Here is a 247,967-nt window from a genome sequence, read left to right on the forward strand (position 1 = left end):
CATACAGACTGCCTTCTAAAATTGTTATATTGCGTGGAGTGACTAGGCAGCATTTGCTGGTATGTAGCTGCACACCTGTAGGGCTGTGGACAGCACATACAGTAGACACACATTAAGGAAAACAGTAATGTAAGTAGAAATGCACCAGGAAACACAGAGCTTGGTCTGCAGTTTGAATTATATTTAGGAACTTCAAAAACTTTTCAAAATAACTGAAGCAGTAAAAGCTGGTAAATCACACTTTGTAATATCACTTCTGCCAGCTTGACTCCCACGAGACTGCAAACATATACTTTCACCACTATGGTTCCATCTGGTCTGATATTACTGGAATTACAGGTTCAAATTTACTCTTATTCATCATATTATTTATGTGTGGTATAACAGCCCTTTAGTCTGACATCCTGTTTGTCCACACTGCAGGCATGGCACTACTGCCCTGTCCTGGGGATGGTGAGGCCACCCTCCACATTGTCTATACATGATCCTGAATTAGCTAGAGAGGGTCCACTGCAAACCAGGCTGAGATTACCATATCAATTAAAAAATGGTCTATTGGAAAACAAATACTTTCATGGGGAGTATTCAATTCAGCCATATCAAGTGTTAGTACATTCTAACAGCAGAGTGGACTGGTGTCTCTTGAGGTCAGCAATATTAAATAAATGACCTCCATTGCTGGTTCAGTTCCAGCCCTGGTTGAGCATCAGAAGGCATTCCAAATACATCGTTCTAGATAAGCATCCTGGCACCTTTGCTGTAGGTCACACGGTCTGCTTTCCGTCAGTTTGAACGCATGAAGTGGTAAGGTACCAGAAAGCAGCAGCAACATTAATCTACAATGATTAAAAAAAAAAAAAACAACCTTCAAGCTGTCTAAGCAAGATGAAACTTCTGTGTAGGTAATATTCATAACAATGGATTCATCACAGTACTTAAATCCAGCTGGAAATCAAACTGTATCTCTGGGCAACAAGACAGTTGGAATCATTCATTTTTTACAGAAGTGTTTTGGACAAAATCTATTTTATTTTCCAAGGCTTCCGCTGGACCTCAAAACAACAACAACAAAAAAGAAATAATAATAAAAAAAACTCATATACATGTGATTGCAAATGGATTGAACTTCCAGCTTTTCTTGATGTGAATTTCTGTGAACTTCCTGCCCAGGCTCCTTTGTGAAGGCACAGACTGGAGTTCCCACAATGCATTGTTTTCATCAACTGTTTCATGGAGTCACCATGTTCAGGTGGAACTGCCCTATGGGCCTACAGTTTAGCTCTGTACTTAATATGTGCTTTATAACACACCTTCTTCAACTTCCACGAACATCTGGAGTCATTAAAGCAATTTGAATAGGTCTGGCCCTGTGTAATTGTTAACTCTTTATCAAGTAAACAAGGTCCCAGTGTTCTTCAAATATCTGCTACATCTTCCCCTGAATCTCACGCCGGCTGCATTGTCATGTGTCCATTCCTGCACAACTAGGTTTCAGCTAAGACCCTTCTTGTTGGTTTAGAGATTCAGTAACCTTTACTGCTATGTGGCCAGTCTTGAACCTTTTCAAATATGTTATTTCTTGATTAAGTTTAAGATTTAAAGAAGGTACAGACAGGAATACAGTTACATTAATAATACTGTATCATGCTTTACTTGTTTCTCTCTAACCTCTGTAGAAAACCTGTACCTTTCATATACACAGAAATATACATTGCAATACAATATGATAGCCCTGAGTTTTGACCTGTTAGCACCAGTGAAAGATTCACCTACATTTTCTGACAAGGATTAAAAAAGATTTTTTAAACGTTTTATCCTTTTAAAAAAACAAAGGCATTACTTTGCACCGGTGAAAACAGTACAACAAACACTCCCAATATGAGCTTGTAAAAACCATTCCCTTCAAGCTGCCCAAAAGACTGCATAAACACAAGGGCAACAAAACTGTCAGTCGGCTAAGAAAATACGTACATTAGTAGTCGGGCTGTAAAAAATGTGTGCAGTCGCTGCATTGTCTAGGCATAAACATCAACAGGCTAAATTCATAATTGCTAAGGGACAGCTAGCCTGTACTTTGGGACATTTAGTAGGTGTTTATTACCTTACTTTAAATAACTTTGTGATTAGAACGCTGGTTATTCTGTTTATACTGGACCGAATCTGGCAGAAACAAGCATTTGTCTTTTAGTTGTTGCTTAATAAACTCTTTGATAGTATTGGTAAAAGCTAGGTGGAATTTAGCATTGTGCCAAAAGTTTAAGAAACTTTGCTTGACAAACAACTCCAAAAATATAGCAAGTAGCTCAAAGGTTTTTGCACAGTTGAACAAAAATTGTGCAATTAAAAAATAAAAACACGTTACTGAAACCCACACTGCATTACATCCCTGTATTATTTATATGGACTTAAACACTTTATACAACTACAGCTTCTGTATCTGCCTGCCTGAGGAACAGGGTCAGGCTGCCATTCTGAAAGCGGACAATCGATGCTGGTTAAAGATTAACTTCAAAATTCCTTTACTGTGTTAAGATTCTGGTTGGTGTGATTCTTCAAATAACCACAAGTGGGTGCTATAATACTTATTGTAATTAATGCAGGCTTGAGATTGAATCTAAGCAAACTGTTAGTTCTTGTCTTTTGCTGCTTTCTCACCTTGCTTAAACCTAAAAGCAAAAAATATATTTAAAAAATGTAATACATATATATATATATATATATATATATATATATATATATATATTTTTTTTTTTTTTATTATTACATTGTATGAAATGATACTGCTATTAAGAGCTTGGAATCCAGATGTAGTTAATACTGTAGTTCCTGCATCCCAAAGTGAATCGACTCTCGTTGTTGTAACTATATGTTTTCAATACATTTTTTCTCCACATAATAGCTGGATGGGTTAGTTCACTATTTGGATGGTAGAAAATCAACAGTAAAGGGCTGATTCACTTTGGTTATCGGTATCCACATTTTTTACTGTTATACCAGTAGTTGCATTACATTTCTATCTACTGTGAACTGCAGAACATATTGCAGGCTACGTGAATTACCTAAACGTTCTTGCATTTATATATATATATATATATATATATATATATATATATATATATATATATATATGGAACAATAAAACATTAAGACACATGGCTTGCCACATTTTTGTACCTATATTTGGCCAAGAAATGAAGAGGCTTATTTTTATACCTGAAATGTAAGCACATAGCAGGTGCATCTCTGTAACTGTAACACTCTCAATCCACCACAGGTGTTCCTTAACTTCTTCAAGTCTTCATGAACGTTTAACAGTAAGGTACTGCTGTGTTCAGATGGCACGCAAGTATTACTGTGTTGTTAGTTGTCATGCAAATGCATAGCATGTCAAATTTTGCTTTTACTCAGCTCTAGCCTGACAATAGATTCAACTTTTTTGTATTTTTTTTTTTACATCCAGCTGAGCAGCAAGCAACACAAAAATGGCTTAAACTGCAACCACAAAGCTTCTCCTAGGGCCAGATTCTCCTGCTATGAATCCATTCTAAAAGTGTGATGCAGGCTGGTTTTAGCAAGCTGACATTTATACAGAAAAGTGCTGCTGCTTTCACATGCAGAACTAATATTGTCATTGATTGACCTTGTTTATTGCTTTCTATTGATTTGCCACCCATGTTAGATAGTTAATTAACTTGTAGAGGTTGCTCTAATATTCTGATACAGAGTCCATCAAGGACTAATCCACTGGAAATGGGATGGTGAAAACATCATTAAAAAGGGATTGTGTATTACCCAGGATTGTGTTGAATGCTGTGCAAGCAAATTAAAGAACATTCTTTTGCCTTTGAAATAGATTACATTCATTTAAACCCAGACGCTGTCCCTTGCACAACAAAAGCAACAAGTTCAGGCTGATTAATAAACAACACGGACTACCAATTCCTGACTGCACTACTAAAACCTGCTGTGTTCCACCTTCACACTGCACCATGCTGAAGTATATTTCCTTGGGTCAGCCCACGCATTCGGCTTCACCAGAGTACAGAGAGACCTTGCTGGCCATCCCTGAAAGTCTATTAGGTTGTGAGTTTGTGATGAGCAGTTTTTAACTGAGTTCCTACAGCTAAAATGATATTTGGGGAATGTAAACAAATGGGCTATCAACAAGTCATTGATAACGTAGTGTGCTCAGAAGCTAATCTGGAAAACTAAACAGATGCCACATAATTAGGTTTTAGTGGTTAACATGTAAAACGTATTAAAAACTGCATCGTGTCTCTTTGAAAAGACTGTCTTGTTTGTTACCAGGGTTCCACTTCAAATCCCAGAATTCAATTCAAAGAATAAACAGAGCAAGCTGAAATTCACCCTCCGGTTTAGGAGGTCTCTGGAGTCTTCACTGGTTTTAAAGCTACAGGTTTTCTCCACCGTTGATCCAATGCCAACAAGATCAATCTTTTGTAGCCTTGAACCAGACATAGTGACTAACATTGCTTTCAATAAACAATGCAATGAGAAATTGGTCTATTATCTGTTGATTCCTTAGTGCAGAGGGTCTTACTGGCAATATGCCATCAGAGACACGTCATTTGTATTTCGATGTTTGTGTGCAGGTTACTAGACATAATGCAGCAGGGTTTTATTTTCAGCTTAACAGAAATACAATGACCACAGATTTATCAGAGCTGTTTACTCATTGGACCATGTGACTCCTTATTAAATGTATTTACTAGGTTTGTAACTAGTAAAATCGGATCAAATTGTGCAAAGTACTTTTCTGCACATTACATAGCTTTTTTGCAGATGTTAAGTTGTGTTGCTATGTGCCTGGTGTATAATTGTTCATCTCTGAACTTCACTCAGAGCATAGTCTTACCCCTTCTCTTCTCTACAATGCTGGTTAGCAAAGTACAAGAAACAAAAACACTACACTGGTAGCCAAATGTTATTTGATTGAAACTCACGGTCAATGACACAGTCAATAAAGTTGTTTTCCTTTTAATCATGGCATAAACTGGTCACTAAAAAAGAGAGGAAGCGCAATCTATATTCAAGTTGCTAAACTACAACATTAAGGTTTTTCATATGACAAATGCATTTCACAGATATGTATCTTATATATTGAGAATATTGTATAGGTTGCTTTGTATAATGTAATGTTAAATAGAAATATCTAAACAGCGTATTTAATCGTAATGTGTCATAATTTTCATCTGATACAAACTATCTGATATAAAGACATTTTAGATAGCTGTATCACATCAATACCAGGCTCTATATATTAGTAGTATATACAGTACATCATAAAGTGACTGTAAGTTACCTTCCAATGAGTTACACAAAACAATTTTATGCTAAACATAATAACATTATAAAAATGGCTACCTCAAAAGGTTCTTTTCATGTATCAACATTTTTTGTTTCCAAATTTCTGATACATAACCACTTGAAAGCTTCAGACTATTCATTGTAGGAGTGCCAGTGCTGTAGACAAAGCTTCTAGACACTCGCTTGCCAAGAGTTTTAGAGAAGACTCCACATTTAGGAACACCTTCTCCCTTCCAGGCTTCAAGGTGCAAACACGAGGGATGAACACATACATGAAAAACCACAGGGCCCACATGCCTGCCAGCTCTTGTTTTCTGGGCACAGCTTATAACAGAGCTGCATTATTTGTTCTCTTTGGAAATGTTCTAATTGGTTGGTTTACTGGAACAATGTCCAGCTTCTGAACAGATGGAGAGCATATTTATGGTATAAACCTCAAGAGTTAGGACACAGTTTACAGGGAAGGAGGACCACCCCAGCATACTCTCACTTCAGCACACAGGCAAGAAATTAAGAAACAAGAGAGGTAAAACTAAACGCTGCCGATTGCGCAGAATTTGAAGACCATCGTGATTATATTTTGACATTTCTTTTTTTCCTACTTCAGCTATCAAAAAAGGGTGTTCTTTAATTCTTTAATAAATATCTGCAATCTCTTTGAATGTATCTGATTTAGCAAGCTCTTGATCTGAACCAAGCGTGTTTGAATTCCATGACGTTGAAAGATACCAAACACAGCATTTTTATTCATTCGACTTCTCCTTTAGCCCCTGAAAACATGAACCAAAATGTTATTCTGAACTTGCAAAGGCTTGCATTATGACATTATAATTTGCCTGCAGGTCAACTGGTGAGAAACAACCTCTAGGTGCACATAGGGGCCTTTAAATTAACTTGTTTACAGAGTTGTTTACTTCGTTTTCAGACCTTTGCAGTGAATAAAACAACTTGTTGGATCATTTTGTTACTGAAGCAGAAAGTGAGGGGAAATGAGCATTTAGAGTCTGTACAGTATCAGCATCTCCAGTTAGCCTGGGATCACACATTTCCAGTTGAGGGAAATGAGCGAGTCGGGATCGCTCACAGGGGGGGCTTGTTTTTCCTTTGGGGTGGTTAGGTTTACCCACGACTCTCCTGGGAGATGGAGAAGCACAACCTCTGTTTCTGGATGAAAGCAAGGATACCTGTGAGTCACTCCTGAGCCGAACCGTCTCTTAACCCTTAAAAGGGTCAAAATCAAAGCTTTCAAAAACCCGACTCTCACATGTAAATAGCACGACAACTTGCTTCTCAGCACCTTACAATTTTGCTGTGGGGCATTGTTTGTTTTTATGGTCTATCTTTCCACCACAATAAGTTTGAGGACACTGTTTTCTACCCAAGATGATTTCCCCAATCTGAGCCTCACACTCACTTTCTACGTGGAAAAGGTATTGTAATTTCTGTTTTTAACTATAATGCAGTTTACAGATTTAATTCATAACCGGTTACTGCTGCAAGCAGGAGCTTGTCTATTTGCATTGCATAGTATGTGCTGTAATAGCAACCAGGATTCAAGAAGGGTGGCGATTCTGTCAGTTAAAATTATGTCAACGTCTGGTTTCTGATAAAGTAAGATGATCAAAGGGGTAACCTACGGAAGTCATGTAGTAAACCTAGACTTTGAAATTGTATTGTAGTGAATTACTGTATATGATTGTGGAACAGATTAAATAGATTTTTTCATCCATGAATAATGACCTGATTCCATCTGAATCAATCGTCCTCGACTTCTGCTGTAACTGCAGAGCAGAAGACATTTCATTAGATTGTTAATGATTCAAGGTAGTGCACTTCCATCATGCAGTCATAAATTCTGAGGTAAACCTGGTCATGCATACAGTCTGGTTAACTATAGCTTCAACAGTGCTATCGATCGCATGTAGATGCTGTAAAACCTGCCGAGGTCATGGCAAGCCACTTCTGGAAAGGTAAAGTAGAAGACATGAGGAAGATATTTAATTGAACATTGTTGGAGATGTGGAACAAGCGTCTCTCACTAGATTCGGTACACATTTCAAATGAGCTTCTGCAGGAATGTGTTTCGGAGCCTGGAAACCACACAGAGCAGAGCACTCTAATTGGGCTTCGGATTGGAAAGTCAGTGACAGTGACTGACACTGTCTTAGTGTCAGGGATTACCATGACAAGACACTGCAAGGCTAGGGCTCAGTCATTACTGTGTCAAACAAGTAAGCAGTAATTCCCTTTGCAGCCACAATCATATCAGTCTGAAAACCACTTTCTTTCTTAAGGCTTGGGGGAATTGGAAGGTAAACAGTTGCTATAACAACATGCTAATACATATATTGTTGATGTCATATCCAAGATGTTAAAAGAATAATATCTCGAGGTAGCTATAGATTATAGTGACTGTGTGGTACAGCCAAAAACAGCTTTCACTGGCTTACTGGCAGGATCATGGCTCAGAATAAAAGCAGTTCAGTTATCCCTTTGTGAAAATCCCAGTGTGCACAGAGGTCGAGCCAAACTAAAGTTATTAACCCCTAAAGATGTACTGCTCAAACCATCATATACTTAGCCTGCTTTGCATGCAACAACAAAGAAGACTGTACTGTTATGAAATTAGTAAAGGGTATCAAGGCGTTTTATATCAACGGTTCTGTTTTTATGGTGGATTCTTTAATGTTGTGTATCCATTTCACCTACAGAAAATAGCTCAATAGTAACACAGTTATTATCATTGGTTAATCCGTTGGGGTTTAAATCACTCGTGCAAGGAGATGAGAATCGATTGCTGTCAAGGTCAAAAGAAAACACTAGAGCATTCTCCCATTACTACGTAACTGGTGCATCTCATTACCACCGACCAACACCCACTCCGCGGGTTCTTTAATCTCAGTGCTTGGAATAGTGTGCCAACACTCGGGTCTGTTCTGTACTGTTAACATAATCATGTTATCGTCCGTGTTTATTTTCTGCAATTTTAGGCATTTATTAGCTCGCCCAAAACGGACAGTAATATTTGGTAAATGGAAGGATTGTGGTGTACTGGTATTTCCCACAAGTACTCCTCCGGACGTTGGATGTTTTGAGGCCTCCTGGGAACTGCACAGACGGGAACTGGTAGCTGTACTATATGTTTGATTAAAACTCCGATGCACAGACTTCAAGTGTATAGGGTTTGTTTTTTTCTCACTGGCATGCAAGCTACAAACTATATACACTAAATAATAATAATAATAATAATAATAATAATAATAATAATAATATAAAATGTATTCGTTTTATATAAGCAATAAAGGCATTCCATGTTAATACAGTCCAGGTTGTGCAGGCTATTAATGTTCTGTACCACGTAGTGCAGCGGTGTGTTAGTTAGTACATCGATATAACATAAAAATGGGTTGCTGTGCCACCTGACAGAGCTACTGGATCGGGAGAAGAACATTTAAATAATAACAAACACAACAAAACAGCCGAGCAGCACAGTACAGAGTAGAAATACAATCCATCGTTGATTATTTAAACACACGGATGCATGAAACCCCGGTCTGTGTCCCTTATCAAAAGTACCTTGATTGTGGAATAAACGAATTCCACACTTAACAAAAAAAAAAAAAAAAAAAAAAAAAAAAAATTCGCTTGTTGGAAATACCTCGCATTAGAAGTCCATTTTTTTAAAGATGCAAAACAGAATGCACGAACAAATAAATGAAGTTAGGCGTTTTAATTGTTTTTCCAGAGTCCCCGTCTTAATTCAATAAAGCGAGCGATCACATGTGATTTGCGCGGAATTAAAGGTGTGCAGCTCAGTACTAGCTGCTTTGATCTCTGGCTGCACACCAACACTTCTCGCCAGTTCGAGATGTACCTTCTATTTTTTGTTGCTATAGGCTGAGTGGGAGTGCGGCTCGCCATTGGCTGCTGTGTTGACATATAGTGGAGCGTTAGTGCGGCACGAGCCACTTCTTTCTAATAGAACTTTTTTTTTTTTTTTTTTTTTTTTTAAATATATATATTTATCACACAGAGAATGTAAAACCATCTCGGTCCAAGGACATGTACGCCTCTCACACAAATTAAAGAAGCACTATTTTATTATTATTATTATTATTTAAATAAACTGTGCAAAAGCTGCCATTTATGTTTCTTCAGCACTACGATCATGCAACACTGTGCCAGCATGCATCTGAGTTTTAGATTGTTTTTATTTTTAACTTTTTGTGAGTCCCTGCCTACTCGAAATATTTACACTAATCACTGGGCCGTTCGAATTACAGGGGGACCCGAAGAAGCTGATAAACTTGCTACAAAATATGGCTATAATAATTTAGGCCAGGTAAGACAATTATTATTATTATTATTATTATTATTATTATTATTATTATTATAATTATATGGTTTTGCTTCGTTGCTATTTCAGATGCAGTTAACTACATAGTATATGCATTTGTCACGGAAACAAATGTAGTTTAAATGTCATTTGTAGCTAACACAGCGGTTCTAGTTTGCAGTACACTCTGCAAGATAGCATTCATCGCTTTATTTTCTACAGCAGCTTAAATACCAAATAAAGGTCTTGATTGGAAGTCTTTAGCAGGAATAGTAACACAAACAGTTGTTCGGATTGTATGTGTATTCTAAAGAACCCGGCACCGTACTGCAGAGTGAACGAAAAGTGGGGTATATATACAATGCATTACAAGTTATAAGGAAAGCTTTCCAAATTAAACCGGCAAAGCTGCTTGTTTCAATGCAAGATGATTCAGGGACACGGTTGGTTCTGCATGCATTGGGAATGCGCAAATTCGTGTTATAAAGTGGGCTCCAACTTTATTTTAGCAGCCAGGGGCCCATGCATTCCCAAACAATTCAAAGCCATCTTGTGGTGGACTGGGGCAATACGCAGGGTAGACGCTTGACATACCGTGGGAAGACGGCTATGGCGCTACTGATTTGTTCTCATTGTTTATAAATAATTAACATTCACAAGCTCAGAACAGCAGTCCAAAAGCGAACTACAGCAGTACCGTAATTGTCTTGATTAGGCGATGCAGACGACTCCGCTGGCGTTTGTGTGTATGAATTGTTTGGTCGCTTAAGGCTGATAAACAGGTCTTGCAGAAGGCTCCTTTTTTCTTCTCCTTTCATTTAATTAGATTGTCTCGTGCTGGATTTGTGTTCTGGCAGAATCCAGGGTGCTAACAGCACAGGCACGCACAGGTTGACTGATGCCTTGACTGTGTGAATAGAATATTAAAAGTTGAAACGCTATAAAAACAATGCAAAGACCAGCCACCTTGGTAAACACCTAACAATTGAAAAGGGAGAAAAAGGGAATGCACAAAAAACATACCCTGTTCAGTGAGTGACGGTTGATTGGAATACAACAAAGAGTATTTGCATTTTTGACGTTTTAATTCATAATCACAACCCACATGTCCTTATGACACCCATTGAAAAATTGCTTGTCACCCATTGCCTATTCTAGTAATTTAATTACTATCACAGTCAGCAGACTGAACCTCTACGGGCATGACCAGCTAGCTTCAAAGCCTTCCCATTTGATTGTTTTTTTAGCTCTAGAGTAGCAGGGGGATTATTATGGATAAGCTAAACACATCGTAGGCCCTATACAGTCTTTTCCGTTTCTTCATCCTATTGGAGCAAGATGAGGGGGGAGGGCATGCATTCATTGTTGCCAAAACTGATTGTGAAATCTATTTTTATTTCTCAGAATTTTGCATTTCAAGCACGTTCTAACTCGCATGGTTATCTTTACAACATCAAAAGACAAAGTATGGTAGTATGACGATCTCCCAGAGGCTTATAGGGACCTAGGTGTGATTTGCAAGCGTTTGTAGATACTCTGTATCCATGGAACCAAATTGTGATGAAAAAGAACAATGCTTAGAATGCCATGTAGTGCTTGTTCCTTATTTTGATATTAATGTGTAGTAATAGATGTTTTACTTGCGCATGTGTAATTTTATTTGGCAGTTGTTTCTCAAAGCGCTTGAAGATACTGAAAATTGGAGACAATTCAGTTTTAATAGCAGTCACATTTAGTACATCAGATATCTGGAACACAGTGTTCAAAACATATTACACTAGTACACAACAGAAAAATAACTTATCATTGGAATATTTTTATATCACCACAGCGCTCTAAATTCCTAAACTGAATCAGTAAATTGATCAGTAACAGAGTCAAGACCTGCTAAAGCAGCACGTGGGGGTGGTGGAGAGGGGGGTCTGTTGTCTTGGCGTTTATACACTCCATGCAATATATTTTTGGAATGAGAAAGCATGAGAAGCAATTCATTCTCAATCACTCACCATGCTGTCGCCTCCTCCTGTTTTATTAATTTGATCTTCTCTCGTGAAGCAGTCATCCAATGTTGATTAAACGTGTTATTGATGTTCATTGAGTTAGAAGTATTTGAATCTAGGTCACGGTGACCTGCTGTGACTGATTGGGCTAATGAACGCTAGATCTTGAACTGCCTGAATGTCATCAACTCTGCATTTGCTGCAAGAATGTATTCAGTATACCATGATTAAAGATCACACCATAGGAGAAAAGTGTTCAGGTTACCTCATTCTTATCTGCTTTTTTTTCTCTTTGCGGGAATATAAATGTTTCATATTATAAGAAATTCACTATCTCACAATATTTGTATTTTTCTTTTTTTTTAAGATTGGAAGCTTGGATGATCACTACCATTTTCATCACAGCAAAATTGTTAAAAGGTCTGCTTTCACTATGAAGGGTGAACATAACTTTATCCATATGGACCCAAAGGTAAGTTTCAGAGAACCTTTTGGTAGGACTATTAAATTGTACAGTAATCCACAGTGTGGGTTTTCAACCGTATGTTAACTTGTCATTCTGACCTTTATGAAGTTTATGAAGACATCATTTAGACGCTGATCTTTCCATATCAATACATACTTTATATACATTTTTGTTTTGAATTATTAACTTATTAAATATACAAAAGCAAATCTGAAGCACTGTATATATTATATATAAATACAAAAAGCTAGCAAGTACAAATGCCCTTTTATAGTATATTATCCGATAAAGCGGCTGGCTTGAAATAGTGTTTCCATCCCACCCTCGTCAAGAATCTCTCCTCTACACACTCTTCACGTCACCTCTTCTGATCTTGATAGAAAAAGAAAGCGCTCCTCATTTACACATTACTGGCGTTCACTCAAACAGATACTATCATGTCCCAAGATGTGTGTGCAAATGGGAGGTAGAGCTGAACACTCGGTAACCTCATCCTACCCAGTACTGCAGCCTCTGCTGATCTCGTCTGCACTTGTATCTCATGCTGCGTGACGTTGCTTTTCTGCACTTGTATTGCATGCTGCGTGACGTTGCTTTTCTGCACTTGTATCTCATGCTGCGTGACGTTGCTTTTCTGCACTTGTATCGCGTGCTGCGTGACGTTGCTTTTCTGCACTTGTATCTCATGCTGCGTGACGTTGCTTTTCTGCACTTGTATTGCGTGCTGCGTGACGTTGCTTTTCTGCACTTGTATTGTGTGCTGCGTGACGTTGCTTTTCTGCACTTGTATTGCATGCTGCGTGACGTTGCTTTTCTGCACTTGTATCTCGTGCTGCGTGACGTTGCTTTTCTGCACTTGTATTGCGTGCTGCGTGACGTTGCTTTTCTGCACTTGTATCTCATGCTGCGTGACGTTGCTTTTCTGCACTTGTATCTCATGCTGCGTGACGTTGCTTTTCTGCACTTGTATTGCATGCTGCGTGACGTTGCTTTTCTGCACTTGTATCTCATGCTGCATGACGTTGCTTTTCTGCACTTGTATTGCATGCTGCGTGACGTTGCTTTTCTGCACTTGTATCTCGTGCTGCGTGACGTTGCTTTTCTGCACTTGTATTGCGTGCTGCGTGACGTTGCTTTTCTGCACTTGTATCTCATGCTGCGTGACGTTGCTTTTCTGCACTTGTATTGCGTGCTGCGTGACGTTGCTTTTCTGCACTTGTATCTCATGCTGCGTGACGTTGCTTTTCTGCACTTGTATCTCATGCTGCGTGACGTTGCTTTTCTGCACTTGTATTGCATGCTGCGTGACGTTGCTTTTCTGCACTTGTATCTCGTGCTGCGTGACGTTGCTTTTCTGCACTTGTATTGCGTGCTGCGTGACGTTGCTTTTCTGCACTTGTATCTCATGCTGCGTGACGTTGCTTTTCTGCACTTGTATTGCATGCTGCGTGACGTTGCTTTTCTGCACTTGTATTGCGTGCTGCGTGACGTTGCTTTTCTGCACTTGTATCTCATGCTGCGTGACGTTGCTTTTCTGCACTTGTATTGCGTGCTGCGTGACGTTGCTTTTCTGCACTTGTATCTCATGCTGCGTGACGTTGCTTTTCTGCACTTGTATTGCATGCTGCGTGACGTTGCTTTTCTGCACTTGTATCTCGTGCTGCGTGACGTTGCTTTTCTGCACTTGTATTGCATGCTGCGTGACGTTGCTTTTCTGCACTTGTATCTCATGCTGCGTGACGTTGCTTTTCTGCACTTGTATCTCATGCTGCGTGACGTTGCTTTTCTGCACTTGTATCTCATGCTGCGTGACGTTGCTTTTCTGCACTTGTATCTCATGCTGCGTGACGTTGCTTTTCTGCACTTGTATCTCATGCTGCGTGACGTTGCTTTTCTGCACTTGTATCTCATGCTGCGTGACGTTGCTTTTCTGCACTTGTATTGCGTGCTGCGTGACGTTGCTTTTCTGCACTTGTATTGCATGCTGCGTGACGTTGCTTTTCTGCACTTGTATTGCATGCTGCGTGACGTTGCTTTTCTGCACTTGTATCGCATGCTGCATGACGTTGCTTTTCTGCACTTGTATCTCATGCTGCGTGACGTTGCTTTTCTGCACTTGTATTGCGTGCTGCGTGACGTTGCTTTTCTGCACTTGTATCTCATGCTGCGTGACGTTGCTTTTCAAGCAGGCGTTTTGGCTAGTGTTGTCTGTAGCGTGACGTTAGTCTGCTCGACTGGCTTGAGGTTTTTAAAGTTTGATCTAAGAATTCAGATTGAGGGGTAATACGAAGATGTCTTTTATTTCATTATTTCACCGATTGATAATGTGAGTGTCCAGCGGAGGGAGTTACTAAAATAAAAAATAAAAACATGCAGAGTTTCATTCCATAAAGGCAGCCCGGTCAGGTCAGAAGATTGGGTGAACATTTCAAAAACTGGCAGCGTAGATGAATAACAAGTAGTTTACATTTATTGGTGTGCACATTACACAGTATGTGTAAAGCCATTTTCTGCTTCATTGCATTCTCAATTGTGGTTTCCAGCACTCTGACAGTGGAAGTGTTGGTGTATCATAGATTTGATTGGTGTAGGATTTTACGCTTGCATGACGAGACATGTTCATATTGGCTTTGTATTTATAGAAGAGATTCTAGTTGCAGACCTAAATACATATGAGGATTTGACATTTTTTTATTTTTATTTCTTTAATAGTATTCATGAATAAGCAGTATTTAAAGGGGCAGCGTCCACCTTAAACCAGGTTGTTGACTGTATAGCTGTTTCTTGTCAAATGTTATCGGTATTGCTAAATCACCAGTGTATCCCGTTCTACTGTGATAATCACTGTACTGCTTCTCTAGGTTAACTGGATCCAACAGCAAGTGGTAAAAACACGGGTGAAGAGGTATACGCAGAATAATTTCAGTTTTATCCACTTCAATGATCCCAGATGGTCCAATATGTGGTACATAGTAAGTAACCCTGAACCTTTTCTACATTTGCCGTTGCATTTTGCTGCGTTAGTGGAAGACCAGTATGTACTGCACGTAATGTAGCGGCTTTGTTGATTTCTTCTGTCTGAAAATCTCTCCTCTGCCCCCCAGTCTGAAACACACACAATAATAGGGCTGCATCCTGTACTAATGTACCTACTGATATATTCTTTAATTAAAAGAATGTGTGATAAGAAGTCTTTCTGTTTGGCCATGCGTGAAATGATGCAGACTTCTGAGAGAGGTAAATCCTAGTAAAGCTGAGCTCGGAATGGATTAAACCACGCCACAGGACATAAGGAGATGAGCTTGCCACAGTTATTTACTTTGGTTGTCCCAAGTGAGATGCTAAACATAGTGTACTAATTCAGTCTCTACATATAAACTTGGAGTGTGATTTCTGAGCACTGTGGAATTGTAAAACTTGAGAGTGGGCATATATTAACAAATTCCAGAATAATATTTCTTGTATTAGTCTCAACACAAAACAACATTTGCCCTAACTTGTGCATTACATTTTTAAGTGTTAGAATATGATTACAATGTTTACCACCATGAAAACGCACAATTATTTTTAAAATGAGCACAAAGGCAGCATTCATCCACTAGGAGCTAATTCCATTAGAATCGGAAGTAAAAACTCATTTTAACGCTTGTGATTACAGGCAAGTACATTAGAATGCATTTCACATTTGCAGCGTGGATCTTGCAGGTAAGCTGACAATCAGGTCACGCACCAATGCCCTGTACTGTAAGATGTTTATTGGATGCCTGTTGAGATTCCTCACCAGGACTGTCTCTGAGGTGTTTGTTCTGCAGTGCCGTACAGCATTCTAACTCTTCTCATTTGTCACAATGCATTTTCCGAATCTTCCAAGTGAAGGCATTCTTACAAAGCAGTTTATCTGCCTCATACTTGAAATGGTGAAATAAATCGGTAAGGGGTCCTGGCAGGATTTTCAAAGCTGAACAGACAGCTCAGACAAAAAGGGAGATTTACTGTAAGACAGCTGTTGAACGTGTTCTTAAGTGAACAGCTTTTCTAAATCTTGTCTCCAGGAAATGAATTGTGCAATAAGAACGCTACACAGAGGGAATTGCCAGTGATTAGGAAACGGTTTTATAAATGACTATGACAGACTGGTCTGTATTTTTGTAATCCATGCAAGAGGCACACGCATGTTCATTTTTTTAAACATCTGTTCTGTGCTTTTCCACAGCTCTTTAATATTCACCTGTTGTCTGTCTTTTGTTCAGCACTGTGGTGACAAGAGCAATCGCTGTCGTTCAGAGATGAACATCCTGGCAGCCTGGCAGAGAGGATACACAGGCAAGAATGTCGTGGTAACCATCCTGGATGACGGCATTGAGAAAAATCACCCAGACCTGGCACAGAATTACGTATGTGTGAAGAAAAAAAAAAAAAAACCTTCTGTAAACTAATCTTATCCAATCTGAGGCTATGTGTTGGTCTGTTTTTAATTTGTAGTTTTAAATGGAATAGATGTAGGTCATGGTGATATAATTTTACATGTGTGTATCTATATCTATATCTATATCTATGTTGCATTTGTTTTCCAGGATTCACTTGCAAGCTATGATGTCAATGGGAACGACCATGACCCCACTCCACGCTACGACGCCAGCAATGAAAACAAGTATGTGCTAGACTGTCTCTGCCAGTGCTGCTGCTGGCAATCAGGTTTCTGTCAAAGAGCCCCAGCTTTACGTGTGAAAACATGTAGGGTGAGCTAATGCAGTAAGAGAATCCACTGCATTAATCTTCACCTTTCACACCCGTGTTCAGTGTGATGTTGAACCGGTTCATGGAAGAAGCTCTACAGTATTATGTAGCACCTGTCAGCAGGCAGAAGTCGAATGGGTTTTTAATGACCGTGACGCAGTATTGCTCTGTGGAAGGCCTCATACTTGAAGATGCTGCTGCTGAGGGATACGTTTAATATCATCATGTAAAACTACAATACATGGGACTCAATACAATAATGTGGCTTAAAACAAATTGGCTTTTTCAGTATTTTCTTTTATGTGACATTGTACGAGAAGAGGCAGCACACTGCACGCTGGTATTCTATTTTCACATTGTACTTTAGATTGGCTTATTAATACATTGAAATGTTTATAAGCAGAGCTGTTTGTTTGTTTGTTTATTGCTAACTACTAGTTTTTAATCCGCAAGCTTATATAAGCCATATGTGAAATGTACGAATGCACCCATGCCAGATTTGCAGCAGTTTGAACACTGGAGTGAGCACATGGCAGGGCCTGGCACCCCCTTGCCCCACTCACAATGGCCTGCCAAGTGCATGGTCGGCCCCCTGGCAGATAAAACAGATTTGTGGCTGCCACTTTCTTTTTTTTTAGTGTTTCTGTGCTAGTATCGTTGGAAAGTTGTGGACATCTCTTGCGTTCTCTCTCTCTTTTGTACATGAAAAACCATTTTGATTGTAAAGTGATTTTTAACCGAGTCCTTTTTTTTCCCCTCTAGACATGGTACACGGTGTGCTGGGGAAGTTGCAGCTGCGGCAAATAACTCCCACTGTATTGTTGGTATTGCATACAATGCGAGGATAGGAGGTAAGGAGGCTTCAGATTCCTATGATTCCACATGAGTGCACAGATTAACCTTGAGGGGGTTTCATGGTAAGAAACGGTCTGACAGCTTATTCATTCAGGGGCTCCGAGTGGGCGGGCAGTCGTGCAATCACAAAATAATTGTTTTTTTTAGGAATTTATGCGAAGGACTTTTTTTTTTTAAATCAAAAATTGAGATTGAAAGTGTGCATTGCATATGAATAATTGCATTGTAAACCCTCAGATGAACAGTGCCAGACACTCTCTCGGGGTCATACAAGCTGCCAAGGTCTCACTTGCCTTACGGCAATTGTTATGACTCTTTGTCTGATGCAAGGGCATGCATCACGTGTCGCCCAAGGAGAGCGATCTTGAAATGGGGTTGTTAATAACAGGCAGTATGGAGAGACTAGAGACACATTCATCAACTGCTTTATCTAGGGATGATCTTCTTGTGTGAAGCATTCCAATTAACCTTTTTTTTACTTTAAGTGGAAACTTGGGCATTCTATTGGAATGTGACCCTGTGCTGATCCCAGCTATTCCCTTAAGACCCATTTGTACTGGCTTTGTTCTTTTAGAGATGTCTGCTCAAGTGCAAAATACAATACAACACCATACCACAGGTGGCTCTGTTGGGAATTCCCGTCAAATGCAATCATTGTATTCATCTTTTGGGGGGGGGGGGAATATCAGGGCTGTTTGCCATAATAAATGTTTTTCAGGCTGATCCCATTGGTGACATCACTCTCCATAAAAACAGACCTCCAACGCTAAAACTGCTGGGTCCCTATAAACTATAAGCAACTGAATTTCCATCATTCAGTCTTCATTCCTATGCTAACAGGGTCATTAAAAAAAAAAAAAAAAAAAATCCCCTAGCTAGCTCGGAACAAGGTCTGTTGTCCAAGCCATATTCTAATAGACCGCACTGTTATTCCACTTGAGGAATTGCCCTGCTCTGCTGCTGCCACTGGAAATGGAAACAAGGAATGTTTTTGCTGTTGTTTTCAGGTTATTTCCATTTGCTTAACCTCACTAATCTTTACAGAGCAGGCTGTGTGATTTCCCTGTACAACAATGAAATTGACAATCGGCAGTTACACAGCAGGGATATTTTAAAGGATAAGCATCAGAGATGGAAACAGTTACTCAACTGCATTTTAAAAGGCGAACACGTCTGCAGCCATACAAATGTCTTGTTTGAGCAGAATGACCAAACACTGCTTATTGAATGCATTTCAAGTTAAGTTTGTTGTCACAGAATAACTTTTTCAGTTGTGGGTGTATTTTTTTTTCTTAAACTATTTATTTATTTATTTATTTATTTATTTACTTATTAATTATTTTTAAATGGGGCAATTTGGTAATTGAAGAGATACGAATCATAGCTGTTTTTTTTTTTTACCCCATAATGCTCGGGGCTCCCGAGTGGCGCATCCAGTAAAAGCACTCGCTAGAGTGCAGGATGCGCTCTATAGCCTGGACGTCGCGAGTTCAAGTCCAGGCTATTCCACAGCCGACTGTGGACAGGAGCTTCCAGGGGGCAGCGCTCAATTGGCCCAGCGTCGCCCGGGGGGAGGGAGGGTTAGGTCGGCCAGGGTGTCCTCGGCTCACCGCACACCAGCGACCCCTGTAGTCTGGCCGGGCGCCTGCGGGCTTGCCTGTAAGCTGCCCAGAGCTGCGTTGTCCTCCGACGCTGTAGCTCTGAGGCGGCTGTACGGTGAGTCTGCAGAGTGTAAAGAAGCAGGCGGCTGACGGCACACGCTTCGGAGGACAGCGTGTGTTCATCTTCTCCCCTCCCGAGTCAGCGTAGGGGTGGTAGCGGTGAGCTGAGCCTAAAAAATAATTGGGCATTTCAAATTGGGGAGAAAATAATAAAAACTAATTGGCAACGACTAAATTTAAACAAAAATAAATAAATAAATAAACATAGCAACATTGTGTCAAGTTCTGCAGATGTCTTTTCAGTTCTCTGCAGTAACCAACAAAGGCCTTTGATTGCAATTATGGCACTTTATGAGTGCCGCTGTGCCCCGGTGTTTGATGTTTTTGTGCTTTCAGGCATTCGGATGTTGGATGGAGATGTAACGGACATGGTGGAAGCGAAGTCTCTTGGTATCAGACCTGACTACATTGACATTTACAGTGCCAGCTGGGGGCCGGACGATGATGGAAAGACGGTGGACGGCCCCGGTCTGCTGGCCAAACAGGCCTTTGAGATGGGCATTAAAAAGGTGCTTCTCTGCACGTTTTACCACCGCCACGAAGAGAAGCCCTGAATTACCCCCTCCCCCTTCTTTAAAAGAAATACGAAAGCAGGCTCTGCTTCTTTTTGTTCATGCTGGCCTTTGAAATCCATTCCCTGATCTGGTAACCCATGGTGAACAGGTTAAAATGGTTATAGGAATTGATGGCACACAATAGCAGCGACTGAGCACTTCAGTCCCGTAGGTCACTAATCCTAAACAATGGATGTCTGAAGGTCTTGTGGGTCTTTTTTTCTGCCTCCTGATAACGCTCTGCTGACCGCTGTCTGGGCTTGTTGTTTTGAACGCAGGGCCGGAAGGGCCTGGGCTCGGTTTTTGTTTGGGCCTCTGGGAACGGTGGCAGGCAGGGGGACCACTGCTCCTGCGACGGCTACACCAACAGCATCTACACCATCTCCATCAGCAGCACCACGGAGAACGGGAACAAGCCCTGGTACCTGGAGGAGTGTGCCTCCACGCTGGCTACGACCTACAGCAGCGGGGAGTTCTACGACAGGAAAATTGTTGAGTACAGCATTTTATTATTGGATTGAACCGTTTGTCACAAAAGACTTGCAAACAGAGTTTTAAATTTGTCCATTTCTTTCTTTCTTTTATTTCTTTCTTTCTTTTGTTTACTTTGAGGAGTTCAGCAGAATCTATTGGTTAAGCAAGGTTGGGAGGGTTCAGTACAAGCTCCAGAAAGTAAAGATTTCTGGACTAAATGTCATTAACCCGATTTCAGTGGGTGGGGTCATGCATAACTAAAACAAGGCTGACCTAGTTAAGGCTTTTGTTGCGCATAGTCAGTGTCTCCGACGTCGATAAGGAAATCACATCTGAACAACATTTACTGGTCCTGTAATTGTTTGCAGGTCATAGATTACCCTCCGTTGCTTTTTAGTCTGTTCTTGTGGAACTCTGTGGGTGGATTTTTTTTATTTGCAAATACCACAAAATGTTTGAGTTGAAATCCAGATCTCTCTTGTTTCATTTACTCTCTTATTTTCATTTCCTAACAGAGCTGTCATTTAATAAAAGGGTTGCTGGCTACTCATGACTTTTTCTCCCAAACAGGTGACCACAGACCTGCGCCAGCGCTGCACTGACGGTCACACAGGGACCTCAGTCTCCGCCCCCATGGTCGCCGGGGTCATTGCATTGGCTCTGGAAGCAAAGTGAGTATCGATTTTTAGTCTGTGTAACAGACCTGGGGTCAGTTAGAATTCTAATTACAGCTGAAATTGCAATTTAAATCCAGTAAAAACATTTGCGTAGAGTGCAGGATGCGCCCTACAGTCTAGACGTCGTCAGTTTGAGTCCAGGCTATTCCTTTGCCGACCGAGGACGGGAGCTCCCAGGGGGCGGCGCACAATTGGCCGAGCGTCGCCCGGGGGGAGGGAGGGTTAGGTCGGCCAGGGTGTTTTTGGCTCACCGCGCACCTGTGACCCCTGTAGTCTGGCCGGGCGCTTGCGGGCTTGCCTGTAAGCTGCATTGTTCTCCGACGCTGTAGCTCTGGGTCGCTGTGCAGTGTGAAAAAAAAAAGCGGTTGGCTGACGGCACACGCTTCGGAGGACAGCGTGTGTTTGTTTTTGCTGCTCCCGAGTTAGCGCAGGGGTGGTAGCGGTGAGCTGAGCTAAAACAAAAATAATTCGACATTATTAAATTGGGGAGAAAACACAAAAAAATTATTGGCGACTACTAAATTAAAAAAAAAAAAAAAAAAAAAAATTGTAGTTTCAATTCCAATGCTATTTTGTTCAGTTATAATTATGCTGCAGTAATTTGTTATAATTACAATTACACTGAAAAGTAACATACACAGCTCCACACATTAACATGTTTACTCTATTTATTCTAAACAACCAAGCAGTTATCACAGGTGCAAGTACAGAAACGTTTTGTATTTATTTTCAAACAAATGGGGTCGCCAAACGTGGTTGAAAATACAAGAATAATGATCAAATTATAAATAAATACGTAATTGAACTGTAATCAATCAATGTTATGGTATAATTATAATCGAGCAGGTCGCCATGGTTCAACTACAATGACATTGTAATTGCAATATACGAATTACACAATTGTAATTAACTCTGGGGTCTGCTGTGTAACCCTTTCCTGGGAAGCTTTGTAAAACTGGAACTATATAACAGCATATATTTCCTAAGCAATCCAATACAAAATAAATGTAACAACCTTGTCACAAATCGGTATCTCTGGGACAGTTTTAAATGCAGAGGTGCGTGTTAATTGTCTAAAACCATGACAGTGTTTTTGTATTTGAGCCCAACATTACAATAAGCCCCAGAGGGAGGTTGTGTAAGATCACGGAAACTCAGGCAGTATGACTGTGGGCTTGCGTGTGTGAGGCATGCACACCCTTTCAGACAGGGCTCCAGTCTTTTAAACCGGGTGCACTCAGTGTTTCAAAACAGGCATTTCTGTTCTGTTTATTTACTTTATTTTTAGATGGGATACATCAAGGAACATTTCACAAGTGAACCAGTGACAATTCGCAGAGGTTTATTATTTAGATTTGGTGTTTATAGATTGGATTAGTCTCGAACCCTTTCCAAGTGAAACACAGACCACACACACTGGTTACTCCAAAACCTGTATTTCCTTTTTCACCCCCCAATAGTTTTAATAGAATGTGCCATAGATATCCTGATTTTAAATGCTTGTGACCTTCTGAACTGGGCTTTGAACTTAATAGAGATGCCATTGTGGTCTCTTCTGGGGAATTGTTTGTTTCTAAAACCTCCCTGATCGTGTGTGGCTATTAACTCATTTATTTATATGCTGGGGTTAAATGATTCCCCCTAGCCCTCCAAGATGTTTCCATTAGCAAGAATGTGTGTATAACCACGTAGAGATAATGAAAACAGAAATCCTATTGATAACAAGGACTATTGTGAAACAATGCGAAGGGATGTTGTGAAATGGTTTTGTTATCCACATTGCCCTTGAAGATCTAGATCGGTTACAAGTATTTCAAGGATACATACTGAGGTCACCAACAACTTTGTTTGGCTTTTGGGATTTATTTTAAAAATCTTCAGACTATTATTATTATTATTATTATTATTATTATTATTATTATTATTATTATTAATATTATTAATATTAATATTATTATTATTATTATTATTTAGTCTTTTGAAGGTCATATCTTAAACTGGTCTCATGAATTTGTTTACTTGGCTGCACATTTGGTACAAAGCTTCACTCCACCTAGTTTCAATGGTGACTTTTTTTCATGTTGCTATATTTTAGGAACATTTCCCAAATTTGATCAAAACTATTGGCAGTTAAGTTATTCTGCTGCACATGTTTACGGTTTAATATTAAGCTCGTACGTGTAGTATCGAGGGTGCCATGTGTCAAAGAGGGTTGATGCAGAGAGACAAATGTATCTCAATGTTGTTCAACGAGCATAAATGTCTCTTGTGCTAAGTGAGTAACATTAATTGTAATGTATGCACGTAAATCTCCTGTGACCATCCATTTTCATTCAGCTTCATCAGGTGGTATAGTTCATTATGTATTTTGCCAATTTAGTGTGTCTTAGTTTTCACGTTTATGGTATCTCCAGTAATGTGCGTACATGGAGCTGTGTTCATGATTCAGCAAAAGAGTCGAACAGATTAGATTCAGCTTTGATCATGGCACTGTAGGCTACTATTTTCCTTACCGGCATCCTTCAGTGTTTAGGTATAAAACGACGGGTGTGGGAGAACGCAGGATTGCATTGCTTGTGTCTGCTGCAGCTTTGACTCTGGAGCGTGCAATTCAGTTCTGGTTGAATTGCAAGAACAGCAGCATTTCTTTCCCTCTCTTTCAGCCCGTTAATAACTTGGAGAGACGTCCAGCATCTTCTGGTCAAGACATCCCGGCCCGTCCATCTCAAAGCACCTGACTGGAAGACCAATGCCGCTGGCCATAGAGGTCAGTGCATTCTTGTAGTAACTGAGGGGAACTCCTCTGATCCACATAACTCTCTATGCTGTTCAAAAGGGCTTGTAGTGGTATGCCAACACAAGATTGCACAAATACTGTTAAATATAACCAAATGAACTTGATGGTCAAAATGTGTTTTTGGTAGAAGTTAAATCTGATTTGATCTGATTGAACCAATTCCTGTGACAGAAACCCAATTCTGTAGCTTTTCTCAAAAGTGTGTCTTTTCTCAGTCAGCCATCTGTATGGGTTTGGATTGGTGGATGCAGAAGCCATGGTTGTAGAAGCGAAAAAATGGAGAAGTGTGCCCCCGCAGCACATCTGCACCGGAACCAGTGATCGGAGACCCAGGTGAGCAAGGCGGCCGGCCACCCTCCGCTGTACTGCGAACAAGCGCAGGAAGGGGAATAAGGACATGAGTGGTGCCGCACAGAATAGGGACAGTTACACAGGGGCTACCCTTCACTGCCTATCCTGCATCTTACATCAGCATTGGGATTTATCACAGTTTAATAAAGTGCAGTCTTGGCAAAGAAAGTGCTTTACCTCCTGCCTATCATACAACTCCCCCTTTACCGTACAAGAGTAAATGCAAAATTACCCAGTGATGGCCATAGCTTTTTGACACTTTTAGTTTCTTTGAAAAGCAATGTAACACACCTTTTAGTTCACATGTGTGTATATTTTGCCGGTCTAATGCAACACTTTGCCTCTTCTACTAGTTTAATGGAGCATTCATTTTCACTACATAATCAATCGCTGATCCAATTAATTTGCTGCATTTATTCAGTTAATTTCAACATAGGCACTTTATTTATTTATTTATTTATTTATTTATTTTGATTTATTTATTTTGACTTCCGATGTGCATTCATGTACATTTATGTTATGCTATAGAATCTAAATTACATTTAAAATAAACAAGCAATTATAACTCATATTTACTTGCTGCCCTCTGAAATGGAAATACGATCATCTTCTTCTTCTTCTTCTTCTTCTTCTTCTTCTTCTTCATCAAACACAAAGACCTGAGAGAAGTTTGAATCATTAGTAATTTGATGACGGTTGGTTGATTTGCTGCTTCACTATCTGTAAATGAAAAGAAGTTATTGTCATAACAAAGTCAAGTCTTTCACCCCTAACTAACTCGCAGCTTTCTGTTTGACAGATAACTGCAAACCAGCACTTGGAACACAGTCAGTAAGCTTGCATAACAATACATGATGAACTAGGTCAGATGCCTTTGTTAAGTCAACAGAAATCGCGCAAGTTACCAGTCTGTTGTCCATGGCCAATAAACATTATTAACAACGTTAATGGGAGTGATGGGAGTATACGTGGGTGCGGTTCATACTAAAAACATGGGCTATTCAACTGATCCAACACCTGGAAGTTCTAAATACCATCGTCATTTAAATCAAAGAATCAGATTTTTTAAAAAGCTCTCCAGCAGTGTGTGTGAGTCTCTTTAGTGTATTTATCATCTTCAAAAGGCAAAGCCAATCATGTACTGTAAATTGAAAGATCATTTGTGTTGCGTTTTTATTTTACATTACACAGTATTTTCAGTTCAACAGGCTATAGATTCAGTAAGAATCGTGCAATGTGCAGTTTTCTTTTGTGAAACTAAAATGGTATTTGCATGATGGGACACTAATTTAAGCAACCAAAATGCTGTAGCTGTTTGTTACTGTTTGTGTGTAAATGCTGTGACAGTCCTGACCCATTGTGAGTAATGTAGTGTAAACATTTTTATCTGGATTCTTGTTTTGGATTTTTTAAACGGATACCTCATTGATCTTTGAAGCCCGCAATTAAGATAAGATGATTGAGATTTAATGATAAAAGGTGTGCTTGGGAGTAATCCAAGAATAATTTGACAGCATGATAGAGATGCACCTTTATACTGTGTAATAAATCAATAAAGTAATTGGCCTCTGTGCTCAGCACACAATGCAGCTGAAGGCACAATTATTTCATATAGCCAACTGATTTTTCTATTTCTTTTTTTTAGTAGCATCTTGCAATTTTCGAAACTGCAGTGTTTCTTGTTACCCCTACTTTAAGGTCAGCGACATTGCTTTAACACCTTAAAAGTATTTCATGTTTTTACCCTATAAATGGTTGTGCAACTATGAAGTAATCATGGAACAAGAAATGTAAATGCTTACAAGCCATCTCTCTTGTGTTTTGCTAGTTTAACATGTGGTTTCTGTGAGACTGCGTTGTGCAATAATGACCCAACTTGAGGACTGAACTCAAGTCCCCTGCTTACCATCCAAGTGTTTCCCAGCCTGACCGGCAGCCTCAGGGCAGCTGATCCCAAGTGTCAGCCAGGGCCACTTCCTTCTCTAGGTCTGGAGAGTCTGTAGGCTTGCTCAGCTTGATGTAACTAAGGCAGTGACGCAGCTAATGCCTTCATTTTACCTGCATATACATGTTAACTTGTAGTCTCTCCCCTGCCTGTGTATGTATATGTATGTATTTTTTTTTGCTATTGCTCATAGTTTTGACCTTGGCACCTTTGAAACATGCTGTGCAGAAAAACAAAACTCTTTAAAAGCGAAAAACCGGAACATGCCAGGAGGTGAATTCTCACTGAAAAAGTTGCTTCTGTTTTTGTTGTACAGTGTGATGTATATAGACTCCCTCTTTTCCAATTTACAAAACCTTTATTAAGGTTACTGACAGCTAGTGGTGTAGGAAAGATAACTCTACTCAAAACAATAGACCATTTCTTGGTTTAAGACATCCCAGCTATTTCATTAATGAATCCTATGGTAAACTTTCTGTAAAGAGCTGAATGATTTCAGTGTCAAAAGGACATACGTCAAGGATACATCAGAATTAACAAGGAGTAGTCAGAGCCACCCATTCAAGAGATACTGCAGAGCTGTTTCCCGATGGGCCTTGACATTGTGTGAACACTAAACTTGGCTATGTGATGCAAAAATATGTGGCACACTGCCAACAGTGGCACTTGGCGGGCCAGCATATCGTCACTCAGAGTAACTATAGCTGAAGAGTCCCTGGTTGGTTAACATTCCTGCTATATATTTTCATTTGGATCCTTCGAAACTGCTTCAACAAAAACAGCCTGATGCCTCCCTCCCCACTGTCCTACCTTAAAATAGCTGCTGCATACATGACAGATTACCTGAGAGGCAACATTAAAATAGCTGCTGCATACATGACAGATTAACTGAGAGGCAACATTAAAATAGCTGCTGCATACATGACAGATTACCTGAGAGGCAACATCTTGGGAGGCAGTTAGTGAATACTTAGCCAGGCTAGCATTAGCAAGGCTAATATGTTGATGTTCACTGGAATTCATCCAGGATATTGGATGAACACCCCTAATCTTCTTTGAAAAGATGCCAGGGGCTCGTTATTTGCATTAACGTCAGCGAGACAGGAACTCAGTTTAGCATCTGACCCAAAGGACTCCCCAACACTGTGCTGAGGCGTTGATTTGAGTTCAAGTCCAGATAGGGAGGCCGTGCAAGCAGACCCCCAACGTGTCCTACAGCGGCTGCGAGTTACATTTTGGAGTTAAAAGGCTTGAATAAAGCTTTATTCTTTATAGTTGGCCACTCATTTCGTCGACCAGATTAAATTCATAATGCGTCAGACCATCTATCCTTAAATGTTGAAATGTTGACGGTGCCCTGGAGAGTTGGCGGTGCCAGTAAATGTCTCTGCTGGAGGGTCAGCAGGGCAGGTTCAGTCAAGGAGCACGTCATGGACCTCCTTCCCAGTCTCTTTGGTGATTCAGTGAGCTGCCTGTGTGTTGGGAAGCCAGCAGTCAATACCCTGAAGAAAATACACCAAGAAAACTTTCTGGTGGATGTGCATCATTTTTTACATTTCTGATCAGCCTGTTTTTGATAACTGTCTAATTTAGGGATCCACTAGAAGTGTTTGTATGCTTTTAAAATGAATTCTAATCATAATCTATAGCTGGTAATTGGCACATTTTAAAAACATTATTATTATTATTATTTATTTCTTAGCAGACGCCCTTATCCAGGGCGACTTACAATTGTTACAAGATATCACATTATTTTTACATACAATTACCCATTTATACAGTTGGGTTTTTACTGAAGCAATCTAGGTAAAGTACCTTGCTCAAGGGTACAACAGCAGTGTCCCCCACTGGGGATTGAACCCACGACCCTCCGGTCAAGAGTCCAGAGCCCTAACCACTACTCCACACTGCTGCCCAAAAACATGTTAATATATTGTACATAACCACTTATAGCAGATCTGTAAACTTAAGTGCTGTAATTAGGGCGGTATTTTTTTCGGTGTACTAGGTACTGCGTCAATAAGGCATTGTTTTCTATATTTTCAGGTGACATATATATAATTACACACACTATTTCAGGAAAAAATAATTTTCACGGAACTAATATATTGCATGGCAATGGGTGATTTTCACGAAAATATGTGATAAACGTGAAAAAAAAACAACTAGCCTTGGTTCTAATATATCCTCTCTGCTTTCACTCCAGATATATCCGTCCTGACCAGTCGCTGAAGACGACCGTCACATCCACAGGGTGCTCCGATCATGCAGAGCAGCACGTGGTGTATGTGGAACACGTCGTTGTGAGAGTGTCGATTGTACATCCTCGCCGCGGGGATCTGCAGGTCAACCTCGTCTCTCCATCGGGCACCAAATCCCAGCTCCTGGCAAAAAGGTGAGTGGATTATACCACCTGTGCATTCAGAGAGTCAGTCATTGACAACTTGAAAAGGCAGGCATGGGGATGTAGATCATGTAGGCTGGAGTATTTAAGAAATCCTTCTTCTGTAAATATTATTATGTACACTATATTGTAAAATTGGGAATCTGGAGGTAATGTCCCATGTCAAACTAAAGCTCTAGTTCTAGAAAAGAAATACAATGTCATAGTACCTTTTAACAGAGTGATTTTTAAATGAACAAGCAGGGGATGTTCTCAAAACATTTGTCAATGTGCATTGGGGAAAACTTTGGAACTATATTGATACTATTATAATCCTTTTACCAACCATCCAGCTCTTATCTGGAATATAGATTATCTTGTGCAGTTGAACAAAACATTAATACAATAGAAGGCAATATTTCAGAAACAAAAGGCATGTTGTAATTTTAAATCTAGATTTAAAAACCAAGTAAGATCATTAGCAGTGTTTTTCTACTCCGGCTCTGATATATTATCAGGACATGAAAGAAAGCTGTTCTGTCTTGTTTTCACAGCACGCACAGTGTTGTCTCATTTGCTTTTGTATTCCAATTGTATTGTGAGCCAAGCAGAGGCCAGAATCTTGGCTATATTACTAGAGAAACAAGCTGGAACAGCAGATGGGGTTGATTTTTTCCCTGAAGTAAGTTTTACAGCTGGAGGGATTTTGGTTTCCTAATTTTATGATTTTTTTTTTTTTTTCGTTTAAGCAAGAACTTAACAGATATAATTCGGTGATATTTACAAATTGTTGACAAAACAAACAATCGAGTATACAGTATCCCATGAAGTCTGTCTTTTGTAATCGAGATGAGTGCACATACCAAATAAAACCACATTTGTTGCATTAAAATAGAATTTGTATATCAATTAAACTGTTTTGTGCTGTATAAAAGTGTGCTTGTAAGGAGGACTTTTATAAAAGAGTTGAGAAAGAAAAAAGTGAAAATCTATTAGAAACCCAATTCCACCTTTTTAATGCAGTCTTTCATCAATGTTATTGTCACAACTTGCCATGCTGGTGTGTAGTAATGCAGATTTATTAACACCTTGGGCTTAGAATTAATCCAAAATGGGTACTGCATTTTCCAGGTGTAAGTCTGTGCACATTTTTGCATAATTATACAGTAATACAGTAACGCCTTCAAATCTTTTGATTCCGTGTGAAGACGACAGTAACAGCTGTATATTAAACACAGACTACACATTTTAAATATACAGAAGTATTTTATTGGCTTTAAGTTTGGAGATGTTTTATTGAAAAACAGATATCTAAAAGCTTTAACATTTAACATCCGGGCTAAAGAAAGAGAAATATTTATATGTCATTGGTCTGAAGTTTAGAAACAGGCAACGTTTTTATATTATAAGATGGATTCGCACATATTACATAATCTGTGTTACCCCAATGGGAGTCTATGGATTTTAAAATACAAAAAATGAATAAACATTTTGTGAGGGTACAAGTTGATGGCCTGTTTTTTTGGTACATAAATCAAATTCCGAATTGGTGTTTCGTAACCGATCCAAATGATTTCCAGCTGTGTTCTCTTTGTGAAAACTTGGGTGTTTCTTTGCAATGCTGTTCTGATTATTCCCACGAGGCTGTGCGTTGCCAGATGAAAGCCCCTTCTTGCCTTCAGTTGGTGACAGTGTTGCTGTCTGCAGTGAAGGTGCTTCGGCTCCTCAAATGAAGGTTATCATGACAGTGTTGCTGGCTGCAGCGAAGGTGCTTCGGCTCCTCAAACGAAGGTTATCGTGACAGCATTGATGGTTGCAGCGAAGGTGCTTCGGCTCCTCAGATGAAGGTTATCATGACAGTGTTGCTGGCTGCAGCGAAGGTGCTTCGGCTCCTCAAACGAAGGTTATCATGACAGTGTTGCTGGCTGCAGCGAAGGTGCTTCGGCTCCTCAAACGAAGGTTATCATGACAGTGTTGCTGGCTGCAGCGAAGGTGCTTCGGCTCCTCAAACGAAGGTTATTGTGACAGCATTGATGGCTGCAGCGAAGGTGCTTCGGCTCCTCAAACGAAGGTTATCATGACAGTGTTGCTGGCTGCAGTGAAGGTGCTTCGGCTCCTCAAACGAAGGTTATCATGACAGTGTTGCTGGCTGCAGCGAAGGTGCTTCGGCTCCTCAAACGAAGGTTATCATGACAGTGTTGCTGGCTGCAGTGAAGGTGCTTCGGCTCCTCAAACGAAGGTTATCGTGACAGTGTTGCTGGCTGCAGTGAAGGTGCTTCGGCTCCTCAAACGAAGGTTATCATGACAGTGTTGCTGGCTGCAGTGAAGGTGCTTCGGCTCCTCAAACGAAGGTTATCGTGACAGCATTGATGGCTGCAGCGAAGGTGCTTCGGCTCCTCAAACGAAGGTTATCATGACAGTGTTGCTGGCTGCAGTGAAGGTGCTTCGGCTCCTCAAACGAAGGTTATCATGACAGTGTTGCTGGCTGCAGCGAAGGTGCTTCGGCTCCTCAAACGAAGGTTATTGTGACAGTGTTGCTGGCTGCAGTAAAGGTGTTCGCGCCCTGACAGGGTGATATTCCCCCATGACACCCTTCTGTTGACCGAGGCTTTATTTCTTTCCTCTCTCGATGGTGTAGTAACCAAGGTGTTAAAAACATTTCCACCTTATTAGCATAACATTCTCAGGCGTTTCTTGTTTTGATAGCTTGGTTTTCCAGACTTTGCTTTGAGTTTTATACTGTGTAATAATGTTGCATTCTGTGCTGCTGGCCTGACGTGTTCCAGTTTTATATTTAACTAGATTGCTGTTTGTTTACACAGACCTGAGGAGCTGTCAGTTTCCAAAACCAGTAGGGTCTAGCTATACTGTGAGCGGAGGGGGGGCGGGTGGGGTTGTAATTCATTTTAGTTATCATCACAACTTGAGAATTACATTAAGAACCTGTTTTATAAAGGGAGTCTAGCATGCACATGCCTGGCTTTTAGATGGGTATCTGACCTGGTCAGTCAGTTTTGGTCCATTCTGACATTTCTAACTCCTGATCTCTCTATTTCATGCAGTGGCTGCTACTGCTGCTGAGACTTTAGTACATTGGAACCGTAATATAAAATAATCTTAATCACTTTCACATGACAAAATGCTACATGGAAATTCAATGCTTATTTGAATTTCCATGTAGCATTTTGTCATGTGAAAGTGATTTTAAGATTGTGTTTTTAAGCTGCAGTTGTCAGACAGCAGGGTGTGAAACTTGTTCCAGTATTAATCGAACAGATCCATTAAATGGAGAAAAGATAAAGCTGGTTCCATGATGAAAAGAAAAGCTGCCTGGAACTTAAGTGGCTAACGGCTCCTGCTTATATGTGCGCTTGTTTTGTTCTTTGTTGTGTTTGTGTGCAGAACGTTCGATAATTCGAACGATGGTTTCAAAAACTGGGAATTCCTGACGGTTCACTGCTGGGGAGAGAAAGCGGAAGGAGAGTGGACTCTGGAAATCTTTGATTCGCCCTCACAATTGCGCAACCCAGAATCTCTGGGTGAGTTTGTGATCATTTCCTGTTTTGAGTGAACCTCTCGGGTACGAAATGTCCTGAAGGTGTTGAAATGCAGGACGGGTAGCTTCTGGCAGGATGGTGAGCTTCTGTTCTGTTCTGTTCAGCATACGATTTAGAGTATTCACAGTCAACATGCATTCAAGTTTGCTGAAATTGAGGAAAAGCATTTTATATTCATTCAAATGATCAGGAGCACCTTTCAACCATTTCTGCTTGTTCTGCAAAGTGGTCAGCTGCAGGCAGCTGTGAAACTGAGCTGCGGTTGTGCCAAAGGTTCAGGCTGAGGACCTGTCTGTGTTAATGCAGCCGTAATTGCTGACTGGTGTCTTTGTGCTCGTCTCCTTCCATTAAGTGGGATTCAAGTCCGCAGACTTCCAGCAAAAGTGGACAATGTATTTCAAGACGAGTTAAAAATAATTAAGGTTGCAAATGGCAATTTACAGGCTGCCAATTTTACCGAACAGAGGCCTGAAAATGCTTGGAACAGCTGGTTATGATTTCACAAGAGCAACAGCTTTTCCAAAGTGATCTGGGGGGGATGCTTTGCAGAGCAAGCAGGAGTCAGAATAGTGGCTTGATTATTACCAATACGAATGAAGGGTACATGCAACTTGCAGTGTGCATGCAACTCTCCTGTTAAAGAAATACATTGGAGGAATGGTACAGACAAAAAGTACTACTGGAACAATTCATTTATAAAGCAAAATAATAGATGCATAGTTTGTAAAAGTATCTTGTGAATGAGCTGCTGTGTTTATCATGATAAAGGCATGATGAAGATGTTTCAGGGGGCTGAAAATGCCTTATTTCATATTTGTTCCTGCCAAGGAATTTTGATGGTGAGGTCTATTTCCTGGAAATGATAGGAATATTTGGTCCTGTTTTTAATGAATGCTTGTATACTTGATTTGACAAGTTCTCAAAGCACCTCATTCACTGGATAGTTTGAAGTTGAAGATTTAAGACAAGTTTGCACCCAATTTACTCTTTTTGGGAACATTTTTAAAAATAATAAAACATTGCAGTCATTCTATGTCTTTGAGCAGTTGGGAATAAAACTTGACATTTTACCAAAGATATTCAAAAACTCTGACATCCCCAATTGACTAAATATTCCTCCACATTCTTTCAATGTCGTAAAAACAACAAGGTTTCATGGATTTAAAAAGCTTATTGAATCTAAACAAAGTTGTAGTGCAGATAATATATCTGGGTTTAATCTTGCTGGGTTGGGAAGTTTTTTCATGATTTCTCTCCCCCCCCCCACCCCTTTTTATTGCACGCAGGGAAGTTAAGGGAGTGGAGTCTTGTGCTGTATGGAACCTCGGAGCACCCTCACCAATCACAGAGCTCGCGCTCCCGGCAGCTTGAGAGCTCTCCAGAGGGGGAGAAGAGCCCGACTGAGCTGGAGAAGCAGGAGATCGTGGAGGAAGAGGATGAGTATAATGGTAAGTGTTCAGTTTAACCTGCTGCAGAGTAATCCCCACTTTCCCAGCCGTTTGCTCGCCTCAGTGCAGTGTGTTCACTACGCAGCTCGAAACTTGTACATTCTCTTCACCTTGAAAGGTTTCTTTTAAGGTTTCTTTAAACCCTATAAACATTTTCTATTCTGTACAATGCTTACCTGTGCTTTTACCATGCTTTATTACACTTTGCTATGCTGTTACTATGGTAATCTTTTATGTACATACTGTTGTGCCTTTTCTGTTAGAACTCTGTTTTAAGTTCCTCTGAAATGGACGTCCTGCCCAGTGTTTTGGGAAAGGGGAAATCCTTCTTGATGGTCTAGCTGTGGTACCTGTCATGTTTTGCATTTCTGAGCAATGTGTTGCTTTGTTGTGTAGGTCCTTGCCACTCCGAATGTGGGGATCAGGGCTGTGACGGCCCAGATGCTGATCACTGTTTGAACTGCATCCATTTCAGCCTTGGAAACATCTTGTCCGGCAGGTACAGTATAAGAAACCGTACAGTAATGTGTTTTATTTGACATGTATGTGTTTTAAAATACATCATCCTTTCCACCACCCCATTACCGCAAGAAGAGTCCAGTGCCGTTTGTGTGGGCTGCTTCATAGAACTGTGGGAGGTTTGGTGCAGCTTAACTTGGAGGTTCAAGTCATTGTAGCTACCTAGTAAAACAATTCTATAACAATTCCCCAGTATAGAAGGGACCTCTCATTTGGCCCTATTGAGTTCTCGGCTGCACCCATAAGATAAGGTTTTTCTTGTGTATTTTTAGGACGTGCGTGAGCACCTGTCCCCTGGGGTTCTACAGCGATGCTGAAGTGAGGCGGTGTCGGCGCTGCTATAAGGGGTGTGAGACATGTTTCAGCAGAGCCCAGAACGACTGCGCCTCCTGCACAAGGGGCCTCTTCTTTTATGACCAAGCCCGCACTTGTTCAGCAACGTGCCCAGCAGGGTTCTTTGCAGACGACAGTAAGAGATAGGAGTCATTAACATCAGCACATATGATCCGTGGTGCCAGGTGCAAGCAGGATTTATCTGGGTCGTTCTTTTTTTTTTTTTTCAGTGAGTAATTACACTACGAAGGATAAAGGAGAGCCCTTTTCTTATAATTACTTTATCCGGAGAGAAATTTAGCATAAGTAATGCAGCTGTAAATCTAATCAAGTTGCTGCTTGACTGATTCTAGCTGAGAAAGCTGTTTACAGTGTTTTAATGAAAGTGATTAAATCGTGGAGTTTGGATATTTTGTGAACAGCTCCGATAATGAACGGAAGCGATTTCTTAAAAAAAAAAATGCCTACAAAGCGTCATTTATTATATTGACGTTACTAATTGTACCCATGAATATGTGTTGAATGTAAACGGTTACTGATGCTGGGAACCTATTAAGAAAGCTGTGTTCTGTGTTAACACAGATTTTTCCAGTGGATTTTTGACACTGTTCAATAAATCCTTTGGTGGGCTGTCATGGCACCAGGTGTTGGTTGTGGTTTGTTTATACTGTTCGATATGAGGGAGTAGGGGGTTGTTTTTTCACCTCGCATAGAAAGAAACATAATACTGTGGGTGTTTTTTTTTTTGTTTTTTTTTGGATGACATTCTATTTTCTGAAACCTCTGTGTGGGTGGCATTGGGTAGCCAGTCGAATGATATTTGTGTAACTAGCAAATAAAATCCTAAATATTTGGCTTTATAGGAATGAGCTGCCAAAGTGAAATTAAACATGATATATGCATCAGAGCTGTTTTTTGCCCTTTTTTCATTAGATCAGAAGCAATGCCTGAAATGTCACCACAACTGCAAGAAATGTTTCAGAGATTATGATAGATGCACTGCTTGCAGTGAAGGATTCAGGTAAATGTTCTTGACCAGTTTTGTTTTTAATGAATTCAGTTTGTATTTGAAGAGTTTGCTGCAGTTTTTGCATGTTAGCAAGAAAAAAAAGCTAAAATTCAATTTGACATTTACAGACTGATATTTACATGGTAAATCAAATGACATGTTTATATAGCGCCTTTCATCTCAATGCACTGTACAAGACAAAACAGAAGTCAAAATAAAAAGTAATAAAACAAAATATTTAAAAAGCCATTAACTGATGTAGCGCTTCTAATATGAGGTGGCAATGCATTCCACGATCTGGGAGCATAGTAACTGAAAGTCTTAGCTGGTCTTTTTTCTTTTTCCCCTGATTTTCTGCAGTCTGGCTGGGATGACGTGTGTTCCTGAGTGTGCAGACGGCACCTATTTTAACTTGGAGGAAATGAAATGCAGTCCCTGCCATCTGTCCTGCACCACTTGTACAGGTGATTAGCATTTCACTTTTCAAAAGATTAAAAAAAAACAAAAAACAGCACTTCAGGTAACCTTGTCTGTAGCTATTACATGCAGTCAATGCAATTCCTATTTAGAGATGTCACTTTTCATTTCTAGGTGTATTGCTACACTTCAATGCATTTGCTCTGTCAATCCCAAGCAGAATGCTGCTGACACAGTGCTGCTCAGCCTCTGTTTTCAGCACTTTCCAGGGGTTGGTAAAGGGTTCAGTATGTTCCTTGTGAAGCAGGCTTGCTAAGGATCTCCTAGTACTGCAGGGCAGAAGGACCTGCCTCCCCAGATACTTGGCTGCATGCTCAGCAGACCTGGAAACTGTGATTCTCTGTGTATAAAGACACAGTCTGGGAACTGATCTGGTTGCACCGCTGCAGGGCAAGTAGTGATTCCAGGTGTTGGATGGAATTACAGGGCAGTTCACGGACAAATTAACTTCACACAACTGGAAGGCTTCGCTTTCCAGAGATCCCCTGCTGTTCTGCCGCTACTCCAAAAGTTCACGGTTTGTGGAGAATGTTAATCGTAAGATCATGTGATTCCACTGATGTTGCATAGAGAGAATGCATTTTGCAGATGTACCCTTCTATAATAGCCAGCCATTTATGCTGAAGACCAAAGTGCGTGCTACAGATAAATGTCAGGTCGATTTTGTAACTTTCCGTTGTAGGCTTCTAAAACTAGTGATAAAGGTATATAACTTTTTAATATTTCTTCTGCATTTATTTGGGTATTTTAAATAAAAATTTTTTTTTTTTAAAGAACCAATTTTTAATAAACACATAAGAAAGTTTACAAACGAGAGGAGGCCATTCGGCCCATCTTGCTCGTTTGGTTGTTAGTAGCTTTGGTTGTTAGCAGCTTCTTGAAGGATCCCAGGGTGTCAGCTTCAACAAAATTAATAAAAGCATACAATAATCAGTAACCATGGACTGGAGACGACTTGGTCCCCCAGCATCAAAGTTGTCTTTTTTAATGTATTTAATCTTCTTTTTGACTAACCCATCAAGAGAGAAATGTCCAGCAGCCAAAACAAAAAAATAAATTATGTAGCTGTACCGCACGGTTAGATAAATCATAAACCACACATCATTTAATGAGGAGAGAAAGACAAAGCCGTCTTATGTGCTGAATTATTCTGTGGTTAAATAAGTGTGTCTTGTGGTGTTGCTTTGCTCAGGGCCTGGGAAGGAGGAATGTATTCAGTGTGCCCGAGACTTTCTGCAGCAGGAGTGGAAATGTGTTCCTGCGTGCGCTGAAGGATATTACCCTGGGGAGGCGTCCGGGCTGCCACAGCGAGTCTGTCGAAAGTAGGTGCTACCCGAAATCAAAGCAGTGTTTCACTTTACATGCTGAAGCTCCCTGGATATACACCACATATTGGCACAGGTACATGAATGAAAGGAGACTGGCGGAGGTACATCTGTTACCACACTCGGACGTATTGCTTACTAAATATCTTTGTCCGAATTGATCCTTCAAATACATAGCAGAGGTTGTAACGAGTAAGCTGTCTCAAGTTCACCAAGGGGATAGGGGAATTTTTATTCTGCATTTCACTCCACTAAACCCCTCACTCACTCCATGTACAATAGGTCATCTCTCATGTTCCAATACATGCAGAGGTCTTTGATTTAGCAAAGTGTCATGCAAGTGGCATCCCAAGCAGTATGAATTCACTGCCCGAAAACAGCTGCTGTAGTAAGGATCTGTTGTCAGTGAAACATATTCTTTCCTAATGAAATGGGTTGGGAAAGAAGTTCATTTTCGGCCCTTCTCAGTAACACCCTTGGAAAGGGTTCAGAAGGATGTGGTGGGGGTTCCCGAGTGACTTGCCTGGTAAAGCATGACTGTGTGATGTGCAGGGTTGGTCATATTCAAGTCGCGGGTCTTTGCTGCGGATTCCTGAGGGGCTGGGGATGCAGAACCAGCAGGGGCTGCTTCTCCCCATCGCACTACAGCGGACCATACCATCCAGAGCCATTGTTGAGTATATAAAAATTCTGCTTTGGTATGGTGGGTCCTGTGCCCTCCCTATTACTCTCAAGGGAGACCTCCAGACCCAGAGGTGTGTGTGTCTCTCTCTCTCTCTCTCTCTCTCTCTCTCTCTCTCTCTCTCTCTCTCTCTCTCTCTCTCTCTCTCTCTCTCTCTCTCTCTCTCTCTCTCTCTCTCTCTCTCTCTCTCTCTCTCTCTCTCTCTCTCTCTCTCTCTCTCTCTCTCTCTCTCTCTCTCTCTCTCTACACATTTCAGTCCAGCAGATCACCATGCTAAGGCTCAGAGCCTCTGTTCGTTGAGTCACAGTGCCAGCTGCAATTCAAATGATTTATGATGCGGTATCCAGGTAACCTGTTTCCAAAATGTGGGTTGTGGGTAGATTTTTTTATTTTTTTTCCTCCATGTTTCCATGCCTATAAATCAGTGCTGAGGTGAGTTTTTAAAGGAAGCAACTGGCGGTTGTGGTTATAAATCTTCCCTACCTGCAGCCCAGCTCACAATTCCAGTCCCTTCTCAGAACTTGCTGCAGTGTTATATCTGTGATTGATTGTACAAAGCCCGCCAACGCAAGACCACAAAGCCGATGTACAGAGACCTATCTCTTGTAAAGTTTAAGCTCCAGATGCAGAGTGCCTCTGCTTGTTTAAGGGAATGTGTGTTAGCACATCTCGCAAAGCTACATGGGACTGGATTTCATCAACATATACCCACTGTGAGAAGACACAGCATTTTACAGAACTAGAAAGAAACACCTGTATCAATACTGCTTCATTTGTAGTCCGAGTTGTCCGTCATTTTCATGTACTTTTTTTTTTTTATTGGTTTCTCACTTTATAATTTATTTAAATTCATTTTTATGCCAAGTTATCGTTTGAGCTTGCAAATCCGTAACAGTGTCAAGTCGCATCATAAATAATGAACGGAATGTTGTTTGCGTTTGGGCCTGTGTGAGATCTTATTAATTAATCTCTTGCATTAAACATGTTTCTTCTGGTAGATTTCAGTTTAACACAAGCAAGTTGGGGTTTGCTAATCCCTTTACATGCCTGAAGTCTCTCTTTCTTGGCATCTGTATCCTGTGTATCATCACTCGTTTTGATATTTACCATTTAAAAAAATATTTCTTCTTTTCCAAGGAATTTTCTAATGGTACAATTACAAGCGATCAAAATTGGCTAGGATTTTTAAAGTAACTTGGTTTGCTTTGCTTTACATATTGTTTCTCCACGGTCTGTTTCCACCGCTGATAAAGACACTATAGGGACTCTGAAGTGCAGAGTGTCTCATCCACATCGATCCCAATTGACAGCAGACAGTCTGCAGCTGACTGAAGCCTGAAGCAGCCAGGCAGTCAAGTGTGCATCGTCAATGTTGCTGCTATATCCTGTCAGTGTTTGCTGACAATTAAACCTGAACACTGTGCAGTGATCTCCTATTTTAACCCTGCGCATCATGAACTCTGTGTGGTTTAGAAAGACAAACAGCAACGTTAGGACTATGAGAAACATCCAGTCTGATTTTTGAATTTCTTTTGAAAACTATCAGACAAAAATACAGCGATCCAACTTCTCTCACAGCGCAGGTGTTTTTAGTCTGTAAAAGTATGTAAAGCCAGCAAGGGAGCTATTTTTACTGGTTTTAAGCCCCCTCTATTTAGTTTTGGTTCCGTTCGAACTAGTGGAGGTTCCCACTTAGCGTAAGTGAGATTGTATTCATTGTGCTGTTTTCTGACTTCCAAACTTGGGACGAAGCGCATGGACACAAAGCACAGTTCTGCCCCTTTGATCATATTCTATCTGGTAATGTAACCAAATTGTTCAACTTTAACAGCTGGTTTCACAGCTCCCAATTAGCTCTAATCCTGGACTGCCTCACCTAAAATAGCATTGAATAGTCAAAAATTAGTGCTGATCGGGGTTGTGTGAAACTAGCTGTAAATTTCCTAGTTTTTAAATCAATTTATACAGGACCCCAACTCTTTACAAAAGTTTAAGAGGTCTGCTATATAAAAAGTCCTGAACTTTGAAATGCAAGGACTCTCAGTAGTGCTTTACTGCAAGACCTTAGATGTCTACTCAGGCAGTTCATATTGTCCATCTCACTGCAACTTGACATGTGAAGAAAGGGCAACAGTCTCGTTCCACACCGGGTAGAGCTGTCACAACCTCTTCCACTCTGCAGCAGGAAATACAGATATTTATGCCGTGTGTGTGTGTGTGTGTGTGTGTTTGTTTGTTTGTTTGTTTGTTTATTTATTTATTTATTTATTTATTTATTTATTTAATGTTGTCCTCTTTTTATTTTCTTCATACCAGATGTGAAGAGCATTGTTTAAATTGCGAAGGCCCTGGAAGATACTGTTTGAAATGCAGGGATGGATACAATTTAGTGGGAGGCACATGTGTAACAAATGTCACATGTAATAATGGTAAGTTCAATTAAAGGGACACAATGCTGAACAGAACCCCTGGAAATGGGCAGGGGGGGAAGGGAACGCCACTGCGGTGATTCGAAAGGATTTTGGTAATTTTTAGTATCTTTGTTATACCAATGAGTGTCTCCTATAGGATGTGCAGTGGATATTTTAAATAAAAGGGTCTCAATTCATTAAAGGAAGAAGGAATGACCCCACACCATAAGTAGAGAGCTAGAATCTAGTGTTCATTTGAGCCTGCAGAGCGCCCTCTAGTGGGTTTTTTTTAACTCCTCTTCATACCCTCCTCAATACACAGCAGTTCAAGAAGCTGAAGTGGGTTAAACGTGTTCTGAAACTCTACAGCGTGCGCTGCATGCACTTCTCAAAGGGTAGCGGTTCTCAAAGCTGAACGAGAAGGCTGACTGCATTTCACTTTGAAACCTTGTATTGTAAAGCTCAGGAGGTTTGGGCTTTATAATAAATGCCAAGCACTTTGTTTTGAAAGAGAGACCTAGACACAGTGTTGAGTTTCTGCTGGCCTGTGTGTGCCCAACTCTTTGAAAACCAAGTCTACACTCCTCTTGTACATGCATAGTTGCTGACAAGACCTCAAACCATAGTTTATATATATATATATATATATATATATATATATATATATAATCTTGGTCTATCTAAAATATAAAGATTGCTATTTAAGTCTTTATTTGAGGTATTTAATTATTTAAATGCACCAGTCTTTGATATCTTGTGGGTTTAACATGAAAGATGAAATTGATATAGTTTGTATTTTTTTGTATTTTTGTGTCTGTGGTTGTCAGCAGCACCATTGTGATTTAGGGTTCAGTCCAGTACTCTTCAGAATCTGTCCTGCGAGATGGTGTTTGATGAACCGCACTAGAACCTTCAACACATTTGTAATTGAATAAGAAGTGTAATTTTGTAATTTCAAACTAATACAAGAACCTTGTCACTAATACGAGTTTATGCTGTAAATGTGTATGGTGTAACATCTTAATGTTAAGCAAATGCTCCCATCATCCTCGGTGTGTGTTTTTTTTTGTTTTTTTAACCCAGATTAATGATTGCATGTTCTTGTGACTTGGCTTCACAACACTGTAGTATCTTCAGCCGCAAATAAACAAAACAGTTGCTAAGAGCAAACGGTACACTGCATGCCTTTACCATGAAATCATTCAGTTACATAATCACAGGCACAGCTCCCACTCTCTGAACCCCAGATTGACATAGATAAACATGTACTGTGTGTTTGTCCTTGTATTGATTATACACTGTGTTCTGTTAATTACACTGATAAAAAGCAAGTTTTGCACTTCCAAATCCAGGTCTGATTACAGCATATATAAGTCCCAGAACTTTTGTAATGCTGCTGTATAGTTGAGATATATAAGTTTTATAAATGTTATGATTCCAAGTAGATATTAGACTAGGGATCCATTGTGCAGATTTAAAATGGGCTAAAGCAGTCCCTAACGTTCACCCCAATCCATGTGGTCTCATTTCGGTTTGGCATCCTAACGCAGATCACCAGTACAGTTTAATAACTGCACTGATGAATGCATTAGAAAACGTCTGTCTACTTGACCACATCGGGTGTGATCATAGCAGACTGGCCAGGATGTAGTAAATTACTTAAAAGGTAAAGGACAAACATTTCAAAGATGTGAAATGCACAACAAAACAAGTTACCTGATTTTTAAAAAGGTATTATGTCGTGTTCTGGATGTGTTTTAAGCCTTCAAACGTCTTCCCACGCGGTCTCCACTGATGTAACCTGACTGAGCATGTGTTGAATGAATCTCCAAGCCCCTGTTTCCGATGATCTGATCTTTATTTTACTCTTTCTCTTTCCCTGATGCTGGCCCTGTAGCTGACGAGGTGTTCTGCGAGATGGTGAAATCAAACCGCTTGTGTGAGCGGAAACTCTTCCGCCAGTTCTGCTGCCGGACGTGTCTCATGACTGGGTGAAGATGCAACTCCCCGCCCCCAAATGAAGGACTTTTCAGACCGCATTAAAGCAACAATCTGTTGTAGACATAAAATGAGCTACTCTATTAATGCTCTATCTCTGCAACAGACCAACAACTCCTTGATAAAGTGCATGTTTAAATATAAAAAAAAATGATATTTTTGTTAAGGTTGTCCCTTTTTTTCATATACAGTGTATATATAATGAAATCTCAGTATGGATTATGTTTGAAAAAAAGATGATCGCGGGAAAATAGTTTCATAGCAGGTATTGCTGAGGCTGAATGTGGTATGTTGAAGTTTAACACCGCACAGCGTACAACTACTGTGTCAGAACGATCCCATTTCAGAATTGAATCAAGAGCTATGTCTTAAATATGGGTTTCAGATTGGAGTAAAAACACACACAATTATGTTTTAATTGCTGGATTTTGTTACATTTGTAAAAATGTTAAATATATGTGTTGACCATGATGGGATGGATTATTATTATAATGGCTTTTGTAAATCTCAGTGCTTCTGAAAACAAACAGGGTGCTATGTTCCAGCCATACAGATCTACAGATGTACACCCCCCCCCCCCCAATTCAGCCTTACCCTCCAGCATCATATGTTATCCCACGATATATGCTTTAGCAAGACTCCCCCAGCTGCGATGTGACATTTACACGTGTAACAAACCCTAAATCAATGCAGATCTTATTGAAACCGCAACAAAAATGCAAATGACTTTTAAAAGAAAAAAAATGTTTTGTTAGGTAGTATTTTTTAAAAGTGATATTGTTGTGGTGTGCTCTCTTTGAAAATATGTGTATTAAATAGTTGATTTCCTGTGTTTGATTTGTGTTCACATGCCCAGTGCATTGTTTTCATGTGTAAAGTTTCCCTCTGACATTTGTACTTGGAGCGTAGCTGTTTTGTGATGTATTCTGATTTGTACTTGATGGCTCTTTAGCTTTCACTGCCTAATGATGGGAACTTTAACTTAAGTATTGCATATTAGTTCATGGGTCCCTGGTCTGTTTGTTACAGAGCTGCTGAGGAAGTTGTCATCTTAAAGGAAAAGTTCAGTATTTTTTATGTTTTACCTGCCAGTCATGTAAATTATTCCCCTAGCATATCGCTATTTAACTAAAGAAACATTAGCATAGTATACAAATGCTTCAAGAATCTTTTTCTGGAACATCCACTAGAAGTTTATTCTGATTTTTATCATTGAAAGCTATGGATGAAATAACCTTTTTATAACCCTTTTTAAAAAAAAAAAAAAAAAAAAAAAAAATGAATCCACTTTTAAACACCATGCTTTTTTGATATTTCCGTCCGTATTGGCGAGGTTGCTATTTCACCTACATAATGATCTAAGGGATTAGCTGGCTGATGAAAATAACATTTTCAAAAATGATGATGGGTGGAGGGGAGGATAAAGACCAGTCTGAAAAGCTGATAATTAATAATGAAAAAGTGTTATTATAATTATTATTATTTAGCAGACGCCTTTATCCAAGGCGACTTACAGAGACTAGGATGTGTGAACTATGCATCAGCTGCAGAGTCACTTACAATTACGTCTCACCCGAAAGACGGAGCACAAGGAGGTTAAGTGACTTGCTCAGGGTTACACAATGAGTCAGTGGCTGAAGTGGGATTTGAACCGGGGACCTCCTAGTTACAAGCCCTTTTCTTTAACCACTGGACCACACAGCCTCCTATAGATGTATTATTAAAAGGAACTCAAACGCCCTGCAGAACTGTGACAGTATCCTTTCTGGAGCCTTGATAAAGTTCTTGTTTGCCGGATTATAGCGCTCTCAGCCAGACCACTGTATGTTAAAATGTAAATGTATCTGTCAATAGCAGATCCAATTATCACGTTTCTTCTCCCTGAGAAGCAGCACAGTGAGGTGTAGAGGCAGCACTGCTGCAGGGTGCTAAACACGTTTATTATTACATTAAGAACATTAATATCCTCTTTTGTAAATTAATTCTGTGCACTTCATTATGTTGTGATGTGGTGTACAGGTAGCTCCATTTAACGCTGTCTCTTCTTTGGTAGACTGCACATATGGATTAAGGTTAAAAATACATTATCCTGAGGTTGCGAGGCTATTATTTTGATTATCAGTATTAAATATGAATACTTTTTTTTTCTGAAAATATGCTACCATCTGGTGAAAAGTGTAAAACCAAATTCTAAATTCAACATGCACTTCAAGTGTATCTATTACAGAAATTGATCCTCCTAGTAAAGTCAGACGGGTCCAGATCTTGACACCATGAGTCCATGTCGTGTTCAGATCCCCACACAGTGTTGTTGGCTCCCTTTGATTGGTGTTTTAAGCCAGCTTGATGAATGCCTTGCAGTGTGTGCTCGCTGTATAAACTGTCTGGAAGCCTGGCTGCTGGACTCCTCTCAGCTGTTCTTCTAGTGTATCAGGTTGAGAGCCATTCTGAAAGTCAGTCTGGATCACTTCCTTGTTCACAACTAGCTTACCTGTATGGTAGCTTCTCGCTCATCCCTCGAGTGAATCACATCGGTGAAATGGGTTTAGTACTTGTTAATAGTATATAAATAAGTTAACATATTCATTATTAACCAACCATTAACACTTGTAAACATGTTAATAGGCAAGTTATTCACAGTTAATAAACAGAAACAGTGCATTAAAATAAAGGGTGACCTGGATTTTCGGTGTATTTTGAAGATCAATAGGCGTGTACTGTGTCAGTATCTTTTTAAATCCAGTCTAACTGGGTGATTTTCAGATGGGTTTAGGAAGTGTATGATCCCTGCTAAATGTGATGCTGTATCTTTAAGACCAATGCCAGCTGTAACAGCCGCCCTGCACACAAACATCAGAGTGAAAGTAAAAGCGAGGCTGTTTGTAAGAAGAAGGTAAGATCACAAATCTGTATATTATTACACCACTGAATTTGCATTGCCTTCATTAGAGAGTCCGTTTCAGGGATATACTTTAGTGGGAACTTCTGGGGGGAAAAAACGGTTGGCTAATCGACAAGTACATAGCAATGAAAACACAGTAAGGAAGTGACAAGGCAGGGTTGGTCCTGCTGAACAATTCCATTTCAACAGAGCAGAATCTCATGCAGAAGTGTAAGCAAATCTGATGCATGCGGTTAGCATAGACTTCATTAAATCACTTGATTGATGCAACCTTCAAATGATGGTTAAGAATCTGTAACTAGGGGTAGAAACTGGAAGATCAAAGCATAGCCATGAGGCCCCTACTGAGATTTTTTAGACAGCGAATTTAAAACCTGTAAATCTGGCAGGCATTATTATTAATGTTTATATTCCCCCTTTTTTAACTAAAATATAGTTTTTCTGATCATTTACTGGTACACTGATGGGCTGGTAGCAATCTTTGTTAAATAAAACCATATGAAGAACCAAACACACCCAGATCTGGGACTTGGTACCATCAACCTCTCTGACTGGTTATTGTGGATGATGATGCCCAAGAGGGTCAGCTGATCACACAACAGTGAGTCAGAGCTGGAAATGAAACCCAGACTGACAGGATCCAGTTCTTGCCATATGCCCACACTCTGCACATCAAGTTGATTTAAGTGTGGATTTTAGTCTGTTGTTCACTGCCTTTCTGCCTCTGAGCTGTGCTGATAAAGTGTGGCTGACTGCTCATGTCACTCCTTCAGGTATGCTGGTGTTCTAGGGTTGCCATATGACTCTGTGTCCACTAGTACAGTTTGGGGCAGTGCAGGCTTTTCAACTCACATCGCAACAGTACGGTTTACCTGTCTCAGGTATCTTTCACAGAGGGACTACAATTACCAGAATGCCTATTATCAGCTGCCTTCATTGTATTCCAGGAGGTGTAACAGTGTCTTTGACAGACTGCACTGTGAAGTAGCCAGAACCTTTTTACTGAAGTGTGAAGAATGCTGCAGTAGGCTGTAGAATGAATTACACTGGTGTTTCTTTTATTATTTTCTTTTAAGGCCTCATTTTTTCAACAGGAAACCACAGAGACCCCCCTGCTCGCAAACTGCAGAAATGAGTTCCACGGAAGAAAAACAAGTAAGGTGTACCTGTTGTTTTTCGTTTCATTAGCAAATGCAAGAAATACCATTTCTTGTTATAAATTAACAATTAAATCTCTTCAGCCTAGAAAAAAGAAGGGGAAAGAGGGGACCTGATTGAAGTCTATACAGTCATAAATGCTTTAGATAAAGTTAACTCGACACTACCTCAAATTTAGCACAGAGTAGAACAAGAGGGTATACATGGAAGCAGAGTAAAAGCAAGTTTAGAACAGAAGATAGGAAGCACTTTTTTGCACAGTTATAAACACATGGAATAGCCTACCAGGTGATGTAGTAGCATCTAAAACATAAAAAAGACTAGATTCTGTGTTTTTAAATGAGAATCCCCCCAGTAGGGGAGAATGGTGAGGTAATAAGAGATGGACCTTGATGGGACAAATGACCTTTTCTCATTCCCAAACTTGTCTTATGTTGTTCTGGTATATTGATATATCTGTTACATCCATGAGAGGCAGTGTTGCAGGGGGACACTCGAGTGTACCAGATTTTTTGGAGGTTAGTCATGAGTCTGAGCGCTCTATTCAGGCCACAATAGTGCTTATTGTGATGTGATGACTGAAACAGAAAGTGATTCAAAGTCACTCTAAAGAATCTGAATAATGCATTAGTTAACACCCATACCAGGTTGCTCTATCAAAAGACCCAGTTATATTTCTTTATCAATGTGCCTATGTCTGTTTGAACAGTTTGCAGTTTGCACATTGTATCTCAATTATTATTATTATTATTATTATTTTGTCCATAACAGCTGGAGTCCAGTTCAACTTTTGAAGAGCCTGGTAAGTAGCTATCATTACTTCAGTGTTATCAAAGCTTTCCTTTTGGATGAAATACCCCGCTCCACAGCATCTGGTAAACAGATAGCACATGGTTTCTGTGCATGACTGACTGGAGTGGGAAGTGAAAGCCAGTCCGAAGTGCGATGACAACATATACAACAGCAGTAGCAGCAGCAAACCCTAGGGACAAGTTGCACTGAGGCTTAGAAGTAAACTGTCAGCTTTATTCAAATTGCACCCATGTCATGTTCCTGCAACAGGGAACCTGCTAGCTCCTTGCAGAGAAGTCACCAGGTACAGTACAGATGGGTTTATAATAAGAATATGATATAATGATTTCTTTTTTCCTTGCCTTGCTTGCGAAACACAGCAGAATGCGTTTAACACGAAGAACACGTCTGGTCTTTTTCCGGACCAGATTTCTGTATCCGTCTCTCATACTGTCTACAACTCATGTGTTTGTTCTACAGTGCTTGGGACTCAAGAATGATACTAAAAAATACATTTCCAACTCCAGCTTCCTTTTGTTTATTGTAATGACACACAGACAGGTAAAGTAAAGCATTCTGAAAAGATGGAGAAAGACACTTTGTGGAAATACTTGTAGAAATTAGATAAATGCATTACCTATGATACGTGTTACTAGCAGTTCAGCATACAAATAACATGCGAGTTTGTATAATGATAATGAAATATTTGAGTGGTGTTCCGGTACTTTCAGATTTAGCACTGCACCACTGATCACATAGTCACATAGTGAAATCCCCTGTTCCCTTTAAGCACTTTTGAACCAGAGTCATGCTGAACGGATGAGGGCAGCTCGACTGAGGATGCAAGAACAGCACAACGCTCTGGCCAGACAACACACAGTAGAACAAGTAAGCAAACTGCAGGCCATTAACCATCACATATGCGCTCCTGTTTTTTCTTACATCCTGAGACCATCGATGTATTTTACCAGTGGATCACACCAATTATTTCCTGTTACTGCTTGCTAATTAGTGGGAGCTGAGATAATGAGAAAAAAGAAAATCGGTTTGACACTTTTCTCTTGGGCTTTGTTTTCCTTGCCAGATGACAGACGAGTGTGATTTGTTAATGAACAGTGTGCGTGTGTCCCATAAACCGGTGGAATTGTTAACATTGGTTGTGTCTCTATTTCTTTATGGTGTGAAATGTCTTTAAGAAAAGAGGATGTGTGGTTCAGATAGTCAACGGGATGTGGGTGCCCGATTTTAACATCCTAATCAACATAATATATGGTATTGCCAATGATCCAGACTTATGGGACACCTTGCGTTTTCAGAACCTTAATCTGTTAATATACAATTTTCTCAAACTGTAATGGGTAGAGTCTAGCTTGTTATTGAAGGCTTGCTGTAAGTCTAGGCGAGACTCAACCCGCTATGCTAAACCAACTGGATGCCCAATATTATCTAGACCAAACCCACTTTACACTAAATGTTGTGCAAGTCTTTCTCCCCTGCCTCCTCACCGCCTCCTTTGCAACTGTATCTCCCTTCCTGTTCTCCATCACCCAGCCTTGGTTCACCTCAATTGAAGTTGGCTCCTGTTGGAGCAGAAGGAGAGATCCTGGGTTAAAGAGGTTAATCATCCCACACTACATTTCATGCTACATCTAGGAATGCTGTGCCTCCATCTTAGAACGATCATTAAAATAATACAAGCATAATAATAATAAGGTATTGTTAAACTTGGTTTTATAATGATGAAGGTGTCTTTAGTCTTTTTTCTGTTCTTCAGCCCAGGACAGGTGCAGTCAACCCTTCCAGCCCTTCAGTAGATCCTCATGTCAAACACAATATACCACCTAAAAGAGAGAATGGTAAGCAACACACTGAAATGAATTGAAAGCCCCTGCAAAGGGGGAGAAAAAAAATCATGCATGTCTGTTGGCTTCTTTCTTTCTGGGGGTGAGCGAGGAAACAAAGGGTTTTCATTGAATTAAGAGTTCAATAAAATAAAATTAAAAATGGATTGAATTTGCAGAGGGAGGTACTGAAAGGATTGTGTATTGTCTGAAGCTGTACGGCGATGGAAAAACCAGCTGGTCATTTTTTTTTGGTATCATATTAAGTTTTGTAAAGATAAAGGAGATGCAGATTCCAAGAAGCAGAGTGCTTTGAAAATAAATGAAATTATATTAAGATTCTGGAGACAAAGAGGAGGCTCCTTAAAATAACATCAAAGGAAATGGATTTCCAAATGGAAATCTTATCAAGTCAACCCTGTAGAAACAGATTGTCTATGAAAAGCTTGAATGGACCGACACGGGTTCCAATCCTGCAAAAGATTTGATACAACCCCACAGGAATTTCAGAATGTTTTTCATTTTGGAGAAAGCAACTCAAATCCTGCTTGCAAGTCGCACACATTCAGAGCAACAAGAGGTTATCTGACATTTCTGCAGCAATCCTGCACAGCACGTGAATACTAATCAGGGCTTTTTAATTCTCTTACCTTATCAGTGAACGAGCAGTCGGATGACTTATTTTAAAGCACGCTACACAGCACAGGGCCTGTCTGTAAAGCAAAATAACATCTACTTGCACTTGTGAAGAATAACATTGACCAGCGCTTGTGTACATGTGGGCGGCCCCATTAGGGTGGTTTAAAAAACAACCTTTTCTTAATTACCATGACAACAGTATCATGTACATGGCATTGCTTGGCTTGATACTGCTTTTGACTCAAGGGATTTTTTTTTTAAATTCCAAACTCTTCCAAAAAGTAGAAGCTTATTATAAAGTAGACATTTTAAGAAACTACGTCAAGTAGACAAACATTTCAACTAGTGCCTTCATCACTTCCTGTGTTACAGTATCCCTTGTTAGGTGCTGTACATAGCTAAAAAATACTGTATGCGGAGTCAATTGTAACACAGAAAAATGAATAGGGAAAGGAATGTGTGCTACTGTCTCCTTGTGGCAGGATAAACTGGCTTCAGCTGAGTGACTGATGCCTATCCACCCATGAGAGAGTCCCTAATATCCCTTATAGAGCATGAGTGATTTCCATCCTAGATATCTATTTTATCTTAAAAGGGTATGTTCTTTTGTCATGTTTTAGATCCCGGTTTGAATAGAGATCAGAATGATGCCAGAAGAGCAGCTTGGCTGAGGATGCAAGACCAAATGAATGCAGATGCAGAACAATACAAAGCCAAACTGGTGAGTTTGTGTGTTCTTCATTTCACGACTTGAGTTCCTGCCAATATAATGGTTTGTTAAAAACAATAAGGGTTTGTAAGGAAGAACCATTTCTAACGTCAGTGTTTTGTATGTCAATGTGAATACGTTCCGTTTCTCTGTAAGACAAAACTCCATTCCCCTTGTCTTCCTGTTGCAATATCTGTTTCAGTTTTTAAAAAATGCAAACGGTTAAAATGTGAACTTTGTTTTCATGCTGTAATTCCACATTACGCATGGGTGCCTGTTGGCAAGAGCCAAGATTGTTTCCAGGCTGTTTTGTTTCCAGTCATCAAATAAGGAGAAAAAAAGTTCAATAAAAAAAAAAGCAGACAATATATTTTTTCATATTAAATTGCTGTGACAGAAATCAGTAATGTGTGAACATTAATGTTCTTAATACATGTTTACTTCATATTCATAAAAAAAAAATCATTGGCAGGAAACTAAAAGAAAAAAAATATTAACCACTGTTCTCTAAAATTGACTGGTGAAATGTGCTTTGTTAGCTGGAGGAAGAGAGGGAGAAGCAGGAGAAGGAAAAGCTGATTGAAGAGGAAAAGAGAAAGCAGAAAATCAAAAAGTGGGAATCGATGCAAGAAGGAACGAGCTATCAGGGTCACACAAAAGTAACCCAGGTAGGTTTTAATCCACAGTAAACACAAGAAAACTACACGATTGATATCGGACCAGGGTCTTGGTCAGTACTGTTTGAACAGAGAGAGGAAAGTGTGCTACCGTCTCATTGTGGCAGGATAAAGGGCTTCAGCTGAAACCCTTTACACCCATGAGTGATTGAGTTTTATCCCTAATATCCATTATACAGCAGGATTGATGAGCCTTAGCATCCCAGATATCTTGCTCTGTTTTATCGTGGTCAGTACTATTATATCTACGTCTTTATATTGCTATAAATATGGACAATCATGTTTCCTTGCTGGATTGAGAGGGTTCCACATGACGATGCTTGACTGAACTGGGGGACAGGTGCATGAGTTTCCTCTGAACGCTAAACTGTCCAGTAAAGAGGACACTGGGAGCCCAGCATGAACAGCAGGCTTCTCTATAGAGTTGTACTTTCAGGGATATTGTGAGAAATATGGTGAAGCTAATCAAAGCTAGTAAAATACATGTTAAACTTTAGTACAGTACAATGCAATACAATTCACATTTGTACAGCGCCTTTATCATAAAGATCTCAAAGCTCTTCACACACATACATGCACAAAATTAACAATTAACCATTACATTAAAAACAATCTAATGCCAAGTGTAATTAAACAGAAATTTAAAAAGAGATTTGGTTTTAATTGTACAATTACAAGAACTAAGATAAAAAGCTAGTTTGTAAAAATAGAACAATTAAAAGTGTAAAATAATAAATACATATAATTGGAATTAAAAAAGACAAAAAAATACAGTTTAATTATGAAGTTAGAAAAACTAAGATAAAAAGACCGTTTTTTTCAAAATAGAACAATTTCAGATAGTCTAATTAAAAAACATTAAAAACTGAAATTAAAAAAAGACAAAAAGAAAATGCTGTTTTTATTGTAAAATTGGAAAACTAAGATAAAAAAAAAGCTATTTGTTAAATAAACGTTTTCAACTACACCTTTACATATATTCAATTGCAAACTGGGGTATGTTGAAGAATGTTAATTATCTATCCTAAAGACCTTTTGAATCCACAATTAAGGGAAATAGGTCATGCTTACCATTCCATCAGCTTTATAGAAATGTCTTTCCTGTGTTAATAGCCAGAAACAAGGGAGCCCACGACAGCTGTGAAGCGCAGACGAGACAAGAAGCCACTGCGGCAGAATGGTAAGGGCTTTTAATGATCAAACACACTGCAGCACATAATTGGTGGGACACACAGTGCATTATACATGGCAAGTATTCTCTTTGAAATAATAAGGGTATCTTAAGTCTGGTATTCTGTGGGCCAGTTTCATAAAACTTAAAAGGGTTTAGTATGTTCTAATAGTGGCAGCCAAGCTTAATGTCTTTTTTTTTTTTTTACTGAACAAAACTTCTTACTGAATACAGTTCAGTATCCTCGTTCACTGTATGAACTAATAAGGATTTTATTGGTGCAATAATTTACCCATTAAGTTCCATTGTCCTCATTTGAGGACAGGCTACTTTGTAATTTATGGAGCGTTTTAAACTGGCACCTACCTGGTATTTAAACGTTCTCTTCAACTCTATTGTTAGAACTTACTCTAATTTTGTTAACTGTAATAGTTCAGTCTAGATGTAACGTATCAGATTACATAAACACACCTTGTGTTTGATTTTTTTTCAAAGAAAAATGTATTTGGTCCTCAATGGATACAGGTCATTGTTTACCCTCACAACGGCACAATAATGCAGCTTCTACCACTGTGGGGCACAACTACCATCATACTAGATGTTTTAAAAGTGTAGCACACTATTAACATTGGCATGTGTGGAGCTGATCTTCAGTATTTATTTTGAAAGCAGATTTAATCCAGTGTGATTTTCATGAAACACATGGAAGTGATTTTATTGGAAGTAGGTATGCATTGTCCTAACCACCATTGTTTTAAAGTGCCAACAGCTGTGTGTTAATGTTGAATTTGAAACATAGCAGACTTCAAAGTGTGTAACATGCGCTAGTTTCATTAACCCCTTAAGTTCCTAATTAGTTTTTCTTTGAATAAATCAGAACACAAGCTGTATTTATGTCATCTGACACACTCTAATTCAATATGCTACCATTCTAAAGGTTTTCAATGTTTTAAAGTGTAAAATGACAGGCAGGTTTACAACATATATCCCCAGCTTCCTATTTTGAGGACAGTCATATTAGCCTGTAATCAGACCAGCTCATCATATACAAAAATGAGCTTTATCATCATTTTGGGTAGGGAAACACCAAGAAATGTATCATTTTTATCATACTACAAAACACTGAAGTTGCCTGTTATCAAATGGGGATCATATTAATTAACAGCTTAATACTGATGAAGTCAACTAGCCCCTCACATACCTAAAATGACTTCAGCTTTCCACTTTAACAATTCTATTTTTTATTAACTTATAAAACTAACCACTCAGACTGTGTTCTCTTCCTCTACCCTCAAAAGAAGGCAGAACGGTCATCAATGGTCAGGAACAGCTACAGTAAAGCAGCATTCAAGACCCGCTTCGCGCTCAGAAGAGAACACTGTGACTCCTCAACATGGTTAGCGAGACCAGACACTTTAGAAACGCATTTCACTAGTAACAAACTATAGAAATGATCCCTGAAAGTATAGTCTTAAAAAACAAACGGGTAAAGCAATCGCCATGTTGCTGGCACCAAATACACAGGTCAGGGTGTCTAATGCATACTTGTCTGTTACAGCAGACCACATGTCTTAAACATGCTAATTTATATAGTGCCTACAACAAAAGTAGTTAAAATAATTCACAATGTTAAATAATGATAAACATTTTGCTCTGAAATGAATGCTTTAGTTAAGACCCGGTGTGAGAATGTATTTGCATAATGTTGGCCAACAGCCAATCACTGAACCAGTACAGAAGGTTTCAGTCGCTGCTGTCTAGTTCAACAGGAACTCTGCCGCGTCGCTTTTCGGTATTCAAGGAGCTGACAGGTTGGTTTTTTTTTTGGCTCTCTGGTTCACTGACTAGTAAGAAGAGCTGCATTTTTTTGTAAGGCTTCCTTCTATTTTACAGGGAAGGTAGAATGTCTCCAGTGCCCACTAGTGTACATCTGCGTGGAAATAAAAAATAAATACAAATCAATACATAAATACAGACAACAAAAAAATACAAATAAATACACAATCACTAATACAACCAACCCATGCTGTTGTTTTTTTATAATGAAATTAACATGACAACTTCTCAAAGAACCCTCCTTGAAATTATTATTATTATTTATTTCTTAGCAGACGCCCTTATCCATTATTTACTGAAGCAATCTAGGTAAAGTACCTTGCTCAAGGGTACAGCAGCAGAGTCCCCCACCTGGGATCGAACCCACGACCCCTCTGGTCAAGAGTCCAAAGCCCTAACCACTCCGCCACACTGCTGCCCCACTGTATTACTGTAACGTCTGCCATTCTGTGACACTAAAACCTTCCTTTCTAAGTACCACACATCGCAATGTGTTTAAGAACCCACAACTATATCTTGAAACAGGTTTTTTTTTAATTAACTACATTTTCATAAGTATTCTATTATTTTACCATTTACAATAAACCGCTAACCACTCAGACTGTGTTCTCTTCCTCCACCTTCGAAAGAAGGCAGAACGGTCATCAATGGTCAGGAACAGCTACAGTAAAGCAGCATTCAAGACCCGCTTCGCGCTCAGAAGAGAACACTGTGACTCCTCAACATGGTTAGCGAGACCAGACACTTTAGAAACGCATTTCACTAGTAACAAACTATAGAAATGATCCCTGAAAGTATAGTCTTAAAAAATAAACGGGTAAAGCAACTTCCCTACTCCCGGCATGTATCACCCTAGTGACGGTGTCTAATTCATGCCAATTGTTTATAGTAATGTTAAATAATTGCCTATGCGTTTTAAACACAAAATACACACAATTAAATAACTACTCAATAAGAGAATAATGCAAAAAACGAAACAAAAAAATAAGTTAAATAATACCCAGTGTGCATCTCTCTTTGAATAATTTAAATTAACAACCAATCACCTATCTAGCTAGCCGGGGGAGGTTTCAGTCCCCGCCCACCTGCATAGTATTGAGGAGGAGGAAGGCGCTGGTGATTTCAAGGGTTTTACTGCAAATGTGTTTCTTAACCCATAAAGTGCCATTGTCCTAATCTGAGGACAGGCTACTTTGTCATTTTTGGAGCATTTTTAACTGGTATATCCCTGTTATTTTAATGTTCTCTTCAACTATACTGCTATGATAACTCACTGTCATTTTGCTAAGTGTAAATGTAACTCTTAATTCTGCTTCAGGTGCTTTTATGATGCCTCACTGTACAATATGAAACTGACGCCTAAAAGTGATACATTTCTTGGTGTTTTCCTCCCCACAGTGATGATAATAAAGCTCCATGTTCTATGTGTTGAGCTTCATAGCCGGTGTGAAATTGCACTGCTCTGATTCCGGGCACGTCTAACTGTCCTCAAAACAGTTTGTAGCCAAAACGAAGGATTTACATTTGTGTTTTGTAAAGAAATATTGATTTAGAATGCATCACGTTTAACAGCTTGTGTTCTGATTTTTTCAAAAAAAACTGTATGTGGTACTCAGTGGGTAAGGACGCGTTTGACACAAAGACCAAAGTTGCCGTAACTGTGTGATTTTCACAGACTACAACCCACTGACTGGAGAAGGTGGACGCAACTACTCGTACAGATCTACACGCAGCAACCCGTCCAGAGGGGGGTGAGGTTAAGAGTCCTGTCAGCGTGGATTAATGAAGGCATCGTCTCATATCTTTAAGCTTATCAAACTTTGAATTATGTATGACAGCTATAACAGATATACTCAAGAAAGGACAACCAGCGAGGTTAAGAAGGAGAGGACCCACCCCTCCAAATCAGCGTGCTTCACAACGAATGAGAAACTAACATGTTGAGGTTCTAAAGATTTTCTTTATGTGAAGAATTGAGTGGTGCCCCCTAGTGTTTACATTTTCACTTCTGTTTTGTGATCTGTGTTAATAATGCTTGCTCATAGGGGAGAGGTCCAGTGCACTGTAGATTCATTTAGATTCCCCCAAACAAGTTTATGAAAGGGCTTTGAAAAGGGAAATTGAGGGATCCGCTCCCATATTTAATGTTTCACACAATGTTAAAGCAACACTTTATGCTATGTTAAGTTTAGTAAGCTAAATGAATACAGTACTGATTTCAACATGCAGAAGACAGTAATACACACGTGCGTCCTCATTGAGCGGGAGCATTACAATGGAACGATGCAACTGGAAATGTCCTGTTGAGTAATACACGATGAACTGAGCTGAAACTAAGTAATCCATTCCTGCCTGAGCTGCATTTTCATTGCATGCCATTTTGGTAGAATGTATTTCATGGCTACAGCCCGGAAGCTTTCATTTGTGTAACCACTGCAAAAGAAAACGCTTTGAGCCTGAAGAGTTCATGAAGTTTCAATGCAACAGTGGAAGAATGCTCAGCTTTGCTCAACAGACTCGTTTGGTTGTAGGGCAGAGTGTGCTTTAAAATACACAGACAGATGTGCAGTGTGGAAGTTGGGTATCTTTATAAACACACAGACAGATGTGCAGTGTGGAAGTTGGGTATCTTTATAAACACACAGACAGATGTGCAGTATGGAGGTTGAGTATCTTTATAAACACACAGACAGATGTGCAGTGTGGAGGTTGAGTCTTTATAAACACACAGACAGATGTGCAGTATGGAGGTTGAGTCTTTATAAACACACAGACAGATGTGCAGTATGGAGGTTGAGTATCTTTATAAACACACAGACAGATGTGCAGTATGGGAGTTGCATATCTTTATAAACACACAGACAGATGTGCAGTATGGAGGTTGAGTATCTTTATAAACACACAGACAGATGTGCAGTATGGAGGTTGAGTATCTTTATAAACACACAGACAGATGTGCAGTATGGGAGTTGCGTATCTTTCAGCTGGGTGTTGAATTCACAGATTGAAAGCTTTAATGACATCATTCTTGTAAAGGGTAGCTCCCATGAGAGTGGTTGAAACTAAATGAATTAGACGGTGCCTTGTTCAGACAAACACAATATTTTATTCTTTGTATTATGTTTACTGGTTTTAAATATCAGGAATATGCCAGATTTTATACTGCAGACTATATCTGTCCAAATTATGATTTGGATGATCATTCAATAAGCACAACTTCTAACAACACTTCTTTTACATAATAATCTATAAATTACACCTACTTAATAACTACTAAAGTACAGTAATACATAAATAGGAATCAATGTTATACATATTCATTCATGTATTGTACAAATCTATGAAGTTATATTTAACATTGTTCAAAAGAAAATAAACCACTAAAGTCTGTAGTGGGATACAATAATTAAAAAGTATGTTGCTAATTTTGTGTTACTGTATTAGAGCTGGTTAGTATATGACTCCATGTACACTGTTTCGGACAATTCAGGCGTTTCAACTCACATCGCAGTGAGTTGAAACGCCTGAACTGTCCCGCTGTCCTAGTGTATATGGAGTCATACGGTAGCCCTATACTTTATTGTACACGTTATTTACTGGACAATAAACTGTATGCATCTAAACCAATTGCACATTTTTTTTATTACTAACACATTCATTACAGGCAAACCCGCTTAATAGTATCATTATATAGATAGGATTTTTTTTTTTTCATTACAAAATCAACCAGATGGCGTTACGCACCAAACGAAAGACTCCGAAAAAGCCTATCCTTCCCTGTTTTTCACGAGGTAATAGTATCGTCCAGAACACCCCTCTCAGTTCTAACCTGTTTAGACAACCCAGCCTCTGGTGCATCCTGGGTAATAATAAATATGGTTCCTGGCGGTAGCGTGTGAGCCGCAAGAAGGTTTAAATTAAACTGAACTGGAAAAGTCATATTCTACCTTTTAGACTCTTTTTTTTTTATCACCATGGTGAAGTTATCAGCGGAGCTTATTGAGCAGGCGGCTCAGTATACAAACCCGGTGCGAGATCGAGAGCTGGATCTCAGAGGTGCGTAGTGAAATCAAATTGAATTAGGCCTGTGTTAGAGTTAGTATAAACCACAGTGTTAACGGGGGTGTTTCAGTCATGTATTTTAATAATATTAATGTTATTTATAGAATTAATGGCAAAAACAATCCTTTTCGTTTTAAAATCTCAATTGAATTGAGTAGCATTGTTATCAGAAGTAAACGGTTCTCGCACCCGCATTTAATTCAGTTTATGTAGTGATGTATTAAACAATATTAATGCAGCTGCATAGGGAAAGGTATTGAACAGTCTCTGCCAGATTTGAGAGAATTGGTTTTAAAAACAACAGCATTCAAGAACCGGTAAGCTATCACAGAACCATGTAGATGTGATTGTGGTAATATGTATTGCTAAATTAATGTGTGTGTCATTTTGCTTCGTGGGACTCTAAAATATGACCCATAACAAACCTTTGTCTGTTCTATTCCCTTCTGCAGGCTATAAGATTCCTGTTATTGAAAATCTGGGTGCCACTTTGGACCAGTTTGACACCATTGATTTTTCCGACAACGAAATCCGGAAACTCGATGGCTTTCCCTTGTTGAAACGACTGAAAACCTTGCTGGTGAGCAACAACCGAGTGTGGTGAGTATACACAGCACGAACCGCTACTTTTCACAGATTCTTTCTCCATTTGCTAATGCAGCTGGTTTTGATTTTTTTTTCTCTTTTTAGCCGCATAGGGGAAGGTATTGAACAGTCTCTGCCAGACTTGAGAGAATTGGTTTTAACAAACAACAGCATTCAAGAACTGGTAAGTTACTACAGAACCATGTGCTAAATTGTGTTATTCCTTATGGTAGTATACATTGCTTAATGCGTGTGTCATTGTTTTGTATTGCCCAACAGCTATTAAAAGTAGCGTGAAATATTATTTAACCGGTCAACAAAGAAACCAGGGTTGGGGTCAATTCCTGTTATATTCTATTTAAGTCAGTTCCCAATTCCCTTTGACTGAATTTGAATTTCTGTTTGAGTCATTTGTTGTTGTTAACTGCTTTCGTTGTGAAGCCAATTTAATTGACTAACAGTGACTTCAATTGAAGTAAAGTGTTGCCACTGTGAGAAGCTCATCTGAACAGAATACTACGAATTGTGATTTTGATCAATGATGTGTTGGAATTGATTACAAATGAATGTGAAATTAGAATTGTTTAAGGAACTGGAATACAGTAACAAACTAAACCTGTTTTTTTTTTTTTTTTTTTGTAATATCCAAGCATGTTTGGACTAATGTGTTTACATTTTACAGGGTGATTTGGATTCTCTTGCATCTATAAAGACCTTGACCTTGCTCAGGTATCATGTATCCTTGTTACGTCAATATTATATCGATTGTGCATTATATTTGTTGCATACTGGATATTACACATTTCTTAAGATAAATAGGGATTGTTAATCTTGTGCCATAACACTACCTAAATAAATTACTAGGTATTGCAGTATTTTCCATGCAATTAGCTGTTTGACAAATGTTAATTGTGTACAAAACCACTACTGTGTGCTGGTGCTTAAATAAAATGTATCTGCAGTCTCTTAAGGAACCCTGTGACAAACAAGAAGCATTACAGACTGTATGTGATCAACAAGGTCCCACAAATCAGAGTGCTTGACTTTCAGAAAGTGAAATTAAAGGTAAGTAATTGTTACGAGGTATTCTAGATTAGATGTTGCAGAATTTATGAAATATAGTAGTTAAATCATAAACTGCATTTGTGATAAGTATAGTACAATTAACGTGGATTACTGGTAGTTTTACTTCGGAGTTCCACAGTCATTCAAGGAGTTTTGCATGATTGAGCTGCAATCTTTGGATAGCATTTCTTGTGAAATAAAGGCCTCTACACACCGGATGTGATGCGAATGTGTTGTAGGACACACAGCACCACGACAAAAAAATAAATAAAACATGTATGTGATGCGAGCCGTTCACACTGCCTGCGACGGGCAACACTGAAGCAATGTGAAAAAAATAGGATTGGTGTCTATTTTTGCGATTTGTCAAGTAGCAGCTAGGGAACTGACCAATGAGGAACAGATTCCCTTTCTCGTCTTCAGTAAACAATGGCAGAAGAAAAGATCATTCTTGCAGTATCAAAATACCCAGAGCTGTACAATAAAGGACACAAAATTATAGACAAAGCAATGAGGGAGAACATCTGGCAGTCCATTTCTAGGGAACTGGATATAGTTGGTGTGTGTGATTCTTTTACTGAAATAAGTATTCTGGCTATTTTATAATCTACATTTTGATTAGCTGTATAACAGGACTATCATACGTGTGTTTTTTTTTTTTTCCAGGTGATAATCAGAGGAGAGTTGTTTATAACGTTGCGAGTGCCTGTCACCACTGGTGTGAAAGGTAGTGTCGCAGTGAAAGTACCATTATATCGCAGGACAAATCGCATCGCGTCCAGTGTGTGGAGATCTTAAAGAACCACAATTCTTACTTGATCTCCTCAGACATAGTGAAATTGCGCGTCTTCATTTTATTCAGATGAGTTTGCCTAGCAGCAGTAGTAGGGATCTGCCTTGAATGGTCAGTGTTGTAACTGTTTGCATTAACAATGTGATGTATCGCCATAGGAGCGTCAGGAGGCGGAGAAAATGTTCAAAGGCAAACGGGGTGCACAGCTTGCTAAGGATATTGCCAAGAGAACAAAAACGTAAGATGAAAGTACTTGAACTAGCACTGACCTTCAGAAACACTGGGCTCTGGTGATGGGTATAGAGCCATTCGGGAACACGCTCCTAAATCTGATGGGTTTATAGGATCACTGTTTGTTTTAGAATCTGTACCCTCTTTGGGGGAATCCTTCCACCCCCTGGACGTGTGCAGTGGAGGCATTAGCCTAAATCTGTTCTAAAACTACTCCAGTGTTTCTGAGGGAAGCTGATTTCAAGGAATTCCCTACTGTATCAGTTTATTGACAAAGATGAGATACTACACTGATGTCATTAAAGCTTGGTGCTCAAGGCTTTGAGAAGCTTTGCGTTATGGAACAGTGTGTGACTCTTCAGCCTCTGCTGTGTGTTAGGTTCACCCCAGGAGCCGGTCTACAAGCTGAAAAGAAGAAAACCGGGCCTTCTCCTGCAGATGTTGAAGCAATTAAGGTAATGTTTTTAACTGGGTCTTTTGTATACATACGTAGTCAGGGTATGAATTATGGCATGGCTGCATACACACTGCAAATCTTACAAATAAAATTGAGGTTGAGAATAGGGATTGAAATAGCCTCCGCTTAAGTGCTTTGTCGTTGCCACTTCATTCTGCCATTTGCTTTACAAATTGTTGTGTAGTAATGTGTTAAGTGATGTCTTAATTGCTTGCAATCAAATGTAACAATTGTTTCCTTCTGAATTGTGCCTCTACAGAATGCCATCGCCAATGCCACTTCTCTAGATGAAGTGGAGAGGTTAAAGGGCATGTTGCAGTCCGGTCAGATTCCTGGCAGAGAGCGGAAAACAGGTAAGTTCTTCAGGTGTTGTGATTTGGGTTTGTACATCCAAGCTGTACAATGAAAGGTTAAACCTACCTCTGGTTAAAATACTATATTGGTTAATGATTGTATTTTTAAACAAAGCCAGTCGGCATTAAATTGCCCTCATTTATAGTTCAGTAGATAAATGCTCCATCTAATTTGACAACAGTAGGGGGGGAGGAGTAGACATTAACTACTTTAACCCTTTGCGGTCCATTTATTAATCGCGCGTCAGGCACGTCAGGTCCAATTAATTTTCACACGCGCAGTTAATTTTAGACGCGCTCTTTAAAAGTATTTTTTTCCACAGTCAAACGGGTTTAAATGGCCCTGCATATCAAAAAAGCACTCACTAGGCATCTCCAGCCCCGCCCCACCCTTTTGTTCGCTATAGCTTTCACCTATGTAAGAAATAAATAATAATAAAAATAATAGTAGTACATACCGATCAATCATCTCCTGATCACTCGTTTTATCACAACTCCTCAATAATGCGATCCAAGTCATTATTTTATTACTATAACATCTGAAAAAAGCTCTGCAAATGTCCATGATAGTCTCTGTGCGCTGACGCACTCAGCCAGCTTGTTTACTATGAGACCGCCCCGTTATCTGATACCAGGGCCATGTATGACTATTCATGAGATACGCCTTTTTTTTTTTTTCGACTTGTCTCGGCTCCTGTCGCTCCCACTCGGCAATTGAATGGTTTTCTCGGCTTTTTCCGGAGAAAAAACGACTAGAAACCCGTTTTTTGCGTTGCTATAATGATGTCGGACCCAGTCCGACAATGGACCGCAAAGGGTTAATTGTCATGTTCTTGCTTGTCAGTGAAAGGTACATCTTAAGACCGTCTTTGAGAGTGAAGGCTTTACAATGCTGTGTGTTAAGTCTTTTGTTTTGTTTTAGGACCAGAGGATGGACCTGAAGAGGAGGAAATGGAGGAAGACACACCGATGAATGGATTATAATTTTTATTTTTTTTATTAAATGATTATTGTGTTTTGTTGATGGAGAAGGCAGAAGTAGCCAACTGTAGATAATGCTGTGCTATCCTGGTAATGTGGGTAGATATTTTCTGTTTTAAGGCAGTCGGGTGAATCTGTTTCAAGTGATTGAACACTTAAGTACATTAAACTTTTTTTTCTAAACTTTTGTGCTTTGAATTTACCTTTTAGAAATCTAAATTACCAAGCATTTATCCTGTTTTTGGACTGCATTGCTATATAATATGACGATTATAACCATACCACTATTAGAAGTGAAAGCAAACTTGTCAACACCTGGAAGCATATAGACACCCACAAAACCACTGTCACCAGAATCCTGGTGTATAACATTCTATTTCAAATTAAATGTTTAAGTGTTGGCCATTCAAAAATTAAAAAGGATAAATGGTCTGTTCAAAAGGGTGTTCTCAAAACACATGTTTTTGATACTAGACCCTACTCATGCATTCTTCATAATTACAAAAAACCTCTTCAAAACCTCTGGGATCTATAATGAAGTTGTGCTTGTTGTACAAGGTGGCAATTTAACTTTTTATTATTTTCGGAGTGGGTGGGAATGACAATCCCATTAAACTGGGGCCTAAGCTATAGCTATAGTTTTGCCTGGGAAATGTTACACAGTTAGTGTACGGTGTTTTTAATTTACATTATTTGATTAGTACAACAGGCTGCAGATGTACTCCACTGTTCCCATTAACCTGCTAAACCAGACCTGCCTGAAATACTGCTTTGAGATCCATAATTGTGTACTGTATCAGGTGATCAATGACTATTCTCTCTTTCAAACATGAATGTAATATAAAACCATATAAATGGCCCATAGTGTTTTATAAATTGGTGTGTGTATGTGTATATAGAGAGAGAGAGAGAGAGAGTTTATTGAAATGGCAGAACAAAGCTGTAACACAGATGGGCGGTGCCTGGCTGTGTCAAGTCTCTCGCTCAAGCGCTTCTACGTCAGCGCTTGCTGTGATTGGCCCAGCGGCTGGGTAATCTGACACAAACAGGAACTAGACACGGTGTGGCGGAACTAGTGGGGAGCAGTAATGCAGTTGTATTGTTTGTCGTTTTTTTAATACTTTACAATCTGAAAATGGAAACAGAAGAGGATACGACAGAAATAAAAACTAAACCCACTCTTGAACACCAGGGTGTTGATTTCCTGCAACAGACAGGTGAGTTTAAAATAACCTGTCAAAATGGGTTTACCTACCACCAGTATCGAAAGTACAAAGACGTAAACATAGAGGCTGTTTTTCTGTATTTACATCAGGATCTTTTACAGAATACAAGCCTGTGACCGTCGACAGCAATGGTGAAACTCAGTTGGTGATCATGTTAAGTCATTTGGTTTTATCTGGGAAGGACTGATACGTAGGAATACAAAATATAAATTATAAGAGTGATGTGGTAGTTTGTGATTAAACCTTAAGTGCGCAACAGATTCTAGAATCTCACGCAGTTCAAAGTTTCAATTAAGGAGTGTCGCTGTTGAAATTCTAATAAAACCGAAAAATAAACAATTAACAAAAAAAGTATAAGTTAAACAGTCAACAGCCGAGCCTCAATATCTGTGGCGACCCAGGTGGTATTCCTGCGCCTCACATTCAGAATACACTTCGTTCATGATTGAAACTAACAGGTGTCTAAAACAATTCTAAAATGAAATGGCGTCGAAACCGTGGCTTTGCATATCGACTGCTTTTGTTTCTTTTTAGTGGGAGCCCTGGTTTCGGACTACGGCTGGTACATCCTGTTCGGCGGTGTTGCCGTTTACTTGGTTATCCAGCACCTGAGCAAACGAAGAGGAAGTCAGGAGAGCAGTGACCCTAGGGACGTTCCAGGTACTGATGCTGATGAAATAATAATGTATAAAGGATCCGAAGCCATTTTAATAATCAAATAAGCAAACAGAGCAGTTTTGATCCAATATTTTTCAGTTAGATGTAGAATTTCTGAGCTGTACGCCCAGGCCTTTGTGTAATTGGTTTGGTCTATTATATACTGAGCATCAAAATGAAACTTATCACTTATATTTGGATAAAATTCACTAGATGTGATTGAAAAATGACAAACTCTGTTTAGAGCAGGTGCAGTGACTTTTTATTGTGCTGATTAAAAATTGACATCACGAAGATGCTGCAAAATGATCTGTCGATCTTGGGCAGGTGTTAATATAATATAAAGAAATGATATTTTCTAGATCCATCTACAGTTGTGAGGCGTCAAGAAGCATTAGACGCGTCTCGCCGGCGAATGCAGGAGGAATTAGATGCTAAAGCTGAGCAATACAAAGAAAAACAAAAGCAAGTAAGTGCACAGCGTTGCGTCTGTCCCCTAAATGAGAAGGCTGCAAACTCCAGCATTTTATACAGATGGTATGAAACGTTTGGATAAAGGGTTTATCTCTGGTGTGTTGTTGTTCATCCTCAGCTTGAAGAGGAAAAGAGAAGGCAGAAGATAGAGATGTGGGAAAGCATGCAGGAGGGAAAGAGTTACAAAGGGAATACAAAACTAAGTCAGGTGAGGAATATTCTAGCACGCTTTCTTATGGTTTGATTTGTCGAACGCCACACCTGTTCTGTGGGCCTATCGTCTTTTCTTTTTAATTTAGCAGCAAAGCACAGAGGAGTCCAGCTCAACGTCCGTCTTAAAACCCAAGTCTGGAAAGAAACCACTGCGCAGTGGTATGTATAAAATAATTGCTGTAGTTGTCTGTATAAATATGCTTGTGAAAATATAAAAAGCAAATTAACACTGTGACAGAAATTAACTGAAGCCTGTTTAATGAAGCCCTAGTTTTTGACTGGATACAGCTACTAAGGAGGGCTGGAAGAACTGAGTACCCTGTGGAAGCCATATACCAAAAGTGCCTACTTTGTTAGCAACATTTAAAATTAAAATGTTCTTATGTTCTTTATTTTCAGGGTAATGCAGATTTAATAACAGCCTGTCATTCTAGTTCTTTATTAGAATGCTTACTGTTTGTGTGTTACTCATTTTCACAGGGTTTAATCCCCTGTCTGGAGAGGGTGGAGGAGCTTGTTCATATAGACCTGGTCGTAGAGGTCCCTCTAGTGGCGGATGAGGGTAAATCACGTCAGTGTTGCACTGCTGCAGTGAACCCTGACGTACTGCTTCAAGAACACACACAGACACACTGTGACTAATGCTGGCTAATCTCAGAAGATCCAAGACTAATTTAAGGGTGTTAGATTGTTAAACAGTTAAACTTTGGAAGATTTTTTTTTTTATTTAATGTTTAAAATATTTGGGATGTTTGTAACCAAACAGAAAACCCATCTTCAGAAGCCTCCCAATACATGTTATACTTCTGCTCTACACAAACAGGCTGACATCTGTATTTGACAGGCTTGTTGATAATACCTAAATGGTTTCAAAGGTTTATTATTAACACCCCTAGTCAAAAATCACAATTGCTCAGAAATCAGATGATGCTGTAGACCGTGGAAGCTCATAGGTGCACAAAGCTTCCGCTGTTACAAAGTGTTTTGAGGCTTGTGACCTGCCAGCTGCACTGAATTAAGTTCATGGGAGGTCTCTGCAAAAACAGATGAGAGATTCAGAAATTAATTCCCAAACATGCAGCAAGACACTTAGATTGTTTTGTTTTCTTACCATTTTGAGAACAGTTCCTCTTCATATAGATTCTTTCCAATTAATGCAAAATACTTTTGGAAAGGGGAGACTAACCTTATCCAAAGAGAAGTAATGTATTTACACTTGACTTAAGACTACTGCTTTTTAAACACATGGTTGTTTAAAAAGTAAGTTTCCCACATCAATGGTATGGCGTGTTGGTGTGGTAAACTTACTTTCTAATCGCCCTGAATGTTTCTAAATGTGTTGCCGCTGTTGAGACACAGGTTCTGATCTCTCCGATGTTTATTTGATCAATTCCTTCGATGAGTAGGACTGCTGATTTCCTGAGATTGCCCGCTTCCAATGATGTCTTCCTTGTAAATGACAAACCAGTCAGCGGGGAGGACTGATATAGTTCACAAGGTCATGTGTGTTTCTTGTTTTTTTCCATAGTGATGCACCCTGTAATATCTAATGGGTGGTCATTTTGCCTTGTGTGGATCCATGCTTTCCACATCTTCTAATCTATGTAGTGTGAGGTCTTGGTCTAGGTTGCCATAATGTTATCCAAATACAGTCAAACGCAATATGATCAACACATTTACAGAAATGCTTCTGATTTCAACTGGCATATATATATCCAATTTGAAAGCGTGCACATGTATTTGTCCAATACTGTATTTAATGTTAGTAGTGCTGGCCTATACGCCATGCTTCCATTGTAGATTTACCAGTCAACAAGGCTGATCTGCTGTTCGATAAGAAGTCCACTCGTCTCTATTAGAACGTCTCCGGGATTAAGAGACTTTATCATATCGGAATTTCAAAGAATGTCTTTGGTATGGAATGCCAATCACATATGAATTTAATGATCCTGTTTATACCAACGTAATTCATGTCGAGTTAGAAAGTATGGTTCATTTTTATTATAGAAAACCTTTACCATTTTCAATCAGAATCCATTTTTTCATTAAACGAAGCTTTAGAACACTGTAAATATACAATTCTAGTGCCATTTTAGTGCTGACTGTGTTGCATTATGTAAAAAAATGCCATTTGTACTAGCTCTTTATTAATAAAAAGTGCAGTAGTTGTATTTGAGTGTACTGTGTTTAATATAGTTTGAAGCATATCTGCCCGAAGCATCGGTAAAGCAAGCCCATATGTTTTAATGACATGAAGCACTTATTGTTATGCATGCAGGGGAGCTTGTATGAATTTGCATATATGTTGCCGACCCGACTGTTAATATCTCATAACCCATTCCAGTTAGCGTTTGTGTTTTGTTTCTAGTTTGGATAAAGGTGGTAAATAGCAAAGAGGCAAAGCAAAAGCTACAAGTATAGCAACTGAACAGATGCTTATTGTAATATTATTATTATTATTTATTTCTTAGCAGACGCCCTTATCCAGGGCGACTTACAATTGTTACAAGATATCACATTATTTTTACATACAATTACCCATTTATACAGTTGGGTTTTTACTGGAGCAATCTAGGTAAAGTACCTTGCTCAAGGGTACAGCAGCAGTGTCCCCCACAAGGGATTGAACCCACGACCCTCCGGTCAGAAGTCCAGAGCCCTAACCACTACTCCACACTGCTGCCTTAAAGGTACAACCTGGTCCAAGGTGTATAATGCAGACAAACTGACAGCTAACGAGATACAGTAGCAAAATCAGCATCTATGCTAGAACCAATAGCATAAAGATAACAGCCCAAGGAAAGAACAAATAATGACAACCTCCTTCCTGTCTCTGCTGCAGCCTCCCAAAAGACCACTAGAGGGAGCCCACACGCTTGTCCACAGAACCTACTGTTCAGTTGCACATTACATATCTAATCTACAATATTTGCCTATCACAAATGAAGTTCACTGCATAGTTTGCAAATAAACTTACAACATTGGTAATTGCATGTATATTTTAAATACCATGTTGGTGTTACCGTATCCTTAAAACAGGTGTCTCTAACCCTGGTCCTGGAAGGTCGGTGTCCCTCCCGATTTTTGTTCTAACTGTACACTAAATTAATTAATTGTCATTGAGCTTCTAATAATCACTTAATTGGTCCAACTAAGTAATTTATAGAGTACAGTTGGAACAAAAAGCAGGAGGGACACCGGCCGTCCAGGACCAGGTTTGGAGACCCCTGCTTAAAACACTGTCCCATAGCTCCCTGTAAATTGTATTTTATTTAGAATTTGCTTTTTTTATTCTATTCATATTAATCCACTGACAAATTATATAGGTTGTTGGTGGTTCACACAAAACACTTGAGTGATACTGAATGAGAGTAATTCTTGCAGTGGACAATGGACCTTCTTAGCTCATGGAACTGCTCCCTCCCTAAGCCTCTGCATGTACTGTGAGGTTTCAGGGTGCTGGGCTCAGTCTGAAGTCAGCTGGAGCCAGGTCTTTTGGTTATAATGCCCTTTTTCTTTGAAATTCTGTTCCTTAGAGTAACAGAGATGCTGACTCAGTAAATATTTTTAAATCTAGGCTTTTGGTCATTAGTTAGCATTATACTTAAGTGGTTTTCACAATATACACATTTTGTTCTTCTCAAGCCACAGGGTTATTGTACAGGTGGAGTGTAGAAATGGGGTGGAGACGAGATTGCAACATTTGCAATTTTACCTATTAGTATCTCTGAATAAATTATTATCTCAAATTCAGATTCCCATCCCATGAGTGCATTGGTACCCCCAAAATGTTTCAAGAATGACTTAGGTTGGGGCTATTATTGGCCATTTGACCTCACTCGGGACAACCTTGGTCTTCTCTTAAATACTTGCCAAAGATTTGAATTAGCAATCCGTCTCACAGGTGCAGTGGTGCCCCATACACTGCTGACATCTTGACAGTTTGTATGGCTAGTTTCCCAGCGTTCATTTGAAAATTTCTGAGCACACAGTACCTATCCCAGTGATGTTGCACCAGCTAAGTGATACATGGAGGGGATAACGGATACCTGCTGGAGCACACTTTAAAACCCCTTTTAAAAGAAAAGAATACGTTCATTTGAGTAGCAATGTAGTGTAATACACTTCCCAGTTCTAAAACATTCTCATATTATTAAAAAATAATACCACTGCTAAAGGTGGTAGAGTCCTTCACACCCTCTCTGCCTGTTTTGACAGCCTGATATTACTAGAACAGGATGTATAGTACCAGTTTCACCAGTTTACAGAGATCCCATCCAACCAGACAGCATTTTTGAAAAGTCATACATCCATTATGCTCTAATTATGTTTTTTTTTTTTTTTTTAAATATCTGGCCACATAGTACATAATCTGATCATACAGTACTGAAGGGGTAATCGATAAATAAAAAAAAAATAAAATAAATACAAAAATAAAAATACAGCACTAAGGACCCACATTAGTTTCTCTGTTTTATGTCCCTAATTTAAAAGAAATATGCCCGTTTAGACAGTTTGATTTAATGATGCCCTAGACAGAATAAGGAAATAACCCTGAGGCAAAGGGGAACAAAATCTCATTAATCATTTATACTGATTAATTAATTTTGCATAGCAATTTATTTCCTGTAGGATTGGTAAGTGTATGAAACGGCAGAGATGCTGTCGACAGCGACTCTTTCAAACCACTTTGAAAGGGAAACAATACTTGTTAATATGAAGTTTGTTTTAACATCAGATACAATCATGATACAGGACACTTAGAGGTCCCAATTTAAAACCATATGCGCCAAAAATGTAAAAGATTCTGTCGTTGCGTAAATGCGGTGTAGTTCTAACCAGACTTTGGCTCTGATCCTGTGTTTATAGTTCCTGCATATTTAATTACAAAATCGAATTTGTTTGAGCTGCTGAACCACAAAAAATCCCCTCTAAAGTGTAACCGTTTTACCAAGAAATACTGTTTTAATACACACAGTAAAAACATAAGACGCCAACATTATTTACTTTAAGCATTTTTGCTCATAAGTACAAAAGTGAATAAGTAAAATCACATGGATTAACTAACGTCCTACTAACTCCATGCACCCAGGGGAAAGACGCATTTACAGAACAAAAATTCTTCCAACACCCTACAGTACGAGCAATCTTCACTTTGCACCAATCAGATTGGCGCTATGGAAGCCGAGCTAGGTCAAGCGTTGCTTTAAGCCGCGTAGCAGCATGACGTTTTGGGCATTCTTTCAATGGCGAGATAGGGGATAGGATGGAGGAGATTCCTCAGCTAAGAAGGATGAACAGAGAAAGGAGATAATGATCCGCTGAAAGGGAACAATACCGGTTTTAATGGTTAGAGGGGTAACACGAAGAGGGCGGTTTAAAAGGAAGGTACAAGAAAACTGCTGTGTTACTACGTATGCAGCCAGTCACACAGCAGGGAGGAAGGGGGTCTTGTCTATAATGACAGAGAAATCCGAGCATTTTGGAGGTGCCAGGATTCGAGAAATAAGATTGCCTTAGAGAGACCCTTTAAGAAGTTGGCTTTATTGTTGAGAATGGCTGGACGAAGCTGCAGGGCATGGTTCAGTGTGCTTTTGGGACTGGTGGTCGGGTTTACCCTGGCTTCCTTTGTAATCTTACCAAGGGCCACGGAGCTGAAGAACGCCGGACAGAAGCGAGCGAGCACGGGCGGCTGCGGGCTGCAACGGGGTCTGCGCAGAGACTACAGCGGCGCACAAGTTTGGCAACCGCAACAAGATAACAGCGTGTTGTCAACAGACAAACCGGTGCCCAGGTCTAAGAATTTCCTCTTTGTCGGCGTAATGACAGCACAGAAGTATCTGGATAACCGGGTTGTGGCTGCTCACAGGTACGTGACGGTGCTGGGTGAGGGTGATATACCTTTACCGTTATGTACTGCAGTTCACTGCATGGATTCTGTGCCGTATTTTTGTTGTCTAAACGTGTTTAATAATGTGGTTATAATTTGGCGAGTTTTGTAACGTGCTATTTGTAACCCCAAAGCAGTTTGGTTTGAAGCGTAAAATAATTGCTGTACTTTTTGGTATTCAGGTAGCTTACAACAGTGTCCCGGACGAAGACAGTTGACAGTGGGACAGTTTAGGACAAAATATGCCTAATTAGTAGTTCTTGACGTTTTAACAGAGATATTGTTCCCAAAAAAGGGTCGAACTTATTGTACAGACCTTGATAATGCCCTCCAAATTTGTCTTTTTCAAGAACACATGACTTAAAATGCGGAATGGCTAAAGAAAAGGAAGGCTTCCTGAGCTAAGCTGACGGGGTATTGCTTAAACTTTCTGATACATGTTGCTGGAGCAACACAGTTAGGTTAAATTTAGTGAACTTATCTTTCAAGAATTGGGGGTGCAGTGATCTTTTGCAGAACTTTTTCTTGTGCAAGATTTGAAAATAAGGAACACAATCTTTTTGATGAGGAAGAAGATGATTAAAAAGTGAACACTGAGAATATAACCATACATCATAGCTGAAAATGTATTATGCATTTGCAGTCATGCTTCTGAAAGAGTAAATGTGGAAGGCATTTGTAGGAACAAGTAGATTTTTTTTTTTAAATTATTAAATAAAGAAAATGCTCCTCATGTATTTTTGTGAAAGTTCCTCAGTCTGGTGTGGAGGATTTTAGGGGCTTGCCAGTTTTAGTTCAAGCAAACACTGCAAGCTCACTTGTTGGCAGAATCAGAAAATGTGCAGCTCTTTGCTGGTGTCTCTCCTGACTTTTGGTTTAACAGTGTGTCTTTTCCTAACCTATCTGTGAAGTCTTTGACACTTCAACCACCAATTTAGGTTTCCAGTCTTAAAGTTTAATCAAGCTTTTTAAAGTGTGTGGACATTTTTTATTTCATTTTACACCTAGGTGTACCTATGCAATACAAAAAAAAAACATTCTTTACTTATATATGTATGTATGTATTAATTATACTGAACCTGATGCTAAACAATAACAAGGCTTTGCAGATTGATTACTGTACCTTTTATTTCTGCTTTGCTCAAAATGGTTGGATAGTCAAATAATTACCTGATATTTTCACTCCAGAGGACTTTACCAGAATATCACTACAGGTGTCAGTAAATACAGTTAATAGAATTACTCAACAGTTCAATTAATGTTACTTCCAAGAGTATAGACAATCATTTGCTGTGCAAAGATGTATTTGGTATTGATAAATCCTGATTGCTTGCTTAACATGATATTCTATTGCTTCTTTCACACTACATAGCTTTTTTTTTACTTCACTGAAATTTTGCTTTTTACTAAACCAGTCTATTATTGATACACATCACACAAGTCGCTCATCATGTTTTGTGAAATATATCATAGTGACATCAAAGACCATAATAAAGAATGTGCATGCTTTGATTTTCAGGACTTGGGCTCAGACAATCCCTGGCAAGGTGGCGTTTTTCTCCAGCGAAGGCTCAGACTTGTCCTTGCCCATCCCTGTTGTAGCGCTGGACCATGTGGATGACTCGTACCCGCCCCAGAAGAAGTCCTTCATGATGATCAAGTACATGCATGACCACTTCCTGAACCAGTACGAGTGGTTCATGCGGGCAGATGATGACGTCTACATCAAGAGCGACCGGCTGGAGAGCTTCCTGCGCAGCCTCAACAGCAGCGAGGCTCTCTTCCTGGGGCAGACGGGCATGGGCGCCAGGGACGAGCTGGGGAAGCTGGCGCTGGAGCCGGGAGAGAACTTCTGCATGGGCGGCCCAGGCGTGATCATGAGCCGGGAGGTGCTGCGGAGGATGGTGCCCCACATCAAGACCTGCCTGCAGGAGATGTACACCACGCACGAGGACGTGGAGGTGGGCCGCTGTGTCAGGAGGTTCGCGGGCGTGCAGTGCGCCTGGTCTTACGAGGTGAGGATGCTTTATTAATGCCTTTTTGTTCCTTCCCACCAGGTGAGTGGCTTGGATGGACTGACTGTCAACGATTCACTGATTTAAAGTGATTAAAATATATATATATTATAATAATTATAATCTTCTCTTCAGTAGGTTGATCACTGTGGATCCAAGCAAAAGATACAAATCTTAATATCGGATCACGTTCTCCGAAGTTGTATTCCATAATACACACATACTTATTACAATGCCAGTATACTTTAATTATGTAGCAATACTGCACATGCACATGTTACAGGACCAATACAGTGATTAAATTAGTTGGCCAGTAAAGTTTTGGAAGGTACGGACTGATTTTGACAGTAGGTTAAGCAGAGTGAAGCTACATCACCTGTATTGGTGGCGAAGACTGATCATTTTAAATATCCTAACATTTCTGTGAATTGATTATTAAATTGTGGAGTGAGTGATCATTTTCACAGGAGCTTAACAAGAACAGGTAATACATCTTGTTTTGTGACAGAAAAGATATTAACACACTTCTCTCTGAGATGCAGAAACAACTTGGAATGTCCTGCTGGTAGGAATTGTAAATATGTGTTAAACTATTCCATCTGTGTCAAAACGTGATAGGAATTTCAGTTTAAAGGTATGGGAGCACAATGGAGGAGGAGCTGGTTAATGTGGTAATAGTACAATTATTGATTTACTGATTTAACAATCTTTATTTTACATTCTGTTAACGTAAACACCCAAAGCACAGCCTTCACTTTCGGTATTGATATTTATTTTTCGTTGCACATCATTCTTATTGTTATAGAAGTTGCATTCCATTGAAATGTAAAGTGAGCATGACTGCCAAGGATGACATCATCAAGTCTTAAAATCTCAGTGTTTTGAATCCCTTTTTTGACTGTTTTGATTGTAATTTGGATACTGAAAAGGGCCGTGTCATGTTTTTTAGCCTAGAGAATGGAACTTTTTGTTGCTTGTGCTATGGTATGGCCATTTGTTTTAGATTCGTTTTTCTAGTCCCTGTCTTTCGGAGAGAATATTCATTTTAGGTAGTTGCAGATTACTGGAGAGTTGTGATTACAAAGGTCAGTAAGACAAGCATGTTATTCAGGGATCTAATCCAGTGGTTTGTAGGGGCGAAGGTCATTTATAACAAATGTGTGAACTAGTACTAAATGGTTAATGGACCATTATAAATCAAAGTGGATTTTAGGATTCTTAGTATCTTTACAGTATATCCAAACTCCTTTATGCAAGTCAGAATTGCATTTGAAGTTTTAAATCTTGGTTTAGGAAAAAAAAAGTTTGTATAAAGTGGTCTTTTGAAATAAACACAAAGAACAGTTTAAAAGAAAAAAAAAACCAAAAACGCATGCTATGTGTTATTGGAGGAATAAAGGCACTGCAATAAAGTACTGCACAGTGAGTTCAAACCTACTACACATTAGGCTGGTATTTGACTACAGTAGGATGGAAGACTAAAAGGGTTAACCTAGAAATCCACGATAATGAAATGCTTCCTTACGGCTCCTTGGCTTGTAAATTTCTGTGATGAAACTGAGAGGGGTAGAAGTGCATGGGTGCTGTTAAGGCTGCAAATCAGGACACTTGTGGCAGCAACTGCTGATGTAAATGATGTTGGAAAGAAATCCTGCCTGGAGAACGTGGTGTTTTTTTTTCTTTGAGGTTGTTGACTCTGAACCTCCCCATGATAGCCTGGCTCCACTGTGGGCAGAGGCTTATCTGATGCAGTGGAAACAATTGTGCAATTGCAGCATCATTTCATGTGTTTGTGGTACGGTAGGACTGATGTTTTGAACACACTAATGTTAGTTACAGTGTCTAATTTACAAAAGATGACCAGCCTTCAGGGAGTTGGCCTCAAACCGATGACACGTGTTCAATATTTATATATTTTCATACGGCAAGCGTAATTCTACATTTTATTTTTATTCTAATATGATGATCTAATTAGTTTTATGTGAACCATACACTACTGCTTTTCAACGCTGTTTAAGCACTGAACTAATACACAGTTTGCCCCCCCCCCCCCTCCCCGCGAGATGAATAAATCATTTGTAACGTAATAAACTCTAAACCATAACTGCTGTATTTTCTTACTAGTTTTGGTATGTATGGATATTATTTCCTTTTCAGAAATAAACACAGAGACAGCTTGTCACTTGCTTCAGTAGGACCCATTTTCATCTCCTGCAAAACAATTTGCACTAACACTCCAGCACCACTGTGCTGATTGGTTCTCTGATGGACAGATTATAGAACCATTTCTAAAGATGATTTTAATCTCCTCCAGTATATCAGACCTACCCCTGTCCTTAACCTGCCTGCATCTGTTGTACATATTTTGAATATATATAACATCTTTATCTCCTTCCGCTGCTGCACTGAGTCAGTATGAAAGCTTGCAGATTGGAGACTGATTCAGTTCAGAAACACTTTCTAGCAGTCTGGGGTATTGCTGAAAGGGTTCATGCATTCCAAGGCAGGTGCCTCTTTTTTTATTTCTCCGAGTTTAACCCTTTTCCACTTTTAAAATTGGTAAGTTGCTGTACAGCAGCCCTGTCATACTTTACCTCTGCATAATTATATAAAATGCTACTGTATATTGGTCATGTTTTTTTTCGGTGTGCATACGATGGAGACTCATTAAGGACATGGGGATGGGGGGTGGGAATAACAACAGAAAAGTCAGAAGATAATTAGCTCAGGATCTGGACATTTAGAACCACTGTCGAGATCACGTTTTAGCATTATGAATCTTTACATTTTGAAAGCGTTCTGTCGAGATCACAAGGTCATTTTTATTATTATTTTTTGTTCATGTCCTCAATGGGCCACCATCACATTCAGTAGATATGAATTTATGATACAAATGAAAAAGCAGTCTTTTGAGGCAGTGCGCCCAGCGTGAGGAAGACCTCAGCTTATTTTCAGATATCCTGTGGCTTCTCTTAAAATTACTACATGCCCTGCTGTCTTTCTTCTATAAGTAGCTGTTACTAAAATCTAAAATTAGACCTTTAAACAGACAGCTGTTTACCCTATAGAGTAGTGTTGGTTACAGACCAGTGACCCTACTGTAGTTGTGAGCTTTGAGTGTAACTTTGAAAATCAGCCATGGACTCTGCTCCCAGCAAATATGTACATACTTGAATACTATTATAATATATTCCATTACTGTAGAACAGCAGTAGTTGTGTCTCCAGTGCTGGTATCTAATGATCAGTGTTTTATGCAGGTAAACCTTATTACTTTGGTGGTAAAGTCACTGCATTGCCAGTAACCCCCTGTCTGTCATGCCCCCTAGTGAAATGAACATTGCTGTATAATTTTGCTTTGCAGTTTTTGTCCTTGCTGAAAGAGAGAAACTGGAAGAAAAACTCCTGTTGTGTTGTGATGGCAGAAGGGTTCAATCCATCCCGGGATTGCAGCTCAAATGTCTCTCAAATCCTTAAGGACAGGGAAAATGAACCTGTTCAATCAATTGGATGTTGTTATTGTCTTTAGCGAACATCAGCAAGAATGATATCCCAATATGGTTTCCTGTCAACAAGGCTGGGATGTTTCACATTTAAGTGATTCTTATTGAATTTAAATGAAGTGCATAAGCCTGACTGTACTTTCAAACCAAGCTTTATGTGTGTGTGTGTGTGTGTATGTGGCTTAAGATCATGTTGATCTTAATTAAACAAGCACACACCAATTAATCAAAAGCAGTTGCATTCTTTTCATGAACCCAGACTTTAGGCCTGCATGTCTTTTTGAGCTGTCAAACTTGTATTTTGGGGTAGATCTGCCACGTAAGACGATGTCTGCTTTAAAGTGATAGAATGCCGGTTGCACTGCTTGCTGCGCGTTCTCCTCCCCTGTCTTTTCTTTTAAGGTTTACTGTCTCAAAGCTTCCTGTGTTAGTGCTATTGTATTGTTAATTGTCACAATTGGTCATAAAGTTGCTTTACAGGTCTCCTCTAATGAGACACCTGTGCTTCGAAGTGTTTAGCTCCGTTAATTTACTCCCCCCCCCCCCCCCCCCCATCAATCTGACACGCACACTATTTATAGTACAGCTACATGACCGAGTACTGCAGTCTTCTTCATGGGACAGATGTCAAGTTAATTCGTACAACACTGTACTGTTTCAAAAGACTTTATTCATGGCTATCAAAAGTTACATGAAACCTTCGATTGTATAATGAAAGCACATTCTATGTAAAGAGTTATCTTTTATCTGGAAGTGAATATGGTTTTCTTTTTTTAATTGAACTGGCTTTGATGTCTGTTGTCTACCCACTGGATATCACCAAATGTCTGAACACATCATTAGTGCATTAGTGCCAGAATGTCTGTTTTATCTGTGCACTGCAGTTAACTGGCTACCTGATGATGTTTGGCAGCTAAGCTACTTGTTTTGTTGGAAACCAGCAGCGTTTCTGTTCTAGTTATAAAGATGATTTGACTCAACCAGACAGCACAGAGTACAGTACAGTACATTTTTGGTTTGGTTGCCACTTGAGCTGATCAAGCCATGACATCATTTTCACAAAAAGGAAAATACATTTTTAAAACTGAATGATGTGTGTCTGCCTGACCTTTTTTTTTTAATTTTTAATTGAGTTTTTAATTTATATGCAGAGTAATTCTCCAAGAGGAAATCCGGTTTGATTTGGTTAACACATGATGAAACAATAGTTATGAATTTTTAGATTACTGTAAATGTTTGCTAATTTTTTTTTTGTTCCTGTCCTTATCCGGTCTCTAAAGCTGCATTTCCGTAGACCCGTGTTCCACCTGCAGTAAGACGCTGACCTGTGTTTAATCACTGACACTAATGGGCCAGTTTAAGATCCTTAAGCCCCCTCCAGCATGATAAAGGACAGCCTTTATCATGCTTATCAAGAAACATTACCAGAATATGCTTCAGGAAGCCTATGGGCTGGCCATTGTGTTAATCCTCTTCACCACCTCCATACTATAATGTAAAACTGATAAAAAGCCAGTGTTTTATTTATTTATTTATTTATTTATCCCCGACCAGATTCAAGTGGTTTAAATTGAACCCTTCATATGATCTTCACTTTTGTGAGCGTAGGGAGGGGAAGGGGGGGTCATATCATGAGAAGCAGCTTTTGTAGGCCAATACAAAGTGGCCATTCGAGAAACCGAAACCGATGGCCGTAGAGGTTATGATGACGAGGAAAAAAAAATGTAATACTGCATTTCAAAACAGGAGAAAAGAGTGGTCTGCTGCTTGTGGATGTGTCATTTCCTGCATACACATATTCTCTCGATCAGACTTTCTGCCACTTCCTGTCACCCTCCCTCTTCAACCCCACTGAGGTCTTCCTTTTAAGTATGCATTTACAGATTTAACTGAATGAGCTACTAATTCACTTCCGAAAGTGTTTCCAAACACTTTCCCTCATGGGAACAAGAAAAGGATATCTGTTTGAGCTCTAATGATAAATTAGTTATGTTTTTAACCCCTTTCCCTCTTAAAATGCTGTGCAACAAGGCTTCACATGTAATCATCTGTGGAGGAGGAGGTTAGCATGCTTTCAAAATGAATCATTTCAACCTCCATGTTAATCTGAGCCTCAAAGGCATGTCTTGATTAATTCAGTGGAGGAACGTGTTTTTCCAGTTACAGCTTTACAGATTGTCTCCTGATTCACAAATCCTATATACAAGATACAGCTGTTTTGATATTTGAGTCACAAATTCATTTTTTTTCTTAATACAGTTTTTAGTGCTCTGTAGGGTTTCTTGTTACAGTATTAAACATATCACTATAATAAGTCTCAATATTTTTTTAGTATTTTAGGGAAAGGTTTAAACAAAAGTGATGGTGTTTGAGAGTCCTATGACTGCTTTTGGGAGTTTGAGGACAGTTTCGGATTATAATCTTACACTTGATAGGGGGTCCTCCTCTTAGCTGGTAGCCCCAGGGAAGCTGAAACATGAGATCTCAGTAATGCATTTAAAATCAGCAGTCACTGTGATGGGGGAATTGGTGGCTGTTCTGCTTCCCCCAGCTGAGATAATATAAGCTGATGCTGTTTGAAAAGTCCTGCAAATGGGGAGGGAGATATACAGTAGTCTCAGAGGTAAAGAGAACACCCCTCGGGGAGCAAGCGAAGTGCTCTCTTAGCCAAAGTGTTTTCTAAGACAGAGCTGACCGTCAGACACAATATGCCAAGGCCAATCACAATATGAATCAATAAATACAAATGTATTTATTACTAGTGTCATGATGTACGTGCATCAACAGATGAAATGAACTGAATAAGTAAGAGAAAAGCAACAGGCAAGCATATGATAATAAACTAATGTTAGTAAGCTAAGTGACAAACTAAATTAATAAGTCACATACGATGAAAATGCAGCAGTGGCTCTAACAGTCATTATGAATACGAGAGCTTTATTCAAGACGAGCATGAATTTGAACACAATGGTTATTAACACAGCACCCCTGCACACCTTAAAAAAAGGAGCAATAGTCAAGACCTGCACAAAATTAGTGAACACAGTAGTGTAGCAACTCACCAGAACATTGGGGAACTCCTGGCTTTGTCATAAATGATAAGGTAGATGCCAGTCTTTGGTTCTTTGAAATAAAACATGCCACTTATGCCTGAACCGTAGTGAAAGAAAATTGTGTGAAAGTCCCTGACTTTGAATGGTGCCACAAATGATGTTCAAAGCCTTTAAAGTTTAATTTGATGATGATTAGTTATGTTGCAGAACAGTACTGTACAGTTTGAATTGGGTAGCAATGAATCACTATGGATGCCAAAAAGGTGTTCCTTTTAGAAGCTCCTGTGCCTTTAGGTGGCGCATTTACCATGGGGAAATTACATTTCATCACAAGGTTGTTCCCTAAGCCAAGGTGTTATTGGGAGGTGTTCCTATATGCGGGGGACTACTGTATTCCCAAAATACAAAAAGCTTGGGAGAATCCAAATAAATTGATGACCTAAATTGTTCTAAAATGGTACACTGGTATCTGTGTCATAAAATGATTTATTTTAGTTTCACTAAGTTGTTCAATATATGCCATGTACAGTGTTATTACCAAGGTATAACCAGTACAATATCATTTTTTTTTGCGTGGTTTATTAATGCATGTGTGTGTTTGAATGTGAAAGTAGGGAGCTGTTGCAAAGTTCATCTCTTCATCGCTAAGAAATGGATGTTTACCGTGCATCGCAAGAAACAAGCCACCACCAAGGATTCCATAGTCTTGTAGTAAATGCACGTGCATCTGCATACTGACAGTGATATAAAATGACCCTAATGATCTCTCTCACTCCTAGAAATCCTGTTTCCAGGCTAGTGGGATGTGTTGGGCTTGTGTACAAGAGACATCTATGTAAGGGATTTAATGTAAAGTTAATGATGTGCATTAAACAGAGAGCTGATCAAAATCGATTATTTACTTTTAAATTTATTTATTGTTCTGATTGTGGGATAATGTTTTGTCCAAAAAAAAGTGCTTTTCTTATACCTATGACCTGTCTGAGCCGTAGAAACATGCACTTCAGATACACGCTGGTGAACGTCTTCCTCCCAAACTGGAACGCCTCTGTGCTGTAGACCAAAAGGTGTAGCTCATCGTCTGAACCGTTCTTTGCCCTTTTTAAAAGCTTTTCCAACGAGGTCTGCATTGCAGCCCAAGGTATCTTAACAGATGGCCTAATAGAAATTGTAAAGGGAACATTTATGAAAGGAATCTAATCATTTAGAAAGAAATAAAACTAGCAGGAAAATACTACTTGCAACCTTAATTTTGTTTGTTGCACAATTATTTTATTCCTTTTAGAAACATTTTCTTTGCCTTTGCATTTGTGCTTTTTAGGTGCTCTCCATTCTGTGAGAAATGTATTGTTTGTCCAGCCTGAACCGTCTGTTATGCAGCAATGCATGCTAAGCCACACCAAACCCTAGCTTTAGCAGCCTCAGTACGGTTGCCAAGCCCTTAACTCCTCTGAGTTGTTTTCTTTTTAAAATTGTCTGCTGAGTTGTGCCTTGGCCAATCTTACCAGTCATAATTTACTCTATTTACAAAAAGCATTTCAGCTGTGCTCATGCCAGTGCTTGTCAGAATCTCGGCAGTCTCATGGGGCGCGGGCATGGGCCCGGGTCCCAGTAAGCCATGGTAACTACCTTCCTGTAGGCTTGCTGGTTCAGGCAGACACTCTTAATCTTGTGCCTTTTATCCTGTTAAGGCAGTAGATCTCTCCTTGTACCCAGGAGTCTCTCATTTCTCTCTTTGCCTTTCCTTAAGCCATTGGCCCCTGTTACAGATTTATTTAATTTTTTTTATAAAGGCTATGGCCCCCTGCAAGTAACTTATAAAACGTACACAGACTCATTAGGTACTTTGGGAAGAACATTTTAATACCTCCAAAGGGAGTTTCTATCAATAAATCAATCAATCTATCTTTATTTTATATAGTGCCTTTCATAGTGGACCACCATCACAAAGCGCTTTGCTTTGAAAGCCACTTGACAAAAAAAAAAACTGTTCCTTGTGTCTTCTTTATCTAATAATACTAAAGACTGAGTTTGTAGCTCTGGAGGCAGCACGGTTATATGTCATGCTAACATGGCTATATTTCAACCCCCAGCTTAGTGTTGGGAGCCACTGTGGTGTTAGACTTACTTGAAATGAGAACTTCTCTGTAGACATTTTAAGAACTGTATTTATATGTGTGTGTGGATTTATGATGGACTCCTAAGGCATCAGTAACACATTTTAAATTATGTCCTCTGGCTAATGTTACATAAGAGTGAAGAATATTAATGATGCACATTAACTCAAATCTTTACGCTAATGATCGTAAACCATTCGATATGTGTCTGCAGATTCGTGAAGATCAGAGTGAGAGAGGTAGGAAGGCATACAATGCTAAGGGTCTTTTTTTCAAAGCATTTACTCTTGTCTTTGCGTAGCCCAAACAAGTGAACAAAAAAAAACTGGAACCAAACAACTAAGTAATATATTTAAGCACTCTCAATGTGTTTTTGTTTTTCATTTTGTAACGTTAACATCGTTTTGTTCTTTCAAAAAATAGCAGTTCATGATTAAAGAATGGAGGAAACGTTCTGAAAATGTGGTCCATGTTGTCTGCGTCTCATATTCAAGTAAACGCTGTGAAAATATGGCCTTTGTTCATTGTGCCACCTGAACATGAAGGCTTGTCTGATGGGCACTTCACAGAAATACAATCCTGAACATCCCTGTGGGGTGCTTGTATGAACTCTGTGCAGAGAGAGCTCCACAGCGTTGCTCCACGGCAAAGTCATTGTATTGCTGTGTCGCAGTTCTGAAGAATAATGTTGGAGGCATTGACAAATGAGTTTACAATGTAGGAACGATATACTGGTGCTGCATTTAATCTAAGCATCAATGTTAATAGGTTGACTGCTGTATTCCTCAGTGACCCAGCTAAGGTGATTGAACATCATTTAATAGTGATAATGAGGCAACGACTGCTCTGAGGAAGTTAAAGGTCTCTTGGCGCTTGCTCACTGTACCCAGGAGAGCATGATTGTTGACCCCAGACACCTGACTGAATTCCACAGCATACCTTCATGCATCAGTAGAGATGTGTTGGCTTGTACAGTAAGTTTTGAAATGGCTTTTGTTTTGTGTTCAGGACCAAAGATTCATTTCCTTTTTTATAAGGGTTTTTAAGATTTTAGCTGCGTTCTACAACATAATACTGTAAATGTAATTATTTGGGAGCAAATAAAAAGGCATGTCAAGAAACTGTATTTACAGATATTTAAAATAATCCCTTGCAAATTTGCTTCGCATTTAAGGAAATCTGATACTCAGAGTTCACTGAATTGCCATCTGCTGTGCAGGAGTTTGAAATGAAATACTAAATTACTTGAGATTCTACAGGGTTCTCTTGTGAAAGGGAATGCATTCAACATTGGTTATCCTCTGGTTTAATAATAATAATCATTTAAAGACATTTCACATTATCCCAGCTTTTAAGCTGCTTTTTATCCTCCTTGTTTGTTTCCCAGCTGTAAATCCGTTGCTTTGTTAATTTTAATTTTTTATTTATGTGCTGTAGTTTTTAGGAGGGATGCATAATGTAGATACATATATATAAAAAAAAATAAAAGGGAGAACAGTCTTGCTTATTTATTTGTTTGCATTAATAAACAAAAATGACTTGATCCCTAAGAAGAGACTGTGGTAAAGCAATAATAACATATTTTAGATATGAAAGATAATCAAGTCTTTTGAATTAAGTCTTGTATAAAAAACAATGTTGCCTTTCCAGTTTGGGTACATTTCCAATAAATTTAAGATGCAGGTGTTCTAGAATGTCATCTGCAAACGTTGTTGTAGGTTGAAGTTGGGGTGTAGTCCAAACAAAACTGTGTCGCCCAAACAAGTGTAAGAGATATAGAAAAACAGGAGCACTTGAAGTGGGTCAGCGTTCACAGTACCCCTGGTTACAGGAGATGGTTGAAGCTGGGGTGTAGTCGTGATCACGACTCGTCTGGAATTGTGCCTAAAGATAAACAGTTAAGGAGACCTGAAAGCAGCAAAACGCTCAATTATATAGAAAACAATGTTGCCAATCCAGTTTGGGTACATTTCCAAGTAATGAAGCTGCAGATTTAAAAAAAAAACAATTCATTTTTTTTTTTTTTTTTAACGCTGACATTCAAACTAAACTGGTAAAACAGGTGCTTTTGAATGTCATCAGCAAATTTTCTTGTGACGTTCATTGTGAAGTAAACTTTTTTTTTTCCCCACACGTAAGTGTTCACAGTACCCCTGGTTACAGGTTGAATTTGGGGTGTAGTCGTGATCACGCCTCATCAGGAATTACGCCTCAAGAAAAATAGTTAGATACATTTTTAGAACACAGGTTAACTTTGTATTGGGCAAAGGTCGAGTAGCTTCACAGCACAACCATTTAGAATGAAGCAAGGAGTTAAAAGTTTAATCGCAAAACAAATTAAAAACAAATATCAAATGATGTCCCCCAAAAAGAAGCAATACATTCTTCAATAACTGTTTTGTATCAACCACAAATAAATGCAAACAATTGGCGCCAGGTACAATTATTTTAAGTGGCTTTTCAAAGAAATGGCACAAAGGATTATTAGTAGGCTTTGTAGATGGCAAATAGGCAATAACACTTTTAGTGATTGGAAAACGTTTTTACAGGGGAGCTCTGTGAATTTGTTTTGCCCCCACACATTTTGGACCCAAATCTCACTGATGGTACTGCTGCTACTGTTATTGTGATCGATGCCAGCAGCTGTGATTTCAATAACAAGGGACGATATACAAATTATAATGAATCACTAACATGATAAGGTATTACAATTTTTTTTTAAAGGTTCATATTTCACATAATGAATGATAGCCTACCTTCTTTAACGTGTCGATCTAGGCTTGCACATACTGTATCCATTTTTAGAAGCAATATCAATTTTCAATACTGTGAATATATGGGAGGAAATCCAAGTAAGAAAGGTCTTGCTTATTTATTTGCATTTAACAAAAAGGACTGGATCCATAAGAAGAGGTTGTGGTAAAGCAATTCAAATGTTAGCTATGCATGGCAAGCCAAATTATCATTTGATGCCGCTTATTAAAAACCTCTCTGTTCCCCAAAAAGTTGTCATTAACCGAAAGTTGCCAATAAGCAAAAAGCCCCCGTTTTCAAGTGTGTTTATATGGAACAACAATATGTACTGTAGTTGTACAAATATGACACTGAAATACATGTGTTTTAAATGTTACAGTGTTAAAGAATTAACATGAGAAACACGAAATACCCAAACATAGAACTGTTTACTTCACACGTGTGTAAAACAAAAAAAGGAAGTAGGCTTAAATAGTACTACCCAACGATGTACTACAATTGTCCTTGCAATGAGTAAAGCAAACATAAAAAATGTGTTGTACTTCCAATCGGTTCTAAAGAACACAATTTTAAAATCAGGAATTGTCCAACGTTGTCTGCTTTTTAAGATGTACCACCTCCTGCTGTAAATCCATCTCAATTTTGCGTGCAGCTTCGTAGCCAGTTTCAAAGCCACGATTCTGGCATATCGTGTGGAAAAAGTCCACAGCACGTAACTGTTCTTGGAGTGAAGGCTCTTCAGGTTCCTCGTCTGATGCAGTATCCTGTGGCTCTTCAACCTGTGGGTGCTTAGCAGCTCCGACCTGCCTCAAGAAGTTGTGCATCAGTGAGCTTGCCTGCCATAACTCAGTCCGCCAGAAATCTGCAGTTGCGAAGTCAGTGTGTTATAAAAGCTGCACGAAGCATGCCCATAAACAGTTGCTAATATCAGAATTCCATTACCATTACATTCTATGGAACGGGATTGGTTCCTGGGAAAATTTTAATAACTGAAAGTTGTCTTTATCAGGGTTGTTTAATAACCGGCATTTACTGTCTCAAATTGCATTAAGATATTGTGAAATATTGAGATATCTAAAAATGAAATTGAGATATCTCAAATGGATGTACAGATATATATTTAACTGTTTTTCTAGTATGGTACGCCAGTGTCATTTATTGATATCTCCAAATAACTCCTTGCTCGTTTTTAGCGATATCTCAAAATCGTTTTAAGATGTCTCTGAATGACTAGATATCACTAAATGAACAGGAGGCCATTTCGAGATCTTAAATTGAATTTCAGATATCTGAAAATGACTGAAAGATATCTTAAAAAAAACTTTTGAGATATCTTAATGATTTAAAGAGATCTGTAAATGCATTTTAGATATCTATTTTAAAGCTCCATTTAAAGATCTATCTGGAAATCATTTTCAGGTCTCTCAATGTATTTAGATACTGTATCTTAAAATGATTTAGAGATATCTTTAAATATTTAGAGATCTGGAAATCATTTTGAGATATATCCATATATTTAGAGATATCTAAATTAATTTGAGATATCTAAATGATAAATGGGCTTGTCATAGATATGAAGGCTAATTATGTCTTGAATTAAAGCAACAAAACGCTCAATTATATATTAAACAATGTTGTCGTACCAGTTTAGGTACATTTCCAAAAAATTAAGCTGCAGATAGAATCTTAGTCCAAACAAAACTGTGTTGCCCAAACAAGTGTAAGAGGTATAGAAAAACAGGAGCACTTGAAGTGGGTCAGCGTTCACAGTACCCCTGGTTACAGGAGATGGTTGAAGCTGGGGTGTAGTCGTGATCACGACTCGTCTGGAATTGTGCCTAAACGGTTAAGGAAACATGAAAGCAGCAAAGCGCTCAATTATATAGAAAACAATGTTGCCAATCCAGTTTGGGTACATTTCCAAGTAATGAAGCTGCAGAGTTAAAAAAATATATGTATATTTTTAACGCTGACATTCAAACTAAACTGGTAAAACAGGTGCTTTTGAATGTCATCAGCAAATTTTCTTGTGACGTTCATTGTGAAGTAAAAAAAACAATTTTTTTTTCCCCACACGTAAGTGTTCACAGTACCCCTGGTTACAGGAGAATTTGGGGTGTAGACGTGATCACGCCTCATCAGGAATTACACCTCAAGAAAAATAGTTAGATACATTTTTAGAACACAGGTTAACTTTGTATTGGGCAAAGGTCGAGAAGCTTCACAACACACCCATGTAGAATGCAAGCAAGGAGTCAAAAGTTTAATCACAAAACAAATTAAAACAAATATCAAATGATGTTCCCCAAAAAGAAGCAATACATGCTTCAATCATTTTATCGTATCAACCCCCACTGGGTAAAAGCACAAAAAGGACCCAAATCCCGCCTATTCTCTGAATGGTACTGTACAGTAAGCTGGTTTGCTGAATGAAATCATTTTAACCAGTTTCTCCCAGAACCAATTTTCAATACAAAAGCCCAAAACAAAAAGCAGAACCCCCCCAAAAATATCCTGCCTGCTGTACCAAACCAATGTTAGTGTCTGGCTACAGAAGTTAAGGGTGGCCTAAGGGGTGCTAAGGATCTGCATGCTTTTAATAGGGAAGTGGTAAACTTTCACAATGCAGTACATAACCACACTTCAGTAAAACATTGTGGAACATGACATACTTCAGTTAATGTTAGGCTATTTTTTTAAATAGCCTGTATACTTGTCCTCCTGCTAATGTGCTCTAATAATCAGCCTGATCTGGGTTTCAACCCCAGGATCTGCTGGCTCCTGGCTGTGCATTCTATACAATGGGTATCTGTATCTACAGCTATGGCCAAAAGTTTTGCATCACCCTATAGAATTGACTAATTTTGCTTCATGAAGTCAAATGAAACCTGCTGAAAAATGTTACGTTAACATATTGAACTCCATACTGCTTCGTAGTTTTCCAGATACTTGATTACATGAAATACTGTACTACTATTACTAAAATTCAAGGGGATGCAAAACCTATGGCCGTGGCTGTAGCTGTAAATACAATTTTATAGTAAAGTGTTTAAGTATGTGTTTGGCACTTCACTACCAGCAAGTCCAGGCAGTGGAGGAGGCCGAGCAGTGTTCTCCTCAGAGCTGGCACTTCACTACCAGCAAGTCCAGGCAGTGGAGGAGGCTGAGCAGTGTTCTCCTCAGAGCTGGCACTTCACTACCAGCAAGTCCAGGCAGTGGAGGAGGCTGAGCAGTGTTCTCCTCAGAGCTGGCACTTCACTACCAGCAAGTCCAGGCAGTGGAGGAGGCTGAGCAGTGTTCTCCTCAGAGCTGGCACTTCACTACCAACATTGGGCAGTTAGAGCAAGTCCAGGCGGCGGAAGAGGAATTTCTCTACGCACGACACGGCACGGCACTCGCAACAACAAACATGGCATTGATCACCTTCCGACTGGGAGCAAGAAAGCTCAAACTGTTGGCTTCTATCATCAGCTGTTTGTAGAAAATAAAGCTTTGACTGGTAAATGAGTGCAATATACAGGGCTGGCGTACAGTGGCTTGGCTTGGGGTATATCCACACATGCTGTGGCTTATCTAACTGACGTGCTGAATTGTGTTCCTGGCACGGAACACACCGTGCTTAAGAATAGTTTTCTTTTTTTTTTATTTTAGTCTTTTTGTTTGGCTTTTGAAGCGATTTGGTTATTGTAATGAAGATCATTATTAATCAGAAATGGCATAACCTTTTATTTTGGCCTTAACAGTACCAAGTGGACAGAGAAGGATCTGCCTTTTTAGTTGAAAAGTGGCTAGAATTGCAGCCAAGTTTATCCGGTCATTGGTGTCCCACTGAGATCCTACCCACAAAGTGCGTGATGTTGTTTTTTTTTTTATTTATGACAAACGTCCAGTTGAAATAAGAAGGGCTAGTATTTTCATTAAAATAATGTCAATAATGTGTGTTTATATTGACATTCATAGAATCGTTTTAAAATGTTTGATCATAAAACCTTCTGCACAGGTTATTTGATGTTCACTTTGTTCAACACTGGCCAGACCACTGCACTTTCAGCTAGTTGAACTGTTGTACTGTACTGGTCACTTGTAATCCCACAAAGTTACCATATGCCTGCCAGACAAGGGAAGGTTTACATTACAGTGTTAAGTCCATCCCTTTCATTAGCTTTCTTGTAATCTTGTAGAAACTGTCTAGGCATTGAACATATGTTACAGCATTAATGTAATTGCCCTCAAAAACTAACATGTTTTGTCATGCTTTCTAATTAGCCTCTGCAGTCTGCACACGTTTTTTCCTTTCTTATGTTTATTGTGGTTGTCTAAAATATTGGTTTAGAAAGAAAAGGAAAAAGTTGCCTCCAAGTACAGTAGGAGCTGGCTGTCAATGGAAATTCTGACCAGGAATTCACCCGCAAATATACTCTACAGCTTTTCCTATAAACAGACCCCCAGAGTTCAAAGATGGCTTCGGCAGCTGCTGTTCCTGTCATAATGAATAGAGGACAAATTGTAACATGGGGGCCCATTGTAAATGATTACTATGGCACTGTTCTGCTGTACCCCTTCTTTCCCTTCATTGATTTGCTTGGGAGTTTAATGCATGATGTGGTTATGATCTGTTGAAAACGCTCATGTCAGATAACCTCACAGTTTCCTCAGTGATATGATCTGGGGATGGTATGAAATGTACAGGCTTCTTAATGTTTTGAAATATCATCCTAGAGTTGGTGCCTCCTTGCCGTGCATGTGTTCACACAGCTCCTTTCCAGATCAGTCCAAAATAATGAATCCAGCTAGAACCCCTTCTTTCAGCGTTTCCCATTCAGGAGGGTTCTCCATGCGCAGGATGTTCCAGTAATAAATCCTGCTAAAGCTGATTTGTTAGGGGAGTCAGCATTGCTTTGACGTCACACCCCACTGCAGTAATCTGCACAGAAAGGACGCAGAGGAGTTGAGGTGAAATAACAAAAGGCTTTGCCATTGAGCAGCAGATTACATTCACACCTGGGGCTGAGTTTCTACCGGGCTACAGAAATGTAAAAGGAAACGCCTCGCTGTTCAGAGCAGTTTTACAGGGAGATCCTAAGCATTTGTGAAGCTGTACTAGTCTGGCAGTGTCGGTAAAGCACCATATTGGAGCTCTGGATCACAGTGATCCAGAGGCATTTCCAGCATGTGAATTCCTTTCCCATTTGTTCTGGTTCCCTATCTAAACATTAGGTGCTATTCTAAAACTACCAGGTGCTTGTTAAGTTGATAAAACCATTCCCTCATGAAAGTTATGCTAATATACATAAGTGTTCCAGTATTTCTATATTTTTTTTTTCTTTTGTAAATTCTCTTCTTTTTAGTGATAACGAACAATGAAAACGTCACCCAGAGGTAGCAACACTTTGATTTTATGTTTTTTTGTTTTAAAACGGTAACCAGCAAGTACACAGAACCAGTACAAACATTTTTAAACAAAGCTACAGGTAAACGTGAAGCAATTTGAATTTCCACAGGGTTTGCTAGGTTGATCAATGCCCCATGAAGTTCATAGCACCGATTTTGTTCAGCATCTGTCCGATTGAAGAGTTTACTTGAGGCTGGTGTATTCGTCAGCTCAGCTGAAGAGAACGGTTTCCCCAGTTCTGAACATGTTACCCTGTCATGACATTTACAACAGACAAGCTCCGGGCATATGAATAGGCCTTTCGATCCAATTAAATGGGATTAAACAGTAAGCTTCTTAAACCTGCTACCATATACCAGAAAACTCTCATTAATAGAAAAGACATGCAGTACCTTCTCATGCGAATAGAAAAATCAAAACCGGTTTGGGGACTGCTCGTAATTCTCTATTATGAGCTATCTTCAAAGAAAATATCTATTTTGTGAAAAAAAAAATCTGCAGACGGTGTTCACTCATTTTAGCTTTGTACTACTCATTTAGTGCAGACGTATTGGATTACATTTTATTGTGAATTCAACTTTACTTATTAAGAAGGTACTATAGCTAAACACAGGAGCTACATGAAAGTTTCTCATCGTTCTTGAGAGAGATGAAAATAACCCTTTCTTTTGTTTTTGTATTCGCCCAGTGTTCTCTTTATTGTATAAAGTTCATACACCAGAGGGGACCAATCCAACCGGTATCCCAGTTAAATACCAGCAGTGTGCCTCAGGGGGTGGTTTATCCTGTTGGATCGTATTATTCAGTCTGTTTAACATGCACATTTTAAGAGCTGTATAATACAGTATGTGTTTTTTATTTCCATTGGCAGTTACCCCGTGGGTGTTCAATAGCTGTAATTAATTTGTTTCTTCTTAGTTCTTTTTTTTCCTCCTAGGCCATAAATTACATTTTGATCAAAATTGTCAGCATTGAGGATTAAACATCACTGGAATAAAGGAATCTGAAATGGCTGGTATTTTATGATAACCGGTTATAATATATTTGCATACAAATTGTTTTGTAAACAAGATGCTACCAGAACTTACCAGAGGCTGAGCGTCACATCACCTCTATTTTATTGATGGTTTGATATAATCAGAAAAGCATCTTCCAAATCCTTTAAACAACATAATAACCAAGCTCCTGTTTGACATTTATCTGTTTTACCAAGCTTGCGCTTATTCTTCAAATTAATCTTTAAATTAGGAAACTCGATAGACGGCTAACCTTGTCTGGCCCAGAATAAGAACTGTTTGCCCCAGCAGGGTTCCTCATAGTGTGAGCACCACTTGCCCCTAAGCAGATGAATGGAGCTTTATTCAATGTAACTGAAAGTACAGTGCTGTGTAAGTGGTTCATTTTCGGGGTGCTGATGGAGCTGATCAGTTTCTAAACAGAGATTTCCTTGAGTCCTGCAGTACCCACTGTACAGAAAGGTCGGGGCACCACATACTGAGAGGGAGGCGGAGAGAGAAGCTCTTTGTAGAGATGAGGGGGGTTCTGTCTGCAAGGTTTCCAGCCAGAACTACCTCTTTGTTTGGATTACAGCAGGCTTGTGCTTCAAAGAGGATCACTGCATAATGCAAGCAGGGGATCCTCTTCAGATGCATACAGTAGCTTCTCTTAGAGCCCTGGGCAGCGACTGCTTGTGGGAGCTGTGCCACGATACCATATATATATATATATATAATTACATACAGTGCTCCCTCGCTATTTTTTTTTCGACACCCACATTGCAAAGTGGACAAACTTACTTGTATATTCTGGGGTGGATTTTTTGGGCTGCTTGAGTCTGCTAACCCAATGTCTACATTGAGCACATCCTTCAAAGTGTGGCTGGTGATAGGATGGAACATGGAATGTTGGTGCCATTCCAATTGATTTTATTGAGGCATATCCTCACTCTGCCACTTGCAGGTTAAACCACTGAACTAAACAAAAATCAAACTAATGATGTAAAGGGCGGGCTGTGGGCCTTGTAGTGGGCATGCTGCATGACTCACAACGCACAAGAGACAGGTGTACAGTGTATTGTGTTGTTTTAAATCACTGTTAACTAACTGTTTCTGGTACATGTACAGTATAATGTGCCACATTGGTGCTGCACTGTAATATGTCTTGATAGTAGTTAATTCATCACATGATCACATTGGCATATTACATTACTTTAATTCCATTGCCTGTGGTCTTCTTTGTATCTCTTTTTGTTCTAAACTTTGCTAAACAGCACCTTGAGCAGAACTGTCAGAGTTGACAGCTCCTCTTTATCGCTGTCGCCTGATTTCTGGAAGACGCAGCGCAGCCCTGTTTTTTAAGCACTTTTTAAATTCTATATAATTATATTAATTAATATAATGCATCAGGAATCTTACCTAGCCTGATCTCCCTTTACAAATAGTTCTGCCAGTCATGTGTCAAGGCTTGTTAAAGAAAAATGTTATGAGGCAGGACACGATATGATTAAAACCTGAACTCTGTCAGAATGATAAATTGACCTCCGTGTGGGTGGGTGGGTGGGTGGGTGGGTGGGTGGGTGTGTGTGTGCGCGCGCGGGAGAGTAGGCCTGCGTGACAGTGATGATGTTGATTAGTGCCACCCTGTCCATGTGTTAAAGTACATTGAAAAGATCTCTGTAGGGCCTTATTAAAATGAATATTTAGTTTTAGGTTCCTGATGTTCCAGTTTTTTAAAATAACTTCATCTGCAAAGCATTTATGAGGCTGGAATAATGACTGTGATTTCAACAATTTCCATTCAGGAATACTCGCATGCCGTACAGTAATATCTTAATTGACTTTAAGCTTTCAGTTTCTGGCTTCCCTACCACATAGTTTTAAATATAAAGCCATCAGCCTTGCTTGCTTTTTAAACTTCATTATAGATTTATTTGTTTATAAAATATAATATTCTTTTTTTTTTTTTTCAATCAAAAAATTCAATAAGTATGACTTTCAACTGTAGTGGAATTTCTAAAAAGTCAGTTAGGACTTTAATATAATTTACCCTGCAAAAATAACACATTTCAAAGCTCTGAGGGACTTTTCAATGCAGTATATTGTTTAGTGTATGGAGCTGCATGCCTTTTTTTTAAAGGGAAAGTGTCATTCTCTACCCAGCAGAAAGAACCTTTTGGATCAAGTTATGTTTATGTTATGCTATTTTGATTTTCCTGGATAAAATGAATTGGAGATAATCGCTATTACAGCTAATGTGGGAAACACCAGCTTTGCCTGAATAAAAGAATCGTCTGCTTCCTGCAATGTGATTTAATGATATCTTCTACACTTTCCATCTCCGTGCATTCAGGGTTTGCCCACTTGGAGTAACCCCAGCAGCACACTTTCCTTACTCTCATTGCCTTTTTCTATGGAAACCAAACCACACGTTTACCAGATCACAGGACAGTTAAAGTGCACAGCAGAGTGTTTTGTTTTCTGAGAAAACGTCTAGAAATGTAATACCCTCAGAGTTCAACCAGGGTCTCCAAGCTATAGAATAAAAAAAAAAGTTTGGTATAAAATCTAAAACATATTTTTTTGAGTTTTTGGTCCCTATTTGGGAGTATATAGAATAATATATAGACTTCCAATATAAAGTATGGGCTCACTTCCTGAAAGTTAATCTCATTTAACACTATCATATTAGTAAGAAACAGCTTTAAGCCCCTGTGCATATCACAGTGGTTGTTGGTGTACATTTGCTTCATGGAAATAACAGTAAGAACATAAGAACATAAGAAAGTTTACAAACGAGAGGAGGCCATTCAGCCCATCTTGCTCGTTTGGTTGTTAGTAGCTTATTGATCCCAGAATCTCATCAAGCAGCTTCTTGAAGGATCCCAGGGTGTCAGCTTCAACAACATTACTGGGGAGTTGGTTCCAGACCCTCACAATTCTCTGTGTAAAAAAGTGCCTCCTATTTTCTGTTCTGAATGCCCCTTTATCTAATCTCCATTTATGACCCCTGGTCCTTTTTTCTTTTTTCAAGTCAAAGAAGTCCCCCGGGTTGACATTGTCTATACCTTTTAGGATTTTGAATGTTTGAATCAGATCGCCGCGTAGTCTTCTTTGTTCAAGACTGAATAGATTCAATTCTTTTAGCCTGTCTGCATACGACATGCCTTTTAAACCCGGGATAATTCTGGTTGCTCTTCTTTGCACTCTTTCTAGAGCAGCAATATCCTTTTTGTAACGAGGTGACCAGAACTGAACACAATATTCTAGGTGAGGTCTTACTAATGCATTGTAGAGTTTTAACATTACTTCCCTTGATTTAAATTCAACACTTCTCACAATATATCCAAGCATCTTGTTAGCCTTTTTTATAGCTTCCCCACATTGTCTAGATGAAGACATTTCTGAGTCAACATAAACTCCTAGGTCTTTTTCATAGTTCCCTTCTTCAATTTCAGTATCTCCCATATGATATTTATAATGCACATTTTTATTGCCCGCATGCAATACTTTACACTTTTCTCTATTAAATTTCATTTGCCATGTGTCTGCCCAATTTTGAATGCTGTCTAGATCATTTTGAATGACCTTTGCTGCTTCAACAGTGTCTGCCACTCCTCCTATTTTTGTGTCGTCTGCAAATTTAACGAGTTTGCTTAATATATCAGAGTCTAAATCATTAATGTAGATTAGGAATAGCAGAGGACCTAATACTGATCCCTGTGGTACACCACTGGTTACCTCACTCCATTTTGAGGTTTCTCCTCTAATCAGTACTTTCTGTTTTCTACCTGTTAACCACTCCCTAATCCATGTGCATGCATTTCCTTGAATCCCTACTGCGTTCAGTTTGAGAATTAATCTTTTATGCGGGACTTTGTCAAAAGCTTTCTGGAAATCTAAATAAACCATGTCGTATGCTTTGCAGTTATCCATTTTCAATGTTGCATCCTCAAAAAAGTCAAGTAGGTTAGTTAGACATGATCTCCCTTTCCTAAAACCATGCTGGCTGTCTCCCAGGATATTGTTACCATATAAGTAATTTTCCATTTTGGATCTTATTATAGTTTCCATAAGTTTACATATAATAGAAGTCAGGCTTATTGGTCTGTAGTTACCTGGTTCGGTTTTGTCTCCCTTTTTGTGGATCGGTATTACATTTGCTATTTTCCAGTCTGTTGGTACAACCCCTGTGTCAAGAGACTGTTGCATGATCTTGGTTAGCGGTTTGTAAATAACTTCTTTCATTTCTTTGAGTACTATTGGGAGGATCTCATCCGGCCCAGGGGATTTGTTTATTTTAAGAGCTCCTAGTCCCTTTAACACTTCTGCCTCTGTTATGCTAAAGTTATTTAAAACTGGATAGGAACAGGTCGACATGTGGGGCATGTTGTCCGTGTCCTCCTTTGTAAAAACCTGTGAAAAGTAATCATTTAATATATTTGCTATTTTTTTTTCTTCATCTATGATTTTTCTTCATCTATGATTTTGCCTAAATCTCCTTGCAGACATGGATTTGGGTCATTCGGTCATCTCTCTGACAATAATTGAGCATGGGGCATTGCTTGGGCTAACATTACTCAGCTGTGCTGTATCTGGTCGTTTTGTTTAATATTTCAGTAAAAACGTGACACACACACATGGTTAAACACTGGATGAATACACTGCATGAACGTTTTTCGTATAATCATTCTAAAATACATAGAATGCGATTTTAGTCCCGAAAAGTAGTTGGGTTCCACCACACCACACCTGTATTGCATTTTGTTTTTCATTCCAGCCGCATGTGATCCTTGTAGTTTTGTAGAAAAGGAATCCAGTTCTGTATGCAAAGTTACAGTGTACGAACCTGGTGTAGTCATTAGCTTGCATCTTTAATACATCTGAGTTACCTTTTTATTCTTTAATTAGTGAAGGTTATTTTTTTTTTTATTGGTAATCAGTAAAAGTAAAACATAAGTATTCTGCGTTTACCAGTGTATGCTAATATTATCTACTTAAGTGATCAAGACAGTGGGGTGATTTTTATAGTGGCTCGCTTGTACAATAAACAGATGACACAAAATTAAGGGGAGTGGCCGACACCTGCTGGGAGGACATTAAATGAAACGTAATGTTAATACATTGTACGCCAGTCAGAATAATGTAGGATTAAAATACTAAATGTGTGGTATTGAACTAATGAAAAAGACCTGGGCATTGTAGCAGGCTGGTCAGTGCAATGTGTGGAAGGCAGTTGCAGTAGAACACAAAGAGTCTTACAAAGGTAAGATCAAGTAACAATGGCCAACAGTTTTAATGCAATGTGCTAATAACCAACTATTATATCCTTAATAGGCCTGGTGCTGTGGGTTTACTTCAACAGTGGGATTTAATGAGACTCTTGAGTAGTTCTGTCATGTGTTGATGGATCCCTGGCTGGGACTTTGATCTTGAAGAACCTCATACCTTGATGGCTCTACATCAGAACAACCACTCAAGAGTGCCCGGGGTCATCTTCCTGTTCACATGTGGTCTACTGGCAGAGCACTTTACCATCTGAGATCTATTCTTTAACGCTACACTAAACTATCTTGTAAAACCATGTCTTCGGCTTGCTGTGAAATACAACCCTGGGTAAATTACCAAATATTCAAGGAGTTTTTATTAGAAAAGGGAGTTGGCATTGTTGTTTGTTCCTTGCGCACATCCTGGATTTTTCTTTTGAAGACTCCCATTTACAATTCAATAGGGGCTCTATCCCTTCAGTTTAAAATATTAAATGTACAGCTCACTCTTGGAATTTAATAGAACGATGCATTTGCCGAAATGGTCGTATTTTTATTTGAGTTTCAGTCTGTGCCTTTTACCTGCAAGCTACAGTAATGCATTGGTTTGGGAGGAAACGCAGAGGTGGCACCGATTTGACCCTAATAAATAGGTAACCGTCTGCAGTGAAGTTGTAACTAATGATGGGCTTAATCTCTTGATTTGAATAACAGGAGTCCCCCAGTGAGTAAGCAACCAGTGCGATCAATCAAAGAAATGTCTTGGTTTTGAGCCACAGCAAAACCTACAGATTCAGTTGTTTAATAATATTGTAAAGTTCTAAATTAAATGATCGGATCAGCACGCTGATGGAATTCAAAGTTAAATACAGAGGCCGACTGTGTGCCATTCTGCTATGGTTAATCCATAAAGGACTTTTCTCTTCAGGGGGTTCTCCCTTGGGGAATTAATCTTTTGATAGTGATTATCATAAAAATGAAGAACAGCTTTTCTTTATGTAATCCAAAACTCCAGTGAAGTCCAATTATTTATCCACACGTGCATCTCCACTAAAATGAAAATACCTGAACTTATGTTCAGTGGTTGTTTTGACCCAGTGTGCTCTCTTGTACTTTCTTTTTGAATTGCCTCAAGCCCTGCAACACTTCAGTGAAAAGCATGACTGGGGTTAAAGAACCCACTTTCACAACAACTGCTTTTAAAAATGTATTGCAGTACAATCATAGAGCTTGCTTTTTAACTGACTACAAGTCATACAATTATTTAAAAAAAATATCTATTATAATAATAATAATAATAATTAGTAGTAGTAGTAGTAGTAGTAGTAGTAAATACATTTTAGTGTTTCCCATTATCATTTTCCCCCTGATACTCGTCCAATTTGGAATGCCCAATCGCTTCTCTCCTTACCGCAGCAATTTCCCACATGGCTCAGGAGACCAGTGATTCAGTGGGCGTCCTCCGATCCCACGACCAAGCCAGCTGCTTTTTTCACCCTGGAACTCGAGAGCGGATGTCAGTGAGCTAACGGCCTCTGGAGGACAAAGGCCAGCCCTGCAGGTGTCCACTCTGGTTGCCTGGCCAGCAGGGTTCGCTGCAGAGCGATGAGGAGAAACAGTCCCGGGTGGTTTTACTTCCCTAACCCACGGGAGCGCCTGCGTCAGTGCGACGCTTCCTTCAGAGTCAGCAGCGAAGACCGGCTTACTTTGCACAGCCAGGACGCGAACCTGCGCTGTATGACTCGCCCTATTTGAAAAATATATTGCATATCATTAGAAGGAAAAAAGAACAACATTGATTGATGTTAGTGCTGCTAATGACATTTCCTAACAATGACTGGGCACAGCATGAGTAATATTGTGCAGCTCAGTGTATTACTGCCTTGAGTGAAGGTGGATAAACAGAAACCATTAGACCTCAGTGGGGAGGAAAAGCGCTCATGATGTTCATTAAGGTACTCCAGCAGTGAGGGAGATCATTACTGAAAAGCCCTGCAAATAGACGACAGGGAACTTTTTTATTTTATTTTATTGTTTTAAACATTTGCCCTGAGAGGCAGCATGTTTAGTCCCATTACCACTTAGTGAGTGCTCACAAAATAAAGGAACTGTTAACAAACTATGTTAGTTTTCACTTGTGACCTTCTGTAATTTTAGGGAGATTGTTTCCTCTTAACTTATCTCTTTGTCGTCTTGTAATTTACCCCGTAATATGTACTGATTCCCAGGTTAGACAGCGTTTCTCTTGCGTTCATGGATCACCTGTCCATTCTAAAGCAATAGAAGCCATGTTACAAACTGTTCTGTCCTATTTCACACTGCTACAGTGTCAACCAAGTCAATTTCCGGGCAATAAAGAAATGTCTCTTTTGAGTCCCTATTCTTTCCTTGCAATGAAGGGATTTGTAAACATCACCAATGGCTGCAACTCATTAAACAGTGATAATCTTGTATCCCGGAGAGGTTAAACAGTAAATCATCTACAGCAAGACTGCCTCCGCAGCGCTTGTTCACCTTAAGTGCTTGTTCCTTGGAGTGTTGTTTGTGTCATGTCAGGAAGGAATTATGGGAGCTTCGTCTTACAAACAGCTGTTTTAAAGTCACACAACAGCATATAGCCTGTTTAAGCTGTCTCTTTCTGGCTGCTTTGCTGAACTGACAGAAGTCATACTGCAATCAAAGTCCTCTGTGTACAGTATGAATGTTAACTGGCTGATTTGCTCCAGTAGCTGTAAGAAAAGCATAACCGAGATTTTGTGCACACTTGTAACATTTTATTCCCCTATTGCTATATCAACAAATGCTATATATTGTACCATGTTTTCTTGCCTGGAGGGCAACTGTAGTATGATTTCAGTGTGAAATGCTGGGGGTGAGGTGATATGTCACAGTGTCTTTGCAACCAACTAGCACTGATGGTCTCTGATAAGGAGAGAAGAAAATACAGGATGTAGTGGTTAAAAGTGACATGTAAAAATTGGTATTAGCCAATTAAGAAGTATGTGTTTGAAATTCTTGTAGTGTGTGGTACCTTTTGGGTTCAGTCAAATTTTCAAACCTCAAATTCCTGACCTTTTCACTGAGAAACTACAAAAAAGGAAGCTCCACATAAATCACCCGAAATTCCTTTTGAACTCCAGTCTAAAGACATGCCTGGACTTATTCTTTGAGACAAATGAAGACGTTTTAATGTGAGCATGCCCAAAGGATTTAAAATGCTTTCTGCATTGACTGTTTATTTCTGTGGTTGAGTAGCAGATTGCTTTACAACCAGGAGCTTTAAAAAAAATCTTAACAGCAGGATCCTGGGTTCAACGAAACATGTGGATTAAATAAAGAATACATGTATGTTTTATTGCTTTCCCCAAAGTTTCCATTTTGACTTTAATACATGTTGAGGGTTTTAAGAACCTCAACCATTTTAACCGGCTTTCTCGTGGTACCTTTTAATTGGAGAAAACTGAGACGATGATTTGAAGATAAAAATAAAACCTTTTTCCTGGTTTTAATTGCATTTGTGCAAAGGATCATTTTTTTCCAGTCCGTTTCAGACTGTAGAGCCTCCTTGGCACAGACTAGAGCAGGCTGGATTGTGAGCACGCTGCCCAGTGCAGTAATCTACAATTTAACAATTAAAGGCAAGGAATAGCAACAGCTGGGAGTTTGCTATAGAAAATGCCTCGGGCTCCCATCCCTGTAATTTCAGTTATCCTTCAAGGTGGAACTAAAGTAATAAAATATTGTAAAACACCAAACGCTAAGAAATGGAGCCTCAAATTTTAGCATGGTTTTTCTCCAGTTTTACAAAGAAGATTACAGGCTTGGAGGTTTTAATGGACGCTGTTTTTTTTGTTTTTTTTCCCCCTCCTTGTCTCGCTTTCAGCAAGTCAAGTTTATTAATAAACATCCTTAAGGAGATTTAGCCCATACTGTATCTCTGCTCCTGTGGTTCATCCTCTTTTCTTGGGTGGAGTGCCCCTGTGGCATCTAATTGCCAGCTCTTTGGGATACCAGGGTCCCTCAAGTGTGTGCCGTTCCTCACCACAAAGGCATAAATACCATTGCCGATTGAAAGGACTCCAATAATGTTACTTTTCTTTATTTTTTTAGCTGTTTTTAAATATTCAGCTTTTTCCGGCAAACGGACCATTCTTCCTCTGGTTACAGACGTTTTGAACACTCAGACAGACCATAACGAGCAAATAACCCCCTGGTCGTGCTGTAAACATAATTATATTTGTCCTGTGGTTAAAACATTTGCCTGCTGCCAAGTGATCAGTTTAAATCGAGCTTAATCAAACAGTAAAAATTACATTTAAAATATTTGCAGTAGATAAGACTGTGGAAAAACATTTTTGTACGTATTTTACGTCCGACAACATTGGCAAACTGACGTGCTTGTGTATTGAAATCGACAGTTTAATTATTTTGTCTGTAGTTTATGTAAATGTAATACGGCTTCATTAGTTTAATCGTGGAACTGCTTTTTCTTTTTGGGAAAGGGACATTTTATAGTGTATGTGTGTTGGAGATTGTGGCGATTTTTATTATATATATATATATATATATATATATATATATATATATATATATATATATATATATATATTTTTATGAGCTTTTGGCTTCAGAAATTATTGCTGAAATAGCGTGATCATTAATGAGGAGAGGTTTTTAGAAATCTATCGGCAAGAGGCGAAACAATAACAAAAAAAAAGCCCAATACATTATTCTGACAGTATTCCTCCACGTTTGGCTTAACAGCAGTACTTGATTTTTTGGATACAGGGTTATTGGATGTTTTTAAAAACCTGCTGAGTGGCTGCTGCTGGTTCTCTCTTCCTGTTTCCAGACTGGAGCAGAAAGACTGGGAAGAGATCAGACACTTTGGCAAAGGCACACATGTTGAGTTTTGTCTGTTTGATTCTGCTGTGCACTCATTGTCACTGGAAGCTTAGCCTTATTGTTGCACAGGTGTGACCTGCATTCATTATCGTCCATGTTTATTATGCTGTTGGTATTAAACCCTATCCATCTCCTAGTCTGTCTGGCCTACAATCTTTTATTGTATTCCCCACCTTTTCACTTCCTGTTTTTTTTTTTCTCTCTCTGGCTCTCTGAAGGCTGGAAAGGCTGTAACTTGATATACTTGTCAGAGGTCAAGCTTCCAGAAAGTCTATGGCTTTGTACCATCCAGCTGCTGTTAGACCTAAGGATATGGGAAGCTTTTAAGGAAGTTATTGCTAATGTCGCGCTGAGCCGATTGAGCACAGTGAAAGTGACTTCACTCGTTCAAATGAGCTGCCTCTGTGTGTTCACCTGTAAAAACTGAACATATAGGTGCCATGTGCATTGTAGCATCACACAAAGAACTGGAACACTGGATTTTAGTTTGTCGTTCTCAGCATTCTTGTGCCTAGGACAATTGATTGTACCTTGAAGGAGTCTGATCAGACCAGTTCAGTGTAGTAGCAAAAGCCAATCCTAGTTCTACATTTACCAAGGCTACAGTACCAATCACAGCTGCTGTTGATTTACATTTCCACAGGTTTCAGTTTTCAGTGCTTTTAATATGGAAACCCAATGTGAATAATAATACAAAAAAGATGAATTATCCAGTCATTATGTGGCATGAATCTGTTTGTTTTAAGTTAGCTCAAGGTCAAGATGCTTTTTACAGTAATTTGGTTCAGATGTACACCCACCCACCGCCCCACCCTTAGGAAAACGAATACATCCGATACATGAAATTGAATTTGAAGGATTAAGATTCTGTGCATGCTTGGTTCAAAGGGTGGATGGATTCTCCAAAATGCAAGTTCTCCTGGCAGAAGCGATTTCCCCCAGAAGATAAAAACTGTATTGCTAGAGCAGAACGAATTAGGTTTCCTGTTTTATTTTCTTTTAAATTCTAATAGCAGAATGAAGAACTGATTAGAGGGACGTGCTGTATGAGTAGCACAGAGGTAGCATAAGTATTGGTCCTGAATCTTGTAAAGTTTAAACTAGGGAAATCCTTTAGTTTCCAGTATGTTGATGTGATTGCAGCACACACATACTGCCTCAAAGGGACTATGAGCAGCTGGAGCTGATGGTGGAGTATTTACAACAATGATACTATAAGGTGTTGGCACATTCTAGCCTACTATCTTATTATGACAAAGCCTCCAGCAACCATTAAATCTTTGTGCATCAGCAAATGAGCCATATTCTGTGTTCTGTATTCCCTGGTGGCTTACCTTGAATATAAATAGCTTTGTTTGCTAAAACATGTTTACAAATGTGTCTTTAAGAAAAAACTGAACTAGCAATCTGGAGCTTTTATATTAAGAACAGTGTTCTATTATTGCCACATACTCTGGCAGTTAAGTACAGAGGTAGGAAGTCTAAGCAGTCTAAACGGCAGATAGAACTTTTTATTGGCAGCTGACTAAACCTTCGGCTATTTGACAGTCAGATACAAACGCTATTTCCATTGGGCTTCAGATTTTCCGAAGTTGTGGTTTCACGGCCAATTAGACTTACTGTCCCAGTTAGATTTACTGTCCCAATTAGATTTCACAGCTCTTTGCCAAGGCTGGATTGTCAAAAGCAGGACTCCGCCTTGTCATGCTGTGGCTGGTTTTTGATATTACAAGTCTTATTTTAGATCATTACACCAGGAAAAAAAATGCATAGGTGTCTGGCCAGCTGCTTCTGTTCCTGTTGTAGGAATGATTGCCAGCAGCATCATTTTGCCACATGGAAGGACTTGAAAACTTTTTGTTTCATTCTATCACAACTCATTCAGTACCAGTGCTGTGGTGATATATTCTGTTTGTAAAAATAAAAATATACCACGGGGCAGTATCTCTTATTTTATTTTTTTACATACATACATACATACACACACACACACACACACACACACACACACACACATCTATCTATCTAATCTCAGTATATACAAGGCAGCATTTGGTAAAATACCACCCACTGAAACAGTGACATACATAAAAAGCCCCGGTTGATAATGTTAAAGCCATCTTTAGAGTCTTTAACATTATCAACTTTCTGTAGAGTCAGTGTGCATTCAATTCCAGTACATTTGAAGGTTATTTAATTAGGTTGCTGGTGTTCTTTCATGGCACGTACAGTATTCCTCTGAGCAGCAGCTGAAAATACCATTTATTTCCGAACTAAGCACATTTCTCAAAACTTGTCTGGATGACCTGTCGCACCACGTTATGTCAGATAGTGCTAGTCTGACAGTTTCACCTGTAAGAATGGTTTGAACTGCATCAGCACTGCTGTGTCTCCCAGCAGAGTGCAAAACAAGATATCAGCAGGTTTAGGTTGTTTGTCAGTAGCATTGTGTTTGCTAACATTCTTAATGTAAACTGCCATATTTAAAGTGTTTAGCATGAAGCACAGTGAATGACCTTTTTAATGTGGTAGTTTTATGGGTGCGTTATTATCACTATTAAATGAGAAACGGAGTGCCCTGTAACAGTACTTCCCAGCCAGTGAGTAAACTGGCCTTGGCTTTGCCATTGGGTTCATGGTTATACAGCAGTTTGTTTAGGAATGTCATTTATCACTTCATTTCAATACAAATCAACATTTTATTTTGGAAACCGAGTTTCAGTTTTCACTTGCGTGACTGCATCCATCTTCTACTGTTAATTAAGTCCCAGTTTGTATGCTGCTGTAGTTATGGCTAATAAATCTTTGTCAACATGAGCTGCTGGATCTGATGCTTGGTCTCCGCAGGAACAGTGCAAGATGTTACTTTCACTGGAGCTTAATTATTCTCAGTGTCGTATGCGGAATACAGAGCCCAGAGAACAATACATGTTGAAATTGTGTGTTCTGTTCAGCACAGCTTTCAGTGTGCTTTTTAGTGCTCTTGCTATTTCCTTTTACAGAGCTTTTAGGCTAATTTATAATACCCAGTGGGTTTATGTTTGGCGTACCAAAAAGGTTTTATAGAACTCGCTGATTTGATTTTGAGTTTTTACTAGTTTAAGCTGCAGCACCTCCTGAAGAAGTGACTCCCATACAACTCTGTTTGTATTTCTGAGCCTTTTGTTAGTATGAAACCAACATCAGCCAGGATAAAATGGGTTAATTGGCCAAGTTTACAGTAATCCTGCTGCCTGCAATAACAGCACTGCACAGGTGCTAGCATTTAGTAACCAGATACACTGTGTCAAATGTGTTAATTCAGTTTGAGGAATAACCAGTCATTGGATGGATTAAGATAATCACTTTGCAGAATATAAATGAGCACATATTTTTCAGTTGTCCGCTGATATTTTAGCAAAACTGTGTTTTTTGTGTGAGCAGCTTATCTGCCATAACTAAAAATAAGCAAATCGAAAAGTAAAATAACAAATTAAATAACGTGCAATAATGAGATTGACTCTGCTGAATAACCTTTCTTTGCATTTGTTGCTTCCATACTGTACTACTACAGTTTTTAGCGAGCAGTATTTACTTTTCAAATGAAACATTCATGGACATTTAAAAAAGATAAATAAAATAATAACGCTGTAGATTTCAGTATTTTACACAAATCCCATCCTTGGACCAACCTTATTGTGATTACAATTAACCAAATGCACTTTATAAAAAGCTAATTAACTGCCCAATTTAAAACGCTTCACATTGGTCTACTGTGGTGGCTTCATTGCTTTTCAAATCCATTGAGGCTTACTCATGGTAATCAAATGTATTAAAATCCTCATGCTTTGACATCACAGATTACTGTAGTGAAGTCGTTTTACTATTGCTGCACACACACACACACACACACACACAGTAATAATTTGATGTTGTATTGTTAATCTTATTTAATGGACTTGCTTTCTTGACTTGATAAAAAGGTAACCTAATTCACCTGTGCACTCGCTACCCTGCAGTGGGACACGGAGACAAAGCCCAGATTATTGCAGGAGCTTGGAAGGTCTATTAAAACCATGGACTGCATTTAATCCGCTTTACACATTGAGCCTCAGGTACAAAAGTATCAAGTGAGTGATCCAAAAGGACTTGAGTCTACCATAGTTAGTCTCCTCATTGACTGCTGTAACATTTAAAATACATACTGTATGTATTTGTTCTAGGTTAGGATATTAAGCTTTTTTCTTTTTTTTATTTATTTTTTGAATAATTTAATTGAATATATACATGGTACCTACAATTCCCCCAGCTTTTTTGCGGAGTCTTTTGATTTATATACACACCAACTAATTTAATTATCCAACAATAGTTAGGTTTAACCTAAAATCCCCTAATATTGTATTCAGCACAAGAGTGAAAATTGAATTCAATGTACATTCAATACAATATTACAGTGTATTCCTCAATAGTTCATTTTCCCAGTGGAGCAGCATCATACTGATTACTACATTTTGTTGAGCAGCTGTGATACTAGATGTGTCTAAAGTAATCCATTAAACATGCTACAAGTTTTATGAGATACTGCATAACAATAACTGGCATATTATTTTAAAATGGGCTTCTTTCCTGGTTGAGAGGTTCCTTTTGGGAGTGTTATTCCTTGTGATTTACATTTTAAGATTATTTTAATATCCTGCCTTTTTATCTTTATCTAATCCTGGACTACGTTTTGATTCAAAGCTATTCAAATGATATCCTGTTTTGTTCCCAGAAGCTGCCATTTTTGTTCTGAAAGTTAGCTTCAGACCATGGAGACATGCTGTGCTTCTGCTCAGCGAATTCTGAATTCTGCATGAAATGGCATTGAACCTAAGTGTCTGGCTGAGTGACATCCCTGACAGAAACAGTGGGTCGCCTGAAGAGGCCTCAATAAAAATCTGAACTGTCAACATATCTTAGGAGTGATCACGGATCATGTTTAAATCATTAAAATAGGATCCTCATTTTAACTGACAGAAACACACTAACTTGTTTTATGATAAACGACTCTCTCAGTATTTCGGTTCAAATTCCGATTATGACCCCCACCCCCCCCATGCAACCACAACTGTTGGTGCACGCGGTTCCAAATTATTTAACATGATGTCATTGGCACTCAAAGAAATGGTGTTGGAATGCCCTGGCCCAGAAGAGATGGAGACAGACCAGAAGTGTTTAGAGAGTGGCAGACAGCTAATCTGCTGCATTATTCCTTTGGCCCCATAAAGGATCTCCACCCCTGATGGCAGCTGTCAAGAAAAGGGGGTGAAGGCACAGAAAGTAAAAAATCTACTTGCACAGAATTGTTGTGAAGTCTTTGAATTCTAGCTTTGCAGAGTGCTGCCCGTACTGCAGCGGTGCTGTTGTGTTTGTAATTGAAAGCACTCTAGACGGTGCTTTTAATGCTGATGAACTGCACTGTCCTTTTGTGTTTTAACAAGACAGACACAATGCTCTGCCTGTATACAGTTACAATAAGGCAAGAGTGTATTACCCATCTTGTGTTTTAATTATACTGTGTTTCATTGAATGACAAGGCCATATCGGATTTGCATTAACAAGCGACAGTCGCAGAGGTAGGAAGTGATGGTTTTAAAATGACACAGACAATTACGGGAAAATCCATCATCCTTGTTCATGGCAGTAAATGTTTAAGTGGTTCAAGTCTACTATTAATTTATTAAAAATGTTTATGGCAGGTTAAATGATCAACGATTGCGTACATTTTTTTTTTTTTTTTAATATGTTTAATATATTTACAGGCTTAGTTTTGATGTTCCCATAGTAATAGTATTTATAAACATGAAATCGCTGAGAATGTTGCTGTGCTGTAATTTCCTGGCTGTACTTGGTTGCAGAACAAAGTTCTGTCAGTTTTATTGAAGGTTTCCGAAGTAAAGTTCTGTGCTTGAAACGCCTGTGTAAGTAACATTAAACAGACCCAATCATTAATTGAGCAAATCTCTTTCCCCTGGCCTGTTATCTTAATACATGAAGTCTTTCTGTTAGACAATCTTATCTAAACCCTAATGGAACACATCCATTACAGGTCCTTCTTTATTTGTGTTACACTATAGCTCACTGTTTTGGCATTTTCTGTCGTGAATAACCCCTTTTGAGCAGCTCAGCTTGACCTTTGGCAACAGTTTTGTGTGTGTGTGTGTGTTCCAAACATTCTTTTCTTTTTTTGAATTAAAGTAGGGTGCAACACATTCCCCATGTACAGTAGTGTTGAAGCACTGGAGCATGATGAACATTCATATAGACTTCATTTAGGCCCTGTTGCCATCTTTCCTGTTTGTCTTGTCCCTGCTCACTTTTTTTTAAGTTGTCAGAGATTTAGATGGACAGTGGGAAGCGATTTCCTATATTTATTTTTTTTCATTCACGTGATTCATCCAATTTGATTCTAAACTGTATGGACACTTTCAGAAAATGTAAGTGCTGATTTATACAAAACATACCAGCAAGTACAGTAGTTCCTCCCAAGTTTATTCCAAAACCTTTGTGTTTTTATTGTAACAGCCATACAGAAACTGCCTGCGGCAGAAGCTTTTCTGCGAACAGAGCATTTTCCAGGTTTGTACTTTAATTAGAGGAGCTCAAGAAAGGGATTTAACCCTTTGAGGATGGGCAGGTTTCTACACAAAGTTATTGGTGATAAAATAAAATAAGCTTCAGCACTAAAATGTATGCTCAGCATGGGCCACTGATGTTTTGGGGAGTGTGGCCAACCTGTACAACATCCAGGGGGCTGTTGGTATCACCTAATTGGTGGAAACAAATAGCTGCCCTGTACAGTCCATTAAGCCTCCTTTTAAAATTGCATACCCAGGGTCATTAGATAAAAGCAGGCTGAAACAGCGCAGCCAAGTTAATGACTGTAAAATAAATTGTTGTAATGAATAATATGGGATTCGAAAGGGCAGGCAATTATTGTAGAACTAATAATGCAATCTCTATGAACATACAGCTGGACTACAAGTTCCATGGGAAGCTTCTGAACTTGCTTTTTGGCTTGGTTTTAAATTTGACAATGTGGTTTTTAGCCTATTGGACTGTTTAGCATGATACCAGAGTGCCAGCCAGTGAATAGTTTTTCAATTTGAAGATGTGAAGTGCTGTAACTAAGTTCTAAAGAAGGATGAGTCATTTCCCCAACATGCCCTTGCCACCGGCAGTGTATTAAAATTGGATTTTGGCATGGTCTAGTAAATCAACATTTATAAACAGATACAGTACTGAATAAATTGTGCCTGCTTTCGGTTAGTAATCTGTGTAGTTTGTATAGACCGAAAATTGTGAAATAGTTTCCTCGTATTATCAGAAAGGGCGGGTAGGAGGGCTTTTTTCATTGTTCTTTTGTATAGTGTCCACAGTGTCAACCAGCTAGATCTTTACTGTAGTCTGATACTTTTTGTGTTCAAGTGATAGATGTCTTATTTGGTGCTTTTTTATTATTATTTTGACCCTTGTGTTAATGCAGCTGTTAAAAACAGATGTGAGGAGAAAATTCATTCAGGATCCATATTATTATTTTTTTTTTTTAATTCTCACAGTGCTACAGTAACTCAAGCAGGCTGGGGTGTTAAGTTAGACAATAGACTGGCATACAAAATGATGACCTACTGTAAGCAGTCCATATTAATTTGCTTGAACTAGAAACACAGGCTGTTGTACACATACAGTAAGTTATTACATGAAGTATATTTATATAAGTGACTCAAATTGATTAGAATGGGCATCACATACTAAATGTGAAATGTGAAAATGTTGCCAAGTCAGAAGTCTTCCAGACCCTGTGGTGGTGGTGCAGTTTTTAAAGCACAGTATTCTTATTTATAAAAGGGTATTAGTGAAGCACTCGCACAGCCCCTGTTTCTGTACAACATTGGCTGTCTCTGCTGGTTTTCCATTTTTTAATTGGGAGAGGATTAGAATGAGGCTACAGTCCAAGCTGCCTTTTTGAATTAGCTTCCTCCGTCTAACCGTCTTTCACAAATCATTTCTTCATTAGAAACGAACAACATAAAACACTGTGTTCAGTTCTCGGCAAGGTATTCAGCTCCTGCCAATAGAGGCTGTAGCAGCTGTAGCACAGTTTAAACATTTGGTCCCCAGTGACTCTCAATATTTGGTTTTTAAAGCGTTGACAGGTTTTTGAGTAAACACTGACCAACAAAGGCCAGCTCTTCCCCAATATGTGGCCTTTTGCAACAATGTTCCCAAAGAATGTGTTCCTTAAACTCGCTAGAATTGACAGTATTGAGCCAACTGAAGAGGGGCTTTGTTCACTAGGGGTTTTTTAACCAGTGTCTGCAGTAGGTAATTTTGATGCATCCAAATTTCTAATCTAATAATTGCACATCCAGTTGTAAGAGACTTCTATCTCTGGAATGCCATGTGCTGTTAAGTTCCTTTTTTGTTTTTTGTTTAAGATGTTTTTATTTTTCTTTGAGGTGTTTTAAATGGAGTGCCTCAGCTTGTTGTCCTGCATAATGTTACAGTGCTGTACATACTGTTTTGGGAGGGCGTATTTACAGTTGTATATTTTTGACTTGATCATTGCTACCCGATATAAAACCAACACCGAGCTCTAATTATTGTTCTTGTCAGAGGAATGTCAATTTGTAGAAAAGTTCTGTATCATGGAAGACAGCAGCTCAAAAATTGGCTTGTTTTGTTTTGAATGCACACATGTTTTCAATAGCAATTACGAATTATAGCCTATTAAACATGTAAGTTGATTCATTTTAAAATACAAGAGTACTGTTTTCTGTAATAAAAATACTTTGCATGAATCTTTTGTTTGCGCATGTAAGGTAATATTTTCAGAGTGGAAAATGGCAGGGACAAGTTTTAAATGCCAATAGCTTTGTTATTATTTTGTAGAATCTGCTTCTTTTGAACAGTAATACAGGAAGACCTGTTATGGAAAACAGAGATGTATAACAGTCAAAGATATGTTCATATTCCATAATCAGTATGTCTGAAAGTCTGAAAGCCTTTCTTTTTAAGCTGCGATTTTACTGTAAGTTTGGATCCCAGATTTCAAATAGTTTTGTTTTTTTTTTAAACTGGTTTTATTATCTCAAACAAGCTTTTTGTTTTCCTTTCAGATGCAGCAGTTGTTCTATGAAAACTACGAACCCAACAAGAAGGGCTACATCAGAGACCTGCACAACAGCAAGATCCACCGAGCCATGACTCTGCACCCGAACAAGAACCCGCCCTACCAGTACCGTCTTCACAGCTACATGCTGAGCCGCAAGATCGCCGAGCTGCGCCACCGCACCATCCAGCTACACCGCGAGATTGTCCAGATGAGCAAGTACAGCAACACGGAGGTCCACAAAGATGACCTGCAGCTGGGAATCCCACCCTCCTTCATGCGCTTCCACCCCCACCAGCGCGAGGACATTCTGGAGTGGGAGTTCCTGACTGGGAAGTACATTTATTCATCAGCAGATGGGCAGCCTCCCCGGAGAGGGATGGATTCCTCCCAGAAGATTGCCTTGGACGACATTGTCATGCAGGTTATGGAAATGATCAATGCCAACGCCAAGACCAGGGGAAGGGTCATTGACTTCAAAGAGATCCAGTACGGCTACCGCCGAGTCAACCCTATGTACGGAGCCGAGTATGTCTTGGATCTGCTCCTGCTGTACAAAAAGCACAAGGGAAAGGCAATGACTGTCCCGGTAAGGAGGCATGCCTACCTGCAGCAGACCTTCAGCAAGATCCAGTTTACAGAAGAGGAGGAGATAGATGCCAGAGAATTGGCCAGCAGAATCAACCAAGACTCCGGCTCCTTGTCATTCCTCTCCAACTCCTTGAAGATGTTGGTTCCTTTCAAACTTGGCGGCACGAACGCAGAGTACAAAGAGCCCAAAGAGACGAAAATCAACATTTTGGTCCCGCTTTCAGGGCGTTACGAAATATTTGTCAGATTCATGGCGAACTTTGAGAAAACTTGCCTTATCCCGAATCAGAATGTCAAATTGCTGCTTCTGCTTTTCAGCACAGACAACAATACCGAAAAGATGAAACAGGTCGAGTTGATGAGAGAATATCATATGAAGTATCCAAAGGCTGACATGGAGATCAAGTCAGTGTCTGGTCCGTTTTCCAGGGCCCTGGCTCTGGATGTTGGCTCTTCCCGTTTTTCCAACGATTCTTTGCTTTTCTACTGTGACATAGACCTTTTATTTACAGCAGACTTCATGAAAAGATGTAGAAGCAATACAATATTAGGAGAGCAGTCCTATTTCCCAATCATATTTAGCCAGTACGATCCAAAGGTTGTCTATGCTGGAAAAGTCCAAAGTGACAACCATTATGTTTTCACTCTCAAAACTGGTTTGTGGAGGCACTATGGGTTTGGCATTACCTGTGTTTATAAAGGGGACCTAATTCAGGCCGGAGGCTTTGACGTCGGCATCCAGGGATGGGGTTTGGAAGATGTGGACCTTTTTAACAAATTTGTTCAATCAGGCATTAAAATATTTAGAAGCACGGACATTGGTATTGTACATGTTCACCACGCGGTCATATGTGACCCCAATCTTGATCCAAAACAGTATAAAATGTGCTTGGGATCCAAAGCCTCATCGCATGGGTCAACACAGCAGCTGGCTGAACTGTGGCTTGAAAAAAATGACCCCAGCTTTCAGAGAATCAGCAATAATAATAATAATGGATCAATGAGGACATCATGAACCAGCTTGACTGGTTTTTAACTACCTAATTTATTTTTACAATTTTTTTTTTTTTTTTTTTTTAAAGACCACAGTAGGATATATTTTAGAAAAGGAAATTTCTAACAGACAAACTTTTTCAAGATGAGGTTTTTGTTTTCTTGTGGCTGAGCCTAAACCAATGTAAATGTGCATTGTTTTTTTTAAAGCAATGGAATGGGAACTATGAACAAATAGAGGGGTTATGTTTTTATAGTTTGTATTACTAGCATGTTAAGAACATCCAGAAAGCTTAAATATTGAAGATACTGTGATGACAGTATTGCGCTATCAGTGGTCTGTCAAGATTGTCCAAATAATGGAGACTACAGTACTTGTCGTGTTTGAATGAGGTTCTGGATCGGGAGTATATATGTAAACTGGCTGTGCTGTGAAACTTTTTTTGTTTTGTTTTAATTGGGCATATCAAGTGGATAAGTCTTGAATTTTGAGCAATGGTATGAGGCTACATTTGTAGTTTTTTTTTTTTAAATTTTTTTTATGGTTTACAGGAAGGTGCATGAAGACACAAAATAATTCACAGGGAATTGAGAGTTTCATGGATTTATGTGGGGTTTTGGGATTTTTTTTCTTAAAATTGAGAGTAACACTGAACTTATTTAAGTTTTTCATTTTATGTTCAATTAAAAGTACATTTTAAGAAACGTTTTTCTTCCTCAGTCATCTGCTGGATTTTAAAATGTCTGCATTATTAAATGCTGACTGTCTAATTTATTGAATATTCATTCACTTTGTTTTCTGTTATCAGATCATTGGTTGATGTATTGTTACTTATGTATTTTAGAAGGATTGTATGACATTGTATCATTGTATCACTCTTTTGGGTAGCCTATTTTTTTTTCTGTTTTTCTTTTTACTTTTTTCAGAGTAAACTGATTTCCAAAGAGTTTTTGCACAGTTGCTTCTTTGTTTGACTTTCTGCATCTGTGCATACCCTGCTAATGAAGGTACATAACCACCAGAACAGGATATACTGCAGAAATATAGCAAACGGGGCAACATACTGTACAACCTTGTATATACAGAGGAGTCTGACCAAGGGACTGGAGTCCAAGTACTCCATAGCAGTCTGTGTGGATTAGGACTATTCTGCAATTTGTTTATACAGTAATCCACCCTGGAGGTGTTTTAATGTATTTTCTGTGCTTTACACTTTGTACAGTGAAGACCAATCTCCCACCATAGCCTTTTTTTTACTTCTATGGGGCTTTTGTTTTCAGTATGTTCAAACCTTGTTCCAAAGGGTATGGTTTTATATTTAAGGAATAAAATTATTTTACAAAAAACACACACAATGTGCTTCTTCCTTTTTGTTTTTACTGCGACTGTCTGATAAATGAGCAGAAGCCTCTGGGACGAAATAAAGTGGTTTTGTCTTTTGTTCTCCCTGTGACAAAAACATGAAATGTAAGATCTGGAGGCATGAAGTTATTAGCCTATGAATGTCATTGTGAAAATCAGATCAAGAGACCCCTGGGAAACTCCGCTGTGCCAGCATGGCCCCCTACAAAGTGTTACTGAGCACACTGCCTATTCAATTGCAGTTGAGGTTGTGTAGGAACAGGCTTGTCAATCTCTGTTTCCTGCTTGCTACGAGTGATGACCTTTCCTATGAAAAAACACACAGTAATCTGTCCACCTCCCCTTTATTTATTTATTTATTTATTTATTTAAATCGGCAAGGACTCTTTTTATACCGTTGGTACTGTAATGACTTTACAGGAGATGGAATTGAAAAAATGTGTTGTCTAACAAATTGAGCCATTCCAGGTTTTATAAGGAGAATCCTTTAATCACAGGATTTTAAAATTAGAGGACACAAGCTCAGGTCTGTCTTCTTAATATGGTTACGGTAAAACCTGGAATGGATCACATTGCTGGGGAGAGGAAGCCTGTCTCCAATTTAGATAATTATAGCTCCACTAGCTTTACATTTCCCTTTTTGCTACTTCTTTTAAAGCCGTTATGGGTAGCAGCACCTAGAATTAAAATGTAATCCTAACAGCTGGTTGACTTTCTTCTCTCCTCTGTAGTGTGTTATCTAAATACAGTAACCTTCTCGGATTTCACAAGAAACACACTTTGTTCTTTGCTTATGCCATTTGCACTCAATTACCTACACTGGTAACGTATACCACATGTTGTCTGTTCCGCTCAGTGCATTGTAGTCTTGTTCCCAACTTCCTGTTTAGATCAATGACTCCTACTGGAACTGTTACTGGCTCTTTTGACCCCGCTGAAGGCACTAAATCTACCCTTCCCTCCTTCCCTACTGAAGGACAGTGAAGCTGGAGCCTTCTGAGTGCAGCCCAAGCTTTTTCCACAACTCGCAAGTCACCCCCACAGGAGGGCAATGCAGAAGGGCTGTCACGAGGTTCTGGGTTTCTGTAGCAGATTCATATAGACTGGCTATAATAATACTTTGATTATTGAATGCACATGGAGTAAAGAGAAACAATTATTTAGCTCAATGATTACACATAACCGATGTAGAATTGTCTTTAAAAAAAGGTACATTTCATTAACAAAGTCACCCTCTTTTAAGAACAATGAAAGTTTATTATAGTGCAATCAACTCATTGGAGATATTTACAAACCCTTTAGACTATTCTTTTCTACCCCTTACCCTGAGTGTGCCTAGAGAGCGGAACATTTAAAATGGTTGTACGTACCATAACCTTCCCATTCAGCTTGTTGAAGTTCATCTTTTTTATTGGATCATGAGGGTGTCCCATAATTCAGGCAGCAGAGGCAGCATCATATATTATGCCATGTTCTCTGTTGAATCAGATGGCTGTAACCCGTTGACTATCTGCACGACGCATCAAGAGGATCTGAATTGTTTTTCGTGGTTTAGAAATTTCACAGCTGAAAGACAGAGACTACCAATGTTAATTCTGCTTCTGATACCCGACTCGCAGGACACACTGTATATAAGCTACGTTGTTACTTCCCTTTTAACTGCTAAAGCTTGTATATATTTTCAACTTCTATGTCGGTCCAATAAAAGGTATCAATTTAAACATTGTGGATCAATTTAAATATATATTAACTTATTTTTTCATCTCTGCACCAAAACATACAATGAGATGTACAAGATACAAAATGCTACCTCTGAAAACCTCTGATTTCATAATGCTTTCTTCCTTAACCAGAACGGTTTCAGTAAAATCTGAGAAAATATTACAGCATCCATTATTATTGTACAATACTGTACTAGTGAGTCATAGAATACACCTGTTTACCAAATATAAAGCCACTTTTGTGGTAAGTCTTTATTTAGAAACCAGGAAGTCATGTGAACATAATATGGCAGCTGTATTATAACACAGGTCAAAGTGAATAGTACAGTTACATTTTGTCCTTAACACGTAATATCTCTGAAAAGTTCTGGACAAGCCCAGATAAAAGCAGCTGAGCACCTTTGAAAGTATTTGGAAATAACTTTAATAAAAATGATGGGTGAGAGAATTCATTGTGCTTTCTTATCTGTGTGGACTCACTCAACTCACCCAATTTCCAAGAACGTGCATTGCATCTGGGTGTGATGCTTTCACAGGGAAGGTCTAATCTTAACTCCAGGCTCATTATAGCGTCTTTCATAAAATAGTCTGGTATACAGCCTCTTCTCTTACCTAATACTCTCGAGTGGGGCCTTTTAACCTCGATGTGAGGTCTGGAGCTTCACGCTTGCAGGTAATGATAATTGTCCTTCTAGAGGGGCTGGGAGGATGACAGGCAGGCACTGCATATCACAAAGTCAAACATCATCATTAACAACGTCCAAGTTGTATCTGAAACTGCTCAATTAAAAGTGATGTATAATTCAAAACAGTCAAGCAACATCTGGATTTCATAAGTGCAGCCCCAGAGCGACACAAACGTGGCCATTTATCAGACGAGAGACAAATAAATGGTTCTGCTACCTTTTTATATTCTGGATAGACTGTAGGCATTGCAGGCCGTAGAATGCAAGTTACAAAAACAACAGAACAATGGGCATTGATATACATATTACATGAGTATTAGTAAATATGCAGTTAAGTGGAGTTATATTTTCTTTGAGTAGATGTAATCTTTCTTATAACCCATACAGATCTCCAGCGTTTAAAGAGTTCTGATACCAGTGAAAAAGCGAAATCTATTCCCTTTTATTCGCACAATGTCTTAATTTTCAGGTTTTAAAGACTTTCTGATGTTCTTCGATTTGGTACAGTATAGGACGATATTTCAATTACAAAGTTCTAGGTTAAAATGTTGTTGTTGTTTCTGGATACCTAATCATTTCCTCTGCTGTAAATCAATCAGAAGGCTGGCTCTTTTCTTAAATTAAAGTACCAAATTCATTTCTTGCAATACTTCGTCACAGCAAAAATGAAATCCTTCATTTTGGTTACAAACTGCTGTGTCCTATTTTGAGGACAGTCCTGTTAGACGTACCTGTAATCAGAGCAGTGAAATTTCACACCGGCTATGAAGCTCAGCACTTAGAACATGGAGCTTTATCATCACTTTTAGGCTTCAGTTTCTCGTTTTATATTTAGGTGTCATAAAAGCATCTGAAGGGCTATATTTGCAGAATTAACAAATATAATGGGCCAAAAAATTAAAGATCCATCCACTAAAGATACAGGTAGAAAGACAGTAACAGAGTTACAAAATATGGATTTGAGGCGATACAACTCCTAAAAAACAATTAAAAATATAACCTCATGGCATTTAGATACATTCAGATAAAATCCTGCTGGTGCTTCTACTTTAACAATATTATTTCACTTCGTAACTGTAAAAGAACTTGATATGAAGAAGCACTTTAACAGATTAATAATCTAGAACTAAACCCCTCAGGTCAACAGCAGTTAAGAAAATAGTTTACTATGGAAGCATATTCCCTGCTTCTAGAGGTAAAACAAGGTTTAATCAAAACTTTATTTCAAATGAACACACACAAACCAGTTAAACAGTTATCCTTTAAATTAAGCAGTTAAGACCTGAAAAAAAAAGTAAACTGACCGATTTTTCAATCTTCTGGGCCCTGACTGTTGTATCAATTGCGCTTTGATAAATAAAATCCCTACTCATCGCAGAGCACATTGTTTTGATTAGAAGTAACTGTTGCTGTAGCTTCAGGGTAAACTGGGAAAAAAAATTGGATCACTTCCTGGAGGCTTGTGGGTACACTTTCCCGTTTTCTGTTTAAAATGGAGAAAAAAAACACAAAATCTTGAAACAATTCACAGAACTGTGTACTAAACCTGGTTAAGACTGGCCACGTAGAGTACAGAGAAAAAATACCTAAAATGAAGAAATTAAAAAAATCTGCTCTGCTTCACAGGTACATGTGTATTTTAAATTAGTTTGATATAACTGGTCACCTGTAGAACACATGGCTAAAGAGAGTTACATTTTCTAATGACACTGTGGTTTTAGAGTTGTGCTGTTATGACAGCAATAGCTACGGCTCCACTCCCTTCTGATGGAACTAAAGTCTATTATTTCAAAAGCCAGTTTGAAAGAAAGCAAGACCAGCGAGTGTATACTGTAATAATTATACAAGTATATTCCCAACTGTGTAGAAGCGCTAGACTCAACACAGAAATCAGCAGCCTCCTCCGATGAATTTTACTGCATTAAGACTCTCTCCTTCACTTTGATCCACAGCCCACTGTAATGACAGGATGCAACAAGGATTGAGAACTAAAACCTGAACGATATCAGATCAGAGTGCCCAAATAGTGCGCGCCAGCCAAGTACTGTATAAAAACTAAATTAGAAAGAACATATTCGTCCCTGTACTTCAGTTCTCAACTTTGGCAGTCACCACTGCCAACTGTAACAGTGAAATGGCTTCTTTCTAATTAGCAGGGGAAAATATTTTCTTGCGTTGAATCTAGTTTTGAAAAAAAGACACCTGCAGCTTTTGACAAGATGAAGTCAAAGATTGTGTCTGAGCCAAGCATGGGTTTGCTGGCTAGTGCACATCTCTTCAGCCATCACCTAAGCAAACAAGCAAGCAATTAGATGGGATCTCTAAAAGGTGGCCGATTGCTTAATGTAGAATATCTGTGCAGGAATGCTGTGTGAGTGTTTTAGAAGAAAAAGCCTACATTTTGCTCTGGAGATAAAGATGTAAAACAACAGCTGCCTCTGATTTGTGTTATTCAAGTCCTCCTCACTGTGACAATACTGGCACCTGGTGCACATTAGAACATAGACAAATATATAAATGCATTTCCATCAGCCACTACAGACACACACAACACTTGCAAGAAATCAAGGCCTGCTGATCTTTATAATAAATGTATTCATTTTAATACTTAAACAGTGAGGACATAAACTTAAGTATATCTTGCCAAAAGCGTGTTTTAAGAAGGGTAATTAATACAAGAGCCAAAACAGCTCAGGACATTGAACAATGTGTACAACATCAGAACAATAGAAGAATTGTTCTAGGTTATTAGAGATGCAGAAAAAAAAGGTGCCTATTAGTCATAGGCTCAAAACTCCCTCCTCAGTAACTGCAATCCAGCTTTCAAAGCGTTTGTTCTTGAAGATGAGGTACACTTTCACAGCTGTGGGCTATCCCCCCCCCCCCTAATCCACGCCCTGTGCGTTATTATTGAGATAGACGTTCCTGTTTGTTTTCATTACTTTGCTTTCCTCCAGATAATAAGCGGTCACAGATCTTGGAGTGGATTTCAACAAATGTGCCCCCACAAGGACTGGGACAACCCTGCTTTCCTAAGCTGTTATTTAACAGGATGCAAATGCCCGAGTACCTTAGTTGTTTACAGATGCTATCATCAATCATTACAAAAGTAAGTGAATGGATACATTTGGCACCAAGTAACTTGAAAACCTAAAGTTAACATTATGAACTAGCACTCTCAGAACTTCCTGCCCTCGGTTACCATGGTAGACTTTCCTAAGCATGTATTTCTCCATCAGTCTTTTTTCATGTTTGCTTAACCATGCTTTGACAGGGAAAACTTCAGCCATGCGCTGAGCATAGTAGCTCATTTATCAGTTTTATTAAAGATTTGCTGTTGTGCCTTTTTTATTTTTTTAATAATGCTAAGCCAACTGCCGGTACGTGTAGGAGACCTTAATTACCATTCCGAGTTGTTTATTTCAGGATTGTCAAACACTAGCAGTTTTTACTAGAGCACAAGGCTTATGGCCCCATAACCCCTATCCATTACTGATGAGAGGGCAGCACAAATAAACATTATACAACGTGTGACTGCAAACAGCTGTTTTATATAGGAAGTAGTAACGAGTGCTGAGAAACACACCGATGCTCTCCTTACGGTTAGAGTGGCACACGTTTTGTATTTCAGTCAGACACTGAACCAGTGCGGTTGCCCAGGCTGTCGTCCTGTCGTCTGAAGTATCAAGACCACGGAGTAACAGACTGCAGCTGTTTAGGTCAACAGGGAGGGAGGGAGGGAGGGAGGGAGAACGTTTTTTGAAATGTCTGCATATCTGTTGAATCCAAAATGTCCTTGGAGTCTGGCTATTAACTTTTTTTCTGTATGGCTACATTTCAGGCGACTTCATTTCAATAAATTAAGTCTCAGTGACATGGAGCTGACAAGGCCAGATATAAGGAATTTATCACCACGGTTGCCAACAACATTGAAATTTGGCAGCACTTAATTGTAGAGTCAGTCATTTACACAGTATAGCATCTAGATGAATTATAGGCAGTGCGGTTTTCAATTCTCCAGTAGTTTTATATTGATCGGAGGCCATTGGCCAAAATTAAAATCAATAATGCAATCAGTATTTACTAAACTGATAGCAAGCTCAGCTTTAATGCATTGTTAACAAGCTTAATAACATGTTAACAAATGGTACTCCCAATGAGAAACTATCATCATTTGTTGCTAAGTATTGCACAATTTTAAAACAGGTCTACTGGCGCCAGCATTTAATGTTGCTGCTGCCAAATTTGCACCTCTGATATAATAGCATACTCATAAACAATTACAAGTATTGTTGCTTTGCAGATGTGCAGTGGATTAAAGAATAAAGACAGCAAGCTGCATAGTGCTCCAACTGTGTATGTTCATCTTAACTGCTTACAGACCACAGAACTCCGCATGTCAGCAGCAATAATCTCTGGCAGGCCACGGAGAGAATGGAACCCTTCACAATTAGATACGCTAAGAGAGTCCATCACGCGACCCGGGATCTGAGCTGAGAACAGGCGGTCTGCAAACAAGGGATGCATGTGGCTGCTATTCTGATGCCACTTAAGCTCAGTCAGTATCTACAAATCAGGGTTTGAAAAAGTTGGTGTCCCACACATCGGGACAAGCACTCAAATTACGGGACACAGCATTGCAAGTCACAGATTCTTGCATTTATTTTCTCACAATGGATCTGTTTTATTTTCAGTTTGATATAAAAAAATGTGGTTAAAAAACAGGACACTTAAAGGAATGTTAACCAAGGTATTGAAATCCAATATAAATGTTGCTGCTACCCTTTAAATGCCCTTTATTAAAGTGTAGAGACTAATGGAGGTATACTGTAACACCACGCTGTTTTTTTTGTATTTCAATACTGCAATTCCATGATTATCCTGAACCCTACCTTTTTTATTTAACACAATTATCATGACCGCATCAGTTTCTATCGATGTGCAATAGAAATCTCATTCCAGTACAGCTACAACTTTTCAATATTAAATCTTTGAATCGACATTCATTTGATGAAATGTAGGCTGTTAAAAGTAAAAAGTACTGTTAAAATAACAAAAATTGTGAATCTGGATGTATTTTAAAGCCAACACAGGATGGGGGGAAAAAAGGCAATTATATGCAATTTAAGTGTCAGCATTTGAAAGTTTAATTTGGTAAAGCTATGTGTGAAAAAGTCCATCGTGGGGCTGTTCTCTCAGTGCGGAAGCAATGCTCAAGGGTTCAGTTTCTGGAGCTGTCTCCACTTTCCTGCTGTTAACACGGCGGTCCTAGACCCTTCTGCTGCTCAACGAGTCCTTGTAATTTAGCTCCAACTTTCTCTCCCATTAGCTTCCCTCCACTTGACTACACCGACCTCCCATGGGACAGGCACTGGGGGCTGGCCACCATATGGAAGTCATTACCAGCCGTCTGTGGCCAGGCCTCTTGCTGTTTTACAAGGAAATTCACCCTCTTTCTCGGAACAGCAAGGAGCTGCTTTGTGGGGCTGAGCAGGCTTCTTAGAAAACTGTTCCTGTAACTGAAGGGGATGTGTGGGGTTTATTCTGAGAAGCTGTGAATGATCTTTGGGTGTTTGCGGTTTCATTACCACTAGTAATTGTACTGTAGTTTCACGTGTCCATGACTTAGTTGTATTTAGGAATATGTTCACCCCCCCCCCACAAGCTTACCTTTGTGTCTGCTTCTGTGCAGCTGCAGAGTGGGGTTGGTGATGAAAAGGGCAGTCGCATTAGCAATTTAGGGCAGCGCACTTGCTTATTATATGAAATTGCACTGAAACCAATTATTTCATCCAGCACCATACACATTGCATATATTATGTCTGTGCGTTAAATTGCAATACAAAATCCAGTTTAAAACTAAATAGGACAGCTTGCTGACTTAGAACAGTGTTACTCACTTGCGGTTCTTCCAGCTCCAGACATTTGTTAAAACCAAGCCTTCAGCTCATGTAATTGAATGGAGAAGGATCAATTGAATAATTCAATTAAAAGCCCCAGTTGGAACACAGACCTGGACTGGAAGAGACACAGCATCACAAGAGAGTGTGCCACGGACTTCCTTGGCGATAACGTATAGTACTGTCTATACATTATGGACATAAGGGTAGGATGAGCTTCATATATTTATTACATGAGTAAACACAATAAAAACAACACTGTACAGTGTCATACCAATGAGTTACAAATAACCAATTGGGAAGATAAGTTTTATTTGATAAAAAAAGCCAGGAGGTGAACAAACAAACTTTTATTTCAATTCTATTGCCTGCAAAATATGTTCATCTAGCCAAACCATATTCACATTTTCTTTCATCAGGCATTGAAACTATTAATTTTGTACTAAATCAACCAATCTTTAGGTGACCTTGATACATGGGAATACAGTTGACACGATAGCCCAGTATTTCTCCTGCTGCACTTGGATGTTTTGAGGCACATCTTTGCAATTAATCTTTGCCATCCTGCTTTCAAGAATGCTTGGTTCACTGCGGAAAAACAGCGAGTCCATGAAATAGAAGCACAAATGATTACTTGTGCAGTTACAAATATTGGTGACATTTAGTTGGCATTTGCAGAATACGTCATTAACATTTAAAAAAAGCCAAGCACGTTTGGCTTGCCAGTACTTCTAACTTGAATTAAAACACTGCCCTGCTTTCGTAGCAGACTGCAGAACACAAACCGTCTTCCCTCCAGAAATACAACTCACCGTAAGGTTCTGAAGAGCTGACGGCGACGGTACGGCTGAAATGATCAGGGCTTGTTCATAGATCTTTTGCAAGTCCAAAAACATGGAAGTAGGATGTGTCGCCATGGAAAGTGACCAGCTCGTGTTGCAAGGGAACTGGCACCACTATAAAAATGGGGCTATTCAGAGTAATACACAGACAGATGATTAGAATTAAGCACCTGTACAATATAGAACACTGTGTCTGCTGTGTTTTTTATTTATATATATATATATATATATATATATATATATATATATATATATATATATATATAAATAAATAAATAAATATATATATAAATAAAATCATCATCATCACACACACACACACTTGACTTCATAAAATCGATGAAGTTATGGAAGACAACTGAACTTGATCCTTAACACACAAAGGCTGGGTCTGCCAGAGTTTTAAGCTTAAAAGTCTTCCAATCAGTGCTGTGCAATAGCACTAATTTGTGGTTACTAACAGCTTAAAAATACTTCTTTTTAACAGCCAGGTGCACGTCCTGTCATCGCTCTAATAATTCACCAATCACCTGCCCTCAGTCCAGGCCCAGTTTATAGTTGCCTGTGGACGAGGGCCTAGGCAGCTTGTTCCTGCTCTGCTAAAGGGTGTAACTGCAAGGTCCCACATTACAGTATGGAAACCAGTGGAAATGAAACACTACAAGAAGCTCCTTTTCAAGGGCTTCAGAAAGTACTTTTCATAGTTGGTGTATTATATTTAGGGCTTCTGTTTTTCTGTTTTTCGTTTTTTTTATTTTTATTAAATTTCATTTTTCGGTGCTTATTTTTAGAAATGTAGGAATGTGCCGTCACTCAGTAGTTGGGGTGGGTTTAAAGTATTCAGAAAGAATCAATGATAGATACAAGTCATGAAGGAGGCACATTGCCCAGCTGCACTGGAAACAGTTTGTTTTTTGTAGTAGGTTTTTTATTTTAATGGGAAAGGGGTGGTCAACGTGAATTGATGAACCATTTCCACTGTTTTAAAATCAGAAGCCCTAATTATATTGAATTGGTGCTCTCCAATTTGAAGTCCAGAGGGCTTAATATATACACTAAAATACCATTCCACCAGCTTCAAAAAAGTAGTTTCATAGGTCAGTTTTGTTATATACACTTTTTCAACAATTATTGGGAGAGATCTGTAGGGGGGGTGGGGGTGCTGGGTATAGCAATTCTAGAAGCTGAACTGTAGTTCAATCTTAAGAGAAAAATATGGTTTGTAATGCATACAAATCTCAGACACCCAAAGCAATTTAAAACTGCCCTCATGTAAAATTAAAAGCATGGGGGGAAAAAAAAAAAACCAACACATATTACAGCACATAACAAATCGACCAAATCCAGTCTCTAGTGCCTTCTGATAGGCATCTGAGCTATATAGTACATACGTTCTGGCCTTCATTCCCAGAAAGGGTTTTCACAGATGATTCTTGTTAGAGCCAGTCCTCTGCTTTGACTGGATAATCAGCAACTAGAGTCCTTCAAGAATACACAACTAATAAACCACTGGAGCGGGGCAAAGGTCAGAATACAACGCAACACAAGTCACATTTGTTAAATTATTGTCAAGAGAGCACTTTACAGTTTCACATGAAAAAAATTCGTTCCTGAAAGTCCCTTAACCCATCCATGAAAAATGCAGTCTCTTGACTTTTTAAAAAGGAAAATGACTTAATTACTAAATAATGGTTTCAGTCAAGCATACTCTGAAGCCCCCGCCCAAGCTCATCTGATGGACTTATTTTCAGGAGGCGAGGAGCCAGGTTTAAGGCCTTCACTTCCTTCAAGACGACAGGAATAAAAATGACCATTGGTTTGTTTCTAATTTAAAACATACAATAAGACTTTATATGACTTTATTGAAATATCCCATGCTCTTCCATTCTCTATGTAGGTCACAGTTTTTAAAGCAAGCATGAATTTGAATTACAAAAATAAATAAAATAACTGGTACTATTCAAGGTTAAAAAGCTCTGTTTGCATGCCTACTCTCACTCTTCCTAGGTCATTACATTTGGAGAATGACATTGTACCTCTTCAAGGCCTTCTTTCCTGTCATTAACCAAAACTGTTCTCCCCTAATGACTGACATGCCTTCCAACCAGTCGCATGCCATGGCCCACCAAAACAGAGCTGTGGTGAAATGACCTGAAAAGTGTAACTGTACCAGACAACCCGAATATAGTTATACAAAACTGAGAACTTTAACATGTTTGCTACATGTGCGGCCAATATAGCAAATGGCTTTGGTGTTCCTTTCTTTGTTCTTTGCTTCTGTTGCCCTGAGAATGTCTGTCCTTTTTTCATTGTGCAATTTCATGTGGGCTTTTAAGCACAATTGCTGTTTACCGTTCCTACTTCTATTTTTATGACCGCATAATAACAGAACCAAGACCAAAAGGAGTGACTTTGTTACTGGGGGTAATTAGGGGTTTATCAGACACTTGATTTGAAGTTAATAAACAGCATGGGTAATTATTACTGGACAAAATGATTACTGTTTTTAGTTGTAGGCAACTTGATATCAAATGTGGATACTGTACCTCCCCTATTAATACACAATATTGTTCTATTTTGCATTCAACAATTTCAATTTCAAGTTTTATTTACACAAAAAAAAAATCTACATAAACAGCTTATTTCATGATATTTACAAGAACATTACACACCTCGTTTAAGTAATCTTACACGGGTTAAAAGAGCATTTCTTGCTCCACTCAGAACATGCAGTGCAGTATATTCAGGGTCTGTTTCTAGCATGCTAGGTTTGTCCCACAGTGTCTCAAATTCTAAAGCATTTCAACATAGCTCATATTTGGACATTGTAAAGACATCCATTAAGTTAGGCAGCCTCTAAGTAATTTACAGTGTTCCAAGGACAGCATGCAAGTGTAATCTGATTTCAGTCACAACAGGAGCTTCAAAAATAACCACACACAAACAGTGTTTGCAAGCTAGCAGTTTGAGTAGAGACGCTCGCTCCGTGTTTTTCTTGTCTACAGCACTTATGGTCGAAGCATGCCTCCCTTCAGGTTGAAACACTGAAGGCGGTCAGTCTCTATTCCCCAAAGCACATCCTTCACAGAGGCCTGATTTTAAGCCACACAAGAGCTACCTTCTTTTTCTCATGCCGATCTCAAGCTTTCCCAGCTCCTCGTAGGACTGGTAGAAGATTTCAAACTCTCTGGCTCCCCAGCCTCTCCAGACAGCCAGGCACCACTCCATGTTTTCATTCTGAAAGCCACACACAACAGTGTCCTTTGCAACTACAGCAGCTTCAACCAGCACCCTGGGAAAAACAGGCAGCATTGACAAAAAAAAAAAAATCAAACTTGAAATGCGTCTACCTAGAAATGGGAAGGCAGTAGTAGGAAATGCTTCCTGCTGAGTGGGCTGGCTTAACATATTGCATAATAAGGTGCAGTTGCAATAGGAATCTGAAAGAATATCTGTAAATCTCAAAAAGCTAGCCAAGACAATAATGTATTAAATGAGTTTGGGGTGCATTGGTGGTACTCAATTTGACATCTCTATCATACAGGAAGAATTTGGATATAATTGATCTTACCCTCGTTGAGCGAGTGCAGCTTCCTTGAGTACTGCGACCACTCTGCCCCGGGTGCCAGACCCCTTCTCCAGCTCAATAACGATTACATCCCCGCCTCTCCTGCAAACGGCAAGCCAAACAATGAGGATACAGGAAAACATAGGAAGCAAAGCACGACAGTCTACAATTCTACAAAAACATGTACATACTGCCCGCTACACTAGTGTGATCTCGACCATGAGGTCTGGTGGTCAACACTTTTCACTCAAGAGACTTGTTACCTTGGGATCCACAAGGTGTCCTTAACCGCAAGCACTTTCACGGCTTGTAGGCTCTCCACAGCATCACCCTGGGGAGAGGAATCCATGGTCTCAGGCACGGGCATGCCCATCTGATCCTGCCACCTGTCCGACTCCTCACAGTCTGTGGAGAAGGGCATGCTGGTGGAGCTGGCAAGAGAGTTCAAGATCCCCGAGCTGGACCTCTCAATCTGTGACAGCCGGTCAGAAGAGCAGGAAGACATGGAGCAATAGTCCGTCAGGGAGTCCTGGTGTCTTATTATCTGGGTCCCCGTCTCCTCATTGTAGATGATGGTCACGTCCCCAGGGCTGTTGGTTTCACAGCCCTTCTCATCAATGGAGGGGGAGGTGGAGGAGGTAGGTGTAGAGTCAGGCTCTCGAATCACCCCAGCAGGTTTCTGGACTGTAAACATGTCTCGGAGAGGATTGCTGTCTCCGCAGAAGTAGTGGGCACACAGCTGGTATGTAGCGGCGTGGTACATTAGCAAGGTGTTGGTCTTGTCGTCCAAACACCAAACTGCCTCTTCTCCACCGCAGCCAGAATTGCAGGTCATTGAGATGATGGTGGAGGGATAGACGTACGGATCTAGTCTTTTGACAGCCTGAAGGGTCAAACAGTCTATGATGAGAATGCCGGGGCCAGTGCTGTACCAGATCTCCGAGCCGCTCTTCACCAGCACCATGACCTTCACCGGGTAGGGGTTTTGTCGTGGGTCGTCATCCGAGATCTTAAAGACGGATTTATTGAGAGTGTGGGAGCACAGGTAGGACTGGCTTTCATGTGGGAGGTCATTAATCAATGTGTACACTGCAACTAGCCCATCTGCCATTCCAACAAAGACTAGCGGTAAAGTCTAAAGAAAGACGGAAAAACAAATGTGACGCACTGCTGTGTGGTAAGCCTGGTACAGTTCATGGGAATCTCTGAAATAATCCAAACGGCTTCAGCACTTACCTTTTTCTGAGCTGGCACTGCAAGCATGCAAGTTACAACAGCTGAGCAGGGGAAACACTTCTGTGGAGTACTTAGTGGACACATGCCTTTCAGAGTGTAAATATAAATATGGTGGTCCTACAAATACATGACATGGTTACATATTTTCAGCATAAGGTCACAAAAGTATATACAGCTTCTTTTAATATGCATGAGCTTGTATTTATAACCTTTTCTATGCAATACATAATGACCGAACAAAAAAAATTCTCATTAAGTATAACACTGTCCATCATTCCTGTAAGAAGCAGCAGGTAAACAAAACACATGATAGACCTGTACAGCATTACACTGACACTTAGCAATGAAAAGCCTTTCCCACAGATTAAGGCACTTATCAGAATCTTTGACCTGCTTTTAAAGGTCCTCAGTACTTTACCTCTGTCGCTGTCCAGAGTGTATTTTCAATTTTCAGTTGACAACTCAACTTCATTCCACCACAAGCCATTCTCTGCACTTCTACCAGACCTTTCTCTATGTTCACCACAGTGTAATTCCTGTGATTACAAGCACAGCATGTTGAAATACACAGGACAGACTGAGATGCCACATCCAAGCACTTCAATAGACGCCGGAAGTATATAGCAATGAAATCACATTTTAGTGGGTACCCTGCAGCTTTCAATAGCCCCAGAGCACAGTATTATAAGAAGTGGCCATGCGTATTAACAGTACATCTGTGCTTTTTCCTAATTAGCCCAACACAAAAACAATCACGTAAACCTCTCGTTCTATCATTATCCTAAAATAAAAAGTACCAATTAAATGGTTAAGACTTTATGAAAGGCTGTGCCCCGACCACAAATCCACAGGGCTCTATTACAGTACTGCTATTAGCATTGTTGGCTATTAAAAGTACCTGCAGTACACAGTTATACAGTACTGAATAAAGCAAGACCTAGCAAAGATGATATGCTAAACATCAGCTTTATACTGTGAAACCGGAAATAACTTGACCTATTTTTGGTTACTAAAACTGCTTATTCAAGAAGCCTCTGTCATTCATTTGTATTGCAAACAGTGGGGCTAAAGATGTATCTGTATCATTATTTGTTTATTTAGCAGATGCCTTTATCCAAGGCGACTTACAGAGACTAGGTGTGTGAACTATGCATCAGCTGCAGAGTCACTTACAATTACGTCTCACCCGAAAGACGGAGCACAAGGAGGTCAAGTGACTTGCTCAGGGTCACACAATGAGTCAGTGGCTGATGTGGGATTTGAACCGGGGACCTCCTGGTTACAAGCCCTTTTCTTTAACCACTGGACCACACAGCCTCCTCTACATGAGGATGGAAGGTACCAGGACTAAATGAATAGGGTCTAGTGTGTCTTCTTTATAAATAAATTTAATACACATTTTCAGAAACACTGCAGTGATCCTTGGCTCAAGTGTTGATTCTGAGCATGGAAATTTGAGTACCTCTCCTCATTCTCCCCATCCCAAAACACAGCAGTGTGCTCCTGCTCTGTGGGGAGGAACAGCTGGGAGTGCCTCTCACTAGGCAGCAGATACATGAAGCTAGGAAAGCTGGGCTCCTGCATCTGCTTCAGCAGGGAGAGAGCTACAGGACGCTGAACACAAGACAAGAACCAAACAGAGAGACAGTCAGGCATTTTCTAGTGGTCTCAATTCAGGATATCCAGGCTAGTGTTCTATTAACAGTGTATACACAGTATTCTTACACACTCCCGGACAGATTTAAAACAGAATACATGGTGCTTGACTGGCCAAAATAACAACACCACAGCAACACACTGAAAGCTGAGCTCCCCTTTAAAGCGGTTTTATCTTTGCTGCTATTGGGAATCTAATTTTGTTAGCAAAAGACAAGATATAAATAATAATTTCTATTTGTGTTTATAAGTAATGAATGAATTAAATAAATACACAACGACTATTAAATAAATAAATAAATAAATAAAGATTTGGATTTGCTCATACAGATTTCTGTGGATTAGTCCATTCTTAGAGTTAAATATGTTAACAATGTTTAACTGTGTGATTACATGACTTGTGCCCATGTACAGTGGTGAGCTGACACACACACACACAGAAGTAACTCTCCCCCCTGTACCTTCTCAGGCTTGGTGTCCCAGCACTGCAGCATGAGAGTCTGCAGGCAGTGGAACTGCACCTCCTCTGGGAGTCCCAGTACCGGTCGGATCCCCTTGGAGAGCTTCTTCACAATCTGCAACTGATGCTGACCCAGCACAGGCCGTCTCCCGGACAACAGCTCATACAGAACCATCCCATAGGAGAACATATCCACCTGAGCACAGGCACAAACAATAGAGAACCATCCCATAGGAGCACAAACAATACAGTGCACACTGTCAACCCAGGACAACCACTGAGACTGAGTAATCCAGGAATTAGAATCAGTTATCAGAAACAGTCATAGTCTGACTGTTTAGAAAAATACAGTAAAGCCAGACTGTATATGCATGTGGTATATGTACCTCATACCTATGTGTGACTATGGGGTTGTTATAAAAGTGGGTCAGGTCTGGCTAACTTCGTCCTGATCTTACTTCCATTGTGCTGTAATCTCAAGTATTCTAGTTAGAGCACTGGACTGCACTGCAGAAGGTTGTGGGTCAGAGCCCCAGTGTTCCGAGCGTACTGTGGTCAGTACACTGCATTCCTTTTAAAATCAGATGGACCATCTCACGGGACAATCCAGGGCTGCATTTTTTTCCCAATCAAAGTAAGCACATGTGACCGCTGTCTGAATTTACAGAACATTACATACTGAAAAGGGATGGTTAGTTGATTTTGTTCTAGAGTAAATATACTGTATGAAAAGACAGCCACAATTTAGTGCAATTCAAGAAAGAACAGTACCCCAGACAAAACCGATTATTTAGTAATTTTGTGAACACAAAAAGCTGTATTTACTGAAATTACAGAACAAAATGACTCATTCTATAAATGAGGAGGCGATTGCTATGGAAGTCCACGTCTGTGCTTTCAGGGACCTATAATTTTCCTTTGTGCAGCGTGGTGAGAAGCACCAGGCAGCTTCATCGCAGATTTACAATCCCTATAAGAAATAGATGGCGAATGTCATTCTCTGTGGGAAATTTAGACCTCACTCAACACTGCCTCATTTCATTAGATAGTCAGTGGTTATTTACACAATAGACAAAAGCCAACAGAGTTAATGAGCTCAGGTCCAGGTGATAAAGGCCACATAAAGTCATGAGAACAGCAGGTACAGCTACTCCTCTAATAACTGCACAAAGACTCGCACTGTTTATCAGATTACCTCTGGCAGGGACATGGGACAACGTTTATTAGGACCTTAATAAAACGGCAAAAGTGAATGATTGGACGATTATAAAAGACTATCACCACTGCTCTAGTTTATGTTTGCAAAAAAACAAAACAAAACCAAAACACACACACATTTCGTGGCCAGTGTGATCCTCATGTGTGTTCTCCCTCAAGTCATTGTTCGGACACATAATAATTAGAACCTCCAGGAAGGTTCCGTACCTTCTCATCATAGACAATGCCAGGCCGGATCTCTGGTGCCTGGTAGCCCGGTGTTCCTTCCACCCCCAGAGCTCCTTCATGGAATGATTGCCTGGAGATTCCATAATCTGAAAGCTTGATGTTCACCGGGTCGTCGGTCTCCAGGGACCAAACTAGAATGTTGTCGGATTTCAGGTCACAGAAGATGATGTTCTTCCTGTGCAGGTAGGCCAGCCCTGCTGCAATCTGATAGGCTGCCTTGAAGGTCAGCATGGGCCCCAGTGGCATAAACAGCACTCCTGCTTTGAGGAAACATTGAGAGTTCAGCGAGACTGGGACCTATTCAACCAGTGTACAAGCTAGGCTTTTGTGAGTTTAAAAAAAATGTTTGGAGCGAGTATCTCATGTTTGAGGTAATCAGAATTTCAGAAATAAGACTCCTATTGCACAGCAGTTTCACTCATTCCAGGTTTTAATATGTGCTTGATTAGCCACAGATGACAAGCTCAGGTGTGTTATTAAAACTCATAGTAAAACCAGGAATGGAACAAACTGCTGTGCAACGGGAGTCTTCTTTCCATCCGTGGAATTTACATTTGAACTAGGCTGTCGATTACAGAAACACACTCACCCTTCGAGTGCTCCTCCAGCACGGTGTTGAGACTGCCCAAAGGGGCCAGCTGCAGAGCGAAGCAAAGTGGATGAATGCTGATTCCGATCAGAGACACGATGCATGGGTGCTGCAGGGAGTGGAGCATGCTGGCCTCCTGACGGAACTCCGAAAAATTCCTCAGAGCATCCATGGACTGCAAGTGTCTAACCATAGTGTCTGAATCAATATCAAAAAATATTGTGAGCAGGGCATTATTTGTTTCTAAATAGAAAATATGCTGTATTTGAACACTGGGATCTTATTGTTGTAGAGTGGCTGTGAAATTCCCCTCCTGTCCGCCTAAGAGGGAGTTCACGACCGCAAAAGGCACCAAATCTGAATGAAATAAAGGTTTATTCTGAATTATATTACTATATTCCCCAGCTACATAGACTGCACCCCCCACTTCTTAAAACAAATTTATGGCACCGACAGCCCCAAACATAATACTTTTGTGACGAAACAGTCACGCACTCTGAATGAGGTCTCACTACACCTTCTTCCAATAAACAAGGCTATTAAAAGTATAGCTAGCTTCTCCATTAGTCTAAATAACAAATGTATGCTATATTTACACAAGCAGGGGTTGGGTTCAATACAAAAACCAAGCCTATATATATATATATATATATATATATATATATCTATATATATATATATATATATATATATATGGTGCACGATTTATACTCTAAATTATGTTATGAAATGAGTCAACTCTTTGTAGCATAGTACCAAATGTGGATGCAGCGATTTACAATTTAAACAGTTTAATGACTTCATTAAAAATAGATGAAGATACCACACTGAGAAGGGGTCCACACTGGGTTTTATAAACTCAGCAAAAATGGTGTTAAGTTACTCTGGCAGCAGTGATTTGATTTTCATTAAATCATACAGTTTCACGTTTTGTACTTCTAACATAATACAATGCAGAATGGAGTTTTCTGAACACTGCTTTTCTTTCATTCAGTCAAGAGTTATTGACATGTTTGTCACCTTCAGCCCTCCCCCTCAGCAGTCACAGTGTGAGGCAGCCCCTGCTGCTCTAGCTAACGATCAGCCAGAATCTTATGTAACCAACCAGCCTGCATAAGCCATTCCTACATATAAAAAGCACTGGTTTGACATTTACTGCGTTTTCCCATCATTTTGTTCAATTTGTAATTTCCTGCTAACCCAGGTATAATATATATGTTTCTTATTTAAAATGCACCAAAACCATGTAAAACTCAGGATGTTAGAAGTGGAACTGAAAGCGATAAAGATCACTAACAATTTTAAATCAACAGAATGCCACTAAACCCCAAATGAACTGGTTTCTACCACTCATGGATAGAACGTAAATAAAATCACGCAAAAACAATTCTAAAACATTCCAAACCGGTTTGAATGAAGAGTGGAATACAAGGCGCACTCCTGAAATTGTTCTAGCTTGACAGCTGGGAATATTAATTTGCTGATAAGTAGGAAGTTATAATACACATTTGACTTTGGTATACTGTGCTTTCCACTGATTGAAGAATTATGGAAGGCAAGTTTCAACCCCCAAACTCCAGATCTTGCAGCATCATGCTGGGTTTGAATGAGAAAGAAACATCCTCAGAAACAGAAATCCCAACTGCAAAGGAATACATTTCAAATAACATTTATATAAGCTCTTCTGATCCTCCATCAGAATATCAAGCCTGTTTGTCTAATTAAATGAAATCCCTGTGTACCTCTTTTCTACTCCGTCTAAAGGGGAGCGATATGATCTCAACACTATACTGTTTACACTTGCCGTGTATACATTAGGTCTCCTGCACCCCATTATTTATCTACCGGCTGGATAATATACCAGACGCCCCTGGAGGCCCGTTTAACAGATGCATTTGGGTAAATTAAATTCCTTCCATGTTTAAAATTATTATTGCACTGTGCTCAGCATCACTATAACAATATAAACAAACAAATATTTTACGTTACAGCTATTTTTAAAATGTAGAATAGTTTAAGAAAAGAGAAACGAGCTCACTGCTAGGCATTTCAAAAAACGAATATCCAATTTCTTTGATGGTCACAAGTTTAAGAAAGTTTCTATCATGCTTGATAATTAACACTCATCAAGAAGGACAAACGATTTAGACAATGATTAACTGGAGCACTTGAAAATGTGAAAGGGCTTCACCATGTTTGTGCTGCACCCCCACACGGCACCCTTAAGAAACAGCACCCGGGAGCTATGGGCTCCAGCGCATCAGTACGCTGCAATTCCTTGGAGGGTGGGAGTCTCGCTTGGTGAAGATGCACCCTTACCTGTGCTGGCATCGAAGGACTGCTGTCGACACCTCTTGAACTTGAACCTCTTCACTGCGACAGGCGTGTTCTTGTATTGGGCCTTGAATATAATGGTCCCACTGCCCCCCTGCCCAAGGATGTTGCTTTCATCCTCGCTGTATTCCAGGCTGCTCTTTTCAAGAAACAACCTGCAACAGAAACCACAGAGAACCTCATACACCCTCCACGTCACGGACAAGAAAACCCCTTTGGATGATTACATTTCATAGAGGCACAGGTTATTTTTACTTGTATTTTATAGAAACAGCTTGCAAGCAAACTTTATACAGCCTTTTCTATGCCAGGACCAGGTGTGCCTGGTGCATTCATTACGATGATGTTATTGTATGTGGATAAAGGATTTCCTGAAAACAACCCTCATTGTAAATAAGATGGACTTTGTTTATTGCATCAGTATACAGCAAATGCCGACTAGAATAGATTATCTTGCTTTTCCTGCGTAATATTGATGCATGTATATATTGGAGTGCATATACATACAGTAAGTGCTGAAATAAAATGGAACAGGTGGCTGACATTTTACCCCCGGAAACAAAAGTACGTGATAGATTAGGATTTTTTTTTTTTATTTATTTGTTGTGCATACTCTGCTTTAACCACAATCCAAATAGGAGCAACGTCCATCTGGGATGCACAGTGTACAAGGAGATGAATATTGAAGAGTGTATAGCGAGAACAGGCACAGAAAGAGGCAGCAATGAAAGCTCCAGCAAGAGGGAATGAAGGTGCTACCGTGCAGGGAGATCCGTCATGAAGAGCTCCGGGACCAGCTCTTGGAGGGGCACTGGGACAGAGGGGTGATTCGGACAGACAATGTGATCCAGCTCCATGGCAGCGTGAACGCAGTCCTCCATGTTGAAGAAGTGCACGGTCTTCGATGTCCCCGGCACGCCTGCTCTCTCTGCGGTGGCTGTAGCACAGCAGGGGCATGGCGCATACTGCTCGATCAGCAGCGTGCCATCATTCTCACTGGCAGTCAGCGCTGGAAAATGAAGGAGGGCATCGTAACTGACTCCGAAGCAATGCAGGAGATCCTCAGACAGGGTTCATAGCCAGTGATCTGTTCAAAAGTACAGCAGGCATGCAAAGAGGGAGCAAGCAGATAACCAGAAATCTACTAAATTCACGGCATTGTCTCCATTGCAGGACTATATCTAAATAAAATTGATACAAAAATTAAATAATTTATGTCAAAACACCACGTTATGTTATAAAAAAAAAGTACATTGATAATACAAGTTCTGGTAACCGAGTCAGTTGCATGCAGAAAGCTGAAACGTTTGTCACTTGCAAAACACAGAGGACTCTACTGAGCTTGATTAAATAGTTCAGAACGGCTGCATTACCAACAGGCCAAGAAGTGTCATTATACCCGATCAGTAGAAGTTCTAGTATGAACCATTTTACTGATAAGCTGCTTCAACAGTCAAGGTCACCGACTGAAGTGTGGCTCATATTGATACCAACACTCCAGAGAGGTAGGCCTTGGATTCTGCAGTGTGTTATAAAAAACAGAAGGTGTTGTAAAGAGCCATGATACACTAAGAAGTTTCTTTAAGCTTTATTCAGACTATTATTGAGTGTTTAATGTTATAGACCTTCTGAGCACATTTCCACCCTGTCTGGCTAGCTTTTAAAGAAATTCTGACCTCAGCCCTGTTGCTAGTGTTGACATTACATTATCACAACGCTGATGCCCTGAAACCAGCTGCTTTGCTTGAACAGAAACATGTTCGCCCCACACCTGCAGCAATATGTAATGTGTTGATGTTGAGCTTCAGTAACTAAACCGTAAGAGCTTGCGCTTTCAGACACTATTTAAATTGTGAGTTGATTAATGATGGAACAGAGTTTGGGAAGCTTATAATCCTACAGGACAAGCAATTTGCCTGTGATCCTAGAACACGCCAATCTTCTGTATGAATCAGTAGCAACAGCCTCAAAGGATCCGAGCAGATGTAATGAAAATCAGACTCTCACCAGGAAACCACTGATCAATCAGGGAGTTCACATGGTCTGTAATGAAAGCCATGGCGGAGAAATCTCGGTTTTCGGACTGGCAGATTATTTTGATTCCTCCACTCTTCTTCTTTTTCCAGTTCAAATCCGATGATTCAACACTACCAGAACAAACAGAAAGGCACAAACCACACATTAGAGACCGCTGTGGATCTTTCAGCTCAAAGCGCCAGTTTTGTACACTGTGCTATATAGGGATTCTGGATAAGGGCGTCTGCTAAGAAATAAATAATAATTCTACTGTGCTTTATTGTCAATATCAGTATGGTCACTTGCTATGCAAAAAAAACAACCCTTTAAGTCAATTCAAAATGGTGACATCACAGTTGATGGAATCGGCCATATAAACATGTGCAGATACTACCTCACACAGATGGTTGTCCTATAACCCAACACAGTACCATGCAGGGATGGAAATAAGACCCCCATTGCACAGCAGTTTGATTCATTCCTGGTTTTAACAAGTTGAATCAGTGGAATGGGTGAAACTGCTATGCAATAGGAGTCTTATTTCCATCCCTGCCATGGTACCTCATTAGCACTACAGTATCACAGCTGTTGTTGCAAATCCACAATGCCCTGGTAATGCAGTGGTCTGCTAATGATTCTGCTAAGATTTCTTCATTTATATAAAGACGTGCCAACCTTATTTTTTTTTTACTTTTAGACTTCAACACTGCAAAGCTGAAACCTAGCTTGACCTGAAGTGCTCTGAAGCAAATACAAAGAATAAAGGCAAATTAGTATGTCATCATCTGAACAGAAGTAGTAATGAGTCACAGAATGGAGCATTTGATGCAACAGGCTGTTATTTATCCTAGTGAGCCAAGACTTCATTTAATTCAAGGGAATCTTGCAGCCTGGCTGGAAGCCTGCTGGAGGAGTTCAGTAATATACAGATGGCTTATTGTATTTGAAAGGGGAACTTTATTCTGGTTACCTGAGGTAGCCACCGTCAAATGTCACCAGCAGCCCCTCCTTCCAGTAAATTGTCTGGCTTCTCCGGACGCGGAAGGTACTGCAACGGTTTCGCTGCTGGTTGCCAGCAAAACTATAAATGATAGTCTGCCTGTTTCTCACAGACTTTGTGTTCTTTTTTGTCTCAAACGACTGAAATGAAAAATGGAAGAACACACACACACAACCGATTACAAAAATTCTCTGCTTACAATGCAATCGTTTGCCGTTTGTGCGAGTCAGATTTTATAGCAAAATAAAATAAAAAATAAAAAATTCTGGTCATGGTTTCACCATAATGACTTGGTGTTACTAAGTAAAAAAAAAAAATCTTAAAGTACATTTGCTGTTGGTATCTCTGTACAAGTTTGACATTCAGCGATTCACAGTTGTGTTCTCTCTCTCTCTCTCTCTCTCTCTCTCTCTACATTCCCTGGGAATATGCAAGGTGGTGATGCTCCCCTGGGAATAGCAGAGCTGAATAAGAGCTGTTCTGAGGCCTGTCCTCAAATCCCCTTGCTGTTTCATTACAAGATTACAGGTACCTGGAGGTCCATTTCTGTGAGGCTAATTAACATCCGAGCTATAAACCTCTGCCAGAATCCAGCAGGGACGAAGCTCATTTTGAACAGCCTCTGAATGGTGTTGGCTGTCTGCTGGCGGAAGCCGTGGATATCCAATCCCGGTTTGGGAGGCAGTAGGTGAGGCAGCAGGTAACTGCAGCACAAAGAGGTTTGCAGGTCAGAACATTTGGGAGCAACTGCATGTTTACAAAACCACTTTCCCTTTAGGGCGTTCCAATAATGGTCTGTTCACTGATCATTTTCATACAGAGGAAAGCACGGAAACACAAATAAGGAAGCAGTCCGCTTTCAAAGGGCTCACCTGTCACTGGCGACTGGGAGTGCGATTTCAAACTTGGCAAGGAACTGGAAATACTGCTCCTCGGTTTCTTCAGTGAAGCCGGTGCCTACCAGCAGCATGCGCAGATCCTCTGCTTTGATCACTCCATTCTTTGCCACCGACTTGGAGCTCTTAATATTGATGATCCTCTCCAGACACTCCGTCAGCCACACCGCGTCCAGGAAGTACAGGTTCCGCAGGCCGTGGCTCGTGTCAGGGAAATGGAGGAGTGCTCCCGTCTCGATCAGGAAGCTGAGAGCTGGTCGAGAGTAAAGACCGCATCAGCAGGACTAAACCGACACACTGGCAGGTAAGAATCTCTCCTGGGCAGGCTTGAGGTGAAGCTCACATCACCACTCTACCAGGCTATCCCTGCTCTGTGGTTATTAGTAAACAGATGTGCTTTGGCCTCCAGAACATTTTAGAGGGACAGATTTGATCACAAAAATTGTTCCCCAGTTAAGTTTATATACTTTCCTGAACTACATTTTTTTTTTTTTTAAATTGTTTATCAGAATGCCTGCACTCCAAAATCAGAAAGAAACCAAACAAATGTGCCAATATGACTTTAAATGTGAGCGACTTTTTACTGACCACTAATTGCAAAAGAACTTCTGTGTATTAGTGGCTGAACGGGACTGGAATCCTCTATTCGAGCACCTTTTGCAGCACACAAGGTTTCCTTTTCAAATATCACACATACAATATGTAAAAGTATGCAGAATCTACAGCTATGGCCAAACGTTTCGCATCATCCTATAGAATTAAACAAGTTTAGCTTCATAAAAGGTCGACTGAAACCTGCTGACATATTGAATTACATGCCACTTTGTAATTTTCCCATATCTAAAATTATATTCTCATATATATATATATATATATATATATATATATATATATATATATTTCTTTTTTAAATTACATCTCAATCCTAAAATTCTAAGTGAGGCAAAACTTTTGCCACAGCTGTAGGTGGAAAAGCCTCATGCTTCATCTTGCTTCTGTAGTTATTTCTGGTATCTGGCTGTTCCGACAGCATGGCCAAGGAAACTGACAACACAGTGAAGGAATTGTCAAAAGAAAAAAAAGTGGAAGCACTGAGTGTACTTGCAATCTCTTGCCACAGTAACTCTTCAGATAAATATCAGACTATTACAAAACACACTTGCATATGAAATCTACTCAGGGTTCCTACACCAGATTATGAGGGTAATTATAAACGTGGCAATTGACATTTTAACTTGGTGTTGGGGCTAGGACAGGAATGGGGAGCTCTGAAAGAAATGGATCTTGCACAATGAGTCTGGGCGAGGACTGACCGGTTTGCAAGTCCTCATAGTCTTTGATGTCACTGTCAGGGTTCTGCTCTATGATCTGCTCCAGCTGCAGGTCAGTCAGATACTGGACTTCATCTTCCAGGTCTCTCCTCAGACGCTCCGCTAGGACTGCCGCTTGCAGAAGCAGATAGCTTTTGGGTATCTGCAAGTTACAGTTAATGTAATTAAAAAAAAGGGAGCTGATTCAACACTCCTGGAGGTATATCATTCTGGACTAGAAAGGAGAGATTCAGTTAATCAGCGGCAAGCTTTTTATTCTAAAAGGGCCCTTAAAATTGACCGATTGCTCTGCACGGTTCTTCTGTTTTTTTTTTTTTTTATAGATTACTCACCAATCTCCCAACAAGTTTCTGGGAAGTTGCCGCGTTGGACATATCCTTTATGTTACAGGAAACCTGAAACAGCAGCCTTCGCAGCCCATCGAAGCCCTCTAGGGTCTTACAAGACACTTCACTAGAGAAGAGAAAGAGACATGTGTGCATCAGCACTGCTGGACAGCTCTCTCTCTCTCTGTTAAATGCCACTTTAAATCTCAACACATGCAGCTACCTTTGGAGATGGAAACTATTGCTTTTAAAATCGAGAACGGTGCCCAATGAGAACAGGCACGAGTATGCATCTGAGCACTACCGTTTGACAATGGAAACACAGCTTGACTACAACAGGGTCTGCTATCATTTCTGGGCTGTAAATAGAGATTTGTTTTCGACCTGCGGTGTTTCATTCCCTTTGCACAGCTTGTCTGATAAGCAAGATGATTAAAAAAAAGCTAGATTTTGTTCCGTTTTTCAGTGATAGAACATTTTGGCAGATGCACTTACTAGAGAGGTGTCTGGCTGTGCAAAAAGGGATTTGTAATTCTAATTCAGATTAGATAAAAAGCCATGGAATGAGAATGTGATGAGAAAGGCTGTACTGACTGCAGGTGTTTGCAGGTGATGTCGGGGTAGCCCTTGGCTCGGGTTCCGGAGGGGGAGCGGCACACGGACAGGACGTAGGCACGCAGGGTGGCGATCCTCTCTGTGCGGAACTTGGAGTCAATCAGATCGAGGTGGGTCCCCACCACCACCACAGCAGCATTTGGGGCTCGGGCCTGCAGTGAGAAACAGCAAGGAGATCACTTCAATTAGTGGAGCCAAAAAAAAAAAAAAACAACACACCAACACCCCGACAACCACACATTTTTGGCATAGCTTTAAATATAATCAGCACTTATATTTTAAGAATGGTCAATTTGCATTATTAATGACTTGGGTGAAAATAAGGTTGTTAGTTTTGTTATTGGTATGTTTTCCTTTTACACAAAAAAGTACACCCTGGAAAAAAAGTTTTGCTACACAGGGACCATTGTATGTGGCTTGCTAGGTCATTCAATCAGGGATGGGCAATCCCCAAACACACACTAAACACTACCCTCCCAGTTACCTTCGATTCTTACAAAATCTGGGGCCAGTAGCCGTTTTCTGAGAATTCCCAAATTATGCATCAATAACGGCTTCTGCAGGTTAGAGAGACATTTATAAATCTACTTTTTAAAAGTGAAACAGATTCCACCGAGCAGTAACTCTGTAACTACAGTGGAGCTGGAAGCTACCTCCCACCCACAATGGCTGGCTGTACCTTGGGACACCATACTGTACTGCATCTGTTCACTGAAACACCTGGGGGAGTGCAGAGAGCCAGGGGCAGGGACACGGGAGAAGGACAACAACAGTAGATTAATAAAAAGGGTTCCTAGGAGAGATGCAGTGGCCTCTTACTTACCTCAATGTTTAATAACCAGGACTGCAGGTTCGCCACAGCCTCTTCCCCCAGAGCCAGGTTCCATACAACTACATACAGGGCCTTGTCCGTGAAGAAACACTGATTGACTGTGGACATGCTGGCAGGGCCTCCAATAACCCACACATTGAACTCCACTGAATCCATCTATTCACACAAGACAAGAACAAACCGCTCCATAAATTGACAAATAATGCAGGCAATGTTTCTACTACTCTGTGCGTATCTGAGCTAATTAGAAAAAACTACATTAATCTCTTTTTTTAATTCAACCCTCAATATAGCTTATCCAGTTAACCCCTAAAATGCTGCAGATTTTTTTTTAAACAGAAACACAGTTTACATTTGAGTAACACAAAATCTGTCTGCTTTATGAAACCCTTCAAGGTGTAAGTGCAAGTTAATTATCTTCAAGTACTGTTTCTATTGCTTACACTGCAAACTTATTCCAAATGAATGTGTAACTTAGTTAAATATTGACTCCAAAAAGATAAGAATTAAAAATCAGGCTTATTAAACATTTGTATCTTTCACTGAATGGAATCGGAACCTTTTTTTATTCTCGGGGGTTTGCATGTCCTGTGTATCGTAAAGGAGAAATGTAAATGGGCCAGAATGGCACAAGCAATGTGAAGATAAATCAGAGGAACAGCAGAGCTTATCACATGTTAAACACAAATAACTATCAAGTACAGGACCCACAGTGTACACAGCTCCTCTTTATTTGGACTGGATTTAGGAAGCACATCACAAGTAGAGGGAAGGGGATTTGCACTTTCCTTACAAAGTAAGTTTGGCTATGTTAATGTTTTACAGTTAGCCAAAGTGCACATTCAAAACACTCAAATTCACAATTTCAAAATATTAAATTCTAGGACAACTGTGACTCACAGGAAGAGTGCAAAATAAGTGACCCCTACTGAAAAGTTGCTATAAAACAGAACAGTACCTGCTCCTGTCTTTTTGTATAATCTCTGAGCTTTGATACCAGCAAGCCTTATTTCTCAGAAAAACAGCACTACGGTATGCATGTCCACCATTGTAATTTCTCAGATAAACAGCACTACAGTATGCATGCCCACCATTGTTATTTCTCATATAAACAGCACTACAGTATGCATGCCCACCATTGTTATTTCTCAGATAAACAGCACTACAGTAGGCATGCCCACCATTGTTATTTCTCAGATAAACAGCACTACAGTATGCATGCCCACCATTGTTATTTCTCAGATAAACAGCACTACAGTAGGCATGCCCATCATCGTTATTTCTCAGATAAACAGCACTACAGTATGCATGCCCATCATTGTTATTTCTCAGATAAACAGCACTACAGTAGGCATGCCCACCTTGTCTTTGACACCATTGGGCTTCTCCAGCTCCCACTTGGTTGTTCTGATGCTGGTTTCATTTTGCATCATCTGCGGCACTTTCCCCGTCTGCAGGGCTTCCAGCAATGCGGATTTCCCCTGCCGAGGAGGCCCCACAATGATCATCTTCAGCAGCTTGCACTTCTCTGCCTTCCTAAGATGAGCCCTCAAGAAAGCCAGCACTGCACTAGGACCTGGATCAACAAGAAAATCAGCCGCAGTGAAAAAACAAACGACGGTCTTCCATTTTCATTAGCTTTGTGATTGAGATAGTGTTGTGGATGTACAGCAGCTTATTAACTAACAATGATGTCTTGTGACAACCTATCAAGACACCTGTACTTGTCTGTTTCTTATGGAATTGTTATTGCTTGAAGCAGTTAATAGAGTGCAGTCAGAAGCTACATGCATCGGCTCCCCAGCTGTCAATGCAGTGAGCTCAGCCAGTCTCCGCTGCCACTGTGCAGGAACACCAGCCGAGCAGACAGGTCTAAGAGGTCAGCACATCTCAGGAGATGGACATTACCTTCCTTCCTGACCTCGGCTGGGATGTTACCAATATTCAGCTCTTCAATATCCAGCTGCCAAAGATTAGACAGCTGCCCTAGTTCAGGAGGCAATTCTCGAATCCCGGGATTACTGCACAGGAAGGAAAGGATACTGCATTATACCAATGTTACTGTATACTCAGAACAGTAATAACCACATACATATTCTCATGCTTACTACACATGTGGTTCTGAGTGGAGAACACAGGAATAAACAGTGAGTGAAGACGTGACCACCAACGGACAAACTCCAACAATTGTTCACGTTTGCATTCCCTAGAGGGAAGATCTGTTTATACATTTTCCTGTGTAATCTGCATCAAATCACACCGCACTGTTACTGGGGCCTGTTTGTTAAGTAGTCTTGTGGCTTTGTGACGTGGGCCATGGATATCTGAGCTGACAGCAACTTGACACCACTGAAATTCACACTCTTTTTATATGTGAAAGACGAGAACACTGACACACTCTGCCACCACTGAGATCTATTTTTTTATACAGGTTTTCTTTGAAGCTGTAAACACATATCGCATCAAAATTATAACAAGAAAACATGTTGACAGCTTAAACAAACAGACAGTTTACAACAAAAGTACTTCCCGCTTCAGTAGTTTATAGGGTTAGCTAGGAACGAGATGGTCATGAGAGGACATTACACTAGGGCACTGCTCATGCGCATTGGTTAGGTGATTTGTGGGGATTAGACCAGAATCTGGTTTAGAAAAAACATTTACTATGGCTCCAAAATAAAAAAACATCAACGAGGAGAACATGGCTAACCTTGCTGTAAAAAAAAAAAAAAAAAAATCACAGAAATCATGACAAAATCCCCTGGAGAAACGAATTTGCAGAAACAGACTTTAACCTGCCCCACTGCCAGTGTTACTTACTGTGACAGATAGAGCTCATTCAGGCTCTTCAGACAGCACACTGACTGGGGCACTGCCTCCAGCTGATTATCATTCAGGAACAGGACTTCCAAACACTCGCTGAGGAACCCGGGGAATTCGATCAAAGAAGCTGACGACGAGAGAACAACAGCTACTTCACATGGTCTAGGAGGTCAATACATTATCACAGGCCAAATTCACACATCTTTACACATGCACAAAGTGTCCACTTTTAAAAAAAACAAACTAACTTTGTTTCTTAAAAAGGGTAAACACAGAAACCAAGAGCATGACTGAATCCCTGGGCTGAATGCTTCAGATTGCAGCTAGGGACAAAAGCCTAAAATTTCAAGCAAAGGTTTGGACAGAGCAGCCAGGAGAAACCATATCTAAAGGAACAGGCCCTTTCACCTGCTGCACTGTCCTGGGGATCACGCTGGGGTCACAGGCTTCACGTTTATTAAAATGATCTTATCCCAAAGTGAAACACTGAATGCAAATGAGGAAACAGGACACTCCAAAAACAAACAAAAAAAGTGTATCCCGGACCTGCCTAAGACACGGTCATTATTACAAGACCCAGACACGGTGTAATGCAACCCAGATTACCTGTATGCGGGTCTCTTCTGCTCCATGTGGTGAAGAAACTGAGTCTCTTAGTTTTTGCTCCCTCCTCAGTCCTATAAGGAATGAAGAAATATACCTTCACGGTCAATCATTTGCATTACTGAGCGATTTAAAAACAAAACTACAATTTTAAATACTGAAGCTTAGAATGGTTTAAGCTAAAAAGCTCCAAAATAAGTCTTTATTTCTTCTTACAAAAGGGTGGGTTTGGATGTGTCATTCCCTGGTCTATTTTATTTATTCACTTCAATATCACTGGTGGGGGAATGCTTTTTAAAAAAAAAAAAAAATGTTTCTAAACTTTCTCCAAGGTTTTACATGAGGCTAAAATGCTTTGAAAACAAAAATAATGAGCTAAAAGTGTTAATCCAGCCCAAAAGCCGTCTACAGCAGTACAGCCACTCCATATTAATAACCTACTTTCCAAGTTGATTCTTTGAAAGATCAAGTGATTTGAGCTGACAGCAAGTCCACTTGTTTGGCGAAGGCAAAGCAGATAACTGATTTTCGCTCACTTTTAGTGACACCAACGCCTGCAGGAAGAAAGGAGATAACATTTCAGACTGCAGTCCTAACAGCCTGCACTGTCACCTCTATATATACACACACTGAGCATCAAAAGAAACTTATCACTTATATTTGGATAAAATTCACTAGATGTGATCGAAAAATGACAAACTATTTTTGAGCAGGTGCAGTGACTTTTTATTGTGCTGATTAACAATTTGTTCCTGGCCTGTCATTGACAGAGTGCGTCTGGTTATACCATCTTGCCAGGTTTGAAATTGTTAGCTGTGAGCACCCAAGACAGCGAGCCACAGTACGCTGCCCTAGTCCAGCCTGCCGATTGCACAAAGGTGCTGCTCTCTTGACAGACGTGGCATATTGTTTTTTTTCTGTGATTTTCTTTATTGCTTTTATTCAAGCTTGCAATTCAACAGCTGAAATCACTCCATATACAGTGTCCAATCAACTGTCTCACTAATTAGGTGATTAAGTGCATATGCTTCAGGTCATGGTCAAGGATGAATGATTGAGTGACTAAAAACAAACCAAAAACATTTCATGCTGTAAAGGCATAGAGCCAAGGCGCCCTCTAGTGGTTGTATGTATTTAATGTATACTTTCAGTTACATTCACTCATTCAATTAAAGTAAACTTCAATAAAGAAGCAGTGCTTAAAAGAAACTGAATATTTCAAAAAGCTTACTATAATGCTTGGAATGCTGTTTGTAGTCATCATACACCTTCAAATGTATAATTACCTCTAGCTGAAAGATATGCAATGGCAGCTCCTTCAAGCAGTTGTCAGATAAGTCCATTTCTTTAAGATGATTTTTCCAAAATATGGAAATAGTGTCTGGAATGCTCTCCATGGAATTGGAAGATGCTCTACAGTATTGCTTGAGGGGAGGAAACACACACACTGTAATCCTGTATTACTATTTTCTCCCAAAACCAGGACTTTTACAGTACTACCCCTAAATGTAACCTCAACTTAACCCCAACATGGAGAAAGGTTATCAATTCACTTTTCAGGGCTGGAAATAAGACCCCCGTTGCAGGGTGATTTGATCCATTCCTGTTTTAATAGGATACCAGGAGCTTGCTACCTATACACCGAGGCTCGTATTAAAACTTGGAATGGATGAAACCGATATGCAATAGGAGTCTTATTTCCATCCTTGATTTTACAGTACACTAGTTCTATGAACATTTATCTGTTAAAACAATTGTCCATTATTAGTGGTGAATACAAGGTACACCAAGCAAAGCAGCATTTCATTTTCACCCTGTGGATACCTACCAGGGGGCATGCCCATGGATCTGGAAACACTTTCAGTTTGTTCCTAGAAACATTGAAGCTGCGGAGCGACTTGAAGCAGTGAAGGAAGCAAGCAGGGACCTCCGTGAGACGATTGTCTGACACATCGAGCTCCTGCAGCCTCCGCAGTCCTATCCAGTTAGTACCTAAAAAAGACCAAGAGAATACCGATAACACTGCAAGACACTGTACACATACAAAGATGTGTGGTAAAAGGTTCCACTATTAGGCTATGCTGTATTTTGAAGAATAATGTAAGTGTTGTACAACATACAAGGAATGCAATATAGAAACCTGAATGTACCATTTTCAGCTTCAAATAATGTTGTCAGTTGGTTCTTTGCTGCTAAGAGCTTTTGGAGATTGGAAAGATGTAAGAATCCTGAAGAAAGACTGGTTAACTCATTCTGGGAGAGGTTCACCTCCAGGAGCCTGAGGAAAGAGATCATGACAGTGAAATGGAGTTCTACAATTAGAAGCAGAGAAAGGAGATACAAAACAGAAAGCTTATCTTCTTCACTGTGGCCATACCTCCTAACTGACCATTTTGGAACTTGTGGCCACGTGGCTCCTGGGGTATGCGATAAAGATATGCATAGACTACAGTAGTGTCCACGTATAGGAACACCTCCTAAGAGAACACTTTGCCTACGTGAACACCCTTGTGGTGAAATTTATTTTTCTCCCCCCCATTGTAAATGCTCTGCCTAAAGGAACAGGAATGATTTGTTCACAACTGATACAGTACTGTTTTGTAGCCTGATAACTCAAACACAGACTTAAATTCAAACGGTTTATTGTCATTGCGTGTGTGTCTTGAGGAACACTGATAGGTTTATCTTCCAGAACCGCTGTCACATCACTGGCTCGTTTTGTATTCCGATGGCATGTAAACAAAAAATGGGGAAATGTGTTTCTCTTGCTACAAAAAGTTGGAAATTGTTCAAGCTCCTGAAAAAAAACCTGAATCTGGTGAGTTGCTTCACCATTCTATTAAATACTTTTGTGCATGTCTTGAATATTGCTCCTGTACAGGTATTCATAAATAATCAAGAGCTGCTGCTGCATTTAACATGTGTAGGGGAGCTGTGTTAATTTAGACTGACAGTTAGTTTATTTACGTTAGTTGTTTGTCTGTTACTTTATTATTATAGTTCATTAACATACACTTGCCAATTGCTTTTCTCTTGCTTATTCTGTTCATTTCATATGTTGATGCATGTGCGTCATGACCAGTAATAAATATTTATTTATTTATGGATTCAAATTGTGCTTGGTGGCCAACTCTGTCTTAAAGAACACTTTGGCTAAGAGAACACTTTACTTGCTCCCCGAGGGGTGTTCTATTAGCCGGAGACGACTATATTAAAGTTTGTAAAGAGTTGCCAGTAGCAGAAACAAGGAAGTTGGTCACAAACTTGGCTCAATTCAAATTTTACACCTGCTCTGCTTTCAATGGCAATGTCCTATAACACACTCCACACACATAGGCTATAAGTTGGCTTTTGCAGACGCACTCTTGAAACAGTGGCAGACGTGACACACCTTGTGCAGAGGATACCCTCCGAGGAGTGGACAGAGGGAAGCTCTCGCAGCTGGTTGTCCGCCAGGTTGAGCTGCCGCAGCTGGATCAGCCCCCAGGGGATGACGGACGGCAGGCCAGTGAGGCTGTTTGAAGACAGGTCCAGTTGGGAGATCCTGGAGGAGAGGTCAATGAACCAGTCCAGCTCCAGCCAAGGCAGCTTCAATCTGGACCACTGCACAGAGAGGTTCTGGGGAGCGAAGAAACATCAGCTGTGCTCTCAACCAATCACATTCCCAGTTCAGAGGTCATTCTCTCCCAGACAAGCTTAGAACTTTCCCTTTCAAAAAGGAATGCTTAGCCTCTATGTAAATCAAGAACAAAAACAACGTGTGGTCTGGTGACACATACTTAGCGCTACAGTATGGTATTGATTTGGCAGGAATGAATGAACCAGTGGTGGTGATTAATATTGACAACCTTTAATCTAGCTGGTCTCTTCCCCCCCCCCAAAGTGACAGCCCACCAGTGTCTATCATTAAAATAGACTTCAATGCCTACATCTAGCATTACTGCAGAACAGTGACCTACACCCATCAACTTACTGCTGAAACCAGATCCAAGTGTGGCTTCTTCAGCCCGCTGTATGGAATCGCCCAAACTGCTACGCAATAGGAATCACAACTCCATTTTTTATGAGAATATTTATATTTAACTGTTGGTTATATGACAGTGCTTCACTCTTTTTTATTGTAAACTACATGCACATTGAGTGTGTGTGTCTGCACTGTGCACTTTGAAAAAGCTGGCCACATACTGTTAACTTCTACAACTGTACTTAAACATTTACTCAATAAAAAGTTTGTGGAACTGAAAGTCTGGAAAACACAGTTGTGGGAAACTAACTTCATGTTTCATGGTAACAGAACAACAAGTTGATACATTATGTTTGTTTCACGGCTGACCATATGCAACTTTAGAAGTTTCAGGCATTTTGAAAACATTTTTGGTAGTCTTAGCCAAACTCCATTTTAGGCTCTCGTTAGCTTGAGTGATATTGATAAAGGATCCAGGTTTAAAAAAAAAGAACCTCCCTTGAAAAACTTAAAAATGATGCATTTTGTTTCATATGTTAGCGACATTCAGTACGGTTCAACATAAAGCAATGAAATGAACACAGTATATACCCATGGACAGCAATACGAGCACAGGACATGTTAAAAGGATTAGCCTTCATAGACCAATAACCTTCTAAAAAAGCAGCGTAACTAACACTCTTCAGCAGGGGTGTCCAATCCCAGTCCTGGAGGGCCACTCCAGGTTTAACAGGTAAAATGAGATCACAAACTACTTCAAGGTCTGGATGAAGGTTTAATTGGTTCAAATAAACAATTTAAAAACAGGCTTTGAACAAAGACCAGGAGTGGAAGGGCCAACTTCAGCCACCCATGCTCCAAAGCTGCAGCAAACTGCAGGACCAACAAGACAACACATTGCATTGACATACTTTGCTTCCCTTTATAAAGAGAGCCCCAAGCTGCAGGATGTAAGTTTTCTACAAAGAGAACTCGTCCGTTACCTACATCGCTCAGTTCCTCGCTGTGCTCCGGAGTGCTGGGCTCCACAAACCTCGCTCTCAGGAGCTGCTTGGCGAAGTGAGGGTGGTCCATTAGAGTATAGGAGCAGAACACAGATCCATTCTGAAGCAGAAAGGCAGCAATCTCTTCATTCCCTACAATGAATAAAACAAATAAAAGTGTTGCTTCATATGAAAGCAAGACTAAAACCCAGTGCACAAATCCCCTTTGCCTGGCTAAACCGATTTGGGAAGTACAGTTCATTGTTCAAAGAGGAACTGTGCTAATTTAACAAAATGTTATTGTTGCAATATATTTAGATCTGCCAACCAAAGCAAAATTTTTTTTATACAAGTCCAGGCTACAGTGTGCAGTGAAATGTATGTATTACCACTTATTTGTACAGTTTCATTGACATTTTGACAGGCAAGGTTGCTTCATTTAGTAATACAGCAGGGTAAAATGCAATACTAGCCTGTACTGGTGAAATAAATGATTGTAAACTGCTATGGTAAACATACATACCTACTAAATATCAGGTAATGCAGGTGTTTGCATGATATCTTCTCAGTAGTGAACATAAGATCATACAATCTGCACTATGTACCACTACTAAAACACGTTTCAAAATGCTTCCCAGAAGTTACATCAACATCAATGAAAACACTGTTTGTTAAAAGCTAAAGTACCATTCAGCGTGCTTGTCTTGCCGCTCGTGTTCACCATACCTGCCTTTGCCGCTGCATAGAGTGGTACACCTGTGATGACAGCGAAGTCACTGCTTCTTATCGCACAGTTCTCCGTGTCGGCCTTGTAGTTGAGCACCAGCAGCTTGACGATGTCCACGTGTCCTTGTTGGCAAGCTTTTGCCAGCATCCAGTTTAGCAAATCTTTATTGATGCCCGACCCTGGGTGAAGAAACAGCGATACCACCCCCTTAACTCATTAAAGACGACAACACAAAACACATTCACTCGAACGAAACAAAAGATATTGCCTTGAGCTTTTTGTCGTGATACAGTACAGTAATGAAGTACTAACAAGAATTTAACATAAGATTAGAGAGATTAGAACACATTGAAATCAAATAATGGGAAGAAACCAAAATATTTATTTATTTAATTTTTTTTTTAACCTTTAACCTTTATTTAACCAGGAAAGTCCTGTTGAGATTGACCTTGTCAAGAAGGCGCCACATAAACAAAAAAATTCAAATTAACACAACAAATACAAACAAGTTATTCAAAATTACAAGAAACCATTTTGGAGCAAAAACATGTCTCAGGTACATACTGAAGATGTCATTTTTTTGTTTGAACTCCTTTAAAGAGGTATCAAGACAGTAAGTTTCAGTTCATCCTAAAATTTATTCCAAGACCACGTTAAGCTTGTATTTATCGTTGGGTGCAGAAAACAAGACATTTCAGAACTTAATACTGAAGTAGGAGAGTCTCACCTGGTAAGGAGTCTAGCAACTCCTTCACAACGTCTTCATGGCCATAATAAGCTGCAACGACTGCTGGGTTTTCATCTGTGGGCTCCCTGGGCAGGTCCACCCTGCCCTCCTTCAGTAAATACTGCACAGCCTCCAGGTCTCCATTCCCTGCTGCAACACTGAGGAGCTGGTGCTGGAAAACAAACATGCTCAATCAAATCTACAACAGAAACTCATTGCTCTCGAGGCCCTGATCAACCTATTATAAAACAATGTTTACAGTACTATACCAACTCAAAATTAACATGAACCCCGTCTACTGGATGCATTTAGATTTTTCCAGCATGAAAGTAAGGAAATGTACCTTAAATATTTGTACACCTCATATTTTGTAGTATAGAGCACAGTTTATATAAATCCTATCAAAAATATTCACTAGGGGGCAATAGAAGTACTGGTCCTTTTATAAGCTGTAGAGCTGCTGCCTTTTAGAGTAAGGAATAAAAACAACCCTACTGACTAGCCTTCCTCAGGGACAGGCAAGCGACAAGCAGACAGACAGATCTACATTACAGTGTGTTACTGAAGCCCGACTTGTGAATCATTCTTACAGCTTACTGCCGAGGCCTCCCAGGAGATAGGAATCGTTTCAATTCGCTTATTCAAGAGGCAGCAATCTGGATAAATACAGACTTTCTCCAACGGCAGTACAAAAGCTGGTGAAATGACACAGCAATACCCCAGTTGATTAAAGTACATATGAATAACAAAATATAAAAGTTTAATAAAAATGTGTCATCCATAACTAAAACACGGAAAAGCGGAATTTAGAAATATTAAATATTGATAAATCTTTTGACTAGAAGTCTCTCTCAACTGGACATTGAGAAAGACGGAACGCTTGTTGTAACTTCCTAAGTTTCCTAAAGCCTTTTTAAAATGAATATGGTGAAAGATTTACAACAAATACACCTTCCGCTTCAGCTGATCAAAATCACAACAGCTGTTCACAGATGCTTTCCTGCAGCTTCACCGTGAAGACAGTTTAAGGAAATACCAAAACGGCAGTCAAAACAGTCCTGTTAGAGGTGGCACCTCACGCAGCATAAAGTAATATCTGCTAGAAAGTGTCCTGAGGGCATCGGATGATTCTCTATTAAAATCAACCCACCCTGACCCTAACCCAACCCCAACCCCAACCCCAGCCCTAAAACCTAACCCTAAACCTAACCATTAAAAAACATCCGATGCCCTCAGGACACTTTAGTGGATATTCCTTTGTGCTGCAGCAGCTCACAACGCGAACCCTTTGGAAGTGCTGCAGTTAGCATCCTTGACTGGGCCAACCCTTACAAGTGAATGTCAGCACACTGCACAGCAAGTGCTAGGTCTGGTGTCGGTTACATCTTATTGATTAAAGACAGACAGATTTTCAGGACTAAACACTCTCCATTAGTTGAATTCATCATTATGCAGGGAAGATAACACTATCCCTGGTGGGTCATAAAAATATTCTAGCTACAGTTACATTCCCTGGGGCACTTAGTGTAGGGTTTCGGTGGGTGATAAAACTGCATGAGTCAAGAATACTGATCCAGTGTCTTCACCTTATTTACAGTTTGGAGCACTGCATGGATACTTATTTCAGTAAATAGGACAGCATTAAGAATGGGAATTACATATGTTTGCCACCTTGTTTAAAAACAGACCACAGTTTACAGTCCACCTTATTTGCATCTTGCCGATTAACACCTGCCCAAGGCAGTATAAGGAAATGGTCCGAGCACTCTGTAAACCCCACGGTAATGTATTCCCCTGGCGACCCGCTGAGAGAGTCATTATGTCATACTGAAAACAATTAGCAATTACTTGGAATGCTGATGCAATGTCAGTGACAAAATAAAACCTGATCTCATCTTCTAAACATTGCTACAGTAGCGTTTTAGCTGGACTTTATTAAATTTACAATGGTATAATATATAAACTAACTATTAAGAAAAAATATTAACACTGGTCAGAAATTGCAGCAGTAAAATGTAACCATGGTCATCTTGCCCTGGGAAAGGTTCAAATGAGTTGGCTGTTGAGGGGGGGAATGAATGAATGAGTGTGTGGAGGAATGATTCTATGTGTTTATGACTGCAGTGCCACGCCAAGCTGTCCTGTAAATGTAAAGCCCAGCTTGTCCCCGTCAGTATCTTCTGTAGTTACAGTAGGATGGAAGTGTTAACGCCAAACATTTGCAGTGAGTAGTAACTCTGTACTCCCCATGAAACCAAACTATTAAACAGCAAAAATACAAATATGAACTAAAGCTATTATAGACTACTTTACTGGTAGGTGTAATTGTGTAGAAAAATGCTCTTGTTAATTGTGCCTCAGCAGAGTCGTTTTTCATTCGAAGCAGAAATCTTTACAGCATTGCCATACCGTTGCATTCAGCGGATTGGGTAGCTCCCCGCAGTACAGAGACCTACAAAGGAGTCGCCTTTTCATTTAATATTTATAAGCACCAGCACACAGCCTGCACCCAGGCTCCTCCAGTGGTTACCTCACTTATCTGATAACATGGGATGCACTCAAGAGAATGCTCAAGAACACAACCCAAGCATCTCCTGGCGCTGAGCAAACAAGACTAATTTCAACAGTCAGTGGAATTGTACCCAATATCAATACCAATTTCACCTACATTATTCCCTTTTGCTGTTCCATATATAGAACCTGCAAGCTACAGCAGTCAATACCACCCCCCCCCCCCCCCCCAACAGAACTAGACAACTCATTCCATAAACGCTTCATCTTATTACAAGCTTTTTCCCATCAAGGTCATCCTTATCCATATTAACAAGCATGTCTGGATCAGGAGCAACACTAAGTACATTTACATACACCAGCTTAGATACACAGCCATGTTTTACCGGCTCAATTGAATAAAGGCACTCAATTGGTTTGGTTAGTAGTATTCTTTCATCCACATCCCAGATATGATTTTAATCCATCATCCGGGCACAGAACTACAGTCAAGCCTCCTGATAACAGAATCTCTTCATGGTAATTAATACATATCATTATTGCCTACATATAGTATGGAATGTTTCAGAACCTTGAAGCAGCCCCCACTCTTTGCCTTGAAGCCTATCTGCAAACGTAGACACTTAAGCTATTGGTGAGTGAAGAAGCTACCAGGCCACTTCTGACCTACAGTCTACGAGAGGCGATTATAAACCATCTTAAAACAAGAAGCATCTCATGTAAAATTAGAGCGATCAGTATCATGGAAAGTAGACAGATGGATTCGTTCTTTCATATATCCTCAGAATCGTTTTATCACAAATGGATCAGCAGTGTAAGACTGTCTCTTTCACATGCACCCTCATTCTGACCCTCTCAATAAGTGACATGAGAAGTTTAATATATGTACACCTCGACAGTGTGACTTGTGCACAGACGCCTCCCCTACGTCCGCATCATGCAACCCCAGCCGGGGAGAACGAAAGTTATTGTATTTCTTGCTCTTATTGTATTACTTGTATTGTAACACTTGAAATGTATTTGCTTACGATTGTAAGTCGCCCTGGATAAGGGCGTCTGCTAAGAAATAAATAATAATAATAATAATAATAATAATAATAATAATAATAAAACTGAATCCAGCAGTACATTTGTTATACCAATTATACTGAGAAAAAAAACATAGTTAATAAGCCTACATCTATACATGAGTGTAATGCAGAGTACAGCTCAGGTAGTGTTTTAACGCAAATTAAAAAGCAATGAAGGGCAAGATCATCTTAACACCCAATTTCTTCTACATACTTCAGAGCAACAGAGAACAAACAGTGGTATTTCTTATTTAATAACATTAGATGTATGGTATAATCATGATTTTACTAGTGGCTAACTGCATAATGAAAACCATGACCACTATTATTCTTTTTGTCTTTATAATGAATTCTATTTATGATTTAATGTAATTTGTATGCATAAATGGGTTAGAAAAACGACGGCCTGGACAGGAGCCCCTTCAGCAGCAAACCCACCTGGATGTGTGCCGTCTCATCCCCCGTCAATCTCTTACCTTTTCCAGCCGGAGCCTGTTGTTCTCGCCGCACGAGATTTTAATGAGCTCCTGGGCCCTGCTGGTATCACCTTCTTTGTATGCAGCCTGGATGTTTTCGATCGTAGGAGACTGATTCAAAGTGGAATTGCCCAGGACGGAATGCTTGCCTCCCATATCCACAGTGCCTGCCACAGAAAGAAGAGGAGCAGTCCAACACATTAAGCAAACACTGCTGCACTGGGAAAATAATAAAAAAAAACATCACACCAGATTTACAGGCAGCTACCAACCCCTGTACAAAGACAGCTTTGAAAATCAGTCACTTTGGTACAGAAAATATAATTTTCCTGTGATACTCTTATGAAACATGAAGTATGGTTAATATGAACAATCCTTTTTTTTTTTTTTGCCTCTTCTGCAGCTGGACTTTAAGTGGGAGCAACTGGCACCATTCAGTACTTGAGCATTAATTTTTGAGCGAGTCTCGTTTGTAATTCATGCGTGCTTAAAGAATCATTAGGGCAATGACAAAATGCAAAACATATTGCAATACCAACTGGATTGCATGATTTTATTCAAATGAAAAATGTTACCAATAGGGAATAACACACCGAGCAACTACAGTGAACGAACAAGACAGATGGCTGCCTATTAAAGATATTCTCCATCATTCACCTGTATTCAGCTGGTAAAAACAGGCGACTACCTTGTTCATGTGACCATATAAATAAATATATGTATAACAATAAAGAAGCCTGCATGCAGAAGCTATAGCAGAACACTTGTACTGCTCTTAGGTATAATTCCTTAGTTTGTGTGATTTCAGCTAATTTTCATAGTTCAGAATATTAACACATACCACACAAAGCACTGCAGATCTGTAATGTCTCTGTAGCAATCCTGGAGGTAAAACGCTCGCAGATAACAGTTAATATTATGTAGTATATAGCCATGGGGGTTTTAAAAGGATGCACATTGCAAGACCATCATGCTGTAGCTATTCACATGAGGGCTCAGGTTGTCTCAGACCACTTAGTGGGGGCCCCAGTAAGCCTACCCTCTCACTGTGGAGATATAATCAAATATTGAATAGATTTTATGTTTTTCTCCAGCAAGAGAGACAAATGTATCTGTTTTTAGGGTAAGTCGAAAGCTGCAAGAAGCAGAATGAAAAACCGATGCCAACTGCTTCAATTCCTAATACATTGCAGCTTAATATAAGACCCTGTTAATTATTAAGCAGCTGAGTCAGACAGATATCTGAGAAAGCTCAGGGGATCATGGCCATTAGAAATACAGCAAGCACCACTGCAGCCTTTATGGTATGCAGCCAAGTTAGACATCTGAAGGGCAAGAAACTGAGAAACACAGGCCAAAGCATTTTATCAGAAGTTCACAAGCAACTGTCTTTCTAGCATGGACCAAACCAGAGATAAAATCGCAATGCAGCAAATCTAGATTTTCTATAAACTTTTTTTTTTTTACATTTCTTGTTTAGTCCTCTACAAAAGACTGCTGCAGAGTCAAGTTTACAGTTACGGTATCCGGTGTAGTTGCAGTACATTTTTATAAACTTTGATTAGAGCACATTAAAAAAAGCTGTATGTTTTCTGCTTGGTAGATAGATCAAAGGAAGTGCCAACCACATAGAAATGAATAAATCAACAAAAGAAATCACATAAAAAGATTGTTCAGATTGACCGTCTCCCCCACTCACTACCCAAGCAGGGCACTTAAACACCAGTAAAAGATTTCACAAAGCCTGGCCTACAGTCACAGCAACTAAACCTTGTGAATTACTTCTCTAATGTCAACCTGAAGCAACCTTCATGTCTTGCTTAAAAATGAAAGGTAACAGGTTAGTCTGTCTGAATTGTGCATGTACTTTAAATCTTCATCTTATCTGGAATTAACAAGACTGGTAGCATGTTCTTGGCCTACTTTTTATTTATTTATTATTCAAAAAGGGAATGACATCCACGCAAATATCGATTTCACTTAATCTTTATTACATGAGAGTTTTATTTTTTACATAAATGCTTTAAGTTAATTCCAGAGCTTATTCTGAAAGGGAGTAGTTGAAAGAGGAACTTGCTGCACACTCCTCACATATTAAATAGTTTGCTTGGGGGTCCTCGTTCATGCATGACTTCTTATTAAACACGAGTATTAAAAAGAGCAGCTACACTGGTCCAGAGCCGAGACATACTGGAGCTTACAGGTTCACTGGAAACTACAGTGTGAAGGAGGTGCTTAACAGAACTCAAACCTCTTGCTTGCTGTACAAACTACACCAAACATTGGGTACTGGCGACTGGCCCACTGCAGGAACTGGCTGTAATAATCACTAGCAGGTGCCTGTATTAGCATGTTGCAGTGCTATTTTATAGATTCTTGTACCACAGAACTTTGTGCTTAATCAGAAAGACAAGGGGAGGCAGCTGGAGATGGTTTCAGACGAGAGCCTGTATTTATTTACATGCACCAAGATAATTCAGCTAATAACATCTGTTACAAAAGAAACTAGATATCTAATTGAACAAAATACAAATTAAATAACTTATTTTCTGTGTTTTATTTCTTCCTATATTAATAAACAATAATACTCCCTTAACAGTGGCATGCTGTTTTACACAAGTACTAAAAGAGCCGGCTGCTATTTAAACACATGCTATAATTTCCTTATACATCAAGCGCTTCCTTCACCTCATGCAATGCATATTCATGAGCACTAATCTCGGTCTGTAAACACATCAAGTGATACAGCAGTTAAACAAACCCAATGCTCGTCCTCACACGGACAGCTGATTCCAAAGTGTCACAGAACACAAGAAAAGGGCTTTGCTTGTACGTTGATAAATATTGCTCACCTTTCTATTCATATTGTGTGAATAAAACTGTAGATCCAGGGAGCTCGATCCCGTGCGGTAACTCGATTTCTTGACATTAGCCGTGCGTTTCTGGCCTGTTCATTTACTGGGTTTATTTTCTCATTTTTCTTAGAGATAGTGGCTGCAGTGTTATCCTTGGCAGCCCTTCTGACTGGTGTGGTTGATGCTCCTTTGTTCAGAAGACAGTAGCTTCCTAGCTGTGATAGCAAGCCTCGTCTCTGCTGTCCTATAAGCCATTACAGTGAAATCCAACCCTCTCTAACCTAAGTAGAGATTCACTGAAAAAAAAAAAAAAATCCATGGCGCTTTGAGGTGACCTCCAAGCCTGATTCTGCACCAGATGGCTTCAGCTAAATTCTATTACAGTAATAACATTGAGTATATTACTGTATGATATTCACGCTGGTCCTTTCTACTGCAAGATCTACAGGGACTGGATCAAAAATTGGAAACACCCGCAATATGTTGCACACACTTGTTTGCTGTATATAAAACACCCTGTTGCAATGTTTTTTTTTTTTATCCACACGATGGGCACCACATTAGATCTGCCAGGCTTTAATAGAGGGCTGATAAAAGATGCTGGGACAGCAGGTGATTCTGCATCTAAGGCTGTAACACTGCAATGTAATTTTATTAATATAATAATATTATTACAGTTTCATGTTGTTGTAACTGCTCTTTTAAGGTGTTATTGTAAGTGTGTTTTGTTTTTGTTTTTGCATTACCGGTTTGCACACAGTGCAGTATGACTACAGCTATGCGTTTATGAATTTTCAACTTCAGAAAGATACTTTGAATGTTTTTCCTCTGAATGACAAAAAGCAGCCCCTTAATGATCACTAGAGGTTATACTTTCGTCCACTAAACTGCCCTTAAAATATCTCTTCCCCCCCACCCCCTCCCAGCTTTATCAGTTAAATCCTCACAGCAGCTATTCAAGATCACTGCTTCTGCACACACCACCGATTTCCTTCTCTCATTTTATTTTTATTGCTTCTGTAGGCTTCAGTAAACAAGCGCAAGCTCACAGGCAGGTCTAAAGACAGGAGACGCGGTTATGAATTGGAATCAGTTTTTAAATCAGTTTTATTACAAGCACTGACTTAAAATACAACATGTAGCAAATTCAGACTTTAATTTAAAAATGTCACACCGGGATAAGCGCTTGAGTTGCAGCAACTAGTATTCAAGAGCGTCACAGAAACAACTAAAATCAGTTACAGTCATTTATTATTAATATTATTTGTTTATTTAGCAGACGCCTTTATCCAAGGCGACTTACAGAGACTAGGGTATGTGAACTATGCATCAGCTGGTTACAAGCCCGTTTATTTAACCACTGGACCACAGAGCCTCCAATTTATCTTGGGCATATATATATATATATATATATATATATATATATATATATATATTAGGCTATTGGTCAAAAATTGATTTAACACCACTTGAGACCAACTCCCTATCGAAAATACGTTAAACAAATAATGTAAAGTACTTGTATCTAAAGAACATACAGAATGCTGGCAGATTTACAAGCTTTTCAGAACTTAAAACAGGAAGTTTTGCCTTTGGCTTAGAACCCCAAACATGTCGCCATACTAAATATAACACAGGATGCACAACACAGCCAGGGCACTCCGGCAGCTCATGAACTTTCACTTCAGGGTCCTGTGCCTGAAACAGTTGCATTTTCAAGACGGGTGTCATATGAGCGAGATGATCAAAGTGTCACCTCGATAGGTATTAGATATATATTAAAATATTATTAGAACAAAGATCACTTGAAAAATAGTTTGCTTGCTGATATTTACACCCTTCTTCTGCAGGAGTATTCCTTTTGGTCTTGCAAGGGAGGAAGCTTGAGACCCACATGGTTACCACCACACCATAAAAAAAAAACAGAAGAGAGATGGTGATAACCCTCTGGATACAATTAACTCTTTCCTAACTCAAGGTTCAAGAAATCCCCCCAAATCAATTACCTGTAGAGTACGCATTAACAACAAGACTCAAAACCTTGTCAGTACATCTAAACATGCTTTAACTCTACTATCAATCTACTATCATATCTAGTCTCTCTCAGAAGTGATCAGTTAAGGCAAAGCCTGTTCTACCAGCTATACTTATTATTATTATTATTTAGCAGACGCCTTTATCCAAGGCGACTTACAGAGACTCGGGTGTGTGAACTATGCATCAACTGCAGAGTCACTTACAACTACGTCTCACCCGAAAGACGGAGTACAAGGAGGTGAAGTGACTTGCTCAGGGTCACACAATGAGTCAGTGGCTGAGGTGGGATTTGAACCGGGGACCTCCTGGTTACAAGCCCTTTTCTCTAACCACTGGACCTCACAGCCTCCTTATACTAAACTGAAAGCCAGCATGACAAACCTCACCCTTAATATCTACAATGGAATCACACACAGCAGCCCAATTCTGGGACAAATTAATACAAGATTTGCAGTCTAACGTTAAGAGTTCACTTGCAGGCAATTTCAGCTCAATCTAATTTGTCTTTTCACATGCTTGCAGTACTTCTAGAAACTGAAACCCAGAGGTGGTTAAACGTGCAGTAAAGTCAGACAGTCTAAACCGAGTACAGGCAGAAACTACCTACTTCTCTTTAAAGCTGTTTGGAAAAAGAAGAAGAATCATTTTGGTAGATGAATGTCAACACATAGTGAAGCAAATGTGTAGCTAATTATGTTAGAAAAAGCAGATGACAAAAAAAAAAATAATAATGTAATAGACAGCTTAACAAATATTGACTTTTTTCTGGTACTCGTGATTTTTTTTTTTTAAGACTATTGTTTAAAAAGCAAACAAAAGTATAACAAGTTTGATATAAAAAGTTTAATTCATAAAAACATACTAACGTATTGTTTAAGACAAAACTGAGTTAATCATCTTTCTGTAGAATACTTAAATGATCTGCTACCTAAAGTACTTGAGACCTCTTTCTCTTATTTAAAAACAACTTAAATACTGCGAAGTATTCCTGTCTAAAGAACGTACAGTACAGCAGCTGATGTGCAAGACAGGCTCATAGTATTTTCATGTGTAGAAAACTCACAGCATGTGTTTCAACACTCAGCATTAATGTGCTACTCACCATGTTGGCCGTCCATGTTGTTCTCAGTACCGTCTGTAGATTCACTCATGCCCACAGACCAGTACATCCTGTTTTACTGGAGTGTCACGCCCGACAAATTCTCGTGGCTTCTTAAAACGAAAAACTTCTTGTGTCCATAGGACCCAGAGCTCTCAGGATGTGATTACACAAAACCATCTGCCAAAAACAGACAGCCGTCTACGACACCAACAATCCTGCAAAACAGAAGAGCAGTTCAGTATTTATCTGCAGTTCAATATTTAAAAGTATTGAAGACTGTCTTGTAAGAACAGAGAATAAGACCATACAATGACATAAGATTTTGAAGCTGTGCAACTATCCCAATAATTATTCCTCTCCATTCATTATAAGATACTTGCAGCGATTACCAATATAAAAATGAATGCAATGTTGACCAGCATCCCCACCGAGTTACATTTTGCATTCACAAAATATGTACAGCTCAATCTTTTCCATCTTAAAGGACAGAATACAAAATAGCACCTCTCAAGCAAGAAAAGTCTGGCTAAGGATAACGAAATGTCTCTATATACAGTCTCTTATCATGGAGTATTTAAATTAAGGATGACCCTCATTTACTGTTCAACTGCATGACAATGGTGTATTTTAAGCATCCAATCTGAGACACTATTCCTTTACCATACAGCATTGCACCAACAAAAGCATATTTACGTTGACAACAACCACGCACCATTCAGAATTCAAGTAAAGCCTCTAGATTATAAGACTTCGATGGAACAGACTGGGTACTGGAGATTAAGATACGACTCCTGCAGCAGTTTCAGCCATTCCAGTTTTTATTATGAACTTCATCTGGCCCACCTGAGCTTTTCCTCTCCACTGTTTGCCTATTAAAAGTGTATTTTATAACCCTCATAGTAAAACCAGAACTTTCAAAAGAGCAGCAAGTCTTTGTTCTATTTGTTTTTGTTATCTTGCTTTCCTGTTATCTTCCGGTTATCTAGAAAATAACAGTCTCTGTTATTATTATTTATTTCTTAGCAGACAACCTTACCGAGAGCGAGTTGTATACAAAATAAAATACATAATCAAGAATTACAGTACAATTAAGAGCAAGATACAAAATACAATAACAATAACAAATACAAGACACAGTACGATTTGATATCGGGGCAGTTCAAGAGCAGATAACAGTGTTGATAGTTACATCAGGGTTAGATACGAGTGCAAGTGAAATACAAAATACTCCAGATTGGATTAAGTGCAGGATTAAATACAGTAAAATAGGGAGCAGATAAGTGCACGTTAAATTGCATTAAGGCAGAGTGCTATATTGTCCAGAATGGAAGAGTTGAATTTTACAGGTGTTTTCTGAAGAGATGTTCCTGATTCTAGGTAGAATTCGTCAGATTCAGTGTCTCAGTCTTTTGCTAAACGCAACTGGAAGACAAGTCTGAAAAATCACAGCTGTTCTTTTTCTTCAAAAATACCAAGATATGAAGGAACGTTGAAGTATATGTTTCGCCTTTACAAGAGTGTATAGGTAAAATTAGACTTCACATTTACATATTTGTGTTCAGGGTCCAGTTGCTAAACAGAGTGGGCTGGCATCGCTTTATGAGTGTGAATGTCTATTTCTGAACACATGATTATAACTACGCTTCCTGTATGAAACAAACATGCAAGCAACCTAGCTTAGAGAAATTCCTAGTTAATGAAGCTGCAGTTTATCAAACAGATATTTGGTCATGTGTTTAATACACAGTATTACAACACAAAATATTTCGTATGCATTTTATTAAAATTCAAATGAAGATAAGAAACTGCTCATGATTGACTCAAAAAGGCCAACTGATTACATTAGTAAAAAGGCACCGGTTATGTTAAATTTATCAGCAGATATCCCTTCTCTCTTTATTATTTTTTCTATGCACTCTCAAACTTTGCAACTTGACCCATAAACAAAGCATTATAGGGTACAAATAAAATAACACTACATCTTTCCCATGAATTAGCATCGTGTATTTTAACAACGAGAAACGACATATATTTTTACACAGAGAGAGCTTTTACGTGATCCCTTGGTTTGGTTATGCCATGGCCTGCGACGTGGGAATGCCGTCCTTAAACTAAAATAAACCTTTTTAGTTTCACTTACCTCATGTTTCCTAAGTGCACGAGCTCATCGGTAGACCGTAATTAAGATCGAGGTAGACAGATAAGCATTTATTTTCCTTAACTTTGGGTGCAGTGTGTTAAAAGCAATTGATTCCAATCGAGATGAAGCAGTCTTGATGCAAAATTGGAAACACTTCCTCATTTACAAAACCACTCTCAATGCACCAACTCCCACATTACAAAATACGTATTTGCTGTATACAACAATTGATAAGTCTAATTTCTATCCGGTCTAGACTTTTGCTTATATTTTGAGAGAACTCCTTGCTCAATTATGATGTAACTTGCTAACCGCCCGTCTTTTTTAGCACAGGTTAAATATATCATAGGATTAACGACCATGTTCACTGGGGCAGTTCAGGTTTTTTAACACACACCCCGATGCATTTTGGTAAGTGTAGTCCTGCTTCTCTTAAAGAAAAGAAACAAGTGACAGGTACCTGAGACAGGTAAAACGTACCAGAATGCACTGCAGTCCCTATATGGCCGGGACAGTCCCGATTTCCTAGCAAATGTCCCGCGTCCCGATGTATAGGAAGATATTTATTCGTAGAATCAAAAAATCATTTATTCTGCACAGTAGAGTTAGTGAAAACCACACGCTGTGCTCTTCGTCTATTATACGGTATGAGTGTTTTTTTTTGCCTATGACCCCCCCGGAACGAGCGTCCCGCTGAACAGTTTCCAAATGTTGGCAAGTATGGCACTGCCATATGAGTTGAAAAGCCTGAGCTGTCGCAGTGAACATGTCGTGATATGGTAATCCTATTGGAAGCATACTGTATGTCAGATTTATATTTAAACATATGGCTGGCAGCCTCAGAATATACTGGCAGCCAGGTGTGTTCAATACATGCAGAACATCAATGAAGGAAAACAAATTGGATAGATTTTTTATTTATTTAAAAGAAAGAGGGGTGTTGTAGGATATTTAAATATATAAAATAGTCCAAAAATAGTTTAAAAGTCAGAAATCACTAGAGCATAATTATACACGTTCAAGAATATTATAGCAATTATACATTCTATATTGAAACTGATACAACAGCATTACAATTGGTTTGATGGCCTACATCGACGACATTGACATGTCATCTATTCAAGAAAAAAAAGACAATTCACCAAGAAAGACATCTCTTTTACAAAACACTTAAATGATCTATTAAATAGAACATTATTGTTGTATATTTTACAAGTCGTTTTAAATGCTAATTTATATATATATATATATATATATATATATATATATATATATATATATATATATATATATAAATTAATAAACTACCATCTTACAAACGGTTATTAAAGTTTTCCAATATAGTTTCACATGTGTCATCAATGCATTACCAGGGAGTCATAACAATCAAAGAGGCTCATTCATATCATTTACAGTAGGATTGGGCTGAACCATAAATGTATGGAAGTGTGAGTCCCCCACCCCACCCAGTGCATACATTATCAAGGGCTGATTTTAAAATCAGAGACCATAAGATTATAAAAGCTGTAGCTGGTCTTTTGCTGGGGTCTGTTTACTGTCCCAGTTAGGAAATCTAAACGGCTACACAGAGATGTTATAATGTTTACAGAAACAAAATATATTGTATACTACACCACATACCAAGTTACATTGTAATCTTAAAATGAGAAGTGTTTATTCATACCCAAATACTTCCAAAATAATTGTCATTTTTTTTATATTAACAAACAAAATTTTAATAATACAAATTCACATTTCATATATAAATATTTTATAAATGTCCTAAAGAGCCATTTCCAAGTTTGATCTTGTCCTGTACTGGGAATCTGAAATCAAACAGCAGATCAAGCACAGAATGCTTCGCTTCCAAGAGATTAAGCAGACAACAGATCAACTATTAAAGGGTATGTTTCGAGCAAATTATTATTCTGTTTTCATAAATGTGGTGGCTTGGTCAGAAGACTGGAACCAACAGTGCAGGTTAGTGTGCCAGTGGGGAAGCAGTTTACAGCTGCCATAAACTAGAAAAACATTCTGGATGGCTTTGGAATTTTAATCAAGAAGCCATGGAAAAAAAAAAAAAAAAAACACACAAAACCCACAGATGTCTTTGAAGCATTTTTTTTGTGAAATATCAGGAACTGCCTTGTAAATGTTTTTAAATTCACAGAGCTATGTATATCTCTGCGGTTTGAGAAATGGGAAACTGGCTGGAGGACAAAAAAAGCCTTTGTGGCTTGAATGGCTTGCTAAAGGTTATATGACACTATGCAGCAGTGTGGAGTAGTGGTTAGGGCTCTGGATTCTTGACTGGAGGGTTGTGGGTTCAATCCCCAGTGGGGGACACTGCTGTTGTACCCTTGAGCAAGGTACTTTACCTAGATTGCTCCAGTAAAAAAAAACCAACTGTATAAATGGGTAATTGTATATAAAAAATAATGTAATTGTATGTAAAAATAATGTGATATCTTGTAGCAATTGTAAGTCGCCCTGGATAAGGGCATCTGCTAAGAAATAAATAAACATGTCAGCAGACACAAGGTGTGTACAATTTTACAGCACCTTCCTTGATTATATTGCCCCAGTAAGCCTCTTAATAACCCTTTTCCCTGCTGCTTTCTCAAGACATTTAATCTCAAGGATTGGACCATAAGAAACAAGGTGCTGCACTCCAGTCCTCCTAGGTAGACCATTTCTAAATAAATAAAATAAGAGCTTCTTAGAGTCGAAAATTTAAAACATATTAGAAGATTCTTTTAAACACTATGGTTTTAAAGCAAATCCCTTGATTATCTCTAAAGGGCTGATGTTCTGATACAGTAACATGTGCTGCCGTAGCACCAGCTGTGAGGCTGGCACGCTGTGTTCTCCACTCCAGTAGTGACTTGTACTGTATATTGGGAGTTTTCCAGTTCTCTGTTCATTGTTTATTCAGTGATCCTTCTGTGTAAGTTTGATTGTGACTGCTTTAACTTCGGTGTATTCTGCCAAAGCATATTCACCACTGGAAAAAAATAAAATTAAAATAAAACACATTTAGAAAACTGAATTGTACACAACCCTATGGCCCTTGGTCTATACAGGGATTGAAATGAGATTCCTACTGAATCTCATTTTCACCCATTCCAGGTTTTAATCTGTGCTTAATTAGCCCCAGTGTATAGGTAACAAGCGCATGCATGTCTTATTAAACTCCTAGTAAAACCAGGAATGGATCAAATTGTACTTCTTATTTCCATCCCTGCTATATAAATCTACAGAATCCTTGAGACATTTTGGACCAGGGGCAAGTCTTTCCAGACCCCTGGACAGTTAGAGACTGCTTTCTTCCAGGGCTTTCCCTGTTTGCTTACAGAAGAAGTAAACCAGCTCCACTTGCTTCAATAGCTTGCTGACAACCCTCAGTAAAATACAACATGGTACGGTGTTATTTACTTATTATGGTATAGATTTATATGTACTTCAATATCAAGCACCACAACTCATTTGCATGTCATTGTCTATATATAGAAGAGAAGACAGGATGTTCTTACAGTTCTCTGCCATTTCCTGACATCTTATAGCCGCCGAAGGGAGCCTGGGCATGGAGAGCATTGTAGCAGTTTATCCTGAGTGAGAAAAAGCAGAACTACGTCTATGAGAATGCAATGCTGAACTGCTGCTTTACTGTTAAGCAACAATACGCAACACAGCCTGAATTACATACAGATTATTACCAGTGGCAAACAATTAGGTTAGGAACCTCAAATAAAACCTCAAACTTTGATCACAGACTACTGTCCTCCTGGCGATTCAGCATTTGAAATGGACAACAGCTACAGCTTTTATTTGAATTGCTTTTGGGTGTTGCCTTTTCTCATGTTGACTTATTATCATTTTTCTGTAAATCTGCCTTTACCTGGCTTTGATCTTGTCTGGTGAATGTTTAGTGGTGGGATTGAACATATCAATTATATAGATATAGATATAGATATAGATATAGATATAGATATACAGCAGGCTGGTATGTAGACAGAGCGAAAGTAGGCTTAGCACAGTTGAAACGTCATATTGCCACATGGTTTTAATGGAATGAGCAAGGCTGCTTAGTCCTGGAATGTACGATTCTCCAGACAAGCTCAAAACAAGCAGAAAACCACGAAGGTAGATTAGAGAAGAAATCCAATAGTTCAATATTGGAGCAACACAATCCAGAACCACACAACAATGGCTGCAAATATCATGAACTAGTAAAACAATGACTGCAAATATCATGAACTAGTAAAACAATGACTGTCAATGTCATGAACTAGTAAAACAATGACTGTAAATATCATGAACTAGTAAAACAATGACTGTAAATATCATGAATTAGTAAAACAATGACTGTAAATATCATGAACGAGTAAAACAATGACTGTAAATATCATGAACTAGTAAAACAATGACTGTAAATATCATGAACTAGTAAAACAATGACTGTCAATGTCATGAACTAGTAAAACAATGACTGTAAATATCATGAACTAGTAAAACAATGACTGTAAATATCATGAAATAGTAAAACAATGACTGTAAATATCATGAACTAGTAAAACAATGACTGTAAATATCACGAACTAGTAAAACAATGACTGTAAATATCTTGAAATAGTAAAACAATGACTGTAAATATCATGAACTAGTAAAACAATGACTGTAAATATCATGAACTAGTAAAACAATGACTGTAAATATCATGAACTAGTAAAACAATGACTGTAAATATTATGAACTAGTAAAACAATGACTGTAAATATCATGAACTAGTAAAACAATGACTGTAAATATCTTGAAATAGTAAAACAATGACTGTAAATATCATGAACTAGTAAAACAATGACTGTAAATATCATGAAAATAGTCAGGCAAATGTAAAAAACAAAAACAATAACAAAAGCCATTAAAATGCTATTTGAAGATATTCTTCAAGCGATTGAAAGGCCCCTTTGTTCTGGATGTGCGTGCACTGGTTTTGTAGAAGACTGGATGTAAGAATAGTTACAGTGAGAGTTCAAGTTTCCAAGCTTGGTGGGCACTACTGGTGGGATAATGGCTGCTTCACTTGGAATCAATTTTAGTCAATAAAATCCAGGAACTGAACAGTGCCAAGCAGACATGCAGTCATCTGTTTAGCTCTACAACAGCATAGTAAACAATGCAGTTTAATATGCCCCACAATGAAGAAATCCAATACCGAAACAAAGGAAACCTTCTTGACAGACTGTAAATAGGAACCATGTCATTCTGGCTGAACACTGACATTCTTACCTGACACTTTCCTCAGGCTATGGAAACGCTAATGCTTACAGTAGTGTATTTGCCATATTTGAGCGCCATCTTGTGGATAAGATGCACAATTGCTTTAATTTCCAATGAATTGTTAGATTGTGTATCTCTATTATGAGAATGGTAGTGTATCCAGATCAGGCTCCCTCCTGTCTGTTTCCGCATTACTCCATTCATTTCAATCAGAGCACCAGCATTGCTGCAGGAGAGAGAACGAACTGGATACACTATGGGGTTCATAGGAGAAATTCTTTCTCTTCTGAAGAATGCTCACATGTGAAAAAGTGTGAATAAAAATATCAAAAAAACATAGCTGCTATACAAACAACACAGGATACAGCAATGGTAAAGCAATGCGTCTCTTGTAAAAGCTGCAGGGTGTTCTGTAATGCGATTATGATATCATGTTAATGCCGGGTATAATTTACACTGTTGTATTGTTTCATGCAATGTAATAGTGGCACATAATAGGCAGGTGTTTGTGAAGCTTTCCCTTACTGTTCATGTGAACTAGGCTGGGTCATGTGAATTATTTCATCCTTATAGCATCAAAGCATGTCTAATTCACACAATGAACTGGGATTGCATTAAAGGAAACCCTTACCAGACTGTCCCAGACTCCAAAGCGGAAGCTGCACTCAATGCTTTGTCCATGCTTTTTGTAAACACAGCTGCTGCCAATCCATACTGAGTACTGTTCGCTCTCTTAATGACTTCCTCTTGGCTTTTAAACTTAAATATACACTGTACGGGTCCAAAGATCTGTAATAATTAATCAACACAGTTAAATTGGTGTTTTTATAATAGGGCTGGTGAAGTTGAAATATTTATCCTGTTAAGAATAAACACGAATATTGGCCTTTTATCTACAAAAAGCCATATAAATGCTTGCAGAATCTAGTCCATTGGCGCCACCTCCTGGTCACTGTAATGAAATGATTGCGCTGCCTGTAGTCAGTGTCAGGTCTGTATACCTTCTGGGTCCCAAGATCATTTGTTTGCCAAATAATCAACTATATTTCAGCAGGTGGAGCATTTTAGAAATAAAACAAGACATCAATAAATGCTTCATCCGACATTCAATGTGATACCAGTTTTGGAAGTCACCATTTCAAAAGAAAACCAAACAAACTTTAAGGGTAAAATGAAAAACAAACATTCCATAGAACAGCTCTTCATTGGTAGTGAAGATATAATCTCTTCCAAGACACCATGATATCTGGTAAGCAAGTGGTCTAAGTGGTGTGAAACTTACAAATACCCCTGATGTTGTTTAACTACATATACAGACAGTGGCGTACCTCCTCCTTAGCGATGCGCATGTGGTCTTTAACACCTGAAAATATAGTGGGCTGTATGAATAGTCCTCTGTCCTCAATGGCTGAGCCGCCATATTCCAGCTTGGCACCTTCTCGCCTCCCACTGTCAATCAACTCCATGATCTTATCGAACTGCTCCTGGTCAATCTGGAGGGGGAGGGAGGGGGTCACCAGGGATAACAGTGAATCAAGCTGTTGAATGTGGATTGATAATAAATTAATAAATGTAAATCTATGTAAAATACGGTAGGGATGTAATATTTCAACTGATTAAAAGGAAATGGCTCAGAGGTCTTTCTGTTGTTGCTGTTCTGCTGCACACATTTATGATCTCCCTGGCTTCTTATGGCACTTCATATTTCAAATACTTCAATGTTAAATCAACATTGGAAGCTGTGCCAGAACTGTCAGGTATCCAAAAAAAATGTCTTATTAGCTCCCCCTGCATGTTGCAGAGTGTAATGGTAAATTACATGCAACTAACCTCAGACACACACTTCATAAAGATTACTTAGAGAAAGCATGTTTTCACTGAATAAAGAAAGATCTGTGTGCATTAAACTTTTCAAGACAAACCAACAGTTAATAGAAACTTTAAGGTGTAATATGCAGTGACAGTTGTCCCGAGACAAAGGTTTTTAATTTATGAACCTTTACACTGAAGGTGGTTAAAAAGAGCGTGAGGCTTTGATGATCTGTGTTAGAAGTACCTGCGGTCCCTGGGACGTTCGTGGATCGAATGGATCCCCGACGACTCTCTTCCTAGCGTGCTCCACACTCCGCCTGACAAACTCCTCATAGATCTGCTCCTCCACGAAGATGCGAGAGGCGGCCGTGCAGCACTGTCCCTGGTTAAAGAACGCTCCCTGCTGCGCCTCCTCCATGGCCAGGTCCACTAGAAGAGAACCACAGAGAGATGCATGCGTCCGTGTATCACTGAGAGAGACTCCTGAAATCATTTCACATTGGAGTGAACTGGAATCAAACACAGCCTCCCCAACCACGTAACTTACATAATAATCAAACCACATTTGTAATTGGACAATGCCTTCAGAAATCCAAACAAACCTGTAAAGCAGTAAGCAATGTAAAGATATTGGCCTATTGGTTACACTTTGTCATAAAAAAAAGGATTATGCTTCTGCTCTGTTAATAATGATCTGACCTCTTCAAACTCTGTGAACTTAAACACCATCTCTGATCCCTCATCAAATGATTTGAAATGTCTGTTCAGTTTAAGGTAGACAAAAACACTTCTATTATCCAAGCTTTCTTTTAAGTGCTTTGACTGTTTAATGCCATTGATGCTGCAAATATTTGCCTTATGGATTCAGGAGTTACATACGTCAAATATGTTGCTTTGATATTGTCAGAAGCAATGCACAAGATTTATGACTCAGTCTGCCATCATCACTACAGGTCAGTTAGCAAAGACAGTTTCTGTTATTGCGTTATTGACAATGAACAGGTGTATGTTACAACAGTATCAAGGAGGGAGGAAAGCGTTATTCAAGTACTAGCCCATATTTCTATAATCAGTACATGAATATTTGAAATAATAAAATAGAATGTATATATAAATAGATCTTACAGTCAGCATCAGCATAAACAATGCATGGATTTTTCCCTCCTAGTTCTAGAGTCACTCGTTTCAAGTTACTTTTAGCAGCTGCTTCTTTGACAAGTTTCCCAATCTACGAAAAAAAAAAAAAAATGAAATGGTCAAACAGCACGTGAGTGTTTTGCAACAATGTTTATGTATTTATTAAAGAAACATACCTCGGTTGATCCGGTGAATGCCACTTTGTCAATATCCATATGGCTAGCAATGGCTGCACCTGTCGTGGGTCCAAATCCTGGGACTATATTCACCACACCAGGGGGGAAACCAGCCTGCATGGAGAAAATACTAACTGTAACCAGTTACAGACAAACAGTGTTCTAATACTAACTTCATTGTGATAAATCTGTTTGTTCAGGATGTCTAAAATACTTATTTTTTAAAGGTAAGTCTGACGGTGAGGATTATAATTACAATTACAGCAACACAACCAATGTTCCCCTGGGGATCGGTCTCAGCTACATTGGTATTTTGAGGGTTCCTTACACTTGAATCCTTGGGGGAGCAAGGATGCAATTCCACAATCTATTGATCCTAACAGGACTTCAGTGGCTCTACAGCGCATGGTCCACAGATGCATTTTCTAACAGCTTCCTTAATGAAGTGTTGTTTAAGATCTAAAGTAACAAATTGTGTTCCGAGAGAGTACCAGAGAAATCAGGCTCGCTTACAAATTCATTCTTGGTGTGAACCTGTCAACAGGTATTGCTTTAAAAAATGAGCCTTGCTTAACGCATCAGTCTGTCAGGGATTATCCATAAACGTTTGGACTGCTATCATAGAAGACAAGTCGCTTGTTTGTTTGTTTTGCTTCTAGTATTCTGTATGCACTGGTGTACTCACTTCCTTCACTAAAGCACCCATGTACAGTGCTGTTAGAGGCGTCTGCTCTGCAGGCTTGATAACAACAGTGTTCCCACAGCTCAGTGCTGGAGCCATCTTCCACATAAACATTAACAAGGGAAAGTTCCACTGCAGGGGGAGAAGAGAAGCACATGTTTTTACACAGAAACAGACTGGATACACCCCTAATGAAAACAGGGAAGGGAAAGAGAGTTTCAAGACTAAGAACAAAGACAAAAGATAAAGCTCTGCGTTCCAAAGCGTGTCCATCTCATATAGAGAGTCTAGATAGCTGACTGGCATTATCTTATCAAGCTGACGCCAGTTCAGATTCTGATACCCAGCCGTGTTCACCTGTGAGTGAAAGCAAACACCTGCACTGCATTCCCCCGGAGTTCACTTTTCACCTCTGCCTCAGAGCTCTGACAGATAGCATCGCTGTCACTAAAGAGCTGACAACAACAGAGGCAACACAACAGCCGCCCTACAGTTTGACAACGGGAGATGGACAAGTGCAGGGCAAATAGATGGGTCTGTGGCACGAGAATCCACAGGTTTCCTGTTTGATTGTCTGCATTTGTGAACCTGGCAACACAGAGCGAATGTGTTTGCCAATAACAGTTTCATCACAAGTAGGTTTGCATTTACAAGTTTCAAAAAGGCCCAGTCACAGTTAACCATAAGCAGCGGGATTTTAAATATATTTACATCTGGAATGTAATAGGCTTTACCATGCTATTGAATTCTGCTGAAGTAATGATCAATTCCTTAACACTATTATTCATATGTAAATGAAGATGCCACATTCATTCATTCTGTTAGCTTTCCATGTACAGCACTTCCGAGTGAAGACTCCAGTGTCACTGGCTTTGATGGGATAGTTTTGTACTATGATGCGCTTCCTCACCTGCGCACCCCGATTTCTCTCTCTTTTACTTACAGGGATGATGGCTCCGCACACACCGACAGGTTCGTGCTTAGTGAAACACACAAAGTCGTCATCTAGAAGGAGAGAAATATAAACCAGCACATTAGCGAAAGGGTTTTAAAGCTCTCCTGAGCCAAGGAATTGCACGCTTCTTTCTGGGCAAACCTTTCTGGACTCCAAAAGAAAAAATAAAACATGGGAATTATTGCAAGCCAATTCTAATCACAGCCTCAGAACAAACAACTATATATTATTAGAGAGCCATTTTGTAACTAGAGAGGAGGGAGCATTGAAAGGAGTGGGCTCTGGTTCAAGCTCTGTGAATTTTACCTTTGGCTCTGGTTTAAAGCTTTGTTCTGGGCTTAGAGACTCCATCTCCATTACTCTTGATACAAGGTGGCATCAGATATCGACACAAAGGCAATTTAAGGTGGTATTGCTGTATTATGAATTAAGGTGGAATTGCTGATCGAAGGCTTGTCCGAGTTTCACATTAACAGTATGGCTTCCTTATTTATGTCAGAAGCCATCGTAAGTATGAAAGAAGATAATTCAGCTGAAATCAGGAAGCAATAGTCATTTGAAATATCAACTAGCAGACATTTGACGCCACATGCCCTTCCAATATGGAACTCTGATTAACCCTATTTGAGTCAAAACTTTATAAATAAATGTTTGGATAGAAAGTACAGTTCACAGTATGATCCAAATTATTTTTTGTAAAATGTTCATAAGATTGGGTATGTTTATGATAACTTTTGGTTTATACTTGGGATGAACCGTAGCTTAGCAGTTCTCCTGCCCTTCCCTAGTGACAGACAGTCTAATACTGTGATAGACTGGATGAGTTAGATATATTCATTTGTGGTAAATTGAAGTATTCATGTATGAAATACCAAAAAACCTGACAGATTAGAAACAATGTGCCATGTAACGATAAGTGACTCGGTTATTGCGTTTATTTCCCTTAAACAGTGAGAGACTTTACCCAGCTGTTAGAGAGCGAGATGTGACCACCTCCCCCAAACAGTAAGTCTAAACAGCGTGTAACCGCTGAGTGTATAAATCTGACCAACTGGTTTACTGTAGCTACCATGACGTGTGTTTCAGAATTACGCTAAGCAGAACTGAAGCATATTACCAAAGAAACACCCACTGAGAATGTACGGTAATTAAAACACCCGCTGTAAAAGTGACTAAGTCTGAAACAATCTAAGCGACATCATACATCATGCTCACAGAAATAGGTTTAATCTATTTTGTAATAGTTTCTTAACTTCATCAGACTTTTAAAAATGTTTTCCAACAGGTTTGGCTGCCAGTGATACAGTTTTAAATACACTAACTACGCACACAAGCAGGTGACCTTATTGTGTGTCTCCTGATTGGTGTTCAGCTTCCAGCTGGTGCAGTCTTTAACCCTATTGTTTTTAAAACACCTGTTAGTTTTACAAAACTAGAAATAAACAACTAAGGTAGATATTTTAAGTTCTCTTCATCACACTCAAGGTGTTTTGTTTTTCATTTGGTAACATTAACATGTTTTTTTCTCCTTTCAAAACATTTTTAAGTTAATTAAAGAATTGAGGAAACGTGTTGAAAATAAGACTCAATGTGTATATTTGTATTAAGATTTTATGTATGTATGTATGTATGTATGTATGTATGTATGTATGTATGTATGTATGTATGTACTGTATGTATGTATGTATGTATGTATGTATGTATGTATGTATGTATGTATGTACTGTATGTATGTATGTATGTATGTATGTATGTATGTATGTGTGGGTCAGACCTCTTTAAATTGACTTACCCACTGGCATGGTTTTGCCATGTATTTTATCAGACCAGCCTGCATAGTATCTCAGAGTTTTTATACAGCCTTCCAGGTCAATAAAAAACGCATGGAGGAATGGTTTTCCTGTGTCCATCGTTTCCATTGTCTGCAAAAAACAACACAGAACACATATTTCATAAGCACTGGAGTCTTAACATAGGGGGTTACATACAACTTGAAGTGGATCTGATTGAAGGTCTGCCTGGCAACACACCGGGGCTTTTCACAAAACAACACATGTGGTGCTGCACGGTTGCAGATCCTCTCTGTCCTGTATGAATTCCCCAGAACAGTACTTGAGATTCCACTGCTATTGACAAAGAGCTCAGCCTGAGGACATCATCCATAACTTATCTATCGCTGACTTTGGACACAAGAATTACATTCCTTTCTTATGAATGGCCTCAGATCATTTTTCATGTAAATAAGAGAATGAAACCAACCGCATTGAAGACATCCAGCTGAGGATTGTCCTTTTATTTAAAAAAAAGCTAACACATGTGCATGCCAGGACTCACAGTAGAAGGACCCATTCATGCAATATTTTCGTAGATGCTTTATGTTCAGTATTTGTGGGGATTTCTCTCAAATATATTCAGGAATCTAGCCCCATGTTTTGCACCTAAAACAATAACCCATATGCTGATGCTGCCTATAGAGAATGAAGAGTTCATTACTTAAAGCCCTCTGCAGGCGCATTCTCAGTTTGTCACAGATTCTCCCTGCAACTGCAGTGAAGCTGATTCACACACACAAGACTGGGATTCACAGGCAATGAAACGACAAAACTGTCTCTGATTCTGCTTATTTAAAATTGCAAAATGAAACGAATTGCAGTTCAGAACATACAGTTTGGGAACGATGCAACTTTCTTTTTTTTCACTAAAAGATTGTTTTCCCCCCTAAAGCAATCGCTAAAGAACAGGGAGTAGCTCAACAGTGTTTTCTTGTGTTCTCTTTTTTTATTTAAATAATTCTGGTAATACACAAACACACAGGCTTAAGCAAAACGTGTTATTTGCAATATTGAATAGTATCATCTACATACAACATCATCCTCTTATATCTAACCTGATTCATTTTCTATGTTCTGTTTAATACTGCATTATTGTGTCTGCCGTTACTTCCCATGCTTATCAACTATTCTAGCGAAGACTTCTGAAAAGACTCCTTGACGCTGTTGCAATAGTTTTGCATTGAGCACTGAAACCCATACGTGAATCAGAAGGGATAACGAAGATTTCTGCTTTTGTTTTCCTGTGCAAGAGCTGTCTTAAGCAATCTTTCGCTGTAAAAGCTTAGACTTCCTTTTAGAAATGTAATTGTCAATCCCCCTAGGCTTTAATTATTATCAAAGCAACTAGCAAATAACTTATCCAGGTGCGACAATGGCTCATTAAATACATATCACCAAAACAAAACAAAATCCATGTTTATCTTGTCATCTCCAAGTTGACCCTCGGGTTTACTTCCATTCTGCATGTACAGGTTTGGGAGTCAATGCAGTTGCTGATACAGTAACCCAGCCTGGCATGTATGTACTTAACAGCCACATGTAAACCCACAAGAATATGACTTCATTCACATTGTTACTTTGTGAATTAAAATAGTGTTTCCTTAATAAGATGTGACAGTTGAATGAAGTGCAAACGGATTCAGACCAGGATTTGATTACGTATAAGAGCTGCCTATAATTTGAACTAAGTAATGTTTGCAACATAACATTTAGGAATGTTGAGTTAGTTGATGCAGTTCATTAAATGTTGTATTGCTGAAGTCTATGTTATTATCTAAATAGACTTCAATACTGCAGCCATTTAATTCCATTGCTCTTTTAATACATTCTCAATGTTTTTTACCTGCTTGTGAGCCTAATTAAAATACTAAAACTAATCAGAAATAACTTCAGAGTACATACCAGCCCCTAAATTAAATGGTAGAATAGTACTTTATGTCTTAAGTTATTTCTGTGTTCTGGTAAATAACTGTCTTTAATCTCCCATTACCTTTTCCTTCGTGTTTTTTAGGTCCTGTAAATAAGACTTTTTTTGTTTCTGGAAGTATAATGCTGCAGGAATACACATTTTAAACTGAACAATGATTATTTTAAAAACTGGGCCAGCCATCCTAGCAGTAAGCCTCTAAATATGCAGCTAATTACATCCCCAGGCGCCATAAGAACAATAAAACAATCAGAACATGGACGTCAGTAAATATGGAATGAAGTCCATATTTTTCTTACTGTAAAATAAACATAATTATTATTTTTTATATATTATTTTAACTTCTGGGTTCCATTACGTGGGTACATTCATTTTTAAACCCTGTTTCTTTCTTAATTTTCCGAGGAACTGAACTTCTAAAACTGATATAGGCTCTGGCTGCATTCTCATACAGTTAGATACCAGTACATCAGGAGCACAGACTGACAGACAGGCAGGTAGGGGATGTACTTACAGCTAATACCACCCGATCTCTTTCAATGAGGTCTGCCAGCTTGTGTAACAGTCTCCCTCGACTCGACACATCCATCTTCCTCCATGGAGAGCTCCTGAGGTTTGCTGCTTTTGCAGCTTCCACTGCCTTATCTACATCAGCCTGGGAAATGGAGATGTGATTATAAAGACAACGCATTGCACCACAAGATAACATCTGAGCCACGACGAGCCTCCTGGTAGCTAGACTTCTCCTAAAAGATGCAGCTATACTGGATAATAACATTTCAATAGGTGATTGTATGTCAATAGTGATCAAACTGCTGCAATCCTGATAGCCTCCTTTGGACCTCATCATCAGATACTAGAAGTACCATCAAAGTAAAAAAATGACTTAATTAAGGTTCTCATAGACTTGCGTGTGCATTAGAAGCCTTGATTTCTGATACCCTTGTGAACTTGTGCTAAGGAATATTCAGAACAAATATGATTAACAATTGGATGAGTGCTGCTTCACAAGATATATATCCTAAGACATAAGAACCCATGGATATTTATTCACTACAAGGGATAAGTGGCAGACAGGGGCTTAAACTTGAGTAATATATTTGGTTACTGTGGGTTTTGTTAACAGATGGGAAACTTGTAAATTACATGGTTATACATTACCTATCGGTGATACAGCTGACAACATAAGAAAACAATGTGTAGAGACAGGAGGACTCGTTATAAACAGTAGGGCACATCTCGCAGATCCGACGTTAGTTTTGTCTGTTGGAAAATGAGCAGACTACGATAGGGAATACAAGAACAACACACAACGTTTACCTTGTCAGCTTCTTCCACGTCGCAGATTTTCGTGCCTGTTGCAGGGTTGTAAATCGGAAATGTAAGCCCGCTGACAGAAGCGTGCCACTCATTATTAATAAAAACCTATGGAAACGGAAAACAACGTATTCAAACAACGGACGTGCTGGTAATGTATTTCCAAACATGGCTATTGGGCTGTTTGTATAGACGTTTCCCCACTGCAAAAGAAACACGCCTGTTGCCGCAACAGACATTATCCAAAGGCTTGTAAGCAAACAGCATCAGAGCTTGGTAAATAGCAACACGGTGAAGGTTACCTTGTGAACGAAAAAAATGAAGAAAATATCTTGGGAACACCCGCGATGTCTATAGCTATATATTAATGAAAGCATCAACCTGTTGCGCTCTGATTATAGTAGCACTGTGATGACTGTATTTCTATGACTACATGAAGTAAAATACACGATTTGTCATGTTGACAACTTACTGTAGACAAAAGGGCTCTTATTTGCATTTCCATCTGGGTTTCTCTAATATCAATCTAAAACGTGCGTGGCATTTAAAAGGTTCTGTCTCTGTACAGTAAACATACGCACACGGTATTTTTCAAATTCATATTGAAAGTAAATATTCTCTGATGTTCATTAAAGTATCCACACTGATAAATCTGCATTGAAATGTTTGCTGTTGAAAAACAAATGCATATCACTGCTACACCCGTTTGCCTTACAATATCGTGCCTTTATATATATATATATATATATATATATATATATATATATATATATATATATATATATATAATGTATTTTAATGTCAAATAATAGCTGTGGTTTACTTTTGAATTAAGTACAGGCTATTTATAATACATTAACATTATATTTATAATTTATAATGCTGGTATATGACCAGTACAATTAATTTATTTAAAAAGAAAATACAATTAAATCAGATTACTACATGGTAACACACTGTATTAGTTTTTAATTGTATTACAAAATTAAAACTACAAATCCTTTTCAAATTTAACATTGAATTTATTTGACCTTTGTTTAACCAGGAAAGCCCCATTGAGATTAAAATCTCTTGTTCAAAGGAGACCTGGAAATGAATTTCCTAATAGTATTACGATATTAAAAGAGAATACTACAGGAATCTTAAATGACATTTTGAAATGAATGTATCTAACACATATATCCCGGACATTATCGTTTTTGTTTTCCTCGACATTTCTAAGCATACATGTTGTTAAAAGTGTATTTTAGTTCATAGTGAATTCATACAAATGACATGTTAAACATTTACAGCGTTTCCTCATCTTCCCCCTAAATCCGACTAATTTGTGTTCGTCTATTTCAAACACAACCGTCTAATAGCGCTGTACTATCTCAATGCAACTGAAGCAACAGGTAGTGGAGTGTCTGTATGCTGGAATCGCCTGTCCCAGTATCTTACCTTTGTGTGCTTCACTTCCAGGTTTTTAATGGGATGAGGAACGAATGGGATTTTTTTCTCTGACTGTCCGTTCTCTATAGTCCCGTTCTCTGCCATATTAAATATAATTACAGTACTGATATTATAGATTGCTCCGCTGCTGGGTGTTGATGTCTGTGTGTGTGTGTGTGTAGCACATTCAACAGGCTTTATAAGAAATGCACGTTCCTCCCAGCCGATAGCGGTTAAGAACAGGCTGGGTTACCCCGCCCCCAAACCCTAATCGCTGCTCTTTTTTTTCATTCATATAATTCTGGCAGTAGCAGTTTTACCTGAGTTAAGACTTTAGACAGAAGTCAACACGGAAAAAATATACGTGCGTGTTTTTTTCTTTATTGTTAACATTGTCATATACCTAAAGTTTTACAAGAGTATTGCAAATTCCAATATTTTATTTGTAATGCTTGTTTACACACAATGTACACTTTTAATTTACTGTAGCCCTAGCCTACCTATTGCTAATGTCATAGACTATCAAAACTATTGTACGGTTCGTAAATATTTAAACAGATGTCATAGAGTCGAAGTTAGGATTTCCGCAGCACCTTTCTAAAATCGTGTATTTATTTATGTATTGTAGTTTATGGGATCAGGAATCAGACTACAAATGGAAAAGTTTTAGAGCAGTAGGGAATCCTTTCCATACAGTCTACAGGCTCTACAGTATTTTGCGCTCATCTTGGCACCTAAAATATATAGTAGCACCGATTACTTTGAGAACGCGTAGAAGTTACCACAGGTGGATCTGGAGAGCGACTAGCCTACATTAATCAAAGGAACGCTGCCAATGCTTATTCTATTGCCGTGTGTGTGTGTTTAATATACTGTAACTTCCCACATCACAATTGTTTTTGCAGTTACATTTAGTAAATATTTTTGTCTCCACCTTACCAGACACCGTGCTTGTGCGTAGCCTTAAAGCTACTTCATATAAAGGGAAGGAGAACTAACTCATTTTGTGTTGCCGGCATCTGCGTGCTCCAATGGTTTATTCCGTTCATCTAGCTGCCGCTCGCTGTTTTTTGATTTAACATCTTCTCTGGGCCAAACGCCTAAATTTTTTCCATTCTCACGCCTGGGTAGACAAACTCACACAGCTGATTGCAGTTATGTTGGCCATCGATACCTAAACAGTTCCGCAATCTGTGCATTGTTTCAGTTATTGAATCAATATGTACATATTTCTGCTGTGATAATAACGCAATAGGCATTTAACAGATATTTTTGGGTTTATCGTATTAAATATATCCAAATGTTTCTAAATGAAATATTATTAGTCGTAATAATAATAATAATAATAATAATAATAATAATAATAATAATGATGATGATGATGATGATGATGATGATGATGATGAAGATGATAATAATAATAATAATAATAATAATAATAATAATAATAATAATAATAATAATAATAATAATAATAATAATAATAACAGGATCAGAGGAATACGTATTATTTTCTATAAACAGTAGGTTACATACTGTTTCGTTTTCACACTTCACACGAATTAATATAAAAATCTTGCAAATCCTCTAGAAACTACTTAAAGTTTGTTCCTAATTCACTGGCAGTGCTTGTGTTTTAGCCATGCAATGAATGGCTGTGAATTCGTTTTGGAGCACAGTATTTATATTGTAACAGAGTACCTTTGATGTGGTGCTCGCGGATGGATATGAACTGATGAGCAGTGACTGCGGACCGTTCATCAGCCGTGTAGGTGTGATGAGTTGTGATGTTCTTGAAGAAGTTGGTTTTTGCACCTGGGTCTGATGAAGTTTAATAGAGTTTAACACATGCAAACAAATGCTTTTGTTCGGAAGGACAAAGCATTTCCCCGCTCTGGGCTCATTCTCGAACACTGTTGGCATTGTTTCCTCTCCGTTGCTTCTTGTCACTCTTCTTGTCGAAGTTTAATTAGGACAACGAGCTTTCGCAGGCCCATTTCTCACTTCAGCGACTTTCTAACACTTAATAACGAGACAGAGACTAAAGCGTGGTTGAGCGAGCCTGGAGACGCGAGGGATGGAAAAAAGGGAAAGACGAAAGAGGAAGGAAGGAAAAGAAGGAAAACAAAACGAAAGAGAAAATATAAGAGGAAGCAAAAGATATAGGGTAGAAACCAGAAAAACTCTAAGAAGTAAAATGGACGAATAACATGATGAACTTGAGAGGGAACTCTAGGAAGATCGACCGGGTAACGCGCTGGAATTTGATTTCGCGCAGGAGTAGCGAAGGTACGCTAGGTAAAGTACGCAGGTTATATTAATTCACGTACAGCCAAGAGACACAAACATGACATTAACCCACCATACAAAGTTGTAATATTGAATTCTTTCGATACATGATAGTATGTGCCTTTTAACGAACGCTGCCACCCACCAATCAAGCAAAATGCATGCTCTGTATGTTCCACTTATATAACAATGTATTAATGTACACCTACAGAAGCATGCCCTTGTCACCCAGACATTTTAATTAATCTAGTCTATTGCAATAAGCAAATATCTACAAGAACCAGAGGTCTGGTCCCCAAATGTTATCCATAATTCAACATAGCATATGATTCATATATCCTACCAATATACAGCCCTGGTAAAACTAGAGATGTACAATAACTTTGTTTTGATAATATTCATAAGACTTCACGTCCAGTTATGCCCTTGCTTGCTAATTTGTCGCGGTTTTACTTGTGGGAAAGTTGCACGAGATGTTTCCTGGTTGCTGCATGGCAATAAGGCTCGCGCACCTTTTTAATCAAATTCGTCGAAGCGTCTCCTATTAAAATAATAAAATCATATGACATACGAATACCATACCGGATACACAGTCTGAAATACATCATCATTATTATTATTATTATTATTATTATTATTATTATTATTATTATTATTATTATTATTATTATTATTATTATTACTAGGCTATTGTGCATTCTGTAAACCAATGCAGGTGACCGACACATTAATAATAATCCCTGATAAAAGGTACATTGATGTTTTCAACAGTAAAGATACAATCGGCATACAGATCTTTTTGTAACTTGTTAGAGGCAAGCTGCCAAGCACTCTGATTCCACCAACTAAATTACAGTATGGTACAATCTAAGTGGTAGCCTAATCTAATCACCACACAAAACACATTTAAAAGAAATGACCAGGCCATATTCAATACGTTTCAGAATCATAACAGCAATTGTCTGAAAACAACACTATTAGGTTAGCCAAATGTTTACCTGTAAATGTGGATTCGTTGTTTATTGCAGGTATGGAACACGCTGTATCTTGGATGGATGCACGTGAACATAACCATTGATACTGGCATTACAAAAAGTAATCATTTGGACCATAACTAAAAAAATAAAAAAATAAAACATATGGTCATTTTCATCTTGATATTGTTCAAACCAGACCATAATACTGTAGGCTAATAGATACAACTGTGAAAAGAAACAGAAGCTGTAAGAATAAACGCATTACTATAATCCAACAGTGACTCAGTGGTATTTGTGCACCCAATGATATGTATCTATAATTTAGAATACAAAAATAGTAGCTAGACTTTTTTTTTTTTTTTTTTTTTTTTAGCATAGTGTGATTTATGTGCAATAATGTTGCTTATCCGTCTAACCTATAATATTGACTTTAACATTTTATTAATTCAAATAATATTGAACGATAACAAGTGGTCACTTCTAGTATCCATACACTTCTATTAATTACTGCTAGTAATATTATTTATAAAGATACATTTTTGTTGCTTAGAAAATAACTATTATTATATTCTTACCCTATCCGATAATTTTCTTCACACTGTTTAAAATGCACATCAGAAAATGTAATAACTCTCCGACATCAAAGCGTTTTTTTTTTTTTTTTTTTTTTAAATAATACATTTACTAGTAACTGGAAAACAGTCATTTTCTTTAATTATGGCTACAAGTTAAAATAAATAAATAAATAAACCTGAACAGTCAAATAGATAATGCTTTCATTATTATTATTATTATTATTATTATTATTATTATTATTATTATTATTATTATTATTATTATTATTATTATTATTACTCAGAACTACATCTAATAAACTGTCCAGCAGGTTACATGCACTTTATATTCTAATTGACAAGTATTATACGGCAAATGCACCGCTTTATTTAACATTGATATTTCACCCGATTAGAGTCAAATCGGCTGCTTATTTTTCCACAATATTTTTTATTTTTATTTTAAAGTGCAAAGTATAAGGTAGATTTACAGCATTACAATGTTATTTTCTTTATAACGAATAGTCTGCATTGAGTGTGCAAGATTTCCAATTAAATCGCAATTAAAATAAATGATTAATACAATTAAAAAAAAGATTATCCCTAACCCGTTTTAAACAAAACAACTATTGATATTAATTGAAACATTTTCTCATACGCACAGTTGATGCAAATGGGTTGTATGCAAAGCAGTCACTTGTGGAATTATGTGGCGCCCAAATAAGGTTTTCCAGACAGGTGCATATTTGTCATTTCCCTTCAAATTCTTTCTTCAAGGGCGGTTTTAAAACTGAAAGATGACAAAATCATTCAAATGAATGTTTGCAGTTGTGAACGTAGGCCTGCCGAAAACTTAACACACACACGGTGTAGTGCATAGGCTAGGCCTCTGAACAGTTTTAATTACAACCTGAACTGGTATCAGAGTTGAGATTGCGAAGGGCACTTTATCATACAAAGGAACGATCAGATGCAGTCTTTCAAGGCCAACAGATCACTTAAATATGGGATAGGCCATGTTTGGACAGACAGCCCTACCGAGCTTTCTCTCTCTTCGCCCCCAGACACTACTGAGTGATCAGACACCGAGCCGCAGCTACCGCAGTGGCACGACAGGGAGGGGGTCAGCCTGATATAACTCTCTCCAGGTGTTCATTGCGTGAACAAAGGCCCTTTTCAGCCCCCTCTGAGAATGAAGAAGCCTCTCGCTTGTTGCAAAACATGCGCCAGAAAAAACTCCCCCAGATGGTAATATACTGTTACAGTATAGGCCTGCTTTTTACAGGAATTCCAGCAGAGGGGAGCAATCTGGTCTCAGACGGTATTTCGTAACAAACAACACACATGAATGAGAATTTAACAGGACTTCATGTTCCATCACACCAGTGGAAATGGTCACTTCAGAAAACACACAGTTAAAACGGAAGCTCATTTAGTGTCTTTTACGACTGATCATATCTTATATGAGAATGTGTTGCTATATATACAGTATATCACAAAAGTCGGGAAATGGGACATTAAGGCACTCAACCTTAACTCGCCCCTATTATGCCTGCCCATGCGTCACATCAGATATGATGTCATACATGACATCAGTAATGACATCAGCAATGACATGAATGTTGGCATATCTAATCACAGGACAAATGCTCTACCAAGACTGCCCAGAAGAACATTACACTAGGAAACAATTTGTCTGTGCTGGACTGTAGCTATCATGCTTCGTATGAAAATCACTCTGCCAATATAGACACAATCATAGATAGAACAAGACACTTTCATTGTGCTCCCTGTCACTCGGGTCACTCTTTGCACTATTGTCTATAGACGTGATATAGGTGCTGCACAATTACTGCTGTTACTTCCAATGCAAAACTAGGCACACTTGCCACTATGCAAATACTGACCTGCAATATGGCATTGCCACATTTATCCAAGACCATTGGTTTCCAAAATGCATTTCAATATGTATCTCACTCAGTAAAAGGACAGTTTTTTTTCCTCTAGAACAGTGCCATGGAGAATGAGGAGCAAACTCTGCTGTTTTGTCTCGTTATTGTCATATGAATTCCTAATGTACTTCTTCTAGGCTTGTTCAAGGAGACACGCTGGGATCAAATTGATATGCCAGCAGAGTTTTCAATTGTTTTCAATGAAATTAAATATGGATTTATCATGAAATTAGAACAAGGTGTGATTACACTTCATAAAACTGTTCTGGAAGTGTTCATAAGTTTATTTGACAGGTGCCTTCACCTTTGATTGGTTTCCATTGAGTTTTAGGAGCTAAAAGTGGATGGTATTGTTCACAGCTGAGATGATAACATCAAACCCTTCACAGAAATCCTACCGCAAAAATAAAAGACAGTAATAATTCAATAAGAGGTTTTAACTTTCCCTTAATCTGTGTGCTAGATCTCCCTTTTCCTGACAGCCACTTCACATACCTGCAGCTGACAGCTCAGAAACCCCTGCCTTTGAAGTTCTGAAGGAGATTTTTTATCCCAGGTATTCTCACCAATTCAGATAATATTGAGAAGGATATTTGGATGGTTAAAGGAGTGAGAGGGAGCTTTGTATTTCAGATCAGAGCAATTTGCAAGCTTATTGAGGAACACAGTCTAATAAAAGGCCCTTAGATATGGACTCCATCAACACTATTTAGTGCTGGCAGGGGATTAAGTTTCATATTAGGTTAAACTGCCTAGACGTGGACAATCATGTCAATATGCATTGAGGTACATTGGCTGTACAAAGAGGACGTGGAGACATGCAATGGTTTTGTCTGCTACCTGACTGGACATGCACCGAAGTGCTGTTCCTCCACTGATAGGATTATTGAAGAGCTGAAAAAAGTGTTAACCAGCATTATTACTGGCCACCCCTTTCACTGTGCATTGATTTTTAAGATTTTTTTAACGTTAATGCAGCATATGCAAATATTTTAAATACAATGCTGTAGAAAACTGCTGCATCCCGGTACCTTTGCTGTAGGTCACATGACCCGATCGTCTTTGAAATGTCTAAATCTAAATACAAGCAAAGAACCAAAATAAGAAAAGGGCGGTCAGTGGTAATATTGCGAGTGCTAATAAGAGGCTAGTTGACACTTCTCTAAGTTCTTCTGAGCACCAATAGATACATAAGAAAGTGTGTCAGGCTTGACAGTAGGGTCTGTGTGGAGACAGTAATAGATGGTATTACTTTTAAACAGTCCAAAAATCTGAATGAAACAGAAAGACATTTCAGTTGTCTGAATTTTGCCAGAGCTTGCATACAAATAACCTGCACTTGTCATGAAGCACCCATCCTTGAAGAAACATTTCTTTGGATCAGAATATTAAAATCTGGTGGTATCATAACTGCTTATAATTGTACGGTCCAGCATTAGCATGACATGCCAAATGGAGATTATGGGAAGCTGGAAGGGGAGCCAAGTCAACATGGGGGCCTTACAGCTTTACTGCAGTGTGCTGGAGGGTGGCTTGCCTGCAGCGTTTTGGTAAGTGTATTGACCTGTACTGACCTGTATTGAGTGGTCTGCCATCTACTTTGTCTTGTCAGTAAAGGCTTAGTGAAACATCCCTATTAAGAGGGTGTTTTAAGAGCCAAAAGAGAAAAACAAATAATACAAGCTTATCATGAAAAGTCTAGCATGTTTTAAACAAACAATGTATCTATACTACTGTTCCTGTAGTATACCTTCTGATTTTTATTTCTATTTTATTTCTATTTATTTAACCAGGAGATCTACCCAAGTACAACACAAGTACAAGCAACACAAACAAAACACGTGAGGTTCAAACTTAATCAGTAGCTTACAGAGAACCAAGAACTGAATAAATAAGACATACCGGTTTCTCTTTGTTAATGTGGACTGAAGAAGAAGCATTGGTAGGAGGTTCTAAGCAATTCCAAATATGATCTTTATAACCAGAGAAAGAAAAATGATCACTTTCCATCTTCATACTATGAAACAATGTAGAAACAATATATGCAACCAAGCCATAATAATTTATATGGATGAATAATAATAATAAAACAAATGACAATTATCTATCTATCTATCTATCTATCTATCTATCTATCTATCTATCTATCTATCTATCTATCTATCTATACTTATATATATCTATATCTATATATATATATATATATATATATATATATATATATATATATATATTTTTTTTTTTCAGAATACAGTAAAGGTATTTTTTAAATTAATACAAATCATAAACCTACACCATTTGCTTCTAATCATTTGTTTTTTACAGAAAACAGAAAACAATGTCTAAGTCCCTGAGGAATAGTGGTGCAACCGCCCTGCAAGATTTAATTTGTTGCCTATAAATTCTTTTTTTGCTGGCTTTATTTCAAGACCCTCTATCTTATGCTTAAGAACTTTGTGGTCAGCAGCACGTTCTTCAACCGTTTTCTCAGTAAAATCTACTGCATGTTTCACAGTTTCACCAAACAGTTCATATAATTGCAACCATTATGATGTGCATACCTTCAAAACACTGAAAGTATAAGGTAAACCTTTTAAAAAATGTAGTCAGGTAGACACGTGTTGATGCGCTGATGAAGGCACAAGCAGAAACGTTTGTCTACTTGACCTTAGGGGTTTATTTGATCAATCTATACCCTGCTGTGATAGAATTTTACAGAACCAGTCATGGAATCTGGCTGAAATGCATGAACCATTAATTTTAGGTGTAATCTCCTAGTGCTGTAAAATGCTCTAAAATCTTCTTTTACCTTATGATGTACATATACAAATAAAGTTTAATGTGCAAGAAACAATGTATTCTTTAATTATAAACTAGCTTGTACTGGTATATTGTAATCTCATGGGTAGGTTTAGTGTTTGGGTTTGCTATTGGTGTAAATACTGAAACTAAAAGTATTTTATCAATAACCTAAACGCTCTATAACCTATTATACAGATAAATGTATCACTTTTTCAAAACCGTTTCAGTTTATTTTAGTATTGTTAAAACTGAAAGTAGGCAACATTTTCTGGAAATTGGGTGTGCTGCATCTGGGTTTCCGAGTTCAAAGCCTCAAATGCAGTTTCTTGAAGAAATTCATAAACAAATTAGAGACAACTTCAGCTCACAGTTTCATTTACAAACAGGACCCAAGCGGTCTTGCAATTGTCAGCGAATCAAATAACCCCATAAGCAAGTAACTTAGGGAAATACGTGAGCGTGTTTTAATAATTTCAGCCAATATAAACAGACACTCATTTAGAAATAAATTAATCTTTCCTTGTCTCGCAAGAACCTCAGGACCTCACAGGCCCTATAAATATATACCAAAAAAAAACCTCCCTCAACAAACACTGTTTGATTTCAGTAAATCAAGTTTTTCTTTAACTCTCACACCGTGTGTAGTTATATTTAGGGTGCTAATGTCCACAGTACTGTGAGTAGGTCACCAAATACTGTAAATACTAGAATTATACCTTTTGTATGCAGAAAGAATAGACCTTTTAGTTAATTCAACAAGACTAGTATGTATTCTATTAAGGCTTTGTGCAACGTATAATCTTCTTAAGTTAAAAGAAATATATAAAGAAATAAACCAAATAATAATAAAAAAAAAGTTTTCAAAGCAACTGAAAAAAAAGTGAAGCACTGTAGCTGGCTCATTGGTGTGACTAAGTAGTCCAAGTTACCCAGCTGCGTTGGGCTTTGATGTGTGACTAGGAAGAAAGACGGTGCACACACGCTGAACACATCAAATGCACAATGCACTATTCAATTGGAAGTTATTATTTTTAAGCAGCAGCAGTGGGCTGAATTCGGACGGAGTGCTGGAAAAGATAAAGGCGTACGTATATTGGCTTTGCTTTCTTCTCCTGGTGCTTGCCTTTGCCCATGGTGGCTTGCCCTGCTGTTACAGTGGCCAATTGTTAAGGTGAAAGCTAGTCTGAAAGATTGTGTGTCACTGGGGAAGTATATCAGCACAGCATCTAAGGAAAGCGGAATGTGACTGTATTGTAAGGGGACGCAGGGATCCTTGTCAGAAGCAATGCTCTAATGTAGAGGATTGAATGACTGAACAATGTTTACATTTCCCCTTTTGGCCTAGGTGGATTGTTAGTGGGGCTCCAGAAAAGTGCAACGTCAATGTCAGCTTTTGTTTAACAAAGCACTTAGTATGCACAACATTGTCTATATTATTACCGATACAAGGACATGGTTGTAATCTTGTTGAGCTAATATTCTTTTGCACTGAATGAATGGTGAAACCTCTGTAGCATGAACACCCTCTTTCTAAGAATGTAAGAGAGCCTTTATGGTTTTGATGAAACACAAACCAACAGTTTTTTTTTTTTTAAGAAGGTAGGTTGAAGGGAGGCATTATGACATGCCAAGAATCAGTGCCAGTGACTATGAAATCTCCTTGTATCGCCTTGGTTTTTCTGACAGGTGTTGCGCTCTCCACATTAACAGGAACTATATTTTAACTTGGTTAATTACCCTTACATGCGTGTACTGTATGTAAGTTATGTATACGTTTTATGAAAGATGAAAGTTGTACTAATGCTTTTAATTTGCTCATTCCAGCTTTGACTGATTTGCTGTGCGGTCTTAAATTAGTCTATCAATGTCCCTCAGTGGTGGTGCAATCCCAAATGATTATTGTCAACACTCTACATATCAGACCTTTCTGCTATGTCTCACTCAGCGCGATGACCATTAAATCAATAACTTAAAAATGAGCCCTAGGACAGATACATTGTATTGAAGGAAACAAGGTTTGTTGCAAACCTTAAAGAAACCCACACATCAACACTGCAAACAATATGGTTATCTTCGTGCTCAATGCATGGCATTATAATGGGATCACTCCCATGCTAGAAAGAATGCATGCCCTAAATGCTCATAAATCTGCCATCAGCACATGGCCAATGCTTGGAAATCAAAAGATAATCAAAACATGTATGTCAGAAAACAGATGACACAATGATTAGGAAATATGTAAGAAATGCCAAATGTTAATAACTTGTAAACAAAAAACACTGGATGGGGAAAGAGTTGGCAGCGTGTGCGGAAATGAGTGGGTCCGATAAGAACAGGAGGGGAGACCAAAACAACTTAAAGCAGACACTTGACCATTTATTATTCTGCACATTCCAAGACTTTAGGGTTTTGGAGAAGAAGAGGCGAGTGCAGAGGAGAAAAATGTCAGAAAACACAAGAACAGACAGCTGCAGGAAAGTGCTTTGTCCTGGGGAGAGTGATCTGCCTTAGTTTATTCATCTCCCAGCCTTGATGTGTCTAGAGTCCTATGGGTGAGATAGTGGGATGGGGTGGGTCCATACCTTGATGGTCACAGTTATAGCGGATCATCTTCCTCATAGTGGTTGATGATTCAGGAAAAAGAAAACATGATGGCAAAGACAGCTGAGACACTGACTGACTATTGAATATGACGGTAAACGGCTATGCAAAATGGAGATTAGAAGAGGAACACTCACAGATGTGGCAACAAGCCAAAGGAGGGAGCCTGCAGCAGTCACTGTCGATTCAGTTTTCCAAGAAGCATACTTGACCACTGGTAAACGAACGTAAGGTTTGGATGTTAAGTGTCTGCTGTTTTAGATGGAAGGTTAAACTAATAGAGGTGGTTCTATACATTAATCTTGTAACAATATATAGATTCACTTTCTTAGACAATTTTACAACAAAAACATGTCAAAAGTGTATTGCAATATAGTGCTATTATCTCTAGGCATAATAATAACATGTTTATAGATTGTATATAACCACTTATAAAGGATACAGTAGTTAAATTACAGTCTGGCTATGGTGCAGTTAACAGTACAGTATACAGAGAAGGATTCCTATGCAAAGTCATGTGACGACCAGTTACTATTGAGAAGTCAATCACTGTCTAAGACAATTCAAGCTTCTCATTTTCAGGTCTTATTATTTTATAAGCATTATGCTTTATGAGATTTTATTAACGAGTATTTTGGCTGGTACCAGTATAAACAGTACCAGTGCATGGTATTGTTTCTTCTGACAATAACACAATTGTTTTGTTTCAACAGCTGGACAGTCTGGTTTCTGGTGGTGGTAAAGCACAGTCCCTGCAAACGATTGCAGTCTGGCGTTCTTGCATTTTGTTTTTGTTTTTTTTTGCGTGGCAATGCAGTTTCATGGGAAAGGAAAGGCTCTCCAATTACTCCTCAGATTGAGCCGGTGCAGAAAACAATGTCAACAGCTGTACCTCAGACTCCTGCCAGCAGACTGAACCAATCAAATTGACCATGCTTCAGGATTGTAGTTTTTGCTGTTACTGGGAGGTGACCCTACACTCTTAGACACTGTGTCACATCCTCATAAGAAAAATAAGTAGGGATTGCATTGCTGCATCTCCCTTTATAAGGGCAATGCTTACAATGTTTACATGAGAAATAGTTTGGGTTACCAGTCATCTAGGTGGGTTATCCTGACTTGGCTCCACATTGGCGTGATTCAGTGTCCGTGCCAAGTTTCCTTCCTTTAGAGACACTGTTAATTACAGCAGGAGAATCGATAATGAATCAGTGAGTACATCTTCATGATTTGGTAGCAGTGTGAGTGAGCTGCTGAGGACTGAGTTACAAGGCTGTTAAAGTTAAAAGTTATAAAGGTGCTGAACGCCACAGCATTTTCATAAACGTTCAACCATAAAAATGGAACATAAGTTAAGTCTGCTTTTTCATTGAAAATGTGTATAATAGTTTCAATGTTAAATGCCTGTTTGCACTAAGGGTCCAGTGCATGCCGACAGCTCTCTTCCTCCGTGGGTACATTTTTATTGCCTACTCTGTCCAGACCTATTTTATTAAGGAAATGCTATATAACAACTGGTTTACTAACTTGTTAACAAATGTTCTTAATTTTTAGGTAATATATATATATATAAAGGAACAGGGAGACACTTTTTCAGGAACAGTGGCTTGAAACCCTGTTCCGAGACTGGGAGACCCAGTTTGAACTTTACTGTATCAAAGCCCACGTCTCTCCCCTGGTGTGCCATGCAGTGGGCTGAAACCAAGTTCCAAGCTGCAAAGTGGCTTCGTGTTCCCTCAGGTTTAGTTTAGCTTCAGATACCTGCAACAGTCCTCATGAACACAGATTAGGTTTGGGACAGTCTTATTGGTCAATTGCAGAATCCTAAAGGCTACCAAAAGCAAAGTGGCAGCCAGTGAAGCGAAACAACATCAGTGTTGGATGCCATTGGTATTATATAATACCCTTGGGATACTGAGTTAGTCTTGATGGACAACATACATCCTACTTCATACCTTCTGCCTCAGATTTTTCTGGAGATATGAATTCATATGAGCAGGAATAGGAACTGCCTTGTCACATACTCTCATCTCGTAAAGTCTAGTTTGTTAAGGGCCTATTGTTCATTCTACCCCATATCTATGGTCATCCACCCGTCAGAAATTAAATTCTTTGATCTCATCTGTTACTTTCTGGTTTAAAAAAAAGGAAAAGAAAAGTTTCCTAATCAACAAAAAATCAAAGTGTTGCACAAAGAAGCTACTGTTCAGTGGCTCATTGTGAATCTAAGAGGCGGTCATTTTCTTTGCATATATATTATATATATATATATATATATATATATATATATATATATATATATATATATATATATATATATATATATACTATGCTTGACTTTGCTTTACCATTTGATAAACTGATTCTTTATATCATCTACATGTGCCTATTATTTCAGTTCTTGATGGTTTAATATCCTATTATGTGTGTTATGTACGGTATGATTCTCTATTATTTCTGCCTAGATCATTATTTGCCATTCTCACTAACTATTTCAACAAAGTCGATTAGCTCTGTTGAGACGGGTCAGCATATTAGCACTGCAATGTGTAGCCCACAGGTGAGGCATTGTGCACTGAAGCTGGTGCAACACCTCGCTTACTGGAAATTGAAGAGTTTTAAGATATCCTGAACCCACGTGTTAACATCTGTTTTCTTAAACACACAGCGTACCTACACGGGTAAAGTATCAGGAAATATCTCCCTAGTTTTTTTTTTTATCATCCCTTTCATGTGGCTTCAAAATAAACCATAATGTACCACTGTAAGGTTTATTTTAAACATGTGCAGCAGTCCAGCTTTGCAACATGTCAACATGCTCAATGCAATAACTTTCTTTTGGCAAGAAGACAAGTAATTAGGCCAGGAGCCTCCAAATTGTACTGACTTTATTATTAATTAAAATAAGGAACCACCGGTTGCATTAAACTAACAGCTGGGGAATAGAGAAAGAGCATCCACTGCCCTTAAAGAAATTCATCATCATTGTAATAAAGGCTGTTGGCAAGAGAAGGGTCCATTAGACCTAGTGGGGAACGGGATGAGTGTACGTGCCCCCTGTAATTAAAAAAAAAAAAAAAAGATTGTTAGAATAATAAACTATAATAGACTATAAACTGAAAAATGTAGGTAATCACTGACTTTTTTAAAGTAAAAAAAAATCAATGGGTAGAACTCCTGGGTGCTCAAAGGAAGCTGACTTTATTTGTAACTTAAATGGGGAACTTGCAAAATCCCTCCAATATAAATCCAGGCTACTTCCTTTCTTCCAACAATCTTTTAAAAGTTAACTCAGTATTTTACTGGAAAATCTGAAGAAAAATAAATACACTAAACAGAGCCATATAACCAGGGGTTTCAAATCAGATGACAAATATGAAGCTTTGAAATATGGAAACCAACTGATTTTATATAGAACCCATTATATCCCCTTTAGGAGTGGGGCCACACATCTCGCTTATAGAACCCAAAGCCATTCAAATAAGAACAGCTCTTTATATGACCCAAACAAAATAAGGTCTCCGTTAAAATCCCCAAGGAACCATATTCTATGCTGGTGGTTTGTTTCAAGCTAAGAAGTGTTTGTTGCATAAGTGTAGATCGGAACAACAATAATTGAAACAGATTTCATATGTCATTTCAAAGTTGTGGCCTTTGGCACTGGAATTATTTACAGAACACAATTTGGAAAGACTGGGAAGATAACCAGACCCTTGAAAGAGCTTTAAATAAGTAAATATCTCAACTATTTGTGTTCACAGATACAATAATAAATCTACAAGAGGTTCTGTGCCTTGTTTTGGGCAAAATGTTTTGGGCAAAAGGAAATACAGAGCAAACGTATAAACTAAAATCAATCATAAATAGATTCCTATAATATGTACAGTACTAGCATTCCCTTATTATTTCTTTAACCTAAATGCTAGTACAATGCTGAGAATTCTCATAGGGAGAAAACTTAAAAATAAAATAAAACGCGATACCTTCATCTTAACAAAGACCAAACAATACCTTTTCACTTGTAACATCCCACTTATTCCCTCTCTAATTCTTCTCTCGGTACCTGGGTTTGTTCTTTGACTAATGACTTTAGCAGGTGAAGGTGAAATGAAAACAAACTGGTTTAGAGCTTTCAGACGGTCCTTTAAATTCGTCTCATTGAAGTTTGATTCTCTATTTGCGTCTGCTTGCTAAGCAAACAGCACACACAGGGTTGAAAACGCCGCTATGCGTTCTATGTCTTTCAGCTCCTATTGATATTTTGTCAATGCAAACACTTCTATACCTGCCCAGGTGTGAGTACATTGAGAAAATTAGGAACTGAACAGATATTATTACTTTCTTAGCAGACGCCCTTATCCAGGGCGACTTACAATTGTTACAAGATATCACATTATTTTTACATACAATTACCCATTTATACAGTTGGGTTTTTACTGGCGCAATCTAGGTAAAGTACCTTGCTTGAGGGTACAGCAGCAGTGTCCCCCACTGGGGATTGAACCCACGACCATCCAGTCAAGAGTCCAGAGCCCTAACCACTACTCCACACTGCTGCCCTTACTACTCCTCTGCTAATATACTTGCGCTGTATATTAGCAGAGGAACTTTGGCGTTTACAAACCGATTATATACCAGTGCACTTGGCACTGCATTGAAAGAAAGAAGATAAAAAGCACTTACAAGTTATTAAGAAAATAGAGCAATAATTCAATGGTGCTGGAAATTCAATACCACAATAAGACAGCATAATGAACTCATTAGTCCGTTCAGACTAAATTAAATAAGGCTGGTAATAAAAAACACAAAACTTGTAATTAAAAAATATATCACAGCATGAGACAGAGTTTAGCCTGAAGGTCCTGAAGATTGAAAAGACAACAGTATGACTGGTGGTCTGTTCAGACACTAAAAAGTGGGACATATTTAAAGAAATAAAAGGAAAACATGGGGCAGAAAGATCGAGCAAGTTACACAATTGGGTAGAACAGGCTGCGATTTTTGAGAAAGATAATAGGGTTTTCGATTCAATAAGAATATTGCACACTCATTGTGTTTCTGAGATGGGCGGAGGTGAAGACATTGCGATAAATCAAAAGCTGGCATGTATGGCTCATTCAAATTGATCAACCTATGACGAGGCCGTCCTTGAAATAATGGCTTGGCGGCAGCTCAGTAATTGGTCAAGATCTTTTGTCTCATTATGATGGCATATGGCAGACAGGTGGCATATATAAAACAAGTATGCCTTTGATCCTCTTGGGTGCTGTTGTAGTGCATGGACAAAGTCCCTATTATCTGCTAGTAACTGTTTTATAATACCCCTATTATCAAACAGGTCCCACCTGTAAATTGATGTAACAAGTGGAACAGTTATGTCTACTTTCTACTATATTATTATTGAGATACAGGAGGGTCTGAATACAAACTAAAGAAACTTGAACCCAGGAGGCAGTTTCTTGAGAAAGGTGTCTCAAAACAATGCTTAATGTCTACTGTAAAAGTTTATTTTTTTGTAATTATTTTATGATCGTTTGAAGTTATAGATGAACAAAATTGCTACACCGAGAGAGAATTCTCAGAACTGTTAACCCTTTCCTGCCTCATTACTTGAAGTCACTCCGTACAGTACAAACCCACAAAGACAGCATATTGTCGTAAAAAAAAAAAAAAAAAGCGCTGTGAAAAAGCTGACTGAGGCTGTGCAGAACCTATTTTGCAGCTCAATATCCAGTCATAAGCAGCCCGCTGGTGTCACTTCTCCACTGCAAGGACAATTAGGATGTGTAGAGGTTTTCTTTTTAGGTTAACAACCTCGAATGGCATCTTTTCCTTTCATCTTTTGGCCTTCTCTTCTCCTATCACGAGGATAGGGGATGCTTTTAAGAACTGGATCCCTTTCTCATGTTGTTTTCATGACCTGGAACAAACCACCAGGATCAGTGCAATAACTCCAAAACAACGCCCAAATCAGCAGCCCGTTACCCACCTCAATACGTCCGAAATAGTGTGTGAAATAGTGCGGAATAAAAGCAGACCTGTACAAGAGTAATACTGTAATTGTGTGATGTTTAATCCAAAATATACAACCGTGACTGAATAGCCTTGTATGGTGAAGCTGCTGTCTTTCTTCCCATAAATCCTGGAATCGGTTGGCAGAGCTATGATTTACATGAGAAAGATATTTAGAAATACCAAAAGAAACATTGTAAATTCAATGAAAGGCTTTATTTGAAAAGACTACAGCGCTGGGAAATGCCTGTAAATGTCCCTTTGTTATATACATGGTATTGTACTTCTTTTGTGTGTCTCAAAATAAATATTTTAACTGTTTAGTGTTGTTTTTTTTTTGCTTTTTTTTAACCCAGTGAGCATTTTGAAGGTCAAGTCAAAGTCTAAGTTAAGTCTAGTTTTGCTACCAGATCATTTTAAATGTTAAGAAAAACAAAAACACGTCTACTAGTATCACATTATTACTTACATTGGTGGAATTCAACAAACATGAATCATAACAGAAAAGTAGCAAAATGAAGCATGAGGTACCGGGTGGACTGCACCATTCCAGCTTACACCTGACACATCTATCCAGCAGATTAACCCTTTCCTTTCTTCTAACTAATGGTTTTCAGCTCTGCATTTCCACTGTGCACACCTGTGGCACACACAATAATGATCCCCATCAGCTCTTTTTGCAGGCAACAGTGACAAACAGTACACAGGCGTCTGCCACAAGAGAAATGGTTTCTGTAGATTATTATTTGAGCGTCTCAGCAGGAGGGAATTCCAATGTCTGCCCTTCAGCCTGTCATGCCTCAGTGCTCTGTACATCTGGCAAGAGAAATAGGTGCTTTCTCTGGGGAGATGAATACTTGATAAAATAGAAAATGGGTTAAACACACAAGGGTTCCAGTCACGTAAAAAAAAAAAGTCTGCAGACGTCTTTTATCAAGTTTGCACTGCAATTAAAATTAATCACGTAATTCCCTGTACATGTTCATATTGAAAACTGGCCAAAGTGTTTTGTGTATATTATTAGATAAGCCCACTCTGAAGTGACTTTGTAAGAAATTCCACTTGCATTAATATCATCAACTTCTCTCTCTCTCTATATATAAAAAACATCCATCAAAACAATATTAAAGAGCAATATTAAGTCTGCACATACAACCTTACCTTGTAGATGTAATTCACTTGGCAGCAGTGACTAATTGGTGTGGAAGCTTACCTTCCTCAGACCCTCTTCTTCCCAATTGTAAGCTGTTATCCAGTTCATCGGGTCCCTCTGCTGCACTGACAGTAAAGCTTGATGCTGACCAAGCAGTTCTGTGTTATTTCATTTTATTACCACAACCATCAATTCAAAACTAACAGAATGACCAGTTACAGAGCCTTAGCCCCTCACTGGTAGGGTAAGCCATGTCCTGACCTCAGAGCCATCAAGAGTCTGTAAGAGCTTGCCTACACATGATGGTGGTTCAGTAATGTCTAGGACAAGCAGTGAGCACTGCTGACTAGAGCTGACATCTTTAACTAATAAATAAACTTGACAAGTTGGGAAGTGCATAGCACACAGTGCCATCCGGTGGGCAGATTCTACAATTGTGGTAGAGATCTTAAAAGGGAAAGTGAAATCTATACTTTTGTCACATTAAACATGCTGGGTGGTTTGGGGATGTTTTCTTAACTGTATAAGTCTCTTATATGTCTTTCACCTATATTTAAGTGAGCGTGACTGTTGATGTGTCAGCATGATTTTTCTTTTTACCTTCAAGAAAAAAAAGGTGAGGGAAACCCACATGGTTTATGCTAATGAGATCACAGTGGCTATAATGTAACTCTTTGTATTCTCAGAGTATGAGTGTAAAAACAATCAACAGGTGCTCACTTGAATGTCAAACTTGCTTAAGAAAAAAACCTAAACAACTGAAACCTGTTAGTATAGCCTTAGGTTTGTCTGTGGGATCTTTGCTCTATTGAGAAATGAGGAACTGAAGCACTCGCCTGTCAGAACCCTGAGAGAAGCATACTGTGTCTGCTGGAATCCCCCTCGCAATAATATTGGAAGGGAAAAGCTGACTTCCTAGAACAATGATTTATGTTGTTTTGTCAGCTACAGCAACATATAATGAAATACTACCACGGCGTATCATTGATTTTGCTTGTAAAGTAGGGGATTGTTAGTAAGAACTGAATAGTGAATCAACACTAAAATAACCTTTTAGGACGCTCATTGTATATTTTTATAAGGAAGTTGTACAGGCTGTTCTTTGTCGTTCTTTTCTAAATATAATCAGGCAGCGATTATTATGATTATTGCATTGAGTGACTCTGGGGGTCTAAAATGAACAAATCCTTAATGTGCATTGTCTGATAACATAACGTACTAAAAATAAATAAATAAATAAATAAATAAACATACCTTACCAGCACCGGATGTTTATTAACCCTTTAATCTTCATAATCCAGAATCCTTTGTGACCTGCATGAGGCTAAAAGCATCCTACACAGTGAAAGTAAAGCACATGCAGATGGGAACTCCCTTCCACCAAGCTAACAGGATCTGCTTTGACATTATAATGGGAATTATCATCAAGATTAGTGACCACTTTCCCTAATTGTGACCTTAAAAAAAGCATCAAGACTAGCTGAGAAACACTTTTCTGAAAGCCCATTTGGCAACTAAAGCTACATTTACAAACAGTGAGTAACTGTGCAGCAGTTCAATCAAATCCCACAAGCCCTCACAAATCACTGTAAACAAGATGTTGCAAATCAAGACTATATTTCTGGTTTAAATACTTTCTCTAGAGTGGTTCCTGTCTGTTCCAAGCTCTACGAGTGGCGGCTTTGGAAATAATACATTGTATTTAAAAAAAAAAAAAGTTATAATAAAATTTAATTAATAGCTACATAAATCAATCAATCAAGTGAAACAATAGGGAAAAATATATAAAAAAAGATTCAGCGCCACCGGGTCTCATAAACAGATAATTCAACACACATGGGGTTCTGTACAATTCTGTACAATAATGTACTGTACAAGAGAATGCAGCCTTTGTTTTTTTTATTAGGTCCAAGTTCCTCCCTGGACAGTAGCATAAATCGACTCATTCCATATTGTTTATGTATATTATAACTATGCTGGTAGTATTAATTAGTACAAGGTATATAATGTACATTATGATATGGACATTATGTACTAACCTATGTGGAAGTACTTATTCTAAGTAGGCCCTTGGTATGCAGTTGGTACTATTTCAACGTTCTTACATTTGGTAACTTATACAATTATGAAACAATTCTCTCTCAATTTTTGAAATCTAATCAAATATAAACACCATTGGGAATCATTTTTGAATCAGTTAAAAATAGTTATTCTTTATCAAAGTTTTAGGATTTAAAAAAAAAAAAAAATCTAGCTTAGAAATTCATAAACAAGAGGTTTCTTGGATTTGAACATTTCTCTCTCTTACTGAATATAGCCCTCAACCACAGTCATTTGAGAATCGAATCCATCACTGCAAGTACATGACATCTTGTCTTGTACTGTGAGTAAGAAGCTTAAATGGTAGACTTAGAACTGAAGAATCATGTTTCAAGGTCTGGAACTCCTCCAATCTGTATTTATGGCAGCCTGACAGAATAACTCCTGTTCCCCTGAAAGAACATTCCAAACTTATTTGTGTTGTTTTTAAAAACATGGTCCCTATCACGTCCTTGCACAGACTCAATTGCCTTGTAATTGTACATGTGCAGTTACCAGCACTGCACTTAGGACCATTACAGGTCCCCTTCCCTGTTCTCATGGTGCTACAAGACTAAATCCCATTGAAACAGTCAGGTATAGAAACAATGTTTAATTGCGTTTAGTTTCGATGAGAAACCATTGACCTATAAGTGAATAGTTTCTGATTGCCAAATGAAACATTTCCACCTGCAATAGTACAATCGCAGGTGTAGCTGACCTGTACGTTTGCATGCATAGTTTCAGTATGTAGACTCATTTTTAGAATTGCCATTTGCTGATTTAATATACAGTCAACGTTTCCACGCATTGATTACCCAGCACGTACTACCCTGAGGCATTTTAATTATACATTTCAATTCAGTTGGGAGTACCTGTCTTGATACTATTTCAGGTGAGAACATTGTTTATTTTTAGAAACTGTGTCACCACAGCAATTTCCTCCAAGCACAAGTGACTTCAAACAATATTTGCATTGTTTTTTTTTTCTACAGGTGAGGCAAGATTAGCTAAAAGAAATGTTATTGTTTTATCAAGTAACATTACCTGCGACTCACTCGACAAAACCACCTACACTGTTGTAAAGTAATATGTAAATAAATCTTTATTTCTATGATGTCACCTTTGCCAATATTAAGTTATGTACTGTATTTGCGCCCATTAATAAGAAGGAAAACGTCTGTATTCGTGACATTCCTGAGAACGAAGCAGGGAGAAGAACACCTATTCTGAAGGGAGGCATAAATGTCTTATTGTGAAAGTACTGCAAAATGCCTAGAGTAACTGTAGGTAAACCCACTTAGAAATGTATACTCTGCTATTTCTAAGGCAGATCATTAGATGATGTTTTTAGCTTGCAATGCCAAAAAAAGGACTGTTATTACATTATCCCTGCACGGTGCCTAAAGCCTTCCAGAAATGTTCATTAAATTCCACTGAAACTTAAGTACCTGGCATGGGTCATGTTGCTGACAATTAGTACACATAATGTCTGGAACATGATGCTCTTTTATAGGGGTGGGGGGGGATACAAGGATACAATATTCAGGACACTGTATACAGAATTTGTTTTATCTGTAAATGGCAGTGTAAAACCATACAGTATAGATGTGAATGCTGGAAATGAACAAGATGTTAGATTTGAATCTGAATTTTACACTGCATATAGCGCCACTTGGTGGATAAACATTGTAATTGCACTATTAAATATTATCATCATGGGCTTCAATTAGCACTAATTTTGGACCACCGTCCCATCAGGCAACATTAAGTCGTTTGTGCCAATCAGGCTCTCTAAAACCAGCCGTACAAGAATACTAGCAGGTTCGGAAATAGACAATCGCGCTGTATCAGACTTTACTATATTGCATAATGAGGATCTTGTTCAATCCCACATCCAAAAGACCATATTACTGCACAGCTAGGAGAGTGCAAAAAAAGGGTTGAGAATCTATAAGTTCTATAGAAAGCGAGCTTGAAGAGAGGCTCTTCTAGAACAATGCTTTCCTGTCTGAACACCTCCATGTCTCCTACTTCAAGAGCTGCTCGGGAACTGAGCCCAAACAACACAGCAATCCTCTTCCAGCCCTTCCAAAACATACTGGAAAACTATTAGCTCAGGAGGAACCGAATTATTACTCTAGCTATTTCTGACAGGACTGGAATGGCACTGTATAAGAATCAAAAAGTAAAACAAGCCTTTGAGAAGGCAACTATCTGACCAATCTCATCCAGTCCCCGTAGAAAACCATTGCTCCTGTTCATTTCAATACAAGTCCAAAGTATTCCAAAGCTTTTATAGGTCACCCTAACCTTGGACCCAGTACTTGAGACTTTAGGATATATTATAAAATAGTGATGCTTATCCTGCACAGCCAAGTATATTTCCCAGCCAAATCATCTTAAATGCTTTACAGGACTTCCAGGAGATGCAATTTCTGTTGGCTGTCCAGTGTTTTAATTTATTTTGTTTGAAGCTCATTTTCCACAACAAAGGTGGAAAAAAACTTGCATTTGTTTTCAAACGCAGGAAAATCCATAGGGGTTGGTAGGCTGCTTGTCACAAAAGACTGATTGTGTTGGACTGTAGAAAGCTCAGTAAAATCTACAATAGCTTTTGATGCAATCCCTCCAAAAGGTTTTCTTTTATTTGCTTGTTTGCCAAAAGACTCTTCAATGGCATTCAGCAAAGAAAATCAGAAACTTCACAGTGCATTCTAAACATCCTGTTAGATCCTTTAGAAAACCATCCTTTGTATTAACAAGCTTTTCCGGAGTCCTCTTGTGATGATAACCACAAGTGACTCCCAGATTTAGAAACAGAAAGTATTATACAATAGTATCAGGGAGAGTATTTAACTATCAATGTGGATCCCTTACGTTATCAAAAGCCATGCATTGAAATGAATATTTAAGTTGAAGTATGACAAGAGTTTTGAAAAGACAAAGTAGCACTTTTTCTTGAAATACCGTCTGCACTGGACATTAATAACCAACTACTGAAGCCGAGGTGAGCCCTGAAGTCTGGAAGAATACTATTAAACAAACCCCTGCTCTAAAGTGCCAACAGCTACTTGATTTGAAGAGCTGAATCATTTGAGAGGTATTCAGTTTCATAAGGTATGGATCAAATGTAACCCAAGGCCACTACCGAAAACAAAATCTTGTATTAACCCGTCACAAAGGAAGAGTGACATCCTGAACATCAGACAAAGGCTGTCTCAGTCAGTTAAGTCTTTTTTTTTTATTTTTTTTTTTACAGTCAGTGCACATGAACACCATTTTATGCTGAATATCTCATGTAAAATCAATAGAACATTAAATGAATCCTTCTTTAAGGAGAGAAAGTACATCATGCTTTATGCAAAATGTTTACGCAGTGTTCTACACCGAATAAGATCTATTGGAATTTTGACAAATCTGTAATTGTGATCATTTTTTTTTTTTAAATGGAGTAGTGGTTAGGGCTCTGGACTCTTGACCGGAGGGTTGTGGGTTCAATCCAAGGTGGGGGACACTGCTGCTGTACCCTTGAGCAAGGTACTTTACCTAGATTGCTCCAGTAAAAACCCAACTGTATAAATGGGTAATTGTATGTAAAAATAATGTAATATCTTGTAACAATTGTAAGTCACCCTGGATAAGGGCATCTGCTAAGAAATAAATAATAATACATGTGATTTACAATACAGTATAAAACCATAGCAAACTTGAGATCTGTTATTTGAGGTCTCACTTTATTACGGAGCAATCCTACAAGACACAGATTTATTGTTCAGTACTTGTAACACAAAAACATAATCCAAGCACTGGCAGATCTGAAGTCCTCCTCAAAAGGCATTGCCAGTAAAATGTTCAGGCACAACTAAACATATACCAGTTAAAGTGCTATAGTTACTGTAAATTCAAATTCAAGACCGCTCTATGTCATTCAATTCCAATACGAACACAATCTCATTATTCAGTCATAAAACAGGGACTCTACTGTATTAGTACTAGTAGTGCGGGTGATATTTCTGGAAAAGGAAGACAATCACCATGGCAGACAGTATAGCTCTTTCTCCTTTTAATTCACACATTTTTACATTTTACAAATCAGCTGACATGTTGCGCTTGTCCACTGTTTTACTTTTTTATCCCAACAAATCAGCAGATGATGTCTGGAAGACTGGAAGAAATATTGGTTAGTGATTTATTGGTCTTTGACAGTAGATATGTGCCACTTTTAACCTACAGAAATAAAATAAAAAAAAAATAATAATAATAATAATAATAATAATAATAATAATAAACATCCAGCCACTGTTGCACCTTGATTCAAGCATGTTTAAACATTTCTCATATGGGTCTGAAATATTCTTCTTAAATTAAGACAGAGGAAATGATGTGTTTAAAATTAAGAAGGGGTTTGGGAAGTATTGTAGAGATCTTATAACCAGTATCTTCAATACAGTACTCTTTAAAAATGATCAATGAAGAATTTTGACCATAAAGTTGGAAGTTGTTGCTTTGATAACCTAGCAATCAACGAGCAATTCTCAGTAATATTTGTATTATATTTTAAATGACTAAGTCACACAGGATACCTCTGGTGGCTAGTTTCTGTCATGCAACTTTACACAGCTGTTATTTCTTAAGGGCATTATTGAGTTCACGCTTGATAGCTATAGCAATTCCATTGTATGTTATCATTACATATTCTGTGGCCAAGCATAACAGTATGAAAATAAATATTAAGTGTTCACTTCCAAAAGGATTTCAAAGTATTTTAATTCTCAAGAATCCAACTCGCTGAAACGGGGGTTTCAACCTAGCAATGCAAACACCCAGACACTGAACTCCAACAACAAACTTCCCCTGCACAATTGTAATGCAAAATACAGTAGCTGAAACAGGACAAGACTAAAGGGATTATTCACCATTTTCACTTAAATATGTATCTAACATGTGATGCATCATTACAAAAACAAATCCTACTGGGCAATGTAATGTAGTTAAATAATCAATTTAATAATTGTGTTAAACCTTGCTAGGCTTACATTGGGTTATAGCTACCAATAAAAAGATTACATTTAAAAAGATTCCAGACTCAATTTAACAGACATACTGTAAGTTGTTGGCAGCTGCAAAACTGAAAAAAGCCATCTGAAACCGTGCTGGTGTGTTAAGTTTGTGGAGAAAGTGTGATTGCGTTAAAGGTTGTCAAAAATGTACCGGATGACATGAAGGTAAACTGGCAAACTGAAGAAGGTATAAAAACCAATAAGAATGACAACGAAACTGTAATAGCAAGGAAATATTTTCGTATGAACAAAATGTTAACTTTTTTTGCTAAAATACCGAAAACATAGTACCACAAAAGCCTACAGAAGCTTTTTTTTTTCTTAAACTTCTTATTTTGATACTACATTTTTCTGATAAGTGGAAAACTTGAATTACTTGTCTATTTCATGTTTTCAACAGAAGGCAGGGATCTTCTTATAATTAACCACAGAAATGTTATTTATGAAACAGGTGCTGTCAGTTTTTGCTTCTTGGATGTGGAATGTATATTATGATCTCTTTATTCCTGCACACCCACGTGGCAGGAGATGGATCAGAATGACTTCTCATTCATTCCCATTGGCACACAATAGTTTCCACCACTTCAAAGACCTCCGCAAGGTGAAAACAGACACAAAACAAGCCACATGAGAACGAGCACAAGACCTTTCAAACATTGTTTCCCTACACTTTGATAACAGTTGAGAACAGTAGCATTTAAATAATCTTAAAAAAATATCTGCTGTACATTTATAAAACAAATATTTACAGGAACCCTTTTTTTATGGAACAAAGTCTTATCTATACATGGAAACCGAAACTGACAAACAATTAAAAAAAAAAATTCTAAACTGTATAAAGTAAATAAGTTGGTTGATTGCTAATGATGATTAGCAATGTTTGAATCCAGTTGCTTCCCTGCTTTTGATAACATATACCGTTTTCACACAAGCACAGCTGATCCATTTGTACCCTGGGCTTTCCCTGGGCTTTCTTGCTTGCTGCTGATCCTCAAATATAATTCTGAACTGTATCTGTTGAAACTTGTTATCCCTGCATTGGGAGTGGACACTAGACGAGCGAGTCCAAACCTATTTTTGTTCTTGAAATAATATGTGACTGCATGGTTACAATTTGAAGTCTGGGGCTAATGACCGGACTAATATCACTTCCTTAAAATGCATACTCTCCGAACACTGACGGTTCTCTAACAATTCCAAACTTAGAAGGAGCACACATCATTTTCTGAATATGAAGTATTTCAATGAATACTAGGCCTTCCAAATAACCACATAAAACGAATGTTCTTAAGTCTCAAATACAAAACTCTTAAGTGTCTTGGAACATAATATTTGATAGGATTCTGAAGCGTGTAGACAGATGATCATGTTTGCTGCTCAGCCTGATTCCACATTGTTTTGATATCTGGATCACTGACAAAGCGTTGTCATACACATTTTAAATTCTCCTACTTTCACCATGGATTATTTAATAAAGTCATCGATAACTATGAGACTTCTGGTTGTATTGTGAAATTCCCTTGAACAGCCTCCTCGTTTAATATTGAAATGTCTGTTTGCCAATTTACCGAAATTCTAATGCAACAGTAGAGGTGTTAATAGGAGGAAAAAAAAAAAAAAAGGTGTTATAAAACAGAACGATCAATGATATTACATCCTTATGCTTCACTCACAATTGAGATAATAAAACTCAAATTGAATTTATAATTAAATATTAAATGCCAGCAATAAGAACAATTTACCATTTTCTAATATTAAGAGCGTATTTTATACAGTTTAGGATACATTAGTAATTCACTTTTCTTTTGCATTCAGAAGCCAGCTAGACTTTTTTTTTGTTTGTACACTTTACTCAAAACATTTGCTAAAAAAACGAGAATACCTTCATACAAAAGTTTTTGTTGTTGTTATATATAAAGCTTATTTTCTGTAAACCTAGGGTGCAAAAACAATGTTAAGACTGTATTATTATTTTATTTTTTGCATTTGATATAAAAACGGTATACCCGTGCTCTGAATTTTCTTTTTGAAAATCAGTAATTGCATAGGATATACTGTGATGAAGGCAACAGCCTTGTGCGGCAATAGTAGTATTCTGCAGGTCTCAGATATTGTCAAACTTGTGTTTTAAATAGTCTTTCATGACCTTGGCAATAGGCAAGTCCTCAAGTAATTTTAAATTTTGAAGTCCTATACACTGTCGGATTTTTATTCGGCACAGGTCCTGCAAATTTCTGGGCTGCCCTGAAACGATAAGAGAGAAAAGTACGGGATTAGTACTAATGAAGTATTTACTAGTATTTTTCCATACTGCAATCATACAGTACACACATGCTTCACATAAAACATTTCACTGTCCTCAAAAAAATAAAAAATGTTATACGTCCCCACGATTTGCTACAACTGTTTAAATAATGTTCCAGTAATTTTTATTTTCCATCCTGACAACTTTTTACACTTAAACCTTTAAAAGTCTATTGCAAAGCTTTTTTCAAAATGGCCGCTGCAGTGCACTGGGGTTTGAGATCTGTTCTCTAAATCACTGCAGGAAGAGCGATACAAAAAATGAAAAAAACATAACAAGTGCTCTGGCTTTTCTGTTCCGTACCACATCATGGATCGTTATTGCTGTGTTACCTGTTTGACAATGTGGTCAATAATCCTTACACTATCAGTGCACTAGAGCGGCCATTTTGAAAAGAGCTTTGAAACAGACTTTTAAAGTTGTAAAAGTAAAGAGCTGTCAGGATGTTAACAACGAAAATAAAAATGACAGGCACGTTATTTAAACAGTTGTAGCAACACCATATTTTTTGGAACCCTGCTACTTAATCTTCAGGCTGTCTGGGAAATAAATACATAAATAAGATTGGAGAAACAAAAACAGTCCACTACTGGCTGCTGAAAAGTCTGTACACTGGCTAGGAATCCGAGAGAATGAGGTTTCCCATTAGAGCAAATCTGTGGGTGCGGTCAGGAACACCACATGGTAAAAGGTTAATAACATTTCCTGATGAGGTGTACATTAGTAAGGAAACAAAGGGATTTTCCAAACTTCTGGCCCCCATTTAATGGAACTGCTTGCTGAAGTCTGAGGTCATGCCCGTAAATTCCTTGCTTGCTTAAGCAGCTGCCCATTTAACAGATGCTGGTGTCTACAGAACTTACTTATTCCTGATTGCTTCTGAATAAATATGGGATTAAAGCCTGCCCTGAACCAAACCTTTGACTTGGTTTAAAAACCCTCAAATAAAAGACACATCAACCACGTCGAAATTTCTTTTTTAATCCCAGACCTCAAGCCGTGTACAAATGATAAGAACGGCCAGTCCTGGGGTTAAAATAAATCCTGCAGATATTTAAACTGTGTAGCTTTTTGAACTACACCTGTTCAATACACACAGTGGAACAACACAGTCGAAAGATTGTTGAAGGCTCGCTTCTATAACATCTTTGAAACCAAAAATAACTGTTCCAATCCACTACGCACAATCTCAGAGAACACAGACGAGAACCGTCTGACAAGAACAACGAAAAAGCTTCTGTATTCTGGAACGGGAAAAGAACATCCAGTACCCAGGGCTGTCAGGTCACAGTGAGAAAAAAAAGCACACACACTAAAACAGTGGCAGTGAGGCGACAGTATGAACGTTTTACACAGTACAGTAGCTTTTAATATTTGTACCTCACAAGTAAATTCGGCATCTTTTCACAGCTGTATTTATATCCTAGCGATTATGTTATCAGCATGCTTTCAGTTTCCAGGGATTCATTTTTTAAAGCTGGGATTGGGTTCCTGCCAATTTACTTACTTATTAATTGACCAGCAAAAATCTAACATTCCCTGTACTCCTCCCAGCAACACTTTTGATCACGGATATTACATTTGCTGAATAAATGGTGTAGTTTACAGGAACCGACTGTATATTTAATGCTCAGAAATGTATCGGCCAAATCCCAATGAAGTCTCCTGCTTAGTCTGGTTCAGCACACGCTCAAAGCAAGCCCATCTGGATAAACCACAACAGAAGCATACTTCTGGGGATCTGCGTGTTTCTGTCTTATGTCACTTAACTGCTTAGCTTTTTATGGAAAAGCCAGATCAAACAAAGCCTCTCTGGTATCTCCCTCAGGAGCAGGTGTTCCATCCCAAATCCAGTGACCGCATAACACACACTGCTGCTTATTTGTTTGTAAATGTAATCAATAACCTGAAACCTTATCACACTGATGTTGGGCACAACGCCATGTCTTTCATGATTAAATAGGTTTGATTTAACACTACAGCCGGCGACAAATCTCTTTGATATTTTGATATCAAAGTGCAGCGGACAGAAAGGTATGCAGGTATTGTGTTAAATAAATCCTTAGACCTTTTGTACCTTAATGCAGTTTTTGTTGTCTCATTGTCTCATCTCACCCCACATTATAATGCAAGTAAATTAGAACCATAGGATTGAGCGGGACAGACTATCCCACGATAATATACAAGCTGCTTAAATATATACAGTATGTATATATAATATATATTTTTTTTTTATTCTTTAATATCATCCCACACTAGGACAGACTTTTGATCTTTTTCTTCCCTTCTTCTTAAACAAAACTAGCCCAGTTGTCACTGCACTGGCATATCAGAGTTTTGTGTATTTAAGTATAATTTTACACCCGAATACAACCCCTCCAGGTATCAATATTTGTAAAAAATAATGATAACATTGAATTTCTTTAGCAATTTGAGTATCAACACTGCCCTCTGGGGCCTGCAGGTGTAATGACATGTTACATGCAATTTAAATTCTTAACATTGATCAACCTTGAATAATACTGCTCATGCACCAGAAGACCACCCGTTAGTCTGTTCACCGTTCAGATAATGGAAATACAAGTTAGTCACCATCAACCAGGTTTCTTTGGAATGAGATGGCAGAAGTGGCTCAATCTAAAAAGATGAACATATTAAAAGGAAACATACTTGTGACTTCTTGCAGGAAATCAAGACAAGGCCGGCTAGCTCCAGACATGCTCCCAGACACCGCCAGTGGGGTCTGTCCCTCATAGTTTCTGGTAGTTGTATCTGCGCCATAGGTGTGCAACATCCGAGCACAGAGCACATCGTCCCGCAGAGCAGACAAATGCAGAGGCGTCTGCCCGTCCTCCAGGCGGCCCAGGTTGGTGTCAGCCCCTCTCTGGAGGAACATGCGGCAATATGAGTGGTTGCCTTTGATCACAGCGTAGCGCAGCAGGAAGCCATTCTGGATGTCAATGTTAGCGTTGTGGTCCAAAAGGATTTTCACGCAGCTGGAGCGCTCCCTGATAATGGCCAGCTGAAGTGGGGTGGTGCCTTTATCACTGAGCGGATCCACCTCAGCCTTGAACTCAAGCAGGAGCTTGACAAACGAGTCCCTGCCGTAGTGTGCTGCCACATGGAGGGGAGTCCAGCCGTCATTGCTCTTGGCATTGATAATGTCACTTCGGTAATCAGACTCCAACATCAAGCGTGCAATCCGAGCCCGGCCATGCATGGCGGCGTAATGCAGGGCTGTGAAGCCACCAATTAAGTCTTTTACTGTGGGATCAGCTAAAAAAGAGAGGGGGATGAAAAGAAAACAGGATTTTTACCTTCTTTCTGTGGGTAGGAAAGTAATTAAGACTGACTGCACTGCATGTCCTCTACTTGTACAGATTCTCCCCTCAATTAAAATAGAGAGTAGCAAAATAGCGTCAGGTCTGTTTACCTCAGTGTGCCTTGTACAACTGCTGGAAATCAATTTGTATTCAAAGATTGTCAAACATCATAATGTCATCCAGAACAGAGGAAATGTATGTATTATTAGAAGGTAAATATAATCTATAATCATGTATGAGATCCATATTTTGTTTGAAAACTGCTGGAACACACGTATACATGTAAAATAATTAAGAGAAAAGGGATTTATAATATGTCATTGCAGATAGCATAAAGCGAGGGCACATTATTTTAAAGTTATAAAAGACCATGTAGACATGTTAGTCAACAGCAACAAATCAAGGCTATGTCCTGGAAATTATTACTTCCAATTTCACCGTTCCTGCCCCACATCCAGAGATGGGTGCATGAGATTGCTTCTATTAATCAAAAAAGAAAAAAAACATTCCCTCTTTGTAAATTCATCTCATGTGTGTAAATGTATTTTCATAATTCTGAACGTAATAAGCAGATTACAGTTCATGAAACAAAACAAAAAGTTTAACTGGAGATGTGCTGCCATCTTCTGGAAAAATAGTTGCAACACAGTACACCTACCTAACCATACTTGTGTACTGTGCTGGAGATCCAGATTAGTAGGATACAAAGTGTATTAATATAGTTGTATTAATGACTAAACATCTGAGGAGAGTTCATGGAATTCTAAGCTTAGCTAGTCAAAATATACACAAACCAAAATATGTCCCCCTCTCCCAACATACTGTAATGCCACCCTTTCCCACCTCCATGTTCCAGAAAGACTCGGACACATCTCTCCTTGCCTCTTGCTGCTGAAAAGTGAAGCAAGGTCCACCCATTGGCATCACGGCCATTCGGGGAGTACCCCTGTTCCAGCATTTTGCGCACGGTATGAACATCCCCTGCTGCAACAGCGGCCTGAATTTGCAGTTCCTCTTGCAGCTCCGGGTTCCTTCGACAGTGATGATTTAGCATCCTGGTAGCTCTTGTTAAGGGAGAGTCATCAGGACACGCAGCTTTTCTTTTGACTAAACAAGGACAGAACCGTTAGCATCTCAGAGTCTATAGTACTGTGCTGAGCACAACATTAAGGATGCAGAGCAGAATGCTCGGCATGTCAGTGTGGTTAGAGAAATATACGCCGAACGCGCAGATAACAGTTGGAAAGCTTACACCTGCCTTCAGACTTTGGACACAGTGGCTTGAAAGAATTGTACTAACCTCCTGGCGCATATGAACGGTACTGCCGCTAATACAGCTGTGCTATCTGCATCGTTATGAATAAATGAAGATAGAGAATGGTATTGATTGCTTCAAATTCGCCAAACAGGATCTTTATCTGAAACAGGTGTGCAAGGTGCTTTCCTGACAAATGAATGTAACCACTAAACAAAAAAAAGAATTCAGACAGACAGACATACAGTTAGCGTGAGTGCAAGGTGTCTTCTGAAGAACGAGCAGCTGCCGTTTATGCAAATGCAGTCACGGAGCGCTGCAAGGTTAATATCACAATGCATTTGGGGGATTGCCTAAGGTATCTCTATTATCTATAGTTAATAAAAGTAAGAAAAGTAAGAAATACATTGCGGACATAGAGAACAGTAGAGCACCTACATATTTTTTGTTATTCATTTTTGTTCCAGCATGTTTTCCCTTTCTGAATAACTACTCAGAAATACCAGAGACATACTACATGTGGTTGATTCTGTGGCCACAATCAGTGCTTTTGTCAAAACTCACTCAGTAGAAAGAACACCTCACTGAGAACAGAGACACTCCTCCTTTTCTTACTTCTTATTGGCACAATCCTTGTCTTGCTTCTCTTGTGCTGACTGTCTTTTGGTTCTTTATCTGGTTTATATACACTTTATGTTGGGCTCTGTAATAGTTTAAATGCAATGCTACAGATGATGCTGCTGGTACTTACTTATTTGATGTGTTCTAGTTCAAGCTTACTCGAACTGTAGCTAAGCCATGTGACCAGCAAAGGGACAAGGATTCTGGCATTTATCTATGGCTTTGTTTTGCATATCCTAAATGAGTTAAGAACCAAATGATTACTAGCACAATAAACGAGGAACTAGTGATAACTGAATGTATAGGAGATAAGAGAACGAATTCAAGCACTGCTTAGCATTCCTTTAACTTGTACAATTTCAGTGACATTACCTTTACTTCAACTTTCTTCATGTGTGACCCAATCCTTGCTCAACTTTTCACACATAATGAATCCTTTTTCACAAGCACACATTATTCAAGATGATCTCTACATGAACCTGAAAATATAAAAAGGCTTAACAAAGTGCTTTGTTTTTCAATATGTACCAGTTTACCATGGAAAGTTTTGAACTAGCATTCCATGAAACATTAGTTTGTCTCCAAATACATCGAAACTAAACAAAAAAAGGGAAAATATCAATTGTGTTTTGCATACCTAAAGATGCATAGACTTGTACCAGTGGTTGTGGATTTGTTATAATGTTTTGATTATTTTGACAGATTACTTGGAAAGAAAATACATATTTAAAAAAGATGAGACTATCCATTATACATCTGGCCCTATGGACCAGCATCAGCTTTGTGTTTCTAAATTAAATGAGCAGTTTAGCTTTTTCAATAACCATACACTAGCTACACTTCATGTTTTCAGTGTATAATCAGACCAAATGCTAACAGCATTTTTGTGCCTGTATTAATATATATATATATATATATATAATGCAACTGATTGCTTTTGAGATAGATATTTCAGCCACACAGATCTCTTCTACACGTTTCAATCTTCACATTTGTCTTGTCCAAAATAGCCAGTAATCAGAGGTATTGAGTATTTTGGTTTGCCTTTCATAATATCTTTAAAAAACATATTTTGTGCTGGTATGGTGAAAGTATTGATTACGGAAAATGAATTTCAATTGCAAATCCTACCCGAATTAAGTCTAGCGTGTTCCATTCCATTACCAGCGGTACCGTGCCAGCTTCACAGCACCGGAAAAAAACACAATGCAGTCACATTGTACAGGCCAGGTTTAACAGAACAAGTGTTTATAACTATGAGAAATAATAATTTTGTGAACAAAAAATACAATGCAGTTTACACTATGCAGAAAGGGCCACCACATAAGACAATGGAGTATTACCGTACCTCTAGCTAGTACACTACCCGAGATCTCTCACTTTTTGAGTTTTTTCAGACTTCCGTTGAATCTGCCCAGTTGTTTGAAATCCCCACACATTCGAAAACACGTCCTGGTGGGCGAGACAATGTAAAATCATATTCAAGACTGAACATATGATAAAAAGACGAAAGAAAACACACGATCGAAGCACTACTCGACTTTACCTTTCCCCAACACTCAATCTGAGAGTTTTGTTTCTGATGTTTTGAAGAATCAAATCAAAACACCGGCGCGCATATTTACAAACACCGCTGGCTTAAAGTTGATGTATTCTTCAATGGAGTCGATAACTGATTGATAACGAAGAATATAAATAACCGATTACATTTGTGTACACTTTCCTGAACCAACCCCCAATACTGTGGGTTACTGGGAAGGAGCTATCAGATCTCAGCCAATCAGCTTGCAGTAACAGGGGTGTTCCTGCTGTCGTATGTCAAGAGCATAAACTGCTGCAAAGATAGATGAAGTCTGCGGAATAAACGACCGTTTTTGTGTCGATGGTTTTCGGTCCTTCCCTAGCTTCAGTAAGGTCTTTTCTGATTGGCTTTTGTGGGCGCATCGTCTCGCCCTTTTGGCGCCTTTCCGGTATCGGTAAGCAGCTTCAATATATATTCTATATAGAAGAGCTTTGACAGCCTCCTCCTCCGAGGAAACGGCTTTTCTGAGACTGCTCCGACAGCGCGATGAGTTCTGGTTAATTGAGTTTTACACCCTTTAAAATATATATATTAAACTGAACTACAACTCCCATGTAGACTGCGCATATGAACTGGGCAGGCTGAATGGGAGCGATTATCGTACATAAATACAAACAAGCGTGAGTCGTGAGTGAGGAGTGGATACAATGTGAGTGGGGCTCTTGTTTTTAGCATTTTTTGTTCAGTGTTTCCACAATTTAGAATATTTTGAACGTTGCTAAAACCCCCAAGTTCTAAGTGTTCCCATGTTTACGTGCACAAAGCGTGCGTTTATGCCCCAGGATTTGTTTTATTCTGTGCAACACGTTTTCGGAGGTAGTGTGTATCACTGATAGTTTATCATTGTTTGGAGCATTTAAAACTGGTATCTGCCTGTTGTTTTAATTTTCTCCTTCACAATATTGTTATGATTGCTCACTCTATTTTTGTTAACCGCAAAAGTTAAGTCTAAATGTGATGTATCAAATTGAGTACTGTAAATACAGCTTGTGTTGTGATTTTTTTTCAAAGGAAAATAAATTAGTTACTTAATGTGTTACTCCTGCACTAGGTTTGGAGTTTTGTTGAAGAAATCTTTCATCGAGGTTTTAAAGGGCAGGTCACAGAGGTCATGGACTAATTGGTGGTGGTGGGTGGAGATAATTGTTAGATATTAAAAAATGGATCAGAGACATGTAGTCCTGCAGGACATATGAGTTGCTATCGGGAGCACCACGAGGTAGTAGCGAGCATTTGCCCGTTTATGACCTCTGAAGACATGCATGAGGCTAGCAGCAGAAGTGAGCGTGATGAAAGGTGTGATCTGGATAACATGTCGTCTTTGAGATGTCCAGCCGCTTTAATGAAGAGACACAGTTACAATGACCGACAGAAGGAAACGGCGTGTCTTCAGCTCAGTCTGTTTGAAATGATGAGCTCCCACGTGCACTCTCCAAGCAGAGGGGTGCATGAGGACTGCATGGGAATTCTCAGAGTGCTACTGGAGGAAATGGACCTTGTGTCACAACTAGTGAGTTTGTATATTGTGTATTTATGTTATATATATATATATATATATATATATATATCTATATATATATATATATCAACATATTTTTAATATGTTGCAAGCTTGTGGAATACAGCAATGTGTGCATTGTGTGGTGTGTTTCATTTGACTTGTATACTTGTGCTGTAGTAGAACTTACTTAACTACTGGTGGCGGTGATGGTACAGTAGTCTTTAAGTCAATTTATAAAAATAGGTAGGCACGGTAAAGAATCTTGCACCTGTGCAGAATTTAGGTCGATACAGTCCTTATTAACCAAAAAAAAAAAAAGAGTAATGGTATTTATTTCTACTGGATTGTATTGCTACAATACCGATTACTTCTACCACTTGCTGGACACTACAAAGTATAACCTGATGATGTCTGATGGACAAAAACGAATGGCTCAGCACTAGAGTTTGGATAGGCTAATTAGTGATGTAGTTTCGGGGTCTAAAGACCCCCCCGACCCCCAGTAAAGAGGGCTGAACTGAACCTGTTTATCCATTTTGTTTTGTTTCTCACACTTCAAGATTTGTCAACCATATATGTTTTTATATCTCCTTAGATTTCTTTGTTTGGGGACCAGGACAAGTTATTATTCCACTTGGCTGTGAAATGTGTGTCTTCACTTGTGATCTTTCAGATTACCATCACTGTGAGTAGTACTGTGCTAACAGGAAAACCTATTGCTGCATTTGTCTTTTTTATATGACATTTTATTTAAGTCACAACATATACAATGTCTTGTGACCTGTGAGAAGTAGTAAACAGAAAATCACAACCTCCAGATAATCATTCAGTTTTCTATTTCATTTTTTCTTGCCTCTGTTTTGGGGGGAAAAGTAAGTTTTTAATGGTTTGGATTAAGAAGCTTTGAGAATCTAGCCTTTATATTTGATAAATTGAATTGCAACATTATATATACAGTGTGTGTGTGTGTATATATATATATATATATATATATATATATATATATATATAGTGGTTCTGATTGCAATTACTCAAATATTGTTTTGTTTAACAATTACAGCACTGTGAAACATTAAGCAAGTAACTAAAACTACTGGGAGAAGTTTCTCCTATGTGATTTGTGTCGTAAAAGTTAATTGGAACATGTGATCAGCAGCCATAAAGCTACCAAATAGCTCATTATGTGTTGTTCAAGATTATTAAACTGCGTTCAAATTAACAATAACCAAAAAAAAAAAAAAAGACCTGCTTCAGGCTTCGTGAGAATTTATAACACATATTGAATTAAATCAAGATTTCTGCATCTCCTCGGCTGTGCTAACATTAATAAAGCTGGTGTAATTGAATGAGAAAAGAAAACAAAACCCATTTGAAACTCGGATATCATAATTGGCAATTCTGTTAACATTTTCCATTTCATGCATGTCATCATAATAGAAAAATATTGAGTTGTATCTTTGGGGGGGGGGAGCAGGGGGGTTGTAGTACTGTTTATCCCTGAGGCATGCTAATATCAAAAGGCTAAATATACAGTACTGTGCAAAAGTTTTAGGCAGGTGTGAAAAAATGCTGTAAAGTAAGAATGCTTTCAAAAATAGACATGTTAATAGTTTATATTTATCAATTAACAAAACGCAAGGTGAGTGAACAGAAGAAAAATCTACATCAAATCCATATTTGGTGTGACCACCCTTTGCCTTCAAAACAGCATCAATTCTTCTAGGTACACTTGCACACAGTTTTTGAAGAACTCGGCAGGTAGGTTGGCCCAAACATCTTGGAGAACTAACCACAGTTCTTCTGTGGATTTAGGCAGCCTCAGTTGCTTCTCTCTCTTCATGTAATCCCAGACAGACTCGATGATGTTGAGGTCAGGGCTCTGTGGGGGCCATACCATCACTTCCAGGACTCCTTGTTCTTCTTTACGCTGAAGATAGTTCTTAATGACTTTCGCTGTATGTTTGGGGTCGTTGTCATGCTGCAGAATAAATTTGGGGTCAATCAGATGCCTCCCTGATGGTATTGCATGATGGATAAGTATCTGCCTGTACTTCTCAGCATTGAGGAGACCATTAATTCTGACCAAATCCCCAACTCCATTTGCAGAAATGCAGCCCCAAACTTGCAAGGAACCTCCACCATGCTTCACTGTTGCCTGCAGACACTCATTCGTGTACCGCTCTCCAGCCCTTCGGCCATTTTTCTGCACCCCAGTTCCTGTGTTTTCGTGCATAGTTGAGTCGCTTGGCCTTGTTTCCACGTCGGAGGTATGGCTTTTTGGCCGCAAGTCTTCCGTGAAGGCCACTTCTGACCAGACTTCTCCGGACAGTAGATGGGTGTACCAGGGTCCCACTGTTTTCTGCCAATTCTGAGCTGATGGCACTGCTGGACATCTTCCGATTGCGAAGGGAAGTAAGCATGATGTGTCTTTCATCTGCTGCAGTAAGTTTCCTTGGCCGACCACTGCGTCTACGGTCCTCAACGTTGCCCGTTTCTTTGTGCTTCTTCAAAAGAGCTTGGACAGCACATCTGGAAACCCCTGTCTGCCTTGAAATTTCTGCCTGGGAGAGACCTTGCTGATGCAGTATAAATACCTTGTGTCTTGTTGCTGTGCTCAGTCTTGCCATGGTGTATGACTTTTGACAGTAAACTGTCTTCAGCAACCTCACCTTGTTAGCTGAGTTTGGCTGTTCCTCACCCAGTTTTATTCCTCCTACACAGCTGTTTCTGTTTCAGTTAATGATTGTGTTTCAACCTACATATTGAATTGATGATCATTAGCACCTGTTTGGTATAATTGTTTAATCATACACCTGACTATATGCCTACAAAATCCCTGACTTTGTGCAAGTGTACCTAGAAGAATTGATGCTGTTTTGAAGGCAAAGGGTGGTCACACCAAATATGGATTTGATTTAGATTTTTCTTCTGTTCACTCACTTTGCATTTAGGTAATTGATAAATATAATCTATTAACATGTCTATTTTTGAAAGCATTCTTACTTTACAGCATTTTTTCACACCTGCTTAAAACCTTTGCACAGTACTGTACATTTATAATATAGATCAGAATTTGCAGCAGGTAATCTTTATATAATGCAGGTACTTCATATATCACGTTTTTACTTACCCAGTTGAATGTCACCAATGCAGCACACTCATCAGTCAGGAGGACTAAGGATTAGATGCGATTTCCTTTCCTGCTGCTAAGCCAGTTTGCATTTTTCACCAAACCAAACCTAAGCAAGAATGTTTCCAAGCTACTGAACCCTGGGGAGCCAAGCCTGGGTCGTCTACACGTGGAATTGTTGGGTACCTAAACTTGTCACCCTAACCCAAAGACCAGAGCATCCAAGATTGGCAACTCAAACCAGTGAGCTTCTGATTATAGGACTCCTCCTGTTCTTCACTCAAACCAGTGAGCTTCTGATTATAGGACTCATCCTCTTCTTCACCTATTAGTCACTTTTGTGGATGCACCCCCTCAGAATGAAGATGTGTTGAAACGCAGCAAAGCGATTTGCTTGTCTTTGGTTAAGGGTACCTTACTCATTGTTGTCATAGCTGTCCATTTTTCTTATTTAAGAACCATTATCATATTCAATCTCATTCACTCTTTCTGTATAGCTCAACGTATATATGTTTTTTGTTTTGATAGGACACGTCTGGCAGAAGATGTGTTTCCAGGCATTCAGAGAGCGTCCCGACAGCAGTGCGATGAATGGATGTTTATGGTCTCTTACAGCTGTGGTAAAAGGAGTTTTTAAAGGAACATTTCAATGTAAAACAGGTATGGCAGCTTCATAAGAGTATTATCATACGCTGTAAATGAATTGAATTAAATGGCTTCAGTTAACATTTATGTTCTGAAGATTATTCTCATCATTAACTTTTCAGATGTCATTTATATCAGTTAGGACAGAAATTAGTTTGTGAATTAGATGTGAATGTTTAATTACCTGATTAACATATTGTAAAATAATTTGGATGAATGTAATTTGTAATAATTTATAAATCTAGTTAATTAGAAATAGCTTTAGAATTATTTGACTTGTGCATTGTATAGAATTAAACGGTATATTTAAATCTTTTAAAGACAATTTAACTTGCATTAAAGTTAACTATCTCTATCTATCGCATATTGTTTGTTTTACAGAAATCTTGGAGAGTCTTTTCACCTCATTTGACCCTGCATTTAATGCCTTGTATGCTACCATGTTTTCACTATCTCCGAGTGGTATGAGTCAAGAGCCTTTAACATACACCAAAGAAGGAGATAATGTCACAACCAATCTAGTCTCTTTCATTGATTTACTTGTTGCTGCCAGAACAAAACTGAGGATCTGTTTCCCTGTTCAGAGACTCTTGTTCCAACAGGATGTCTTGGCTTTACGGATGGTTGCCTCCCCTGTTCAGTATTTAGTGACAAAGAAACTGCTTGCCCTTTTTAAAAGGTGCCTGCTCAAGAAAGCTGGTGAAGATTTCTTTAAAGGAGAGGTGGACTCCTCCCTAAAACATGATGGCAATTTGAAAAGTGACATGTTAGCCCTGGCGAATGGTGTGCTGCAATCTGTACATGCAGGTTGGCTTCAAGATATTCCAGTGAGTCCGAAACCCTGCTTTTTTGGAGGCACAGAGGTGCTAGGTAACAGTGATGTAGAAGGCGGACCCGATTTGGTGATGCTAAGAGCGGCAAGCCTCATTTTAATAAAGTCATTGGAATATAAAGTCAAGAATTCAAATACAGAAGAAGGTAATTTCTACCAGTTTGTACAGGGTTTTCATTCCCCGTGCATTTATTGCTGCTGTTGCATGACAATTTACAAGTTTTATTTTGTCGATTTTGACTTAAACATTTTGTTTAACTTTAAAAACTGTTCTAAAAATTAAATCACCATTTGTTCTTCCCATAGTGACGACAGATTATTTTAATGAATATTCTTCTACCAGTTCAGAAATAGTTAATTGAATTGAATCCTCAGTTATTCTCTTTGTATGCAGCAGAGGGCAGTCATACCTAAGAAAAGCTGATTTTCAAATCTGTAGGAGATACATTGAATTCTGTATTTGATGTTGGGTTGGATTAAAGTATAATTAATAAATCGTTATAACCAGAACCAATTATGTAGAAATGCTATTAACCAGTGATTTAAAACTGCAGAAGGCAGGAAACTAGAGAGACAGTGAAAGTGTCAGAAAAGGCTTTCTCCTAGTGCTATCAAAGGACATTAAATACGGTTCGTCTTGGACAGTTCTCTAATTTTTAAATATAGATGATATGATACATACAAACTGAAGCTACAGTTTCAGTTTGCTACTGTTTGTTCTAATATAAATATTTTCTGATGTGTATTATATTATATAATTTGCCTTTAAAAAGCAGCCTGCACATACCACTGCTTTATACAGCTGCGTTACGGAAATGTAAACCACATTTGTTTATGTTCTGTCTTCTCGTTGCTTCAGTTACTCAGGTGGAAACGGATTTATGACGGGTTTGATTTCTTGAAATTGTTTTGTGTACTGCAGGTGTCGCTGATTTACTGAGCTATCTGTGTCTTCTGAAGCTTTTCCTGAAGAAGCATCTCAAATCTGCTTCAGTGTCCCAGCATCTCCTACACCCCTGCGCTTGGGTCTCTGTGATATTCATGGAGCAGGATGATGATATGATAGAGGCAGCAAAGGCATTGCTGATATTGCATCTGCATTTTAGAAGGTAGGTTTTACTGGACGGTTAAGGAGCTTTTTGTTTTCCTAATTACTGAGTACATTTGACCCTAGTTTATGTTGGATGTCATCAATAAGCCAAAGTCATATCATTTTCCACTGTTCTCATAAACACTAATTCTCCAAAAATGGTAACATGCTGTCAGTAGTGAGCCTCATATCGAAGCAAGAATTAATTCCTAAAATACTTCCCGGCCAATAAGATAAATGTGAGTGACAAATACACATCAGGCATTTTATTAAATGTAATATATGCATAGCATGAATGTTTAATCTCTTGTGCTTCTTGCAGATTGAGTGGTATCATCAGTGATGGCGTTGACAGTACAGGAAGCTTGACCCAGCTGACCCATGAAAACGGCTGTAACCCGCACTGCATGTTCTTCTTATTCCTCAGCAGTGTAGCGTTTGACCACACTGTCCTCCTCGACTTCCTGATTTCCACTGAGACGTGCTTCCTGGAATACTTTGTCAAGTATCTAAAACTTGTCAGGGAAGACTGGGAGCACTTCTGCACTGCCTGCCATTGCTGTGATTCGGTCTCGTCAGAGACGGGTGAACAGAATGCAGCTTGTAGTGAGAATGCATGTGGATCCAAGACTATCAGTCAAGATGATCAAGCGTGCAGGCAGCTGGTGTTCCCTGTAGCAGAAAATAATGTTCTTGAATCTGAATCGCCTGAGAGCCAAACCAAGTGTAATGTAAAATATTCGGATGGTCCCTTGGTAGATTATGGGAGCTCGGATGAGTCTGGATCCGACCTGGTGGAACCAGTTTGCTTAGCAACTGGCAAGCAGTGTTCTGAAGGCCTGCAAGACGACAGTTTTAAGATAGGGAACTCTGTTTGTCAAAGTGGAAATAAGGACCAGACCTTATCTAAGCATTGTCAAGTCACAGGGGATCAGGGAATGCTGATGCATTCATCTCTTCGGGACAATATGTTGTATGACAGTCTGACGTCTTCTGGTGGGATGTTTAACAAATCCATCATGTGTCTGATGGGACTGAGAAAGGCTGTAACCAGATTGCAAAGAAGAAATCTGTTTCCTTACACTCCAACAGCACTTCTGAAACTCTTGATACAAATTGAGACAAAGAGTGGTTTGACTGATGACCGGTTGTGAGAAATCTGGAAGTAATCAAAGAAAGAGTGTCTAAGAATCTACGGGAGGTTGCGTGGTTCTACCACCTACACAGGAAGAGTAATATGTCTTCCTAAACATGCTTGCAATGCATCATGTAACTTAAGCACAAAGGAAATTCAGAAGCTACAGTCTCCTTTTGTATTTGATTTAAAACCAAAATAAAAAATCCATGCTTTCTCATTAATCACTTTTTTCTTTGCCATGAAAAACAATTTGATAACATAATACAAAAAAAGAAACACAAAGTACAAAAATGTTAGATGCCCATTGTAGCTTAACTCTTTAAGCACTAGGTAACACGTTTAACAGCGTTAAATAGCTTTTTTGCCCCTTTTTTATATAAACTCTGATCGATTCTGTTTTATTTACTAAAGCAGCAGTATCGGTTCCCTATATAGCAGATTTACTAGCATCAATGTAAATGATGTGGACAGCTAAATATAAGGATGTTTTTTTTTCTATATTTATACATTGATAGGGATAGGATTGTTAAGCATGATGCAGGGCAGCTTTTTAATCAAGGTATCAGCCTTGCCTCCTTGATAGTTCAGGGTTAAGTTACAATAAGCATATGCATGGGGTCATTCAATACAGTTTTGCTGATGTTTGGTAGCTTTTTATGTTTTCTGTCCCCAATTAGTGCAGACAACAACAGCGCATGGAAGTGCTGTGCGAGTGTGTGTTGGATGACACTACTGATGAGAACAAATGCTGCAAACAGCCGAAAGAGATTAATTAACTTAGTTTTCTGCCAGCTATTCTGTTGTAGCAGAAACCCTTTCCCAATGGCTTCGTTTGCCAAAGCTGCTAATGAATTAGCAAATTACAGTGCACTGAAATCACTGTCAACTTGCAGGCGCTGTGACATACACAGGGTTTTTGTTAGAGCTGGTGCTTGTTGGGTTACTGTGCTTTGTGAATAATTTGTAACGCATTGTGTGGCTTTAACAATGTTGTTGTAGAAACAGCTTATAATGAGAGGTCATTCAATGCAAACTAATAGTATACTCATAATTACATGAAAGGAAGTACACATGGAAACTCAGTAGCAGTCTTTCATGTAAACCAAGTTATATTTTTTTTGTATAAGTACCACGTTATCCTTTCTTTTGAATGTTTTTAAATTCCTTGTAGGTATTGGGCTCAGTGTCTTTTTGAATCAGGAAGTCCACCTATTTGACCTTACTTTCAGAAATTCACAAATCAAGTGAAGCTGGACACAAAACCTACAAAAATGATTTTGTTTATATGACCAGGCAGTAAACCTTACTTTTTTAAGTCGCACACACCTTACTGCCATTTCATTATGTAAATGTTTACCTTTCTAAATATTTAATGACTTGATATACTTAATGTATACAGAGCTCCTGTTTTGTGAAGCCCCTTTAGTTTGCCTCAAGGAATACTGTGAAATTAGAGAGCTTAAACGTCACACTGATACTAACCTGAAAAACGTGAATTGCGACTCAGCAGGGTGTGACCCTAAAGAATTTCAAACAAAAAAGAGTGAGTGCTCCGGGTGTGTACAGCAGTCATGGTTTCAGTGTTTCCCGTGGCTTCTCACAGAGTACATGTTTAGAAACTCGCTTTGGATTGGGATATTTCCTGCTCGCACAGAAATAGCAATAGAAAAGGTAACAGTTCATTTTTTTTTTTTATTCTTCTGTAATGTTCAGCTGTGAAGTTTTCTGGTGGCAGGCTTTTCGGTGTGGTGTGAAGTAAGACTAACATTGTTTGACTGCTGCTGAAGTCAACTTGATTGTAGAATAACAGCACATGGAATATCTGCCGCTCATTACTGATTTTCTGTCCATTTCATTGAACGTTTCGTTCATCAGGGCATGGGGTTCAGTAAGAAAGCTGGCAAAGCTTTCTCACTGGGCTCACCTCTATTATGTCACTGTGATTCATCATCATGGAGGGACAGGTGTTTGATACTTCCTTGCATTTTACAGTACAAATACAAATTGAATCTTGAGTCTGTATATAGATTAAATTGAATCCCTGCAAAGAAAGAAACACAATGTTAAAAGCTACAAATGTATTGTAAGGATAGTACATGTGTTGTGAGTCAGTAATCAGTTTCTACCACTTTAAAAGCACCTTGCCAAGATTCTGTGAACCAAAGCTCACCCATTACAAGTAGAAACACGTGATTATTGTTATTCTGTATTTTTCGGAAAGGCTACATACTTATTACAACACATGTCAGGTTTAAAATAGTATGTTTCAGAGACTAAAAGTAGCATTCCTGTTTTTCATTGTTTTAGTAAAAGGATTGACACTTTTTTTAAATCTCATTCTTTTCATTGCGTGGTACTTTTTTCAGTTTTTCTAAAATCTAAACAAATACTTTCTAATCTGATTGAAACAGGTCAGCTTACAAACACTGCTGTCTGTTTCCTTGTACATAGAGGTGTTACAGGGCTTTTGTTTGGATGCCAGGTTGCCATGACTTCTGATACAGAACACCATGCCTGAAAAGTAAACATCAGCATTCACCTTTCTAACTAAAACTGTGGTTTTTAAAGATATGTTTTGAGAAGCAGTTCTAATATACACACCAGTATTTCTGTTGTAAAAAATGTAAGTTGAATTATAAATGCTCATATTAAGACCATGAAAACCTAGTTACTGTTTGACACTACTATATGGAAATGATCTCGCACCGGTTCTAAAACTATTAAGAATCTACTTTGACCTTGTCTATAAGCCATTGCGTTATTGAGAGGCTACAAAATCCTATTACAGTTATGAATTTCTTATTTTTCATTTAAAAAAAAAAAAAAAAAAAGTTTGATGTACTGATGAGCTGTCTTATATATGTCTGATGGGAGAATATTTTATTAAAAAATGAAACTGCTCCTCTGTATCTGTTATTGTAGCGCAATACAAATACAGCCCTTTTATGCCCTCCCATTATTGCAAATATAAAAAAATCTCATAAATCAAAATGAAGAAGGCTTTGTGCTGGGGGTTTTCCAATGCCTTTGACGCTGTTTAATGCTTCTCTGTCTCCGCTATATTCAGGTGCCCAGTGGAAACAAACAAGCATGTGCGTTCGTTCATCAACATAAAAGAAACATTATGTTCAATAATAAATGTAGGGAAGAATTAGGAACCACTCACTATGACTAGGTATTTGACAGCTGGTGCAATTACAATGTGTACAATTATTTCTGTAATGTTTACTTGCTGCACCTGTATTGTGCAAGTGTGTTGACTCCCTCTATTAATAATGTATGAGGACCTTTGCTTTTATTTGTCACGGCTAAAACAAATTGCAGTTTGAACCCACAAGGCAGCAACAATACAATCGCACCTCTTTTAAAAGTCCATTTGAAGGGGTTTGTGTTACGCACACAGTCTAAAAGCTTATTCTCCAAAGTGTTATCGGCCAATTTCAAACCTTTTTAAAAGAAGTTAATGTGTTTTGATAATGGGAGGGGAGCTGACATGTTTTAGTTAATCCTTCTCCTTCAAATTGCTATCCCTCTGACACCTGGCCTACTAGTGTACGACTGCAATATTGTGGTCATGTCATGTGACTTTATCACATTTTATAATTGTCCCATAAAACATTGAGCTGTATTTGAGAACTGTTAATTACAGATACTTAGTAATTCCTTGTTTTACAATCACATGTTAACTATTTAATCATTCTTCCTGCACTGCGTGCCCCGGGATGCTTTGTTTGTTCAGAAATAAAACCCCTCATCTAGGTTAACCCGAGTCCCTTTGAGCTTAAAATCTCTTCTACAAAGGAGATGGAAATCAAGGGGGCAGAGCCCATGAGGGTTCATGTGGTACAATACAGGTTGGTATGTTATTCTCCTGCTGCACAAATACAGGCGCCTCTTGATACTTATCAGCACTTTGGTTTATTGTCAGCCTCTGAATAAGAGATCCCACAACCCAATGTTTCTGCCTCCGCGTTTTACTGTAGGCTGTGATAGTCTCCAGAAACTTAAATGGCAGTCAAGGTCATTTAAAAAAAAAAAAAAAAAAGGTTCACTAACATGTAATGGTAATCCCTATTGGAAATATTAATATTATTGCTGTTCTTAGAGGTCAAATTCCATTCATTTTCCTCTCTGGCTCTTTTGGATATTACATGCTTTCGTTTTCTTAGACTATTGTGTCAGTTTATTTGGCAGTCATTTTTGTCGTTCTGCAACTGCAATTGATACAGAACATCTAGGCTTCTGACCACTAGTCATAACAGGTTGTGCTGCATTTTTACATGGTTTGTTATTTACTTTACTATTACCTATATAAACAAAGTGAAACATTCCTGGTCATAGCTGTGGCTTTATTGTCTGCAGTTGATTCTTCTATTTAAAACAATGTCTTCTACCAAAGGCTCAGTGCCTTCTACCTTAATTTCTTTTGATGTAATATTTAAATATTGTACTGCGCTTTTTATTAGCTTAACAAATAGAAAAAGATACTTCTTTGTAGAACAAACTGATGAGTATGCGGCATAAGGTTATGTACATACACTCATCGTAGCACTTAGAACCGTGGACTGTAACAGTTTCCTTTAGCAGTGGTATTAACAGCAGGGATCAAGAGTGTCATGTTTTCAGATTTCAGAGGCTAGCTAGGATAACTATTTTTGTCTGGTCAAACTACAAATACTTGGTGGGAGCAGACTAGATCATTCCCTATTACACTGTTGACTGTGGCAAGGAAGATGGCATCTATTTGGTGCCTCTGTTGTTTCTTATGCCTTCACAGTAACTTGTTCCGCAGTGTGTTGTAAAGTATATTGTTTGGGAAATAATGTCATGTTTAGAAAGCCTAGTTTCCTGCAGTGACCTCATGCATACTAACACAAACTGAAGGAGACCATAACATGTGACTCTTGCATGTTCTTAATGTATACAGCGCCTGGCGGCTTTAGAAAGTGATGTTTGGCTGTACCGATCATCCTGCTGTTTCAGAAACAGATGGGAAAAAGCTTGTTTTACTGAGTGCATATATAATGGGTTCACATACAACATGAGGCTCCTTGTGGGACAGCATCATCTACACCGTTAATCATTGCCATGACTCCACCTGAAGAGCTTTCTGTTTACATTGAGGTTGAGGGGAAAGGCAGGAACATATCTGTATTTAAATTGTTTTGACAGATATTTGCAAACTATTCATTTGTTGGCTTCTGCTATACTGCCTGGATCAGCTTCAGGATTAAGGTGGCAGGGGAGGTAGTTTGCACGTTAGCCATGGATTTTACTTCAGTATCATAAGTGAAGATTTCCTTTCTTTGAGGTTTTTCCACATGGTCCCCTCCCTGTTAACAGCTGCAATGCCCACCTTCCCTTTTGATTTTGGATGTGATTCATTTAAAACTTTTTCTACTTGATTTTCACAGAATAAGTACATAAAATGTAACTTTTAAAAATGCAAAGATTATACTTTTCACACTCCAGTTATGTCCATACCAATGACTCGGGGTTGGCTTGGCTTTTGGCTGCAGTGGTGGTGCAGGACCCCCACCTTGACAGAGAACGCTTCCTCACACACCACTGTTTGGACAGGCTCCAGTTTAAGCAGAAGGATATAGGTCATGCAAGTTGAAATTAATGTGCCATAAAAAAAGTCATAAAAGTAATCATTTATATGACAAATACTGGCATACAATTGCTGTTAAACCACAAGCTGATGCTGCTTAAATGTTGGTCTGGCTGTTTTGAACTAGCAAGTCATTAGCCAGGTTTTTAAATGAAGTCTTTTGTGTTGGTCCAAGCTGAGCAGCCAGTAACAATTTGTGGATGTCTGCAAAAATGACAGCCTGATGGGCAATTTGGAAAATTGCACAAAAATGTGCTGTCATTTATATTTCCCTTGCATCACATCCATTTCTGTAATTGCAGTGTGAAGAATACTGTATGTAAGCTGGCCTTTGCATTACTAGCAGTCTTTTATCTCGTGTATGTTTAGCCCCAGTATTTGTCACTAGGTTTCATAGGTACTTTCTGAGCAGCTTGCTGACCTTGGGTAACTTGCTTTATTACTACTTCTTCCCCCAGACTTTATTCCAACTGCAGGTTACAATATTTTACTTGCATCATTGAACCTGCAAACACATGCAAGGACAGGGCTTTGCTTCAATGCTGGCCAAAATATCCACTTTAAAACAAATTTATTTACCCAAGTTTGGTTTTCCAATTGTTTTAGGATGTTACAGACTATAAGTGACTATTTTTGGTGGGACCGGCTGTGGTTTCCTGGTAACCTGACCTGGACAGATTTTGAAGACAGAGATGGACTCGTCTTTGCCAAAGTTTCACATCTGTTCATCACAGTGCCTTATGCTGTAGCTTTTATGGTGATCAGATATGTCTTTGAAAGGTAAGCTGCTAGAGTGAAGAGTATTTGTACCTCACTCCCCCATTCAAGTTTACTTATCAGCCAGTCCAACTTTAAACACATCTGGATTAATACATTCAACACATTGATTAGTATTAATGTACTATTATATACCGAGCATCAAAAGTAACTTGTCACTATTATAACACATTTATTTTTAAAAAAAAGGTATATAAATGATGGAGATTGACAAAATGTTTTTGGTTTCTTTTTAATCACTCGATCATTCATCCTTGACCATGACACGCTTGAGTGACTATGACTGAAGCATATGCACTTAATCAGCTAATTAGTAAGACAGTTGATTGGACACTGGATATGGAGTGAATATCAGCTGTTGAAATGCAATCTTGAATAAAAGCAATGAAGAAAATCACAGAAAAAAACCAATATGCCATCATTTTCATCATACAGGTTTATAGCGACACATATAGGGAAAAAAATCTTTGGACTCCGGGAAACTGTTAGACTGAAGGCTTCGGAGAACATAGTCCTAGAGAAATATTTCATCACCCGCTTGAGGAATCCATCACAGGTAAGTGGAACATTCTTCCCACTGTAATATCAGTCCATTTAAAATGTCTTCTGAGGAACCTGACAGGCCTAAGATTATTTTCAATAAGCATTATAACAAATGTCATACTACTCATTTGCCAGTGGCTTCATGAAATATATGTAGTCGTATTTGGTTTGATTCTACCACAATCAAATTCACATTGCATGACTTATTAAAAAAAACAAACAAAAAAAACAAAACATCTAGAGATTAGAATTGAATTAGCCTGGTTTGGCATAATTTAAAAAACGTATATAATTGAGACGTATATATTTAGGTGTAATATTTCCTTAGTATTGTATTCAGTAAAGTTTGAGAATGCTGCTAAATTACAGTAATGAAATGCTCTTGCCATATGAAAGGCTTTCATTTATATAAATACACACTACTGTGCTCTTCTGTGTTGCTTGTTTTGCCTTCCACAGTCAGATCTAGAAGGATTGGCAAAAAAGTGCAACTGGACGGTGCGAAAGGTGGAAAGATGGTTTCGAAGAAGACGCAACCAGGAGAGGCCAAGTGTACTGAAAAAGTTCAGGGAGGCTTGGTAAGAAAGAAACCCAATATGTTCACCACTACTGCATGTGTTACCCAGGTATATAGTGGACCTGTCTGCCCCATGTCCATGGACATATAACTGACATGAATATTTCAAACAAGTAACCCTTTTAATATGTTTTTTTGTTCTCTTTTTGTTTGCAGTTGGAGATTTGTGTTTTATCTCTCAGCATTTATTGGAGGCTTTGCAGTTCTGTACGATGTAAGTAGCCTGGACTATCTATCCATCTGTCTCTATCTATCTATCTATTGTATACACGTCCAGGATTGCCTTACAAACTGGAAGTTAGTGAGTCCTGCTGTCTTATGATACTGTATTAGACATACTCCTGAGGCAGAATGTTTCTTTTGTCTCCTAAGTAAATTCTCAGGCACATTTGATACGCTTTTGAACTTTTGAGAACACCAAGGGGGAAAAAAAATAATTCTAGAACCTGAATGGTTAACAGGTCTAACAACTTTACCTGAAAGCTGGCTGGTATATATGAAATGTGAGCAGATTAGGAATCTGCCTGACTGTACAGGGATTCATTTTTACGCAGCAAAAGTGTGAATACAAATTTCAGATAGATTAACTTTGTTAGGTATTGTACTGTTCACAGAATTCCCATAGAACAAAAACAGCTTATACTGTGGTTAACAGAGAACATGGCATTTAGCTCTCCTGTCTGTGCCTTGTCCAGACCCATTTGTTATATGGCGCTCCTGTATAAAACAATACCTTTCGTGTACAAGGTGAAGGGCAATTACCCTTGGTGCTAATGCTGAACAGCCTTAGGATTGCAGGTACTTAGCTGACAATTTACTTTTCATCAGGTTTGAAGAGGTATCGCTGTACTGCTAAAGGGATCTCTATTTATCATCTCCCCTCCTCTGACAAACTCAACCTTCAGTCACTTACTCTCTCTCAGGAGCCAGGCAGTCCACAAAACCCTTTGATAAATGGCTACTCATTTTACATTCATTATTGGCTCATCATCAACAAGTGATGGGCTTTGAAGATAGATTGAACAGGTTTTTGATGTATGTGACTCGCTCGGGGGGTAAAAGCTGAAATATCTAGTATGTAAAGCAGCTTGACTATCCCCTTACCTTTTCAGGATATCTGCAGTTACTTCCTGTGGTTCTTAGTTCAGGGGCTGCTCTTCTGTTCTAATTGTCTGTCGTAGACATTTGTAATGTAGGCTAGATCAACCAAAGTGTCTTTATATTAGTAAGCGCCAGCACCATCTAGTGGAGAAACTTGTTTGCCACGTGGCAGATCACTCGCTGGCACTCGCTTTTACTTCTAAAAAGACATCTTGGCTGAAATAACTGGTTACATATATATATATATATATATATATATATATAGCAGTTAACTAGAAATAAAGAGGATATCCTGAACTCAAGTGAAAGCAACTAAACGCAAAATAAAAACCATAATATCTGAGTAAGTGAAATTGGACAAGGTAAAGGGAAAGCCACTTACTCTTTAAGATAAATGTAACGGACGGTGCTGTGTGATACACCGCAGTTACGGCTTGGAGATGAGATGATGTTCAAGCTCTAAAAGCACGACTGCGGACGAGCCTGGCTCTTTTGCATAGTGGTTTTAATGCTCGCTTGTGGTGCGCGGGGTCACCGGTTCACAGCCAGCCTTCACCCTGTTACATCAACTAATATGCATCTCCATAAACACTGGAACTTCAGGAGTCACATCTTCAGTTTGATAGTCAGACTAATCAAATATTCAGTACGATTAAGGGTATCTTCTATAACTAGCTGGTAGTTACTTGACACAGTACCAGTGGTTGACGCAGCTGTCGCTAAGACACGTGCCAAAGGAGACCTGAAGAATTTTGCTTTGGTGATCACTTGCTTTATATAGATCGTGTTGTGAGATGAAGGAAACTTTTAAATCTATCATAACTGATGTTCTCTTTTTAATTCAGGATTGGTGTTGATTGGGGGGGGGGGGGGTATCTATATTTACCAGCCCGCTTAAATGTAACATGTAGTTTTGAGATTTAAATCAATGTAAAGAGATATAAAGTACAATAGAGTCCCAAGAATTGAGTTTTTGCACGTGATGGTTTTCATTATATTCTGCTGTACTGTATATTGTTCTGTCATCCACAGAAACCGTGGTTCACAGATACCCTGGAAATATTCCATGGATTTCCAAAGCAGGTACTTCAAATTTGCAATATTTGAGTATTTATGATTTCAAAAGTGTAAATGTCCAAAATTGTTTTAAATAATATCTAATGCTGATTCTGTTAGTAACAATGAGGTTAAACCTCGTATTTAGATGGAAAACCTCCTCCAGTACTAGAAATGTATTTTATTGTATCTTTTTTTCATTGGATCATTATAGAAATGTGGTATTTCCTCCTATGGGTATATCACAGCTTCTGTCTGGTCATGGCATGTACAAGCTTGTGGCACAAAGTTGTCAGTAGTTTATAATGCCACACTTCTGCACATTACAGGTTGATGCTGAAATGATTTTTTTAGAATTGTATTTGACATTGAATTTTTCCCCTTCTCTTCCCCCACAGACGTTGTTGGATTCGCAGTACTGGTATTACATAATTGAGATGAGTTTTTATTGCTCGTTGCTGTTCAGTGTCGCCTTTGATGTGAAAAGAAAGGCAAGTACACAAGAAATGCATTGTACTTCTCTTATGCACTTACTTGAATCGTTTAATATTCTTCTTAGCAGTAGTGGTTTTTTGTGCATTCAAAATAATGCTGTTATATTATAGCTAAGGAGTGCCCTCTACTTAATAATGCAATGCATGTTAAAAGAAGCTGAATCTTTCCATTAAGCTTTTCACAACCACATGGTCTGGCACTGCATTGGCTCCTCAATGGCCAGTGCTGTGGAAACACAAGAGCAGTTCGAATGGTTGAAGTCTTTGGTAACATTTTCATATCTTAGTAGTGCTTAGATACAGTAGTATATCATATCACACAGGTCACCGCCAAATAACAATGCATTAGATTACCAAATTGGTTCCAGTGTTTTACTGTCAGCACTATTTGTTCTAAATCAATTCCATTGCTGGTAACATGTGTTCAGCAAATGGTACTTTAAGGACCTTCGAATAATTTGCACAGAGCCTTGCAGTTTGTAATCAGTAAATGAAGAGAAGATTTGCTACATGTTACTGGGGGAGTTTCTCAGATCAACAGTCCGATTCAGTGTCGGAGAATTGTATTAGTTCCGAGCTGACCAGTCAGTCGCCTACATTACCAATAATTCCCCCTTCGTGAACAGTTTTAGTTGATCTGGGTTTTGTGGATTGCTTGTCAGTTAATCTGTTTTTTCTGTGTTGTTTTTTTTCTATAACTACCAGGACTTTAAGGAGCAAATCATCCACCATGTAGCAACGCTTAATTTACTGGCGTTTTCCTGGTGTTGCAATTACATCCGAGTTGGAACGCTGGTCATGCTCATCCACGATGCCTCTGATGTTTTATTGGAGGTAAATAGAGTTGCTGTTAAGTGTTAAAAGCTGACACAATTTACTGGCTCCTTTCCCATGCCTTAAGCCAAAGATAGCATTGGACTGAGTGATTAATTCTGCTGTATGTTCTAGGCATGGGGGGGAAATGTCACTGTTATTTAAAGTTGATAGTTTCAACATTGTCCTGAAAGTCCTGTTAAATCTCAAATGGCAACTATAACCAAAGGGCAGAATGATGATCTCCATGCATTAATGGCTATTTTGCAAATTTACTCTTATTTTGCAGCGAAAGAGCAGCATGTGTGTATAATTCTAGCTCCCTGGTATATATTTGACATATTACACCTTTTTGTTAGACACTAATTCCACCTATTATTCAACACCTGAGTAGTTCTAGTGTCTTTAAAGAGGTACTTCATATCTAGGGGTACTTGAACATCTATTTGAGCTGTTAGTAAGCACAGCAGACAATGTTCTAGATAGAGACTGATACAGATGCACATAATATGATTTTCAAAGAAATTAATTAATCATTAATCAAACTCGGTGTTCATTTATCAAGATTAGTGTTGCATAAGAGAATATAGTAAGGGTATGGAAAATACAGGTTCGGGTAGATATCACTGAAATGGAATTGTTCTCTTTTTTTTTCTTTTCCTAGTCTGCAAAGATGTTTAATTACGCTGGATTTACAACGATCTGCAACAGCCTGTTTGTGTTATTTACAATTGTGTTCATCATCACCAGGCTGGTCATCTTCCCTTTTTGGTAAGAAAGATTTCAATTTTATTTCAGTTATTATTATTATTATTGATTCTTCATTTTTACTGACCAACAATTATTTTATTTTTTTTGGATCATGTATTATATTAACTATGCCACGATTGCCAGTAATTAACGAGGTAACTAGTTGATAACTAGTAACCGATTGCTTCCCCACCTCACTTACCCACAATCGGCTACAGTTAGTATCTATGGTAGTATCTATAGTTTATGACATTAAACGTTGGTATGCAGCCAATTTAAGGGTTACAGAACCAATTTCAGAGTTAAGATAATTGTGTTCCAAATGTGACGCATACCCAGGTGCATTCTGAAATTCAGCAAAAAAAAAAAAAACCCTGCAAGCTACATAACCCCATATAATCCACAGCTAATGTCAGATAAGACACTCTGTATAGACAAATAGCATGCTGACCTGTTCATCAGCTAATTCTGAAATCTCCCTTCAACAAAGCATATCGCTTGACCTTTCGATTTTAACTACAGCATTTGGACCGAATGAAAAACGCAGTGAAACAATATTTGACTGCCTCTTTTGACATGAAGGCTTTTATTGTGTTAATGCTTTGAAAAATGCAGGGATCAATGGTAAAAAGAAACTGGTGTTCAACAGGAATTTTTTAATATGTCACTTGGCCTTTCTGGAGTATTACCTGAGGATGTATTTGAAGTAGTACTGCTGCACTAGCACCAGGAACAGTACACTGTTGACTATTTAAACCTCAACCATATACAACTTGCTCTTTTGAATACTCCTGTAGAAGGACATTACTCACCGAATTGGATATAGCTTCATTTGTTATATGTTATGTTACATATAGGCAAATCTATCACCCTATAATTAATTATTTGAAAGGTAAATAGACTGTGCAATAGGCTGCATTCATGTTACACCTGTTGCAAAATCTTAATGTATTTTTGTTATTTTTTTCCCATATAGGATTATCCACTGTACCTGGTTTTACCCAGTTCTTTTCTTCCCCCCATTCTTTGGATATTATTTCTTCAATGCGATGCTCATAGTTCTACAGATGCTACACATATTCTGGACGTATCTGATACTACGGATGGTGAAAAAATTTATCTTTGGAAATGTAAGTAGTCTAATAGTCAGTTACCTTGTGAAATGACTGGAAAGCCACCGTAATGCTTTATTTGGACGCCACAATGTACTGATAGCATTCATTCAGGTACTGTACTGTATTACCTGCTTATCAGAAGATATATGAAAGTGAGAAGCACATGGAATGCAAAGGAGAGAACAGACCTGAACTGTCTCCAAGTACACTGGCTGCAGCCATTATATAACAATTGCGTTTGCCTTTCCTTTATCAAGCAAAGTTATTCAGCAAAAGGCTGCTGTGCAATGCAGTGGGAGCCTTTCTGACGTCCCTGTATATCAAAGGTGAGGTGCGCCTCGGAGTATACCGTTTTGGCACACTGAGTGTCCTATGACTAAATTATAAAACGCTACAGTCTCTGATCTGCAGTGGAAATGGAACTTGAATTTAGCTTCAATGCCAAGACAAAAATCCAAGAGTCCAAACCAATGTAAAGAATACACAACAAACTGTTAAATACAAGCGTGTGGTACAAGAAGGGATGGGGCAGGCTGGCAACTTTGTATCATAAATGGGGACTTAATTGGGACTAAATGCACCCATTACCCACCCTTCTACTTTTCGACTTCATAGAAAACATTTTTCTTTTTTTAGAAAACTAAACAAAAGGAATGTACTTTTTCACAGTTTTTTCATTTGCTTCATAACAAAGTGAAGTTGTATTCCATTCACAGCCCCTCTCATTCAATTTTAACAAGGTATAACAGAAACCAGTAAAGGTGACTGACACCTGGAAAGATTGTTCTTGTATAAATGCTTTGTTAAAAATAATTAACACTGTTATAGGTTAAAATTAATGAAGGTGTTCCAAAATAGAGATGTGTTAAATAAAGTAGTACCAGCCGCTTATCTGAAGCTTGGCATGTTTTTCAGATTTCATAGACTGCAGCTTGCCTAGTCCACATCTGAATGTGGTTTTAGGGGTCAGTGGTGCTTCTAATCCCTTTCAATTTAGATGACTTCAGCTGGATTGCAAGTGCTGCCTGTTTTCAATAACGTTGGTAGATTTGGCTGGAAAAACAGTACTGCAAAACTGGAAAACCTTATATATATATTTATTTCTCATCCTAAATGTTTATTTCATGATCATACCTCATGAATAAGATATGGATGACATTTGAAATAAACAATGATGGAACGCAGGTTGGATGGCAGTAGCCAGCAACAGCAGTATTTATAGATTGAAGATGTGTTTCTATTAAACCAACCATGATTATAAATGGTTTTCAGTCCACAGGCTGGCAACTCCAGACCTGGAGGGCTAATCCACTCTGGGTTTAAGAATGAAACTATGAAGTGCTTTAGGACTTGGTCAGAGGGTTCAGTATTTCAATTAACAACTAAGGACACAAGAGATACAAGGACTTGGACTGGAAGTGCCTTGCATGGTCTGTGATCATGATGACTAAGGGGACACCCACCCTCCCAACATGGTTATCCATAGGCAACATGGGGACGGTAAATTACCCATGGATAGACACAGAAAGCTTGTACTATTGGTTGCTAAAGCAGTGTTCATATGGCACAGGTCAAAGTCAGTACAGTGCAGACCATAGTTATCTATGAACAACTTTATAATGAAACCCATATGGCATGTTCCCCAGATGCCTTTTTCTTAGGTTGTTTTTAAAAAAAAAAAAAAAAAAAAAAAAAAACACCCCGGCTGGATTAAAACAAAACACTCCAGCAGTATTTTAGCAGACAAACAGAATGAAACCATTACTGTTTGATGCACGGAGATTTCTATCCTCTTTCCATTTGGGGGTTGTAATGAATGGAATGGCACAACACCTGTATGCCCCCGTGATGGAAAGCAGATTTCTTCCTGTTCTGTGGGGACCGAGCAGCTAGCTGCGCTTGCAGATGTCTGCAACATGTTTGTGATGTATAGACTGGCAGTCATTTAATGCTCACAATAACTTGAGTTGGCCTTGAACAGATAGCAGATTTGCCTTTGTGGTAAGCTAATCTTTCAAGCCCAATTACGTATGCATCTCATTCAAATACTTTAAACCTGGAATGCATTAGATCTTGGATTCTTTTATATAAATAAAAAATAAAATAGCTGCAGATAGTGTTGACACGTGGAAAGGAAATCGCAAAACGTTTTTTTTTTTAATGACTTTGCTTACTAGATGATAAAACAATAGACTTGTACTTGTAAGGCTTTATTTCCTCAGCATATTAATTAAGTCAGATTTAATGTAGTCGGGATGTTAAGGAATTCAGTCTCTTACAACATTTCCTCAAAGTGACTAAAATGTGTAGTTGTGACGTGGCATGTGATCAATAAAAAAACATATAGAGAGAAACTGCAATTACTTCAGTGCACTTAGCACCTGTAAAAAACATTTTAACTCATACAAATGTAGACTGTGTAGTGGATTTGAGAGAATATTATTGTGATTTTATTGTAGTGGATTGGAGAGAACATTATTGTGATTTTATTAACACATGTTCAATGATGAATCAAAATCAAATGTTGCTGTGTGTATTGCATACATTTGTATGTCTCCTAAAACCCTGTCTCAGTGTTCATGAGCTGGGTTTGAAACTGCAGGTGTGGAGGCTCACAGTCTAATAGTCTGTACCGGCTTCTGTTTGACTCTACATGGCTGATGTCTCATTTCTTTTTTCTAATTCTTGTTCAACAGCACCATGTAAATTAACATTTTCTAATTGCGCTGGAATTGCCAAGATGCTTGTTTCTTAAAAAAATAAAAAAAGTAATTGAAAAACTGCCAAATGCAATCACCGGGCTTTAGAAGTAAATGAACTTTCTAATGTAACTAGGCACTTAATCATTGACAACTTAATACCCAATGTTACATTTCAGAGATAAATTCAACTAGGCTTACTTTCCCACGGTGATAAATTATAATTCGGACAGGATGCTGATTTCAAGATTTGGACTTAAAAACGCATCATATTTTCAGAATCTAAAACCTGAAAAAAAAGCGTTTTTAATAATTTATCGAGAGAACCATCAAAACCAAGGTTAACATGCACTGTGTATTTCAGTAAATCTGGTTAAAATGTGCTGTTTCCAAGAAATTTGGATACAAACATATCTAACATGTCTATGTAAAAGGGCTATTTGGTACAGCTTTCAGTTACTGATATAATGTTCAAACACACACTTCACTTGTACTGAGCTGTCATTTCTGATATCTAACATAGGTGGCACAGTGGATATGCTTTTGAATAGAAACCTGGCTTTGGGACTTGAGGGAGTCAAAAAAATAAATACATTACATGAGTTAGTGAGTATACTAAACATCCTGGATCAAGTCGTTTTCATGATTGGGGTTAATAGAGTGTCACCCAGTGTAAATCCAAGATGGTCTGTCGGAAAGGGCTTCATTCTAACTTGGTGCTCTGGGACACGGGGGAAAAGTGTGCTTCTTTAAGGCAATTCATTTGAGAATACTGGCAGTGACTCCTTTGGAGTGAAAAACAATGATGTTCCTATTAGCAAGTTTTAATTATATTACCGTCACTATGATGACTGTGAGCCCCCAACAGATGATCCCTCGATGCATTAAATTAACATTATTAATCACGCCAACAACTGTTTCTGTCCGCTGTTTTCTGCTGAATCTAGATGGTTGGTGATGAGAGGAGTGACCATGAAGAAGAAGAGGAAGAAGAAACATCACAAGAGGAAGGAGATCAGAGAATGAGGAATGGATCCGCAACGGGGAGATATCCAGGTCCAAAGAGTCAGCGTGATCATTAACGCTGACGCACACACACACGCCACCGCCTCCTGCAGCCCTGCTCTGGCTGTGTCCTCAAGGAAACCCAAACGGCACTCTGAAGATGTGTGCAGTCTGCTGCCAGCTGGAAGTATTGATGAAAAACACAATGTGCACATCTGATTTATTGCTGCAGGTCCTGGAACAGAGCCCAGTAAAAAATGTGCTTAATCCAACAGAACGTATAGACAGCCTTGCACACGCACACACACACACACACACACACACACACACACACACACACACACACACACACACACACACACACACACACACACACACACGCTTTAACATAACTCATAAAGCTCATTAAACAGAGTACTGTGCCAGTGAAGGTACATTTGTAAGGGTATACAAATCAGTTTGCTGTATGTAGCTAAATATTTTGTAGTATTATTAGATATTTTTTGTATTCTGTTATATGTGTGTGTGGGTATATCTATATATATCTATATATCTATATATATATATATATATGTTTTTGTTACAACAAAGCCATATTGGCTACCTTAGACTAAAGAAAGAAACCTTAAATTGAACACATCGTATTTAATTGAAGTTCTTGGTCAGTAATCCATTACAGTGTATTTTACTGAAAAAGGACAGTTGCTAAAAGTCCCACTTATATGTGACATTAGGTTACTTTCAAAGAGTGAGTTAAAAAAGAAAGAAAGAATACAAGCCAAAATACAGTATTCCAACTAAAACCAAAAAATACATTTTCTGGGGTGTTTCTCCTCAATTTACAAGGTTCTTGGTATGACTTGGGTGTCTCCCCCTCATATATTTCAGTTACATATAAAAACAAAGCTGCATGTTCAATCACAAGTAGTCATTACGGATGTGTTTGTTTTTCATAACTTGTTTTTTAAACTTTTCATAACTTGTTCTATCTGGCAAACATCATACTGGGAAGGGAGGGGGGGTGGGTCAGTATCTTTTTACAAAATCTATGAAACATACTTGTCATTCTTGTGAGTTATGACAAAGAATTCTTAAGCAACATTCCAAAGCTGGTTGCTATGCATTCCTGTATGTTATTGTGTTAGAACCGTTGGTTTGGAAGGGTGGAAAGAGCCCTTTTTATTTCTTAAATTAGAAACAGATTCACTGAAAAGAACCATGGGGTCTAGTCAATTAATTGAAACTGCGGCAGATCTTAATACCACCCTTGTTGCAATCACTAAAACAGGTCTCGTCCCTGGTGTTTTCCATATTTAAAAGACATAAACACTAAAGAGACTCAAATGACCTGTTGGATGATTTATTTGCATATCCCAGGTACCCAAAGAGACTCAAATGACCTGTTGGATGATTTATTTGCATATCCCAGGTACCCAAAGACCCCTGTTCTGGATTTGCTGTTGTTTAGATCAGCTGAAGAGATCAAATGAAACTTATTGGAGTATTTCTATGGGTAATTTCTTTAAAACCAGGTGTTTCTTTTTTTTCTTCTGATAAATAGTTTTACTAAATTCAATAAATATTTTTTAAAGTGATTGAATGGCTTCTTATTTGGTACAGTACTATTATATAGGGCCATGAAGTTTTGTGAATGACACCTGTCACGCCAGACTCCCATTAACCTCAGTGTTACTTTAGTATCTTGACCTTGTGTTTCATTTCTATGCTTTTAGTATTGAAGTGGATTGGTGACAATGCTGTGAGTAATGATTTCCAGCTACTGCAAAGCATACCATGTGATCCCTTAATAGGAGAATCAAGAAGCTGAGCTATACAGCTAGCAACATTTGTCTTGTTAAAATGCAAGCAATTTAAAACTGGAAATTGACAGGATTGCATAGCACATCTAGACCAGTCAATCCAAATTTCTCTTTTTTTTTTTCTTTTTCTTTTTTTAAACTCAAACCAAATTGAATGCTGAAAGACTGTATAAATCCATCCTTGTCATATCATTGCTTTTTCCTGTATGTGGGGGCGGTACTTGATAATATGTTTTCAGTATTGCTGTGAAAGTACTGACTACATTTTTCTTTTAAAAGACAATGGATCTATTCAAGGGCATGAGCCATGGACAACAATGTTGACGCATATTGAGTAACATGCAGGGTTTTCCAGTTACGTCTCTTTGTCTGTCTGTATGTATTGATGGATATCTTTTCCAAGCTTTTTTCAGTTTAGTGATCAGTAATACAAAGGTGTTAAGTATTTTATTCGACAATATCTTAGGCTAAACATTTTCTGTACACAAATGTTGTCAGTAGCTGAATGTGGTTTTGCTTACAATTCCCAAATGATTGCAAACAAGAAGGCATCAGTGTTAGGTGAAAGCATATCTACTTGACTAATTCTGGACTTCCTTACCTCAGGGTCTTTGAAAGCAGTCGTTGTTATTTAAAGTTCTAGTTGACATGCTTATCAATGCAGTGTGACTGGAGGCTTTGTTTTCAATATTTAAATTAAGAATGACAGATATTATATTCTGTTTAGTACACATGCACTAACTTTTGGTTACCTTCCGTAGGACAGAGATCAAACATACACGTTCAGAAAATGTTTTGGAAATTCCACCTGCACAATGCACTGGACACACCTGCACCGGACACACCTGCACCGGACACACCTGCACTGGACTCACTTGCACAATGCACCAGACACACCTGCACTGGACACACCTGCACAATGCACCAGACACACCTGCACCGGACACACCTGCACAATGCACTGGGAGCTACTTCAGTAGCAGGTCAGTGTAGTGCTGTGTTATGTGATGTACTGTTACGGAAAGTGTTGATCCCCTGTTGATGAGATCAGGCAATACGAGCTGTAATGCTATTCAATAAAGTAGATCTGATCACTTTGTACAGTGATTCAGATGCTTGTTTGGGGACTGTGGGAAGCACTGGTATGCACCCATTCTCCACCAATCAAACTGGCCCCTGCCGGGATAACGAACGGTTCTGTTTTGCAGAGTTTTTGAGGCAACGCCTGCCAGGCTTAACAACTGAACTACTGTCCTGTCTTTTCTGAAAAAGTCAAGGCTCATTGCTTCTTGCAGTCCCAGTTATAGTTGCACACATTCTGCTGAGAATATTCTCTCTGACTCAATTACATGCAGGATCTAGGTCAAAGATCACATGCATGTTTGAGAACCTTAAATTATATGTTTATATATCTTGGGTGGGTAACAATGGTGAGGTACCCTTGCCCTTTGTTGTGAATCTTTTGGGCGGAAAGCTCTGAAGCTACACAGTTGCAAGTCACAAAACGAATAGAGGGCTTAGTACCTTTACATCAAACAGGTCTAGGCATTTCTTAAAATAACCAGAACAATACTTGATTAAATCTTGTTTGGAGTGCATTTTCTGATGACAGAGACAGGATCAAGTTTTTTAATTAATTTTTAATTTAAAGCTTAGCTAGCCCTTCAGAGGGAGATGCGATGCAAGAAAAAGCATGTGTAAAAGCAGACCCAGGTTTCATGCAAACCGATTATTTGGGACAAGCACAAAAATTAATAACTTAACCTTTGACCCCTTACAGTGACATCACAACCCATAATGCTAACTTTTGCCATCTATGAATCAACCAAGGATTATAAATTCTGACATGGGGCACAAAGATGGATTCTGACTACTCCTTGGCAGATGGATTCTGTCAATGATTATTTTTGGTATTTAGTGCATTTTTATCAGCTGTTGTTTATAACAATGCAGAAAGCGCTGAAAAAATCTGAAAGGTAAACATCTACCTTCAGACCCAACATAGTAGTAAGAGTACAGAAAATGAATTCTTGGAGTCTTCTTGCAATACAGCATCTGCCCACTAAAGGGCGCTGTGTAAATAAAAACAAAAGTGATTTATGCCTCTTCTTCCTCTTCTTCACAAAAGGCTAAATTATCTACTGGTTCACTGTGGTTACAGGTATTCATATTTTTACATGCTGACTGTGGGAAAATCCTATAAACTCTAGAGCCACACACCAACAAACCATTATGACTTGACAGCACATTGACTTCTTAAGCCCCGAATAGGAAGTAAAGTTCAAAGCAAAACTGTGCTAAAAAAAGGGTTGTTTCCTACAGTGAGAAATCAAAATGCTAAAAGCAGTTTTCATCCTTTCCCTGACCCATACCACAGATCTGTATGCAGAACTGAGGGCTCGCTCAGTCCTTCTGGCAGATTAAAGGGAATTATTCACTTGTTGCAAAGGGGAACTTGTTTCCATTCCAACGAGCATCACACATGGCGAGGCTGACAGCTCTTACAGTGCTGCATCATGCCCCGCACAACCAGCGTCAAATTCCCACATCCGCTAACTGTGACACTCTTTAATCTCTCCGTCTCATGACTCAAGGAGGATGATATTGAAAGGCTGTGGTTCACTCAAGTGGGGCATGTCCACAACAGAGCTCTGAAACACAAGCAGGTAGTCTTTTACAAGAGCCCATTAGCACTTGGGAAGCAGAAATCAGAAGGTAAGGAACTGTGGGACTAGTTGATAGAAGAGGTTCAGGAAATTGACAGGCTTGGAATTCCTATCCGGAAATGTTCAACTTGCAGACGAACACCATTAATTGATAGGCAATACATTTCCAACCAGATTTAATATTAAGACTGCCTTCCTTGCAGCCTCCCTTAGAGACAGTATTAAGAGCTACAACAATTAAGATCTGTTAATTAATGTACGCTGAAATCAGTTAATGATATGATGGTACTAATCGTAATTACTCCTCTTTCTGTATTCCTTTTTGGGTTTATGTTCTGTTATATAAAGCAGCTTCATTCTAGATCTGAATTTACAGCAGCTTAACTCTGCTATCTGTTTAATCTCAAGAAGGTTGGTCATTGAGTCAAAGGACAATCAATATACAGATTTCGTGGGCAGGGTAGGCTATATGACTGTATTTGAGGACCATGTCTAGTTCGACAATTTATATTTATAGCACAAATAATCAAGCACGAAAAGTAGCTTTTGGAGTTAATATGATTAATTACCTTCATTACGAATCTGTCTAACACAAGCAATTGGAGCGGTAAGTTAATTGTTTTATTCACCGCTCTATTACAAATGTGTCAGTTATTTCATTTTCAAGTTTTAAGAAGTGTACCTATTAAAACCAGCGTGGTTACAAGTGATGAATTGGGCCTTAGTTAATTGTTGACCAGGATTCTTGTCTTTTGATCTGAGCACGTCTTCAGTTCTATGTTGGAATAACAATGTTTGTCGCAAGCGTTCTTGAAATTGAAAGTTTGGAATAATTTGTCTAATCTGTTTGACAGGAAGTCAAGGATTAAACGTTCACTTGTATTAACCAGTTGTGTGCACAATATACAGGGCATCCGGAGGTTAATACTGTATGTGCCAGAGCAACAGGGCCCGTGCTGCAAAATACTAAAAGCATTCACTTGTACTTTGTTTCTTAAACAAGCTGCTGATACACCATGGTCTAACAGTCAAAATAAGGGTAAAAACGTCAGTAAAACAGTTTGTAAAACTTGATATTAAAGCAAGGACAGATTTAACTTAATGCTGAGCAACTTGTTACGTCAGTCCTGCCAAGTAACAATTGAAATTTCACATTTACTGTGATATACCAGCGCAGCAGCACAGCACAGTGTAGTAAAGCATCTAATTTCGCCATGGATTTGTTTGCCACTTATGGTTCATTGGAGCTTGAAGCGGTGATGGAGAACAGCTTGTGGACAGTGAATCAAGTCAACATGGCACAATTTACAGCCTCAGACAGCATGCCAGCCGCTCTGAAGGAGCACAATGCTTACAATAAACAAGCAATTCGAATGAACCGTGAATACAGCTGAACTTTAATAGAGAGACAATAAAGTTAGAATGGTGAAGCGTTGCCTCATTAAGTCATGCCAGCTGTCTTGTCCATTTGGGTCTATACCACTACTTTGAACATAACAGCAAGTACATTCTATCAGTCCCAGAATCGCCTGGTTTAATGAACTGCACATGAAAACAAGGATCAGTCATTAACAAAGACAGCTCTATTAAATCACTATGGCACTGCTGCTCCCTCTGTCTAAGACTGAAATGTTTTCAGACAGTGAGAATGTGCATATGTTATCTTCTGACATCAACAGCTAGATTATTTTTCTTAGATAACACATTTTTGTTTGCTGAGATATGCTGATATACTAAAACAAAACATACTACAAATTATCAGTAATGTCTGACAGCCTTTGCATACATGCCAACAGTCCATATGGTCGGGACATTCCTGATTTTCTAGCAAATGTCCTGTCCCCCGATGCACAGGAAGAAAGTCCTGATATTTACCCATAGAAAAAAAAATAATTTATTCTGCTCAGTAGAGTTAGTGAAAACCACACGCTGTGCTCTTCGTGCGGCTGACACAGCTGCTGATCACTAACTTATACAAAGGTAAGGTACGCTTCATTTTGTCTATTTTTACTGTCGTGATGGTCATGTGGTGTTGAGCTGGGGGGATACGTCTATTATATGATAGAGTGTTTTTTGTGTATGACTCCCAAATTAGAATAGCCAATTATTTTTAGGCTCAGCTCACCGCTACCACCCCTGCGCTGACTCAGTAGCGGCAAAGACGAACACACGCTACTAAACGGGTTGCTGGTGCGCGGTGAGCTGAGGACACCCTGGCCAACCTTTGTGGTGGCACATAACATAATTTCTCACAATACTAAACCCTCATCTCACACCATGTAAAATGCATTGTGATATTACTGCTGGCTTATCGTATGTTTAATCTTCAAGCAGGAACGGGTCACTGTACTTGTAGAGTAAATGACAGGTAGGTGAAATCACTGTAAGTGGCACATATTTGTAAGTGGAGATGAATGGAATACCATAATTGCCTGATACGCCTACATACCATCCAATGACAAATAGCTCACTTTAAGCAGATTGCTTGTGAACCCTATAGACTGCCATTCACTTGCTAGTCTTGGAAAGGCGATTGCCTTTTTCAATCATGCTGAAGGACAGGAAGTAAAACCCAGAAAGACAGAAATTATCAGAAGAAAGCCTCCATTAGTGCTTGCAAGGATGTGATGTGCATTGGAGAAATGCCAACATCGCCCCCTCAAAAGACCACTTCGTTGCACATCAGGGATGGAGATAAGGCTCTTATTGCACAGCAGTTTGATCCATTCCAGGTTTTACTACTGTATGAGCTTGATAAGCCGCAGCATATAAGTGTGTCTTATTAAACTCACAGCAAAACCAGAAATTTCTCAAACTGCTATTACCATCCCTGTACATTTTATCAAGTAGCTGGAATAATGTAAAACAATGGGTTTGGGCACTAGCTGTTTACCTCTGGAGTCTACCAGGGAAATGATGGTCTCTGCTTTAACCATCACTTGTCTATGTGACAAACCCCCATGCAATTCACAGTCTCTAAAGAGAAATAAAAAATTGAGTTGGCATGACGACTGGTCTTCTCCCCCATCCCCTAAAAGAAAGAGGGATTCCTCCAGGTCAATCGGGTACTGCATCACAAAAATAATAAAAGCAATAGATACCAAGTTTGTACCTAAATATACAACTGTATAAAAGTGTATCCATACTGGATCAACGGTTTGACTCGCATCATGAGAACGTAAAAATATATTAAAACATGTGTGTTGTGTGTCTACTTTTTAAAACTGCATGCATTTTAAAGTATACAAATAATGAAAAAGGGCAGCGGTGTGGAGTAGTGGTTAGGGCTCTGGACTCTGGACCGGCGGGTCGTGGGTTCAATCCCTGGTGAGGGACACTGCTGCTGTACCCTTGAGCAAGGTACTTTACCTAAATTGCTCCAGTAAAAACCCAACTGTATAAATGGGTAATTGTATGTAAAAATAATGTGGTATCTTGTAACAATTGTAAGTCACCCTGGATAAGGGCGTCTGCTATAGAAATAAATAATAATGACACAGGGGTTAAAAAGATGGTTTTACAATGCATATTTGTAAAAAGCAAACATCAATTGCATGTTGTTACAGACAATGTCCACCAGGGGGCTCTTGAGTAACATTTATGCTTCAGCATTATTTGCTAAAAATCTACGACGAGTTGAAATTGTTTCCATTACGCATTCTAATTGTACCGATTTGTATTGGGTCTTGTTCATTCGCATTTTTTTATTTCTTAAAAAAAAAAAATCATTAATATTAAATAACCATATACGGTACAGTTGCATTCCATTTTAAGACAAACAACAGGAAGCAAAGAAATTGCAAAAGAAAAAAAAATGTAAATCTGGTTTGAATAATATTTTAATGTTCTGCCAAGCTACTGTAGCTGAGATGCAATAAGTCCATCTACTGTGTTTGAAATCTTCTGTTTGTTGAAAGTATCTCAATCCAGAAGCCACAACACCCTGGCTGCGCTTAAATAGGATGGCACTCACAGCAGGACCATATCCCTTGTATTTGCATATGGCAAAAACAAACGTGCCTTTCAGCAGTTCAGAAAACGATCAGAAAAGACATTTGGTAGCAGGATGAGCCTGTGTGGTGCAGTGAAAATGTCTAAAACACTGGTCAAATAGTTGAACTCCAGCCAAGGAACTACTGTACACTGTGAACCAAGTGTTTAGGAATCAAACATAAATCCTGTGCAACATACAGCTATGACCAAACCTTTTGCATCACCTCGAATTGAGACATTTTATTAAACATCATGTAATCAAAGGAACTACAGAATTATATCACAAAAGTCTACCGGAAGCCATAATAGTAGTGCACAGTATTTAATGTTAGATTTCAAAACGTCACATTCTTCAATTTTTCGTTAACTATATGGGAAACTACAAAGCGGTATGTAATTCAATATGCTAACGTGACATTATTCAGCAGGTTTCATTCGACTTTACGAAGCTAAATTAGTTCATTCTATAGGGTGATGCAAAGCTTTTAACCAATAGCTATAGACTGAGACCACAGCGTTGTAGATTGTAATGACTTTAGACTCACTATAGACTAAGAGCGCAGCGTTGTAGATTGTAATGACTTTAGACTCACATGCCCACTACAATGTGTTTACAATCTGTTCCATTGTATTCATGTTTCATTCTTAAACATTTGGTTGTACAGTATAAAGCTATGTTTACTCTGATGACTTGGTAGAAGTGTAGCTTTAGAAACCAGGGCCAGAAAGCCAGAGCTGCCTGTTATTCAACGCATCCTGCCTCCTGTGCTGCATACATTTACTATGTGAAGGGTTTTGAGACACTTTTGCTATATAAAGTTGAAGTAATATTGATTCCAATTAAAGT

The 247,967-nt window shown here is 38.8% G+C and overlaps 10 protein-coding genes and 2 non-coding genes across 19 annotated transcripts; 7 read left to right on the forward strand and 5 right to left on the reverse strand.

Moving 5' to 3' along the window:
- Positions 1 to 8,268: 8,268 nt before the first annotated feature.
- On the forward strand, positions 8,269 to 43,215 carry LOC117429564 (proprotein convertase subtilisin/kexin type 6-like). 3 transcript variants are annotated; one of them, XM_058998894.1, is made up of 21 exons: positions 8,269 to 8,454; positions 12,032 to 12,136; positions 14,992 to 15,102; positions 16,381 to 16,524; positions 16,705 to 16,781; positions 17,630 to 17,718; positions 19,780 to 19,952; positions 20,276 to 20,488; positions 21,042 to 21,142; positions 23,812 to 23,915; positions 24,161 to 24,278; positions 28,448 to 28,636; positions 32,027 to 32,163; positions 33,468 to 33,629; positions 34,026 to 34,128; positions 34,421 to 34,617; positions 35,415 to 35,502; positions 35,851 to 35,954; positions 37,160 to 37,289; positions 40,291 to 40,403; positions 42,283 to 43,215. In XM_058998894.1, the coding sequence occupies exons 1-21, from the start codon at positions 8,284 to 8,286 to the stop codon at positions 42,378 to 42,380; spliced, it is 2,727 nt and encodes a 908-aa protein (XP_058854877.1). In that variant the 5' UTR covers positions 8,269 to 8,283; the 3' UTR covers positions 42,381 to 43,215. The 3 variants fall into 3 exon arrangements, 2 of the variants coding, with proteins under 2 accessions (XP_058854877.1, XP_058854876.1); XM_058998893.1 differs by lacking the exon at positions 8,269 to 8,454 and adding an exon at positions 9,131 to 9,670; XR_009308435.1 differs by lacking the exons at positions 8,269 to 8,454; positions 32,027 to 32,163; positions 34,421 to 34,617; ... (3 more) ...; positions 40,291 to 40,403; positions 42,283 to 43,215 and adding an exon at positions 9,122 to 9,670.
- A 1,972-nt stretch (positions 43,216 to 45,187) lies between these two features.
- LOC131700588 (nuclear protein MDM1-like) lies at positions 45,188 to 57,816 on the forward strand. Its single transcript, XM_058998895.1, has 9 exons — positions 45,188 to 45,276; positions 46,380 to 46,440; positions 47,215 to 47,245; positions 48,026 to 48,123; positions 49,010 to 49,091; positions 50,336 to 50,436; positions 50,964 to 51,092; positions 52,215 to 52,281; positions 55,784 to 57,816. The coding sequence occupies exons 1-9, from the start codon at positions 45,203 to 45,205 to the stop codon at positions 55,861 to 55,863; spliced, it is 723 nt and encodes a 240-aa protein (XP_058854878.1). The 5' UTR covers positions 45,188 to 45,202; the 3' UTR covers positions 55,864 to 57,816.
- Positions 53,533 to 53,745, reverse strand: LOC131700981 (small nucleolar RNA U3). Its single transcript, XR_009308790.1, has one exon. It is a non-coding gene; the product is annotated as a small nucleolar RNA U3 (small nucleolar RNA).
- Positions 54,700 to 54,912, reverse strand: LOC131700997 (small nucleolar RNA U3). The gene has a single exon (XR_009308805.1). It is a non-coding gene; the product is annotated as a small nucleolar RNA U3 (small nucleolar RNA).
- Positions 57,817 to 57,954: 138 nt separating the features above from the next.
- Positions 57,955 to 62,818, forward strand: LOC117429759 (U2 small nuclear ribonucleoprotein A'-like). The gene is made up of 9 exons (XM_034049593.3): positions 57,955 to 58,164; positions 58,623 to 58,770; positions 58,861 to 58,939; positions 59,438 to 59,484; positions 59,718 to 59,820; positions 60,772 to 60,851; positions 61,224 to 61,299; positions 61,561 to 61,654; positions 62,577 to 62,818. The coding sequence occupies exons 1-9, from the start codon at positions 58,083 to 58,085 to the stop codon at positions 62,636 to 62,638; spliced, it is 771 nt and encodes a 256-aa protein (XP_033905484.1). The 5' UTR covers positions 57,955 to 58,082; the 3' UTR covers positions 62,639 to 62,818.
- An 854-nt stretch (positions 62,819 to 63,672) lies between these two features.
- On the forward strand, positions 63,673 to 67,376 carry LOC117429667 (selenoprotein S-like). Of its 2 annotated transcripts, none has more exons than XM_034049445.3 (6): positions 63,673 to 63,852; positions 64,396 to 64,521; positions 64,881 to 64,987; positions 65,111 to 65,200; positions 65,292 to 65,364; positions 65,686 to 67,376. In XM_034049445.3, the coding sequence occupies exons 1-6, from the start codon at positions 63,771 to 63,773 to the stop codon at positions 65,763 to 65,765; spliced, it is 558 nt and encodes a 185-aa protein (XP_033905336.1). In that variant the 5' UTR covers positions 63,673 to 63,770; the 3' UTR covers positions 65,766 to 67,376. The 2 variants fall into 2 exon arrangements, with proteins under 2 accessions (XP_033905336.1, XP_033905337.1); XM_034049446.3 differs by having other exon boundaries at positions 63,674 to 63,852; positions 65,295 to 65,364.
- Positions 67,377 to 70,347: 2,971 nt separating this feature from the next.
- Positions 70,348 to 113,165, forward strand: LOC117429666 (chondroitin sulfate synthase 1-like). Its single transcript, XM_034049444.3, has 3 exons — positions 70,348 to 71,074; positions 72,615 to 73,110; positions 110,233 to 113,165. Exons 1-3 carry the CDS (start codon positions 70,761 to 70,763, stop codon positions 111,829 to 111,831), a joined length of 2,409 nt encoding a protein of 802 aa, XP_033905335.1. The 5' UTR covers positions 70,348 to 70,760; the 3' UTR covers positions 111,832 to 113,165.
- Positions 113,166 to 124,911: 11,746 nt separating this feature from the next.
- Positions 124,912 to 163,104, reverse strand: LOC117429532 (leucine-rich repeat serine/threonine-protein kinase 1-like). 2 transcript variants are annotated; one of them, XM_058998896.1, is made up of 34 exons: positions 162,645 to 163,104; positions 160,505 to 160,719; positions 154,511 to 154,677; positions 150,454 to 150,625; positions 149,726 to 149,905; positions 149,004 to 149,152; positions 147,444 to 147,670; positions 146,203 to 146,330; positions 145,881 to 146,044; positions 145,339 to 145,476; positions 144,494 to 144,606; positions 144,056 to 144,126; positions 143,447 to 143,576; positions 142,535 to 142,647; positions 141,988 to 142,202; positions 140,618 to 140,782; positions 139,774 to 139,946; positions 139,186 to 139,306; positions 138,836 to 138,995; positions 137,499 to 137,775; positions 137,159 to 137,330; positions 136,597 to 136,766; positions 135,618 to 135,757; positions 134,370 to 134,619; positions 133,596 to 133,765; positions 131,277 to 131,474; positions 130,667 to 130,944; positions 129,243 to 129,437; positions 128,588 to 128,739; positions 127,544 to 127,661; positions 127,126 to 127,242; positions 126,153 to 127,024; positions 125,893 to 125,991; positions 124,912 to 125,613 (listed from the first exon to the last, which is right to left on the reverse strand). In XM_058998896.1, the coding sequence occupies exons 2-34, from the start codon at positions 160,569 to 160,571 to the stop codon at positions 125,436 to 125,438; spliced, it is 6,039 nt and encodes a 2,012-aa protein (XP_058854879.1). In that variant the 5' UTR covers positions 160,572 to 160,719; positions 162,645 to 163,104; the 3' UTR covers positions 124,912 to 125,435. The 2 variants fall into 2 exon arrangements, with proteins under 2 accessions (XP_058854879.1, XP_058854880.1); XM_058998897.1 differs by lacking the exons at positions 160,505 to 160,719; positions 162,645 to 163,104 and adding an exon at positions 157,363 to 157,569.
- A 449-nt stretch (positions 163,105 to 163,553) lies between these two features.
- LOC117429182 (retinaldehyde dehydrogenase 3-like) lies at positions 163,554 to 179,379 on the reverse strand. The gene is made up of 13 exons (XM_034048421.3): positions 179,203 to 179,379; positions 177,766 to 177,870; positions 176,960 to 177,100; positions 174,479 to 174,608; positions 172,675 to 172,736; positions 171,735 to 171,863; positions 171,050 to 171,163; positions 170,862 to 170,964; positions 169,981 to 170,165; positions 169,253 to 169,417; positions 168,556 to 168,713; positions 166,178 to 166,252; positions 163,554 to 165,648 (listed from the first exon to the last, which is right to left on the reverse strand). Exons 1-13 carry the CDS (start codon positions 179,296 to 179,298, stop codon positions 165,576 to 165,578), a joined length of 1,536 nt encoding a protein of 511 aa, XP_033904312.3. The 5' UTR covers positions 179,299 to 179,379; the 3' UTR covers positions 163,554 to 165,575.
- Positions 179,380 to 203,656: 24,277 nt separating this feature from the next.
- On the reverse strand, positions 203,657 to 214,072 carry LOC117429849 (ankyrin repeat and SOCS box protein 7). Of its 3 annotated transcripts, none has more exons than XM_058998900.1 (7): positions 213,726 to 214,072; positions 213,528 to 213,631; positions 213,311 to 213,360; positions 212,552 to 212,658; positions 211,186 to 211,410; positions 209,651 to 210,256; positions 203,657 to 206,919 (listed from the first exon to the last, which is right to left on the reverse strand). In XM_058998900.1, exons 5-7 carry the CDS (start codon positions 211,355 to 211,357, stop codon positions 206,780 to 206,782), a joined length of 918 nt encoding a protein of 305 aa, XP_058854883.1. In that variant the 5' UTR covers positions 211,358 to 211,410; positions 212,552 to 212,658; positions 213,311 to 213,360; positions 213,528 to 213,631; positions 213,726 to 214,072; the 3' UTR covers positions 203,657 to 206,779. The 3 variants fall into 3 exon arrangements, with proteins under 3 accessions (XP_058854883.1, XP_033905617.1, XP_033905616.1); XM_034049726.3 differs by having other exon boundaries at positions 211,147 to 211,410; positions 213,726 to 214,034; XM_034049725.3 differs by lacking the exon at positions 213,311 to 213,360 and having other exon boundaries at positions 211,147 to 211,410; positions 213,726 to 214,034.
- Positions 214,073 to 214,092: 20 nt separating this feature from the next.
- On the forward strand, positions 214,093 to 240,236 carry LOC117429295 (ceramide synthase 2-like). 2 transcript variants are annotated; one of them, XM_058998899.1, is made up of 11 exons: positions 214,093 to 214,155; positions 228,318 to 228,491; positions 228,924 to 229,044; positions 229,491 to 229,609; positions 229,765 to 229,822; positions 231,742 to 231,792; positions 232,164 to 232,256; positions 232,965 to 233,093; positions 233,737 to 233,843; positions 234,799 to 234,952; positions 238,584 to 240,236. In XM_058998899.1, exons 2-11 carry the CDS (start codon positions 228,319 to 228,321, stop codon positions 238,716 to 238,718), a joined length of 1,140 nt encoding a protein of 379 aa, XP_058854882.1. In that variant the 5' UTR covers positions 214,093 to 214,155; position 228,318; the 3' UTR covers positions 238,719 to 240,236. The 2 variants fall into 2 exon arrangements, with proteins under 2 accessions (XP_058854882.1, XP_058854881.1); XM_058998898.1 differs by lacking the exon at positions 214,093 to 214,155 and adding an exon at positions 214,168 to 214,410.
- Positions 214,409 to 222,318, forward strand: LOC117429732 (protein Lines homolog 1-like). Its single transcript, XM_058997798.1, has 7 exons — positions 214,409 to 215,271; positions 215,858 to 215,947; positions 218,533 to 218,680; positions 218,921 to 219,052; positions 219,419 to 220,015; positions 220,792 to 220,978; positions 221,282 to 222,318. Exons 1-7 carry the CDS (start codon positions 214,954 to 214,956, stop codon positions 222,111 to 222,113), a joined length of 2,304 nt encoding a protein of 767 aa, XP_058853781.1. The 5' UTR covers positions 214,409 to 214,953; the 3' UTR covers positions 222,114 to 222,318.
- Positions 240,237 to 247,967: the final 7,731 nt, after the last annotated feature.

This window comes from Acipenser ruthenus, chromosome 24, assembly GCF_902713425.1.
Source record: "Acipenser ruthenus chromosome 24, fAciRut3.2 maternal haplotype, whole genome shotgun sequence".
Classification (NCBI taxonomy): Eukaryota; Metazoa; Chordata; class Actinopteri; order Acipenseriformes; family Acipenseridae; genus Acipenser; species Acipenser ruthenus.

What these genes read in the sequence shown, in the direction of transcription:
- LOC117429732 (XM_058997798.1), top strand. Translation starts at nt 214,954, where the DNA reads ATGAGTTGCTATCGGGAGCACCACGAGGTAGTAGCGAGCATTTGCCCG. An exon ending in TCTTTCAGATTACCATCACT is followed by an intron (nt 215,948 to 218,532) that starts GTGAGTAGTACT and finishes AGCTACTGAACC; the next exon opens with CTGGGGAGCCAAGCCTGGGT. An exon ending in TTGCATCTGCATTTTAGAAG is followed by an intron (nt 220,979 to 221,281) that starts GTAGGTTTTACT and finishes TGCTTCTTGCAG; the next exon opens with ATTGAGTGGTATCATCAGTG.
- LOC117429667 (XM_034049445.3), top strand. Translation starts at nt 63,771, where the DNA reads ATGGAAACAGAAGAGGATACGACAGAAATAAAAACTAAACCCACTCTT. An exon ending in TGATTTCCTGCAACAGACAG is followed by an intron (nt 63,853 to 64,395) that starts GTGAGTTTAAAA and finishes GTTTCTTTTTAG; the next exon opens with TGGGAGCCCTGGTTTCGGAC. An exon ending in AAAGAAACCACTGCGCAGTG is followed by an intron (nt 65,365 to 65,685) that starts GTATGTATAAAA and finishes TCATTTTCACAG; the next exon opens with GGTTTAATCCCCTGTCTGGA.
- LOC117429564 (XM_058998893.1), top strand. Translation starts at nt 9,497, where the DNA reads ATGCAACACTGTGCCAGCATGCATCTGAGTTTTAGATTGTTTTTATTT. An exon ending in GCGCAACCCAGAATCTCTGG is followed by an intron (nt 32,164 to 33,467) that starts GTGAGTTTGTGA and finishes TATTGCACGCAG; the next exon opens with GGAAGTTAAGGGAGTGGAGT. An exon ending in GTCCTGCACCACTTGTACAG is followed by an intron (nt 35,955 to 37,159) that starts GTGATTAGCATT and finishes TGCTTTGCTCAG; the next exon opens with GGCCTGGGAAGGAGGAATGT.
- LOC117429182 (XM_034048421.3), bottom strand. Translation starts at nt 179,298, where the DNA reads ATGGCAGAGAACGGGACTATAGAGAACGGACAGTCAGAGAAAAAAATC. An exon ending in GAGATCGGGTGGTATTAGCT is followed by an intron (nt 174,609 to 176,959) that starts GTAAGTACATCC and finishes TGTTTTTTGCAG; the next exon opens with ACAATGGAAACGATGGACAC. An exon ending in TGTTTATGCTGATGCTGACT is followed by an intron (nt 170,166 to 170,861) that starts GTAAGATCTATT and finishes GTTCTCTTCTAG; the next exon opens with TGGACCTGGCCATGGAGGAG.
- LOC117429532 (XM_058998896.1), bottom strand. Translation starts at nt 160,571, where the DNA reads ATGTACTGGTCTGTGGGCATGAGTGAATCTACAGACGGTACTGAGAAC. An exon ending in AGAAACTTGTTGGGAGATTG is followed by an intron (nt 138,996 to 139,185) that starts GTGAGTAATCTA and finishes TGTAACTTGCAG; the next exon opens with ATACCCAAAAGCTATCTGCT. An exon ending in GACACCTTGTGGATCCCAAG is followed by an intron (nt 125,992 to 126,152) that starts GTAACAAGTCTC and finishes TGCCGTTTGCAG; the next exon opens with GAGAGGCGGGGATGTAATCG.
- LOC117429849 (XM_034049725.3), bottom strand. Translation starts at nt 211,357, where the DNA reads ATGCTAAATCATCACTGTCGAAGGAACCCGGAGCTGCAAGAGGAACTG. An exon ending in AGTCTTTCTGGAACATGGAG is followed by an intron (nt 210,257 to 211,146) that starts GTGGGAAAGGGT and finishes TCTCTTTTTTAG; the next exon opens with CTGATCCCACAGTAAAAGAC. An exon ending in TTTCCTGCAAGAAGTCACAA is followed by an intron (nt 206,920 to 209,650) that starts GTATGTTTCCTT and finishes TTATCGTTTCAG; the next exon opens with GGCAGCCCAGAAATTTGCAG.
- LOC117429666 (XM_034049444.3), top strand. Translation starts at nt 70,761, where the DNA reads ATGGCTGGACGAAGCTGCAGGGCATGGTTCAGTGTGCTTTTGGGACTG. An exon ending in CGGGTTGTGGCTGCTCACAG is followed by an intron (nt 71,075 to 72,614) that starts GTACGTGACGGT and finishes TTTGATTTTCAG; the next exon opens with GACTTGGGCTCAGACAATCC. An exon ending in AGTGCGCCTGGTCTTACGAG is followed by an intron (nt 73,111 to 110,232) that starts GTGAGGATGCTT and finishes TTTTCCTTTCAG; the next exon opens with ATGCAGCAGTTGTTCTATGA.
- LOC117429759 (XM_034049593.3), top strand. Translation starts at nt 58,083, where the DNA reads ATGGTGAAGTTATCAGCGGAGCTTATTGAGCAGGCGGCTCAGTATACA. An exon ending in ATTGCCAAGAGAACAAAAAC is followed by an intron (nt 60,852 to 61,223) that starts GTAAGATGAAAG and finishes GCTGTGTGTTAG; the next exon opens with GTTCACCCCAGGAGCCGGTC. An exon ending in TGGCAGAGAGCGGAAAACAG is followed by an intron (nt 61,655 to 62,576) that starts GTAAGTTCTTCA and finishes GTTTTGTTTTAG; the next exon opens with GACCAGAGGATGGACCTGAA.
- LOC131700588 (XM_058998895.1), top strand. Translation starts at nt 45,203, where the DNA reads ATGCCAGCTGTAACAGCCGCCCTGCACACAAACATCAGAGTGAAAGTA. An exon ending in GACAACACACAGTAGAACAA is followed by an intron (nt 48,124 to 49,009) that starts GTAAGCAAACTG and finishes TCTGTTCTTCAG; the next exon opens with CCCAGGACAGGTGCAGTCAA. An exon ending in GTCACACAAAAGTAACCCAG is followed by an intron (nt 51,093 to 52,214) that starts GTAGGTTTTAAT and finishes CTGTGTTAATAG; the next exon opens with CCAGAAACAAGGGAGCCCAC.
- LOC117429295 (XM_058998898.1), top strand. An exon ending in GCTTGAGGAATCCATCACAG is followed by an intron (nt 229,045 to 229,490) that starts GTAAGTGGAACA and finishes TGCCTTCCACAG; the next exon opens with TCAGATCTAGAAGGATTGGC. An exon ending in AAAAATTTATCTTTGGAAAT is followed by an intron (nt 234,953 to 238,583) that starts GTAAGTAGTCTA and finishes TGCTGAATCTAG; the next exon opens with ATGGTTGGTGATGAGAGGAG.